Source organism: Oculina patagonica, chromosome 12 (genome assembly GCF_052425735.1).
Source record: "Oculina patagonica isolate OP01 chromosome 12, crgOcupat, whole genome shotgun sequence".
In the NCBI taxonomy this organism is placed as follows: Eukaryota; Metazoa; Cnidaria; class Anthozoa; order Scleractinia; family Oculinidae; genus Oculina; species Oculina patagonica.
Window position 1 is genome coordinate 27,247,496 of NC_135769.1, and position 268,772 is coordinate 27,516,267.

A 268,772-nucleotide genomic window follows, 5' to 3' on the forward strand; every position below is an offset into this window, starting at 1 on the left:
GAAATGTGGCGAGTTTCTGCTTGATCATCTATCAGACTACGTTCTATCTTTGCTGAGCTTCCTAATGAGCCACTTGTGCCTTCTGAAGACTGATTACATGAAATCGATTGCAGATTGTCTAAAAGAAGAAAATCCTCTATTCTGTTAAGGGACACATAAGCTTCGTATGTCGCCAACAATCCGTAGGCTAAGCGAAAGGAAATGCCCAATCGAAGTATATTCATGAAAGCGAGCAACGTAAAGACATTAACAGCTGTGATAGGCTGGTCAGTTAACACAAGAGTAATAACAGACACCAGGGTCGCCATAGCTGCTGAAGTGCATTCCAAACCAGCTAAAGCTGAAAGAATGACATTCTTCTTATGAATGATGCTGATTTCATTTCTGAAAACAAGCCAGACATTTTGCGTTAAAATGAGTCATTGGCAAATTGTGAGGTGCATTTACATTTTTGTCTTGAGATAAATTGTCACACTATTTAGAACAGGGCCGTTTTGTTATCGGTATAGCACAAAGCTTTATGGCTGGTCTATCGTTCAGAAATTTTATTGGCTTACGGTAGTTATAGCTACTTGAGGGGAAAGGTCGAAATAAAAGAGAGGGGCAGATTTAGCAGGGGAACATTAAGTTGGTTTACAAAAGTCAAACTTTATATATTTAGGTCTTTGTTTTCGAGGTAGGCCATTAGTAACCGCTCATCAACAAGTGCAGCAACAAAATAACATTCTTCAGGGCCGTAATCAGACCTTTGCAACAGACGAGGTAAGATCTTACTAGAGGGTTCTGGGGGCATACCCTCCAGAAAATTTTGAAATCTAGAAGCTCTGAAACTCTTCAGAGACATTTTTCATGAGGTATTTCTTGAGAAAAATCAATCTTGTGATGTTCAACTGGGGATTATTTTCCCAACAAAAAATATTTTGTTTTTAATTTTGGGTAAAAATCTAGACGAGGCAAGTGCGTCGTCTTTCCTCTTGCTAGTTATGGCCCTGTTCTTTTTACCTTCGTGTTGTTTTTATCCTGTCTCGGTACTCGTCCTCCCACGCATGCGTTTTGATAGCGCGGATTCCAGAAACGGCCTCATTCATGAAAGAGATACGTTGGTCAGACACAGCAGCAGTGCGCAGGCGTAGCTCTGCACCAGTAGAGGATAACAAGATTAAATATGGTATGAGGAACAACTGGAAAAGGACTCCCATAAGTGCCTGCCAGCCGATCAGGTACACGACTAAACACGTGGCTACAGTAATGTCAAAGGTCAAAGGAATCACGTGAGCGATCCAGAGGGAAGCTTCCTCCATTCGCTGCACATCGTTAGACACGAGGTCAATCACGTGACCAGTGGTAAATTTCATCAATGCTTGCTTGCTGAGGAGACAAGTCTGCATGGACAAGGGCAAAAAGAAACTGGGGTCAAGAAACTTACTTCATAGATGGAATCCATAAGTTGACTTCTCAACGTGCCACACAGCCTAAACAATATCTCTTAGTTAGATAGGGATGCTGAATAGGAAAGGCTCGCGATCGATAAATCAATTCGTTTCTGAAAGCTGTTCGCGCACTCAAGGAGTTGGGTCAGGAATACTGGTTGGTTTCAATACGGGAACTATCCCCCAAATCTCTGCTTCGGACATAGTTTGCATATCGCATGGCATCTGTCAATATACAAACTGCTAAATAAATGCTAATTTCTGTTTCGTTAGAGAGATGGCAATTTTCTTAGGACATTACCTTTAAATTAGTATTATTATGTTTATTACCCATTACCATTCGAGTCATTTGAGTATCATAGCCTGTATAGCTTACCTTAATATACACAAGACCCTTTAAACCGCTACAAAGTTTAATGCCCAACACTGCATTCCTATAAAAATATTGATGTAAGCAGATACTATTGAAGAAATAATTAGCAGCCATAGCTAATGCACAACCGTAGAGAAGAACATTTTTCTGTGGCTCCTCTGCTGACATCAATGTGGAAACAAGAAATCCAAGAAACAGCGGTTGAACAATGCGACCAACTGAGTCCAAAAGTCCCGTCAAGATGATGATTAAAGCTTCTTTAACAGACACCATTTTAATAACGCTTCTCCAGAATTTTGGCTTTTTGTTGATACGTTTGCTGCTTGCTTTCTCGTCGTTCCATTTTGTTTGGAGCTTTTCGGTCACTAAACGCGTTTCGTTTTCTTTGGAAAGCGGTAAAAAATCTCTCTGCTCTAAAGCTCGTTCACTGCCTATCTTAACGACTTCGTTCATCCATTGAAAGAGAAGAAGTGATAAAATGCTGAAATTGTTATCATTTTCTTCACTGGAGATCTTTTTGTATCCACTTTTCTTCATGGCTCAAAATCTGAAATGAAGACAAAAACTAAACGGCTTATTTTAGTTGGTAAATGCTGCAAACAGGGACCACAAGCAAGGCTTTGATCTCCAGCAACTTGTTAGTTTTCATGCCCTTATCTTTTTAATCCTCTAATCTGTCATAAAATCTCACGGCTAAACATCACTGGCCTTAATATTGGTACTGATATTATCACGTCTTCTTGTCTTCACCCAATATTATTATACCAAGAGAAGTACATTTCTTGTCCTATTAATCTTTATCATAGCGCTCTTTCCGTTCTTAAACTAGGGGTCTATTACAGGGGTTCGTACAGTCCGCAAACCCGGGCCATATTTTGTTGACTTTGTTCTTCCTAGACCGCAAATTGCTTTTGTTTTCTTCTTAAGACCGAAAAAACCATAATTTCTTGACCGTAAACCTCCATATAAATGCGAATGTACCAGCGATACTTTTATTAGTTGCCAAGTGATCCTTGTATCGACTGCTTTGATAAAGAACGCATCAAACAAGCCTTTAAAATCATGCAGTTTTATGATATGAATTGTTCATTACCTGCAGTGTTTATAGACCGATATGGCACGGCACCCATACTATTTCATGCTTGTAACAATCATAATTTAATTAATATTTGATGTTGCATAATTACTACTGAAGTACCGCATAATTAGGTGTTCCCGCCGAAATTATTCACGTTTTGACGAGAATATTCATATCATACCCTCCTAGCTGGTTTTGAGGAACTTTAACTTCGAAGAAGTAGTGAGAAAAAAAAAATACGTAGAAAAATAATAGAATAAATTTATACATTATTTTTACCGTGTTATCTTGCTACTTTCTATGATCCTGATCTCTAATTTGCTGGTGTGGTACAACCGGAGTGTGCTTTAAACTAAAGAAAACCTAAAGGTTTCTCGAGAAAAATACTAAGAAAATTCCAGTAGCAACTTGTTTTCTTGATGTCCAGAAAATGGTTCACATGAAGAGAATGGTCATGCTGAGCGTAACATTGGTACAAAGCATGTTGTTATGGATTGAACCTGTTTGCATTGTCACGCATGGCAGATGACGTGTCGATCGTTCGTTCTTCAGCAAAGAAATTTAACTGGAAACTGAAATAGCAAACAAGTGAAAGCATTTCGCCTTTTTATCTACTTGTACACTTGCATTCGCCACCTTTTTACACTGCCCTATACAACACATAAATATAATTGTGAGAAAAACACATTGTCGCCGGGATTTAAAGTGCGCAAATTTGCGCGCGCAAATAAAATTAAAAAAATAAAATAAAGATGATTTGCGCTGCAAAGAAAGTTGTACGTTCGACTTTTTCCCAGACGTAAGCCGTCTATACATTTGCTGGTTCAATTTTTTTTTCGTAGACGCAGCCGTTCCTACTCCATAATTTTTTTATTTGCGCGCGTAAATTTGCGCTACGGTTTTAAATACACGTTACGATTCAGACGATTTGTCGGTCTGATCATTTGGCTCATTCGCACAGGCCAATTTACCGGCCAATTTACACGCTACGATTTGCTGGCCCGATCTCTTTGCTTTATTGGTATTCTCAAATCTGCAATAAAATTTCATTAATCGGATCGATTTTTATCCGCGCACTAATTTTTGAAATAAATTCGGGTTGTCAAATCAGAGCTGGTCTTTGCCCACAGTGGGTATCCACTTCATATACCATTAAATGAAAACTCACCTACCTTTTAGATAGCTTGATCTCAAAACTTGGTAAATAGTGTCGTTATGTCCAGTGAAGTACAAATAGAGATATTATTGCATGCGCGATCTGTTCTTGTTTCGCATCGGGCGGAAAGGCTAGCGTATAGCTTGGCATTTGCGCATATCAATGAGTTATTTATACAGTGAGCTATCAAGCGTGAGCACTTTATGAAGGCGCCAAAATACTGGACGAGAGAAAGGGTTTGAATTGTGAAAGTACCAAAATCGCCGTGTGGCAGAAGAAGTGAGTAGAGGTTTTTCCTCGGCCAAGGTGATAAGGCAGATTTGTGCAGCTTATCCACAATTATATCACGAAAAAAAATGAGTGAAACGAACAAGAACGAACGAGGACAAGTTAGGGACCTTTCACTTCTTTAGAAAACAAATGATCTATTAAAGCAATGCAGTCATCTGTAAATAAAACCTATTATATTAAACTTTCAAATGATCAGCTAAAAAAGCCAAAAAACTGACACAAAATTTGAATAAGCTTAAGCCTGGCTCACACTAGCGACATAACGACATAACGGCAAGGTCACGCAAATGCAAAAAACCCCTCACGTTGATGTTTTATGTCACTACTGTGAACAACATAACATAACGACATATACATGTATGGAACATAATGACATAAGCATAACGACATATATAACAGGGATATAAGGAAAGAACTGAACTTTTCTTTATGTCGTTATGTCGCTAGTGTAAACCAGGCCTTACTTCAAGCACTGGAATACTGTATAAAGATTATTTCGCCCCATGTAAGGGAATCCAAAAGAGTCTTGGATTCCGGATTCCGCATCGTGGATTCCGGATTCCAGTGACTGGATTCCGGATTCAATGTCTGAGAATTTCCTAGCATGTCTGCAACACGGTACGGGCTCGTTTCCGGTTTACATAAAATGAAACATTTCTCCCACAAACACAAATTACATCTCTTGGTAATATTCGAATAAGACCTAGGCTGTTTAACTTTGCACCACTTGATGTCATGCTTAGTGTTCTGATCTTTCAAACTCCATATATACTTGCAAAAAAACAAATTTGAAAACTAACTTTGGGACTTAAACTGATCTTACCTGATTTTTCTCCGGCAATGATACAGCGTACTATCTTGAGGACGGTTATTTAATTCAAGTGATGATGAGAAATATGCTTAAATGTGATGTTTCTAATACTTTGTTATGACATCTAGAATAAGGTTATTGGTTGCCTAAGGGGATCGGGTAGACCCTGTCCCAAGGTCTCACATGAATGGCTCGTTCCTTTCGAGAGAACAATGCCCCTTGTCCAAGAAATTAACAACATGAACTCTTACCTACAGTAGAGGACCAGTAGAATAAAGCAGTCCGGAATCATGTAAACAGGCCTATAGACTCCTTTCAATTCTGTGCGTTTTCTGTTGCTTTTAAGAAAGAAAATTACACTAAAAGACATTATTTTTTGTATTCATATTGCCAAGTTTAAAAATTCATTTAGTTTTCGACCATGACAACGGCGGTTGTCTTACAAGAATTCAAAATTAACGTGGCCGCTTGATCATAAATTTTATGTATATATCATATAGTTTATAAAATAGAAATAGATGAATGTTTCCTTTCTCTTCTCTTCTTTTTATATGTCAGTGTTATCATTTTAAGATTCTGGCAACGCGAGACATGTTTGATTATTATACCGGGCATTCTTTTAACTCTTGAGCGAACAAATTACACGAGTATAAAAGCAATTGTGATTCCCAGATTAGAGACCTCCTGAAGAAAATAACAACCCAACCTGGCTTTAAAAGAAGCGAGCAACAGACTGACGTAGCTTTACTTTCGCATCTGTGTATGTGGCGTCTGAAGGAGAGCGTTCAAAATTTCACTCCCGAAGTTTCCAGTATCAATTAATAGCAACTGTGAAGAACACTACTGCCAAATTCTAATTCGATTGGGAAAACACGGCCCCACAAGCTTCTCTGAGCTTTAAAAAGACAACCGTGTTTAAGTAAAGGTAAGGTAAGGTGATGTTAGAAAAAATGTCTGTTACACTATCAACGATCTAGAGTAAAACTGGAAATGATGAAAGCTGATATAATTGAAAACAACGACACCTAATAAATTGCACATCGGTTTTGCCCCAGAAATTAACAAAAGGAACTCCTACATACACTAGAGGACAAGTAGAATAAAGCATCCGAGATCGGGATGCAACACCACGTTTCATTGCTTGTTTTTTTTTTCGACCGAATTCGCCAACATATCGCCGAAGACCGACAAGAGTGATTCGAACTTCGTTTATCCATGATCCGACCTTCCCGAAATAAAGAGATCGAAATCTGGACAAAAAATGTCAGCTTATCAGGGGCACCCAACGAGAAAATTTTAGTATAGGTTTCAGAACACCGTTTTTACGTTATAAGTGTCCTTTTTGTGCGGTTTAAAGCCTTATCTTTAAACGCTAAGAAAAGTGTATCTTTTCGGATACGCTAGCTGGATTTTCAAACTTCAGAAAGTTTTAGGGAACGAAATATTATTACCCGAATTTACGAGCCGCTGTTGCCTTCTCGAAAATCGTAGCTGGCCTTTTTTCGTACCCAAAACGACATTTTTCTCTCTCAGAAAACAACAGGCATTACTTTCCCCATGTCACAAATGTTTGAGCTAAAGAGAACTCCAGTTTTCTCATCACACTTTAATCCGAAAATCGTAGGCCATTAATTATAAGTCTTCCGAACAGATATTCACCGAAACGGTCTGTTGGGTGCCCCTGGCTTATCCGCGATCTGCTGTACTTTCGAGATCCGCGAATCCGCTTGATGTATCGCAAAAAATCCACAATCCACACCAAGTTAGAAATATACATTTGTTTTAGTGTTTTCTAATGCATCCTCGACTGGAGAGCCTGTTCACAGGCTAATGCTTCCCCATCTCGAATTCCGTACGTATTTCAATCTCCTCAAACGACAAGAAGAACCAGCTCGAACTGAGAATTTCTTGATCGCCGAATCGAAAGGGCGCCTGAGAGTCGTGTTTCTTCCACAGGGGAACTTCCTGGACAAAAATTCTCAGTGGTTTAACTTCGCCAGATTTCACCGTCAATCAAACTTACCTTTTACCGCTTTCACTATTACCGAATTTGTGGAAAATGTACAGGGATTTTCATCTGTGTCACAAGAATGGCGAGCTCCGCATGGAACCGAAAAGGATAAACACCTCCTGTGAGCATTGTTGACAGTTGAGAGACATTGCGTTACTCTTGGTATAAATTTCAATTTTTAAAGGTCAAAACGCAGCATAATAAAATGGTATTTTTTAACAAATAATGCATGCGCCCTACCAGGATGATCAAAGGCCACAACACCGCCGTGTTGATTTAGAACTTGATTTGAATTTACTAACCAAATATCAAAAATTTACGTTCGCTTTCTGGTTTTACTTTCTTCCTTCCCATCATCCTTCGCGTCTTGCAATTTTCGCATAAGAGACGACTGGGGACGAGTCAGGTTTTTGTAGTGCTCTGATGGTAGATTCCGGATTCCACATGAGGCTGGATTCTGGATTCCACAGGCGGGATTCCGGATTCCAAAGGCCTGGATTCCGGATTCCAAGAGCAAAAATATGTTGGATTCCGGATTCCGGATTCCCTCACATGGGGCGAATTATTAAATTTGACCGATACAAATTTTAGCAAGTACTTAGCAGTGGCGGATCTAGGGGAGGGTCCCTGGGGCCCGGGCCCCCTCCTTATTTTTAGGCCAAACTGAGGCCCGAATTCCTAAGGGTCGAGAAAAACTTTTTTCGAGAGCGGGCCCCCACTTTTTTAAGGGTGTGGATGATCGGGTCCCCCACTTACCTGAAGGTCTGGATCTGTCACTGCTAAATTTAGCGATTTTCGCCCAACTCGCGAAAATTAGTAGCTGCTAACAATAGTAACAACAATTCCAGCATGTTCGATTCCAGCGGGCACAGTGATTTTATATTTTATGAGTTTTTCCAAATTCTTTCGAAGCCAAGTAATCACCTTTTCAACTTGGTAATTTTTGAAGTCCTTGTTCACCGTTTGCTAGACGTATCGATAGAAATACAGTCAACTCTCTCTAAGACGGACACCTTCGGGGCCGGCCCGAACTGTCGTCTTAGAGAAGTGTCCGCCTTATAGAGAGTAGAGGTAACGTGACACCAGAAATTCTGAGATGATAAAGCTTAACGGCTATGCACAATGAATACACGTCCGTTCAAGTCTGTTTAAAGTCGCTTACTTTAGCTAAACCTATAAACTGGAACAAAAATAATATTAGAAAATCTACTCGTTTGTTTGTTACAATCGATAGTTTGCTACTTTGAAAAGTGAGCAGTACATACACGAGAAACTCAACATGTATATATGTATTCGCTTGTTCATGCAGACGTTCACGGTTTCTTGTCTAAAACGTAACTGTAACTTTTCACACTGGAACAAGACTATTGAACATAATAAAAAAGACCGAGTTCCCGTGTTGGAGCAAAAGTTGAGAGCTTCTAAAAACTGTAAGCAGAAAACTACAACTTTGGTGCCCATACACTTAAGCAGAGAAGTAATACGTTATAGCGGATTGTTTTTGGCAAGTTTGGTATCCTTAGGGCGCTGACTAACTTTGCTGTATGTTGATACGAAGTTTTGAAATATTATTCACTACGAAAAATCAATTTTTGTGCGTGTCCGTTGGCGGTTTCAAAGTGTCCGTTGTCCGTCTAAGAGAGGTGTCCGTCTTAGGCTGAAAGACGGGGGCAGAGGATAGGGGGGCAGAGAAGGGGGAGAAAGAACACGGGGGGAGCAGAGACGCAGGAAGAGGAAAAAGAAGAAAGACAGAAGCCAAGGAGAAGCAACAAGGGACCAAGAGAGAAAGAGCAGAGAAGAGTGTGCCGGCGAGAGAGGAACAAGAGAACCAATGGAAAGAACCCAGCAAGAGGAAGAAAAGAAGAAGAAGGAGAGAAGAAACAGGGGAAAGGAGACAAGAGGACACGCACGGAGAAGCACCAAGAACAACAAAGACGAAACCCGGGAGAAGAGAAGGAGAAAAGAAGGGGAGAGAGGGGAAGGGGAAGAGGAGGACAGCGGAGAGAATCGGGAGAGGGAAGGAGAGGAGAGAGATGAGGCGGGGACGAGGGAGGAGAGGGCACGGGGCCACGGAGACGGCGAGAACCGAACCCGAGGAAACGCCGAACCAAACAAACAAGGAAAAACGAACGAAACGCGACAACGCGAGAGACACAGGAACAGACCGCACGACCGAGGCGGAAAGCGAAGGAGGAAAAGAAAGAAGGAGGGAGGAGGGGGGGGGGACGGGAGATGGGGGGAAGAAAGAGGACATGGGGGGGAAAAAAACGAGCCGCGAAAAACCCGCCCCCCCAGAAAGAATGCAGCCTTACAGAGAGAATTGTTACAGAGAAATGACTGAAAAACGGCAGGGATCATCACCAGGTGTCCGTCTTATGGATGTGTCCGTCTTATAGAGGTGTCCGTTAAGAGAGAGTTGACTATACAACGGAATATTACAAAATCTTCAATGAAATCCGCGAGGCTCACCCTATCATGGAATTTCTAAAGGATTTTGAGCTGTTTTGGTCTGAAATTGGTCTAAAATAGGTTTTAGTATTTTAATCTGTCTGAAAATGGGTATGGGAAATGAGCCCATAAGCAACGACTTCAAGATTCTGACGAGGGACAATTTGTAAGATAGCCACCCTGATCTGTACTTAAAAACGGCATGTACTAACTAAAAACCCGAAACGACGAAATTAAACGAAACCACCTAAACGAAACGTCCTCTGTGGGGTCCCGTGGGGGATTTGTTGGGTAGAGTTTATGCCACCGCGCCTTTTTAGGAACTAGGACCTCGCGGTCGATAAATCTGCGATTTGATTGGTTAATAGAATAACAAACCAAAACCGTAGCTTCGCTGTGCGTTCGCCTCGAGAAAACGAATTTATCTGTTGCTGTCCTAGCTTTGAGCGGTTATTTTTTCTGCGCCTTTCTTCCTTTCTGGCTTGAGAAAAGCTCCAACGAATGGCATCAGTAAGTAGTATTGTATCATCTTTCCGCCGATTGTCAATTCGCAGTCACTGATCTATGCTTCTTTCACGTGAATTTCAGACAAGTTCGAACGTCGAAAATCTTCATCCGCAAATTATCAAACAAGTTGTTAAAGAGCTAACGAGTTTATCGAGCGATCCACCCGAAGGTATTAAAGTTTTTACCAACGAGGAAGATGTAACAGACATCCAAGCAACAATAGAAGGGCCAGGTAGGCTTTTTTAAGTGTTTTGGGGTTTTGAAAGACACAGCATTTCACAGACCTTACTGCAGTTGTTACAGATTTGAATTCTAGTCGAGCTTTTTGTCTTCTTATTCGTCTTACTAGAAAATTTTAACATCGATTGTTTTTCTCCTCATTGTTAACAGCTGGTACGCCTTATGAAGGTGGACTCTTTCGTGTAAAACTAGTTCTAGGAAAAGATTTCCCCGCTTCTCCTCCAAAAGGTAAAACTTTCTTTGTGTATGTGTTACAGTTGGTATTGTTTTCAGTTTGAGTTCTACTCTGTGTTTCAACAGCAATTTCCTCAAAGAAATCCGTTCATTCTTCTTTACATGTATCCAGAGTTTACTCATCGGTTAAAAGCTTGGAAGAGTTCATGTTTTTGTGCCTTGAGCTTTCAAGTTATTCAGGGTGAAATGACGTCCAAAACTCTTGTTTGGAAGAGTGTAGCCTGGAAACAAACAAAAATTAACCATAGGTTACCCTTGGAATGGATGACAAATAAACAGAGGTTTTCAGCATAAAGTGTCTGCTTTCTGCTGGTTAAGGAATAATTTCCTTGTTGTAAGACATTATTCTTCATACAAATAGAACAATTTCCTTCCCTAGAATAGATTGTTTATTATGTGAGACATTTTTAGAACCAATCTGACTGGCTCCCTCGTAATACTTGTCTATATGATGTCAGCATAACCCACGACTGTCTATTAGGTAATCACGGAGGATTTCTGATTGACTACACAGGCACTGTCTATTGATCGATTGATGTCTATTGGAGTGCATGCTCAGTTTTCCACTGAATTTTATCAATCAAAACCTTCAATAAATCAATACTAGCGATGCTCTTTGTTTAATAGATTGGTCAGTGGGTTATGCTAAAACAACTTGATGGCTCACTCTTGGTTTCTATCAATTTTGATAGTTGGCTCGGGACTTTGCCACTCACCAGCTATCAGCCGATAGAAACCTCGAGCTCGCCGTCTAATTGTTAATTCGAACACAATCATGGTTGCTCTATATGTCATTGCATTTCCAGGAACTCGATGATCTGAATAGGAAACGATGGGATAGGAAGTAGAATGGCGAGATAGGGAGACCGACCATGTGGACGAACTCATCGATGACACGAACTATGATGTGAGAACCGAGAATGACTCGACCCGAACCAAAACGGCACGACGACCGACAGGCGACAACTGGGCGCGCCGGTCGAGACGAGGGGGTGCGGCAGGCGCGGGACACGACACGTGGAGAGCGGACGGGGGAGGAGCGGAGACGAAGGGACCAAGCCGGCGATGACAGAGCCTGTGGCCACGAAGTCCGATGCGCATCATGACTAATCACTGAACCTCGATACCATGACCTGATCATGATCATGAGTCATCGATTAGTTATGCCTGGCATTTGTACCCTTTACGATTACCTTGCTGTGAATTACCACCTTAACAACTGATGACTTCAGTTGTTCCTGTGTGGCCTCATGGCTTAGTTGGTAGAGCAACAGTGACTGAATCGTGGTATTGCTGGTTAGAGCAGATCATTTGGAACCAGTCCTTTGTGAACAATTAGCTAAGCTAGTAAGGTAATGGGAGACTATGTGAGGTCACATTAGCCAAATAAAGTGTACAGTTCACTATACAAATTATTGAGGTATGTATAACTATTTTATTGTCTCTTCAGGATTTTTCTTGACAAAAATCTTCCACCCAAATGTAGCCAACAATGGAGAAATTTGTGTTAACACATTGAAAAAGGATTGGAAACCAGATCTTGGAGTGAAACATATTTTATTGGTAAGTTGTGCAATAGCCTAAGGTGATTTTAGGCTGTGTTCACACTTGGTGCCCAGGCTTGCTGCCCAAGCATGATTCTGGTTGGGTATTCATGTGAACACACTATTTTTTCAAGCACCCATACCCAGAATTCGGGCACAGTGCCTGTGCCAAGTACAAGGTTGAGACCTTGAACTCTGGCACTAAAGGGTACTTGCTTTACTTTGGTTTCCTGTGTCTGAACAGGACACCATTTTTTGTGGGGCCCAGGTACCAGTGTGCGGGCACTATATGTGAACACGACCTGAGTGTGATTTTGGTGACCCTCAAAATGCTCACTATAAACACTGAGTTTGGGTGAAACTTTACATTAGAACCTGTGTATGCATATTGACACAGATCAGCAACAATTTCTCGGAAGAAGTCTCTATATCTAATCTTTCCGCCATTTCAAAACCGGAATGTGTTGAACTTTCGGCGTGGAAGTTGCTGTTACGGTCTGCTAAACTTCAAAGTTTGACACCTGAAACACAGACGTTTGAAGTCACATGAAAACATGTTTTTAGTGCATACGTTCACGGGTAGATGCAATCGATGGTGTTACCATACATTACCATACCCAAAACAAAGGAAAATAAAACTTGAACCAAGGATAAAATTGAACCACAGTATATATGCCAGACATGAAAAGTGGAAGGCGAAACATTCTATGGGGCCTAGCTACACAGTATATAGGGGAATCTTCCCAGATTACACTTGCAACAGTGATTATTCAAGATGACAGCTATAGAATAATAATTATTGGGCATGGTGGCTCAGGAATCAAATATGAAAACATAGAGGGATAACATGTACATATTGCATTCTCATTGTCTCATATTCAACTTCTACTGCTTTCTTTGCAGACTGTAAAATGTCTTCTGATAGTCCCTAATCCTGAATCTGCGTTAAATGAAGAGGCCGGTAAGCTGTTGCTAGAGAAGTATGATGACTATTCCAAGCGAGCACAGTGGTGGACGGACATCCACGCAAAGCACAACCGAGCTAGTAAGGTGGAAAGTATGGAGAAGGGAGAAACTGTAGAAGCACCCCAAGGGATAAAAAGGGCTAGCGACAAAGTACTGGATAAGAAGAAAAAAGACAAGAAGAGGGCCTTGAAAAGACTCTGACAGATGCCTAGAATTTATTAAAATGGCTGCACATATCAATATATTATGATAGATCGAGTGTACAGTGTAAAGTTATCTCTAAGCTGCTAACAAATTTATATCAAAGAGAATCACTCCATGCCAAAGTAAAAGAATTGGTATGTAAAGTGAAATAAATTGCCCGTTATTGCCACTGACAAAAGTATAACAAAGGTTGCAAAAATATTTTTATGTGTAACTAGGATATGCTATTGGTTTAATAATGTGTTATATGTACTTACTTTTTCATTCTCCAAAATGTTCCTACCTTATTAGCCTCAACTCAAGAAATGTTTGCATTCACTGACTACATGTATGTACCACATGTACCCGAAATACTGTATAAAGTTTTAGTAAATTCTGCTTCATGTAAATACTAACAATATCTCAGATTTAGTAATTTATTGATGTCAGCTTAACACCTTTAAAAAGGTAGAGAAGTTGCAATATGTGCAATATTTTCCTTTATTACAATGCATTTGATGAAATTACTGAGCTTTGTTAAGTAGGCATTATGTTATTAAAAATGAAATGAGTGTGAAAACACAAAATTAATGTGATTACAATGTGATTTCATGAATGAGCAGCAGCAACAGCTAGCAACATGCATAATATCCACTTAATGACTTTTCCCGTGGGTAACAGTTTTTTTTCCCCAAGAATCTCAATGTTCGCCGAGGGAAAGATTGAGACGAGGGAAACAAAATTAACTGGTTTCCTGAGGGATCAGTCATTAAGTGTTTTGTTATTATAGCACCACGAAAACTTAGAAAAATGGCGCTCATTGGTCAACATTTGCAGGCAACAAAATTGTAATGTTACCCTCTGACATCATAGTTTTTGCAGTGTTGCCCGCGCAGAGACTTTTGGCGGAAAACGGTTTTTATTGTTAGATGTCATGTGACCTTGAATTAGCCAATAAGAGTGTGCACTGTTGGGGAAAAATTTCTAGCTATATAACAATTGACTTTGTTAAATAGACAGTCTAAGAAACAAAGCAGACAGTCATCAGAAATTTGGACGGAAACACACTAGACTCTGAGCAGTCTCTCTTTTGCTTTAAAGTCTGTGGGAACAAACGTGAAAGCAAGCGATCGTGATATATGAGCATGCAGCGAGTAGCATGGGTTTCAGAAGAAAAATGCAGTGCTACTCACTCTCCTTCCACTTGTATATCGCTCTTGGATGCTGTTGCATTTGTCCCCACTGACTTTTAAGCGAGTGACATTGCTCACGATAGAGTCCAGACTTCCTGAGCCGAGTAGTCCTAGGGACTTGGCTCTTAAAAGTACCAAAGTACCAGAACTCATTTCTGGGGGGATAATTTTTGTTAAAAGAATTTGTTGTTACCCATAAAAGGTGCCAATGTACATGTAGACTTTCACTAAAAGATGGCAAAAACACTGGCCACCAAGAGCCACACCCCAGAAAAAATTAACCGTATTTCTCAACAACTAGCCCCTGTTTATTTGAGGCAAAGTTTGAAAAATGTAACATAAGATATAGCCTCGAATACAGCCGCCTCTCATTTTCGTCCCGCGGTGCAACAGATACCATTTTAAGGAAAGCTGTCGATCGGGGTGCTCTGATTGGTTTAGACTGCTAATTTACATAATGTATGACCCCTATTTTTTTCTTCACGATACAGAACGTAAACACCCGGTTTGCGTATTAGAGTTGACCTAGTGATTTAAGAACCTACAGGCTGAAATCCTGGGCATTTTAATACCCAAATATATAAGAACCTATTTAGGCTGGCAAAGAACAATAGGAACTTCTTATACAAAAAGAAACACCTCGTTCAAGGCGCGCCCTCCCCTTATTTTGTAGCCAAAACACTGGATTTTAATTGATAGAAATTGTGAAATGTATCTGACGACCGAACCACAACCATGAAAATTATTTGTTTAATTGAAAATCAGAATTTTAAATTGCCACAGCGAGTATAGAATACTGTATAACATTATGCTGGTGTAGCCTTGGGACTTGAATCTGTAGAGTGCCCCCCTGACTTTTGCTCATGTGCAATACATGTCATTACTGCTTTGGTCTTTTTGTTTAAACAATGGCAAGGCTTGGCATTTCTAATTTTCGCGATGAAGTTGTCCGCTGTAAATGCCCCTATTTCCTTGCTCCTGAGTTTTATCGCGTTTGCGGTTTAAAATAAAAATATTTAGGAACCAGTGTATGGGACATACTAGTACTACAGTAGCTCTCTGAATGGTATCACTATGACAACTCTCTACAAATAAGAACTCACTAAGAACGCTAATCAGGGCGGCTGAGTTCGGAAAAACTACCCCAAAAAATAAGGAACCCATTCAGCCGCTGATTGGTTTACGCCAAAAATTCTAGGTTCTTATACGCGGGTGTTTTTTACATGTAACCCTTAACCAGACCTTGACAGCTATAAGTATTGGGGTTCCGTCTTCACACCATAAATGAGACCAAAATCCGGAATTTACACCCCAAAGCAAGATGACAAGCATCCTTGTCCCAGTCCCTTGCATATGGGAGTCCCTCACACTGACCCACTGGAAGTATGGTAACCTTCACCACGACTTGACGTTTATCCAGTGGTTCCCATGGCTGGATGTGACTCAGACTTTAAGACCCCCCCTCTCCCCCCCCCGAAGGGGATTTTAGCCGCCTACAGGAAGTTGGTACACATATATATACCCCTTGATGCATTCCCTTATAAGCCCCTCATGTTATGGAACTACACTTTGCTCAGAGAAACATTGAACATTGAATATGTCAATCTATTCAATTGTATGGGGAAGGAATGTCTAGTTGTCTTTATTTTTTTTTTTTTTTTTTTTAATTTGTTTTACTTAGTAAAATAAATTTCAGTAAAATGCTCTTCAGGAAAGTCCACTTAAACAGTTAAAAGTCCCCACTATGCCAGGGCAGATACTTACTTTCAAATCTTCCTCCTGTGCCCCCCCCCCCCACCTCCGGCTTAACACTGGTGGATGAATTATTTGGGCAGGTGGGGAAGAAAGGGGGACATTTAGTACCCCAGACTCACTTTTTAAAGGATGGGGTGGGGGTCAGCTCCATAGGTTTGGCAAGTTTAAGATATTTTGGATAGAGAGTTTTGTTTACCACTTTACGTATTATGTCTCAAAAGACAATTTTAACGACCCCTGGTTTTGACCAAATCGAACAGGCCGCGTAGCTGATGAGGCCTAGGAACTAAGAATGACGTCATGAACCGGAAATTGGAGGAACTTTCCAGACGACTATGTCCATATAAGGCAAACGAAGAAGAGTTCGATTTCGTACTCATTCCCGCTCGGAAGCTTATCAGTCGGTCATATTTGTTTTCCAAAGGTTCTTGTGGGTTCTTCATGTAGTCACAGTCTATTTAAGAGGAGAGTGTAACATGGAAGCCGTATCAAAGCACGACTTTCAAGCTACTGCAGACGACGAACTCTCATTTAAAAAGGGATCAGTTCTAAAGGTAAACAACGGCCAGAAATCCTTCCTTGTGCGGTCGCCATTGCTCAATATAAGCTTACGCAAATGCCGGAATTTGCTCCGCAGTAGGTTGCTTTCACCATTAATTATAGTTTACGTTATCGCGCGATTGTTTCTGTTTTAGGTTATAAAAACAGATGACGATAAAAACTGGTTTACAGCTGAACAAGACGGTCGAAGTGGACTTGTTCCAGCAAATTACATCACGCTTAAACCACATAGGTCAGTGTTGTCAAAGCGTTTATGCAGTGTGCCAATTTTAATTTTAAAGCGATGCTATGCTTTTACAAAGATAGATGTGTACTGTTGTTTTAGATTTCTACCTTAACTAATGCAACCTTATTGTATTGACCGTATATCAATATGCACGTAAAACATTTCATCCGTGAAACCTTTTTTCACATAGATCCATGTTTTTGACAACAAAATTATGGAAACTTTCGCGTATCGACACCCTTATTTTCGTTGCCAGAAGAACGTTAAAAAAAACCATGAAATAAGCATCAGTATACTACTTCAAACTGAATTTGGCTGTCGATTTGGTGGAACATAATAAATATCAATTTAGAATTCAATCTTTATTGTGAATACTATTTGATCAAGTGTGCATTTACATAATATTACAAGTCAACTTATTGGATGGTTGCAGCTGATGTTTGAAGTGGGCTCATATAATTTGTATTTATTGTATTTAATGAACTTTCCAGGTATAAAATGTTTAAAGGTGCAATGGCCTTGTTTTCAAGAATTTGGATCGAGTAGTCTGGGTTCGAGCCTGGGTTTGGGTCACTGTGTTGTGTTCTTTTGTCCCTCTTCCACATTCAGGTTTATTAATTGGTTCGGTTCCACCAAATCTAATACTGGGGTAGCTCTCTGATGGAATAGCAGCCGAATAAATGGAAAATTGGCATCTGAGAAGATCAACAAAAATGATAAATGAACATGTAGCTGCAGTGTTCCAGCATAGTTAGGACTAACTTCGGTTCCAGATAAGAAACGGGTTACGGGTCAAAATCCTGACAAAGTTAGTTTCCTTACCCAACAGGCTAATAGAAAACTTCCTACGATTTAAAGGGACTATGTCACAGATTTTACAGTTTTAACAGCCAAAATTATTCATGTGTCGCGGAAACCAAAAAAAAACAATAGTCCATTTTTATTTAAAATTGCCATATCAGAGCACTGAAACTGTAAATGAGCATCTTTGGCTGCAGATGGCTTGGATGGAAACGGATTGCAACTTGAAAAAGTAAGGCTAACGTTTTCAAGTTGTTTCCGCGCGTCTTCAAAAAAAAAATCGATATTTATAGCCATAGCTTGATTTTTAAGGTTATATCTTCCTTTAGATGTTCAAAGATAATGTTTTGTATGGGTTAAATTGCCTACCACTCACTTCAGAACAGTTAAGACCAACAATCTAAAAAAGTACCTGTGACATGGAAGCGGTGGAGATTTGACCTGTTGTAATAATATTATTATAATAATTTGTTCTTTTTTGGCACCCTGTTCCTGTCAACATTATCTGCTCTAAAAACATGAGATTTTGAACATGGGATTCGACGTCAAGATTTTTTAGAATGTCCAAAAATGATTTTCCTACGATTTTTTCTTTTGAATTCAAGTCTGTACCCGGTACAATGATGTGTTTGGATTTCCAGTGTCAAGCTCTTTAGTGGCCAGGCTGGATTTCCCCCACCTTCTCGGAGGAGCGTAGGCTCATTTTCCCGAAAAGCGGCTGGAAATCAAGTATTTGGTGGCTAAAGAGCTAAAAAGAGAATTTGTTACATGCAACATGTTTTGTGAGAAGCATTTATGTGTGGGAAGGTGAGTAGGGGTGTATCTTCTCCATTGGCATTAATTCTATGTTGCCAGGCCATTAAATAAAAGAACAGTAGTACCCTTCAGAACAGGTATTGTTAAGAAGGTAAAGGTTCAGGCTGCATTTGGGCCTAGAGGCCCATCAGGCTGGAGCTTACAGATGTATCCTGGTTTCCCTAGCATTAAGACAACAACAACAACAACAACAACAACAACAACTTTATTTGCACCGTTTACATTCCATTAAATTAACAATACAATAATAAAAGAAATAAAGTAAAGTGCATGGCTGCCCAGAATAACCACGATTGGCTAACAAGATTGGGCAGCCATACTTAGTTTTTATTACAATAATTTATAAAAAGGTCAGGTATACTTAACATTTACATAGCAAACTATACAACACACAAAAACAAAACTAAGTAGGCTTAAAGAAAAATTAATGGAAAAAAAGATGGAAAATGAAGTATACGGACAGGTTAACTAGCAGAGGTAAATCTAGAGTTATAAATATGAAAGGTTCAGTTAATAGCTTGTAATAATGCTTAATTTATATTTTTTCTTAAATTGTTTAAGTGACAGAAGCTTAATATGTCATCACTGATAGCATTCCAGATTTTAGCGCCCTGATATCTAATATTAAAGATTCCATAATTTGTTCTGGTTTTGGGTAAAGCATAAGTCATTCTAGAGGAAAATCTTGTATTGTAACTATGAGTTTCTTTTGCCAAAGTGAAAAAAACATCAAAATTAGAAGGGAGAAGTTGATTTTTAAATTTGTACATAAAAACAGCAATGTGAAAAGTTACTTCTTAAGTTAGTTATTAAGCGACTAGTGTATATCTCCTCTCCCCTAGATGGGATGCTAGTCCATCAAAGGGTTACCCCCAGCATTTAATTCGCCAGTACCCATTTATACACCTGGGTAGAGAGAGTCACTATGAGAGAAGTGTCTTGCCCAAGAACACAATGCAGTGACCCCAGCAGGGGCTTGAACCTGGACTACTCAATTGCGTTATAAGATCCAACATAATTGTGATGATAACATGACATTGTTGTTCTTTTATATAATTTCTCCCAGTTGGTTTCATGGCAAAATAACCCGAGCTCAGGCAGAGGAACTGCTTTTGCGGCAGAAGACTGATGGAGCTTTCCTTATCAGAGAAAGTGAAAGTGCACCAGGTAAACATTAAAGTTTGTTTGCTACCACAAAGGGCTACTGACACTTGCATCTGCCACTGAAACATAATCTAACAATTACTGGGTATTAAACGTGGCATGATTGGTCGTCAATCATTTGATGTTTAGCAGACCATAACACAAACTTTCGCACTCAAAATGGTCACCATAAACACTGAGTACACTCAGGTGAAACTTGAACTTGCAAATGCATATTGACACAGATCAGGAACAATATTTTGGAAGAAGTCTCTACAGTCAACTTTTTCTTAACGGACACCCTTATAAGACCAACACCTCCATAAGACAGACACCTGGTGATGGTCCCTGCTGTTTTTCAGTCATTTTTCTGTAACTAAACTCCCTATAAGATGAACACCTCTTTTAGATGGACAACGGACACTTTGAAACAGACAATGGACACTTAAAAAGTGTTTTTTTGTTACGAGTAATACTTCATTACAGTACACTAACCAAAAACAATGTGTTATAGTGGATTACTTCTAAGCTTAACTTTGTAGGTGTATGGGCACCGAAGGAGGTTGTGTTCTACTTAGAGTGTAATGGTTATAGAAGCTCTCAACTATTGCTTGAACAAATGAATACGGTTTTTAAACAGACTTCAAGCAGACATGTGCTCATTTTGCATTAGCTTTCAAAATTTGCTATGGCAGTTAATTTACTTTCATCACCTTCAGGTTGGGACTTCTAGCTACATGTGTACAGTTTTAGAAGTTCATTAAAAAACAATTAATGATTTCATAATTTATAAAAATTGCAATCTGTTCAATATATTATGTGGTAATCACAACCTCTGCCTGCAGAAATCAACTTCTAATCACTTTAAATGTTTGTTTGCTTTTTACAGGAGATTTCTCATTGTCTGTGAGGTGAGTGTGTGTTGGTGGTAATGTAATTGGCTAGCTAAATACCTTCTTCGATTTATTTGTGTGTTGTGATCTTCTATAAAGCTCAGTGTCATTAATACACAACATACATTTACCGTTACATAATTACGTAAGTCTACTTTGTGTGAGTGATTGTTTTGCTTGTTCCTTTGTTGCAGGTTTGGTGATGGTGTACAACACTTTAAAGTTTTGCGTGATGGGGCTGGAAAGTACTTTCTGTGGGTGGTAAAATTTAATTCATTGAATCAGTTGGTGGAGTATCATCGCACCTCCTCCGTCAGTAGATCTCAAACAATATATCTAAAAGACATGGAGGAAGAGAGCAAGGCGGTAAGAACTTAGTTATTCATTGTTTCCTTCTTTAGGCTGCCTTCACATTGGCCGTTTTTATACTAGAGACGGGTTACCCGTCTGGAGGAGCTTCGGAAAATTTTTTTTTTTTTTTTGTTTTTTTTTTTAAGACGGGCACAAGACGAGTTACCGACTAGACGAGCTACCGGTACTTTTCGAAATGCGTCTTGAAAGACGCATAACGAAAGGAAGCTCGTCTTGACGGGTAAGCCGTCTTGTGCCCGTCTTTATACAAGAGACGCATAACCAGTGAACAACAAAATTTTTGCCGAAGCTCGTCCAGATGGGTAAGATTTCTCAAGTATAAAAACAGCCATTGTTTGGATTAGCATATCGGTAAACAAGTCTCATATGACCTCTAGGCAACCATTAGTCATTTAGCCCAAATTTACCCTGATTACAGACTTCAATTTCTCAATCAAATTTGAGATGCGAAGCAGCAATTTAAAGGAGTCCCCATGCTAGAAAGGATTTCCTATTTCCCTCACTTTGACCACAGTGACTGTTTTTCCTTTAAAGTGTATATGACATGCTAATTTGAAAGGCCTTTCGAAATACAGAAGAATGACGTTTTTCTTTTCGAAATATCTTTTTTCGTTTCAGAGATATTGACGTTTTTGTATTATGCAAATTAGATCAGTGATGACGTCACAAGATTTGACTCTAAAAATGGTAAAATACTGAATAAACAATATCTCTAAAACTATTAAAGCAGTGTTCTTGGAACTTGGCACCACAAATGTGCATCACAAAAGAAACAAAATGTTACTCTTAGGGCTGTTGCCATGACAACAGTTTTGCCGCTGGTGCTGTCTCAATAAAAACTGAAATTCCCAGTTTTTGTCTTAAACCAAGAACCATCTAGCGCAGCCAAACCAATAGTGGGAATTAAGGCAATATGGGAACTATGTCTGTTCTAAGCAGGACCCTTTGTCTCACTTTAGAGGTCAGATATGGGGATATTTGTCTTTTTGACAGAGAGAGACTGGAGCTGAAAGAGTTGCTATGGCAACAATACTAAGGGTGTCATTTTGTTCCTTTTGTGATGCACATTTGTGGTGCCAAGTTTCAAGAACACTGCTTCAATAGTTTTAGAGATATTGTTTATTCAGTATTTTACCATTTTTAGAGTCAAATCTTGTGACGTCATCACTGATCTAATTTGCATAATACAAAAACGTCAATATTTCTGAAACGAAAAAAGATATTTCGAAAAGAAAAACGCCATTCTTCTGTATTTCGAAAGGCCTTTCAAATAAGCAGAACATATTTTTCATGTCATATACATTTTAATGGAAGAGAAAAACCCTCTGAGACCACGGTACCCCAGGTATTCTTAGTCTGATAGTTGTCTGACCCTTAGTCTGCCAGGCTCTAATTATAACCCTGTGTTAATTTACAGACAGAGACTTATGTTGCCGCTTATGAATTCCATCCTGAAGAGGAAGGAGAGTTGTATTTTAAGCGTGGAGATAAAATAGAAGTCCTTGACAAAGAAGACTCAAACTGGTGGAAAGGCAAAAATTTGTCAACTGGGAATGAGGGATTGTTTCCCGCTTCATATGTTCAAAAGAAATCTTAATTAGGACTCAATCTGTTGTCAAAAAAAGAATGACCTTTTATACTGTCGTAAGTAAGAAAGTCAAAATGGTAATTGTTAATAGGGAGATACATTTGAACAAAAGTGAGTGCTTCCATAGACAGTTAAAGTTCACAGCCCCCTATTTTTTAATATTTTTCTTCAACCATTGAACGCAGGTAAAGAATCCCGACACCAGCACAAAATTTATTTCACATTCTCTTGCATTGAAAATAGAAGGGCTGTGAACAGTCTTGCACTACCACTCCAAAGTTGACTATGCTTCCAATAATATTAACAATATATTATTTGTTTACTACTTTTGCAAAATATTATTAATAATATTATTGTATTCTTATATAGATGAAGATCCAGTGTTAATTTTGCTTCCATAGTGTATTTTTAAGTAACAAAGAGATATTTACTGTGCCATGTACATTTTTGTTTCCTTAAATGTAGTTTGTAGCTTGCAAATGTTAATTTAATTACTTGTCCTCCCAAGAGCACTTTAGATGTGCAAAGCCTATCAATGGAGCTCGAATAACCCAGGAATCTAACATTCATGGATGAATACCTTCCTTGCATCATTTCTGAATTCACTGTGAATGTTCTACCCAGTTATGTCTGCAGCTGGCGTTAAGCTGAAATTAAATTCCATTCATAGGTACGTTACCTAGGACATCTGCAATCTAAGCCATATTTGTTGGGACACTTAATACCTGGTTGTTCACGTGGCAAAAAATATTTTTAAGGAAACATCAAGATGGGAGAGGGAAAACATAACATTTCGGAGCTAAGATCGAAGAAAGGTTCAAGTGTCCCAAGTAATTATGACACAGATTGTGGGGCTCTTTTGGCTGTAGACTTCCTGAGCCGAGTACTCCTAGGGACTAAGCTCTAAAAATCCCATACCTGAAAGTGACGGAGTTGGAGGGGGATGTTAGCCTACAGAAAGTAGGTACACATATATACCCCTTGATTGATTAGTATTTTAATGAATTTACTATTTTATCCCATTGTAATTTAAATATCTTATCTACTTTCTTTAATATTGTTTCGCTATTGTTTCCTTATATAAATATATTTCTTGTAAGAGCATTGAGATTTTTTAATGTAATGCGCAAGAAATAAATTATTATTATATTATAATTATATTGATGCACTCCCTTATTAGCACCTCATGTTTTGGAACTACATTGCTCAAAGAAACATTGAATATGTCATAGTGGAAACGAATCTCATTCTATTCAATTGTATGGGGAAGATACCAGTCTCCCTTGCAGCCATTGGGGGAGGGGTAAGCTGCAGAGGTTTGGCTTAAGAGCAAGTTTAAGTAACTTTGTATAGACAGTTTTACATTTTATGTCTGAAAACAATCAGTTAATCAAAGGCTCTTCGAGCAACCTCATGGTAATTCGATGGATGAAGTGCCGACCTCCGCATTTTTTCTAAATAAGTGTCCAATAAAGTAAAGCAATCTCACTTTGCTTTATTTTTCCACGTGAGTTGCGACATTGATGGCTCGTGCTTTCAGGGGTCGTAGCGCTATTCAGTTTTCACAACCAAAATATTTACCGGTTAGTGTATTACCTTTGATTAGGGCTTTCCACAAGTTGCTCGAGATTTCCCAAAAAGTTGCCCGTAATTTCTCAAAAAGTTGCTCAAAAGTTGCTCCAAAAATCTAAAAAAGTTGCTTCTGATAATAAAAGTTGCTCGAAAGTTGCTCCAAAAAATCCAAAACGCTGCTTCTAATCAAGATAATTTCTTTAAATATATGCTAATTTCCTTTTGAGGGTTAGATTTCTAAACAAAAAATAGATTTATAAGCAGTGTTATGCAATTTTACAGCAAAAAAAGTATCTAAATAACATATCAAGGGGAAAATTTGTAAAATAATGACGTCATGTTTGCTGAGGAGTTTTTGTAATGTTTTAATGCAGAATTAGCCGAAAGTTGAAACGTCTTCAGACGTTTCTCGAAAATCTTCGTCAAACTTCGTAAATCTTCGGAAACGTTCGTATGGCCTTTGAACAACACTCGGATAATCTTCGGAGATCTTCGGTCTGGAAATTGCTTAAAATGCAACAAGTTGCTCGAGAGGAAAAAAGTTGCTCGAAGGGGAAAAAGTTGCTTGAAACATGAAAAGTTGCCAAAAAGTTGCCGAGCAACTTATGGAAAGCCCTACCTTTGATCCTTTAAAGCATTAAGTAAATTTGTTTTGTGAATATGTTTACTTTTCTGTCAGCACGTATAGCGTTATTTTTGAGCAGCGAAAAAAAATTGAGAGAAAAGATACGCCCGAGCACTTCGTGTATCTGCTCGAGTCAAAAAGATGAAAAACGGATGACGTGACACGAGGTGACGTGACGCGAAACAAAAACGTGCCGTGGATGTTGTGTTGACTAAAACACGTCACAAGGCGAGCGTAATAATTTTAACAGTTTTTAAGCGTAACTATATGTAGTTCATTGGTGCTATCAGTAATGTCACAATCTCACTTAATTTGCCTTTGAATGTTTTCTTGCGTGAATGGGTCATTGATAGTTTTTTTCTTCAAATAAGCGTTCAATAATGTAACACAATCTCACTTTATTTCCCTGTGAATTTCCATGGGAATTGCGTCATTGATGGTTCGTGCTCTCAGGCTTCGTAGCGCGAATTCTATTTTATCACAAAAAATATTTAAGTGTAACCTTTGATCCTTTTTAGCATTAAGTAAATTTGTTTTGTGAATATGTTTACTTTTCTGCCAGCACGTATAGCGTTATTTTAAGCAGCCATTAAAATTTGAGAGAAAGATGCGCGTTTCTGCACGACTCAAAAAGATGAAGAACGATGACGTGACACGAAGATGATGTGACGCGAAAAAAAAAACGTGCATGAATGTTTTGTTTACTAAAACGCGTCTTTGAATGTTTTTTTACGTGAATGGGTAATTGATAGCCTATGCTCTGAGGCTTCGTTGAGCGAATTCTTTTCTCTTTTATCACCAGAGGATAAGTGGAAGTGATCCTCTTTCGATTTGTTTTGTGAAATTCAATTTAGTTCCCTGAAAGAGAGAGACCCTGGGACGAGGTTGAGATTTGATTGACATGTGCTGAATGCGTTTAAAGGACCTTTCTGTCAGCACGTTTCTCGTTTTAATGCTAAATTAATTGCGGTTTGATATCAGAATCGAGTGAGTGAGTGTTCGAGTGAGAAAATGCGGCCCATAACATAACCTCATTACCATTCGGTAAAAACGGCTGCAAGGGAGACTAGGAAGATACCAGCCTGCGTAACAGGCGCTGTAGTTATGAGCGCGCGTATGGGAAACGCGAAAGGCGCGAGGGGTCCACGCAAGGAAAAAAATTGCGCGGCCTTCTCGTGACCGCTCACTCTTTTAAGGACGGTGCCTACTAATAACGAGTTATTTTAGCCCGGCCGATGACTATGCAAAAAAGTAAATGTTACAAAGGGGTACTAAAATCCAAAAAGAAAATTGGGGGTAGCCACGCAAATTTTCGAGATAAAAGTTAAAGTAAATAAATTTTCTTGCAAATTCCATCTGAAATTGGTTTTTCATTACCAAAATCAACATGAAATATAACAATCTTTAAAATAACTTACAAATAATGTCTTCAAAACTGCGTGATCCACGTTTTTATAAACAAAATAATTGCGTTTGAGCCATTTTTTGATTCTAACAGCTCTCATTTGCACGGCCAGAAAATCAGCCTAAATTCTTTTTCACTTCATGACAAATTAAACATGTGCTCTAAACTTACCACTTCCATTTTATAAAATAAAAAGAAGGGGTTACCACGCGTTTTCAAAAACGTTATACGAGTTCTTCTCAAGTTTCTATGGAATCCCCTCCCTTGCGAGTTAAATATTTTCATCTCGCGCAATTTCTTACACGTGCACTACGCCATATGTAATGCACCTATCAATGTTAAGCCCGAGGGAGAGAGGGGTCGGGCATGGGGTGGGGATTTTGACATTTTCTTTTAAAAAAAGGCTAATTCCCCACCCCCGGGACAAAATAATTGGTCAAAATCCCCATCCGGGAGCAAGGGAAGGTGGTCAGATGTCCTTTAAACCTTGTTGCAGGGGATCATATACAACCAAAATCCCTACCCTGGGGACATCACATACAATCAAAATCCCTACCCTGGGGACTGACCTCACTATTAAATTCCCGCAGTTAGCTCGAAGGAAAACAAAAGTATTTTGTTACAAACGAACAAAAGTGTCGTGTTACGTTTGCAAAGATTAACGTAAGGAACACCTGGGAAAGAATACAAGTAGCCTGTGAACAGTTTTTCCGAAAGTAAAATAAAGCAAATAAACACGAACATATATAAAACATCATACTTTCAATTGTTCCATATTGCATTCTGCACTTACCAAATCATTGAGATTTTTAGAGGTTAGCGGTCAATGGTTACTGATATGTTGCTCTTCGCTCTTCCCGCTGTTCTTGACTTAGTATATGTCCATAAACTGGATTTCGTCGCAGCAGCAAACTTTCTTGCTTTTTAGCTGCGCGCTTGGTCGCGTAGTTGAATTTGTCATTTTGAGCGGGCAAATTAATCAAAAGTGCGTGTGATCGATGTATTGTGTGATGCGCAGAACAAGTGCGCAGTAACAATGGGATGCACCGTCTTTAAACAAGCTAAAAAACGTACATGGACGCCTGCTACGCAGGCTAGGAAGATACTTGTTTCCTTTTTTTAAGAAAAAATTGTAAAGCTGGATATTTACCTAGTGAAGGCAATAAATTTCGGTAAAATGCTTTCCAGGAGAGTCCACTAAAACAGTAAAAAGTCCCCACTATGGGCAGATAATTACTGTCAAAGCTCCCTTCTATGCCCCACACCCCCGCACCTCCTGCTTAACACTGATGGATGCATTATTTGGACAGCAGGGAAGGAAGGGGGACATTATTCAGTATCCCAGACCCGGGGGGGGGGGACTCCCATATGAAATGAACGGGGATGCTCGTCGTCTCGCTTAGGGGTGTAAATTTCGGATTTTGGTCTTGCTTAGGGTGTTCTGGGCAAACTGTCATTATTTTTAGCCGTCAAAGTCTCGTTAGGGTTGCACGCGAAGAAATAACCAAAAAGAAAGAATTTTCATTCGTTATATTTACTCGATTCATATAAACAAAGTCTCTTTTAGGGGTCTTCATAAGCTTCGGCCACGCCTAGATTGGTCTCTTTTAGGGGTAAAATTCAAAATTTCTGATGAGCATCCCCGTCACTTCTATATGGGAGCCCCCCCCCCCCCTGGGATCCCAGACTCACTTTAAAGGATGGGGGAGGGGTAAGCTGCAGAGGTTTGGCTTAAGAGCAAGTTTAAGATACTTTATATAGACAGTTTTACATTTTTAATATGTCTCAAAAACAATTTTAACAGTTTTGACCACAGGCTTCCCAAGCTCAAAATACGTGGTGTATGGGACGGCTTGTGTATATAGAGAATTGTATGGAAAAGTCACTGATCGTAAAAAAAATGTGTAAATAACTATCTATTTAGAAATAAAGTTTTCCTACCTCAAATGTGTCGTTTTCTTGTCTCTTGTGCCGATTTTGAAGCCATTCTTGTGCCGTTTAGTAAAGTTATTCGAAATCGTTGTCTCTCCTTCTAAAAAGAAGGAAAGGCTGAACACTACATCGATCGCTGGCCAGACGTCGCTCCACAAATCGCTCTCTCCTCAAAAGGAAAAGTCCCGAATCGCAATAAAACCAACAGTTCCATAAATTTCACTCCACATGCGTGTGCTTTTGCGGTCGAAAAACAAGTGCTTGTGACCGTTCCCGCGCCAACGGCCGCCACGCAAGGTCAAGTGCTTTGTTCTATCATCAACTCTGATTGGTCCACGCGCTGACAACACGACCCTCCGCCGGAAGACATGTAGACTGTCCACAGCCCTCTATTTTTTCGTGTTTTTCGATCGATGAGCGCGCGATGAGAACGGCGAGAGAGCTGGACGCCAGCGCAAAACGGAAGAAGCAAGAGGGTGGGGGGCGGGGAGCGAAAAAAATTGATTTTCCTTCGCTCGCTTCCCGCCCCCCTCCCCCGCGCGCTAGCGCTTCGCGCTAACTTCGTCTGCTTTTTTGCGTTGAAAAATCGAGAGGCTGTGGACAGTCTAGAAGACATGTTAGTTACGTGTCGTCAGAGTGGAGATATCCGAAGGCCTTTCTAGGACGGGGACATTTGCTGAACACCGTATTACGGCCAAAAAAAAAAATGGGTAAATATTGCAATATTAGAGAGGTTAAGCATGACGTTTATTTTCCCCGCGAACGGCAAAAATTCAACTTCTGCCGAAAGCCGTTTGGCGTTCGTATGCGGAAATAGTAGTTTTTTTTGTTGTTGTGAATGTAGGATTTTTCTCCTATTTTTATGAGGGTTTAATTTTAGAATTCGATAAAAAGGTAGCAAAATGAAATGCAAGCTCGCGTTTGCCGTGTGCCGTATAACGTCATGAGAGACATTAGAGAGATTAAGCATGACGTTTATTTTTCCCGCGAACGGCAAAAATTCAACTTCTGCTGTCTGCCGTTTGGCGTTTGTACGCGGAAATGAGAAGTTTTGTGTTTGTTGTGAATGTGGGATTTTTTCCCTTATTTTATGAGGGATTGATTTTAGAATTCGATAAAAAGGTAAAAAAATGAAAGACAAGCTCGCGTTTGCCGTTTGCCGCATAACGTCATGCTTAATGTCCCTATTAAGCATGACTTTATGCGGCAAACGGCAAACGCGAGCTTGTTTTTCATTTTTTACCTTTTTATCGAATTCAAAAATCAATCCCTCATTAAATTAGTGAAAAAATCCCATATTCACGACAAACACAAAACTTCTCATTTCCGCGTACCAACGCCAAACGGCAGACAGCAGAAGTTGAATTTTTGCCGTTCGCGGGAAAAATAAACGCCATGCTTAATATCTCTATTCTTAATCTCTATAATAACGCAAAAAAATTCGGAAAATACCGCAATTTGATAGTATAAGCTTCCATAGCTGACGGAATTGCAGATGCGAGGGCTCGCTTCCGAAACGACCAGAAACGGCTAAAAATGGCCCGGGGGGGCTACTTGTAAAGGTTTGATACGGGGAGGCTCCGCCCCAAGGTCCAACCCCTTACCCTTTTATATACCATTTTTGGCAAAAAAGGTACCCCTTTCGTATACCTTTTATTGAAAAAAGGAACCCCTTTGACATACCTAAATAACATGACATATACCTAAAACAGGAAGTGTTATTCTCATTTTTATGTAGCGTTTACTAAATTGAAATGATACAGCCATAAGGTGCGTCTGTTCGAAATATTTTTATTAAAGCCCCCTTTAAATACCTATTAAAATGCCAGTTTTCCCTACCCTTTCACATACCTAAACTTGTGAAATTCCTACCCTTTTATATACCTGGAGCGTGAAAAAGGTACCCCTTTCGGGCGGAGCCTCCCCGTATAGGCCATTATAGGGAGTGCCCGCCGGGAAAAATGGTCGGGAAAAGTGAAGGATACGTTTTTATACTGACCATTGTCGACCAAGAACGCCTCCCACAGGTTTGGTGAATATTGCAATATTACCGCAATTCAAGATTAAAATTACCGAAATGCCGCATGAAAAATTGGTCAATACCACAATACGGCAAACTCCAATGTCCCCGGCCCTTCTCTATAAACGCGGTGAAGGTTGTCTTGAGACATCTGAATAGAAGAGAAAGCAAGAGAGATCACTGCGGCTTCCTGTAATGCTACTAAGGTTAATTTTTGGTTGTCAAAAGTTAAAGAACGCAGGATAAAGCGCTTCGAGCGCACTAACAAATCGATTCAACACGATAATTAAGTCCTTACTTACTTACTTTTAATACTATCGAAGAAGGAATCATTGCTTATCGGCCCTTATCTACAAGCTACACATGACGAAGAACTTGAGGTTTATCTTTAATCCAAAGGAGATAATGTAAGCCGACAAGTTTTTTTTCTAACCTTCAAAGGTCATTAGTCGTTCAACAAGCTCAACTGCTCAGCTCCTGTCACTGAAGCAGTCCCGGAGGTGTGAGATGGATTGGAGGAATGACTTCTTTTTAGGAGAGTCAAGTCAGCCTCACCCTTTATAGCATGGGCTAGGGAGAATATAGGGACTAGAATACCATATGTCAAGTGACCGGAAAACTCCAAGAAATTGTCAAAGGAAAACCTCAAAGTTACTCATAGTTATTGGTATCTCACTTTGTGGGCAAGACACATTCAATTTTACCGGGGTCCATATTGGTGAAAGGCGAGCGCTCTCACCACTACACCAACCCTGCTCCCTAAATGTAAATTATGAGAATTTAACTCCAGGCAATACCGACAAGCAGATGTTTGTCTATATTCTTATCACCTCTGTCTGCTTAACAGTTTAATGATATTGTGCAAGGAGAAAAAATATTGTCAATCACTTTGGAAATTAGAGGTTGATGCTACTGGACAGAGGCAATCAATAAGATGAGGCAGGACATACATAAAGCAATATTTACTAGAAAATCACTTTCTCATTACATTCATTACCAAGACTAATGGAAATATGCTATATAGTGAATCATTTAAAATTACTTAATCTTGTTCCCAGATTCCTAGTGGAATGATTGAAAGCTTTGTCTATAAGAGATCTGGGAACGACATTAATTTATTAATTTCTATTAATAAATCTAACTACAATGTAATCCTGCATTGTAGCCATCCTATTATATGTACGTACAGCAAGCCTGTGACTAATATTATTCTAAAGAGGACTTCACTTTACCAAGAAATTTCCTTCTACAACTACTTAAATCATCAATTTGTAAGCAGTTGTACTCATAGTAAAATCTCTCTCTTAAGTGAATAACCTCCTTGGGTAACACTAAGATATTGTCTGGACCACATTATATTAATTTCAATTACCCTTACGAGCAAACTACAAGCATTCCCCTGCTCCCATGCATTGTCAAGCAAGAAGTGAAAAAAGTGCAAGATAATAGCTGCATTCCTTATTGCGATTTCAGTGATAAGCAAACTCTGAAATTCAAAATTCAACGAACGATTGTGTTTTTTGCTGCTGTCAATCATGATTACAGCAACAGCCAACAAACCAAGAAAAACAGAAACAAACTAAATGGATCAAAATCTACCAATCACAACTGGCCGACATGACCAATTTGACCCAGTTGAAGTTAACTTCTGTTTCCTGAGAGGTCCACTAAGATGATTGACAGCAGCAAAAAGCATGAACTATTGGGTGAGGATTGAATTTTAATGTTTGAATATTACTGAAAACCGCATTAAGTTACTATTTTACTTCTTGCTCAACAAAGTACACAAGTGAAACTATTGTCTGCTCACAGTCTACTCCATGAGCAGACACCTCACACAATTATACACTTGGATGTTGCCCCAAGATTGTCTGCCCAAATAGAAACAATTTATGAAAAAAAATTGAAGAAAGTTTAAGTAGGTGGCAAAACTTAATTTTCATCAAGAACAACAGGAATCCTGATTCCTCAAACCGTTGATTTCCCGAAGCTCTCAAAAACTCCCTTCATGCAGTCAAATGCTGCAATATGCACCCTATTTCTTGAACCAGCTCCCTTGGAGCCGCAAAAAATCTGTATCCCACTGTACTTGCCACCATATTTTTTTTTCAAGTAAAGTTTAGCATGATGTAAAGGTCTTGATAATTTTTTGTACGGCAAGTTGCCAAAGTTATATTGCTCTGGGATCTAACAAAAAGTCCAAAACAAATTCTGGCCTCTGAAACCAGGGGGGTTCACTAAAACATGTAAGCTGGGTGAATTTGCAAAATCTGACAAGTCTGTTTTTAATCTGTGCAATGTACATGTTGAGGAAACTTGCCGACAAAAACACCATTCTGATCATGTGCGTTAGGCTTAAGTTTTACTGTTGATGACTGCCATAACAAGCTTACCATCACACCACATTAATTATTAAAGTAAGGTGCAATAAAATAGTATGCCATTTGCATACAGGCAATACATTAAATTATGCATCCAAAAGTATAATACAGGGATATTTTCTTAAGAGTATAGAGACAAGCCTATCTGGGTAATCTCCGAAATGGAAACTACAAAAGGCATCCTTGCAAGCAGGCGTGCCAGTGTCAAAATTTTGACGACAAAAAAGTATTCTGACATTTCCAACAAGGGCATTAAGTTGCCATAAAATTGTGAGAAAAAAAGTATTCATTTTAAAAGTAAACACCTACCGCCAGCAGGGCCTCAGGTAGAACCTTCTTTCAAACCAAAAATGAGTAAAGATCAGGGATTAAGAATCTATAGCCAAAAGAGCCCCACAATCTGCGTCATAATTACTTGGGACACTTGAACCTTTCTTCAATCTAAGCTCCGAAATGTTATGTTTTCCCTCTCCCATCTCAATGTTGCCTTAAAAATATTTTTTGCCGCGTGAACAACCCAGTATTAACGTCGTTTTGATTTGTATCAACATTGAGGGGAAAACAGTGCGAAGTGTCCCAACAAATACTGGTATGGCTTAGATTGCAGATGTTCTAATGTACCTATGAATGGAATTTAATTTCAGCTTAAAGCCAGCTGCAGATATAACTGGGTAGAACATTCACAGTGAATTAAAAAATGATGATATTTATCCATGAATGTTAGATTCCTGGGTTATTCCATCTCCATCGATAGGCCTTGCACATCTAAAGTGGTCTTGGGATGGCAACTAATTCAATTGACATTTGCAAGCTACAAACTACATTTAAGGAAACAAAAATGTAAATGGCACAGTAAACATCTCCTTGTTACTTAAAAATACACTATGGAAGCAAAATTAACACCGGATCTTCATCTATATAAGAATACAATAATATTATTAATAATATTTTGCAAAAGTAGTAAACAAATAATATATTGTTAATATTATTGGAAGCATAGTCAACTTTGGAGTCGTAGTGCCAGACTATTCACAGCCTCTCTATTTTCACTGCAAGAGAATACAAAATAAATTTTGTATTGTAATGAATGCAAAATTAATTTCGTGCTAGTGTCGGGATTCTTAACCTGCATTCAATGATTGAAGAAAAATATGAAAAAATAGGGGGCTGTGAACTGCCTATGTAAGCACTCACTTTTGTTCAAATGTATCTCCCTATTAACAATTACAATTTTGACTTTCTTACTTACGGCAGTATAAAAGGACATTCTTTTTTTGACAACAGATTGAGTCCTAATTAAGATTTCTCTTGAACATATGAAGCGGGAAACAATCCCACATTCCCAGTTGACAAATTTTTGCCTTTCCACCAGTTTAAGTCTTCTTTTTCAAGGACTTCTATTTTATCTCCACGCTTAAAATACAACTCTCCTTCCTCTTCAGGATGGAATTCATAAGCAGCAACAACCTCTATCTGTAAATTAACACAGGGTTATAATCAATAAGAGCCTGGCAGACTAAGGGTCAGACTTACAAACTTTTTTAAGGCAGGGATGTCACTAGGGGCCGGCGGCCGGCTAATTTAAGGTGGCTGAATACAGTTTTTACCTGCCTCAAAGGCTTGCGCTACGATTTTGTGCTTGACGCTATTATTGCTTGCGCGGCCTAAATTTACTTTCAGATAGGTCTCGAAACCTGGGACGGAAAACAATACGACAGAAAGTGTGGATAACCAACCGACAGAGAAGTTCTAATTCTGTCTTTCATTATCGCTTGCAACGCATGGCGTCATATTAGCGTGCACTTGCACGCGCAATTTGATTCGCTTCGGAGGTCGTAAAAGCCAGATTTTGATCCAGATTTTCTTGAAAACCTACTGTACAACCTATTATGAAACTTTCACAATTAAATTTAATGGGTGAACCGCCTATTATTTTGCATGAATGATATATCAAAGCCAATTTCTTATTTCTGAAATTTTGAGGTAGGGTCGTACAGGTAGATTTTGAGAAAAACGCCGTTTAAAATACTAGTGCTAGTCCCCTCGTAAGCACTCGGCCGTTCATTTAAGCTGTTTATTAGCATTTTTATTTTCCAAATATCGCATTAGATGGTTTTAGGATGTAACAAACAGTGATAAGAGGAAGACCAAACGTTTTTGGAGATTGTTCAAGAGAGGTAAAGGTTGGACAGGGACTGATTTTACCCTCTCAAAACTGTATTAAGCCACCTTAACCCTTTCACTCCCACGGGAAATACCACATTTTTGTAAAACGGTAACTATAGACCCAAAGACCACATGCAATATACCATTTGAAAGGTATTGTTTCTGGTATGTCATAAATCATACTTAACAGACACAGAGGAAGTCGCTGTTTTAATTCAAAAGGTGACAAAACCAAAAATATAAATCATTAAAAAATATCTCATTCCGCCTATATTTTGGGTATACCCCTAAACTATAGCTTAATTTGCAGCTCTTAATGTGTGGGTTGTTGTCAGATATTTACTTGATTTTAAAATTGAAAGAGGAAAAAGTTGCAAAAGTAATAGGGGTGGTTAATCAGGTCTTGTATGCTAGGGGGTATGATTTTATGCTTTAAAAAGAAAGATCTGTTCAAGACCATTTTCCTGTCCAAATTTCATACAAATTGACCAAATATTGAGCATTGGTGTGCCATATGGCACTCCTGGGAGGAGGGGTTAACTGGCTGAAATAGAACGTAAATCCAGCTGAAACTTCACATGAAAACATTAAGGCTTAGGTAAACTTTTAGAGCTGTTGTTGTAGTTTTTAGTCTGTGGCATCAGGATTATGTACAACAATTAGGAGAACAAACCCAGATCAACACAAGGATTTTATTCTCACCACATGAGGAGCAGGCATGTAGGGTGTATGTACATAGGTCTGCAAATCATGCACAGAAATGACATTACAAACTATAACAGCTGCTAAGTCCAGAAAAGCCAGCTGGGCTTGTTAATGAGCCAGCTTAGTGTTTTTTTAGCTACATCGCTGCAAGGGAAGTATCATGGGCATTTTGTGTAATTTCAAAAACTAAGAAACATTTCAGCCCAGGTTTGTTATGAATTTCCACCCTGTGTAGTTAAACCGTCAACGAGTGTCTCTGACCATGGATGGAAAAGGATGAAATGAATTACAACTTGAAACAGGTTAGGGTCACTGACTTTTTCAAGTTCTCACATTTTTGTTTCCACAATATGCTACAAACAATCATGATTTGTTCAATCTACTTTCAAGAATTTGGTTAAATTCAACTAAATCAAGTAGATTATTCGCTCCCAGTTTCTATTTAACAATTAGAAAACAAGCCCAAGTTTTCTGTGAGCAAATAGTCAACGAGGGGCAGCCAAGTTGACTATTGCCAACAAAAAAAAAAAGGCCGAGTAGTCTAAATGTTTTAGTAGAAACTCTATAGGATTGTAGTCCAAAACCCAAAGTTTTATGTACTTTTGAGACAAAAATCAAGAATAATTCTGCCTTTAGAGAGCAGAGTGCGATCGTGTTCTATTGGCCAATAGAAAACAATTATAGTTACCGTAGAACTAATCAGATTCGCGGATTTCCAATAGAACGCGGCTGAGTTTCTACTAAAGAGTGATAGTTTTTCAAACAGCAGCCTCATCAACTATCATCTCAAAGAAATTTCGAGCTCATAATCTAATTGACAGCTGGCAGAAAAAAGTGTTTTGACTAAATCAAACAGATTTTTGCAACCAAGCTATTATGAAAATTAAACAAGTAAAAAAGTTTTTTTTGGAAAGTTATGGTGAATATTTCTTTTGAGGATTAATGTCATATCAATACCCCAACAATATTCCATTACCAACCCTCCAAGTTAAGACCATTTTAGTCGCCATGGCGACTAAAATTTTGGAGCTGGCGACTAAATTGGAAACAAAGTCGCCAGCCTGGTGACTAAAATTGAGAAGAAGGATTGAAAGCATGAGCTTAATTTGGCGACTAAAATTTTTTACTGGCGACCCAACTTGAGCAGTTGGTGGCCAAATGGCCACTAAGGAAAAAAATTAACTTGGAGGGTTGAGTACCCATTTTGTACTTCTAGGAAAAGAAAGGTGCAATCATACCCCAGGGGGGGGGGTACTCCGGCTTGTAAATGACAGGGATGATCGAATGGAGGCAAAACTCAGGACCCCAAAAAATCCCTAAGTCTTCCGACATTACCCAAAAAAATCCCTGGACCAAAATAACCCCCATAAAAATCCCTTGTCAAATTCCCCAATAATAATATAATAATATTATAATATAATATAACACAAAGAAAACCATAAAAAATTAATCACTCGTGTTTGTTAATTCATCAAACCACAAATACGCCAAGGCCGCGCCAAGGCAGATTAGTTCGTTTTTAATACCCAAAAAAATCCCCTATAGAAATCAAGTCACCCAAAAATATACTTGCCAAATTTTCCAACCCAAAAAAAATCCCGGAATCAAAAATTTCAAACCCAAAAAAATCCTTCGATCATCCCCGTCATTTACAAGCCAGAGTACCCCCCCTGGGAATCATACATGAACATTGTTGTTAAAGGGGCTATATCATGCAATTTCTGCTCTGACCAACCAGTCTGAAATATCGCAATAACGGCTAAAAACTGTAGAAGAACTCAAACGAAACACAGAAAGGCCAAAACGGGGCATGGATGGCCAAAATTCGAGAATATTAAAACGGATTGCATCTGTGTAAACTTGAAAAACGTTGCCCGACTTTTTTCAAGTTAATCTCAATTTGTATAAAAGTGTCATTTACCATGCTTGAAAATCGTCATTGTTTGTTATGCGGCCATGATTTTACCAATAAATGACTTTTTGCTCTCCCAATTTGAAGTTTACAGCTCTTTATTAATGAAAATTAAAATAATTACCTGAAAGACCGTGACCTAGCCCCTTTAAGTGCCTCAGCCAAATAAAAGCACAACACAGTAATCAAGTAGGTCGTGAAGTATGATCGTCCTGGTAGTGTGTGGGTGGGGAACTAAGTTCTTCAGAGTCAAGTGAAAAGTTGTTGTCAGTCGATGATCTTCGACAACATCGACTGACAACAACTTTTCACTTGACTCTGAAGATGACTTCCGCTCAGGTTGTCGAAACGTCAGTCACCAACAACAGTTCTTCTCAGAACTACTCTCACCAGGACGATCATACAGTACTTCACGACCTACCGATACTCCTGGGTTCAAACCATTTACTATATACAGTAATCCAGATTGGGCAGACCTAAACTTGGATTTGTCAATCTGGCCAACCCGATAACATAGACCAAATCCGGGGTCTCAGAGGTTTTTTTTCTTCCATTAAAGAAAAACAACAGTCACTGTGGTCAAAGTGAGGGAAATAGGAAATCCTTACTAGCATGGGGACTCCTTTAAATTGCTGCTTCGCATCTCAAATTTGATTGAGAAATTGAAGTCTGCAATCGGGGTAAATTTGGGCTAAACAACTTATGGTTGCCTAGAGATCATATAAGACTTGTTTACTGATATGTTAATCCAAACAATGTGAAGGCAGCCTAGAGAAGGAAACATTAAATTACTAAGTTCTTACCGTCTCGTTCTTTTCCTGCATGTCTTTTAGATATATAGTTTGAGATCTACTGACAGAGGAGGTGCGATGATACTCCACCAACTGATTCAATGAATTAAATTTTACGACCCATAGAAAGTACTTTCCAGACCCATCACGCAAAACTTTAAAGTGTTGCACACCATCACCGAACCTGCAACAAAGAAACAAGCAAAACAATCACTCACACTAAGGAGACTTACCATAATCAATTATGTACCTTATTGTTACTTACGTGAAAATGGAACGGGCATATTTCGCGGGACTTAAGTTTTCGCAATTTGGCCAAAAATGCATAATTAGCATAAAGAATACAATAAAAAACTTTTAAAATAAATTTTTGCGGGTCTTTAATTTCATAATTTTTTGAAAATCGCGAAAATTAAGTCTAGCAAAAATAAGTAACAATAAGGTAAATGTATGTTGTGTATAAATGACAAGTTTTGAGCTTAGAAGATCATAACACACATACAGTGGAACCTCGAATATCCTGACTTGTTGGGACTAGGCTAAATAGTCCGGATAATCGAGAGTCTGGATAATCGAAAGTATGAATATTAATGAGCCTAAAAAAGTGACGAGGGCATCTGACAGGATGCGGTGCTGCAGATCCGCAAAGTTCACTAACTTCTGCATCTTCCGTGCATTTTTCCACATTAAACAGGAAAAAAAAAGAAAAGTTGCTTCATAATAGCAATAAATCAGCTGTTAATCATCCTCACAAACAAAAATTTTGAAGACATCGATCATTTTCAGGCAGTTTTTTTCTGAAAAAGGCGATGAAACCACGCCGATTCGTTCGCAAACAATTTTGAACCTCCAAGCGTTCCTTACGTCTTCTTTCGTGATGGGCCTGGTGACTAGACGTGGTGCCAACATGCGGTGTCGACCGATCGAACTTTCTAAGATGTTTTTCACTTCGTAGAAGAATTTAAACATTCTGAATTTTGCCATTTTGTCTTGTAAACTTCAGTATAATACAAGTAAGCAAAGACAGAAAGCAAATTTATTTGTGTAAATATTTTTATGGCTAGTTTATGGTGGTCCATCAGCACTTGCCATAGTATTTTATGCTGTATTTTAACATTTTTTCCTTTTTTTATATTTATTTTTTATTGTTTTATACTTATTTTATATTTTTTCTCTAATTTTTTTTTATTTTTTTCTTTTATTTTTATTTTTGTTTTTATTTTACTTTATTTATCTTTTTTTCATTTATTTTATTTTATTTAGCTAGCCAATTACATTACCACCAACACATGCTTACCTTACAGACAATGAAAAATCTCCTGTAAAAAGCAAACAAACATTTAAAGTGATTAGAAGTCGATTTCTGCAGGCAAAGGTTGTAAATTACCACATAATATATTGAACAATTTTTATAATAATGAAATCATTAATTGTTTTTTAATGAACTTCTAAAATTGTATAGCTAAAAGTCCCAACCTGAAGTTGATGAAGGTAAATTTAACTGCCATAGCAAATTTTGAAAGCTAATATTCAAGCACTACCACCACTTGCATCCAAGCAAGCGTGACCATGTGCCACCAAAACATGATCTAATTGGATAAACGTGGCATGCTTGGTCATCAAACGTTTGAAGTTTGGCAGACCGTACTGACAACTTTTGTGCCAAAAGTTCAACAGTTCCAAAATGGCAGAAAGATTGGATATAAAGTCAACTCTCTCTAAGACTCACATTGCTGGGACCGGCCCCAACTGTCCGTCTTAGAGAGGTGTCTGCCTTAAAGAGAGTCAAGGTAATGTGACATCAGTAATTCTGAGATAACAAGCTCAGCGGCTATGCAAAATGAATACATGTCTGCTTAAAGTCTGTTTAACCCTTTGACTCCCAAATTTTCCCCCAAAAACATGTTTTTTAGCCGCTAAACTAAAATTTTGGTGCTACATGTATGGTCTTGAATTTATCTCAACGTTTTTAAAGAAGCACTTTTTTTACACTTCAGCAACGTTTTGATAAAGATTCTGTGTAAAAATGTACAATAGTTTACTTTGGTGCATGCGCATAAGCCAAAATTTGGGCTTGCTTTTTTTTTTTTTGCTGAACCGTTCCAATTTTTTTTTGCCCCTTTTGCTTCTGTTTTTTTCCGCTTTCTTATTCTCGTTACTTTCTACTCTTCATATCCTTTCTTTTGGCCAAAAATGTTTTGACATTATCATTGGAAAACCCTGAAAAGGGGACCTTGACCAATAACAGGTGTACTGGCCTGTTTAAGCAACAATTTTGCACCAAAAATGGATTTTAATTTTCTTTGATTAGATCTGTCGGAATGCAGCCGATATTCAAAATGAACAGTCCTGTAGAAAGGTCGATCCAAGCTCTATCAGATTCTTATCACGAAATTCCACTGACGTGCTAATTGATGACGTCACAAGTGAATCAATGACTGCGTGAAAGGGTTAAAAACCGTATTCCTTTGTTCAAGTAAAAGTTGACAGCTTCTACAAACTGTTACACTCTAAGTCGAAAACGCCCTCTTTCGGTGCCCATACACCTACAAAGTTAAGCTTATAAGTAATCCACTATAACAGATTGTTTTGGTAAGTGTAATGTCATTAAAAGGGACATGGTCAGCGTTCACGTTTTGAAAAAAGTCCACCTTAACCCAAAATAAAAATACGCGTAGAGAACCTTCAGAAATCTGCTTCAATCTTCTCAGTGTTTTTTTCTTCTTCTAAATTTTCCCATTTATTGAAACACTGAGAAGATTGAAGCAGATTTCTGAAGGTTTGTTTTGAAAAAAGTCCACAGTGGTCTTTTTTCAAAATGTGAAAACGAGTGTCCAGGTCAGCGCGGTAAGAACGCTGACCATGTCCCTTTAAGGAGCTAACTAACTTTGCTTTATGTTGATACGAAATTTTGTAACAAAGTATAACTTGCTAACAAAAAAAAAAACACTTTTTGAGTGTCTGTTGTCTCTTTCAAAGTGTCCGTTGTCCATCTTAAAGTGGTGTCAGTCTTATAGGGAGTTTAGTTACAGAAAATGACTGAAAAACGACAGGGGCCATCACCAGATGTCCGTCTTATGGAGGTGTTGGTCTTATAAGGGTGTCCGTTAAGAAAGAGTTGACTGTAGAGACTTCTTCCAAAATATTGTTCCTGATCTGTGTCAATATGCATTTGCAGGTTCTCTTAAATCACTTCTAGTGTAAAGTTTTGCCTGTACTCAGTGTTTATGGTGACCATTTTGAGTGTGAAAGTTTGTCTGCTAAACATTAAATGATTGATGACCAATCATGCCACGTTTAATACCCAATAATTATTAGATTATGTTTCAGCGACAAATGTTCATGCTTAGATGCAAGCGTCAGTAGCCCTTTGTGGAACTTTACCTGGTGTACTTTCACTTTCTCTGATAAGGAAAGCTCCGTCAATCTTCTGCTTTAAAAGCAGTTCCTCTGCCTGAGCTCGGGTTATTTTGCCATGAAACCAACTGGGAGAAATTATACAAAGAAGGACAGTGTCATGTAATTATAACAACATTATAGAAATTATGTTGGATCTTATAAAGTAATTGAGCAGTCCAGGTTCAAGCCTCTGCTGGGGTCACTGCATTATGTTCTTGGGCAAGACACTACTCTCATAGTGACTCTCTCCACCCAGGTGTATAAATGGATACTAGTGAATTTAATGCTGGGGGTAACCCTGTGATGGACTAGCATCCTATCTTGCCAGGGAGAGAAGACATAGTACAAGTTGCTTAATGTTACGGAAACCAGGATACAGCTCTAAGCTCCAGCCTAAAGGACCTCTAGGCCCAAATGCAGATTGTACCTTTACTTTTTAAACAATAACTGTTCTGGAGAGTACTACTGTTCTTATATCTAATGGCCTGGCAACCTAGTATCACTGTCAATGGAGAAGATATACCCCTACTCAGGCTTCTCACACATAAATGCTTCTCACAAAACACGTTGCGTGTCACAAATTCTCTTTTAGCTCTTTGGCCACTAAATAGGCTCGATTTCCAGCCGCTTTTGGGAAAAATGAGCCTGCACTCCTCCAAGAAGGTGGCGGAAATCAGGCCTGGCCACTAAAGAGCTTGACACTGGAAATCCAACACATCATTGTATCAGGTACAGACTTGAATTCAAAAGAAAAAAATGTAAAGTTGGAAAATCATTTTTGGACATTCTAAAAGATCTTTTTCAAAATCTCATGTTTTTAAAGCAGATAATGTTGGCAGGAACAGAGAACAATTATACAACAGGTCAATCTCCACTGCTTCCATTAAAGGAGGGATTTTTCAGATTGTTGGTCTAAACTGTTCTGAAGTGAGTAGTAGGCAATTTAACCCATACAAAACATTATCTTTGAACATCTAAAGGAAGATATAACCTTAAAAATCAAGCTATGGCTATAAATATCGATTTTTTTTTGAAGACGCGCGGAAACAAAATTGCAATCTCAAGTTGCAATCTGTTTCCATCTAAAGCCATCTGCAGCCAATGATGCTCATTATCTATTTTCCATTTCCCCATAATACACTTTGTTTGCCCCCGAAATTTTGCATAAACTATTGTTTTCAAATTCCGTTGGCAGGACTGCCTATTCCCAAAACAATAGTTTATTCAATATTGGGGGGCAAGCAAAGTGCATTATGGGCAATTGGAAAATAGAGAATTGACAGTTTCAGTGCTCTGATATGGCAATGTAAATTAATAATAAAAATGGATTGGTTTTCTGGGACACAAGAATAAATTTTGGCTGTTCAAAAATCTGGTAAAATCTGTGACATAGTCCCTTTAAATCGTAAGAAGTTTTCTATTAGCCTGTTGGGTAAAGTAACTGACTTTGTCAGGATATTGACCCGTAACCAGTTTCTTATCTGGAACCGAAGTTAGTACTGACTATGCTGGAACACTGCAGCTACATGTACATTTATCATTTTTGTTGATCTTCTCATATACCAATTTTCCATTTATTCGGCTGCTAGTCCATCAGAGAGCTACCCCAGTATTAGATTTGATGGATCCGAACCAATTAATAAACTTGAATGTGGAAGAGGGACAAAATAACACAACACAATGACTCAAACCCAGAATACTTAATCCAAAGTCTTGAAAACTAGGCCATTGCACTTTTAAACACTCTATACCTGGAAAATTAATTAAATACAAAAATACAATTATACAGTGGAACCTCGATATAACGAAGGGCCAAGGGACTGGCAAAATGTGTTCGCTATATCGAGGTTTCGTTATATTGAGGTTCTTTTCCATATATTTTGCTATTACTGGGACGAAAAATATTGCTCGTTATATCAAGGACTTCGTTATATAGAGGTTCGTTAAATTGAGGTTCCACTGTATATCCAAACATCAGCTGCAACCATCCAATAAGTTGACTTGTAATATTATGTAAATGCACACTTGATCAAATAGTATTCACAACAATTTACCCCGCAAATGAGATTCACCGAGTCGGAACTCTTTGAAGAACGAGGCAAGAAACAATAGGAACTATTGTTATTCAATAAGATGAATCTCATTTGCGGGGTATTCTGCAATTGCTCCACAAAGATTGAATTCTAAACTGATATTTATTATGTTCCACCAAATCGACAGCCAAATTCAGTTTGAAGTAGTATACTGAAGCTTATTTCATGTAATATTTTTAAAACGTTCTTCTGTTAACGAAAATAAGAGTGTTCATATGCGAAAGTTTCCATAATTTTGTTGTCGAAAACATGAAGCTATGTGAAAAAAGGTTTCACGGATGAAATGTTTTACGTGCATATTGATATACGGTCAATACAATAAGGTTGCATTAGTTAAGGTAGAAATCTAAAACAACAGTGCATATCTATCTTTGTAAAAGCATAGCATCGCTTTAAAATTAAAATTGGCACACTGCATAAACACTTTGACAACACTGACCTATGCGGTTTTAGCGTGATGTAATTCGCTGGAACAAGTCCACTTCGACCGTCTTGTTCAGCTGTAAACCAGTTTTTATCATCATCTGTTTTTATAACCTAAAACAGAAACAATCCCTCGATAACGTAAACTATAATTATTGGTGAAAGCAACCTACTGCGGAGCAAATTCCGGCATTTGCGTAAGCTTATATATTAAATTTGAGCAATGGCGACCGTACAAGGAAGGATTTCTGGCTGTTGTTTACCTTTAGAACTGATCCCTTTTTAAATGAGAGTTCGTCGTCTGCAGTAGCTTGAAAGTCGTGCTTTGATATAGCTTCCATTTCACGCGCTCTTACTAAAAAGACTCCGACTACATACACCTACCCTGGGTAAAAACCTTTGGCAGCCAGGGTAACACCATTTCATAAATGGCGGACGCGCAAAAGAACTGGTACTGAAGCATGAAAACGAGGCGTTTTCATTCCTTTCGGGGCTCTTAGCTAGGCCTTTCTCGATTGTGCTAGCTTTTTTTTCGGCATTTTTTGGGAAAACGAGCATTTTTTTTCGTTTTTTCTTGAAAAAGAATTGCTAGCATTTTCTGTTATTTTTCATGACAGTGATCCAGATTTTAGCACTCAGAACTCAGAAGGATAAATAATCCTAACGTTTCACAGTTTTGATTACTTAATTTGATTGTTTTCTGTCTGTTTCGACTGTTTGTGCGTCGTTGTGTTACTTGTGTACTTGTGTTGTGTTACTTACGTGTGTTTTTTTTTAAATTTTTTATTTCTTATTTTTATAAACAAACAATTATTAAGTATCACCTGTTGTTGATATGAGCATATAATGTAAGAGTTCGTACGTTTTGTTTGAAATAAAACAAAGCATTCTTTGTCATTCTTTGGAATTCAAGTGGCATTTTTTAAAGAAATCAGGCATTATTTTAGCATTTTTTGGCTTTATGCGAGAATTTCTAGTAGCATTAAATGCCCGTTTTACTAGCATAATCGAGAAAGGCCTACTCTTAGCAACTCTTAGCCAGGCCTTGGCTTGCCTTGGCACGTTTTCTCTTGCGTTTTCTCGTGCTCGGTCCGTCAGCGGTTGGTCAGCGGTAGGGTCGCCGGGACACTCTGGGAAACTGAAATGTATTTCTCTATTTCTATTGGTCATTCACAGAACAATAGAAATCCACCAGGAAGTCTAAAAATTATCCCCGGAAGTTAACCAAACCGGAAACCCTGAAAAAACATGTTTTTGTCTTCGATGGCCAGATGTTTGAAGCAGGGGGTGGGGGGGGGGGGGGAAGCAACTTCCCATACATTCTCTTATATGAAATCTGAGCGATGCTCTCACAACTTGCAAAGCAATCATCGGGGCGGTAGTCAGCGGATGTCTCTAAGGCGCATGAGCAGCTCCTTTCTTTGTGAACTTGCCAAAACAAAAACAACATGGGACCAGTGAGAGAGTTCGATTTTTTTATATATGTAGTAATAAAAAAAGAATTTCTAAGTTTTGTCTTTAAAGCAGCGAAAATTTCTCCGGAAAGGTTCTTGGTGTCAATATGTGGTGTTTGTTATGAAATAAAACCATCACGGGAATGGTAATGAAAACGTGTGGATCGAATATTCCCGCGCTGGTCGGAGCTATTGTTCTTGCTCTATTGTTTGAGGTTGTTTGTTGACTTGGTCTTTCTTTGTTTTACTTCATTTACAATCCCCATGTGGGCCAGTTGAAAATCGTGGTACAAACATGTCAAACATTTGCATTTCAGCACTGAAAAGTAGCACGGCATCACAAAATTCTGCGACGATGACGAAATTTTCGGATTTAAACACGCTGCTTTTAGATTTTTAGTTAAGAGAATTGAACCCCTTTATAATAAGTGATTCCACGACAGCAGCTTCCATTTCGCGGGAAAAGATTGCCTGTTGCATCATCGTCCAAAAACCGCTGACTACATCGTGAATTGATCGCTTTGCAAGTTGTGAGAGCATCGCTACTCGGTCCCAGACCTCGTTTCTTTCCCCCCCCCCTGGTTTTGAAGTAGCAACTTAATTTCAGCTTTTCTTTGTAAAACACCTTACTAATATTAAAGACTCGTGGAATGGTGCTACATAAATGAAGTACTTTCTAATTCTACCCTTCTCATTAAACTCAAAAGATACCATGAATAAATAAGGACTTCTTTTAAACTGCGTTTCTGAACGGAGTTTAAAAGCAACAATGACGGCGACACCGATTGGCGACACAAAGGACAAGGTCGATTGAAAACTCAATTTATAGTTGACTTACAAATCTCGCTAGAACTAATGTTTTCATTCAAATCTCCGTTTCGGCTGAAAAACTAAATATCGAATACATTGTTCGATTCCAAGTAATAACTTACGGCAATGCAACGCAGAATTTGAGCATAAAGCGCTGTTGTTTTGCCGAAGGAAAAAAATTGTCCAAAAAATTATAACGCACGTGAGCCTCTCTATGGGTATTTTCCGAAGAAATTGAAGACGCAAAGATCACCGTGGAAAAAACGAAGATCTCAAGATTGAAGCGAAGATCTGAAATTGGCCAAAATTCGCGTGATCAAAATGAACAGTTAGATATAAAATTGTCAAAACTCGAATTACACTGAATACACATTCAAATCATTCCAATCTGTAAAACGAAGATCTGCTTAAAAAAAGAGACGAAGATTTGCAAAAAAATTGTGAAGAAAACGAAGACCATGGGTACCCATAGAGAGGCTCGCACGTGCACGAGCGTGCACGTGCAGAGACGCTGTGCTGCTCATTAAACCTATTGAATAGCGTTGACCGGTGTGGCCTAATTAAACGTGCTAATTAATATTACCATAATTCGTCAAGAAAAAAATTGCTTGCTTGAAAACATGCAATCTATTCTGGAAAGCCGTTTTTATGAAAATTGCGTCAAAGATGCGCTGTCAGGGAGAAGCCTTTTAATATGAGAAAGACGCAAAAAATATGCTAAAGTCGCCAAACGAAAATTATAACGAACAGAACAATAGCTTGTTCGTGCGTTGTGCATCTTGTAAATTTCTGAGCCGTCCTCTGCAAAACAACTACGGACACACGCAAGCAGTCTTCGCAGACGGAATCCTGGAACGCTTTCATTTCAAACAAATATAGCAGAATGCTAAAAAAATCAAAATCAAAGCGCCAGACGCCATGTAGTTAACTCATTATTCTTCTTTTTTGCAGAATATTATTGTTACTTTTGTTACTTCGATAAATGCCACATGTTGCACAAAGTAGAACCGAGTTCTACTTTTTGCAACAATTTTTTTCAACTTGCAACACTGAAATTTGTTGCGAGACAAGTTGAGCGCGCGGTAGTAATACGGGCAAAAACACGTTTAACTTGCAATGCAACAATGTTGCGAGACAAGTTGAGTCTAAGTTGAACAAAAATGTTGCCCGTATTACCGGGCCTTATTCAGAAGGCATGTTAGTTTTGTGTCGTCAGAGTGGAGATATCCGAAGGCCGCTCTAGGAGGGGGACATTTGCTGAACACCGTATTGCATTGCGCATCCTTACTGCGCAGAATTTTACGCGTAATTAGCGCGCGCGCACACACATCAACAAAATGGTGGCTTTTTTCTATGCGGCTTAGTCCGCGAGAGAAGTAAATTGTCACTTTTTCCTAAACGAGCCTGGTGACCTATCAATTTTTTCTCATATTTTGGGTGTAGCGATCAAATTCTTTCTGTAAAAAGAAAACAGATCAATTCATGTGTAAATAAATTATCGCTAAAAAAGTGTACTTTGCCAGTACTCGCAGTGGAATTATAAAGGAATTATATGGAATATACATGGCCTTCCTGCTCCTAAACGAATCTGGTGACCCCCCTTTTTATTTCAAAATTTAAGTTCCCTTGAAGTAATAAACCAGTAGGCGAAGTTTGGTTAAAAATCTATGTTCAGTTTTATTTCGGGGCAATGACCTTAACCAGTAATGCGTGCTTGTTTCAGTTTCGTCACTTTCTCGCGCGCGCGCGAGAAAAACGTAATAAATGTCAACGTTTATGACGTCACTTTTTGCAAGTTGGGAAAACGAAAGAATGAGTTGCTGGAGTAGAGCCGCACTTTTCATAGTTCTCTTCACATGTACACTTTCCTTATCACTAGCCACTTCATATCCTGGCTTACGAGCTAAACACAAACTGCGATCGGTAAGTGTCTTCCGTAAATAGTTGAAATGCCATTTAACAAATAGTTTTACATTCATTATTTTCTGGTTGGTGCTTAGAGACACCAAAGCAATACGATTGAGTGCGATATGAACTGAAAATATATAGCGCCATTCTAAGCTGCAAGGTCAAAAGAAATGCGGTCAGGGAGCTAACCAAAAAGGCGCGCAAACGATTTATAAACCGTGCAATTATATGCAAACACTGCTGATTGGCTCTACGCAACGATGTCCGTTTCACAACAGACTTCGTATTTCGGTGGATGCTCTGAACTCTGTTACCCTCATTAGAAAAAAAATAAAAAAACAGTCAAATGAACAAATTAAACAAGCAAAAGAATTATTTCCTTTTTCGCAGCGTTTTTTATTCTTGATTTATTAGCGTCGAGCACTTTCAGAAGAAATAAGAAATTGCAAACATTGGAAGTTCGAGACCACAGATGATCCACATTTTGCGGATGTCAATATCAAGCTTCACAATGCGGTGAGCGAACATTTATTTTAAATTTGTTTGTAAATATTGTTCATTATTTTTGCTCAAGGTTTTACGGGACTATTTTCATTGCTTTCAATTTTTAAAGGCTTTAATTTTTAAAACACCTTTCAGCCCTGCAAATAGTTAGTTCTTTAGAACACACCGTTATTTCCTTAAGGTCCCCAATGCGCGCAGAAAGCTTAAAAAGGTGCAAGGTACACCTTATTTTAGGTCACCACTAATTGTTAAATGGTCCAGCGCATTCTTAAAAATCAGAAGTCGAAGTGTTACCGTTTTGGAAACTGTGAGTCGGTGTTTGCTGTTGGTAGATAACATTCTTAGATTGATCAAAAGAATTAAGAATGAGAACAAGGCTACCTATATTCCAACAGGCAAAGAAGACAAAGAAGATGTCAGTGGCCTTACAATGTCCCACGATGAACAAAATCCATGAGCCACAGTCATCTTTAAGAGTTTCTGCGGTAAGATGTTAAAAGAAGTTTTCCAGTTTTATTTACCTTTCGAGATTCAAGGGCAGGTAAAAGGTGCAAGAGAAGGCCGAATTAATATTTGTGTGAGAGGAAATCGGCGATGAAAATCGATAACAGTATACGAGTAAGGGGCCGATTACATGGTGAATTTCAGCCTGGGCGGTGATTTCAGCCCAGCTTCTGAAACAAATCCCCTTGAAATTAAAGGAGCTCAGTCATGGACAACTCTTCTTGAAAAAACTTGCCAGTTTTTTCAAGTTTTTCAGTCGTAATCCGTCTTAATCTTCGTCAGACGAAACCATCCATGGTTATTTTCGGGTTTTGATTACTCCTTTGTTGTTTTCCTACATTACACTCCAACTATTATTTTGAGGTTTCCTTCAATTTGGAAGTAACCAGAAAAATGACTTACCTGTAAAATATCGTGACAATGCTGACCATGTCACTTTAAGTTGTCGATTACAAGGAGAAAGTTTCAGCCCAGTCGAACGAGCTGAAAAATGTTAAAAAGCGCATGTTATTGTATATGAGTCTTAAATAACTACTACTGAGAGCTAGGTTCATCTCTGTCCGCTAAGGTTCCCAAGGAAAGAGAGATAAGTAAAGGAAGGAAAGTGCGCGCGAACTTCAGTATTCGCAGATTTTACACTAAAAAGCCCTTGTAAAGGAGAGAGTAATGTCATCAGTTGTTGTTTAAGTGAGAAGCCATCCTTCTATCGCAAAAAAAAAAAAAAAACACCAAAAAGTATTAATTCCACAAATAAAGACTCGTCTTAAATTATTAAGAAAACAATTTCGTTCATTTTCAGGGCAGGAGACGTAACCTTGCATTCAGAATCGCTGTTGCATCAGATTCGCACCACAAGGACTCGAGCGTGCGCCAACACAAATGTAAAGTGTCCACATGGAATGAGGACGAACACAGCCTGGTCACCTGCAAATTTAATATCAGCGTTTGGCCCAATGGAATGTTTTACTACAAGTGCTCTAAATGTTAGTATAGCAATAAGAGTTTATTTTGTTGAGATTTTGCAAACTATAAATAAGCATGGGCCGATACAAGTTTTTCAAAACGATACGATATTGATACGATATTTGCCTTTTTTCTCGACATCGATATTATGACGTCATTTCCGTCCTGACGTCATTAGTTTGTCACGCAATTTGTCTGGCCAAACAACGGACATGAAGGCTCAGTACAGGTGTGCAGTATCGAAAACGTATCGAAAGTGCGATATTTTTCGGAAGTATCGATACTTTTTAAAATTGTCAAAACATCGGCGTATCGAATATTTTGAATCGAATATCGGCCCATCTTAAAGATAAAGCAACTTTTTGGTGACGTCCCTGATCCACCCGATAAAAACAGTTATGATAACTAGAAAAAGTTTGCAAACTTTAGCTATTGTGCTATTAGAGTTTGAATTAAAGGAAATGAGTCGAATTCTGCTTTATACGAAGCATTTACAGGGCGCAACATTTACCGACAATTTGAAAGGTTGTTTGGCAACTCTTGCCAGCCTTGCCAACCACACGAATGTCTGTAAACGGATTTGTCGAGATTTGACGTTTTTAAAAACGAAAATCTGTTAGAATATCTGGCAAGTCGGCCAACGACTTCCCCTTTCATCTGCAACAGTTACTTAGGGACGCAGTCACTATAGTTGATCGTATATATAAATGAGTTTGCAAGACTAAATTAATTTCCGCCATTTTAAAGATCGCCTTAGAAGAGAGAGAACATGAATTTTTCATGAAATGTATTATATTTTTTACATAATACTGCAATCTCGTTCCCAGGATCTCTCTCCTTCCCTTCCCCTGCAGCCCTCCAGGCGGACACCGCTGATATAGTTTTATCTGTGTTTAGATCAACAGGATCAGCTGGAAATTTCACAGTCAACCTCTCTGAGAGCCAAACAGTTCAATCTGTACAACAAGGGAGAAGTGGGTTACGTTACTTTCTTTTTTAAAATTTGTGTATTTATCATACTTTTTGATATTTTTGGGTAATTTTATGATCAGCCTTCTTACCTCATCGAATCATATCACGACCTTAACCTTTTATCGAAAAGTTTCATATCGTAACATTGCATAACGTAACGTAACAAAATATAACGTAACGTATAATTAACTTTCCCTCATAACGCAACGTGACGTAATGTGAAGAAAAACCTCATCATGAATCTTGTGTGATGTCTTAGTCACTTTGGACAGATCACGAATTTTAAGGAATAAGTGAGGAATAGAATGAAAAAGTGAACTACACAAGGTCATATTTATAGTAAAGGTACTGACGAGGGAATACCGCGTAAATTTTGCTCGAAGTAGCAATCGATCCGATTTAGAAAAAATACTTCCCCTTGATAGGCTGCTAGTCCTTTTCTGGTAATTATCAACAGTGTCCTACGCCAACAATTCAGCGGTACTCATTTGTACCCCTAGCTGGAGCGAACACAAGATAATGATCCTGGCAAGATTTGAACCAGTATCAACATGCTTAGGTCAACACCTTTACCAAAGGGTGCGGGTAGCGTAGAAAGCCTTCGCAAGGTCTCGCATGAATGGCACCGCACGTAAGCCTTCGAGTGAACAATAGAACAAACAACCGGAACAAAACCCCAGCCCCCCACCCCCACCCCCAAACAATGGCAACTGCTACACTACTGAGAAACGTCAAGTTTAGTAAAATGCGATTTTTCATAATGTTTATCACTGCTGTTTGTATTATATTTTTAATCAAGTTACCATGGCCTAAAACCAAGAGTCTTTATGATACACTAGAGGACCAGTAGAATTACAAGCTTACCAGAAATGCTACACTACTGACAATAGCGCCTCCCTTTTGATAGCTTGAGGAAACATCAAAAATTTGACATTTAAAAATTCGTTATTGATGATATTTTCCTGTCTTGTGGAGACTAATCACTCATAGCCTTTCTTTGATCTCTGCTGTCAGTCTTCAATTCTCCTGATCAACTCCACCTGCAAGCCAGTGGTATTGACTTTACAACAAGACGATATGTACAAGCAGCTTGATAAGGGTAAAAAATGGACTCTTGAATTCCCGTTATCTTGGTAAGTCACAAAACAGACAACACAAAATAAAGTGATTTAGACACACGATTTTATGAAAACCGTCGGCTTTAGTGGTGGTTTGTGTGATAAAATAGAGTGTTTCTTCTATTTTAAATTTGCTTATATTAATCTTAGGTCATATGCGGCAGGGGGCTTGACTATACATTTACTTGCAATGTAGTTTCCTTTAGCAGAACTGTATCTATGCGACCCTTGCTCTTGTTCTAGGACACTCGGCAAAGCTTTTATTGACTGGCATTGAATTTGCGTTGCCGGTCTAAAGAAGGTCAAGAGGTGGCAGTAGGTTTGGTCTCTTCCCTTCTTTTTGTTGAAAGATCGCATGGTTCGAAGAGCTGGAAACGATTTGCTCTGGACCCCTTTTTTTGAGCACTGAGAAAAGGCCCAACTCTTCTCCACTCCCAGTAGTTAGGAAATAAAGGAAGCAAAAGTGTGCTCTGATTCAGCAAAGCAGTAGCAAGAAATACGTGGGCATACCATATTGTTCCCTTATATTAAGAGAGACGAATGGTGTAGAAAAAAGCTGACCGTAACATTAAAGGGAAAATCTGTAGCCGTCTCCTAAAAGGTTATTAAAAAACCTCTACCGAGACTTGTTCAAACAGAATGAGCATTCATAGAATTTCCTGGTTAGTTGACAACTCAGCGTATGGGTGATATATGTTAATTAGTGTTTTTTTTTTTTCATTTTTATCGTTTAACAGTTCAGGAGCCTCGAGTCTGAACTACCGAGGAAAATGCTCTGTTAGAATATCCCACGTGTGTCGTGAAGTTATAACTCCTGTGAAGAAGACAAAGTTTGACTTTATGGATGGTGAGAATTAATTGCCAAGTATTTGTATTTCGAGTTTAAAAATAGATTTTTTCTTGTAGTTAAGAACTTTATCAAAACCGTTTAGAAGGGGAAGGAAATGTTGCTTTTCAAAAATAGAATAATACAGAGCCCAAAGAAAAACACACTTGACCAGTGGCAAGCGAAAGCGCGGGAAAACATGTCACGGGTTACAAGTGGCAAACACAGAAAACAAACAAGTTACGTGCCGTGGAGAGGGCGGGAAAAGTTGCAAGCACTAAAGCTATGAGTATTTCTATATAGGGCCTTCTTTGTGAACTAATTATGATATAGCTCATAAAAAACACCAAAATTCTTTAGAACTATTGTTCGATATTGTAAGTTTGTATTAGGCGGCGTCTTCTCTTCTTCTCCTCGCGTGGCCTTCTCGCACCTTTCGCGTTTCCCAAATGAGCGCCCCAAAACTACACAGGTGCCTGCTACGCAAGCTGTATCGCTACTGTGAATGCAAACATTAACACCACTAGTATCAACTAGTGGCTGGGATTATTTGCAAGTACTATTTCAAAAATTCTCGTGCTTCTGGGTTTCATCAGGTTTTTCCAAACACGAGAAAACAAATGTTTTCTCGTGTTTGGCAAATGCCTGGTGAAGCCCTGATATAGGTCTATCTATACGAGCTTTTTGAAATATTTCTTGAATAATAAAGTCAGGTACTAGCCATACAGCGACGCGAACGGTGGAAATAAAAACCAGCCTTGCTTTTGTTATTAGGTGAAATTGAGGAATGTGAACACGTGAAGAGCATGCTGGGTCAGCTTGCCAGGAGTAGTTTTGCAGCATCTTTTGGAGTCAATGATGACTTTTCAGCGGCACTGGCTGTTACCGCTATAGTGGAACTTATTTTGATTATAGCAACCCTTGCTGTTAAGGTAACAATCTCCTTTTGTTCCATTTTGGTAAAAGTAGCTTCGGTGGCTCATGCGCAGAAAAATTCTGACATTTTGAGCCTTTCACGAATCACGAGCGTTGCACGAGCGTTGCTCAGTGTTTGTATGGACTTTATAGCGTTCAGTCTTCAATGCTTCGCTGATGAAAACCCGGGCGGGCCTTGTAATTGTGGTTTAGTTTCCATGATTTGGAATACTTTTTTGTTTTATATAAAAATTAGGCTAAAATATTTTAGGTAATGGCTTCAAATGACTGTGTAAAATTGTTTTTAGGTCATACTTGTCGGGCTCACCAAAGGCTGGGACTTTTCCAGGAAGGAATTCAGTGATCGCTTCTTCAACGCTGCGAGAATAAATCGTGCTAATTCAGTGGATACTGAAATGACAAATGTTGAGCCAAAGACAGAAGGAGCACGAGGTGAAGACCGACAGCACCTGCTAGAAGGTAAGAAATATATAATTTGATAACAGGACGATGGCAATGTGAATTGTCCCTCGCTGTACTTCAACGAAAAAAAGCAAGGCTGAAGAAGAAAAGCAGTGCCTTTCGAAATATTGGCATTAATATTGTATTCCTTTACTGTTAAATCAGCCTTGCCTTTTTTTGTTGATTTATGAATTTTCCACTGATTAGATCCTCCATTAGAATTGGTGCTTCTGTTTTGTTACGCATTTCCTTGCTTAAACATTTGAATTCGCTGTACTTGCATTTTGTTATTTATCGACTTCGGCATCATTAGTTAAAACTCTTGAGCACAGATGTTTTTACTTTCTTTCCTTTAAGTAGTGTACAGTGCCGTGATGACATTCTTCAAAAGCTTGTTAAGTTGTTGATTCTAAATTTAAAATAACCGGCACATGTGCTGTCATTTTATGCATTTCTCTAGTATTCACTCCCTAACTCGTTCACCGAGTATATGCCAGCTGACATTGTATTTATGAAAAAAACTTTCGCTACATAACATCATACTGAATCATGTTTATGCATTCTATTTTCTTTGCAGACCAATGATCCAGCGCTTCCGAAGCGTTTATTGTAGAAAATCTCCTTCTGATGGTCTAAGCGTTGAAAAGGCTAAATAAAATAGTCAAAGTTTTTCTTTTATTAAAATGTCGTCTTTTTAAACAAAGTATTGCCTTCCTTTGTCCCTATATTGGTCGTCTAATTCTTTCGACAGAGCTGGTTATAGGGTGGACTGGTGGCTAGTAATCTGGACCCTGGATCGAGCGATGCGAGTTCGAACCCAGGGCCCAGGGCCCAGGATCATTTTGTGATATGTATCTGATATTCTTGCTCTTGATTTAGCTTCTCAGTCTAAGATATTCAAGTCGTCCTCCTTCATCAGGCTTATTCCATAAATTTTTCATCATGTTTAAGATATCGTTTACAGTGCCTTCATTACAGTCTCTCACGTAGTCGATAGATTCAATCTTCGAAGCTTGCGGAGTGTTCACTCTGACGTAATACAAAAATGTCTGCAGCGACCAATTAGGATTCACGTCAATCACTTGAGCCTTAGTTGCCGCGCCAGAATACATGACCGGGATACTCGGTCCAGTAATTTCAAAAACTTCCACCAAAGTTCCCGGTTGAAAGCCAAGACTGCGAAGAGATTTCTTGAAAAGGGAACATTCTTTATACATTTCTTGGACTCCCAATGTTTCGATGCCTTTGTCTGGCTTGGGGAAATTTCTCTTTCCATTTGATACGAGGAACTTGGCGAATTCCTCCTCGTAAGATGTGTAAATCGTTCTACCGGTGTAAAATATGCTACGGTCGTCGCCTGGAAGGTACAACGACAGAAAACTCCAAGGTTTGAGTCGAAAAATCTGGCGCAGCTGTATGTCTAGAAATTTCAGAGGAAGAGACAAGTTGATATGAGCTTCCTTCATCTCCTTTCCGACCAGTGATGCAACAATAACCTGAAATAATGCAAATAAACTATCAGTTAAAATAATGTTGTAATTCATAATGGTCTTCTCCGGCCCATAATTGGCTTTCCCAACTTTTTTCTGTTTCTGTTTCTCTTCTCTTTTCGGGCGCATTTTCGCGCCCTTTCGGTGTTTTCGCGCTCTTGTCGTCATTTTCGCGCCCTTTTTTCTGCTTTCGCACTCTTGTCATCATTTTCGCGCTCCTTTTCTGCTTTCGCGCACTAGTCATCATTTTCCGTATTTTTGTTGTTGTTTCGCGCTCTTGTCACCATTTTTCGCACCCTTAGCTTTGTGCTGTTTTCGTGCTTCTGTCATCATTTTTCTCGCCTTTTTCTCCACTTTAGTGCGTTCTCCTTTGCTTTCGCGCTTTAGATAGAGAATTCTTCGCAGGCTTATTTTACACCAATAAAGAACTGTTCCTATAAAAACGCGGTGCAATACTTACATCTTTATTAGACTGAGTAGTACGCAAGGCACCCTGAGACTTCCCAATCCGCGCTGTGCTCGAAATATTCGTGGTCAGTTTTGATGACGCGAAGACGCAGTCATAGGCACCATTTTCCTCCTGAATTACGTCATCTTCCTCCAAAGGAAGACAATGTTTGAACACGTGCACTTCCAAGTCGCTTCCAAGTCGTAACTTTTGTCTTAACAAGAGCAGAATCTCGCTGATTATCATGTCTTTTTTCACCATCAGAGTAGTGCTTTCTCCTCGGAAGTGGCGTGGCCAAAGTTTAAATTTGGTTTCAATGAAGGTCTCTGGTAGAAAAAGTTCTTGATAAGGAGTGGGTAGATATTGAAGGCCATTTCTAGGCATACTTTCCATGTTGATAACCACTGACCTCAAACACTGCACTACCAAAGAAGCAGGAGTACTTTCTACCCTTGGTTTGATGGTGATTTCGTCGCTGCCGTTTGCATCATGTTTACTATAGAAATAAAATTAGATATTGGTATATATCGGTCCGTATAGAGTATAATATTTAAACATTCTAATGAAGTATAGGGAATTGAAATTCACCCTTAGCCTGGAACAGACTACCCTGGGTACTGCATATTAGAGAAAAGAAAAACGCTGGAACCAGGGGTAGGAACAGGAGCCGGCATTTTGCTAGTCTAGCGCCACAGACTTACTCAAGATTTCGAACTGTTCTTCACTGAGGTAAACGGGCAGCTGGTAAAACATGTTGTTGAAAATTTAACTCCAAAGGCTCGTGATCGCACAGTTAAGTCTGCAGGGCAGACAAACTATAGTAACATTTTACAGGGATTATCGGCCTACAGTGCGCGCTTCGCAAGACAGCACTTAGCGCACGTAACTATACAGTCTAATGCACCGGTCTTGCACGCTACACGCACAGATGGCTGTGCGCAAACAAGACCGAGTAACTATTTCCTGCCATAGTTGTCACAGCGCAGAATCAAAATTAAAATAAAACCCTCAAAGGTCGCCAACGATATAGTGTTTAGGGGTTGCATATCTGTTGCCTTCTCCACGTAAATAGGACCACCATATCGTCTGAAGACGTTATTTTAGCGCGCATTAGCAATTTCACGCATTATCACGCAAATAGTAGTTTTATTTTTCAAAATCTACGACTGATTTCGACATGTGTTCATTTCGACGCTATGAATTTAATTTTGATTAAAACCCCTATTAAAGAGATGTAAACAACAAATTTGATTATGTTACAGTCAAAGATCTTTTAGAGCTAACCTGCGATTTTAGAGCTCGCTTCTTAGTATATCACGTTTTCTTTGTATTGTCTGTAAAGACTTTATTTATGGCTAGAATCATTTGAAACACGGTCTTCACCTTCTCCAGTTTCATCTTAACCATAACATATTGTAGAGACACAGGTTCAAAATCAATATAGCATAAAGACAAAAAAAATTATCGCCTTACCTTAAAATTCTCTCCGCATCGCTTGAATAAAGAAAGTTCAAGCAGAACCTTAACAACTTTTCCGGGGAAGTCCCTGGCCGCAGAAACATGACGTAAGCCAAGTTATTTTCAACAGACACTTTAACTGTGTCCCAGTCATAGTGGAAAACCACTCGCTCGCCGCTAAATCGACCAAAGATCGGCGAGACGGAGACTTTGAACTCGTAATATTTCTCGTTAAATTGACTGAATTCATTCTTGTATGTCAGTGATACAACGTCCGCTGGGTCCTCGATGTATTTGTATTTAGGCTCAGGGTTTCTTGACAGAAATCCTCTGGCAGTGCTTCTAGAAATCTTTGTTATTTCGCTCTCTGGCATTGTGATTTTTTTCCCTGGAAGCGAACAGATGTTTAATCACCCGGCCGCCGTGGTGTATTGTCCTCCCACCTCGTTCTATGAATTATTCATTTCACCATGGTAATTACTCAAGTTCAAAATAATTCGCCCTACCATGGATTAAAACGGTGAAACTGAAGGCAGTAACGCTCATAAAAAAATTTACCAAGCAGTGATACAGCCGCGGTCCTCTTCTTGCAAGACAACAAAGAACCATTCATCGCTCCATTTCTTGAAGCCCTCCTGATCTCAAAGATCTCTTTTTTATGCGTAATCTCCTGCGGCTTCAGCCCTCTACTCTGTCACACAACGCTTAGTTCAAGAGCGTAGCGACGACAGGGCCTTCGTTTATAGGGGTATTAGCCCTTCTTTGTAATAGCCTCTACCCTAAGGGCCTGATTACATGAGCCGGGCTGGCTCGGTTTGCCGAGAACATGTCCGAGATGACTTTCAGCCCGGTTTTAGCAAGAATGATCAGAGCATGAATGATCCTAATCGCCTTTTTCCGGCAATTTGGTGGTTAATGTTTTGCACTTATGCATCTGGATGGGTTACTTTACCTATGCATCCTATTTAGAAGGAGTAGCATTGAATGTTTCGTCGGATATTGTGCTCGGAAGAGAAATTTAATGCTGGCCCGCTTAGCCGGGCTGGCCCGGTGAACGCGATTACATGGAAAATTTTCAGCCCGGTTAGCCGAGATCCCGGCATCGTGATACCGGGATTTCGGCTAACCGGGCTGGCTCGGTTGTCATGTAATCGCGAAGTTGATTTTTGTTACGTTTAACAGACGTGCCGAGATCTCGGCAAACCGAGCCAGCCCGGCTAACCAGGCCAGCCCGGCTCATGTAATCAGGCCCTAAAACAACTCATCAACAACTTATCAACTCATAAACGTTTGCAAATGCTGCAATCTGATTGGCTGATTCTATAAACCTGGCGACTGTCGACTGTTGGGCAAACTCGCAATCTGATTGGCTATGCAAGGGCGGTAGATTGCCCTGAGAGCGCGCCGAAATCACACGCCAAAACTATACAGAAACAACTTTTTTTTTCGGTTGAATAGATCGGTCTCTGGGTTATGCTAAAACAATAGACCTTATCACAGTTTTCGACGCCATCTTGACGAGTAGGCAAAGCGGGTAGAAATTACAGTGTTTGTATGGGAATCCAACTGCAAATATCTTCTACAAAAATTGAATTCTGGACAACTTATGAATTGTAAATTTTTCCCGCGAACAGCGTCAATCATGCGGAAAAAGATACAGACAAATGTATGGGAAATTAAAAACGTAACTGAACGCTTTCTAGCTCAGCTACATCCTTCAGACTCGGCGAATAAAAACTTTTACCTAGAATCTTAACTTTACAATTCATAAGTTGTCCAAAATTCAATTTTTGTAGAAGATTTTTGCCGTCGGATTCTCATACAAACACTGTAATTTCTACCTGCTTTGCCTACTCGTCAAAATGGCGTCGAAAACCGTGATAAGGCCTATTAGACGGTCCGCTCTTGGTTTCTATCGACTTTTGATAGTTGACTCGAAGCTTGGCCCCTCGCCTGTCAGCCGATAGAAACCTCCAGCTTGCCGTTCAATTGTCAATTATAGTGAAGTATCAAGTATTACTATAGTTTTGTGTTGGTCCTAGTTCTCCAAGCATACAACCTTTTTATTACAGCTTTCGTGCAAGACCCACCCTTCCACTCGCAAGAAAGACTCAACAAGCTCAAAGGTCATTACTGTACAACTTTATATCTTTTTTATTTCAAAGTAGATATTGGTCAGGGGGGGGGGGGGAGCATAACTGGGGAATAAGTCGATATGCTTCTTTTCAACACAAACAGCGAATTCTCTCTCTGAAAGTGGACACGCATTACACAGCTAGTTTACAAGAAATTATTACGCGCGCTATGCGAACAATTAAAATTGAAAAAAAAAAAAGGAAAACTGTACAAAAATTATCGATGATACAAAATAGGCCAAGCAGCACTTACACCGAACCCTTGAAAAAAGGAATCTGTCTCACAGGGTATTAACACTGCTGTTTAAATTAACCATGAGAAACAAAATTACAATCAAAATACAACCAAATTTGAAGCACTTTTCTAATTCTAAATATCAGAATGATATACCAAACAGGATCAATGTTTTTAGCTTTCATAAGCTTTCGGTGCCATCACGGCGCCTTTCTCAAAAGCTAACAAACCCGATTCTGTTTGGTGAATCATATTTAGTATGTTTTCAACAGAGACGGAAAACAATATTTTCACTCGTTACTTTCTTAATTTTCAGCCGATAAATTGCAATAGATAAATACAAATAGAACTCAACTAATAATCTCTAGACTTGCAATAATACAAAACATACGCAAAGATCTTTCCTTTGACTTTGCGTTCGTGTGCTATGAGCTAAACACACCATTATTTGAACAGAAACATTACGGACGCGAAATCTTTCGGAGCGTTCGCGCTGTATGTTTTCACAGCCTTCGAATCCGAACTCCTAGAGATTTGCTTAAAACTAGTCCTGCTAAAGAGACTATTATTTCTTTAAATCTAAAATCAGACCTATAGACCAATTGGCATACAGTGATTAAATCTACAGCCATTGTTAATTCTGGACTTCAAACCCAAGATAGTCATGTTTAGACTCTATAGCCCTGGGTTAACATTGATTAAACTATCTAAATACCTACATAAGTAACCTGTCTTAATTCAAGGGCTATTAACAATCAGAATGACTGTGTCATTAGATTCAAGGACGCGGTGAAATTTTAGCGCCTCTATTTTATTTGGTAAAATTGATGTAGGCTTAACCTCGTTTTCAGGGTCTGGAGAGCGATCCTGAAAGCGAAGCTAACGCTGGCCTTTTTAATTTTGAAAGGAGATTCGGGCACAGTTTTTCACTAATATAACCAATAAATACGGAGCTAAAGGCATGCGCTAAAAAAAAACAACAACTTGAAAAATGGCTAAAAAATTGTTAAAGATTAGCCAGACAACGTTCATTGTCTTGGAAACATTGTCGCTAAACCAAATTGGAATTGTTATAAAACGATTAAAACTAAAACGAGATCTTTCGTTTCAAGCAACGTTACAGTCTAAGCAAGTAACGCTTTTGGTGGGAAATGTTGGGACTGTGTGATCACGATAGTCTCCGTAGAGCTCGTCACGCAAATGCTTCTCCCAACCTGTCGGGTGTACGAACTCCCAGGGAGAAACGGTTGCATAACGGCAGAAGCTTGTAACATGCTGCGAAGAAGACTGCGTGACACGACAGCAAGATACTGTTTTGCACCCAAAAGAGCAAGCTGTGCTACCCTTTCATTTTTTTTTGTCTTAAATTTGCTCCGAATTCCAAGAATTAAATATATGTAAAATTTATGTCGGTATAGTTGTAACTGTAGTCTCTCCTGTTCCTTCCTCTAACCGGATATACGTAGGTGTTGTTGCTGAAACACTTCCGGCACTAAGACTGCTGCGCCCGCTGACATCACTACTCAGCGGTGTACCGGGTAATGATACGTCGACATGTACTTGGAGGTCCTGTGAATCTTCCTCGGGTTCTGGTTCCCCTGTTAATACGGGGCTTGTAGCTGTAGTGGAGACAAAACGACTTGTGTTATACTCAATCAGTCGAAATCGCCAGGTCTGTTTTTTTTTTTTTTTTTTTACAAATAGGGGGAGGGGGGAGGAGAGAGATGTCATAATAGGAAATTTTGAGCAACCAAGAAGGGACGCCGAAATCCTTAACGAATTCCTGAAGATTCAAATGACAGAAAACTGGCAGCTATGCAAATATGTGGAAGACCCGGTGGCTTAATGGTAAGGTTGCGCATATGTGTCCGGGGCGAGCCCTGCGCAGGGTGATAGAATTGTGTTCTTGGGCAAGACCCTTTACTCTCTCAGTGCTTAGGCCACCCAGGAGTACAAAGGAGGAGTGGCGAAATTGTAACGGCAACCTGACAACATGCTTGAAGGTGACCCGCAATGAATTGCATCCCGTCCAGGAGAAATGATATACGCTGATTTTATTGACACATTTCACAGCGAAAGGGGGGGGGGGAGCCCACATGGATAGTAAATAATGGTTTAACCCAGTAGTATCTGATCAGTAGTTTGTAATGTCTGATCGTCTCGGTGAAAGTAGATTTGAAAAGAACTGTTGTTGGTGACTGACGTTTAGACAACCTGAGCGGAAGTCATCTTCAGAGTCATTTACACATTTTGTTTTCCGGCAATTTAACAAAAAACTTTTAAAGAAAGGATTCCGTCCTGATAAAGCGCCAAATTCTCTGAACTAACATAAAAGTAATGCACAACAATCGTTGAGGAGAATTTTACACTTGAATCTTGGTGCTCTTATCGTTACCTTGTTCCTCCTCGTGTACTGAAGTAGCTTCTTCGACTTCTGCGCCATTTATTGGTGTAACAAGGTCTTTATCCTCTAAAGAAGCCTCCTGCCGCTCAACTAGTTCAACACCATTAGGTTCTTCCGCTTGTTCAACTCTGCTTCTACTCGCAGGAGCTGTTCCCGGTCTAGACATCCCTGAACATGCGGACAGTGATCGTTCAACGTACCGGTGACTGCGTGCACTCTCGACTCTTCTTCTACCCGAGGAGCGAATGCTTGATGCTGATCTTCGGCGCATGCGTGCAACGGCTTCTGCAATGGCGCAACGAAAAATATATTCAAGTGAAAAAATGTTTTTGCAGTGAATTGCAAAGAAAGAAACCATTAAAAATTCTGGCTTCAACGGGATTCGAACCCGTGACCTCCGCGATACCAGTGGGATGCTCTAACTACTGAGCTATTGAAGCCACACATTGGGAGGGAAAAATTATTGCGGTGATTAGTGAACTGTAAAGGTGGTTGTTGGTCAAACAAAAATGATCACACCAGTTTTGCTTTGTCTCTATGACCAAAAGTGACTGATATTTTATTCTCACGTTGGATAAAAGTTCATAACTTATGCCCTCGCGGAGGATCCACCTAGTTTTTGGGTAGTGGGGTGGGGGGTATACAAGACATTACCTAGCTGATGAATCTTGCAAGCAAACTTTACACATCTTAAATAGATGGGGGGAGGAGGTAGTTGAGAAAACAACACAAACGGGTGACAAGTACTTTAACAGGAATTTTCAAAGATTATCCAATAAATTTACTGCCCTTTTTCAGGGGAACAAAGAAAATCAACCGCAGGATTCTGTCTTGAAAAAACCACCATATTTTGATCTTGAAGTAATCAATACATTACCTTCTGGTATGTTGTCTGGTTTAATCGTTCCATTCAATGCCTCTACAAGAGGAATCTCTTCATAACCAGGCATTGCAATCTCCCCATGTGCGTTCTCCTACAATGAGAAATACAAGCCAAGAGCATGCCATCAAATTCGAATTTCTTCCTACACTATCGACACATTGTGAGGCAGAAAGGTGTTGAGAATAAAGAAAATCATAGTTCTACAGGTACCTAAAAATGAAATGATAAATTATTGATGGAAAAAGATATTCATACACCTTACTCGATGGTTTAACATACATGTATAATACGCGCAGATTTTTTGCGAGTTGCGTAGGGGGCTGGGAAAAATAAGAGCAACAAGCAAAATATCCGCTCGTCTAATAATATGTTGAACTATCAAATAAGGGATTTATTATTCCAATAGTGCAATACATGTGGGGAAAAAATGTAAAGAACGACCAGTAAATTCGAAGCCTACTGGTCCAGTGGAAGACCAGACCTTAAAGTTATTTTCAAACATTGCACAATTTTTTCACCTAGTTTGGGTCAGTACCCCGTATGTTTGTCCCTCCGTATTTTTGCCCTGTTCTACAGTGTAATAACGTGGCATATTTTGCGTGAACATTCTTTTGCCCTAATATGGTAAAATGACACAATAGTGGAATAATAATGAATGTTCTGAATTTTAAAATACTGACACTGGGTTTTACAATTATCACAATGCCATTTAACAGTGTGTGTTACCTGTGAACTGGAACTATTTTGTTTTTTGATAAAAGCAGAGATTTGTAGCAAGGCATGAAACGCTAAGAAAGAAATCAGATAAAAAAGATTAGAAAAAAAAATCTTTAAACCACATCACTTTTAGGGGGAATCGGGTGGGTGTGGGCATGGGGTTTAACATACCATCACTTGATTACCTCTGGATTTATTCTAAAATCTACCTTTTTATGACGAATGGTCAGTCAACTAAAAAATATTTGTTTTTGACTATCAATTTTGATGTACCAGTACAATTTCCTTATCACAAGGTCCATACAGAAACAGAACTCGAGAAATTATAATGACAATCATACATGATGATTGACACATCATCATAATGACAACACATGGATAGGCCAATTGGTCAGTTGACGTTTACAGATGCCTAAACAGCAAGTTTATACCTGGTCCATTAGAAAGATGTGTCATTCTGCGTGATTTAAAACATCTCACAACCCCAACAGTGGGGTAACTGTCGCATAGTTGGTTTGCAATAGATCACTATTTTTTCAATTCCTGTTGTGATTCTGTAGGGACCAAAAATTGTCAAAAACGCAGCAAGCGTGAGGGGACGCCCACCTCCTTATGCAGTTGTTTTTATGTGTTCAACAATTATCTGATAAAATTGAGATACTGGGAACTGTCTACCATCACAGTGATTGAACATTAAACATTTACTACTTACGTGATCTACATATTGGACAGTTACTTGCTTGATATCTAAGTGATTCAGCTAAAAAACGTTGTAGAAAAACAAACAGCCAAAAATAAGAGACTTTCAACAAAGCTAAAAATTTATTGCACAATACTTTCAATACTTGTGTGATTAATAGACACAGTAGAGATGATTTCGTACATGTACACTGTGTGTAGTTGTTAATATATAGCAAAACATGTAGGTACATACATATTGGGGAGCAGAGATGGCGCAGCGGTGAGAGCGCTCACTTCTAACCGATGTGACCCGGGTTCGCCACTTTCATGCAGTTTTCACGTGGAAATTCTTTTCATCTTTGCTGCTTTGGAAATTCGTTCATGACATAATATTTACAAGTTTGCGCTCTGAAAGCGAGGCTTGGTGGTGAAACTAGCCAGGTTGACGTAATCATGCATAAGGGCTATTCGATCGGGAATCTGAGGGCCACAGGTTTGTCAGTCACAAGACTGTTATGTGCAACCCTCATTAAACGCAGTGCATTCTTTATTACTTTATTTATTGATTTTTTTAATTCAATAACATCAGGCTAACAGAGAAGAATTTAAGTGTTCACACACCTAAGGCTATTAAAATATGTTACTGTAGCAGTGATTTACGTCACAGAAGTTATTGTTTATTATTGGCAAATGTTGGTGGTATATTAATGAAGTCTGCATTAACTGCAGGTGCTGCTGCCCAAAAAACGGTAGCAACAGTGTCATAGGAAAATGTAAACAGATTTTAAAGAATTTGAACCCTTTACTCACCACACTCTCTACAAAGACATAGATGCCTACAGGGTAAGATCAAGGTGTCTCGCATGTCACTCATGCAGATGACACATTCCAAACCAGTCTCTTCTAAATCATTGTCTTCATCCTGCGAAAGATATTGATCATTATCAAGATTCCTATAAAACCACCAATAGAGACTGTGCATGGGCCAAAGTGGCACAGACAGGGTCAGAGCTTAGCCAACTTTCCACAGCAAAAGGCAACTACATGTACCGTAAAAACTCGTGTATAAGCCGCACTTTTTTGCCGAAATTTTGGGCTCAAAATCGTGGGTGCGGCTTATCTACGAGACCATTGCATGCAATTTTACAGGGCATCTGACAGGATGTGGTGGTGCGGCCGTGCGGGTTCACATAAATCTGCATAAATCGCTCACACTGCATCCTCCGCATCTTCTGCGCATTTTTGCGCATAAAACTGAAAAATTGCTCCATAAAAGCGACAAAGCAGCTCTTTACTTTCCTCACAAACACAAATAACAAGGAGACTGATCATTTTGAAAAAGTTTTTCCTCTCAAAACAGCGACGAAAACCACGCTTTTCGACCGTGAATAATTTTAAACCCCCAGGCGTTCCACGTGTCTTTTGGCGATGGGCCTGGATACTAGTGCCTGGTTACTAAGCTACGAACGCTTTCACGAACACAGCGCAAAATGAGGTGCAAAATTTGATGTAAAAACTGTGATGAACGAAGAAATACCTGTCAACGAATGGCAGAAAAAGATCAAAAATTTTAAAGTTGGCAGAAATGATGTTTATTTTATAAAGTTCTAAAATTCTGGGTAAGACTGAAGTGTTTTCCGTTTATGTGTTTATACTGACATCCTGCACATTGATCGGAAAGGCTCAAGGAATCAACTTTAGCTTTATTGATTGTTGAAATTTCCTCATAATCCAGCATTTTTTCACAATCAACTGGGCATTTTTCCGCCAGGTTTTATTTTTTTCTCAAAATCATGCTTGAAATTTGGGGGTGCGGCTTATCTACGAGTGCGGCTTATACACGAGTTTTTACGGTATACTACTCCTACAGCTGTAGATGGGATGCTAGTCTATCATAGGTTTCTCCCACGAATTGTTCAAGATTCCCTTCTTTTTAATGTTACCTAGTCACACTCCTAGGTGGAAAGAGGCACCATGCAAGTTCATTGTCTTGGTCAAGAACATAACACAATCTCTGTCAGTGTTTGAACCTAGACCATTGCTAACCATTGACCATCATTCCTCTCATTACTCTAAAGTGGGTGTGAAACACTCTCAGAACTTGCAGTCTAGTGGGAAGAGTAGCACTAATAATCCACAATATCACTTATGAACCAACCTTGCCAGTTTTCTGATTTACTTTATTTTCAATTCCATAAATCTCTTGAAGGAGGTAACACAGACCATCAACCTTTAAGCAAGAACAAAAAGGAGTTGTAGTGATTAACCCATGCATTCTCCACACTAAATTCAAGTATGGTACCATAAGCAGATGATGAGAATGAAGGATTTGATCGTGCAAAGAAAAAAACAACAAAGCAAAATCTCAAAAAATATAACATATAAAAAGCAGTTCTAATCAGTCAAACAAAACCTACTGAGCAGTACAAAATTGGAACAAACTTCATTCAAATTAAAGCATATTTATTTGATACTCAGTTACATGTACATTTACATGTACATGTTCCTGTATAGTAATATCTGATTTCTCGAACCTTACGATAGCTCGAACCAAAAGTAATTTCCTTTGGATTTGCTTCACTCAATCGAACACTGCAAGTTTACCCCTGATTTCTTGAAATCCTAATTTCTCAATGTAATAATTTATTGTTTCTCTTGGAAGTTCAAGAAATCAGGATTCCAATGTAGATCATGTTTTTTCGCATCATAACCATTGTCATACCATTTGCTTCTGCTTGATGGGTTTAATTATGTACGATCCATCAGACATTTTCTCAAATGTTGCCAGTGTGATGTTAGAATGACCTAAATATTCTGTGGACAAAAGTTAAGAGAGGGTACATTAATTAATATCTTAACTCTACTCTACTCGAACTCTAACATGTGTATTAGATACTCAGAAGAGCAAAACATTTGTTTTTCATTTCATTGCAAAACAAACATTTTTTGTTTATTACTGAATTGCTTTTAGATGCAAATGGTACACAAAAATGTTCATTATCAAGTAAATATGGCAACAGTAAATGAAAACACAGGTTATGTCTGTCCAAAACACTACTCAGTTTCCAGTTGCCTCATTATGATTAATATTCATAGCTTTGATAATCCTGACCTCCACCTTTTTAGGCCATTTTGACAAGACCCAGTGGATCCAGTCAACCAATGTTTAACATGAAAATAATTTTTAAAAAAATGATATTACTTAGATCTCACCTTCCTCATCTGCATCAATCTGAATCACTACTGGAATGTGGGTATGATTTAGAGGGCAATAGTTCAACTACAAAAAGGTGAAAAAAAAAAAAAACATGTATACATACATATTCAACCACACATCCTTAATTCACATCATGGCAAACCTGTTTATGTGTCTTTTCATAAAATATCCATCTGTCACCAAGGAGAGTCTTTTATTGTGAACCCAAGTCTCTCTGGAAATTCCACTTTAGCTTCATTTATTTTAAATCGTTTACAAATTTTAGCTTTTGACATCCCCATCCACTCAGCATTTTGAATTACCCACCTCAGGGTGAGGTGCAGTGTTTGGGTGTATGGATATTTATGGAGATATGACAAACTGAATGATTTTACAAAACCAAGTACATGTTCATTGTTGTAGTAAACACTAAATAATAATTATGTACCTGTTATTTAAAACTAAATGACCACATGTTTGTGGCAAAAAGATGTACATGCTAAATTGGATGGAACATTTCCCCCAGATTGCAGTGAGACTGAGTAAGATGAACACGAGGAAATAATTTTCAACACAGAAGCAAAGAAGGTAACATGTATGAAGTAATATGTACACTGATTCCATTGGTTACTTGATTTAATTTCTTTGGGAATTGCATGACCACTGCAGGCCTGCTATTAATTTTATTTGCAAAAATCACTTTTGCTAGCACTTTATCACGTAATTAGACTGAATCTGATTCCATCAACTCTGGATTCAGTGCACAGTAAATTACAGGGTGGCAACCATGATATTAAGCTGATCTCAATAACAAGTAGCCACGCTGTAATTGCCTAGCAATATAAGTCTTCACAAGTTGCTCTATACATGTAGTGAACTTCTATCTAAGACTTATTTGTGACCAAGGAAGATCATTGAGTTTAAACCATTACTGGCAAAGCTAACTTACAGGTTAGTACAACAGTGGTCATGTCACGCAATAAATTCAACACAGCATCTCAAAATGCCAATTAAGGGCTTCAATTTTTCCACAAGTTATCTCTCAGGAATGTGTAGAAATCTTGTTTAATGTTTTGGAAGGTTTTATTTTTGAGGCTAAAGTTAAGTAATTTGTTTTTGTTTTATATACTATAATAATAAGTCTACCACCTTACACCCACTTTCAGTCTTTCGCGCATAGCTATCTTTCTACATCATCTTGCGCTGTTTGAAATGAGCTAATCAAGACTGATGAATACCGGTGTTGGTTTCATGCAAATGGGCCCACAAGTTCAGAAGGTCACGCTAGTGGGTTGCGATTGGCGTATTTCAATCCGTCTTGTTTGTTTAGCATGTCGAAAGATGGATGTCGATAGGAAAGCTGTTATGCATGTAGCACTGAAAGTGGGTGTAAGCTGCAGTCGCTTTTTAGTCCTATCACATAGTTTCTACAGTGAGTGGAGAAGATACAACAAGAACTCATGATCAACTTACCTCCTCCTCAGTAAACAGACTGGGTCTGATTTTGTGTTTAGGGGCACTGTTATACACCTGACCTGAACCCTTTGGAAAGTGTGTCTTGGGTGAGGATGTGAGAGGCTCTCGAGATGTGTAACTGAAATGTGGTCAGATTGAAAATTAAATTACCGGGTACTCTAAAATTCCAACAATGCACACTGAAGGAGAGGGGGGAGGGGGGAATACTATAATCATCAGAAGAGCTTTGTATCTTTGTGTCTGTGATTTGAGAAGCTAAGATCTATTTCAAACATTTTTTTTACACAGCTTAAAACCCCACTCTTAAAAAGAATTTTTTTCAGTAGAAAGCCCATCTTGAAACCCTGATGAAGTTGAACAACCCCTGTAGGTTATTTATTGGTAACACGACAAGTGCAGAGTATCAGAGGAATCTGTGCCAATCTTCAAAACACAAACTCTGTTTCATAATTTGCCGATTATCACAATCTTCATAGACAATTCTTCAATTGCTTTAGTCATTCTCACTTCCTTATGGGTGTCTGCCATTTGTCACATCACTGCATTGTTCCATGATAAAAAAAATCAAACTATTGTTGAGTTTCTTTTGATTTAGTATTAATATTAATTATAATAATCAGTGGAGGATCCAGACCTTCGGGTAAGGGGAGAGGGGATCGTCCAGACCCTGGAATAAGTGGGGGGGGGGGGGCTTTCAAAAATAATTTTTCTCTATCTGGCCTAAAAAAATGACCCCTACCCTAGATCAATCAATCAATCAATCAATTTATTAATGTCATGCGCGGGATGAGGTTGCCCTCTATATCCGAGCCAGAGGCTCATGTTAAAAGCGCATGATAATAATTAAAATACATTATAAAATCAATTAAAAATTTAAAAATAGCTAGATTACAATATCTCATGAGTAAAAAATTTTAAAATTATAAAATGCTTTAACCCACCCACACTAAATGTTACACCCAGGATTAAAAACTTAAAAAATGATAATTATACTAAAAATAAGTCGCTAAAATCTATGAAATACAATAGTTACATTTGCAACTAGCCTTAAAATTAAAAAAGTCAAATGTTTCCAAATGTTTTCGAAAGTCTCTCAAGTTACTGGATTGTCTAACATAAGAAGGCAGCTGGTTCCATACATGTAAGTGAGTTCATTTGTAGGTGAAAGAGTTGTGGTAGAAGCGATTGTTGTAGGATGGTTGAACAAGATTTAAGCCACTGTTCCGTAGGTTGTAATGAGAATTGCGATGTTGAAATAAGTTGGAGATGTAACTCGGTCCATTATCATTAATACATTTAAAAAGCAAGGTGAGTGATGGATCGTGCCTTCTATGTTCGAGTGATTGCATGTTTGCTATAGACAAAATGGAATTATATTCTAAGATCTAGATCTGCTGCTGATAATGAACTTACATTGCAAGGCCTGTGGATAAGTCTTCACTAGCCATGTAGTGGACTGTTATGGCACATTTCACATCAGCATCAAAAACAAATTCAACTGAATAGCTTTCTTGATCTAGGCTCCTACAGAGAAGAACAGTAGATTAGTCAATTACAATCTTGTCATTAACAATTTGCAACAACTTTTTTCTTCAACTGGCCCAATCTTTGGTAGCGCGCAAAAAATATCTCAACATTAAGACATGTTACATACCGGTAATGCAACATACTGTACATAGCTTGTGCAATGGATTCTTCTGAAAATATGGGACAATTTTTGTTTTATCCCGTGCTCAATATTTCACTGAAAAGTCCCGTGGGGATGTGAAATAAAATGTATTTATTATATAAACATCTCGTGTTCAAATCGATATCCCACTCGTTCGCTGCGCTCACTCGTGAGATATCGATTTGAACACTCGAAGATAAATTTCATATCTCTGCGCAACCATGTAATATCCTCTATGTATGTATGTATGCTCAGGACAAACTAAATACAGTCTTGTAACAACATCTAATTTTATAAACATGTGGGGACACTCACCTCACCAACTTCAGTGAATCTTTTCTCAAATTGACTAGACTTCTGAGTGTCTTTGTTGGTTCATTGCTTGGTGGCTGTGGATATGGAAACTGAAAGGAACAAAAAGAATGAATGTGTATGTGCACTGTATTTCAGTCACATATTGTTAAAACGTTTCTGCCAAACGGCAGGCTTTGCGAGCCTTTGTTATTACTTTGATTATGTCACTGACATGTGACATCATCAAAAATTCTAAATCCAAAATTGAAAGGCCCTTGAGTTTTTATCTTTCATTGGCTATTAGATGCCCTAAATATATCTTGTTCTATAGCTCAATAGCATGCATCATCTTTAAAGTAGAGCATTTTGAATTTTGAGAGTTTACATGCCCCACTACATCAAGATGGCCATCATGTGTGTTTAAAAAAATGAGTCCTCCTGTGATTTTCAGCAATCTGCATGATTGAATTATTGTGAAAAGTGTTTATGTGGATGTTTACTAGTTCATGAGGGGTGAACCGATCACTTTTTATAGCAGAAGTGAACTCCAGATGATTTTATTGATTTACGTCTGCCATATTGGTGCCCATCTGCAAGGCACCAATATGGTGTCTCCATACTGAGCTCTATAAATTTGTGTGGAACATTTTGACAGTAGCTCAATTACATAATATCGCACAAAGCTGAGACTTGAACAGGTAGACTATCTAATAATCTTCTATAACAATTCATATTCTTGTCTTTTATTACTCATTGGTTTTGGTTTTACTTTTTCTTGGTATGACAGTGAAACCAGTTATTCTTTGGAGGTTTGCTATAAACTTAAGACTTCCAACATGTAGATTTAAAAAATCAGAATAATTCATGTATTAATTGATGAGAAAAAACAGAAAGAATTGAACATTTTGCTAGCAGTAGCAAGTCGGTTTGCACATTTCTGCTTTGATACATGTAAGAGTTAAACACTTAAATTTCACTTAGAATTTACAATGGTATGCTAAGTTTCAAATTCACTTTACATGTACATTTAATAGTACGGAACCTCTTGTAAAGATACTGGCAATAAAGATCAGCCGAGTTGGAAATTTGAACCAAGTTAAATCACAGCTTCTCGATTAGAGAATGCATAACGATTTCACTGGGAATTGTTGAAAATATAACTTGCAAACACGCAGCAATAAGTACAAAGTGTTAAAGAAGAGGAAAGAACTGTTGCCAGGCGCATACTACATCGTGCCAAGAGATACGACGCGACAATGCACGGTCTGTTTATAAAACATTCTGTCATGCCAAGCATTTATTTGCAAAAACATAGATCTAGTGTTTTTGTTTTGAATACTACAGAACCAGTCCGATCTAGACTAATCGTTGTTAAGGGGACAATCCAGTGATTTTCAACCAGGAAGCATTTACAATAGACCTTTTAAACGCCGTTTTTTAGTGACGGAAATTAAGTGTTAATGTACAGAGCAGACAGCTTACCGAAACTGGCTTTGGGTTGAGAAGATTCAAATCACTATTCTCCCCAAAAAGGTACGCCTCCGGCTGCGGGGTATCAAACCTAGATCCTCCCATGAGAAAATAATCGGCAAAGAAGTTCTTTCCTGCGGACGAAATGCTCAAGTTAGCAACCAACTGCATGGCATTCGAACGCGATGATCAATATAGTATCATGGCGTTCCCGTGTTGTGCAAGAAAATGGCGAGAAATATTTACCAGAAAGAGGAGGATATCTGTAAGGATTTGAAGAAACGTCGATATCCTCGACTCCCTCATTCTGTCTGCTAAATCTATTACCCATTTTGAATGGGGTTTGTGAAAAATCAGCTGAGAAAAGTGCAAATAAACTGACTACATGATTTGTGTTTCTCTAGTTCTTTCCAACATGAAATCCATTGACGAGTTGATAAACTACATATAAGGAAATAGGATGTGACGTCACTTGCATCGCGGGCTCAAATCCCCGGTCGTCAAGGAAACAAAGTTCAATCTTGTTTTTGAAAGAGAAAATATGGCGGACAGACCAGAAGAAAACGGGCCTGGCAATTCAGAAGGAAAAGATGGCGAACAGAGACCGGCATCCGGCAGATCAAAGGGCTCAGCTGAATCTAGAAAGTCTATCCAAGATGCAGTTAGCAAATTGACCGTCAAAGCTCTGAAAGAGTTTCGTTTGAGCGACCCGAGTGATGTGGACACTGTGGTCACCGGTGCAGAGAGTGAGGGTCTTGTTCCTACGGCAACTTTAACGCAGGATATTCCAGCGTTCGATCCTCAAGGAGCTCCTGGAGCGCAGACATTGCTTTCTGAAGGTATAAGTGGAAGTGGCGAGGACGCCAGAGAAGATGAGATTGGGGAAGATGACGGCGATGAAGAAGATCTCAGTGATGAAGAATCCGGTTCTGAAGGGGAAAGTGACATGGTGGTTCTTGATCCTGATCATGTAAGTGTCGATACCGGTTATTTCCAAATTAATTTATTTCAAGAAATAAGTATAGCACTGCACAGTTGGCAAACAATTTTTTTATAAGCTTACAGTATCACGGTGTCCGACGTTCAAAGTGGATTCAGAGTTTCTCTTTACTTTACTTACTTTTATTAATAGTTTGGCAATACAAAAGACTTTACATATTGACAGGAGAACCCTTAACAGGAGCTACAGTGTATTTCCCTCACTGAAGGGTTTCCTAACGATTACAATAAATAAAAATCAAACAGCTAAAAAAAATCATAACGTCATAAACAAGTGGAGAATATGTACAATATACAGTAATTAAATTAAGAAAAATAAATTAAGAGAATGTAGTAATATCCTTCAGGTGAAGAAAGGATTTAAATACTCAAGTCAACCAACCTTTAATTATATATACATGCATTATTTAATTAAGGTTGTTGTTATGTTCTAAAGATACATGTAATTCCTCTAACAGGTAAATTTGATGTTTTATTTCATTTCAGCCTCTCATGGTCAGATTTCAAGCTGCGTACAAATCACATTTACTCAAGCAGCAGGAAAAAGTGAACTTGGAGTTAAGAGAACTGGTAAGTAGATTGGTAAACTCTGTTAGTTTCTGTTGTGAAAATCAGAAAGATTAGCTCTTATGAACTGAGGGCGCATTCTTTTGGGACTATTCTGGCTGCTTTCATTCTGGTTTAGGAATAACAGAATACACAGAATATCAATTCCTAAAAGAACGCATATTCTGAAAACAGTATACTGGTGGCAGAGGTGATCTGAGAACTATGAGAACCATGGCCGCTTATGATTTCCCGCCAAAACTATCCTAAAAGAACACATATTCTGCCTATTCCCAGTAAACGAAATTCCGTTCATTCTGCTATCGGGAGCAGAACGGAATGGTATTCCATTCATTCCGAAAAATGGAATAAGTACCAAAAGAATGTGATCACCGTCTATTCCGAGTATTCCTATTCCAGAATAGTCCCAAAAGAATGCACCCAGAGTTTGAGTTCTGCACTTTAAGATATAGACCAAGTATTAACCTGTTGATTTAAATCCTGTAAATAACCCAAAGGAGAAATGTATGGCTGTAAAATTAACATCGAACAACAAGGATCTTTACATGTACAGTGTACATGTAACTTCAAGTCCAACCTACAATCTTTGACAAAAGTACGTAGTTGACACATTTATTTCGCTCTCACTGCTGTTTTAATTGCAAATTTACCACTAGTTTTTAAATTTCATGACTGCCGCTAAAATACCCCCTTCCCCCGTCCAATGTTGTAAAATTGTAGCAAAGGGCTCCTAGAAACAAACTACAACATTGATAGGTGGGAGGGGGTTGGAGAAGTGGGGCAAAAGGATGAAATTCTTCCAAATAACAATAAAATAGGGCCTAAATTGATAATGTGTCAACACTTTTGTTAATGATTGAAGCTGTTATATTTATTTATAAGGGATTCATGTGATTATCTTTCTTTTGTTGTAGACCGAAGATCTTAAAACCAAAAAGCGTGAGAGAGAAGAACTTGGTGTACAGTTGTATGGCATTCAACAGGAACTTGCCAGACAGCAGATGCTGTTAGAAAAGGAACATGATAACTTCAACTCTGAAAATCAACTAAGGCAACAATGTGAAAAACTGTTGGAAGAAACAAAAGAGTTACATGAGAGGGCAACAAAGGATGCTAGCCATCAACGAAAACAAGGTTTGGAGAATTAGGGTCACACAGATCTACAGTGTAGTTCACAAATATCTTATGTTTTGTACAAATTAACACCTGGCCAAACGGAGATGCAAGTTTTCTGGACTTGTGTGCATTTGTGTTGACTTTGGGCAAGATCAAATTTGCATGCAAGTCAGCGCAAGTTTTTCACTGTTTGGGCACCCAACACATGCAAGTCAACGCAAGTCTTGCTGTTTACTTCAAGAACTGAATTGCAGCACACACAGTGGCATCGAAATGGCTTTTTTTGACAACTTACGTGCACTTGCGAGTAAACTTTCAAGTCTGTTTGGCCAGCCAATGCAAGTTTGTACGCAACTTCAACTTGTGATTACTTGCGTCGACTGTACTTGCGTTTATGTTTGGGATGAGGGCTTTAGTATGGAACTAATAAATATCAAAATATATATATTTTTTCATTTTCTTGTCTACAGCAAAGGAACTCAGAACTGAGGTTGAAAACCTGGCAGCCAGGTTGCATTACATGGAGGAGGCTAAGGAGGATGTTAGGGCTGATATTGCTGTCATGAGAAGAGCAGCAGAGAAAGCAGATACTGAAGTTACCAAGGCTGAGGCAGACAAAAAGAAACAGGTACAGTGTACTTTAATTAAAAAAAAGTCTACATGTTCTAGCTTTCTGCACATATTGCAGACCTATGGTAGATTATGGATGACTGGTCTGTCAAGTCACAATCTGGTGTTGTTCCCTCATACAAAAGGGTTTTTGAGTATGACAACCCCCCCCCCCTCAATGTCTCTCAAAATTCCAGAGTGTACATGTAGCTTCATACCTTCTTTCACAAATTTTTAACTTTTGAACTGCCACTTCCCACCCCCATCTCCTGCTCAGAATTTTCAATGAACTTTCTTCGTTTGGATATGGATACTTCCTCAAAACCCATATTACATGTACTAGCTTTCTGCACACACTGCAGACCTATGGTAGATTATGGATGCTGGGTGGACTAGTCTATCTGTCACAATCAGGTCATATTGTGCTCTTACCGCCGCCTGGTTAGCTCAGTTGGTAGAGCGCCGGACTGCTGTGCGGAAGGTTGTGGGTTCGAACCCCAGACAGGACCAACACTCCGGGTCTTAAAATAACTGAGGAGAATGTGCTGCCTTTGTAATTACATCTGCAAATGGTTAGACATTCTAGTCTTCTCGGAAAAGGATGATAAACCGTAGGTCCTGTCTCCTGTATCTTCAGTCTTATAACAGGGGACGTTAAAGAACCCACACACTATTCGCAAAGAGTAGGGCACGAAGCTCCCGGTGTTGTGGTCTGGCCTTGTGTAGTAAATTACAGTATGTGTACAGCGCATTTGAACACATATATATATATATATATATATATGAAAAATGTGCTATATAAATTCATTATCATTATCATTTATTATTATAAAAGGGTAGGACAACCCCTCCCCACGTCTCTGAAAATTCCAGAGTGTAGCTTCATACTTTCTTTCACAAATTTTTAACTTTTCAACTGCTGATCCCCCCTCTACCCCCATCTCCTGATCAGAATTTTCAATGAAGTTTCTTGGTTTGGATTTGGATACTTCCTCAAAACCCACATTGAAATAATCTCTTTATAAGTGGTGTCTTGAAAATGGGCATCAAGTCATTGGTGGAAGACTTAATTCCCTTTGCTGACTGGGAGAGCTTTTTGAGAACTACATGTACTGTAAATTGCATTTGACAATTTAACAAATACATTATTTCTGCTTTTGTACAGGATCTGCTTGTGGACAGATTGACGCAAACTGTTGATCGACTGAGGGAAGAGATTGACATGTTTGAGACTCAGTGCGCTGCACAACTAGATGAAACCAAAGCTGCACAAAAAGCACTTTCAGAGGCTACCACTGAAATAGAGGTTAGAGGGTGCTTACATGTGAACTGATTCAACAATGAAACTGTTAGACTATGAGCCCATGTTCTCTGCAAGCGAGTAGTCAACAAAGAGTACCCAAGTTGAATTTTGCTCATAGAAAACAAGGGCAAGTTTAGTCTAATTGTCAGCAGAAATTCTAAAGGATTGCAGTCCAAAACCTACAATTTTATATACTTTGAAGCCAAAAATCAAGAATAAATATTTGTCCCTTTAAAGGGCAATGTGTGTGCGATCATGTTCTATCAGTGAATAGAAAACAATGGGAGAACCAAGCGGATTTGAAGATTTCCAATAGAGCATGGCGGAGTTTCTACTAAAAGCTGATAATTGGCAAGGAAAACTGGTAGTGACTCTTGTAAGTTGAATTTGCGCTATTGTTGTTTCATGGTGTGCTCAATATAACTGCTTGACTGTATGCTCACTCTGCCTAGGCTCTTCAGCTGGAGAAAAAACAGCTGACTCAGCAGTGGTACAGTAGTTTGATTGGTATGAGGCGGCGTGATGAGGCATATGCTGCAATGCAAGAAGCTTTGAGGTAAATATGTACTTACAGTGTCAATAGAGAAACCTGCTCCTTAAAGAATTTTTGTCAAGAGAGAAGTGGAGGGGGACATTTTACTTGTTTTCTCCTGGTTCCCAGCCCCTTAGGAATCCTGCTTCCCACCCTCTCTTCTCCTGCTTCCCGCCTCTTTTCTTGTGTGCCCCCCCCCCCCCACACACACACACACACACCACAGAGTATGAGCCTGATTAACCTCCTCACACAGACTGACTCTACAGTGTATTTCTTGCCTAGTGTTTTGGAATATCTAGAGGCAAACTCTAAAAACAATTTTTGTATGCACATTGTAACATGCCTTCCTGTCTTGTCCAGTCTCCAAAGACAGAGAATTCAGGCCATAGAGACAGAGATTGAGGGTTACAGGAAATCAATTAGTAAAGCCCAGGAACAGAACGAGCAAATCACACTCATGCACAACAAGATAGAAGCTGACATTTCCATGGTGAAGAAACTGATTGGGGTTAGCAGAAACAAGCAAGAAGTACTGAAGACTGAGTACAGCAAGTACACAAGGACGCTCCATGAAACAGAACAACAACTCAACAGAGCCGAGACTGTAAGTGAAAATATGGTCTTATTTGGATAGAGATATCTTGTAATTTCTGTGCAGTGAATGTTTAGTTCGTAGTTTGACCACTGTGTTTTTATTAAACCAAACTAGGAAGTCACACTGAAAGAGAATGAAATCACAGCTCTGAGAAAACAGATTGAGCGAGAGTTCATGGAGAAGGTCAAACTTGAAGACAACATCATGGAAAAGATGAGAAGTCAGCTTACACTGGACAAGGCTGCACAGTACACCAAGAAAATGACAGACAGGCTGAGAAGGAGAGCCACTGAACTGGTAGGAATGAGTTATATTTATAGTGCATTTTATTTACAACATGACTTGGGAGATTTAAGAAAAGTGCCTTGAAGTGAGTTCTCTGTGTCGATCTTGAAATGTGCTTCTTGAAATTTGGGAGTTTGTTTCAAGGAATACTGTAGTTGCAGTATGGCAAGCTTTGCAGCAAAAACACTGGCCAGAGGTTATTAAATTATTTATAAACACCAACAACTCCTTAATGTTAGAAAAAAACAAAATAACAATATTTGGTATAACCTAGTTGCTTTACGAGTTCATTGTATACTGTGCAACAATGACCTGGGTAAATGTCACACTTGCCGTTTTCATTGTCACAATCTTTGCAAAATGCAGAACACCAAATTTATGGACAATGTAAATGAGCACCCCATAGACTTTTAATGAAGCAACTAAACACATGTCAAGTTACATACATGTACAGTATGTGGCGTTTTGCAACTACTGTATCAGTGCTGCTAACCAATAATATTCATAGAAAAACTGTGTAGAGGCTATCTTTCAGTCCGTTTTATTGTTTACCTGTAAAACCGCAATTTTTTGTTGTTTTGTCTAACAGGAAAGTTCAGTAGCAGAAGTGGAGAACGAGATATCTAGAGACATTTTAGACATTTCCAACACCACGACTCGTGTTCGTCAGCTTCAAGACATGATGGATAACTTGAATGACGAGATTCATCAAAAGAACGCCACCATCTCTAAGATAGAGGGAGAAATTGTGAAGCGAAATGCAGTTATCGAAAGGAAACAAAGCACTATTGATCAGTTTAATAAAAAGATTGATCAGATGAAAAGCAAGGATGGGGTATGTGAAAAACAATTTACACGTAATTTAGTTTAAAAAGTTGGTAAAAAGCTAATCCTCGAAATAAAACTTGGTCAAGACATCACTGGGTATATTTTGACCCAATCAATGTCTGCAGGAAAGCCGAAAACTAAAAAAGGACCAACCTTGTGCTCCCCAGTTCATCTTGTCTGTTCAAAGAACTCCTCTTTTCCCTTCACCAACAAAATAAAAACTGCAGCTAAGAATTGACTAATTGACGATAGATCATGAAAATTGATGATAGATCATGAAAATTGATAACAAGGAAATTCTAGCTCCCCCTTTGACCTCCCCCCCCCCACAAAATATATGATGACTGTAAAAAGCTTGTGAGCAGACTACAGTTCATCTATAGTCTTCAAACTTGATTTGTAAAATCTAGTCGGATTCTCATACAGATATGTATTTCACCAACATTGGGATATTTATCTTCATGTTGTACTGCCAAATTCGCAGAAGGAACATTAAAGAAATAAATGGAAATCAGTAACAAAAATTATATTTTGATCTTGGAAATGAAAGGTGTTCTTGAATAGCTAATGACAGAAGTGGCTTTTTTCCACCTTGGTTAGGGAGAGGAGATAGGACCTCTAGAGTTGCAGATCCACACACTGCAAAAGCAGATCGAGGCTCGCTTGAATGAAATCACCGGCTTACAGCAGTTCTGGCTTAGAAATCAAAGCGAATTGGTGAAGACCTTGAAGGATGTGCAGAAAGAGTCCGAAGACATGGAGTACCTTAAAAAACAATACACTATCTTGTTGCAAAAGAAACTGCGGATCGAAGGTATGTAGACTGAGTTTTTTGTTGACAACGAAGCTCTTTGTCCTTTCCAAGTTTTCGAACACGCTTCTAAAACCCTAGTATGCTAACAAACAGCATGCTAATGCGATCAGCTCGTTATTAGGGCCGACTTACACGGTACGACTTTCTCGCATGCGGCAAGCTTGCGACAGGGCCACGACATGACTTAGGACCACTTACATGCGACGCGCGCGTCTGTCGTAAGGATGTGGTAGGTTGATTAACATGCAATTCGTGTTGTAGTCATGACGTTAGCGCGTGTCGCATGCGATAATCGTAGGCAAAATCGTACCGTCTAACTTCCCCCGCCTTCGCGAAGACTTTTTTTGGCGGGAAGTCCCCTCATGCTTCGCTCTCGCATACACTTCACTGGCTGTTTCTTTTGCGCTGGAAAAAAAGAGAGATTATGAACAGTTTACATAAAGTTCTGCACAGAAAACCATTCAGTTGTGGAAGTTCTTGTTTCCGTTGCCGTTAGTTTGTTTTGAGTAAACTGCCTAATGTATAGCTCCGGACGGGCAGGTATTTTTGTCGGGTTGAAAAAGGGGGGGGTTTAAGAGCGCTTATTTCCTCTAACCGACACGTTTTAGTCTCATTGTGTACGCCTTGTTATCACAGGTGAAATCAACTCGCACAATAACGAGATGCAAGATATTGAGCGGAATGTCCGGAGCATGCAGAACGACATGACCAAACTAAACACACTGATTACCAAGGAGAGCGGTCTGAGAGAAGCCCTGCAACAGGGAACTGTTTTGATGGAAAGCGACTTCATTCAGGCGCTCAAAGTAAGTGAACACGTACAGGCCAACTATTAGATTCAGTGCTCCCAAGAGAACGCGACAAATCTCTGACTGACTAAGATCGTTTGATCCAGTAGAATGCAGACTAACGGTTAAAAACATAAAGGTCATGTTACACGACGAATTTTTTCCTGCAACTTGCAACGCAACGACGACGATTAAACATTGCAAGTTGTGGAGGAGGTGTCACACGCGCGCAATTTTTGTTCGCAACTAACAATGCGCCCGCTGAATAGTAATTTCCAACACAATTGCGTTGCAGGTTGCGCATGATATGTTGCATGCAGCAACTTGTCTCGCAACGTTGCGAAAAGTAGAGGATATCGTAAAAAATGTTGTTGTTAATCATCGTGGTAGAGTACAATAATAATAAAGTTTTTTTCGTTTGTCCTCACGACGTAGTGTCACTTGTGATGTAGATCGCGACGTTTCGACTGCACACTGCTAGTCTTCATCAGCCGATGAAGACTAGCAGTGTGCAGTCGAAACGTCGCGATCTACATCACAAGTGACACTACGTCGTGAGACAAATGAAAAAAACTTTATTCTTAAGGAGAGGATAGTTCAACCTTTTCTGCAACTTGCAACGCAACAGTTTGTTGTATTGCAGGTTGCGAAAATGAGGTGTTACACGTACAATTTTTCCTGCAACTTTTAACGCAACGTTTGTTGCGTTGCAAGTTGCAGGAAAAATTGCGTCGTGTAACATGGCCTTAAGTAAAAAATCGGAAGAAGTGCTGTATCGGGACAGAGCAAAATTGACCAAAACGGATTACAGTCGAAAGAGTTAGTGGCAATAGACCACCACCTTACTGTGACAGAGTGATATAACAATGTTGGATATCTCTTTTAATACATGTAGTTCAAGTGCATTTTAATGTTTAGGATATTTTGTAAAGACTCATTTAACATGTATTTATGTCACAGGAAGCCGAGGGGGAGTCAATCAATATGCAGAATCAAATTGACGCGCTAAAGGAGGAGAAGGAAAGACTTCTCAACAGTTTAGTGGAAGCAGAGTGAGTAAACAATTTTTTTTAAAAAAATCGTGTGCGCTGCGTTGTTACTCACGCAGATAGACAGGCAGGAAAATCCGTCGTCCGCAAAGGAATGGTCACGCGCGGCGTGTTACGCGTGTTTCACGCGAGCCACTCCGTAAAACAACCTATCCTGAAATAAAATTCAAGTCTAATACATAGCACCTGTACTGTTTTTACAGACGTCAAATTATGCTGTGGGAGAAGAAGACACAACTGGCCCGTGAAGCGAAGAATGCTGTTGACTTGGAGTACGGCCAGGGGGAGATCAGAGCCATGAAGGCTGAGATACATAGAATGCAGGTTAGTCAGAGGAATTTTAATTTGGTGTCTTTTTCAGGGCTCCAGAGTTTGGGGGCCCCTGGCTTCCGTCACGCCACTTCAGATAGATCCTTACAGAACTCCGGGCATTATAATTACAGCAAACAACTCAAATGTTCATGTTCTCAGGGACCACGTATCAGGAATTATAACCCACCCATTAATTTTTGCGCGCGCTCATTGGACAAAACGCATCACGTGGTACAAAATCGGACGACGAGTATCAGCCAATATACCCCGTCCGATTTGATATCCGTCGTCCGATTTTGTAGGCAGGCACAAAACAAACGAATGAAGTCACCTTATTCAATTCTAACTTTTAATGAAATCACGGAGTTAAAAATCACGTAAACCAATCAACTTACATTTGTTTCAACCACAGTTACGCCGGGTTTATTACGTAGGTTTTTTCCTATAAATTTAATGGCGATGAAGCGCGTTGTAGAAATAAATCGGAGGGTTATAAAATAAATAAACCCCTTTCTGGCTTGCTGGTATATTGGAGGATAATGCCCTTGGCTGAAAGATTGTCCTCAAAATTTCACAGTTGCCCTCGAAGCTTCGCTTCTCGGCCAACAGTTCATTTTTCGACAATCTTTCAGCCTCGGGCATTATCCTCCAATATACCAGCCGCCTGAAGGGGTTTATTTACTAAAGAACCTGTACATGTACTATGCTTGATACTATTCCATCACAGACCACTTTGATTCATTAAAGCACCTTTCTGTTAGTTTTATAACGTCGGCCAGGTACATGTAATTAACAAAACATGACAACCAGGTTGCACTTATTGGATGTACAAAGAGGTTTCTAAGGATAGGGACTGAAAAAAAAACTATTAGAACTCATCGAATGCCTGCTACAGATGAAATCTCAACCACGCGCAAAGTAAATTCGTTCGAAGCATAGCGCGCGCAGTTACGTCAACGATACTTTGCGTGCTCTAAACAGTAGCTGAACTTGTGGCGCGCCCGTCAACTTTTTCCGCAAACGAATACTGTGACAGCTTTTACGCTACCACTTATCTGTCTGCTTTTGTCAGTTCTAGTAACTTTGTTTTATGATCAAGGTTTTTTATAAGACTACGTGGGGCCCCTCTTTTTTCTTAGTCCGTCGATCGTGAAGCGAAAAAAACCGCGGTTAAAAAATGGCCGCGAGAAATCGCGCAGGCATTTCTCTACTCGCTTGTTTTTAGTATCACGCTCTCCGGAAAAAGAAAAAAACAGGGGCTAATCGTAGTCCAGGTTGTTCTGTAACCAAATTCTTAGAAAATGAAACTTTATTCCTTTATTTATAACGATAAACAGTGCAATGCTTACTTAATCTTCTCCTGTGAGCTGCGATATAAAGCTGCAATTCTTGTGAAATATCTGACAGTTGCTGAAAGTTTTTGTTTTTTGTTTAGGTTCGTTACTCTCAGCTAATGAGGCAGCAAGAGAAGATGATACAAGATATGGAGAAGTCTGTTGTACGAAGGGAGGTCATTATCACCCGGTAAGTGAATAAATAAGAAAAACTAATCAAAAGAGCAGGAAAAGATGTAATCGGCGGTAAGCGCACGAAAACAACTAGCGGCAATCGCGAGAAAACGTGTAATCGACATAAAGCGCGGGAAAACGTGTAATCGACCTGAAGCGCGGGAAAACGTGTAACCAGCGGAAAGCGCGGGAAAACATGGAGCCGGCGGCAATCGCGGAAATACGTGTTACCGATTTGAAGGGCGGGATATCATGTAACCGATATGAAGCGCGGGAAATTATGTAACCAACAGGCCACAGATTACGCACATCAATTAGCCTTATCTTCTTTCATTTTATCGGGTTTTTTGCCTGATAAACGGGTTTTACGAGTTTTCTTTCTGTTGTTTCTCAGTGGAGATGCACAGGCAAAGATGGGTAAAGTGTCGAACACCAAAGGCACTTTCCAAAAGAAACTTGCTGAAATGAAAAAGAAAATCAAGCAGACAAACCAGGACGCTAATGCCTGCGACACGGGTAAGTATTATGCTCGGAATAGAATACGAATACCGTATGCTGTCTTTCTTTTTCTCAAAAATTGCGAGAGAGGGCTGCACGCCGGATGCGCGCCCACGTGATTCTCGAGTGGACGCGGACTGGGTTTCGCTAACTTTTAGATTTCGAAACAGAATCTTCCGATTCAATTTATTCATTTATTTACTGTTATTACTTCTGTTCTTTCTATTAGCCTGTGAACAGGTTTCCTAATGGAGTATAAGTAAACTCTCTTGCTCGAAAGCAGAATCTTCCGATTCAATTTATTCATTTATTTACTGTTATTACTTCTGTTCTTTCTATTAGCCTGTGAACAGGTTTCCTAATGGAGTATAAGTAAACTCTCTTGCTCGAAAGCAGAACATGCACGAGTACATGACCAAGCGCGAACTCAATACTTTTGGCCACAAACCAATAGGTGAAAATGATTGTTATTCTTTGTCGTAGATATCCAAGTGCTGCGTGAAAAGCAGATGTCTGTGAGCCGTGATCTGGAGGAGAAACAGATGACATGTCAACAGCTTCAGACCAGCGCTGATGAATTGGAGGTACAAATCGACACATTGTCAGAGGAGAGACAAAGGGTGAGTTTACTACCTAACCTACACCTTACTTCCCCTCCCCTCCCTCCCCCCAACCCCACTCAGTCTTGTTTTTCTAGCTGAATGCAGTCGGGGCACGATCAACTCTCATGCCTGAGGAATGGCCGAGTGCAGCTTTGTGCGATTTTCTTATTGATTCAGATAATTAAAAAAACGAACAGCGTCGCAGTTTTTTTTTTTTTTTTTTGCGACAGCCGCTCTCAAAACGGAGCATGTGTTCGAAAAGTTATTGGCACTACCACTTACTTTTGGTCAATTTTAACTTAAACTCGATTTAGGGATAATTTCTCAAAGCTCTCCTCCATTTCTCGGTATTTGTGCGACTTTGTCCCTAACTGAAATAAATTTTGTTATGACCCATATTGAAGACGTACTTTACACTACAGAACCGTGTAATGTTTTAGATTGGTTCTTATCTGCTCGCGAAAGTTCAAATCTGAGCAACAGCCTATCAGAGACACCACATGAATGTCTACAAAGTTACGTCATCAGTTTGGAATTTCGTCTCTTGAACGAGCGTAGAAAAAATTGAGCGCGCAAAGACAGAGAACTGTTTATCGAAAAAAGGCATTTAACCAAGCTGTTTTGTGTTCTCTCTTATATCTTCAGAATCTGGCTGATATCGTCGCCAAGCAGCAGAAGTTAAAGTATTACACACAGCTAAAGAGCGGACGCTACACACCGCTTTGCAAAACACCGGAGACGCTAGAGGCTGAGCTACAAAAACAACGAGCTCGACTCCAGTCCCTTATGACGATTGTTGATCGATTGAATCAGGAGTTTCCTCAAGCCCAGCCAGCGCTGCGCAAAATCACCCTGTCCCTGGGATACAGGGGACTTCCAGAGGAGGCCACGGCGTAACCTTAACCCACTCCCCCCATTAACAAAAATGGTCATTGTCACGAGCTAAACTTGTGAATTGTATACTTCAACATTGTGTAAATTTCAGGAATTTGAGAATTAAAAAAATATCGTTTAGTATTTCATAGTTGTAAGAAAAATATTATTAATATTTTACTTAGTTTTCATTGTGGTCTTGTTAGAATCTTTACCATCCCTTTCATTGTTTTCACCATTGTGCTAGCACTGTTGTATATAAAAAAACATAAGTTAAAAAACAAACAAACAAATGAACTGTAAAAACATTAAATGAGAATAAGATTAGTGTTATCCCGTTGTTGTTTTTGTATGCGTCTTTTATTTCTGCAAGCTGTATTAGAAGTAAAACACAGAAAGATCAAGGAACCGAATCCGCTGAGGGAGGCACGAGGGAGGCGCAAAATTCTCCCACCTCGCGTGTTACATTTGCTTCGCGCTTCCTCACTCCCTCACGAATCCCGTGCGGACGCGTGCCCGAGTCACGTGACATAGTGAAAACAGTAATTTGTCAGCCAATATAAAACCCTGATCGCACTTTTGCGGTCGTCATCCAAAGAAGTGACCTTTATTTAACAAATCGACATCCGTTTTTTATGCGTCTGTCCTGTTATTGATAATAAATTACGTCATATAACATTGTCAAAGTGTTGTAGATCCATGAGCCGCTAGGCTCAGTCCCCCCACGTTTTGGTGCCGAAAATATCGCAAGCGCAGCAAAAATTGGTTTGTCAAGATTCGAAACATCGTCTATCTTCGGAAAAGGTCGAAAAACGATCGGAAACGTTCGTATGGCCTTCGAGCAACAATCGGAGAATCTTTGGAAATCTTAGGTCTTAAAACTGCTCAGAAATCAAAAAGTTTCTAGAACATAAAAAAACAATTGCTTCAAATATGAAAACCTGCCGAGTACTTTTGGGACAGTCTTAGCCCCCCCCCCCCCCCCCCCCCCCCCCCCCCCCCCCTACGTTCCAAAACGCTCTGCCGCCTCCGAGTCAGTAGCACATTCGGGGTCCTGTCGCAGTTGCGATATCATAGTAGTTTATAATGTGACAGCGAGCTATGTACGGAGAGTGATTCAAAATAACGCAAATTTAAAATTATTCCATCGGCATGCTTGAACTATTTTGTGATCATTGCTGCTTATTAGAAAGGTAGTTTATTTGCTTGAAAAATGATAAACCGGCCGGGTCGACAAAGACTATGATGTCCATGATGTCTTAAAAAATTGTGGAAAATATACATTCATAAAGACTTGCCTCGGGGATAACCAACAATCACATAACGCATAACTGTCCGCCTAACGACAAGCAGTATATTAAAATAAAATTGGGCTTTCTGTTGCTAGCTCTTTAGTACTTTTCCAGTGACCCGCAACCGAAGAGTCTTAGTCAATCACTGAACCAGTAATCAACGGGGGAGTTGATGATTTACCTTTCTGGTCGACATGTTATTTAGTGAAAACATCAAAGAACCCTGGTTCCTTAGAACCCTTGATATAAGACTTCTGTTTGTTTGCTAGGGTACACGCTTTAATTCTCAACAGTCCGCTGAGTTTGACATCACACGATCGCCGAGAAAGGTAAGATTTCGTTTCATGATTCCACTGGTCTGCGCTTGAATTGTTGCATGTCATTGGTCTTCTCAGAACGATATTTGTCTTATTCAGACAAGGCCGTACCCATACCTTTGCCATAGACGAGGCAAGGTTTTGCTAGTGGGTTCTGGGGGCATGCTCTCCAGAAAATATAATTGAGGCATTTCTTGATGAAAAATCAATCTTGTTCAACTGGGGATTATTTTCCCAACAAAATATATTTTGTTTTTTTAATTTTGGGTAAAACTTTGACGAGGCAAGTGCCTCGTCTTTCCTCTTACTAGTTACGGCCCTGTTTAGATGTCAACCGGCTTAACTATACTGCGAAATGCTTTCACTCGGTCGCCTTTACACAATGTATAGATTTCTTTCAATGATCAAAATATTCTCCGTCAGGCGTGACTGATTGTTCGGTATAATAAGAAGTCTGGTCCATTCTCACACATATCGAGCAAGCAATTTATTCCCTGAAATATTCTTTCCGCCTTAAAACTTAAAAAAAGGCGCTACTTGAATTGGTTGCCTCTGTTTATAGCGCCCTAGTTAACGCTGTAAGTTCTTTTAACCAAAAGTTCGAACTTCTACTTTAACTAATGTTTCCACATTGTTAATTCATATTTTGAGACTCTCTACGAACACTGCACCTACAGATTTCAGTGTATAGCTTCCACAAATTAAATCATCCATTTCTAACTAAAATATTTACTTTTGTATCAGACATTTGCACTCGTTTGTCTGCATTTGATTCTCGTCGTTTTGTCAGTTTTATACAGTGTATCATATGTGCTTGTAAGTATTCGCAGTAATCACTAACGATTTGTGAATTGCCGTCGTTCCTCAACGTCATAAATATCTAATTGACCTAATTTTAATTCAGATTACTTTTCTTGAATAAATTTCACACACGACAAGTCAACAGGCATGAGAAACAATACTACTTAAAACAAAAATATATTGTCGAAGATGTATTGTGTAATTCGTGAATAAACTAAGAACAGGAATATAACTTAACCAAGACGGACTTGTACCAATTACTAAAAAATTCATTTCGCCTTGTAAAGGAAAGGGCACGATAAAAAAATTTGACTTTCAATGTTATTATCACTTGGGAATTATATTAAAAGAATGGAAAATTTCGTTAGGTAAGTAAAGGGACAGGCTCATCAAAGTGGGTCAGCTTTCCTTTCTCCACTTTTCTTGGGTTTTATCGTGTTCACAAACGTTCTCCTTGATTTTTGCTAGAAGAGTCCTAGGGTCCATAAGTTTGTCCGAAGGACTACGAACAGTTTCTTCATTCAGTTCCCTCTAACTTTCTCAACTCCGGCGACCATATGTACAGTAAAATTGACTACGTAAAATAAAATTGACTTCCAATAAGAGAACGTTGAGATTATTTTTGCCTTTATTAGATTCTTAGTCATGAAAAGAAGTGGATACAAGAAGATCTCCGCCAAGGAAAGTGAATACAATTTCAGCATTTTATCAATTCTACTCTTTCAATGGATGAACGAAGTCGTTAAGATAGGCAGTGAACGAGCTTTAGAGCAGAGTGATTTTTTACCGCTTTCCAAAGAAAACAAAACCCGTTTAGTGACCGAAAAGCTCCAAACAAAGTGGGACGATGAGAAAGCAAGCAGTAAACGCAACAACAAAAAGCCAAAACTTTGGAGAAGCGTTATTAAAATGGTGTCCGTTAAAGAAGCTTTAATCATCATCTTGACGGGTCTTTTGGACTCAGTTGGTCGCATTGTTCAAACGCTGTTTCTTGGATTTCTCGTTTCCACATTGATGTCAGCAGAGGAGCCACAGAAAAATGTTCTTCTCTACGGTTGTGCATTAGCTATGGCTGCTAATTATTTCATGAATGGTATCTCCTTGCATCAATATTGTTATTGGAATGCAGTGTTGGGCATTAAACTTTGCAGCGCCTTAAAGGGTCTCGTCTACATTAAGGTAAGCTAGAGTATGCGCCAACTTGAACCTCAAATAAATAGTTGATAATATTTAATAATAATAATAATAATAAAAATAATAATAATAGTAATAATAATAATAATAATAATAATAGTAATGTCCCACGAAAAATCTATTTTTTTGTATTTTATTTAGCGAGATAAGGGACCGTTTATTTTTTATAGGGTGGGTGGGGGGGGGGGGCTGGTGGGATTTGATGAATAGTCACTGTTGTATATAATGGCCCCCCCTTCTTTATCAGAAATTTTGTACCTGGCCCCCCTCGTAATCCAATTTTTTTTCGATGACCCCCCCCCCCAAAAAAAAAAAAGAAAGAAATGATCAAGTGAATTTTTAACAAAAACTTATCATGCCTTGTAACTGATGAATGCATCAGTTGTTCAGTCATAGGTCATAGTAATAGACAATCTACATCCCCCCAAAAGCTGACATTGCCTTGACTGTTTATTGTGGGTGCCGTTTGTTAGTATGGGTTGACTGCATTTGTAACCAAATAGCTGCTGGCTTGAGTTAATGGCGGTTGGTACATAATTAAGTAGGGGGCTCGAGGACATGCTCCCCCAGGAAAATTTGAATTTCCTCAGGAATGTTATTTGTGCATTCTTACAATACTCAAAAGTATAATTATTTTCAGTGACGCCCCCTCCCTCTCTCCCCTTACAGACCATATTTTTTGGCTGGTCCCCCATTAAAGACAATTTTTTATGGCCCCCTCAAATCCTACCAGCCCCCCACCTCATAAAAATGAACGATCCCTTACTTGAACAAACAAGAAAATCGCGATTAATGTTTTCCTCCCTGAGACCTTGAGAAGGCAGTCAAATGTTTCCGTGTTGAAAGCACACCAGTATTCCAGACCCAGCCTAGACCCTTGGCTTTTCCTCTTGTTTTGGTGACGGCACAAAACCTGGAACGAGAGCTGGTGACGTCATACCGCTCACGATGAAACCCAGACTCCTATGAGCTGAGAACGCCAACGGACTAATCTGTTCCCGACCCAAGTCCTAGAGTGCGCGAAACCTCGCAGAAACGAGTGGATTTATCGATCGCGAAGCTTTCCTATTCATTCCCAATTCAACTGACTTTACTGATTAAAAAAAATAGAAAATGAAAATCGTTTGAGGTAGCTGGCACCTTCTGTGGTTCTTCTTCTTGACTGCATTATTTTTTTTTTGCCTTTTTTTCCAGACGTCTCTCCTCAGCAAGCAAGCATTGATGCAATTTACCACTGGTCACGTGATTGACCTCGTGTCTAATGATGTGCAGCGAATGGAGGAAGCTCCCTTCTGGGCCGCACACGTGTTTCCTTTGACCTTTGACATTACTGTAGCCACGTGTTTAGTCGTGTACCTGATCGGCTGGCAGGCACTTATGGGAGTCCTTTTCCAGTTGTTCCTCATACCATATTTAATCCTGTTATCCTCTACTGGTGCAGAGCTACGCCTGCGCACTGCCGCCGTGTCTGACCAACGCATCTCTTTCATGAATGAGGCCGTTTCCGGAATCCGCGCTATCAAAACGCATGCGTGGGAGGACAAGTACCGAGACAGGATAAAAACTACACGAAGGTGAATAGATATTTTGTTCCTAGTACAAAGCAACTAGAATGACTGTAGAACGTCTCGGAATTTTTTCAAGGCTCAGAAAATTTTTCCCAAGAGATACACTAGATTGAAGCTGATGAAACAATCCAAAAGAAAACCAAAACAAACATACGCATCGAAAGTAAATCCTCACCTCCGCGCACAATTCGTCTTCATTTTCCACAATGCCACGCATAACGCTTCTTCATTGCTTTCTTTGTGTTGTGTTACCAACTGGCAGGAAACGCACCCCTGGAAAACTTGAAAAGGGCAAATACAAAATTCAAGTGGAGTCCACTCGGGAAGACTTGACAACCGCCATGTTGTTACGTCGCGCTGTTGTTTCACGCGTTTCCAAAAGTGGACATTATTCTGGACTGGTGTTAACGTTAACTAAATGTAGATTACATAACTAATATTAAATGAACGAAGATACACGTGACACACCTCTAAAAAGTCTACTAGTTATGCCCGTAAATATTTCAAATTCTTATAAAATCGGGGAAGGCCAAGCATTCTTAAATTCCTCGCTAAACGTGACCACACATGTAAATGAGTAAATGTAAATGTCTCATATTTTGCCCTGGTCGATTTTAACACCAAACTTTCTGTTTTGTTTTCAGAAATGAAATCAGCATCATTCATAAGAAGAATGTCATTCTTTCAGCTATAGCTGGTTTGGAATGCACTTCAGCAGCTATGGCGACCCTGGTGTCTGTTGTTACTCTTGTGTTAACTAACCAGCCTATCACAGCTGTTAATGTCTTTATGCTGCTCGCTTTCATGAATATACTTCGAACGGGCATATCCTATCGCTTAGCCAACGGTTTGTTGGCGACATACGAGGCTTATGTGTCCCTCAACAGAATTGAGGATTTTCTTCTTTTAGACAATCTGCAGTCGATTTCATGTAATCAGTCTTCAGAGCGCACAAGTACAAGTGACTCAGTAGGAAGCTCAGCAAAGATAAGAAGTAGCCTGGTAAATGATCGAGCCGAAACTTGCCGCATTTCCAAAATTGTTGAACTGAACGGTAAAATGACTGTTGCTGTGTCAAATTTGACATACAAACCATTCAAGCGAGAAAAGAAAGCTGTTCTGCAAGATATAGGATTCACTACAACTGCAGGAAGTTTGACAGTCATTACAGGACCAGTGGGCAGTGGAAAATCTACTCTACTTTCAGCGATTGCTGGCGAGGTCTCAGACATAAGCGGAACAATTACCTACCAAGGGAGTCTTGTCTACGTTCCCCAGATAGCCTGGGTCTTCTCTGGGACTATAAGAGAAAACATTTTGTTTGGTCAACCATATGATGAAGACAAGTACATCAGCGTTGTTAAATCGTGTGCACTAACGAAAGACATCCAGCAATTCCCTGACTATGACCAGACGGTTGTTGGCGAATGCGGTGTAGTTTTGAGTGGAGGCCAGCGGGCAAGAGTAAGCTTAGCACGCGCAATTTACGCCGATACAGACATTTACTTGTTGGACGACCCTCTGAGTGCTGTGGATTTTAAGGTTGGTCAGCATATCTTCAGAAAATGCATCATAAGCTTACTGGGCGATAAAACACGACTGGTGATCAACCATGAAGAACAGTACATGAAGGAGGCTGATGAAGTAATTGTGCTTCACAAAGGTCACATGCTTGGCAAAGGACGTTTTATTGAGCTGCAAAAGAAGAACATTTTAATCGCAACGGTAGATCCACTTTACAAGAGTGTTCTAAAGGAAAACAGAGGGCATGACTTAATTGGAGAAAAAGAAGAGAAAAGTCATTTCGCTGAAGGTCGTTCAGGCAATGAAGGCAGAAGTCTTCATATAGAGGAAGAAGATCGCGCAATTGGAGTCGTTTCATCCAAACTTTACTGGGAGTACTTCCGAAGCGGGGCTCACTCCTTAGTGATACTGGCCATAGTCTTTCTGTGCGCCATCGCCCAAGGTAAGTCTACACTCTTGCTCAGTCAATCAAGCATTACATCATTAGATAATGTATGTATGTCATTTATTTACGCACTGCATATGTATGCTTCTGTTTTCACAGCAGTGGCAGTTGCTTCCGATGTGTGGCTCTCGTTTTTAACAAAGGAACAGCAAGAAGATCAAAGAGATCCGACAAGCTTGACCATCTATGGTTGCCTTGTCGGTGGGGCGTTCATATTTCTATCATGAGGATTTGATTCCTTTCAATTTCTTTAAGTTGTTCTGAGCGCCTTCATGACAAGATGGTTGTGGCTATTTTAAAAGCACCGGTTCTGTTCTTTGACTCGAATCCCGTGGGAAGAATTCTAAATCGATTCTCTAAAGATGTTGGCTCCATGGACGAACTGTTACCCAAAACATTTATGATAGCAATCCATTACGCCTCAGTGGTGTTTGCATCATGTCTTCTGCCGATTGTGGGAAATAACTGGCTTCTATTTGTTATTTTGCCGTTGATTGTATTTATCATGTACATTGGAAGGTATTACTTGAAGTCATCCAGAGAGTTGAAAAGATTACAGTCGATATACCGTAGCCCAGTGTTCTCTCACATTTCGGAGACGCTGAATGGCCTGGACACCATAAGAACAAGGGGGAGGCAGAAAGATTTTTTGGATCAATTCTTCAGGTATATATCCAATTTAGAGGAGATTTTGCGAGGAATAGTTTGGAAAAAAGTTCTGTTTCCCTCGCTTTTCCTCGCGTTTCATTCAACTCACACAGTAAACACCGCGCAAAAATGTTTGGTTTGATACTCCCTTCTCCCTCGCTAAGAGTAAAATCGAGCGAACAGGTGGGCGTACTAACGTCAGAATCAAATTTTTCGTTCGGCTTGATGGGTTTCCCAAATTTTCTTTGATATGGGACTACGCTCGCGCGCGTCGAAGGCGCTTTTAACAACAGTCTCGTTTCGTATTCTTTAGAAAAAATATAATAAGTTTTTCACTAGAATAGTCTACCTCACAAGTTAAGCGAGCGAAGCGCGCTTTAGGCCGCGAGGTGGCCGAGCGAGCGAACAGGCCATAAATAAGACGAAGGTCTTTATTTAAAGTCTATTTCTCAGTCCTTAAGGTGAAAATCTGTGCCTGTACACTACGCTGGCACAGTTTTCCCTATATCGACCTTCTGACCGGTAAATATCATTTATGTATCTCCTTTCAGATACCAAGATACTCATAGCCAGTCATTTATCATGGTGGTGGGTTGTGAACGATGGATGAGCGTTCGTTTGGGTGTGGTTAGTGCCTTGTTCATGGGCTCAGTGGCTTTAGCAGCAGTTTTAGTGTCCCAAGATGCTGGTAAGAGTCCCCAGTATAAACATTTAAACAAATTACTTCTTAGTTTAGTATTACGTTTAGTTGATACTTGCACATTGACAAGTTGTGTGTTAGGGAGTTAAGAGTTGAATAGTCCATGGTATAATTTCCAAATATGAATTTAAAAATCCCCCGCCTTGATTGGTCATGAAACTCCGCCTTTATAAAAAGTAACCTTCATTTGGCGCCAAAAAAGCACGGATTTTTGTCCGCGTTAATTACTTGGTTTCACACTAGAAGCGAAGTTAGTTTCAAGAACAGATCATGTCCAATCTCTGCGCATGTTTTGCTGCAAAATGGATGCTATTGAGTTTATTATCCTTCGATTTTTTCACGCAAGGCCAGCCGAAAGGCCTATCTGTTTGTTAGAAATCAGTTGAGCTGTACAATAAATAAATATTAATGTCATTTTGTTGATTTTCAATGCAGTATTTTAAAACACAAAACCTTTTTTTTTTCAACCTCGCGCCCTGGAGACGAGGTTGCTCATTCGTCAGTGATTATTTTACGGTGCTTAAAACTTCATCAATTTTATCACCATGTATATTTTTTTAACCAGCTTTTGCCGGCCTTGCACTGGTTTACGTCATCGAGATTGGCAACTGCACTCAGTACACTGTCAGAAAAACGTCAGAAGTCGAAAATTTGATGACGTCAGTTGAACGGGTTATGACGTACACCAAGCTTGACTCTGAGCCTGGTTACAAATCTGAACGACTTCCCCCGGAACACTGGCCACGCGAAGGAAATATCGCATTCCAAGACGTATCATTGACGTACTATCCGGGGGGACCTCAAATACTGAAAGGTATGAATATTGAGATCAAAGGAGGAGCAAAGATCGGTGTTGCAGGACGCACGGGTGCTGGGAAATCTTCTTTTGTAGCAGCTCTTTTACGCATGCCTGACGCTGGTGGTGATGTCATTATCGACGATATTCGAATAAAGGAGATCAACCTCCAAGAGGCAAGACGATGTGTATCGGTTCTTGGCCAAAGTCCTGTTCTCTTTAGTGGATCGTTGAGGAAGAATCTTGATCTTATGGAGCAGTTTCAGGATGTAGATTTGTGGCGAGCATTAGATGAAGTGAGACTGAAACAGCTAGTGGAAAATCTGGAAGGACATTTGAACTACGAGTTATTGGAACATGGAACAAATATCAGTGTAGGAGAAGGACAGTTAATCTGTTTGGCTCGTGTGCTCTTACAGCAAAACAAGATCATCATCTTGGATGAACCCACTGCACACGTGGATCCAGACACAGAACAAACAATCTGGAACACAGTGCGTGAGAAACTGAGTAACTCCACAGTTATCACTATAGCTCATCGTTTGAACACCATCAGAGACTGTGACAAGATTCTGGTTTTCAGGGAGGGGAAGGTAGTGGAGTTTGGCACCTTTGATACACTAGTGAACAGGGAGGGAAGTGAACTGAGCGGACTTGCTCAACTATCAGGTACCTGACCAGAACACTGAACTCATTCACGGGCTTTTTTTCGCATTTCGGAGTATAGTGTTTTCTAGTTTTTGTAATGATGAATTTGTGAAATGTGAAATATTCCGCACTAAGAAGCCTGTTTAAGACTTTGATTACGGCGAAAGTGTTTTGCGGGCTTAAATTAAAAGAAATATTCGTCGATCGATGTAATTGCCTATAAATTTGTAATAAAAATGTATTTCAAGTTGTGAAGTAATGAAGCAGGAAAAGCGCGGGAAAACGGGCCCAAACGAGTTACGATTGGTTTTGTTCTTACTTCTGATTGATCGAGGAAGTGGTGCGACTTTTGTAACCAATTATCAGGGAAGTAATTTGTGGAAGTGTGAATAACGTTTATTTCATTTCAATGTCTATTCATTAATATAAGGAAAATAAAGGCCATTATCAGGAATAAATTTGCTGTATCTAAGAGTCAAATAATTTTCTCAAGTTGCTAGTTAAAGGGACTGTGTCACGGATTTTAGCCAAATATAGGCGTGAGAAATAATGACTATCGAATTCAGTGAAAAATAAAAAATAACCTCTTAAGACAGTAAAAGAACATTTTCAGTAGTAAATAATGGAAAGATGGTAATTTTTATTTTTTTTTTTTTTGGTCGAGACGAAAAAAAAATTACCATCTTTATTATTTACTACAAACTTGATGAATTCGACATTGCTGATCCTAGCAGTATGCAGGACGCGTGTCACTTATCAACCTAGTAAAATGGTCCAGCTCACAACGAGCTCTCTCGTAGCTCAGTTGGTTAGAGCGCCCAACCGGAGTATCTGAAGGGAGGCCATGGGTTCGATTCCTGTCGGGGACACAGAATTTTTCTTTGTCCCTTGCTCGTGTCATGTTGAATACTTCATCTTCATTCGAACATTTCAGTAACACAGCAAATACAAAAGAAGGTACGGATTGCGATATGGGTTTTTGAAATATTGTTGGGCTGAACAGTTTTCAAAGTTTATCTTTTTGCGTGTAACTTTAAATTATAACACCCGGGAGACACATTTGGTTGCAATGAAGCTATCCTTTTGTCGTAGATCGATAGAAGAAATTTCTTTGCAAAAGTTAAGTTTCAAAGCAAGTATTTGGCAAAAGTAAATGAAATAAACTTAACTCAACCGTGACAGAGTCCTTTTAATACGAGGTAATTCTTTGGTATGCGCTGTAAATTAAACACGGTAGTATTTTTTTAATAATACTTGGAACGTTATTTTTAAAACATGAAGAAAACGGGACCGAGTAACGTTATCATTGTTGAAACCAAGTTTTGTTTTATTACAAGATAAGACAAATAGAGCCGAAATATTGTATCAATAGCCCAATTTCGATATAAAGTTAGACCTCAGGACGAGGCTCCGGGGACTGAACTATAGAGTTTGTGGGGTTTATTCCCCAGAACCGCGTAGTGATGTTTATTGTTTTATGCTGAATTTTACATATAGAAATTGGGCTATTACCATCTCGGCGTTTTCGAAGGTTTTGCCGAGTAGCTCAGTCAAGCTAATTAAGCTGTGAATTGCTGGCTTGTTAGAGGGGGTAGGGAAAGTCAGGTTTTGGTCAATTTCAACAGAGACTTTGCTTTACCAAAATGTCATGGTACTATTGTCGTCATTGTCATTTTTTGGCAGCTGGATTCAGCTGCTTACAGTTCGGTGTGATGGAGGATTGTAAGGCACTCCACCAACCCCCTCCTCCCCGGGCTAGCCGGGATATCACAGGGGGGAGGAAAAATTGGCTTGCATTTGCCTTTAAAACTCTATTTTCATTACCAGGAGTTGGGTGACCATAGTGAGACTTGTAATCCACTGATTTCTAATTTCTCGTGGTTGCCCTTCGCTGTTGTGCTCAGTTATCACCCATTTGTGGATACCAGAGTACAGTCAACTCTTTTTAAGACGGACACCGTCGGGATTGGCGCCGACTGTCCGTCTTAGAGAGTTGTCCGTCTTTTAGGGAGTTTAGTTACAGTAAAATGACTGAACAACGGCAGGGACAGGACCAACACCAGATGTCCGTCTTACAGAGGTGTCCGTCTTATATTGGTGTCCGTTGGTCTCACTTGGAGAAATTTTGGTGCGATCTGTGTTCAAAAATGACACAAATGTCATTGTTGTTCCTCAAAATGAGGAGGAAAAGAAAGGGGGGGGGGGGGGGGGGGCAAGATTGCGTGACGAGCCCAAAGGAAGTGTGCGTAGGAGTCTAGAGGAAACATCCATTTTTATTACAAATCAATTAAGCCTGTGAACGTGCTCTCACTTCGGGATCAATTTTCCCAATCCTCCCGTGGAGCCTGCACACAGCATGAAAAAATTCAACTATTGAAAAAGAATAAATTCAGTTGACAGGAGCATGGGACAAGTAAAAAAGTTCCCTGACGGTAGTGGAACGCATGACCTTTCGCACACGAATCGGATGCTCAAGTGTTGCTTGTAGTCCGGGAATACTTAGCGGAAACGACTCGATGTTTCAAGATTATTATCAATGTTGTCGTCGCCCAGTGTTCCTTGGACATCATCCTTGCATGTATGAGCGCAGGTCCGCGCACAATCAAGGTTTTTGGGTCGTGACGCTTAGCCTGAATTTTAGCTGCCTTCTGAGGAGAACGTGATGCTTTGAGGAAATAAAGCTCTTTCTTTTAATAGATATTCGCCCTTCTAGTCATTGCAGAGCGTGAGAGAATCTTTAGCTCAGCAGGAGCCCTGCTCTCTTTGTTACTTTCCAATTGAAGGAAACCTCAAAATAATAGTTCTCTTGGGTAGAAAAACACCAAACAATAACAATGAACCGAAAATTAACAAGGATGGTGAACAACATACTTTTAACAATTGGCCAACATTTCTCCTTGAGTTGAAGTTATCTAAAACTGTAAAGTGTTCCTACATTTATGTAGTATTTGGTTTATCTGTTAAAAAAAAAACGGGTCGCGACTTAAACTTATTGGCAAATTCCAGATAACAGTCCGTGATTTAGCTCGTTTTAATACGACCTCGCTCACCACGAGGCTTCCATTGATAGCTCAGTGGTTTGAGCGTCATGGAACCTTTATCCGGAAGCTCATGGGTCAGACTCCCGTTGGGAGCCTCAGACATTTTATATTCTTTGTAATTTGACTTGAGAACGCTTCGTCATTTCTTCCCGGGGGGGGGGGTACTCCCTATAATGGCCTATACGGGGAGGCTCCGCCCGAAAGGGGTACCTTTTTCAGGCTTCAGGTATATAAAAGGGTAGGGATATCACAGGTTTAGGTATATGAAAGGGTAGGGAAATCTGTCATAATGATATTTTAAAAGGCCTTTACATTAAATATTTCGAGCAGACGCAACTTTTGGCTGTACCGTCGTAATTTTTTAAGCGCTACATAAAAATGACAAGAAAACATCCCGTTTTAGGTAAATGTGATGTCGTGTAGGTATATGAAAGGGGTGCCTTTTTGCAATAAAAGGTATACAAAAGGGGTACCTTTTCTATCAAAATGGTATATAAAAGGGTAAGGGGTTAGATCTCCGGGCGGAGCCTCCCCGTACAAAACTTTTTCGAGTACCCCCCCCCGGGCATTTCTTTCACTTTATCTGGTCACCATTCCATTTATCAATAGTATTACACATACTTCAAGCCATTTAATCAAGGGAAGCATCAATAAATCAGTGATTGATAGGTATTGATACGTGTGTATGTGTTACATGGATCAAAGCTACTATACAATACAAACTTTTGATTTATAAAAAGGGTTTCGATTTGATTTTGAAACTAATTCCGCCTTGATTTGTGTTTATGTACATATATGCACTTTGGTAAATTTCTTAACATCGTGACGTGTGCTTTTTAAAAAAGCTTTAATGTCGCATAAAAGAGACTATGTCACGGGGTACTTTGCAGTTTTTTGGTTCACTGACTGTTCTGAAATAAGTAGTAGACAACTTTACCCATGGAAAACATTGTCTTTGAACATTAATGCAAGGTATAACCTTTATTTGGGGATAGAAATCAAACTTCGGCTATAAATATCGATTTTTTTTAAGGCGCGCGGAAACAACTTGAAAACGTTGGCTAACGTTTTCAAATTGCAATGGCATTTCCATCCGAGCCATCCGCCAAACGCGCTTTTAAACAGTTTTAGTGCTCTAAAATAGCAATTGTTTATAAAAATGGACCATTATTACAAAAATAAATTTGGGCTGTTCAAAAATCTGTTAAAATTCGTGACATAGTCCCTTAAAAAGCGAAAAAAATCATCTTGAACCTTCTTTGATTTCCATTTAATTACGCCCATTGTCGCTTTCCCTGCGAGTAGAATGTAAACGATATTGTCTGCGTATTGAATATAACAATGAGTGTAACTCATACCTTAGAAAAATTACTGACGAATACAATAACAATAGAATACAAAAGGGGCAACAATAGACCAAACATGAAACAGGAAAATGAACGACTGAGACGGAATATTACGAACAGGAAACTTGAATTAAAATGCAATACAAAAACGTGCGGTGCGTATGCATCCAGCGTCAGGGTCATTTTGTTCCGGGTCACTAGTTAGAACAATCACGGTCTATAAATCGTGCTAGTAGCGATGACGCTTGCGTAATGAATGACATGATATGCTCGAGTGAACTGGCTCAACGATTAAATCTACGATGATAATCTTGTCACTTGAGGCTTGAGGCGAATGCGACTTGTGGAAAGATGTCAAAAGAGTTGGAGAGAATTTAAGAAGGTTTTGACAAGAAATTTATACACTTAAGTCTTGCAGAAGCCAACGCAACGGATTCTATATCGATTTAAATTTGTTTGTTTGATTGTAAACGCATTATGGATGCGATTACGCTTTGGACGATTCACGCGAGATATTGAAAGTAAGATGTTTACTATGCGTTCCAAAACTCGTCCGTGGAACACTTTTCCAGTTGTAGTGTTATTGTTAGTAACCCTCGACCTTGGAGAAACAGCGTTACCATTATGTACGAGCAACGCTAACGCTGTCATAACATCTCCGTGTAAGTTTTCACCGGGAATTCATTCTTACACACAATTGACAATCAATACCGAAGTTTTCTTAGAGACAACCTCAAGCTCTTCGCAGCATTATTTCAATGTCTCTCAGACATTCGACATTCAAGACAAAGCGATTTTAATCCTTGATTATAACAAGGTGAGCGGTAGTAATCCCGGCGCTGGTGTAAAACAGAGTGGAAGCGTTGGTAGCTCCGGAGGTAGCTACGGAGGCAGAGCTGGTGCTGCCTCTAACGCGCCACTTACTGCATCTCAAGTTGAAGCATACGGTAGCGCTTTTGCCGTCTCGCAGCCAGGTAGTTGGGGTGGCGGTGACCCCAATACGCGCGGGAAAGGAGGTGGATTTCTAAAGATATATGCTCGTAAACTTATAATTGACGGAACAGTGCAGGCAAATGGAGAGCGCGCTCAGCAAAATGACGGAGGAGGTAGCGGCGGCGGTGTTTCTATGGACTGCTTCGAAATCGATGGCAGCGGCAGAGTGGAAGCATTTGGAGGAATGGGAAGCGGTAAGGGGGCTGGTGGGAGCGGAGGAAGGATTGCAGTGGCGTTTCAACATGGATCCTTTGGAGGCCAGGCTCGAGCGTACGGTGGAAAAACAGGTGAGTACTGAAAAAAATTGCTTCGTCAGGTTCTCTAACCGAACGTGATTCTTCGACTTCCGCATTCACGGTCAGCAAAAAACTTTCAGTTAACTTCGGTTGCTATTATAGCTCAGAGAATTAATTACTGACAGGAAGTGAGCCTCACGTATATAGTTATTGGTACAAGCAACTATTATTCTTAATCCCTAGCTTTATTAGCTTTCTCATTGAAAGTTACAAAGCACAAGTGCAAACTTGTCAAAGTTTGCGTCAAAGTTGTTTGAGGACCATCAAATTTATGCAAAAACCACACTTGTGCAATGTTGCATTTTTTACCTTCTTTTACTAAAATTCTGCTTAGGGCTTTCGGAGAAAACGTTTTTAAAACCATTCAATGTGCATGACCGTAACGTACGATACGAAAATTAGTGCAGCTTATTTAAGTTACAGTTACTGCCGGCGCTTGAGTTACAACCTTGTTGTTAAAACTAATTTTGTTCACACATCGAAACAAATTATGCGGGTATCAGAGCATGTCTTGTTTAACAAACTTCACGGAGAATTAAATTTCGCAGCAAAATTCGATCTTTGTTTCCATTTCTGATATTAACGGGATGTGCCTAAACAAAATCTGCCAAAAGCGAACTTTCAACATCAGGTTACACCTGAGGAATGTTTAAAATATTTTACTCAATTAAAGATCGTTTTTCGTAGTGTAAACAAGGGTGTCATTAATTGTAAATGGTCACTCTTTGACAGACGGAGTCATTTTTTCCGGCTTTCTTTTCAAATTCAGCGGAAAAAGACCAATATTACTCAGTATCTTCTGGAAATCGGGGAGGTCCAATGTCTTCGAACAATTTATGTCCAATTTTCGCTGTTTACGTTTGATCGGATTACAGTGCTGTAAAAACGCACGAGCATTTTGTTTAGTTTGCTTACATTTCTTATCAAAGCGATTTTCTTTCAGAAGTAGCTTTCTTTTGAGTTTTGAGAACAAGACCAAGCTTAAGCGTGTTCCTCAAAATTATTTAAGCACTCACTTAGAAAAGCAATAGTTTCCAACGCTTAATTGAAGATTAAGATTAAAAACGATTATTAGCTAGAACTTGTGATCAGTGATTGAAGGAATGTAGCAAAATACTTGATCATGATGGCTGTCACCCTCGGGCAACAAAAATGTCATGTTTTCCGACCAACTAATCTGTTTGCGGTTGAGTCAGCGAATGTAAATTATAACGCACGTGCGGTCCGATATCGCGTCATAAAAACCCAAATCCGTTTTGCTGCTTGTACGGTTCGCTGTGTTGTGCAATATACTTAATGGTTGCAAGGGCAATTGAGCATTTTTTTCCTTTGTATAAATTATTTTTGATGGTTTTACTAAGTGCTTTTAAAAATGCTTTTTTGGAAATGTCACGCAACAGGCAAGATAGGCGCGATTCCCGCTGCTTTCTCGAGTCCGGTCTTCGCGATCGTTCGTCCCTAGCCTGATCGAGATCATGCCCTCCCTCGCCTGATCGCAGGTTAGTTCGTTCCCGGACGCGGAAAGTTCGTTCGGGAAAGGAGTGGGGGCTCATTTTTTCCGAACAGCGGCTGGTGATCTAGGTGATAAGAGATCGATTCGCTCGGCGCTTTGCTGCTAGCCTACGTATAGCCCTACCCATCCCCCAAGAAATAAAGGGGTAGGGGCCCGGTAAGTACCGCATTTAACACTTACCAACAAACCACACCACAAAAGTGAAAGGAAGGTTGGCACCGTTGTTCTTACCTGGGTTTCCAGCGTTGGGGAATTTTTAAGAGAATACTCAACATATCATACTGGGGCTTTCTTGCCCCAACGAAAGGGCAAGAGGCTTTTTACGTTTGCGCCGTTGGGCAACAAAGGGAAGTGGCCTCCAGTTTGCAATCGGAGTTCTTTTCTTCTTTTGCTGCTTCGTTTTTATTGCTTTTATTATTAAAGGCCACGATAAGTAATTTTTAACCTCCAATCCTACGTAGTGACTGTGGCCGCTAATTGAGTGGATAAATCTAATGAATGGATGCTTTTAAAAAGGAGTTGAATAGATCAGGAGATACCTTAAATTTTTCATTTTTCTTTTCTTTAAGAAAATGAGGTGAGCCCACAAGGAGTCCAAGCAGGTACTGCATCCTTGAGTGCTACCTCCAGAAAGAGTGTCTCCAATCCTAACTGGCCATACAACCAGATAGTCTATTCTGCCGCACTTGCACGATTGAATTACCAAGTGGCGCCCGGTGGATGGAGGCCAGCGACTAACAATATTGGACTTGAACATCTGGAGGTAGGGACATACTGTAATTTGATTGCCTGAGCTATCGTACACTACACTGTTTCAGCCCTTGGTGTGCAACTGAGACACAAAAGCTTTGCTTTGACACTAACTAATAGTGAACACAAACACACAGATGTACCAATGTGCGGAGGCAGCTAGCGATGTTCAACATGCATTCCCATAATCCCATTCCCATTCCTAGTTGCCCAAATCCCATTTTTCCAATGAAAAGGTGTCTAAATCACAGTTGCCATTTTACCCCTCCAAGAACCTTTTCAAACAAACAATTGTTGTTAGCCTTTAGAGAAAGGGATTTAAAATGAAGAAATGACTGGAAAATAAACGGCAAATCCTCTCGTAACATCAGCAAGATCGCGCGGAATAAATTATGATTTGAAACTGGCACATAAGTTTTTAAAGGCGCATAACGGTGTATGTCCTTCTTTTAGACTTCTGGGATTTTAATTATCCTGTTATATTTCAAACATTTGTTACGAATCTCAACAGGTTCGGCTGTCCAAAGAGGCTTATATAACTGACGTGGCTACCCAAGGCCGGTACGGAGGATCTGAGTACACCAGATCATACACACTAAAGTATCTTGATCCTTATATTTCTTCTCCAGAGACATGGAGAGATGTTAAGGTAATGCGCTTGCGTTAGCATGATGGAAAGTTGTCTGTCAGTCCAAAAGTGTTCTTTTTTTTTCCTAGTTGTAATTAGCGAGCGAGTTTTAAAAAAAATGAAATAGAGGGTGGGTTTCGTCCAGTGTGAAACTGAAAACAACATCTCCTGTCATCTAACCTGAGATCATGCCCTCCCTCCCTACTTATCACTCCGGGGAAAAGAAAAAAACGCTTGAAAGAAAGAAAAAAAGAAAAAAAATGAAAAAATGAAAAAGAACGCCTGATCGCAGGTTACCTGACATCAGCCAGTGTAGACTCCGATCTTGCACAAAGTTTTGTTGATCAATTTGTAAATATGCTTGTTACAAGTTCGTAATCGTACATTCAATTTGTATGGTCCTCATGCGTAAGGCAGCGTTTTTCAATAATATCTTGATAAACTCAAGAGACTTCACGACATGAAGGGTAGCTATCTACGTTAACCTGCGATCAGGCTTTCTTTTTTTTCGCGGCGGAGGGAAGGCGATTGACCCCTCCGCCGCGAGAAAAATAACGCCTGATCGCAGGTTACTATCTACGTTTGCTTGCACCCCAATCAATTTACTGAGTGGGGTGGACACAGTCGGTTTTTTAAAGTCACGTTTCCGTCACAACATAATTTATGGCGCCCGCAAAATCGTCGCCGCTTGATTCTGTTTTGCTTCACGTCGCTCTCCGGTACAAAAAGCTTATTTCTTTGCCGTCAAATAGTAAACAAGTTGTAATTACGATATACTAATACATTTTTGCTTCTTTTTATTGCAAATCTAGACAGCTATGATTTGGCTAGGTACTAGAAAATCGATCTGCCAGGACAAATCAACTGATCAAGTTCATAATCGCGGTGTTTCATAAATGTTTTCTTTTGAACATTTTCAGGAAAATGGTGAAGTGAAGACCTTTACAGGAAACACTGACACCAACACGGTAAAGAAAAATGCTCTTCCCGCAGAGATATACACGAAAGGTATCCGCTTCTTTCCCAAGTCATACAGCGGAAATATCGCGCTTAGAGTTGAACTTTATGGTTACCCCGCAGGTATGTTGAATCATGATGAATTAAAACACTGTACTGGTGAATGAACACTAGCTTTATCGTATGCCGTGGAACACTGGATGAGTGAATTTTGCTATAATTAATTTAAATAGTAATGTTCTTCTTTAATCGCTTCGTCGCAGCCGATCTAAATCGCCTTTTACAACTTCGGTGCAGGCTGTCATTTTCATTGAATGAAGTTCCCGCCAATTCACGTCACACAACGTGTCACGTCAAGGCACACTGAGTGTCACGATATATTGACTTTTGGGGTGTACAAAATTACCCTAAAATCACAGAAAAATCTTAAAAAAATAGTTTATTAAGGTAGAAAAATACCGAAGAGATATAATAAACCAAAAGAAAGAGGAACCAAGATGGTTAAGATTGATGGTTAAGGTGGACGATTTATCAGAAATTTGCGCTTTGGGTGACGCAACTTCTTTAGCATGCAGCGGATTAGAAAGGACCAGTCAGTTAGCTTATATTATCGTACATACAACAAAAAAGTAAACTGAGATTTTACTTCTAAAATGTACGTTTACTTTCATTTCAGATCTTCCTAGCAAACCTGCTTGCAGCTACGTACTTCCTCAAGGTAAGTTTTTCTTGCAAATTGTGAGAGATCGTTCGCGTAAAGGCCAACGAAACAGCGTACTTTCAATTAAAAAAACTTAGACAAAAAAGGTTTCTTGCTTCCTGCAACTGAAGAAATTTGTCGTTCCATAGTGATACAACAGTTTCTTCCGCACTAGCTCAGGGACGGCGGAGCCGGGGGGCTGGGGGGGGGGGCTTTAGCCCCCCAGAATTTCCGAAAAAATAAAGACTTACTAAGAGAAGAGTCTTTTAAGCCCCCCCCCCACTTCAAGTTACTAGTCAGCCCCCCCACTTGGAAAATTGCTCCGCCGTCCCTTTTCAGGATTCCCTCCAGTCCATAGGCTTTACTTGTGTGATGACGTGGCCATACAGGAATAGAGTGTATCTGATTGGTTGTTGCTTGCGCACAAAAATTCAAAACCCAGCAACAGCTAGTTGGTTGGTTGCTCGTCGGTTTTAATTTTTTTCAAACTAATCCGAAGTACGGCTCGAGACAGCAATCGATCATAGGCTTGACACGTGATTTCTTACTTAAATAAAACTAAATTCACGTGTGTTTTGTTCATACACAGATGGTAATCCTGAACCTGGAGGACCAGGTACAGTTTATTTTGACGGCTACAAAAGCGGATTGAAACATCGAATGTTGAGTATTGACAACCAAGGAAGACGGCCCAGAGTAAGTTGATACCATAAGCTTCAATATTTGGTCTGTTGGCGTGTTCAAATTAGCTCCTACCTCCCATCAATTTGGCAAGGGATTATTTTCGCGGACCTGGTGTGATATGCGTTTGCTGTTGGTTAACTTATTCCATAAGTAAGATTGCAGGAAACAGGCGAAATACCCCTGTTCACCCTCATCTTTCTCTGTTCGGTAGAATTTTCTACGTAGATTCTTTTAAGTAGCAACCCCTCCGTAAGTTATACCTTTTTGCGCAAGGGTGATTTTGGCTAGCTCCCTACAAAAGCATTTCCACATTTTAATCCGATTTGAAAAGGTGGTCATTATATATGTGTGTATTTCAACGTAAATGATTTTATCTTCGTTAAACAAAGTGTTGTTGATATGTTTAATTTGTCTGTTTAATGTTTCTCTTATACTTATTTGTTTTCAAATATATAGGTTCCCTTCCGGGATTGCTTGTTTAAAATTACCCTCATAATTTCTCTGTTACTCTCCTTACAGGTTAACCATTCATCAGATGTTAACGTGTTCCGTCAAACAGGTAACGTGGTTGAGTTTTTCTGTTGTTCTGAATTGTCAAGGAAACTCAGAACAGTGGTTTGAATTGTCAAGGAAACTCAGAACAGATGTTGTATGTGTTTGCATTTTCAAAATGGCTCACTCAATACGGTTTAACTAACTAGCAATAAAAAGTAACAGAGCAGATCAAGGGAGAGGGGCCCAGAGCACCCCCTTTTGCTAAAAGAACGTAAAATAGTTCCAGGTGTCCCCCTTTTTTTAGGACTTTCGTTTGATTTATAAACCAGTTAATATGTAACGTACTCACTGTAATGGGTAACAAACGTGTCTCTAGTTCCCTTTAGCTGTATCTTCCTTATGCACCAGTTCCCAGCCTAGTAACAAGTAGTTTTAAAAAATTCAGACCTGTAGCTTTAATTTGATACCAATTTTGCGAGGTATCAAGGGGGGGGGGGGGGGGGCTATGAAAATCCATTTTTGGGGTCTTGGCTCATGGACTATTGTTTATAACAAGATTTCTCGTGGCAGGCGCTGTGGCATGGATCACAATCACCGCTGACCGGAAACTGGAGCAAATTGAGATTTCCGGAGGAGCGCAACTCGTCATCGCCGGCTCAGCTAAAAACCTAACAGTCGACAGTATTACAGATGACAACACGGGCCATCTGTATCTTCTGTCTTCAATGCAACTTCAAATAAACAGTCTGCTGTCACCTTGCGCGCAAATATTTCACGGCGCAGAGCTCATCTTGTCTGACATAGAGCCGAGTGTTTCATTAGAGCGCACTGTTGACATATACGGCGCGCTTACCATCGATGGTGCCCCTAGCGTCTTCTTAGGAAAGGAACACGGCGTTGTCACGATGTATCCAGGGTCTAGCCCCAGTACGCTGAGCTTTGGGGAGCTCATCATCGAGTCGTCGGGTCACCTGCGGTTGATGAACTATGACATACATACTCCAGCGTCCTGTCGGTGGTCTGTGACAACATCAGGGTCCAGATTCACGCTTAGCGATAGCTCCAAGATGGACGTTGACTGCCCTTTTAATCTAACAGGCGATCAGATGAACATAGGGCTCAATTCCCCGCTGAAAATTAAAGGCAACAGTTCAGTTACTTACGTCTCCATGAACGACGTCAAGATAAGCGGCACGTTTGACCCAGGGGTACTCTCCTTGTTAGAGGGTTGGAAAACCCTACGGATTGAAAGATACGGCGATTTGAGCTTCTTTCCCTACGGAGATGTGAGGCTTGATACTTTTTATTCCAACGGAAACTTCCACGTTGAAGGAGCCGTGTACATCAGGGGAAGAGACCCTGCAGTAGCAAGAACAATCGAAGTTGACGAGTATGGCAACGTGCAGTTTGATTTGCCGCTCACTTCGAACTCTTTGACTTTTGTTCATAATAACTCACAGGAGTTTGGCTCCCATGGTAGACTTTCCTTGAATGGAATTTCACTAGTCCATGCAGATATTGTTTTAGTCGATGGAACTTGGCTGCCGAAGAAGCTTAAGATTGAACCGGGATGGAAAGAACTGACCGTGGAACACGGCGGCCTGTTTCACTTTGACCCTGTGGGTGTTTTCAACTTGAACAAGTTTCATCTGGACGGTGATGTAAAGTCTTTGAATGCAGTAAAATTGGTGGGTTTGTCCCAAGAGAGGATCCTCCAATGTGAAGTTGGCTTCCACGGTGTGGTACTCATAGAGTCAGCGGATCTTACAACGATGCTTTGCCATGAAGTTTTTCTGTGGGGAACTCTGCGCGTTGGGAACTTATCCATTGGTTCATTATGGGACGATCTTACGGTAAATGGCACCAAAGGAAAATTTTACTTCGAGACTTCTCAACCACTGAACATCAATCGGACAATAGTCAGTGGATTACTCCAGACCGGATCAGCGATCGGACCCAGTGCTCCCCTGACTGGTGAATCGTTTGTCATAGAGCCGACAGGTCAGGTGAGCATCCACTATCAAGCGCAGCCTTCGTCAGTTGTTGATGGTGCAGTCAATTCCACGTTCCACGTGACTACAGTTCAAGTGGACGGCTTATTTAGACTTGGTTCGCTCTACCTGGTCACCGACGACCTTAGCGTCGGATCTTCTGGGCGCATTTCAGTCGATGGTGGCGGTGCTCTCGGAGGAATGGGACCTGGTGCCGGAACTCAGAAAGACAGCGGAGGCTCTGGTGCGAGTCACGGAGGCCGAGGGGGACGTGGGACGCAGACACGAGCGCAGCCATTCACGATCTATGGTGACATTTTCTCCCCAGGAGGGTGGGGAAGTGGCGGTGGAAATGGCAGTGGAAATACGGGTGGAGGACGTGGTGGTGGAAGAATATTTCTTGAAATCACCAATTCGTTCAGTGTCAACGGGGTTATTCAGATGAACGGTCTTTCTGGTCAGGTAATGTGGTATTCTTTATTCGGTGTGCGACAAATGCAGACTGCTGACCAGCAGTGTCTTAAAGTATATCTCGTGTTACCATTACCATTATCGAGAGCTTAACGTAAACAGGCTAACATGAACATTTTTTAGGCTAACCAGAGCGTTATTCTGGCTTAGTTCCAGACTGCAGGTCTTGCAGTCTGCATTTCTCGAAGACCCTTCTTTATTAATGTTTCCAATAAGCTTTTGCTAACTTAAGACCCATAAGCACAGGCTTGATCAAGTCAAGTCTTGGTTTTCTCTTTTTCTTTTTGGATTTGCATTACTACGCTTAGTGATAAAAACCCGCGCCACTTTCTCATAATACAAAATGTTACTCACTTATATACGTTTTCCCGCGCTTCGTGCCGGCTACATGTATTTGCTACGTGTGCTGATTGGCTCACTGGATTGTCTGTGTCTTTTGTGATTAGCCAGAGTGCTTGCATTGGTTTTGTTTCTACTACAATCAATCAAAAATCGCTCCATGCAGAAGAATTTAGTCGTTTTAGTATGTATTTTAGTACTTTGTCCAACTTAATATTTAAAATTATTAACTGAAGTTTCCATAGTCAACTTAATTTCATTTCTAATTCAGACCTCGACCAGTGGCGGCGGAAGTGGGGGCTCCTTGTGGGCAAACTGTCATCAATTTACCGGAAGTGGCAAAATCGAGGCCAAAGGGGGTAATGGGAACAATCATGGCGGCGGTGGCGCTGGAGGAAGAATCACGGTAAACTACGTCAACGGTGGTTTCCATAGCGACCATGCAGATGCACGTGGGGGACATGGAGGGTCTGGCAGTAATACAGAACCTGGAGGACCTGGAGTCATATACCTGGATGGCAAAGCACCCGTAGTCAAAAATCTACGTATCGACAACAAGGGGCTAAAAGCACTGGTAAGTAAATGCATTTGTGTGTGTGCGAAAGAGAGAGTTTTCTTAAAAATTCCAAAAATTACCCTGGGCTCATTTCAGTTCAAAAAACTTTTTCGATGAGCTTACTTGGTTTAATTATTGGCTTCTTTGCTTTTTATAGGCTTCACTTACCGGAGATTACAATCGGTTCATAGAAACAGGTTAGTTGCTATAATAAAAATATCATATATTACACTAAAAAGCTTTTTATATTCAACTGTTAGATAGAGTGTCGCGAAGTCATCAGTATTTTTAAAGACTCAAGTTAACTGTCAAGTATCGTGTCAAGTGTCACCCTCTAAAAAATAAAGCCTTTACTTTACTTACTTTATTAGAGAAGGATCACGTTTTATTATACAGTTCTATATGGGTTTATGTTAAAGACGTAGAAATTACGTAAAGAACAATAATAACACACCAAAGATAGATTTGACTGGGTTAGCCATAAATGAGTGGTTATTTTGAGCTCAGAGAGCCACACCTTCTCAAAATTTATTTTCATAAAGTTAAAACGTTTTGGCAAAAAGATTTCTGATCAGCTGTGTACATTTAAACAATCTTTCTCGTTGTTGCTGATGTTGAACAAATCATGTTTTTACTTTAGGAGCCGTAGCTTATCTTAACCCTCCTTTGGACAATTTCGTCTACGACTTTACGCTGATCGAAGTCTATGGCGGTGGTCAACTGGTTTTCCCGGGCGCGGGAACCGAAGTGCGTGTTGATACCATATATGGCGATGACACCGGTTACATACACGTGCCACCATTCAACACACTGAACATGACAGGAACGTCCGAATACAAACGGATCAACGTGACTTGGGCGCCATTTATTTACGAAAACGCAACTTTCGTTTTGCCCAACGGGACCGTGGAAATACGAAGGGCAGAGAGCTTAAGTTATCCAAACATACAGCGAAGCTCGCAGGTTACCTTTTGGGGAAGTGTGTTAGGGTTTAAGGCACACCTCATGGTGGCCTACGGTGCAACAGTTCTCTTTGAAACGTCCTGTCCGCGTAGTTTGAACTTTGTTGGAATAACAGTGCAAAAAACAAGTCGACTTTTGTTGAAAAGCAACTCGGCAGATGAGTCTGACGGCTGGACCATACAGGTTGCAAAGGATTATGGACCTGTTTACCGCGAAGGAGTGGTGACTATAGAGGGTGATGGGACGTTTGAAGCTAGATCGTTGACATTAAAAGCTGAGTCACTTGTGGTAGATCTACGTGGGAAATTGACGCTTGATGGACAAGGATACCTTGCAGGTAAGGTGCTGTCAGTCAGTCAGTCAGTCAGTCAGTCAGTCAGTCAGTCAGTCAGTCAGTCAGTCAGTCAGTCTGCCAGTCAGTCTGCCAGTTAGTCAGCCAGTCAGTCAGTCAGTCAGTCAGTCAGTCAGTCAGTCTGCCAGTCAGTCAGTCAGTCGGCCAGACAGTCGGTCAGTCAGTCTGCCAGTCAGTCAGACAGAAACACGGTCATGTCAGTCAGTCAGTCAGTCACTCAGTCTGCCAGTTAGTCAGTCAGTCAGTCAGTCAGTCAGCCAGACAGTCGGTCAGTCATTCTGCCAGTCAGTCAGACAGAAACACGGTCATGTCAGTCAGTCAGTCAGTCACTCAGTCTGCCAGTTAGTCAGTCAGTCAGTCAGTCAGTCAGTCAGTCAGTCAGTCAGTCAGTCAGCCAGACAGTCGGTCATTCAGTCAGACAGTCAGTCAGTCAGTCAGTCTGCCAGTCAGTCAGTCAGTCAGTCAGCCAGACAGTCGGTCAGTCAGTCAGACAGAAACACGGTCATGTCAGTCAGTCAGTCGGTCGGTCAGTCAGTCAGTCAGTCAGTCAGTCAGTCCGTCAGACAGTCAGACAGAAACACGGTCATGTCAGTCAGTCAGTCAGACAGTCAGTCAGTCAGTCAGTCAGTCAGTCAGTCAGTCAGTCAGTCAGTCAGTCAGTCAGTCAGTCAGTCAGTAAGACAGTCAGTCAGTCAGTCATTTCAAACCAACATTAAATCCTTTTCTGACCAATTCCAATTTTTCAAGGTACTGGTCCCGGTGCTGGGTCCGCATCGTCTGACGGCTCAGGAGCGGGGTATGGAGGAAGTGGTGGAAACGGAATAGTAACCATGGAAACAGGTGCGCCTTATGGCGATTATAAAAATCCTCGTGTTTTTGGGAGTGGCGGTGGATTCGGCAGTGCTGGTACGGGAGGTGGCGTGTTGTCATTAGAAATAGTTGACGCCTTAGTTGTTGAAGGTAAGTTGTAATTAACCTTGCGCTAAGACCCGGGTCAAACGTCGAACTCCACATGAGACGAACTTAATTGCAATTTTGGTCGACCCCAACAGGGAAAGCTTGACCGTTGGGTCAAACGTCGTCGAGCCGACCGTCGAACCAAATTTATTAATTCATTAAGTTTGTTTCACGAAAAGATCGATGTTTGTCCCACAGTTGATCTTCACATGCTCTATCCGTCTGAAGCAGACGGATAGAACGTGTTGGTCGATCCTTATTCAGACAGACGAACTTAACTTAGTCAAACATCGAACTTTTCATGAACTTAATTCGCTCAGTTTAGTTCGTCTCATGTGAAGTTCGACGTTTGGCCCGGGCCTAATAGTTGTGAAGTAAAAACCGTTTAAAGTTTCTAGAGAATTACCCGGTGAAGTTAACAGACTTAAAAAAGTAGTTCTCTAGTCGGAACAGGATTCAGAGATATCTTTCTCAAACTCATCAATTTTTTACGTTGAGACAAAGGAAATCAGAACTGTGACGGTGGTTTGGGTATGTGATCGTAATAAGCATAGATTTTTACGATTTTATTTCTCCGTTTACTCCTTAGTTTTAGTTTCGATGGAGCAAGTTTCATCACATTTCCAAACATCTCTAATTTCGTCGAAAATACTCCACTGCCACTGCGCGTCGTATTTTCAACTCAGGCTCTTCTCGGTGTTTGGAAATGTCATGAAACACACGCTTTCGTGTTTGATTTTACGTAACATGAAGCGACTAGGCTTATAGCTACAGATAAGACAATTTGTTATTTAGTAGATATTTCCTTTTATTTTATTGTAGTTTTCCAAAAGCTATGCTCTTATTTTGCTTACAGCCACCATAACCTACAATCTTGGACGAAACTGTCGAGACACTGCTAATTTCCACTTATTTTGGTACCACAGCTCATTTTTTCCAGTCCCCCTCCCCCCATCATTTCAATGTTTTTAATGTTGTCATGCTATGCAAACAAACCCCATAAAACAACATTGAGTAGGGGATAACATATTTTTAACCAGCTTGCAAGTCAAGAAAATCTGTGAATTGAGTTTTTTGTTTCGTCCGAGAATGTAGCGAGCTGTTCTTGCTTACAGTGAAAGTTATTTTTTGTTAGGAATTATTACTGTTAGTGGCACGGCAGGAACGGCTTCTTACTCCGGTGGAGGCAGCGGAGGAAGTATCTTGATCCACACGCGCGCTCTGGAAGGCTCAGGAGTGATAGCTGTAAATGGTGGCAATGGCAACGGTAATGGAGGGGGAGGGGCTGGAGGTAGAATGGCTGTTTACTGGCAGGACAGGGAGTGGTGGTACGGAGCGCTGACTGCCTTCGGTGGAAGCTCCTCTCAGGGTGGCAAAGGTGGAGCTGGCACAGTCTATCTTGAGGTGGGTTTTTTTCCTTGAAAAAATGTCAATACAGTCAACTCTCTCTAAGGCGGACACCGTCGGGACCAGCTTCAGCTGTCCGTTTTAGAGAGGTGTCCGTCTTATAGGGAGTATATTTACTGTACAATGACTGAAAACGGCAAGGACGGGGCCAACACCAGGTGTCCGTCTTATAGAGGTGTCCGTTAAGAGAGAGTTGACTGTTTTTGAACATTACCCTTGTTATAGCAAATTAACGATGCATGTTATGAATGCGATTTTCAAAAATGCGCGTTAATTTCATGCACATTAACCTGAGTCATTGTTAATAGAATTACACTATTTTACAGAATTGTTATTTTAAGACACCTTTATTTCCAGCAAAGTAACGTGTCGTCTACCTTTACGTCAGAGTCAGTCGACGTATCGTAATTCAATATCGATTTTAATTTTTTTTAGATTCGTCAATGCAACGGTTGTTATATTTAAGGCGATAGCTCACTTATTCTTTCATGTCCAAAATGTCCATCGGCTTTCTGTCCTCCCATTTACTGGTATTAAACCTCGCATTTTGTTTTTGAACGTTGTTGTTTTGTCTTGTGAAAAGCGCAGGTTGCTATAAAAATTATTACGCGTTAATTAAATGCATGTAAACGTATACCACACGGAAATGCGCGTTAATTAGATACGTGTAAACATAACTTACCAAAAATTTACGTCTATAACGCGTAAATTTTGTTCGCGTTGTTTAAGTGCTTCTTTACATTGCTATAATAAGGTATTGGAGAATTCCCTATGTCCACTAGTATGTAATCTGATACTCACATGCTTTCTCCTATCACAGGACACCCAACATGGTGTAAAGAACAGGACCCTGATCTTTGATAACAATAACCTGAGCCCAAGTACCCAGGAGATATCAGATTTTTCATCACCTTATTCGAACGGTGGGAGGTCGTGGCTGCTACCGATTGGTCAGGAGTATGAACTGGAGGAGGTACATATCCTGAGGAAGGCGCATGTGGCACTCCATCCCAACATTACCAGGTTAGAGCACCATAATGATTCGTTGCTAGTGTTTGGGCCAAATTCTGTCGTGTCTGACAATTGACAGAGTCCAATGTTTTCGTCATGGGGGTATGGGGGTTCTATGACGTTCGCATGTTTGACTTCTTCGCTCTATCGTTAAAACCACTGCTCGATCAATCGTGGTGTTATATGTGGGTCGAGTTTGTTGTTGGTTTTAGTGCTTGCTCCAAGGGTTTTTCGGTTCTACAGTTTTCCTACTTCATCAAAAACAAACACTCAAAATTCCTGGTTTGTATTCCCTATTAGTAAGCGTTGTAGATTCTTGAAACATTAATAAAGCTATTAAATAATTTACAGCCAAAGATATGAAACGGAAGAATTTTAAAAGTAAAATAGAAAGCAAACGACAAATTGTCGATGGTTCTCGTTACTTTAAAAAACTACTTGCAATCGGCACAAAAAGGAAGTTCATTATAGCTTATAAGTTAACCCTCTTAACCCTCCTCCTAATGCTTTGCTTTACAGGCCTCATGGACTGAAGGTTTACAGCTTTGTCGGCGATCGCACAGGAGTTCTTCACGTGGGACCGAACCAAATTGTGATTGGTCAGTTTGCCGATCACGAGTTGTTTGAAGTAAACGTGTTTGTTTACAGAGACGGACACTTTCACTTACCCCCCACGTTCACTTGCTATGGAATTGATATCACTACCAGGTGAGTGATGGGAAGGACATTTCATTACAGTGTATTTGACGTGTTAGTCGCCTTGGTCACTTGAACGCTTGGAGGATGTTTTTGCGACCAAGTTGAGATGTTGTCTACTAGTTTTAGGGTCGTAATCCTTGTAGACATTTAGACTCAAGTTCGAATAAATGGTTAATTTGAAACCAGTGAGTGAAATAAGCTATAATTACAGCTAATATTACGCTTGTTAGATGAGTTTTTTGAAGTTAAAACATTGATATCACAAAGTAATTTACTACTAGGGATAATTGTCTAATATACCGAGCACAGTTTGAAGTTACTTTTTTATTTAATTTAATACAGCTGGCACGGGATATCTCCAATCGGAGGTTAATAAATTTCCCCAATGCGTTAATCATGGCATATATTTAAGGTGTGCGCGACTACCTTACGAGAATTATTCGAATACGTGCGATATTTCAAAGGTTTTAGAGAGAGAAATCGTATTTATGTGACGTTGATTTTTTTTTTCTCCAGGGGATACCTGGGCGTTGAAGACATGACAGTCGCCAAAAGCTGCAGACTATTCCTCGCACTGACAGGTTCCACTGAACTCGCCAACCGTGAAGGGAATTACAAATTTCATTCACTGACTGTGGCTGACGGCGGAGAGGTGACGTCAACTTCAGACGTTAACAGCAACTCCCTGACTCTAGACATCGATGACGTCACAATCCAGGGCGGTGGAAATCTGCACATGGTGCGCATGCGTATTTATGCTGGGAACTTTACTGTGGATGATCTAGGACATGTTCGAGGAGACACGTTTGATGGCAGGTTTGTTATATCGGAAACTTGGATATAAAGGATTGCTTGGTCCGAAATCTTCGGAAAATCGTCAAAAGCCTCATTAGTAGGTTTATAAAATAAACAAAATAATACAGGGCTGCTTGAAGATATAAAATTTCATATCTCCAAGCAGCCCTGTATTATTTTGTTTATTTTATAAACCTACTTATAATGAGGTTTTTGGCGATTTTCCGAAGATTTTTGATCAATTGCCGAAGATTGCCGAAGTTTTTCGAAATATTGTCCGAAGGTCATGCGAATGTTTTCGAACATTTTCCGAACTTTTCCAAAAATTTACGACGTCTTCCGAAGATTACCGAGGAAGATCCGAAGATGTTTCGACTTCTTCACATGTGAAAGATATCATATTTTTTACAGTGTAAAGATATGATTTTTCTCAGCGAGAGAAATCCTGGTAATTCACACTAGTTTATGTAATAGATTCAATTCACCAGCCTTCGTTGTAATCGAATTCCAGAAGTTTCGTTGTTTTATTACTTAACGTTTTGCGTTTTGTTTTCTCTTTCAGTTGTACCGCTGGTGCAGGTATCACAGGCTCACAAGGGTCCTCGGGCGCAGGGCATGGTGGGAATGGAGGACATGGCAGGGAGCAAAAACGTGTTGGAGTGGCATATGGTCACGTGTACGAACCTGAACACTTTGGCTGCCGAGGTGGCGGCGGAGGGGGACTGGGCGGAGGAATAATACGCCTGTCTGTCAGGGGGAGGCTGCAAATTGACGGAACAATCAGCTGCAACGGTGCTGCTGGTAAGCAGGATCGCTCTGGAGGAGGAAGCGGTGGAAGTATTTGGATTGACACCAATTTAATGAAAGGATATGGAGCAGTACAGACGAATGGAGGAGATGGCGATGTGGAATCACAGTAGGAAATTGTTTTTTTTTTTTTTACAGCGTTACTTAAATAGAAAAAATACCTCTAGATCCTCTCCTTACACATGTACATACAGTAAAACCTCGGTAACTCGAACTCCCTGCTAAGTCGAACTAACTTCCATTTCCCTTGGATTTGACCCCACTTTTCAGCCATTTTTACTCGGTTAACTCGAACCAGGACAACTCGAATTCCCCGCTAACTCGAACTAATTTTCGTTTTCCTGGGTTCTACTGTATTAGATTCGTAACGGGAGAGCTCCCTCCCTCTGGTATAAACACCTTATATATTTTACTTCATTTTTTCTATGGGTGTAGGCTTGTAATTGGCTTTTTTTAATTTTACCGGAGTCGTCACACTGTAAGGTGCTATCTCGCAATAATTTGAGTAATTTGAGACTAAAGATGAACCTGAAGAAGCTGAAGAAAAGCCATTTTACTCTTGCGTATTAAAGCCCTTTTTGGAGCAGAGGGTTACTGTTGTGCTTTGTCGCTAGAAGGGAAATGACAAAGTTTAATACAATAATTAATCAAAACTATAACAAAATTCTCGAATCTGATTGGTTCTTAGCACGCCCGCACGAATATTGTTATACTTATGATTAATTGATAATGGGACTTCGTGTCGTCCAATTCTGTCTGTAATCATACTCGTGATTAAACAAATCGGACTATTTTGTTAATCACTCGTATGATTACAGACCGAATTGGACTCCCCTCAATCCTATTACCATTATTAATCACCAATGTAAGTGTTTCAAGTGCTGTCTCTTTAGAGGAGGAGGTCATAAGACACTTTGGACCCTCTCAGCTTTTTATCAATTTGCGGTAAACTTTCTTTGGTTTAACATAAGTTCGACAGAGGTGCCTTGACTATTGGGATAAAAACAGGTAGCCGACATTGTGCCAATCACAGATAGGAAGTTTGTAATAAGTGCTTTTTTTTCTTTTATGTTTTAGCCACAATATTTTTCACGGCGGAGGGGGAGCAGGTGGCCGGATAGCAGTGTACTTCAGGAGTAACAGGACCTACAGTGGGGTGTTCGAATCCCTGGGGGGAAATGCTACCGGGGATGCTCTCCCTGGGGGAGCGGGTACCGTGTTCCTGTACCACCTCATTCACAAACATCGCACGCTACTTCTAAGCAATGCCGGTAGAAAGGCCCTTCCCGCGGAACATCGCATCATTACAGACTACTCAGAACCAGCTCTGATATCGGGTAAAACGTGGCTTCTTCCGAGTTCAGGAAACCACAACTTCTCGGGCGATCAAAATTACCACTTTGAAGAACTGCAGATTTATGGCGCAGCACAGTTAGCTATATTAACCGAGCCGCACAATCGGTCTGCGACGATTTACTTCCGAAACATGATCGGCGATCGCACAGGGACCATTCATATTGGCTACAACCAGACTATGGATTTGATCCGATCGAGTATCGATTTACCGTTCAATGTTCGTGTTTACCGAGGCGGATTTCTGGGTCTCGCTCCATCTACGGAAGTTCACGGAGTTGAGATTCACGTGGATGGTGTGATATCTTATATCAAGAACTTAACGCTACATCATGGCGGTCTGTTGGCGTTGAAGGAAGACTCACGCACCGGAAACGAAGCGACGGAAAACGATTTCAAGTTTGATTTTATCCGTGTACAGTTTGAAGGATTAATTGAAATGATATCATCGCCCGTAACACACAATGGAATGAATTTGACTGTTCGAGTGCTACACATCGAAGGTGGTGGTAGGGTCGAAGGCAGCGATCTGAGAGTCCTTGCTGAGAACATCAGCATCAACACAGAGGGTCTCCTGACGGTCAGTGGTCGCGGGTATCAGCACTCTGACGGGACGGGTCAAGGTGTTCACGGGACGATCAACCGGGGGCTTGGACCTGGAACTGGCGCGGCAGCCTCTGGTGGAGGTCACGGGGGTACCGGAGGGAGGGGAAAGACAACGCCTAAAGTTGGGTTACCCTACGGAAACATGTACGAACCGATAGAGTTTGGAAGTAGTGGCGGAGGAGCATCTGGAAAACAAGGTAAACTGTTAAAACGACTATGTCACGGATTTAAACAGATTTTTGAACAGGAAACCTTAAAATAATGGTCCATTTTAATTTACTTTTAGAACACTAAAACTGTTAAATATCGTCTTTGGCTGCGGATGGCTGGGATGGAAATGGATTACAACTTTAAACATTAAGGCTAAACTTTTCAAGTTGTTTCCGCGCATCTTCAAAAAATCGATATTTATAGCCGTGGTTTGATTTCTCTTCGAAAATTGTGGTTATATCTTCATTTAGATGTTCAAAGATAGTGTTTCCAAATTGAACTGAAATAATCAAACCACCGTATAATTTTACGCTTTAAAGGCAAGAGTCTCTAACTTGGCCATCTTTTTAATTTCATCGTGTTCTATCCATATCTTGTGTTCTTTAAGTCAAAGCCCATAATATAATTTTGCAAAATAAAATAGGACACGCGACCTCTAGCTGTACAGCACCTATGTCATGGTGTGGACAGCTATATTCATGAGCACAAAAATACCGCCTACAGCTAAGCAACAGCATAAAAAATCAAGAAACTCCAAAACGATTAAGCTTTATTTGTGAATTATTTTCAGGTGCTGGGGGCGGAACAATCTTTTTGAACGTCACTAATCTTCTGGAAATCGATGGGGCTCTCTCGGCTGACGGTGCCAACGCTCTTCCCCAGGGGGGAGGAGGCAGTGGCGGTAGCGTCTGGGTCTACTGTTACATCATCAAAGGATTCGGAAAGATCACAGCTAATGGCGGCTCATCCCCCCGGGATACTTCGGGCAATCAATATCACGGGGGTGGTGGAGCAGGGGGGCGAATTGCTGTCTACTTCACCAAGAACGACACCTTCTCGTATTTTAGGTAAGTATAATCAGATACAAAGACGCGTACGACAATAAAGCAAAAGAAAAAAAAAAGATATATCCCAAAATCCCAAAAAGCTTTCTTTTACTAGCGACAAGATCGAATTGCTTAAAAATATTTATGCCATTTCACGACTGTAAAAGAACGATCTTACCTAACTTTCGCCACTAGAACGTTTTCCAAAATCTAAAATTCCCATTGCGTTTCTCCCGCCAATAATCGGTTTGCACGCGCATACCCTTTCTAACTATTGGTAAATCTAGGACTCATTCTCGTACTCACACTAGAGTCCTCCATTCGTTGCGATTAGTGGACTATTTAAACACTTAGAAATACTATAAATTTATCTTCAACTCCATGTCATCTATAGACTGTGTTCCCCAAAAGCCGCCGTGTATTTCCTATCCTAGCCTCCCACGCAGTCGTTCTTAGGGGCGATCGTGTTTCACTCCTCCCCAAAGCCAACCAGAAAATAGCGTGTACTCCTTTTATGAACTAACGTAATCCTGACTTCTTGTACGAGGTTTTCCCCACGCTTGGCAATGGGTGTATGACTTGTGCAAAATCCACTTGCTCTCGTCATGATTAGATCAGATTTTCTATTTTTCTCAAGAAATCATTGTATATTCTAACACGGCAAGTGAACTCGTTCCTAAGACCCTAAGTCTTCGCTATATGGGACTCCCGAAACAGGAAAACTTCATAGCCTCGCTGTTCAAGGAAGACCAATCGTTGACTCACTGTTTTTTTCTTTTCTCAATCAAGTTACCAAACTCATGGAGGAGAAGCCGAGAAAGGACTGGAGAACGTAGAAAATGGCGGACCAGGTACTGTGTTCCTGTATCATTTGGTCCACACCCATCGTACGCTGTTCATTGACAACAATGGCGGCAAGCCACTGAACAAACACATCAACTACGCCAAGTTAGACGAAGAAGGTGGCAAGGCGTGGGTAATGCCTGAGTCGGGGATCCACCATTTTGCCGCTGAGGAGCACAAGTTTCACTTCGAGGAGTTACAGATTTACGGCAAAGCACACTTGGCTATTTGGCCCCGCGCGGGAAACGACTCGAGAAATGTTTCCCTGTTCTTTAGATACATGATCGGTGATAGAAGCGGTATGGTGCATATCGGAGATAAGCAAGTTATGGATTTGAAACGGCCCGAGATCGATCTTCCCTTCAGTGCGCAGATCTACAGTGGAGGGTTCCTTGGACTTGCTCCTTACACGGAAATACATGGCGTTGAGATTATCGTGCGTGGAACTCTGGCTTACATTCAAAATATGACCATACACCATGGTGGTGATTTGTGGTTGAATCATGGCGGGCAGACAGACGGCGAGGTAATAAACCACTATGACTTCGACGTTATCCGAGTCCAGGATACAGGAACCATCCATTGCGTCACATCTCCAATCAATGACCCAGGCCTTGTTTTTACAACTCGCGCGGTCTATATAGAAGGAGGAGGACTGATTCGAGGTTCGCGCCTGACATTTGTGACAGAAAACATCACAATTGACGATGGTGGGTCTTTGATAGCGGATGGCCTTGGCTACAATACGTCACACGGTTACCAAGGAAACGACTTTTACGGGGAACCGATCAATCTCGGCCACGGAATTGACGATAATGAAGGAGCATCTGGAGCCGGACACGGCGGCAGTGGGGGCCGGGGAAGCCTTACATCGGGGACTCCCAAAACTGGCTTTTCCTACGGGGATTTGTACGAGCCCTATATATTCGGTAGCGCTGGTGGTAAAGGCTACAGTAGTACCCGAGGGGGTAATGGTGGGGGTATGCTGTGGATGAACGTGACGGGATTGATTGACGTGGATGGCTTGGTGTCGGCTAATGGTGAAGACGCTTCATCACTGACCGGAAGTGGAGGTGGAAGCGGCGGAAGTATCTGGATGTACTGCAAGACCATCAGAGGCTATGGACGGATAGCCGCTAATGGAGGGGCCGGATCGAAGCACAGTTCATACCCTGGGGGTGGTGGAGCGGGAGGAAGGATTGCTATTTACTTTCAGGTGAATGAGACGTCGACGTACTTTGTGTATGAGGCACGAGGTGGAGCGGCTCTTGGATGTGAAGTTGGCAAAGAACATTTGTGTAAAGCCGAAGCCGGCGGCCCGGGTACTGTGTTTCTTTATCACATGATACACACGCACCGCACTTTACTCATCCACAACGGAGGACAAAAACCGCTGGTATCAGCGATAGCAGATTACAATGATTTATCCGAAGATGGTTGTCGTGCTTGGATTCTACCGCAGTCAGCAAATCACGACTTCGCCGGGAAGGGACAAGACTTCCACTTTGAAGAACTTCAAATCTACGGAGGTGGTCATCTTGCGTTACTAACCGAACCAGTTGGACGTAATGCGTCCCTGTTTTTCCGTCACATGATCGGAGATCGGACCGGAACCCTCCACGTGTCGACCAATCAAGTTATGGATTTACACCGACCGGAAATAGATATTCCATTCAGCGTACACGTCTATGCCGGCGGGTATCTGGGTCTTGCTCCCTACACGGAGGTCCACGGGGTGACATTGTTCATTTCCGGCACGGTGGATCACATTCAGAACATGACTATTCACCATGGCGGAGCGTTTTGGATGTACCACGGTGGAAAAACAGCGAATCAAACCAATAGTTCGTTTGAGTTTGATACCGTTCGAGTGCAGGACAAAGGCGTTATGCAAGCCTTCACGTCTCCAATCATTCATCCTGGAATCACGATCATTGCCAGGGCGTTCTTTATCGAGGGAGGCGGACTGTTTCATGGCACAAGAATGACTGTTCTTGGTGAGAATATCACCATTGATGACGGAGGGTTGATGTCAGCGGATGGCCAGGGATATAACAGGTATGTATGACACTCATTTATTTTAAACATTTACAGTGCTGTTGTACAGCAAAACAAAACTCACACTCTTTAAAATTGATTACCATTGTGTCAAGTTCAAATAAGGATTCTGTTAGGTGCCTGGTCTTACAAAAATTGCCCCCAAAAATTAGTTTGGGAGTTGTAAGTCAATCGACTATACGTGAAACGTACTTTAAATGCGCCAAAAGAGCGCGAACGACGATAGTATAAGGCGAGTAGAAGTTCTCCCTCGATGTTTACTTTTGTACATTAAATTCATTCAGATCGCACTTAGTTTACTATTGAGATTACAAAAATAGAATTAAATGTTGCATACATAATACCTTGACAACACGTTATTCACCTATACATAAATTATTATTTTTAATAGCTAGTGAGGTATAATGTAAAAACATAGCCAGCGTAGCTTGGCGTTCTAGTCACTCGGGAAGAGCGAGAAATCGCGCGCGCGAGCCTGCGCGCGAGCAAAGCGACGGCGGAAGGCAGAAGGAAAGAAAGAACGCCAGCCGCCAGACGCCTCTTAAACGGGAGAAATCTTTCGAATTAGCGGCCTCCAGAGGCCGCTAATTCCCATTGTCTAAAATTGCTTATCTGTCCTGTGATTGGTTTGTTGGCTTTAATTTATTCCAAATGACTCATTCGCATGCACGCAACATTCAGGCCACTCAATTAGAATTTGACAAGTGACGAATGAAGCAAAGCAGTGTGAATTACACATGGATGCTATTGCAGGCAAACAAACTCGGCAGTGATCATTAGAAACTTTAACTGGTTTTCTTCCCCTGCTTCGACTCGCAGATGATTTTTTCTTTGGACCTCCCGAATTTGCAGACATTTTGCAAAAACGAAAATGAGCCTGATAACTTTCCCGGGGTTTATTTGTTTTGTACATCCTGTACCACACGTGAGTTTGACAGAACACGTCACCTTTTTATTTCCGGTCTTCACAAATACATAATTACGTGAAAAGATTTCTCCCGTTTAAGAGGCGTCTGGCGGCTGGCGTTCTTTCTTTCCTTCTGCCTTCCGTCGTCGCTTTGCTCGCGCGCGCGATTTCTCGCTCTCCCCGAGTGACTAGAACGCCAAGCTACGCTGGCTAGTAAAAACAATGAGTATGATTTGTATACATGCAGCCGTTTAAGCTACGGACCTAACAAGCCTCAATTGCTCGAGAATAAATAAAACAATGAACAAAATATTTTAAAGAGAAAACAATAAATTGCTAAGAAATAAGCATAGTTAAGATCGAGAAAGACGGGCCAAGTACGAGCAACGAGCTTGAAAAATTTAGGCGAAAGGTTTCAAAATGAACCAAACCTGACCTAGTTGCTTTAATGGTTAAGCTATTGTAACGTTTTTGTTCTATTTTTTTCCATAGGACTCACCCACAAGGATCGGCACTTCACGGCATCATCAACCCAGGTATTGGATCTTCCAACATTTACGGCTCCTCAGGCGCTGGCTGCGGAGGGCGCGGAGGACGAGGCGCACACTCCCCAGTTGTCGGAGCAGCCTACGGGGATCTCTACGAACCCGTCCGGTTCGGCAGTTCGGGAGGAGGAGTGAAGTCAGGCAGAGGGGGCGGTGTGATCTGGTTCAATGTCACGAACGTCATCCAAATAGATGGCGAGGTTTCGGCTGACGGAGTCGCAGGTGAAGACTCTGGTAGTGGAGGCGGAAGTGGAGGAAGCATATGGATGCACTGTTACAGGATGAAAGGTATGAAATGATAATTTAATACTCTAGCCCCTGTGTAGCCTTGTGAACAAGTCCTCTATGGCTGAAAGATTGTCACCAATATACAACTAAGCCTGTGGTTTTAGTCATTCATATTGCTTAGTTACAATGACGTTTCTCTGTCAATTACCTGACGTGACAATGGACTTTTGGTATGCTCGTAGTTGGTTGGATGCTTGGGATATTTTCTAATTGCACAAAAAGCGATCGGAAATTATGGTGGTATCTTTGTAAGGATTTACCAAAAAACTTCATAAATTCGCCGATTGTGTGTGTTGTGCTCGCATCTTTTTTAATATCAAATAGTCACCATAATTGTTTTCTGTCTTGCATGTTATTAAGAACTCTAAGTATAACTCTTTTTTATTATATCTCAAAGGAACTGGACAAATAACAGTAAATGGAGGTGCCGGCGGTGGGAACTCAGGAGGCGGGGCTGGTGGAAGGATCGCTGTCTACTTCACCGAGAACACCACCTACACAGGGTCCTTTCAATCACGAGGAGGAGCCAAGGGTGGGGCGTCCAATACCGAGGCAGGAGGACCAGGCACAGCGTTCCTTTATCACCTGGTTCATACCCACAGAACACTTCTTGTGGACAATGGCGGACAGCATCCCTTGACCACACGAATATCTGACTATTCGGATCTCTCGCGGGACGGGTGTCGCGCTTGGATTCTGCCAGAGTCGGGAGGCCATCATTTTGCTAACGGTTCGCACGACTTTCACTTTGAAGAGCTGCAGATTTACGGTGGGGCTCACCTGGCGATCTTAACCGAACCGGTGAATCGTGCGGCTTCGGTGTTCTTTCGGTATATGATCGGAGACCGAACGGGAATGATCCATTTGAGCCGAAACCAAGTCATGAACCTGCATCGCCTGTTTCTGGACATCCCTTTTAGCGCTTACATCTACGACGGTGGGTACCTAGGACTGGCGCCTATTTCAGAAATGAACAAGATCGCTGTGCACGTGGAAGGAACACTTGATCACATTCGAAATCTCACCATTCTCAATGGCGGCATACTTCACTGCTATTTAACAGGCTCAACCGGAGAAGGGATTCGGCGTCATTACATTTTCAACGAGACTGTAAGAATCATGGCAAGATCGCAAATTCTTAGTTACAGTCCCAACGCACATAACGAAGCGTACAGTGTCCAAGCTAAGATCCTTACTGTTGAAGGCGGGGCAGCAATCAACACGTTTAACATGAATATAACAGCTGTCAATCTTACAGTGGATGACGGTGGTTTTATCGATGCAAGCGATGGCGGTTACCTAGCAACAAAAGGACCGGGAGGCTTGTCGACGAACAACTGGAGGCGTGGCGGCGCAGGGCATGGTGGGACGGGAGGGCGAGGTAGTTGTGGAGGATATCATACATGCAGGCTAAAGAAGGGACTGCCGTACGGCAACTTGTATTATCCCAGGGATTTTGGAAGCGGTGGTGATGGAAATGGAGGAAAAGGCGGTGGAGTGTTGAGTATTAACGTGGCACATACGCTACAGGTAAATGGAAAATATTTCGTAATCTTTTGTAATATTCAGCATTCGCGCAGTAAGTTTTTTTTATCCCGCGGTATTACGTTTTTTAATCAAATTATCTCAACTTAACTTTAAGACCTGTCTCCCCTCTTCTTTATTCTCGCGACTCTAATTTTATATGCACTTTGATCACGTTTATTTTCTATTTTAATGAAGGTTGGGTTGTCCGAGTCCTTTTAATTGGCTAAAAAAATCCATGCAGTACTGTACTGTCAAAGTAATATACCATATTTCATTGTTTGGCGCACGTTTTTTTTTATAAAACAGCCCAAGCGAAGTGTTGTACACTCCGCTTAATTGAAGAAAAGACTTTTATTTCTCGTGTTTCTGGAAATACCCACTGCGTTGTCTGACACTATAACGCATAGATTTGGATCATAATTTAATTGTTAACAAATGCATATTCCAGAAGCAGCTTTCGATACACTTTTTGTTTCTTACTTTGATTTCTTCTCTCAGGTTGATGGCGGTATCATTTCAAACAGTCGTGATATCAACAACGCTAATGGCGGCGGAAGCGGTGGGAGTATCTTGATTCATACCCAGGTCCTCTCCGGCGGACACACAGGTATTATACAATCTCGTGGAGGAAGTGGTAGTGCGGGCGCGGGTGGTGGATCGGGCGGTCGCATAGCTGTTTATTACAGCAACAATGACACACACCACCCGTACAGGGGAAAATTCGACACCAGTGGCGGCAGTGTAACTTCCGGAGCAGAAGCTGGTGCTTCTGGAACAGTTTATCTCAAACACACCGGAAGTGGATTTTCGACACTGCGAGTCGACAACGATGGTCAGCAGTCTCTGGATGACGAAATCCCAAACGCAGGCCGCTTGTTAGATCTGTCAGGAGGAAATCGTGACCAATCCACGACATACAATGCGCCAAATGGAATGACAGTTACGTCCAGCTGTGCAATAAATCAACAGCATTGTACCTGGCAATGTGGCAACTGTCGTGACTATGCTCTGGGGTACCTGTTTGACCAGTCATTTTCCACAAGCAGTTGCGTTGGTTACTTCTCATCTAACTGCCAGTACACCAAACTGACGGTCGATTTAAAGAGTTCGCTCTATATCAACCACATCAGGATTTACCCATACTGCAACGGGGCTAAACCTAACTTTCGCGTAAGTTCCAAGCTCCAAATCTTAATTCTCCATGCTATTGCAATTGTAATTTAGTGGTTAGAGAAGACAGTACCGTAAATTCTGAAAATTTCTCAAATCTCAGGCAGAAAATTCCTTCCGAACCCTAAGTTCTGGCCCTTAAAGGAAGATGTAACCTTTTCAATTATAAGCCGGCTATTGTAGGGTTTGTTTTGTATTTTACGTTGTTAGAAAATGCTCAGAGCAACTGTAGGAATTGTTTGGGGTTTATATTGTTATGTTTAGAGAGTTTTACTATGTGGTATTCTTGTATTTATACCATGCCATAGAAAATACAGCCAATCAGAATACAGGAAAGCCGTTATATATTCGACGGTATTCAACCCAACCTTCCCATCATGCGCTGCGAATTGTATTCTCGACGAAATTTAGTAAGCGTATTTTCTATGGCATGGTATAAAATAGTTACACAACACTTTCTCGTGTGTATACCGAGAAAATACAAGTGACTCGTGGGATATTCCATATTATTATTCAACACATGCGCGCGCTGCCCATATATGGTCAAAATGTTAACGATATCTGTCATGCGTACATAACAGATATCCTGCGATATACGTAGGTTGCGAAGATTCGTCCGAAATCTTGTAAAGCGCTGCATAATTACAGTTTTTCTTTCTGCAAAATGTGTTTCGTTGATAATTTGTTGAATAATAAAACAATTATCCTGCTCAATCTTGCGGAATATCGTCTGATTTTAGCCAACTCGGCCTACGGCCTCGTCGGCTAAGTATCAGGCGATATTCCGCGCGATTTTGCAGGATAATTGTTAAGTATACCACTCGAAAGCGTTGCATAACTAGTATGTACCTCCTAGTTGCTTCATGCTACAGAAACTGGATTAAAGCGCCTGCTTGATGAGCGGCTGGTACAGGCTTTAACCCCTTGCTGCTTTTGTTATTCCTCAGGTAAAAACGAATGATGGCATAAGTGACGTCCCTGTTACAAGTAACTATGTTGAAATGACCAACGGCTGCATTCAAGGTTCTTATGTTGATATGCCCGTCAGGAGAAACGCCACGAAGATTTTTGTGGAGCTCAACCATCACAATAGTAAAACTAGCCTGTCTGAGTTGGAAATATTTATTGAAGGAAAAGAAGTGTGGGATAGGTCAGTATGAAAAGTTTGTGCTAAAAAAATTGACGTTTGTTGTTCGTAATTTAGGCAGCGGATATATCCAATATGTTTTTAACGGCCTTTATCTAATTCTGGATTTACACAATGATACCGTTTAAAGTTTTGTAACAATGTAATGAGAGAGATGTCGATGATGCGACGTTTTCGTGTCTATTTTTATTCAATTGACAGCGCTATATTGAGCTGTATGTCTATAGCGCTATATTAAGTTGACTGCAGAACCAAATTTTTGCATCAGTAGGTTACCAAAATTTCTTACGCATGGTGCTCCGCTGGCGCGCCTTCGCGCGCCGATGCTCCGCTTTTACCTCCTTGGTAAATATTTGGAATTTCTTTTTTACTTGAAGGTCATTTTGTACAGCATCAAAAACGTCTTCACATACAGTGCTTTTTTTTTAATTTCAGCAACTGTGTTGGCTATTTTAAAGGGTGTTATCGCCAATAGGCTTTTTGTTATAGTAGCTTTTTGATATGTTTGCGAGTACTTGTAGAAGACCAAGTTGAAATTTAAATTATAAACCGAAAGTTATTTCACGCCACGAAGTTTTTACGAGCACCTTGGCTTGTCAACACCATTTCGCGGGAAATGGGAGTCTAATGCAGTTGTAGGGCTTTCTTGAACAATGATGGTCTACATGTGAACAACTAAACTGGCATCACCCCGGGCGTTTTTAAAACTACGTTTTAAACTCTCTGTCTTTTGACAACACTTTTAACCAGGTACAAGCACAGGAGTTATGATGGCGCCAAAACCTGGATAGAACCAGCGGCTGGCACCAATTTGCACAGCTTCAGTGAAGTGCACATCCATGGAGCTGCACAACTTGCTGTAATGCCGCTGAATGGTTTGAAGGCTCCTGTACATTTTCATGCTGACAGGCTGTATGGAGATAAGAGCGGGTTCCTTCATGTAGGATACAATCAAAATTTCTCTGTGGCCGTCACCGATCCCGACATTCCTTTTGGCCTGCGTGTCTATGAGAATGGTAGCATGATGCTGCCAAGACGGGCTTTCTTGCAAACAGTCAGCTTCAAATCGTCAGGAAAGGTATCAATTATCTCTTCTCACCGAAGTTCCATTTTATTTAGTTCTCCACTCCATTACTAGCGTGCTACCATGGTTGAACGCTTGGACTTGCGAAGTTGTTGTGTTGCCCGTTGTGTAAACTAGTCCTACGATATTAACAGAGTCCAAGGGCTAATGATTTTAGAATTCTGACCAAAGGCCTCTTCCTGAATGTAAAATTGGGAATTTGCTTCTAGTCCGGTTTTACTGGTTTTGAATGTTGAAAGTTACCGCAGCTGCCAGCATTCAGTGTGTGAGAAATGAAGCTATAATACTGGAATTCTGTAGATCGTGGGAATAAGATCAGGTTTGGCTGCAATTGCAAGTTTTGTCACGAATTTTACACTTACTACGGGCAGAAAGATATACCAGTATTTGTCAAGTACCACAAAAATGTTTGTTGGGACAGTGGTATTTTTGAAAAATCTTCGGGTAGCAAAAGTTTCACTTACGATTGAAACCATTTTGTAATTATTTAATGTCTTGTAGGAAAAGTTAGCTGTTCATCACGAGATACCTTTTATAGCTTGCTTTCATATTTCTTGCAGATCTGGGGCGTCCAAGACTTGTTTGTGTTCGATCACGGGTCATACTACTCCGATTCAAACTCCAGTCTTGGCAGAGATACCGCTCCTGGCGAGCATTCGGTCCAGTCCCTTCACGTGCAGGATAGAGGAGTGTTTGAACTGCATTCTTTTGACAAGGAATTAACCACCCAATTGTCACTCACCAACCTGACGGTAGGAATGTCACCTTACCTTTAAGAGATATTGTACTTGTTTTGAATAATCATTGCTGTATTTTTCCTAAAAACCACACGCATTTTAATCATTTTATTAAAGCTCTCACCGCAAGATTCACAATTTCATGTTCTTTTTCGCTTTATCTTCCTTTGAGCAATCTATTGAAATCTCTACAATGGTCATACGCGTACCTAATGAAGTTATTTACCTTCAATTTTTTTTAAATTTATTTCACTAGATTTTTGGTGGTGGTCACTTCAAATCAAGCAACAAATTGAACATCGCGGTTAAACATCTGTTAAGAATAAACTCCGGAGGCAGACTGAGCCATAATCACGCTGGGTACATCACAAAGGAAGGAAGGCCTGGGAATGAGTTTGAACCATCTGAGGGACCCGGCCAAGGGTCTGGTAGCGTGCATGGGGCGAGCGGTGCAGGCTACGCTGGAACTGGTGGAAGAGGGACTGGGGCGAATCACGTGGGACAGTTTTATGGGGATTACAGAAAGCCGTTTGATTACGGAAGTGCAGGAGGCTTCGGGTTGCATTATGGTAAGGCGTAAAATATATCTATTCAACCAAATTGCTTACTGTACTAAAGAGATTCCCAATCAATCAATCAATCAATCAATCAATCAATCAATCAATCAATCAATCAATCAATCAATCAGTCAGTCAATCGTTTATCTAGGCACGTACACATGGAAGATGTGGAGAGCTCGTTAAACATGTGTGTGTATGAAAAAATAAATAATAAGCCTATAGTACGATAGCTAAAGGTAAAAACATTAACGTGCATTAACACATATACACGCATACAGCGTTATATGTAAACAGGTAAAAAGGTGTACAGATGTGGAAATTGTTCATAAAATTGTGATAATGAATGAGAAACAAATTAACCTTCGATAGGACATGAAAAATGTATGCCTGTATGAAAAACCGAACTGAGAGTTTTCATTTTGACCAGAACATTCTCATCTGTTTCATCTCAGGTGACCTGTATTTTGGAGATTACCGCACAAGTACAGTGGGCGCGTACAAGAACCTCATCACCCGGAGTGGACTGGGAGGACAGGGAGGCGGGGCAATCAAGATAGTCACACGTCACTTGATTCTTGATGGACACCTGTCAGCAGATGGAGAAGACGGTCCTCCCCCTAGCACGGCAGGAGGAGGCAGCGGAGGTAGCATCTGGATTGACTGCGAAGAGTTGGACGGCTACGGGACGATCAGTGCCAAGGGGGGTGTGGGGTCTCCGAACAAGGGAGGAGGGGGATCAGGTGGCCGAATAGCAATATATCACGCCTTCATGCTCAATTTCAACGGCACGCTTTCTGCTAAAGGTGGAGACAGCGGCGTCGAACCGGGCGCTGCTGGGACTGTGTTCCTTGAGACGCGAAACAACAGCAAAGTGGAATATAGAGTTTTGAAGATCAACAACTACGGATTGGCGTACCCTTGGGCCGTAGATAAATCGCAAGGAAGACTTCGGCATCTTATGAAAGGAATTTACAGCGATACGAGATACATTGGAGCTGTCACCTGGCTGCACGAAGCGGACAGTTACACGCTCAATGAATTCCATCTTCATGGAAACTCGCACATGGCTCTGTATGGAAACGCGTCTCGCGAGAATGTCACGCTGTACGCGCACACGCTTCGTGGCGATCGAAGCGGCGTGCTTCACATTGGTCGCTTTCAGTCCGTGGTGTTTAAGTTCGTTGACTTGTATTTCCCGATAAACACACTAGTGTACTTTAACGCTTCTCTAGAGGTTCCTCGGCGGTTGTCATTGCGAGAGGTGTATATGGAAATCAACGGAACTCTTGCTGACTCCGATGACTATACCATCGATAGAGACGGGAAGCTGTTTCTATGGTCTGGTGGCAAATCTCTCGGTGAAGAGCTGGGTCACTTCCGCTTCATCAACATGTCAATCAAGTCGCTCGGATTGCTGCACACCACAAAGCTTCTAGGTCATGGTCCAGTGAGTCTTCACATGACACGTTTTGTGGTGAACGCTGGTGGGCTGGCTAGTGTCGACGACTTCTTTTTGGACTCTGAGAACGCCACAATCGATGTTGCTGGTAAATTTCATTTTTGTATTATAAATTGTTAATTCATGTACATACAATTGTTTTTATATGGTTTTGTGTAAGCTAGGGCTTATGGAGCTTATACAACATATGTGCCCTATAACGTCCAATCAAGCTCAAAACCAAAGCTAATCATGGATTGACTTACGCAACTTTTTTGTAATTTTCACCGCGGTCGATTTGTTAACTTCATACGTCTGATTTGATACACCATTTGTGCTTTTAGTGATGATTCGGTTTGTGATTAGCTAGTCCAGTCCAGTTTATCAGTTCTTGGGAAAAACGAGGAATGGGCGAAAGAGGACTGACTTCGTTTTCTCTTCAAATTCGGCCGTTTTTCGATTGTTTTTTCCCTTTGCTTGGCGGACATTTGGCGTTTTCTCCAGGAAAAGGCTAGTCCGTTACTGAAGTATTAAATTAAACTGTTATTTTTTATCATATTCGACCTTTAATCTGCAGCTATGAGTTTAGAATCTCAACTTCTCGAAACGTCCTTGGACCAAATAAAATTAAGTGGACTGGTTAAGAGAAAGAAGGCCTAAAAAGACTAATTTCTCCCAAGAAACATATTTAGAAAATATGTACAAACCAGTAAGGAGATTTTCTATAGTGATCAGGGTACTAGAAATGTTATTTTTCATTCCGCGACCAGGTGACGTGTCAGCAGACTTCAGGGGACATGGTGCCGAACAAGGACCGGGAGCTGCTCTCCGTCGGACTTCCTACAACACCGGAGCGGGAGGTGGGAGCCACGGGGGCCGGGGCGGACGGGGATCAGCCGGTCTCCAAACATCCTATTCATACGACTCTATGTACGAGCCCACACAGTACGGCAGTGGTGGCGGCAACGGCTTGCACGGCGCGGCTGGCGGGCGAGGAGGCGGCCGCATTGTTTTCGAAATCTCGGAAATGTTGCGACTTGAGGGTCGCGTGCACGCAAACGGTGAACCAGGAAGTAAAAATTCCGATGCCAGCGGCGGCGGTGCTGGGGGAAGCATTGTCATCCGTGCGTTAAATTTTGACGGCGAAGGAACCGTATCGGTAAATGGTGGGTCTTGCTCTTCGAGTGCCTCGCCGTATGCAGGCGGTGGGGCCGGAGGACGCATTGCTGTTTACTACAATGGTAATTACACCTTCATCGGATCCTTCCAGAGCTATGGAGGAACCAGTCAGGCAGAGTGGGGTGGAGCAGGAACTGTTTACACGGAAAACAATCGAAACGCCAGTCGACCTTACCGCACTCTCAGAATTGACAACAGAGTATCACCCAATGGACCATCAAGGCTCCAAGAGATACAAGAACTGAATCTGGCTGGAAACCGCGCTGATTATCCCTACTACATGACGTCGTATCGAGCTCCAAATGGAGTTGTTCTAAGCACAACAGGAACGCCGTATTGTTATAGAACGGTTTCTCACGATTCTGGACAATGTGCAACCGACAACTCGAAGCTAACGAACTTGTTCTCGTCAACGTCTAATCATTACTATACTCAACATTCGAGCCCCGTTGTGACGTATACCTTTCCGTTGGCTTTGTTCATGGAGTACTTGTTGGTTTATCCTCACTGCCATTCGAGCTATTGGACTCCGTATTACGTGCGCATCTATTTCAATAACAATGAGGTTGCTGGATCTGACGGCTGGATAAACCCTACAAATTGCTTTCAAGGACAACCGGGCAGAATAGATGTCAGAATGACAGTTGATAAGGTAAATGAATTTCATAATAACACGTGAGAAACGTCCTTTTTCTTCGGCGAAATTCCACCAAAGATAACTTTTAAGTTCGACGCATTTTACAAGAGACGTAACAAGCTACGTATCTTATTTCGTTTTTTTTTTTTTTTTGTGACGCTCATGCGACAACGCTCGACGTGGTCCCACGTTTCCACGCTATTTTTTAAATGAAGGAAAAGAGCGGGGTTCAGGGCCAAAATTTTAAGCAAACTTTAAGTCGACCTTTAAGAACATTTGATTAATAGCTGAAAGTTGGATAACCAACTTTAAGGAGATTTCAGCCACCTTTTATTTATCGTCAATCTCCATTTTCATTGTGTACAAAGTTAGTGGCTAGGGCATAAAGTGCTGGCCTCTGGATTCAAAGTCCAACGCACTAACCATTAAGCAATCGTTTCTTGTTTTCTGCTGAGCTGTATTTGTCTTCGTTCAATTGACAGGTAGTTATAAGTCTCCAGAGATCCAGCACATTTGCTTCTCTTAGTCTTGTGAGTTTCTACGTTCGAGAAAATCCTTCAACCACATTACAGACGCCACACTACACCAGTCCCAGTACTTCGTGGATCATAAGTGAAGACGAACAGACCGTGGAGCATGACTTCAGTGAGGTATGTATTGCTTTCTTTATAGTGACAGTGTCATCATATTTTAGTGCTACTAGCTTGAAAATTCCATTAAATTGTTGGTACAGTAAAAACCCGCGATTAGGAACCTAAGATTTAAAAACCTGTGAAGCAAAATAATTACAAATTAATAGAGCCCATTTTTATAAGAATATCTATTTAGCCTCAAATTTGGAAACAGGTTCTTATTTTCTAAAATTGATTAAAAATGTCTACTTTGGGAAATAAGTTTGGAAAAAGCATTACTGTGCCTGTGTATAATGTCATATTCTAAATGATTACAGGGATGTAGATAAAAAAATAATAATAAGCCGGCTCATTGGCAAGCCCAGTTGGCTTTTCTGGTCTTGGCAGCTTAAAAAGTTAACCGAAGTCTTCGATTTCATGTGAAATTTCAGCCGGATTCAAGTTCTTGTTCAGCTGGTGAAAATAGCCGGCAGCCTGCCCTTAGCGACATCCCTGTGATAAGTGCATGCTTCATTTTTAGATAAGCACTAATGTGGTATGCAAATTCTATACAAGGAATAGGCCGAATACTACTAAACGTTCTATTTGCATCAATGTAAATTTTCTTCAGAAAATAAGAACCTATTAAGAACCTTTAAAATAGCCTAAATGTGTGTTTACTACCATTCATATAAGAACCTGTTTAGGCTAACCTGGAAAAATTAGGTTCTCACTCACGGGTTTTTACTGCATTTCAATTAAAATTGGTAATCCACTAACAGTGGTCTAGCATTGCTGAAACGTACTGTACTTTAAAAGTCATGAAAATTGTCAAAAGCTGGTTTGGCTAAAGACGGATAGGGCAGTCGTGGCCTTAAGCTTCGGGCCGACGTTTTCAAGTGTGACAGTATTACTTGGAAGAAAATCACTTATAAACCATTGATTACATTTATTCACACCTTGTGAGAGAGAAGAAATATGTTTATTATTAAAAAAATTTTTTTGGTTTTTTTATTTTTTTTTTTTTTTTTTTTTTTTGAATTTATGCCTTTCTTTGTTGTTCAAAGGTTATTTTCTGCCCCTTTAAGCATATAAAATAAATTTAACAATTTTAATTATGAACACGCTAGGCTAAAACTCTCTTCTGAAAAGATACTAGATACTGTGACACAAACGTCCCACGTTATATCAGAACGCTAACAACAGACGCTTACTCAAGTAACACTTGCGTCTTTATTTATACGAATTCACCAAACCTTGTTTCTTCAGACCAACAAAAAGTTTTCTTTAAATTTCTTCTGCGTTATTTATTTTCACTTTCCAAGGATTGCGTGATCCTACCTCTTTTAAACACATGGGCCCTATTGCTCAAAACCCGACTGACGGTAAACAAGAATAACTAAAAATTTATCCTTATTTTATTCGTAATCGACATCATTTTTCTGTGTATGTCTGCTCTTTCTCACTAATTTGCTTGGCGGTAATATGTTTTATCCATTCTCTCACTGAAGCTGCAAATCATGGGTCAAGGAAGTCTATCGATATCTGGCAAAAACGTTAAAATGAGCGTCGACAAAATTGTTGGCGATAGCAGCGGTATCCTGACAGTGCGCCCAACCCAGACCGTCCACATGAGGGGCTCGGAGGGACATCTTCCATTCTCGCTCCTGTCACAAAAAGGCTCCAATGTGACCTTCCCAACCAGCACGAACTGTCGTGGAGTGGAGGTGGCGATGCGTGGCGTAATGGGAGAAATGGTAAATCTTACTGTGGGACCACAGTGTCGGTTTGTTCTTGAGAACTCCACAGAAACGGAATTTGCGTTCGACCACGTGGTTATACAGACAGACGGTTATATGGCGGCTCTCCGAGAGGATAGGCAAGACGTGAGAATGACTGGAAAAACAATTGACATCAGAGGAGGTGCTAAGGTTAGTAGTTTCACTCTGATCTTTGAATTACTTGGCTCCACTCTAGAAGCTAAGTAAGTTTCAAGTAAGCACTTGACTCAAGTGCACTTGAAAATCTCAAGTCGCATTTTACAAAATCTGGCTTCATACTTGATGACAACGTATATTACTTGAGGTACAAGCTGTCAATTATCTTCAGAATCGTGACAACGCTTCACGCCGCTTTCATTTGGCTTCCATTTCCTATTGGTCAAGTGCGTTTTCAAGTGTGGTGTAGACCATACTTGGCGGCGTTCTTCGGCTTCTTTGAACAACGAAAGTTTCCATGGTCACTAAGAAAAGTCCAAGTAAATACGTTTTACCCCTTCACACTCAAAGTAGGTCCCAAGTGCACTTAGATTATACTTACGAGCTCTAGTGTGAAGCCAAGTTTTGTTTCTGATAAGTATATAGTAGTCGGAATTACCACATAAACAATTCTCTTTCTCGTCTCCCTTGGTTAGAAAATGGTGAATACTTTGAGTACCCCGATGTTTTCAGTCTTACTAATGACCTACATGACGGATAGCGCTTTTAAATTGTTTATGTTTGTAGCTTTTATTCAGTCTGTAGCTCAGCCCTTGGTTAGAAAGAGCGAATACTTTGAGTACCACGATGTTTTCAGCGTTACTAATGACCTAAATGACGAATAGCGCTTTTAATTTTTTTAGTTTGTGGCTTTTATTCAGTCTGTAGCTCAGCCAGGGGTGGCAAGAATGTTTTATTAAAATGCAAGTTAAGTTTTTACTGAAATGGGAGATTGCAGTAGTGTAAGACACAAATATAGATCAGCCTCTCTAAAACAGACACATGGAAGCAGAAATGACCAACCGTTGTAAAGATGTTTCAAAAAGAATTAAGTAAAGTTAATGAAAACAAGGATCGGTGCAGGAACGGGATGGAGAAAGTGCTAGAGGTGGCCGTTACAGTGAGCTAGCCGTTAATTTATGTTTGACTGCATTGTAATTAAACTATTAAAGTGATATCTTTATCTTTCCTAGGTGGAGGCAAACAGTCTCACTTTAGACTACATCAACATTACTATAGAACCCTTTGCTAACCTCTCGGGCAATGGCCTTGTTGACGAAGTCCCCGGATCACGTTACTATGGAGACGGATGGGGTGGCGTCTCGGGCTCCTCAGGCGCAGGTCATGGCGGCCATGGCGGGTTAGGTAAAGGACAATCAAAAGTTGGTGTCTCATACGGGAAATACAGAAGACCCACGACGTATGGAAGCACGGGTGGAGCGGACGTTTTCCCGTTTACAGGCGGATTAGGAGGAGGTCGGTTTAAAATCATTGCTCACGATACTCTAGTGGTTGACGGTGTGTTATCCTCCCGAGGGGGAGATGCGCGGGCTACTCGTAGCGGCGGCGGAAGTGGTGGTAGTATTCTAGCATACGCATCAAGAATCCATGGCGACGGGCTATTTGACGTGACTGGTGGCGAAGGGGACGACACAACTTCGTACTATGGGGGTGGGGGTGGGGCTGGTCGTATTTGCTTGTACTATCGCGAGAACCACTTTTTGGGTCAATTCCTTGGTGCAGGGGGCGCCAGTAGATACGAACCTGGAGGTCCAGGTACAGTGTTTCTAGAGAATGTTCCTGGTATAAACGCTACCTATGGGCACGACCGTATTGACGAAGCAGCACATGCTGAAAGAGTTGTTCTCGATGAAGACGTTGTCAACGGAACGATATGGACTCGAAATAGAACGTTATATTCAAACGCGTTGGGACGAAAACCTCTGGATCCAGGCGCAAATCTTAGCGCAAGCTACAGTGACTTCAGTCGTGGTGGGTCAAGCCGGGTGTGGCTCATATTGGATGACGAGGATCTGGACATAAACGAAACTGACGTTGAACTAGACGAATTACAGCTCTACGGCGGAGCGCAACTCGCCATTATAAATCCGGCAAACACCAAAGCGCGTATATCGATAGTGATTGGTCAAATGGAGGGTGATAGAACCGGGAGAATTCACCTGGGCTACAACCAGACTTTCCTCTCTCTCCAATCGTATCTCCCCATGGACATGATCATTTACCAAGGAGGGTTGACCACAATGCAGGGCGAGCTGCTCGTTGCTGGGGTAACGGTCGAGGTAGATGGTGTTTTGAGAAGATGTCAGAATATTACCGTGGTTGATGATGGTGTTATCAGGATGAAGGAAATGTACGATACAGAGGGAAAACCGACTAAGGTAAGAGCAATATTGTTTTTAAACAAACATTTAAAAATGTTGAAAACAGTTGAAATTAATATATACATTACTTGCAAAAAAATTCGGACGATTTTAATTTCGGACAAAAAAGGTGTCCAAACATAAGACCGTCCGAAATTTTATAAGCGTCCAAAATGTTAACGTCCGAAATTTTTTGCAAGTAATGCACCTAATTATAGGAATTAACGCCCCATGAAATTAAATGAATTCTTAAGATTCTCGTTAATTCAAGTCGCGTTAATTTTTGTCAGCGTTAATTTCCGCGACATTATTTACTTGAAGCGTTAGTTTCCGAGATCTTTTTTTCACCCCAAATTCTGGATACTGTCTGAACACCTAGGAACAGCAACTAGGAAACAATGACCTTCTCTTTTCTGCAAACTTTTTTCAATCTTTTAAAATGTAAAAGCCAGAAAGATATGTCATCTGCAATATTTTCAGTTTATTCTTGCTTTCATAAGAGCGGTTCTCGACATCCGTTTTTTGTACTACAGCCGAAATATCTTTAGACATCAATAATCGCGGTAATTGTCTCATTTTGAAAATATCCCCTCCTAATTTTCTTTATTCAAAAGAAATTTTCCCTCCAGTTCGCGTTAAGTTGCGTTAACTTCAAAGACGTTAGTTCACAACCTGAGCGTTTATTTCCTATGATAAGATAGTTGAATTTCCAGTAGCTCGTTGCTGTGTACTCGCGTCATATTTTATGTCCTAATGCCCGAAATAACAGCAATGTATACTACAGCCCACATATAAAACATTTTTCCTTTTTTTTTTCATTTCTAGACCTTTTATTTCGAAGCAATCAGCGTTCGAAACAAGGGGACCATGATGGTAACAAATCAGGAGCGAGTTCGTGAATTCCGTGGAACCTCAATGCATGTGTTCGGCGGAGGAACGTTTACAGCAGTTAACCTTCATGTATACGTCATAAACTTTACCATCGACGCTTTAGCTACCGTCCATGCAACGTTGAAGAGAGAGAATTTTGTTTATGACGGTATGTTTTTTGGTGCGCTGTGCTAAATTGGTGTTGTTTGCCATACCCATGTAATCATTTATCTCTTCACCCTTATTATATATGTTCGTTAAAGGGGCAGTGTCACTAACATAAAAGTGTATATGACAGATGTTTTTTTATTTGCCTGATTAAATCTACGTGGTATGCTGATGCGAACATCGAAAAAAGAAATTCGAAATCTCGTTTTTTTCACCGCGTTTTCGACCTAAAAGACGCAATATTTTCACTTCCGGTTGGGTCCAAAACCGCGCACAGTGGGGAGCTGGGTCTATTCTGCTTTTGACGTCATGGCCGGTCTAGACGCAGCTTCCCCACTGGGCGCCGTGACTTCAAACAAGTGATACACTCAAGAACCAAACAAACTGAACAGGGAATTTCAAAGGAAGATTTTGGCTGGGTTGCCGGAAAACCGAAAAAAACGCTAAAGGCTTGGAAGTTTATAAATGATCTGACGTCTAGAGGGATACTAGTGTAATAATAGTTTTTTTAGAAAAGCCGATGGAAACAGCGTGTGAAAATAAAGCTATCATATATCATATCAGCAAATATACAGGTAAGTAAAATGAGAAGGCGGTTTTCACTGAGCGCATTCTTGTTTGACGTCACGGCGCACAGTGGGGAGCTGGGTCTAGACCGGCCATGACGTCAAAAGCAGAATAGACCCAGATCCCCAATGTGCGCGGTTTTGGACCCAACCGGAAGTGAAATTTCACGATTTTAGAGCGCGAAAACGCGTTGAAAAAAAGAGATTTCAAATTTCTTTTTTCGATATTCCCATCAGCATTCCACGTACATTCGATCAGGCAAATTAAAAAAAACTGTGTCATATACACTTTAAGTGCTCCTTGAAAATCAAATGAAGGTATTGGTATTAATTGGAAATCCACTAATAGTGGCCTGGCCTTGCTAAAATGTACTGTACTTAGTAAGAAAACACGACCGAGCGGGGACGAATCGAGTCCCCGACGGGCGAACCCAGGCCCCCGAAACCGGTTGGGCGCCCCACTGAGCACGTAACCGCTGGAGCTAGGCGATCCCGTCGGGGACCAGACGTCCCCGCCGGTCTGAGACACACACCGAGCTTAAAATCTACCATCTTTATTATTACTTTGTACTGTACTTGTTGTACAATTTTTAGAAAGTGGTGTAGCTACGGACTGGTAGGAAAAAACTGACCAAAAACTCAAAAAAGTTGGGCCGACGTTTTCATCTTCGAGAATGAAATTATGCCTCTCTTTTGTTGTTCAAAGATTTTTTGTTGATCAGTGAGTGCACCGTCATATGAATTCTAGCATAGTTTTACCCAAAACTTAGAAGACTTCTCCTGACACTGTCCCTTTAAGCTTTTGTGACCTGCAATAATATCATTTCCTTCGCCTGTAAGGTGTTGTTGTGGTTGAGTAGATATGGACCCTTTCTTACTCCAGAAAAGGTTGAATGGGAGGGGGGAAGGAGGCTGGAATATCCAATATGGGAGGCGACGAAGACAGTTTAAAACAGCCCTTAGGATATCATCTTTTTCAAGCATAAGGGAGGCGAGGGAGACCCCCTCGATCTGCCACTAGTTTTAAGTAGCCATTTTTGGCAAGTTTGATATCTGTTACTAATTTGCCGTGATTCACATTGCAGGTAAGGGTCCTGGTGCAAACTCTCCGTCCCCAGGCTTTGCCGGAGGATCAGGTGGAGGCCATGGAGGTCTGGGCGGGCGTGCCGCGAGTCAAGTGACAACTGGAGCGTCATATGGGTCTATAAAGCAGCCTAATGACTTCGGTAAGTTAGCATAGTTGCTCAAGTTTAGGCTTTGGCAAGATTTCTGCTGTTAACCCTTTTAGCTCCAAGTGCGAATTATAATTTTTTGGCCATATGTCTTCTTAATATAAAGCTAATTTCTATCCATTGTTATTTCGTGTTTTCCCTTGCTTGCTGCTGGCTACCTGTTTTCCCGCGATTTCCTCTGGTAACACTTTTCCCGCGCTTGCCACTGGTAACATTCTTTCCCGCGCTTGCCACTGGTTACATGTTTCCCTGCGCTTGTCACCGTTACATATTATTGCTTGAAGTTATAATTGGCTTATGGCGACATTTGTGTCGTTGTGATTGGTTTGTGCTAACTTCGTTCTAAGAATCACGATAATCATTGGAAAACTGCATTCGTTGGTAGTGAATACATTGATTACTGGTGATTTTCAATTAACAGGTAGCAGTGGTGGAAAAGGCAGTAATGGAAAGCTTGGCGGCCGCGGCGGTGGCATTTTGTTCCTCAACATCAGCGACACTCTGGACATTGAAGGAACATTAAGTGCTGATGGTGACAAATATGCTGATGGTGGCAACGGTGGGGGTGGTAGCGGTGGAAGTATTCTTATCAGAACAGTAACATTTGAAGGAAGTGGAACTATACAGGTAAATTCAGTTAGATTCAGCTTGATAACTCATGGCTAGTTTATTAAACGGAGCTTGAAGCGCTACCAGCCAGCAAGACAACGGTGCGAGCAGTTGAATGGTTTTAAGTTCTGATTGGCTGGCTTCGTTATTTTCTTGTTTCTGATTGGTTCACTGCAGCGGGCTAAAATATACTTAAGCCCGCGAAATTCTCCATTTTAGCCCGCAAAGTACGCCGCAATTATTTTACACAATTTAACCGTATCTATAACAAAAATCTCGATTTTGATTGACTCTCCGCGCACCTCTGCGATCGTTTTTCATATCAATCAGCAAATAAGTTGTCTACTAATACATGCGATGTCTTATGTATGTCATGTTATATTTTCATTATGGTATGTTTAATTTATCTCAAGTTTATATCCATGCGAATGTTGTGTATACATTAAGGGTTTTTTTATTTTCCTATCAAGGCAAACGGGGCCAATGGATACAAGCATCCGACCAATGGAGGGGGAGGTGGGTCCGGTGGCAGAATCGCCTTGTACTACCAGGGAGGGTTCTTTGATGGCGTCCTGGAGGCTGCTGGCGGAAATGGTGACGTAGAGAACGGCGCGGCTGGGACTGTGTATGTTGAAAAGGCGGGAGATAGTTCAGCCCGTCCACATCGAACACTGAAAGTGGACAACAAGGGACGATCACCGCTCACTGAACGAATCAACCAGGTAAACAAATTTCTTTATTATTTAAAAAACGTTAAATAAAAAGTGGCAGAGTGGTTGGGGCGCCGGACTTGAAATCCGGAGGTCTCGGGTTCAAGTCACGTCCTAACCGCTTGTTGGTGTTGTTTCACGGCAATCCCGAGTTCATCTCCTCAACCACGCTTGTAAATAGCCAACTGGTTCGCCTCCTGCTAGTTGGGATTTTCAACCTTGTTAGATTTAATTTGAAATATTTGTTGAAGTAAATGTTTGAATGTTTAGCCCCATTAGCACTTGTGCTAAGTCGGTTACAGAGGGTAAACTACAGAAACCAGGATAAGCTCCAGTCGTATGGGCCACATGGCCCGATACAGACTTTACCTTATTATAGAATTTATGCAATCGCTAGGTAGGTTTTACTTTTCGTTTTCTCAAGTTTGATGAACAATATGACTTCACCGTGTAATATCGATCCTTTGTTTAGTAGGTAGTTGAGGAGAGTTAAAAAAATAATCGACTAGGGGATATTTTCTAAATATACCATCAAAATCTAAGACCTAACGTTTAAAAATTTTACCGCAATCAGGAGAGTTACACCTTCTTTTAATATAGTAAACGTTTTAGACTTTTTGTTATTTTTCGTTATTTGCAATTCATAACTTTAGACCCTGATGCATTTTTTTGTCATATTACAGGTCGAAGAAGTAAGACTGTCCCCAGGACATATACAATATAGTAACTCGACCGTCTACACCAGCATAAGTGGACTGAGGTTCTCATCCAATGGAGTCACACAATCCTACCGTGACGGCTCGAACACCCGATACTTCTCACTGTCACGCATGTGTGATGGAGACATCAAGAATGCTTACATAGTGACATCATCTTACACCAATGTGGTTATTACTGTCAGTTTACCAAGGAACATGTTCATTCATCACATAAGGCTCTATCCTGTATGTAGCATTTACTGACTCGTTTTCTTAAGCCTTTTTGTAGTGCTATTAAGTTTTTTTATTATACAGTTTATGCAATCGCTAGATAGGTTTTACTCTTTATTTACAAGTTTGACTAATAGTTTGACATTTGTCTTTTCATATCGATAAGTGTTTTAGAAGGCAGTAGAGGAGAACTGATGACAATAACAATAATAACCGAGAAGGGGGTATTTTGTCAATGTACCATGAAATTCTATGTACGTGCGTTTAACAATGAAACATTTATGATAATTAGGAAAACAGCAAACGTTTTTATAGGAACGTTCAGGCTACGAGCCAACGGGCAAAATTTAAAGAAGGTAATGAAAACATACGGCAACGCGTAAATTTGGGCGAGAACTTATTTTTCTAATTTCTTTTGAAAATAGCAGATGCTTGTTTAGATATTTATCCTAATAGGTTATGTTCTTCTGAAAACACTGAACAACAACAACAGAATAGCCAATATGTACTCTGTATTTCAGTTTCTTATTTGACTGATGATACGTGGACAGGTACAAAATCATGTAGAATTTGAAAGCGGTTCAGAGTGATTTACTACAATACCACCTTGCTTTCAACATTGTAGTGTCAAAAAAACACACGTTCATGCCTTAATTGCCTCTCACGCTCCACATAAAACAGAGTGTAGAAAGGTAGCTTGGGCTAGCTGTTATGAACTTGCAGAGCCTCTATAACACTTGGTTCTATTCTCTTTCAGTATTGTCATCAAAACTATCGAGTCAGTTTCACACTGACCACAAAACACCCAACTCACGGAACTATAGACAGAACCAAAGGTTCGAGGTCATTTGCAGGCTGCTATGATACTTCAGTTTTCAACGATGTATCTATACAAGACACCATTTCAGAGTTTACTTTGACCTTAACGAGACTAGAATCACACGTTGCTCTAAGCGAGATTAAGGTATTTGTCGGACGTGAAACTTCGTCCTTCCACGCGAGCAATCTTGAACAGGACAGCTCAAGGACATGGTTGGTGTTCGATGATCCCGGGCTAACGACTTTTGAAGTCGACGAGCTTGATATCCGCGGACACGCTCATCTGGGCATTCAGAACAAAGCTGGTAGTGTGGAATTCAAGGTGCTCGAGTACAAAGGGGATTTCACGGCCACGCTTCAAGTTGGTGATGCACAGAGCGTCCATCTGAACGCCAGCAACAATTCGGTGATTCCTTTTTCCCTGCGAACATATCAGGTGAGACTTATGATTTTATATCTGGCCGCTCTTAATTTTTTATTCTATGCCACACAATTTGCATACTATTTATAGCGACTACTAATTTTAGCGATTTTTTTGGAGCAAGATTTAGCGACCATTAATTGAAAAAAACATTTTAATATATAGCTAAGATGGAAATAAATGTTTAGTAATAGAACATAGTCACTTAAAATTGAACGAACATTATTATTGTCAGAAGGAACAAAGTGAATTGCAAATGTTGGAAAGTGGTTTAATACGCGTCAGGAAAGTCAGTCATATTCTCCATGATGCCGGCGATCCCATCTCTCTCCCAACCTTTCTTAATTGTTGCGCTCCCTTCTGACGTTGTCATATAGCTGAACAAGGGCCACTCTATTTAATTTGGTATTTCTCTGGCGGAGAGGGGGGGGGGGGGGGGGATTAATTTAACGCATATTAAATTTGACCGAGACAAATTTTAGCGAGTACTTAATTTAGCGATTTTGGCCCAACTCGCTAAAATTGCTAAAATTAGTAACCGCTAACAATAGTAACCTTAAGATATTCGAAACTTAATTCCTCAAGATCGTCATTCGTATCCCTATTCCCCTGCCCTAACTGGCCATGTCCATTTTTGGTTGATTTTGTTTTAGTTTATGTTTATTTTTGGTTTTCTATCTTAGTGGAACAATTACTTTGAAGTTTTCGTTGATTTCAGTGAGGAAAACAATTGATAACATTGACATTTGGCTGAAGAAAGCATCACCCAGCTTTTGTAAAACAACACCTTTCCAGCCCCTGAGTGGAAGTCTCATTTTCTTTTAGAAAAACTAGCTACTTTCCTACAAATCAAGTAGACATAAAGCGGCAACGACTACTCAAAAGTTATAACCAATATTGTGGATGGAAAAAATCGTGCAAGTATCAGGCATTTCTAAGCTTGGTGTGGCAAGTTTGTTTATGCATGGGGTGAATGCAACCAATCTTTTTGTGTATCGTTGTAGGGTTCGAAAGTGTTCCTTCCACGTGAAGTTTATCTCCAAAAATCCTCTATTTACGCCGAATCTGAGCTGGCTGGACTTGCAAACCTCGTCATTTCACAAGACAGTCGCTTCGATGTCACCCAAGACGCGCATGTCAACTCTCCCTCGAAAGCCACCGTGTTGTTGGATCGAATCACTATCCTAAACGGAGGAATGTTTTACCAGAGGACCGCTGAGCCAGCAAAATTAACCGTAAACCTGACAGGGGAGATGATTATCAATGCAGGAGCTTCAATGGACGTCAGTCAAGTTCATCTGCAGGCCCATAACATCTTCCTTGATATTGGTGGTGTTTTCACGGCACGTGGTCGAGGCTTTCCTTGGATAAAGGACCGGACTGGGGCGGGTGTAAAATCTGGGATTGCTTCCGGAGCAGGTCACGGTGGGGCGGGCGGACGGAGCTCTAGTCAGCCACTCGTGGGCGTTGCTTACGGTTCGTTTGATATGCCGCTCGATTTTGGCAGTGGCGGCGGAGAAGGATATCAAGACTTGGTAGGATATAAATTAGTCTTCATTTTCTTGTGCAGGCAAAAACCGTTACGGCCTTATAGGAATACCCTTTCTCTTTTTTTTTTTGTGCCGAATTACTTATTTTGGAGGAAGGGAATAAGCTAGTTTCCGCTTTTGATATTACCTGATCGTTTTTAAATCAAACGCTGTTTGCTTTATTCTATTATTTGCTGTTTGTCGTGATTGGTCAATTTTTCGTTCTGGTTTCGACAGTCATGAGAATTAACACCGCTTTAGAAAAGCTTGCCGCCGTTGTAGCCCGCAAGAACTAATGATTTGTGTGTTAACATGCTTATTAAACCTCGACGCTTTGGACTATCATTTACTTGTCAAACCCTTAACAACTCTTAACTTTACATAACTTTGTTTAGAAATTCCCCTCTTGATTATTGTTTTTGTTTTTTCTTTGTCGCTAGCCCGGTAGTTCAGGAGGCGGGGCCATCAAACTTAGTGCCTCGCACATTGCTCAAATTGACGGGCTCCTTGACGTGTCAGCTGACACAGCTGTCAATCCAGGCACCGGTGGCGGAAGCGGTGGCAGCATCCTCATCCAATCAACGCTGTTTCTAGGAAAAGGCAAGATAATGGCCGATGGTGGCGAGGTTGCGCGTGCGTCATTTGGAGATGCTGGAGGAGGGGCTGGAGGACGCATTGCTGCGCATTACGATAGCACAAGGTTCGCGGGCTCATTCTCAGCTCACGGTGGAGCGAGCCGAAGCGAAGCTGGGGGGCCTGGAACGGTGTTTCTCTCTAAGAACTCAACACACAAGACCATGATAATCGACAACAACGGCTACCGTGCAACCAAGCTGTATATATCGAATTACAGAGATTTATCTAACGACGGTGGACGGGCCTGGCTCCTTGCGGGCTTCATGGACGAATTTACCATCAATCTGTTACAATTGCGTGGCGGAAGTCACTTCGCTGTCTACCATCTCAAACCTTCTTTCACACTTCGTATAGAGCGACTTGAAGGTGACCTAGGCGGTTTAATTCACATATCCAAGAAAAACAGGGTTTACATCAATTACGCACCCAGGCTGTTCCCGTCAAGTTTCCACGTGTACAATGAAGGTTTTATTCATCTGCCTCGTGACGTTTTACTCAAAGACTTGTTTTATCCCAGGATTTCACTGGAAGGGATGATCAGCGGAATGGACAACTTGACGATCGGTGGCGGCGCAGAATTCGTCGTGACTGCAGAGGTAATTTTATCAAGAATTTTATGACTAAAGGATGAAATGTTTGCGATTCAAATCTTGAATATGCAGCCTGATCTTGTTTTTAAGTTTGTGTTGTTTTTTAAAGTTTTTTTATTTTCACTTGCCGTCACGTCCATAATGCCTAGGCCTGCCAAATGTTCAGTTGAGGGAAAAAGAGAGTGACAGCAATATTGTGAATGCTTGTACGTTTCATGACATTTGCGCCTTTTGTACTGGGCTTAATATTTCCGAGTATCGTTCGTGTCAAGTTACTGGGCTTGTTAAAACAATGAAGTCAGGAGTAAACCAAATTTAAGTAATAAATCACTTAGTGAAACACTTCATCTACCAGCTAACAAGACTACGATTTTTTTTTTCACGTTTCGTGTTTAACGTTAGTTGTCTCATAAAATAACATACAGTCGTAATTTATTACCGATTGGTAACCCAAAAACATGTCGATAGCTAATTGAAAAATCTCGATGATTTGGTAAGTGCAGAATGCAATATGGAACAATTGAAAGTATGATGTTTTATATATGATCGTGTTTATTTGGTTTATTTTACTTTCGGAAAAACTGTTCACAGGCTACTTGTATTCTTTCCCAGGTGTTCCTTACGCTAATCTTTGCAAACATAACACGACACTTTTGTTCGTTTGTAACAAAATACTTTTGTCTTCCTTGAAAATGCGATAACATGAAACTTTTGTTTTTTGCTTGTTTTACGGCGGCATCGATGACATTTGTTTAATTTAATTAAGTTACGGTTTAGACTGCACGAAAGACGATTCTCAAAAACTAAAGAAACAAATCTAATCAAAAAACATATTTTTCGACAGGTTTGTTAAAACGCAGTACAGCTAGGATATTTGTTTCCTGGTTATCAGGTGTTCACGCCGAAAACCCCGGTGCAAGTTTTTGCATACCTAATAACGAAAGCGCTTTGAAAGTCTCAAAATCTAATTTAATTAATTTGCGGTTTTTACTTGGCGCCAAGAAGTCTGCAGGAAGCCTACCGCAAACATGCAATACAAGCGATGTTCATAATAGTTCCAGAAAACAACGTAGACTAATCTGCGCATGCGTTTGGTGTAAATTACGTTGAGTAGTACCACAAGGAGAGCAAAGGTTTTACTGAAACAAATATATATCTTTGAGATCCTCATATAAAAGTAACGTAGATGTGCTCCTCGTTTTACTTGGGGGGTATGGTCAGGTGCTCCCACCCCAACCCCCTCCACAGGAATAATTAATTAATTGATATTAATTAATTAATTGACTATTAAAGTTTACACGTTAGCGCACTAGCGGGTTAGCGGACGACAGCCCCAACAAACCATCACAATAGTGCATTCTGCACTAATAAACTACTACATCAATTTTTTAAGGGTCATACAGAGGGCTTCAGCAAGAAGACTATCCACCTAAACTCACTGACAGTCATGAATGGCGCCAAATTCACAGCCGCTGATACGGTTATAGACTCACCTACAGTTAACCTGCTACTGAATGAGAGCTTGAGAGTGATGGCAGGGGGCCTGGTACAAGGCAAATGGATCAACATCAGCGCCGGTGATATTGAGGTAGAGGCCTCTGGGATCATCAATGCCGAGAAACGAGGCTATGCGGCGAAAAGTGGGCCTGGCATATCATCAGGTAAATCAGTTACCATTGTTTATATTTTTGAATATTCCTCAACTCGTCTGAAGCCAGTGAACACAGCCGCCTCTTATTACTCTCGACTGACTATATGCGAGGCTAATTCGTCTAACTTTTTCCCGCATTAATTTCTTTCTTATTTTGCATCAGAATTTATCTCCGTCAAACGTTGTTTGTTCGTTATATTTCATTAAGCACTTGCACTTATTCAATTACTCCTTCACTCGCTCAATTACTGGTTTATCTATTTATTTCATTTCATTCATCCATAAATTCTGTTCGTCCTTCCGTCCAGCCATCTGTCCGTGCATTTATTCGATCTTTCTTTCGTTCGTTTGTTCGTTTGTTTGTTTGTTCGTTCGTTCGTTCGTTCGTTCGTTCGTTCGTTCGTTTGTTCGTTCGTTCGTGCGTGCGTGCGTGCGTGCGTGCGTTCGTTCGTTCGTTCGTTCGTTCGTTTATTTTATTTTTTTGGAGTCCGTTTGAACGATCCTTTGATCGCTCGCTCGTTAGTCTGTTGATTGATTCACTGATAAACAACAACTGAAATGTTCGCTCATTTACTCGTTCTTTCAACTGTAATTCAACTTCACTTGTTCCCTTGTTTATTCCTCGATTTGTTAACTTTGCTCTTCTTACATACATTTTCTTGATGATCGTCAGGTTCTGCCGGCGCTGGTCATGGAGGCCGCGGAGGACTGGGTGACTTAGGTTCATCCCCAGGCCAATCCTATGGCTCTCTATATCAACCTCTCTCCCATGGAAGTGGAAGCACCTTTGCAGCTGGAGGAGGTGTGGTCAGGCTAGCGGCAAGGGGATCAGTCACTATAGATGGCTTAGTTGATGCAAACGGCGAGGATGGACAAAACCACACTACTGGAGGGGCGAGTGGAGGAAGTATTTGGATAATGTCTAAGAGCTTCAAAGGAAATGGAGTTATCAGAGCCTCTGGTGGAAGCGGAGTGTTTTCGAGCAGTGGCGGAGGGGGTGGTGGACGAATTTCCATTGATTTTGATAACCGGACCTTCAGTGGCAAAATAGAGGCTTTTGGTGGAGCAGGAAACAAGGAAGCTGGGGGCGCTGGAACAATTTATCTTTACAACAAGTACCAGAATTTCAAGGAACTTATCGTGGACAACAACAACATAGGTTCCCCTTTAACAGATGACATTGTGGACGTTGATTATGACGGAGGACGTACATGGCTGACTCCAGAACCCAACACAACAGCCATGTCATTTGACGAGGTTGACATTCGTGGCCAATCACAACTTGCCGTTCTTACGACTCCACCCGGCTCGCCTGTTCGGTGGGACATCGGCGGTATTCGTGGCGATCGTTCTGGAATTCTGCACGTCAGGGCGAATCAAGAGTTGCAGATGTCGCTATCTGACAGTCAAGGGCAACAGCCTGAGCTGCTGTGGGGTGTCAATGTATATCCAAGAGGTGATCTCAAATTGCCTCATAAGCTCGTTGTTGATGGAATTAAGATGATCGTTGCAGGGAAGTTTGAGTGGCGCTCAAAGCGTGACAGTGGGAAACAAGGGAAAGCTCATCCTCAGGCGAGTAGTGCAAAATTTACCAACACTAAGCTATTTAAAAAGTGCTAACGTAACCGATTTTCAGTGTACTGAACATAATTCACATTAAATCGTTGGGTATGGTGTTTATCGTTCACAGAGCAGTTATCAATTGAGTGTCGTAAAACCAAAAGCAAAGTAATTACTCTGGCCAATCACAAAGGACACAGGCAATCCGGTAAACCAATCAAACCTCGAAGCAAATGTTTAGCCGGCACGAAGGGGGGGAAAGGGCGCGAGCCTTTTTTTTTTTTTTTTTGGTGAGAAATGACGCGAGATTTTTAAATTTATTTATAAAAACAAAAAAAAACACAATTTTCAAAGAAAACCTTAGGGAGAATGCAATTTGATTTGTACTATACCTCTAAGCCTCAGAGCTAAACGACTGCAACGAGAAAATTTTAAAATCACTTTTTCAACCATCTATTATCCTGCACTTTTCTAAGGCTTGTTGGATAGAGATTGCTAGTGAGGAAATCGCAGCCATATGACCGCTCAAAAACATCCTGTTTACATCTACTTGATCAACTTTGTTTTAGTTTTAAGCTTTGACAAATGTATTAATATTTGACGATTATCGATTAATTTAATTTGTAGGCAGCTCATTGCTCCCAATAACCAAACGTCCAGAGACTTAACATTTGACGTGATCGAGATCCAGGGTGGTGGCAGAATCGAGATACAAAGTGACAAGGAAGGTTTGTCGATAACATGCTCGACCTTGTGGATACGCAGTGGAGGAGTTCTAATCGCTGACCGACTCTCCGTTGTAGCTGACACCGTTACAATTGAACAATCAGGAGTAATTGACCTCAACTATAAGGTAACACTTACACATGGAAGTGGCATGCGTGATACATTTTCGGGAGTTAAATTAAAAGACTCATGGCTACGTGATGTTGTTATTGATGAGATGTAATGCTGGCACAGCTGTTACAATGTACAACGGTGTTAAAATTAAATGTTTTGTTGATTTAGCTTCAGCGTAAGGTAAATAAATTGTGTTTTGAACGAATTCAACTCCGACAGTTTTATATCGGTAAAAGTTTACACGTTCCTGGATATTCGGTTTGGCTTTCTTCGTCAGCTGAAGAAAAAAAAGGTTATTTACCATACTGTTAACTGTCAAAAATGTATAATTCCTCCCATTTCGGTTTCATATGAAACCTATCTTCATTTGTGGTTTTGGCTTACGCCCTTAAAAGAATTAAAAAGATTGTTACAGTCCTACTGGTCGTTGAAACCATGTCGAGACCTCGGCATCACCATTAGGTTTACATCTTCCTCATCCTATTCCCTTGCCTGCTCTCCTCGTAGACAGATTTCTTAGGGAATTATATTTTTTGATTCTGTAATTACAAGTTGTCAATTGTTTTTCACGCATATTTTCACCTTTCAGGCTGTTGTAGCAGGGCCGGGTCCAGGAGCTGGATCTTCGCACTTTGATGGATCATCAGGGGCTGGTCATGGTGGGCGTGGAGGCAGGGGTAAATCTCAAACTCGTACCGGTGCCTTCTATGGAGACTTCACAAGGCCTCAGGCTTTTGGTAGCTCTGGTGGTGGAGGAAGCGGTGATAGCATAGCAACAGGAGGAGGTGTCGTCCATATAACCGCTGGACAAATGGTTCATGATGGACAAATTACAGTTAACGGTAAAGATGCTTTGACGAACTCAGATTACGGCGGAGGAAGTGGAGGGAGCGTTTTTATTGAAGCAGGAAGTTTCGATGGATCAGGTGTAATTCAAGCAGATGGAGGCGCCGGTGGAGGCAGTGCTGGTGGTGGAGGTAGCGGTGGAAGAATTGCCCTTCATTACAACTCAACTTTCTTCTCTGGGACCATCTCCTCATACGGAGGGGCCTCAGCCGTGGAGACTGGAGCAGCTGGAACGATTTACAAGAGAGACGAACAAAAAGGTTATAGTGTCCTTGAGGTTTACAATCAAGGCAGGAAGCCCTCCAAGGAGGAAATTGATGACTATTCCAACCTGGCGAGTGACAGCGCGCGGACCTGGCTGACTTTAAGTCATATTGTTGACTCGTCGGTGCGAGTTGCTGTGCAGGATATAGATCTTGGAACCACGGTATACGAAGGCCTTACAATCGACGAAGTGAAGCTGGGTGGATCAGCACACATTGCTATTGAGCCGGACAATACTAAAACTCGTCTGCACACGTTTAGACGGTTCTATGGTACTTTTGAAGGAGACAGTTTTGGTTTTCTTCACGTTGGACCGCATCAATTTCTAACAATACCCGACACTGACTACTACATTCCAGTTAACTTGAAGATTTATCAATCTGGCTACATTCAACTTCCTGACAGGGTCATGCTTCATAAGAACTCATTGTCTCTTAATGCTGGGTATCTAATCGGCGTTAAGGACTTGACAATTTCACAGTGTCGAGTTACGTTTGGAGCCGGTTCTGGGGCACTAAGCACAGGCTCTCTGCAAGCGATGCACTTCAAGTTCCAAACCGTGACGATCATGAGTCAAGGGTTCTTAGATATGGTCGCAACTAACACGGATTATTCTCTGGAGATGGACTCTCTTGTCGTAAACTCAGGTGGGGTGTTATCCGGACGTAGTGTCACCATCATTGCACAGACTGTGACTGTGGATGAGTCAGGGAAGATCACCTTAGATGCTAAAGGCGACAGCTGCCCACCTACATCCGTCTACTATTCTGGCTCAGGAGGCAGCCATGCCGGTTATGGAGGATTCGGATTTCATGGGGAGCCCCAAGGCCAGCGAGAAAGCCCATTTGATTCAGTGTTTCGCCCTGTTGACTTTGGAAAAGCTGGATATGCTGGGCGCTCTTCTTCAAGTTGCACTAGTGGGTTTGGAGGCGGAGTTTTAAATCTGACGGTTAGTGGGACGCTCCAAATTGACGGGGAAATCTCATCCAGGTAAGAATTTTAATATTACCGTAACGCTGTGGAAACGTGAGGTGGATTTTGTCATTTGATTTAAGCAAGATGTTGATTTTCTTTTGAGCAAAGACATTTGAGAAGAGTGTGAAGTTTGTATATTCACCCTCTACTTGAAAATGTGAATTTGACCAACTGAAAAATAGGTACAAAGGGTACAGTCCAGGCCATAAATATTTGCAAGTGAAAGATAAATTGTCTCGTTGTTCTGTAGAGTATTTCCAGTGGTATTTGTCTACTTAGAAAAAACCCCGATAAATTTGGGGGTCCTTTAATTTGAAACCAAATTAATTCTAAAAGGACTTGAGATATCAATCTTAAGGTTCTAAAAAGTCACAGACTAAAAAACGTTAAGTCCACTATATATTTTGTCATTTATATTTTTTACCAGGGGCGAGAAATCCAAGCACAGTGAAGGTGGTGGTGGAGCAGGTGGCAGCCTGTTTATCAATGCCAGTGCTGTGGAAGGAACTGGCTCCTTTGAAGTTCAAGGCGGTGACGGGGGAGCCACCTCGGGTGGAGGTGGAAGTGGCGGTATAGCTGCTATTTACTACAAGACATCTTTGCTACAGTTTTCATACAAGCTACATGGTGGCGGTGGTAAGAACATCGGTGCTTCTGGCTTCCTGTATTTGAAGAAAACTGAGTCTCATTTGGAACACTCAGAACTGATCTTAGAAGGAAGAGATGTTTTAGCTTTTGACTCGCCGAGCTTACTTATTTGTGATCCAAAGCTTATTGACTTTACTTTTGATGAGATAAGACTCTACAAATCTAGTGTACTTACGATGATTTCGTGCAGTGTTGGAAGTCCAATGACCCTTATTACTAAGAAAATCACTGGCGACAAAACAGCATGGCTTGACATAAAACCAAATCACGATGTGTACATTGGCGTAACAGGTGTAGTTGAACCATCAATGGAACTTGAATTTAATGCGGAAATTCAAGATGGCGGAACGCTTTCAGTCCCTTCAAGTTTCTTTATTACCAGTGATACCCAGATAAACTTAAGCGGCAGCCTCGTTGGAGTGTCAGATTTAACAGTCACCGATAAGGGAAGACTTGTACTGAAATATCCTGGACATACTGGTTTTAGGGTAACGCCTCAACAAGGCGAATCCATTGTACGGTTCACCTCAGTGCGTATCAAAGACGGTGGAAGCATGACAACTTCTTCACCAAACAAAGTAAAGCTGGAAAGTGATCTTTTGCAGCTGGACTACGGTGCAAATTTTGGATCAGGCATTCCTGTAACTACCGATAAACGAGTGGAGCATACCGCCAGACCTCCTCTTAATAGACCAGACTGCCCACATGGATACGAAGTTGTTGAAGTAGCGTCAAAGACCCCATACAACCCTTGTGGTGTTGGCAAGCACATTTTCAACAAAAGGAACGAGTCTTACTTAGTGTTCAAGAACGTCTCCGTGGCTATATCTGTAAATGAAACAATTTATGTGATCATGAACGAGACACGCTACAACGTCACGTACTATATTGCTTGTGATTACGACGATTTCAAGCTTCTCGCAGGCCAATCATGCAGCCTAGCCCCAGGGAACTATAAATACAACACTCTGGAGATTCAAGGGAGCGCCACAATGAACATAGAGCCAGGAACACAAAGAGATACCGCGAGTACAATAACCGTCTCTAAGCTGACCATCCACTCAAGTGGCTCAATTGTCGCCAAAACATCTAATTTTGATAATACCATCCCAGTATCTTCAGACAATGGTGGTAGCTATGGTGGACTTGGTGGGGGTGATACTAACAGAAAATCTCTTTACGGTAATATCTCATTCCCTGCTGATTATGGATCTGTTGGCGGAGGGAGCAGTCAAAATCGTGGCAGTGGAGGAGGTGTTGTAATCCTTAAGACGGAAGAACTTATTAACGATGGGCTTGTTGATGCCAGTGGTGGGGATGGATCTTCAGGAGCTGGTGCTGGAAGCGGAGGAAGCATCCAAATAACAACGGATTCACTCAAAGGATCTGGAACATTCAGGGCCCGCGGTGGAAACGCGAACTTCCCAGCTGGAGGTGGCGGTGGAGGAAGAATCGGAATAACAGTTCTTGGAGGCCAAAGTGAATTTCGTGGAGTTTACGATGCTACTGGTGGTGATGGACACAAAGCGGGATCGTCAGGAACGGTGCTTATTCGTGACCAAAGACATGGAACCTTTTACAAAACACTCATTTTCTGGAACAAAGTTATTGGTTACCCCTCAGCACAATTACCAAGTTCGTCAGCTTCCTACACGTACGATGAAATGCGTTTAGAAAATCATGGCACATTCTTAGCAACAGCGCAGTTATTAGTTCTTAAAAGCTTTGTTACGGATGGAACTGGTAAACTAACGATCTCGAATGGCAGTCGAGTGGATGTTATGAATTTTCCGCAGTCATCCAGAAGATTTTCATGTGACCTTGAAATCCAAGCTGGCGGCTCCTTGTATTTTTACAGCCAGCCAATTTTTGTAGGCCCAAGTTCACCCACTGTAGTGATTGCTGGGACATTAGACGCAGGAGAACCTGTTCTTGGCAAAGACAAAGTTTTAAAAGTGACATCGACTGGTGAAGTTCATTCCAACAACCTTAGGCTTCTCAAGGGTTCTGTAGTTCAGGTGGATCCTTATGGCATAATCAAGAAGAGCTTTTCGCAGCTGCAGTTTCATCTATCTTCGCTGCGACTTGATACAAATGCACAACTTATCTTTGCTCAAGAAAATGTGACTGTTAAGGCTGATTCGTTGCATCTTAGCCAAGGCGTAACTATCACGTCAGGAGCCAGTTTGAAACGCCTCAATATCACAGCTAACAATATGATCGTAGACAACCAGGCTAGAATTACGACTGATAGTGGAGGCTTCCTTGGTGGTCCAGGCGAAGCGAAAAGCTCCGGTAGTGGCTGTGGTCATGGGGGAGAAGGTGGTGGAGTCCAGGGAGGAGCGTCATATGGATCTGTGTTTGAGCCGCAACATTACGGCAGTGGTAACAATGCCCGTGGTGGTGGAGTCGTTTTCTTAAACATCAAAGAAAAATTAACTTTGTATGGAAGTATCAGTGCTAATGGCGCAGACGATTCTACTGGAGGTGCCAGTGGAGGTAGCATATTGATACGGGCAGGAACTTTATCTGGCCATGGAGAAATTGTGTCAAATGGTGGCAAAGGACTTGCTTCGGCTGGAGGCTCTGGTGGCCGCGTTGCTCTTTATATCAATGATAAGTCTCCTTTCACAGGTACAGTTACCTCTTATGGTGGATGCGGGTCTACGTGTGGTGCAGCTGGGACGATATTCATCCGTGAATACGTGGTTGGGCTGCCTCTCAACTCTACAATAGTGGACAACGGAAACAGAAACACAGAAGCCAACACAATCATCATGCATGAACAGAAGATCTCCTACACAATGCGGCTTCTTAAACTCGTGAATGGCGCTCGGCTTGAAGTTGCAACAATACCAAACGTGGAAATGAAAATAGCGATTCAACAACTTGAAGGTGACGGAAGCGGAAGCCTTCATGTACATCGCAATCAATCACTTACCCTGGGAGCTGGCAAAGCTGTGACATTGAGACCGTTCATGTTCCCGTGGGCGATGATCGTTGATGAAGGTGCGACGCTGAATCTTGCACCAGTGCTTTTCATTACGCGAACAGTAGTTTCACCTTCCCTCTACTTAGCAGGAAAATTGAACGGTGGACAGGAGATTAATGTTGGACAAGATGCCTCTGTGGTTATTGCAAAAACTGGAATTATAGGAACCTTTACCACCACGCCTGGAGTGTACTCTTTCCGCTCGCTTAAAGTTTCAAGTGGAGGACGAATAACAATCGAGGGAGATAAAGTTGCAAATGTTCCTGTAGAAGTTAGGTCGATCTCTATCGATGTAGCATTTGGTGGGGTTTTAGAAGGAAGATATCTAAGAGTTATAACACCACTTTTGAACGTCGCTTTTAATGGTATCCTACGCGCTGATGGATTAGGTAATCCTCCAGGAACTGGTTATGGTGCTGGAAGTCCTTCGTTGTTAACAGGAGGTGGATACGGTGGCTGTGGAGGTGGCAATACCAACGAAAGTTGTGTGGTTTATGGATCCCTTTATAAAGCAACGGAGTTTGGAAGTGGAGGTGGGTCATCACAGGCACCAGATGGCAATCATGGTACTGCGGGTGGCATCATAGATGTGATGGCTTCACACTTAGTTGTTGATGGTGTCATATCATCAAATGGTCAAAGCGGAGACAGCACGAAAACAGGTGGAGGCAGTGGTGGCAGTGTAGATATCTATGTTACAGAACAACTAAGCGGCCGTGGACAAATTAAAGCTGAAGGGGGAGATGGTGTTGGGCGGATAACAGGTGCCGGTGGGGGTGGTCGGATCTCTTTGCTTATAACAGGTGACGACAAGTTTAGTGGCACTTTCAGTGCTCGAGGTGGTAGTTCTTCAGCTAAAAGTGGATCACCAGGAACTGTCTACATTGAAGTTGGCAAAACAGTACTTCGAGTGAAAAAGCTCTTTCTAGACAACAGCGGTGTCCACTCAACTTCGCCACTTCCAGTTTTTCTGAAACCTTCATCCGTCGCCTCTTATAGTTTTCAAGAACTCCGCTTAAACGGCAAGGTGATGCTACATGTAGAAAAGAACATGCAAGTTGACAAGCTGGTTACAGACTCAAACAGTGTTATTTATATCAAAGATAATGTCACGTTTACTGCGGAACCAAATTCTCGGTATTTACAACCTTACTGTAGCTTTGTTGTCGAGGCGGATGGAGAAATACGCATCCCAGACGAAGTGATGTTTCTTGGTAATAGCAATGTGTTCAAAGGTACCTTAACTGGAATCCTGGACATGATAATCGGCGAGAATAGAAAAGTATCTTTCTCATCTTCTGCGCGCACAGCTCGTTTCATTGATGGAAAATATACCTTTATTACAAACCGTGGCGAATACCGATTTTCCTCACTGAGAGTAAAGAACGGTGCCTTTTTCTCCTTTGAGGATGCGAGATTGAAGAAAGTTCCACTAACCGTTGGGAGACTTGAAGTAAACTTTGGTGCAGTAATCCAAGGCAGCTGGCTCGATATTAAGGCTTCGGACGTCATTATACACCCAGGTGCTACCCTTGATCTATCTGCACAAGGGCACGAAAGCGAGAAAGGTCCTGGTGCGGGAGGGCGATATCAGTCCGATGGAACTGGTGCTGGCCATGGTGGTTACGGTGGGTTGAGCAGTGGAAACCTAGGGACGTGGTATGGCTCAGCGTTAAATCCAAACGATACTGGTAGTGGTGGTGGCAGCTCTAGTTATGGTGCAGGAGGAATCGGTGGTGGTTATCTCCATTTAACAGTCGTCAGGATCCTAAAGCTCGAGGGAACTATATCAGTAACTGGAACAGGTGGAGATGCGTTGAACAGTGGCGGTGGCAGTGGAGGAAGTGTGTGGATCTCAGCAGTTGACATTCTGGGAAATGGACTTGTCACTGCAAAAGGTGGTGATGGTAAGGGTACAGGAGGCGGAGGAAGTGGTGGACGTGTTGGTATCTACTTACAGAAGCCCATGAGCTTTGAAGGCCTTTTACATGCTCAAGGCGGAAGCGGACAAGAAGCTGGTGCTGCAGGGACACTGTACATTCAGGATAACAACAAATTAATTCATCGAAAACGTCTCTGGATTGATAACCTAGCGATTGCACCCAACAAGGCTCAGACTGTGCTATATGAAGCAGATATTATTAACTACCTTTTCGACGAGCTCCGGCTAACAGGAATGTCTCGATTTGAGATATATAATCTGCAAAGGAAGTTACAGACTATCCAAGTCACGAGCTTTGTCTCTGATGGTGTGGGGGAAATTGCTATTAGGAAAAACCAGACTCTTCTGGCAGAGGTTCTTGAAGCAAAGGAGAGCCACTTGACATTAACAACAAACATCTACGTCGAGGAAGGCGCAAATCTTGTTGTGGCTTCGAACTTGACTGTTGACGGAGCAACCCTAACGTTGGATGGTAAACTGTCAAATGTTAGACACCTCGTCGTTGAGTCAGGAAGCGCTGTAAAGTTTGGCATAACGTCACAGACAACGTTGATGGAAAACAAGAAATTTGTCTTTCAGAGTGACCCTGGCACACAACAGTTTGCAAGCGTTACTCTTAAAAGCGGCTCAGACTTTGGAGCTCCCCTAAATCTTAAAATCAGGGTTGGAACTTTGGATATGAAAAGTGGGGTTACTCTCCGGGGGAAGTTTGTTGACATCAAATCGAAATCGCTGCTTATTGGACGCGGTGCAACGCTAACGACGAACAACAGTATCGAAGAAGAGGGTAGTGTTGGCGGCAGTGGACGACCATCATCTAACGGTGGTTCTGGTGGCGGGCATGGAAGTGCTGGTGGAGTGGGATATAATGGGTTAGCTGGCGGGAGTCCATTTGGTACAATCTATACACCTGACCAGCCAGGACGACCTGGTGGTGATGGTAGCGCAAGTGACACAGCTGGCAAAGGTGGTGGTGTGATCCTTATTGACACCGATATTCTAGAAAATGACGGATTCATTACAGCAAACGGTGGACATGCAGCCCAGGGGAGCCAAGGTGGCGGAGGAAGTGGTGGAAGTGTGAATATAACCATAGGCAGTGTCTTTTCTGGTACAGGGACAGTTTCTGCTAATGGTGGGCACACTGGTGGAGCTGGTGGGTGCGGGGCCGGTGGGCGAGTGGCAGTACATCTTAAATCTCAGTATGCATACCGTGGAACGTTACAAGCACTTGGGTGGAATTTCAAGTAGCAGCGGAGCATCAGGCGGTCCAGGCACAGTGTATATCAGAGATGTCCGATACAAGTTATTTTTCCACCAGCTGCATATTGACAATCGGGATCAAAGTTGGCAAAACTATGTTACACTGAATGAGATTGACACATCTTATCACTTCAATGAACTTCATGTATTTCGTAAGGCATCTTTACGTATGATTCAGGATTCAAATTCGACACTTAGCATCGGAAAACTATATGGTGATCGATCAGGTCTTCTACATCTTTATAATGGCCACAAGGCGATAATAGAAGTGGTCGAGGCACAACTAACCACTACCAAGACTCCTGTGAACTTCAGAATTGATAACGGAGCTGAAGCTGTTATGGCAACAACAGTGTACATTGTTGGCGATGGCGCAGTAGCCTTGCAATGCAACGGAACGTTAAACGGAATTCGTAACCTGTATGTCACGCAAAAGCGGGTCGTTAAACTGCAAAAGGGATCGAGGACTCTTAGAGACAATGAACAACCAGGAACCTTTAAGTTCTCCAATGTTAAACTATTCAGTGGTAGTTCTGTGACGATGGAGGATGAGATCGAGATGAAAATAATAGTTGGATTCTTGAATATTAAGTTCCACGCGTTCCTAGAAGCCCATCATTTAGACATTCTAACTTCTAGCCTGGATGTGGAAACTGGAGGACTCCTCAGTGCTGCTGGTGACAACAAAGCACGTGAAGCGGTGCCGTCTAGTGAAGTATCGTCTTTACAACGGGGAGCTGGTGGAGGACATGCAAGTAATGGTGGAAGAGGTTACGGAGGAGCTTCTGGAGGCTCCTATTATGGCTCTCTTTATCACCCTAAAGAATCAGGCCGCAGAGGTGGAAGCGGTGCAGGAAGCAGTGATATTGGTGGAAGTGGTGGTGGTTATATTAAGATTAAGGCAGGTACGTTGCTGATCAATGATGGAACCATTACAGCCCATGGTGGAAGTGCTGAAGCTAATAGCGGTGCAGGTGGCGGGAGCGGAGGAAGCCTTCTGTTTGAAACAGACAGTTTCATTGGTAAGTTTCGTTCTGGTACTTAAGTTACCTTATATTAGACAGGTCCTATAAGACGGACATAGAGACTTAAAAACATGAAATCAGGCTAGAAGAAAAGAAAATATTTCCGCTTTGAACAGGTCTTTATATATATGCCTTTAACTCAGAACTGGACAAGGAAATATTATGACGCCAAAGGCTCCCTTCAACTTATGTAACATTGTCTTTGCAACGTTTTATTCGAGCAATGGAAAATCATACCTCTCCATCGTTGTGTAGCAAAGAATAAAATAAAAAGAAATCCATGAATGTTTGCTTACGATTGTAGAATAGAACAGAGCAGAGCAGAGCAGAATGTTTTCTTTGTGATGATACTTGTTTGTCTTATTCTTAAGGCTATGGAGAGCTTAACACAAATGGTGGGAATGGGGGAGGAGCCAATGCAGGTGGTGGCTCTGGAGGAAGGATTGCAATCTACGCCATCCAGAACATTTACAGAGGAACCTACTTAGCATTTGGTGGAAGTTCTCTTCCAGGTGCATATGGAGGACCCGGTACAGTGTTCCTACGGGATATTCGTTCAAAAAGGCATTTTACTCAGCTGCGTATCGACAACCTGATGCGTTCCGTTGAAGATCCAGTAACAATTGATGAATTTAATGTCACTCATCACGATTTCTCGCAAGTGCACTTGTTCCGAAGAGCGGCTCTTAACATGGCTGTAAGAAAGGAGAGGACAGTTTTGAAAATGGCGCGGTTATTCGGAGATCGAACAGGACTCCTTCATTCTCGTGCTAACCAAACCGTCTATCTGGAGGCTTCTGACACGGAGCACAGTGTGTCCAAACCAGCGGTCAACTTGAGGATTGACAAGGATGCCGAGATGGTATTTGGTGCGTCGCTGTACGTGATCGGGGACGGCGCAAAGGAAACTGGGCAAATAACTGGCGACTCATCATTCACAATTGATGGCAGAATGATAGATGTTACTCACTTATTTATTACCAAGCGTTTGAAGTCTCGATTCCTGTCTCACGCTCATTCCGCCGATTTACATAACGGCACTCTTGTTGTTAGCGATGTAGGCAGCTTTGTTCTGGCCACGTTTGAGATACAAGATGGCTCGGAAGTATTCTTTCCTGATGTCCATGGAATGCAGTGTACAGTTGGACTGGTTCACATGAAGTACGGCTCCGTCATTGTCGCAGACACTTATCGTATTGGCGTTACGTCACTTCTTCTTGAAACCGGAAGTAGAATCACAGCCTCTGGGAAAGACCGCCCAAGTCCTTATGACGCGGCTGCTCTTCCAAGTGCTTGCAGAGGTTCTGGTGGCAGTTATGGAAGTAAAGGTGGAAAAGGTAAGTTGATGTTTAGGTTCAATGTTTAATGTATAGTAAATTGAAACTTGAAAGAATTTGATAAGTTTTAAAGATTAGAGGACATCGTTATTTAACTTTTCTGTACTGTCATTAAGTACCGTCATTAGTATTGTATATTTCAATGGCTCTTTATTGTCATCCCAGGACATTTATTGGAGTAATTAAGGTAGATTAAGGTTTAGTTATTTTTATATAGTACAGGAATTCATGCTGTCGTATAATTTGGCTGTCCAAAGTTAGGTATTTGAATTCAATTATTGCCACAGTAGACAAACATAAAGTCGCGTTACATGTTAATTATATTGTACGCGAAAGTGTGCAAATTGATTGTTAGTTTGGAGACTTATCCAAGTTTGTTAATTTTGCGAACTCTTAACAACCGTGCGCACGCTTGTGTGGGATTTTGGGCTGGTTACAATAATGATACTAAATGCAGTTTTTCATTCTTTTTTATTTGTACATTTGATATACTGAGCAATTGTGGCTGTTAGGTACAAAACTACTTCCACATCTTATTGTTTGTTTCTTTATTTTCCTTTTTCCCAGGCCACAGTGATATTAACGAACTTGATTCCCACGGCAGTCTCTTTAAACCTGATCACTACGGCACCCCCGGTTGTCTTGGTAACAGTGACGGCGGTAAGGGTGGTGGGCTTGTTATCATGGATATAGGAGATGAACTCTACGTTGATGGCACCATAGCGAACGAAGGCCAAGATGCTAGTGATGGATCAAGTGCCGGGGGAGGAAGCGGTGGCAGCATTTGGATCAAATGCGGAAGATTCAGCGGTCACGGTCTAATTACTTCAAATGGTGGTACAGGGGACGGTTCAAACTCGGGTGGTGGATCCGGTGGTCGAATTGCTATCGACACACCAACGGAAAATAAATATCTTGGTGAATACACTGCTATTGGTGGAGGATCTGGTGACCCATCAAAGGACACGAGTCAGTACGCTGGCGGACCAGGCACGGTGTTTCTAAAAGACGCGCGAAATCAGTACGCGCACACGCAGCTTCGCTTAGACAACAAAGGCCGAACTTGGGATCATTACGTCACGCTTAATGAAAGTTTGAAGTCTTACACCTTTGATGAGCTTCATCTTGTGCGCAAGGCTGCTATTCACCTGGTTCCAGACGGCAAGCGCTTGAACTTGACCGTGCATAAGGTAGAAGGCGATAGAACAGGATTGATCCACGTGCATGCCAATCAAACTCTGAAAGCTGAGTTCTTAGACGCTGTGTACACGATTACCAGAACGGCTGCAAATTTCAAGCTTGACAGAAATTCAAACGCCATTATGGCAACATCAGTACACATTGTTGGACGAGGGGACGTGGCGTTCGACTGGAATGGCCGCTTGATCAACGTGCAGCACTTTTACGTGGCATATGAAAGAAAGATCAAGATTGGATTTTTCGCTCACACTGCTGGAATAGCGGCTGGAAAGTATCGGTTTATTGATGACTTTGGCACTTTCCGTTTCTCCACCCTTGAGTTTGGCAGTGGTACCAGAATACCCTATCCACCACCTATGGGAGTTCATTTCATCGTCAGTCTTTTGGTATGTACACATGCTAGTTATAGGTAAATAAGTACGTAACATAATTTAATTTTTGTTATACTGGATTACATGGCCAGAGTAAATGCGTACTTGGGGGAGGCGGTGTTGAGATGGGGTGCTGAGATGCACTTCTGGGAAAACCATGGAAAAGATGGTGATAGCGTTTATTTATTTTGTGCGCAATCTGTTGTGTTTGTTTGCGTCTAATAGCCGTTGACTTGGTGATTGTGGAAGGTTAAATATTCACCTCAGTGTCGAAGTGTCTAGTGGTGGATATTTACCTAGCCGCGAAGGGGAGGTGATTCCACCCTAGAACGATCTGAGGGAAGTTCTTTTAGTAATTAGTGATTTAGACAGTGAGATAAAATAACCCCAAAAGGATGTTTTTTAACTTATTTATTCCTGTGAACGTTTTCAGTTTTCGCTTACGAGTTGCTCGGAGGTGAATAGCAAAGGATATTCCGAGTTTGAGTAGCCAATCAGAGCGCGCCAACAACGGTATCCACTGTTTTAGTAAATATTTATTTTAAATAAAATCTCTCCTTACACTTGTCTTACAGGATATCAAGTTCAGTTCTTACTTCAAAGCTGAATTCTTTAAAATCGAAGCCACCGATTTTTACCTTGAGCCAAATGCTATACTGGACTGCGCTGGAAGGGGATTCGAAAACAACACCGCGGGATCTGGACGGGATTCTGCCTCAGGCGGGTCCGGAGCGGGACATGGAACCCCTGGAGGGGACGGGCAAGATGTTAGCGGAGGCGAGGAAGTTGGGTCCGTGTACGAGCCAGTGCTGCCTGGTGCTAGAGGGGGAGCTAGGATTGGAAGTGCGGCTGGCAGTAGGGGAGGGGGTCGTGTGCGTGTGGTAGTTGGATTTGCCTTCCGATTGGATGGTAGTATCAATGTTGATGCAGAAAATGCAGTTGCGAATTCAGGTTAGTGATAATTATCTGAGTGTACATAGTGTCGGACGAAAGGATTACTTCAAGTATTAGTACACGTATAACGTGAAAAAATAACATAACAAAATTACCAGTTCACGGAGGGGACGGGAGACCAGGGGCGGACACGAGGGAGATGGGAGGACAGCGCCCCCATCCAACTAGCCAGCAGGACCCGCGTTAAACCAACCTCATTGTAGTTGCCCATGAAACCGGTGAACATGGAATTGTGCAATGGACTTCACCCCATCCAGGGGGATGGGAAGTGAACTGGATTAGCCTTATTCGCTTCATGCTGCTGAAGAAGGAATATAAGCCGACCTTGTGGGCCACTTGGCCTGCATGAAGATTTTATTTACTGCTGGTTAAAAAAAAACAAATCTTACCGAACGAAGTTTTTGAAAATGTGTTATATTTCATTCGGAAATAATATTTTATTTATATTTAACTTTGTTGATCAAGCTTGATCTCCAGTATTCAGAAAATTAAATTACCCTCAAAGCAAGAGTACGTATTTGCAGCCTCAGTTTTATTTAGTGCCCACTCGGTAGCCATTACTTTCAAATAATTCAATCAGGTCTGGCTTCGAAAGGGAAAAAGGGGAAAAAGAGATAATTATAAAAAAAAAATAAAAAAAAAATTCAAAGGAAAGAAAAAAGAAAGGAGTGTGTTTCCGGCCGGGCTTGAACCAGCGACCTTCCGCGTGTTAGGCGGACGTGATAACCACTACACTACGGAAACGACAGTGAATGACAGGGTGTCATATAAGGAAGTGTTCGTCGGTCCTAATAATTGATTTTTTTTGTAATGAAATTATTTTCACTTTGTTTGCAATAACTTGCTGCAGCAATAATAATGTCAGCATGTTCTGAGAGAAATAGAAGGAATCTAGGCGAAGTTTTCGTTTTATGTAAGTGTTTCAGGAACAACGGCTGTTGTTTAAGAGAAGTGTTTAAGAAAAATCGTCCGCCATTTTGGTGTGTTTGACTGAGTCTTGTCTGAGTCGTGACGGCACTAGCGCGCTTCGCTATTTGTTTCGATCATTTTAATGTGTCCGTCTTATTTATCGTGTCCGTTGAATTCCACAGGAAGCGGTGCTGGAAGCGGTGGAAGTGTCTGGATAACAACTGGCTATCTTCGTGGCCACGGCTCTATATCTGCACGTGGAGGAGTAGGAAATACCGACAGCCCTGCTACCGGTGGCAGTGGTTCAGGGGGGCGTATTGCTGTTCACGTGACTATCAAAGACGAGTACAGAGGTGGCTTTCATGCTTTAGGCGGTGTGTCACCAGGGGCTCAACATGGTGGCTCTGGAACTGTGTATGTAGAAGAAGTGAGAGAAGATCACTTGTTCAGACGATTGTACATCGATAACCAGAATGCAAATCCACCAAAGGTGTTTCTCCTGGACGAGATGAATCCCAAGACCTTGAAGGCGAATGCTACAGAAGAAAATGGTGCTGAGTTTGGCTTCGATGAACTGATGCTACAAAGAGACGTAAGTTGTTAGCTGTGATTTTGAGATGTGCGTATTTTTAGAGATCTTAAAACTGTGTCACGGATTTTAGCTAAATTTATGCATGGGAAATGGTCATCAAATTCGGTGAAATATAAAAATAATCGCTTAAAACAGTGAAGGAACATTTCAATATCACAGGCAAATACAAAAGAAGGTACGGATGGCCAAAAGTGACGAAGACTGAAACGGATTGCGATATGGGTTTTGAATTATTGTTGGTCGAAAAAGGTTTCAAAGTTGATCTTGTTTGCTTGAAACTTAAAACTATAACGCCCGGGAGACAAGTTTGGTTGCAATGAAGCTGTGGTTTTATCATTTAGTTCCATATTAGTAATTTCCTTGAAATATTAAAAAAATAATGAACGATGTCATTCATCGTCGTTTCCGTAGTGTAGTGGTTATCACATCCGCCTAACACGCGGAAGGTCGCCGGTTCGAAACCGGCCGGAAACACATTCCTATTTTTTCTTTCATTTGGATTTTTTTATATATTTTCCATAACTATCATGTCCCTTTTACCCTTTTTCTTATCGAAGCCAGACCTTATTGAAATATATATAAAAAAAAATAAAAGCTACCGAGCGAACATTAATGGCCGCTAAAACGTAGTCTGGCTTTGAGGGTGAGATTTCTGAATGGCGGAGAGATCAGCTTGATCGAGAAAGTTAAATATCAATAAAATATTGTTTTCTGTAAGATTTTTTTTTTTTTTTAACCAACCGTAAATAAAGTCTTTATACCGGCCAAGTTGCGAGAATTTTTAGCCAAACGTAATAAAATAAAATTAACTCAGCCTGACGTAGTCCCTTTTACTTTTGTTTTATTATTCCATGAAAAGCTGATATCAACACATTTTGAATTCGACTTGCAGGCTGTGTTCCGGATCGCAGACTTAGGATTAGACAAAAGGCCATCCATTTCCGTTCAAACTGTCCTTGGCGATGGCTCATCCTCTCTGCACATCATGAAAAATCAAACTTTCTTCATCGAGTACCAAGAATTCACCAGACGAAGGTCCTTTCCTCCCGTGAATTTTAAGGTGGACTACACTGGCGAACTTATGTTAGTATCCGATTTCCACGTGTCTGGGAAGAAGAACCCCGCATTCGAGCTTGAAGGACGAATTACAGGGGTCTCCAACCTCAGCCTTACGGAGGGGCGCGTCATGCTTGCCGGCGAAAACATTAGCAGTGCTTTGCTTAGAAACAAACTCTACATTGAAACGCCAATAGAGGGACAATTAACATTTGGAGTGTTCAAAATGGAAGCCTCGTCACAACTGCGATTCGCCAAGCACATGAAACTCGATGTCAGCACTCTTTACATGCGTCAGAAAGCTGTCATCTCAGCAGATACAATTCATATGGCGCTAAATGAAGCACACCTTGAGGGTAGCTCCAGGGTCACGTCATCTGGGAAGGGCCCCAAGGCAGAGCAGGGTCCTGGACCGGGGTCCAGTTTCAACAGTGTGGGATCTGGCGGCGGTCATGGCGGACAAGGCGGCCCAGGTAGTACAACCTCCGGGGGGTCTGGGTATGGTTCTTATGTGTACCCAGTGCATCCTGGGAGTGGAGGAGGCGGAAGTTATGGTGGAGCTGGAGGAAGTACAACTAAGGTAAGCACAGTTTCCATAGCTACGTACAAAAGTTTCCAAACGAATTTCGAACGTAGTGAAAATTTTACCTTGGTTTTCAACTTTTAGCTTGTTATTTACTTTAAAATGAAAATTCGTACAACGCAGCCTCTTACTAATCAAAACAAGCAACAAGCAAAACGTATCGGAAAGTGGCTCTGTAGAGCGGTTTTCAATTGGGTGTCGTAAAACCAAAACCAAAGTAATCACTCTGGCTAATCACAGAGGACACAATCAATCCAGTGATCCAATCATGACACGAAAGAACATACATGTAGCCGGTACGAAGCGAGGGAAAACGTGCGCGAGCGAGTAGCGATTGTTGACGGTTTTACTTCTGATTGGCCGAGAATGTGGTGCAAGTTTTTTAAACCAATTACTAAGCGAAGTGTTGCAAACCACATGCAAACGCGAATTACTTTCGACTCTCAAGAGAAAACCGCTCTATATACGCGATATTTCCTCGCTCGCTACAGTGGGGTTACGGGTTTGTTCGACTTCTAAATACTGTATAACGTTATTCGAGGTCGTAGAGTTTTGCTCTTACTTAGGTCAAAAATGAATTGTAAAGTGCGCTTGCTGACGCAACTAATGCAATACACAATGGTATATAATCATGGGTGCCAATTAATTTTTCATTTAATAGAAGAGAAAGAAGTTAACTTTAGCTTATTGAGCTGATGTTGCAGTGTGTGTTAAGTTGTCGAGATCTAGAAACGTCTGTGCGTTTGGAGTTACCAACGCGTTATTAAGAAGTCTCAATTGAACCATATTTTTCATGTCCTCAGATAACAATCGGCTACTCCCTCCATTTGGATGGCATCATCGAGAGCGAAGGTGCCAATGGAACGTCTAACAGTGGAGGAGGTAGTGGAGGCAGTGTTCTAATCAAAACCATCCTTTTCTCTGGACACGGGATGGTGGTCGCTAATGGCGGAAGTGGGGATGGCAATGGTGGTGGTGGTGCCGGTGGACGTATTGCAGTACATGTTGCCTGGTTACGAGAATACTCTGGGCAATATACAGCTTATGGTGGCACAGGTGTGTAGAATCGGAAATGTATCGTTAATGTATTTATGTAAATTACAACGTGTGTTGTGATTGTCAAGAAAAGTTTTCAACCAATGGCAACGAGACTTAAATGGTTTTTCTCCATTTAGTGTCATTCTACGGAAACGAAGAAAATTGTTTGGAGAGTTTATCATTATATGGGGTAGAAAACGTTTTCTCCTTGTTGAGATAGGGCAACACCCGTAAGAATTTAAAGCGCTATAGAAGAACTCATGCACTGCTTGTATTTTGGTGCTTTATTGTGACCGCCATGTTTATTTCATTTTTTTTGCTCTTTATCCAAATTTGCACATAAAGTCCTAACACAAAGGTGTCATTACTTTTTCTTTGGCATTTTAACGCAACATAGAAGACTAGACCTAGAACTGATTAAAACTTTCATTTCTAGTAATGATCACTGAATTCTTACTATCTCCTAGAAACATTAAAACGTCGTCAAACATATAAGTAATAGAAATAAGAAGTTGGTAGGAAGATTAGTATTTTGAGCTTTTTATCTTTGCCTTTTACATAACAGGTTTCAAAGCAGGAGCAGCTGGCACTGTGTACTACACAGACACAAACCAAGGACTTACCCACAGGCCAGTGCTTATCAACGAAGCAAACCACACCGTGTTTGGCGAGGGCTTTACAAAACTTACAGTGGACAACATAAATCGCAATCCCGAGATAGCAACAATAATTATCAACGAGAACATCTCATACTACGAGGTTGACGAGTTAGAGATGAAGAACCATGGCTTGCTCCACATACACGGAAGAAATTCAAGTTTTGTTGTCCACAACTTTACTGGGGACCGTACGGGTCTTGTCCACCTTAGGTCAGGGCAGAAGATGTTTGTTCAAGTTGTAGAGTCCAAGACAGGTTACAGTGTTGCTCCGGTAAGCTACAAGATAGATCAAGGAGCGGAAATAGTGTATCCGTCGAGTTTGACTCTTTTGGGGACGAGGTGTACCTTTGAGGGACTGGTTGTGGGTGTTCATCGGCTCGTTGTTGCCGAAGGTGCCGATGTTGTTTTTGCTTCAACAACCCAGACCGGTATCAAAGAAAACAAAAAATTTAGATTCCTCACGACACCTGGTAACATCACTTTTGCGGAAGTGTACGTACAAAAAGGCTCGCGGCTGGAGTTTTCGCGTATCAACAACACACTTGTCTTTACAGCTATTATTTTCAGACTGAAATATCACGCATTAGTTAACATCAACCATGGCGAGATTGATTCATCATGGGCTTGGGTGGAAAGCGAAGGCAAACTTGTCTTAGACTACACGGGGCACCCAGCCGAGATGGGTCCTGGAGCTGGTAATACAAAGAACATGATTGGATCTGGAGCGGGCCATGGCGGCGAAGGCGGGGTTTTCCAGGAAGGACAGCTCGGAGGGGAGCCCTATGGCTCCATTTACCGTTCAGTTCACGTTGGCAGCGGCGGAGGTAATGGGCAAGGACGAGGTGGATCTGGTGGTGGTATGCTTCATTGGAGAATTGGGCAGGAGATCGAGCTGGATGGACTTGTTACCTTACGAGCTGGCGACGGTTCTGGTACAAGCGCCGGTGGTGGTAGCGGTGGAAGCATTCTCATCGAGACAACAAACTTTACCGGGTATGGAGAAATAAATGTTATGGGAGGAGATGGCTCGGGCCCCAGTGGGTCTGGTGGCTCAGGTGGTCGAATCTCTGCACATGTGCGTTTTAGACATAAGTACGCTGGAGTTTACAAGGCTTACGGAGGAGGAGGGAAAACCTATGCTGCAGCAGGCACAGTGTATGTTGAAGAAACTGCACGCGGGCCACAATATGCGGACTTAAAGTATGACAAGAGCACGAATACGACTTATGTCACTGCAACCCATAGGTACATGGAAGTTGACAATGAAGATCGCAAAACTGAGATGTCTTCAATGATGTTGGAGAGTGAGCATTTGTTTTATGAATTGGACGAGTTGTTCCTTACTAGACACGCTAACCTGCAGGTCCGACATCCTCCAGGAAGTCCTAATGTCACCGTCATCATTCACCGTTTTCTTGGAGACGGGTCAGGAAGATTTCATGTCAGGAAGAACCAAACAATTTACGTAGAAGTCGTCGAATCAGAGACTAATGAGACCACCGCACCGTGTAGTTACAAGATTGACCAAGGAGCTGAAGTTGTGTTCCCAGCTATTGTCAACATCTACGGAACTAGGAGCATTATAGAAGGACGAATAACTGGAGTGGAGCATCTGATTATCGCAAGTGGTGGCGTTGTCGAGTTCTCCTCCACTGCTCAAACCGCCAGAGTTGAGAATCGCCGCTACGTAGAGATAGACGAGAAGGGCAACTTTTCATTTGCCACAGTAACTGTTGAACGAAATTCCAAATTGACCTTCAGTCGTATTCTTAACTACACGCTTAGCTTACGATGCTCCGAGTTCAGGATTAAATACGAAGGATTGATGACTATGAATCACGGATACATTTACTCGGCGTTTGCTTGGATAGAAAGTGAAGGTGTCTTGACCCTGGATGGCACGGGATTTGGCCCAGAAGAAGGTGTAGGACATGGAACAACCCAAAACAATGTGGGATCCGGAGCCGGTCACGGTGGGGAAGGTGGAAAAACACATTTTGGCGAAGGCGGAATTCCGTATGACTCCGTTTACACCCCTCGGATGTATGGCAGTGGTGGAGGAAATGGACAAGGAGTGGGTGGCTCTGGTGGGGGCTCCATGTTCTGGATCGTTGGTCAAAGGCTTCAGATAAACGGGTTACTGACGTCCAAGGGAACTGATGGAACGGGTACGAACGCCGGGGGAGGAAGCGGTGGGAGTATCTTGATAACCACTACCAACATGACTGGCCACGGAGAAATCTCTGTCCCAGGAGGTTCAGGATCTGGTTCAGGGAGTGGCGGATCCGGTGGACGAGTTGGAATTCATTGCCGCTGGCGATATAAATATGGAGGTAAGTTTACGGACCACGGAGGTCAGCAAAGCGGAGCTGGTGGATATGGTGGACCTGCTGGCACAATTTACAAAGAAGAGAACTTCAGACCTCTGGAATATCGTCACCTTAAATACATGAAAGAAACCAATACGACCATGTTGGCTGTCGATCACACTTACGTACATGTTGACAATGATGGTTACGATGTTCCAGGAGCAACTGTTCTGATGGAGGAAAACACGACATACTACGAATTTGACGAAATGGAGCTAACGGGTCATTCACGTCTTCTGGTCTACCATCCTGGAAATGTTACGGTTATTGCTGTGGTGCACAAATTTATTGGCGACAAGAGTGGACAGTTTCACATCCGTCGAGATCAAAAGATCTTTGTAGAGTATGTAGAGTCGGAGACAAACAAAACAGAAGCACCTTGCAGTTACAGGATCGATGTCGGAGGGGAGATCATTCTACCATCGGAGTTTTCCATGCATGGCACTCGGTCAATCTTTGAAGGGATGATCATTGGAGTTCGGGATTTGTTCGTGTCATTCGGTGCTGTGGCCGATTTCTATTCGACAACACAGACAGCCCTGATAGAAAACGACAACTACATTGCAATATCAGAGCCAGGGAATATCTCGTTTGCTGTCATTATTGTCAAGAGAGGTGGCGATATCGAGTTCCGTAAAAACACGGGCTTCCTGAGAATAAATGTTGACGAATTAAAGATAAAATATCAAGGGAAACTCAGCATGAACCACGGCGAAGTATTTTCAACATTTGCCTGGTTGGACAGTCAAGGTCATTTCAACTTGGACGAGGGAGGCAATCCTGCTGAAACAGGAACAGGTGCTGGAAGAAGCATCCCGCCTTATTCTATTGGCAGTGGTGCAGGTCATGGAGGAAGAGGGGCTCGTGCAGGAGGACAAGCATACGGTTCAGTTTATCGCCCCTTGGTCCTTGGTAGCGGAGGCGGAAATGGCGGAGGAACAGGAGGGACGGGAGGAGGACAGCTTCTCTGGGAAGTTGGGAAGCATGTTGAATTGAACGGCCTTATTTCAGCCAGAGGTGGCAAAGGAGATGGAGGCAATGCTGGTGGTGGTAGTGGTGGCAGCATTCTCATCAAAACAACAAATATGACCGGACATGGCGAGGTTGCTGTTACCGGCGGATCTGCCGCTGACAATGGAGACGGAGGCGGTGGGTCTGGAGGACGAGTAGGGATACACTGCCGATGGCGGTATACATACGGAGGGAAGTTTACTGACCGCGGTGGATTTGGAAGGCAAAACGACTACGGTGCACCAGCTGGAACAGTTTTCAAGCAAGAGAATTTCCGTCCATTGCAGTACCGCATACTTAAATACAGTAAAGAAACGAACACGACTTTCCTAGCTGTAGATCACACATATTTACACGTAGACAATGAAGGACATGATGTACCTGAGGCTACGGTCCTGATGGAGGAAGGAACAACTTACTATGAGTTTGATGAGGTTGAGCTAACCGGGTATTCGCGACTTATTGTTTATCATCCAAACGAAACCGAAGTTACAGTTGTAGCGCATATGTTCATTGGGGACAAAACAGGGCAGTTCCATCTAAGAATTAACCAAACTATCTACGTTGAAGTTGTCGAATCTGAAACTAACAGAACAGAAGCTCCTTGCAGTTATCAAATCGACAAGGGAGCCGAGATCGTTCTTCCCGCTGAATTCCACGTCCATGGTGTCCGGTCTGCGCTATACGGCCTGATGACCGGGGTACACTTCCTTTTCCTAGAAGATGGAGCAACTCTGATAATAGCTTCATCGGCCCAAACAGCGATAACGGAGAATCAAACTTATATCGACATCACGCAACCAGGTAACTGCTCCTTCGCGCATGTCATAATCAAACAAGGCGGTCTCTTGGACCTAGTGCGTGTGGAAGACGTCCTTGTTTCCGTTACGTCATCCGTATTTGAAGTACTTCACAAAGGGCAGGTCAAAGTGAATCACGGCATATTTTCCTCCACCTTTGCTGAAGTGGAAACTAAAGGTGAAGTACTACTTGATGGTGCTGGGCACCAGGCTGCTTCCGGTCCTGGTGCAGGCTCGACCTCTTCATCTAACAGAGGGTCAGGCGGTGGGTTTGGTGGACAAGGAGGCATGTCGTACAGTAATCACCACGGAGGTAGTGCTTATGGCTCTGTTTACAGACCTCTGTCTCTTGGAAGTGGAGGAGGGCAGTCGAATGGTGGAGGTGCAGGTAATTTGTACTTTAATGTAAAACAGGTTAATACGGAATCCGTCAGGACTTCGAGTATTTATTGGACAAAATTATGTACCAAAATCATTTACATCTTATTGCAAACGTCTGCGTTACTGTCCAAAAAACTTATCAATAAATAAACATTTCTAACAACACCAAACAAATTTCGAAGTTTCACTGAATTCCGCTGAATCGCTTAAAAGACGATTGTACAAAATCGCTACTTGTGAGATTTTACCTACAGTTTACATGGTTCTTGTGAACTTTGAAATTAATTTTCTCAGGCTCCGATAAGAACGTGTTGTTGGTGTTATCACGGATAATTACTTACATCTTAATCTTTTAAAAAGGGTAGAAAATAACGCAATATGATTAAAATCATTCTACTCGACTTTTGTCCAACTAAAATTAATATTACTCGATTTCCTGATGGATTCCCTCTTAAATTGTGTAAACGCTATGTACGACCTTTACTTCTGGTCCTATAATGGTCACGTTAGCTTTTCGGCATCGGCAAATTCGTCGTGTCGCTTGGGACATACTTTCTGAAAGCCATATATTTTGGACAGGCTTCTTACCCAGGAAGGTACTTGATCCCCCAAGTGAAACTTTGAAATAAATAATCCAATAGAACGCTCGCATGTAAGTGAGAACACTTGCCGTCGAAATATAATCTTATTGGGTATTAAACATGGCATGATTGTCATCAAACGTTTGAAGTTTGGCAGACCGTAACGGCAACTTTCGCGAAAAGATAGGATAAAGAGGACGTTTCCGAGAAATTGATCCTGATCTGCATACGCTGGTTCACTTGAATCACTTCTGGTGTAAAGTTTTGCCCGTACTGACCCGAAATCAGTGTTTATGGTGAGCATTTTGAGTGCGAAAGTTCGCGTTACGGTCTGCTGAACTTCAAATGTTTGACGACCAATCATGTCACGTTTTATCCCCAATTAGATCATGTTTCGGCGACACGTGTTCACGCTTAGATGCAAGGGACGGTATATATCGGAGCAAATATTAGAAACACTTTGACTCAACATGGCTAGTTTCCTCTTGAAATGTACATACCGTTCTATTATCGTAATCCAATTGAGGCAACGCTAAAAAAATAAACGTAATTGTATTATATCCGCCATCACATGTACATGGCTTGAGTGATAAAGTTGCCTTTCACTCAGTGTTCCTGTCTTTGTCACGTTTAGGAGGAGGATCATTATGGTGGCAAGTCGGTAAACTTATTCATCTCGACGGCCTCATATCGTCGAAAGGACAGGGTGGAAGCAATTTCGGTGGGGGAGGTAGTGGGGGAAGTGTGCTTGTAGAGACAACTAACATCACTGGACATGGCGAGATCAACGTCAATGGCGGAGACGCACCAAGTAATGGAGGAGGAGGTGCAGGCGGACGAATTGGAATCCATGTTGATTTCCAAAATAATTTTGGTGGTACGTATAGGCGAACTTATTTCTTTCTAACCCGCAAGGAAGGGAATTGAATAAGGACACTTGTTGCTTGATGTTTCAAAGTTATTTACTTGTGAACATCAGAAGGTGTTCATAGAGACGCATTTTAATAACGTGATTTTAATCCCAGCTGCTCGATGTTGTAAGGTTATTTACTTATGAACATGAGAAATTGTTTGTAGGTTCATTAATACAAAGCTACAAAGTTTGCGAATTTACGTTTCTGGTACAAATAAACCCGGTGACGACGCTAAGTGGTGTAAATAAAGTTGTTCCCAAATAAAGGTTTCTACACCCCAGTATGTCAGTGGCGAATCACTGAAAGCCCTAGAACTTGGTCGTTTTAGTTGACATATACACACTAAATCTGCCCAGGTTCGTTTATCGTGTTCGTTTATCGTGAAATTTAGTGTTACATGAGTTGAATGTTCTCAACTATTCTCCGGTCTCTTGTGATTGCTAGAAATTAAACTGATACCGCCTTTTAGCATACACTGCAAACGATTAAAAGGAAGTGTATAAGGTTTACTAAAGTGACTACTGATCGTACAACATGATAAGTGCCAAAACTTCAAATTTTCGTGGTGTGGTCCACAAAGTCATCCAAATAAACTATTGCCTGAATTGCTCATTTGTTGGTTGATGACTTGTATGCTTTGCAGGTAAATTCCGCTCCGCTGGCGGCAGTGTTTCTGGTTACCCCGACAACGCAGGCGCAGCTGGTACGGTTTACAAGTACGAGAGTCGCCGCGGTCCGCAATACCGTGAGCTAAAGTACAACCCTGATGCGAATTTAACCACCTTCAAACCCGAGCACGCCAAGGTTAAGGTGGACAACGAAAACAACGATGTAGATACGCCGACAGTCATCATGGAAAACCAAACAGTCTTTTACGAATTTGACGAGATGCAAGTGGAAGGCCATTCCACTGTGACTTTCTACCACCCACAAAAAGCACGGAATGTGACCGTCATTGCTCACGAAGTAACCGGAAATAAGACTGGAATTATCAAACTTGTGGCTCGACAGCGCTTGTTTGTTTTCGTGGTAGAGTCTACCCACACTTACATGGACGCTCCGTGCGGATTTCACGTAGAAGAATACGCCGAGATCGTCTTTCCGACAGAGGTAATCCTTCGTGGTGAAAGTTCAACCATTAAAGGACGAATGACCGGCGTAGAAAAGCTTGTCCTAGAAAGAAATGGCATGGTAGAGTTTGGAGGGACAGCGCACACTGCCCTGTTACCCGATGAGTCGCAGTGGCTCGCGGACAATCCATTCGATCCATTTACCCCCGGTCTCATTATCATTCCTCAATTTATCATTAATAATTTGGGCGTGGTAAAAGTCAGAATGACACCTGTTAGGGTTGTGCTCGATATCGCGGACACGAGTGTGAAAAAAGGTAAGCCCTCTTCCATGTTACATTTTTAGTTGTGTTCCTTGTTCACCAAAAGATCTCACTTTTTTGTATGCTGAATACTTGTAGCATCTGGTTACTTTAGTCCAAAGGGTCAACCTAAAATGTTACACTGCTTTTATTCTTAAAACGAATTGTTTCATTTCGAGATTTTTATGACTTGTCCTCAGCAGCTAAATTCCAGATGAAAATTTTCCAATCTATAAGACCGTTACAACACCTTTTTAAACCAAGTTTGCCGTCCAACTTTAGAACCCTTTGTTTATCATATTGATTCTTCATGTTTTATTAGGCGGCCAACTTCTCCTTTCTACAAACCACGTCACCATCAACGCCGACTACGTCGTTGTTGAAAGTGGAGGACTGATCGACTCGTCAGGCGCTGGTTATGCAGCCGGAATTGGCCCTGGAAGTGGCTCAGGAAATACGGGCGGTAGCCATGCCTCACCAGGCGGGGGAGCAGCGTCAGGAAGTCAGTATGGCTCTGTTTACTGGCCTCAAGAACCCGGAAGTGGTGGTGGCTACGGTGCTGGCGGCGGATGGCTCTATATTCAAACAGGAGGTCACGTGATCGTGGAAGGAACGATAAGAGCCAATGGTGTTGGAGCGTCGTCAAGTTCGTCCGGTGGAGGAAGCGGTGGAGCTATTATTGTGAAGAGCTTGTTCCTTAAAGGCTATGGAATCATTGAGTGTCACGGAGGTATGTATTAATATTATTTTCATGTATCTACCCTCATACATGAAACTGCTTTCATTTCATCGTTTGCTCAAATATGAAGCAATTGACTTGGGTGGTTGTGGCGCCCTTGTATTGCATATGTCACGAAAACATTGCTATCAACTCCGACACCATAAGAAGTGGCCACCTACAGATTATGGTCAGTCATAGTGACACCTGGTTAAGCTTAAAAATTGTGCTAGGGTTGGATCCTTTTACTAATATTATTATACTTTTGGCTTAAAGCTCAGTGTTTTGTGGCAAATGCACTTTAAAGCAACTGACATTAGCTTTGATAGGAAATAACTGAATGTTTAAACCAAAGAGTTAGTGAATATTTTAGTTTAAAGCGAAAAAATGATCCTCGCAGTTGTGTTTAAGTCTTAGCTATTGTAAAGTAGTCTGTGGGGGAGTGAAAGCAATTCAGCAACGTTGAATTCAACGGAATTTGAACCCATGGCTTCCGCGTTGCCGATCCGATGGTCTATGAGCGAAGCTATAAAGCCACACTCTTTGGGAGCAAGGTCAATTATGGTATCACATGTTCCTTTGAATTTGCAGAAAGTGATAGAATGAAAAATGAGGAATATTAATCATTCACATATATCGACTACAGAACGAGGGTGTGTTTGTGTTTGCTGCAAAAACAATAGTTTAATGTCATATGTACCTATTTCAGGTCCCAGTCACGAAGGAGCTGGTTCAGGGGGACGTATTGCAGTGTACCTCACAGAGCGCTTCATCTTCGGAGGTACCTTGACTGCGTTGGGTGGCAGTAGCGGCAACAGTAAAAATGGAAGTCCAGGAACAGTTTACATTGATGTGGATGTCGGAGAGGAACCCTTCCGCATGATACAGGTTGATAACAACAACCGGAACAGTTTGTTGCTAGTAACTCTGGCCGAAACAAACACCGCACTTTATCAATTTGAGAGGATTCACTTAGTACGAAGAGGAGCACTTGCTATTAAGGAGGTAAGCAAAGAAAGGGTATTGCTTCTTATTTAAATGTTCCGTGATACAGTTTTAAGGGGAACCTAACAAATAAAAAAAAAAACAATTTTAAAACACGCCGCATTTTTGTGTTTCCAACGTTGTTTTAGTGTCATATCAAGGCACATTTGTGCAATCTGTTGTAAATCTTTCTTGTTGTATACTTTAGCTGGACATCAAAACGGCAAAAAGTTTTTGGGAGAAATAGCTAACTCTCCAATATCTTTTGCTTCAACGTTTTGTACACGAAACGTTAAGGGAAAGAATACATTTCCTGAAAAACAACGATGAGTCATTTTTTATTTTTATTTCCGATTGTTTTATTTCAATTATTCAAATAACTAAAAATGAAGTTACACTTAGCCGTGCATCTTATTAGTGTGCTAGATTCCTCGGACAAATCTTCCCGGGAAATACTAGGGATACTATATTTATTATTAAGACTCGGTATTACTTTTTTTTAAGGTTTCTGGAACGGTTTCCGAAATGTACACCAGAAGTGTGACAGGCGACAAAACGGGTCTGCTACTTGCATTACAAAATACCCGGATATACGTTGAGACACACAGCATTCGTACCGAGGCTCCTGTGAACTACCAAGCAAATACAGGGGGACAGATTGTTTTTCCGGTTCGCACCACCCTCCGAGGTACCAGGACCTCTGCGTTAACAGTCAACGGTGAAATTCACGGCATAGAGGAACTAAGGGTGTCTTCCAACGTCGCTGCCTTTTTGACAGAAAAGGGTTTTTCAGCTTGCTTCGAATGTAACAGTACCTACACCACCATAGGCCATTATTGGTTCCAGAAGCTTAAGGTGTCTCTTGGAGGGACCTTTGAAGTCCAGAGCTCGTCGCAGGACATCTCGGCGAAATCCGTGTACCTCCATGTGTGTGAAACTGCCCTGGACTACAATGGAAAACTGAAGGCTGATGCTGTGAACATTCTCACGGATTATTTCAGCATTGAGTTCGACGCAATCACTGACGCGTCCAGTTCTGGTTACCCTTCCCAGCAGGGGCCCGGAAGCATCACAACTTGCTCAGGTGTTGCTGGGGCTGGTCATGGTGGTAGGGGAGGATCTGGGTACTGGAGTGGATGTAGTCGCTCTTGTCACACCAGTTCATACACTCCATCTGGTAAGCTTATGTATCTAGACTCCGTTTAACAGTAGAGGGATTGAAGAAGGTACTAAGTCTTGAAAACGAGTGATAAACAAGTATTTATTATTTACTTCAAACTTGATGATTTCGACATTGCTGAACCTAGCAGTATGCAGGACGCGTGCCACCTATCAACCCGGTAAATGGCCCAGCTCACAACGAGTCTCTCGTACCTCAGTTGGTTAGAGCGCCCAGCCGGTATGTGGGAGGCCATGGGTTCGATTCCCATCGGGGATTCAGAATGTTTCTTTGTCCCATGCCCGTGTCATGTTGAACACTTCATCTTCATTATCTAGCCATTGATAAAGATGAAATGTTCAGTATGTCACGAGCATGGTACAAAGACGGAATCGAACCCATGGCCTCCCAGACACCGGATGGGCGCTCTAACCACTGAGCAATGAGAGCCTTGTGATGAGCTGGGTCATTTACTAGGTTCATACGCTTTCGACATTGCTGATGGACCGAACATCTCATCGTTATTACATCATTTATTACCGAGCTTAAAATTTACCATCCTTTTTAATTATCTAGCAATTGTTTGAAGCCAAGCAATTCATCGTATAAAACAATGAAAACTCACTGTCGTGGCTCTTCATAACCCGGACTTCGCCTTTGTAAGTAGTTGTTTCAGATAGGACTTTTGAGAAATTTACTAAGGTCTTTTTCGCAATAAGATTTCTACTGTACTGATTAGTTGACATTTCCCAACCGGACATCACAATGCAAGCACAGAGCTAAGATGTTCGTATGCCGAAGAATACGCATTGCATTAGGAAATTTGACATTATATTTTAGTACATTTGCATTTATCGTTTAACAGTTAATCGCTTTATTGTCAGGTGGTAATCCTTACGAAAGTGTATGCACTGCTAAACTGGCCGGAAGTGGGGGAGCCATAAGTTCAGTTTACGGTGGAGGAATCGCGTACGTAAGTGTAGAAAAGCTATTGGAGCTGGATGGTTCAATCAAGGCGGATGGAACTAATGGAAACACCGGAAGAGGAGGAGCGAGCGGTGGAACCCTCTGGGTTGCTGGAAGACACTTTGAAGGGCACGGCCATCTTACCGTCAGAGGCGGTTCAGGGAGCCATCATTCAGAATGTTGCAGTGGTAATCCCTGTCGTTACACTACATCCTACTATGGTGGTGGAGGAGGTGGAGGACACCTTCGTCACTTCTCACCTGATCACGTAAGGCGGGACGTAATTCGAAACAGGGATGTGTCCGGCGGAGCTTCAGGTGGAGGGAGTGCCGGCAGCGGTGGATCTGGACAAATTTGTGCAGATGGTAATCCCTGTAGTGGACATGGTACATTTTCAACCCAACAAAGAAAGTGCACGTGCAATGCAGGGTATTATGGCGTGAACTGTGCATATAAGTGTGACCCTTCAACTACATGTCTTGGACACGGACAGTGTGCTTCGTGTGGTGGGTGTGACTGTGATCCCGGTTATGTCGGTTATCGATGTGAACATCGCTGTAACGCAACGCGTGACTGTCATGGAAATGGGCGATGTAGCGTGACTGGGAAATGTGTGTGTGATCCGTGTTATACTGGTGACGACTGTAGGTACGAATGCTCCGGTAATGGCACTTGCTTCGGTGGAAAGTGCAAATGCGATCGGTGCTTCATTGGCACGCACTGCCATTCCTTATGCTCAGGACACGGCTCGTGCAATAACGACACCTGCGACTGTGACAGTAAATGGAAAGGTGATTACTGCGAAGTCCCCAAATGTCCAAATGACTGCTCTGGAAATGGCATATGCAACAGCGCCCTTCTCACTTGCTTCTGTAACCCAGGATGGCGCGGCGATGACTGCAGTGTACCTGACTGTCCAGGTGAACCGGATTGTTACAATCGAGGCACATGCGCAACGATAAACGGCACCACCGTGATGTGCGTCAACTGCTCCGTCGGCTGGATGGGCCCTGCATGCGACGATCCTTGCGTGCACGGTGTACAAGAACCGATGGACAGTGGATTTTGCAAGTGCGAGCCCTGCTGGGCTGGCAAAGGCTGTGATGCTCTTTGTATGGGTCGAGGAAAGTGTTTGGATAATGGAATTTGCGCCTGCGATCCTCTTCAAGGCTGGCGAGGTGATGTATGTGAAGTTCCTGGATGTCCTGGCATCGGTGAAGACTGCACTGGTCATGGTGACTGCAATAGTGCCACACATGAGTGCACATGCTACCCTGGGTGGGCAGGTTTAGGATGTGATATTCCAGACTGTCCCGGTGCACCGAACTGCAACGATCGAGGCTTCTGCAATGCTTCTGTTAGTCCTCCTCAATGTCAAAACTGCAGTCGTGGCTGGATGGGACCTGCTTGTGCTGATCCATGCAAGTTTGGAGAGCAAGTTCCCATGGACAGTGGACAGTGTGTCTGTTGGCCTGGATACTCAGGTGAGAGAAAAACTACCTTGTATTATCATGATGCAATTTTTAAGCTAACTTTAATCTAAACTGTCCCCCATAGAGACAACACCACCTTTGCAAATTAAAGTTTTAGAAATAATTATACAGTTAAACGGGACGTCAATGGATCTCTTTAGCTACGTATGTAATTTTCCCATTTCAGATCATGAGATGTTCTCCAGTGAATTGTTTCTTTGTCTATCGGGAAACTATTCATTCGTTTTCTTATTTTTTGCACGTGAATTCGTTTGGATTTGAAAGAGATTATTTTCAAGGGAAACATCACATGGTCTAAAATGGGACAACAAACAAACGAAGCTTAAAAGGTCTTTAAGCGTACAGAACGTTTATTAATTTGTAACATTCGTAGCCTCTTAAATCCCAAGACTTTGGAGAAGCTTCCCGTTCGCATTCCAACGAATTTCTAGGCTTGGTTCTTTGAACATGATGCCACACCTCATCTTTATAAAAGTTCGTTTCTAATCTTTTTATATAATTTCACACATCGTTTTCCGGCAGTTCACGTTTTGTCAGTTTATTTTTTTTATTTCTGTTTATTGTAAGTCCTACAGAACTTTCGAATTTTCTGCATGATATACAAATTGAATTCCTGTTTTTTATTGGTATTTTGTTTTTAAGGTGTTGGTTGTGATAGTGAATGTTCCGAGCATGGTACGATTGTAAACGACAAATGTGTTTGTGATCTGGGATGGCGCGGAGATCTCTGCGATAATCCTGGCTGCCCTGGTATTGGGTCCGACTGTACAGGCCACGGAATCTGCAATTCAATCACTCACGTTTGCACGTGTAACGAAGGCTGGGCTGGCAAAGGTTGCGAAATCCCCGACTGTCCAGGGTCCCCTAACTGCTTTGAACGAGGAATATGCAACGCCTCTCTGGATCCCCCTAAGTGTCAAAACTGCTCCAAGGGCTGGATGGGACCGGCCTGCAATGATCCTTGTTTACACGGCCAACAGACTCCAATGGACAGCGGTAACTGCGTTTGTGAGCCAGGCTGGGTTGGTGTAGGGTGCGACAGCGAATGCTCAGAGCATGGAACCATCGTGAATGACAAGTGCCAGTGTGATGTTGGATGGCGTGGAACGTACTGTGAAAATCCCGGATGCCCTGGAGATGGCGAGGATTGTTCTGGTCATGGCGAGTGTAACAGTGCTCTTCATACATGTATCTGCGAGAATGGGTGGACTGGGGATGGATGTCATATTCCTGACTGTCCTGGAAATCCGGACTGTGCAAACAGAGGTAAAGAATACTCAAAACTATGGAAAATTAGCTTCGAAAGAAATTTCTAATAATGCACAAAGTGAGAAGTAAGTATTGGGTATCAGTATAGCGAAACTGTATTTCTTTGGATTTCACCTTTTGACTCAATTAGAACTAGCTCATGTTCGAACATTTCGCCTGAGTTGGTAACAAACATTTATTTTGTTTTTAATTATAGGTGAAAGACGAAACTGTTTAGAAAGAACATACGTTTAAGACGTTTTTAAATAGCATAATTAGGCCCTTCTTTGACAAACGGACAGATAGGCAGACAGACGTACGGACGGACGATTGACGAGCTTTTCCAAGTTCCTACGGCGGTTTTTTTTTTTTTTTTTTTTTTTTTTTTTTCTTTCCCCGGGGGGTTGACGGACAGACAGATCTGGTGTGGATTCCGACACCAGAAACATCGACTACATCGTTTTGCATTAGCGTTTATGTTGTCTGTTTTATTTTTCAAGGTTTCTGTAACAAAAGCTCTAATCCTCCAACATGCACAAACTGTATTGCCGGCTGGATGGGTCCAGCGTGTGAAGATCCTTGCACAAATGGAACCCAGGTTCCCATGGACAGTGGCAACTGTGTCTGTGATCCTTGTTTCACTGGTCGCGGATGTAATGTAGAATGCACAGGACACGGCATTTGTGTCAGTGATAAGTGTCAGTGTGATCAAATCACTGGATGGCGAGGTTCCCTTTGTGAAGTGCCCGGATGTCCCGGCTCTGGCGGGAAGGACTGCAGTGGAAATGGCAAATGCGACAGTACAAACCATCAATGCATCTGTCAACCAGGTAAGTGTTATTTTCATATTTTGTTGTTTTAAATTCTGTTTTTTATTCTAATACACCTTTGCCTCTATGATCTTATAACTGGTTTAAAGTTACAAAATCACATGTCTTATTTCCAGTCCTAAAACAATACAGCAAGGAAAGGAAGACAAGCGGTTATAGTGTTTCTAAAATGCATTATTTGTGTTCGTGTGGGGCTTTCATCTGGTTCAGCATCTAGACTAATAACGCTGCCGAACCTTGATTTAAAGAAAAACAGCCAAAGCTGTTGTGAGGATTGTGGTTGAAGTTAAACCGTGGAATTTAAATAAAAGTCTTATTCAATTCTTAAGTTGTTTTTAGTTCATATATGCTCAAGACACTTCCTCAAGTCTCTTTATAGCAGTTTTCCCGAAGTTTTTCCTATATTTGTCTTGTTGAAAATGTATATCTTAACACGTTGTACTGTTATAATGTTTTACCAACCAGGTTGGACTGGTGTTGGGTGTCATATCCCAGACTGCCCAGGTGTTCCAAACTGTTTTGGTCGTGGGCACTGCAATAATACTAATCGCGTTACTCCAGAATGCACAGACTGTATTCAAGGTTGGATGGGTCCAGCTTGTAACGATCCCTGCGTTCACGGCCACCCAAAAGATGGCATATGCGTGTGTGATCCCTGCTTCACTGGTAGTGGATGTCAGAGTGAGTGTTCCGGGTTTGGAGAATGCATCAATAACAAATGTGACTGCGGCCAAGAACCAGGTGCTGCTCATATGGGAGAATATTGTGAACTGCCAGGATGTCCAGGCCAGTGTACCAGCCCTGATCATGGTTTTTGCAACACAGATACTCAGAAATGCATTTGTGCTCAAGGATGGGCCGGGGACGATTGTAGCACACCAGACTGCCCAGGAACACCAATCTGTTCTGGCCACGGAAGCTGTAGCAATTCGAATCCAAGACGATGCAACTGCGATCCGCAGTGGGCTGGTGAGATGTGTGAGCTTCCTTGCGTAAATGGAACAAACTACGGAAATTCGTCAGGCTGCATTTGCAACCCGTGCTTCTCTGGATCTGGCTGCGATCTTGAATGCTCATTACGCGGTAGCTGTGTAAACAACAAGTGCATCTGTGATAAAGACATGGGATTTAAAGGCGACGTGTGTCAATTCAAAAGTTGCCCCGGATTCCCTTTTGACTGCAGTAATCATGGAAGCTGTAACAAAGCCACCTTAATTTGCACATGTGATCCTGCCTGGTCAGGTCCGGCATGCGACATTCCAGACTGCCCTGGTACCCCAGACTGCAATGGGCGTGGTTCGTGTCTTGCACCCACCAAAGACGGTGAAACACCGAAGTGCAATTGCTCGAAAGGATGGATGGGCGTAGCGTGTGAAAAACCCTGCATATTTGGGACTCCAAGTAGTGACCATATTTGCAAGTGTGACGATTGCTACAATGGAGCTGCCTGTGACATGCTTTGCTCGAACCATAGTTCACTGTGTATACTGGATGATAAAACTGGCAACAGGAAGTGTGAATGTGGGTTTACAGGCTGGCGAGGATACTATTGTGAGAAGAAAGGATGCCCTGGCCTCCTGGAGAAAGACTGCTCAGGGCATGGCCAATGTCTCACTGCATCACAAACGTGTATCTGCGATCCAGGATGGAGTGGTAATTCTCATCGTTTTATAATTTACCTATCAACAAATTATTAAGAACTAACTTTTGGGGGCGTTACCAGGTGATCAAACTGACCAATACGATTGACTTATTCGCTTAGTGATGCGTTTAGAAAACTCGCACCACTTCGTCATCCAATGAGAAGTAAAACCAAAACAAGTCTTTGCTCGTTCGCACAATTTTTCCCGCGCTTTGCACTGGGTACATGTATTTACTTGGGTTTTGATTGGATCACTGAATTATCTGTGCTGATTGTGATTGGCTAGAGTGATAACTTTGGTCTTGGTTTTACGACACCCAATTGAAAACCGCTCTTTACAACATTGCAACAATGATGTTTTTTTTTTTTACTAAGTGATATGACCTGGCGTTGTTGAACTCTACAAAAGTGATTGGCTTCCTGTATATCTTGTAATAAATTTCATCTACATGCTCAATAGAACAGTAATTAATGGATAATTATAATGTTTGCTATTGTGTATCTGATTGGAGCTTTCTCTTGGCACAGGTATTGGTTGTGAGAAAACAGACTGTCCTGGTGAGCCAGACTGCAACAACCGAGGTCAATGCATACCAGCCGAACCTCCTTACTGTGGTGAATGCCAGAAAGGCTGGGCAGGCATAGCTTGTGAAACGCCTTGTGTGAACGGCACTCAAAACAAAGATGATCCAACCGTTTGTGACTGTGACCCGTGCTTCAGTGGAATAGAATGCGATGTGTTCTGTTCATCAAGACCCAATGCTACTTGCGTCAATGAAACTTGCTACTGTGGCTTTGAAGGCTGGCGTGGGCAATACTGTGAAAAGAAAGGATGTCCTGGCTTGTTCAATCTCGATTGTTCAGGTCGTGGTACCTGTAACAGCGCTACTCGGATATGTGACTGCAATCCAGGATGGGCCGGCCGGGGGTGTGAAGAGCCTGCTTGCCCCGGTACGCCAATGTGCAGTGGCCATGGAACGTGTGACACCTTTGGATTCAAATCATTCTGTTCTTGTGATCAGGGGTGGATGGGTCGAGCTTGTGAAACCAAATGTGACCATGGCATTCCCCAGGAAACAAGCGACGGTTTATTCGTCTGCCAGTGTGATGATTGTTACAGTGGTGTAACGTGCGAGCTGGAGTGTTCTGGTCGTGGCAACTGTACAAATAATACATGCGACTGTGGATTTGAAGGTTGGCGAGGGCTCACTTGTGACACGAAAGGTTGTCCTGGTTGGGGATCCGACTGCTCTGGTCATGGCTCTTGTATAACTGCTTTAGGTTTATGCTACTGCAGGCCCGGCTGGTCTGGTGTAGGCTGCCACATACCTAAGTGTGCTGGTGGTGGAAATTGTAATGGGCATGGCGTCTGCGATGGACTCGCACACGATCCTCCAATTTGTGTGTCATGTGACTCGGGTTTCATGGGAGAAGGTTGCGACCAACGCTGTATTAACGGCACTGTTGTAAAGTCGTCAAGTGGAGATACGTGTGATTGTGGCAGCTGTCACACTGGAGTTGACTGCGGGACGGAATGTAATGGTCATGGCAGGTGTGAACAGGGGAAGTGTGTTTGTGACAGCGGGTGGAGAGGGGCTAAGTGTGAAACAGTGGGTTGTCCAGGTGAACGGGTCGACTGCAGTAATCACGGCGTTTGTTTGCTTGTTACACAGGAATGCGATTGTTTCAATGGTTGGAAAGGAGAAGGCTGTAATGTCCCTGACTGCCTTGGTGTACCAGATTGTAATGCACTTGGGACGTGCTACGGAGGAGTCGATCCGCCGATCTGTGTGAACTGTACAAACAACACCATGGGTCCTGCCTGTGAATTCCCTTGTGTACATGGCAACGAATATCCACCAAACAGCGTTATTTGCCAATGTGATCAATGTTATTCCGGACTGGCGTGTGACATCGAGTGCTCTGGACGAGGAACGTGCGGACCAAGTGGTTGTAACTGTGATGCAGGATGGAAAGGTGACAACTGTGAAATATTAAACTGCCCTGGAGAACCAGACTGCAGTGGACGTGGCGCCTGTGTACAGCAGGGCTCCCCTCCTACGGCCGTGTGCCTCTGCAATCAAGGATTTGATGGTGATGACTGCAGCAAACTTGTCTGCCCTGGTCAACCGATGTGTAGTGACAGAGGGACCTGTACACTGCTGGGTGACATTCCATCGTGCGTGTGTAACCATGGCTTTGACGGGAGCTCGTGTGAGCGTTGTCTACCTCAGTTTACTGGATCTGAATGCGAAAAGTGCATAACAAACTATATTGGATGGGCAGTTGGCTGCGACGTTTATTGTGTCCATGGCAACGGAACGGGACAAAACAAGGACATTTGCACGTGCCATTATGACTCAAATTTAGGCTACTGGAATGGAACAAGCTGTGACCGCTGTGCGTTTGGCTGGGGTTTGCCCACCTGTGCGGTATGCGATGAAGCACACGTAGGAGAGAGGTGCGACATTGATTGTGTCAGTGCGCAAGCTCAATACCGTGACGAACTTGACGGGGACTGGGGAAATCACCCTGTCGAACCTATTCTAAACTGTCTATACAGTAACGCTCAAGGGGAAGTGTTTGCCTGGTTTGGTTACAACAACAGAAATCCTCACAATGTGTACCTGAGTGTAGGACCAGGTAACTTCTTCTCGAGGCCGTATCTAGATATTGTCCCGGGTGGACTCAGTGGATTTGTTCGTAAAATCAGTGGCTCAGACAACACTACCAGTAACCTGATACCATTACCAACCGAAGATTATGGGCAACCTCAAAAGTTTGTACCTGGTAGACATGACAAGGTTTTCAGAGTAAGGTACGGTTACGTTAATGGTCAGGTTTGTTCATCACATAAGCCATGGCCTTATACAAGACAGATTCAAAGTTATTAAAAGGGATATCCTAGGGATAACAAGCATTGCTTCTCAACTTTTGAAGAAAAAGTTATAAAAAGGTCGAAGGCATTGCTCTGATACAAAGAAAATACATGTAGAGCGCAATTCGTAATAATGTATATTTGACGCTGATAAAGGCTTAAACACAGCTTTTTTTACTGATTGAAGAAATTATCACAAGCGATTATAAATAATTCATTGTGAGCAATAGTATGAGTGTTGTTTTTCTTTCCCTCTGTTTATGCATATTAAATGGCCTTTTAATCTTCTCGCAGATTGCAAGACTCGTATCCAGTAGCTTGGATTGTAGCATTCCCAGTGTCCAACAAGAGAAATGCAGCAGTAGTAGACTCGTCTATGGTTCACTCTATGAGATGTACAGACAGTGCGGCTCCCGTGAACAATGTAAGTTTAAGTCTGTTGTGTTTGTGTTGTGAAGCTTTTTGTAATTTCGATGATAAAAAAGGCAGTTCGTGTCAAAGTGATAATAAAACAAATTGACTAATTACAGCTGAACTTGGAATATTACGTGATCAAGTGATGCAATAGTTTAATACTTTTATTAATGTAGAAGTTACTCTTAGCTACAAGCTTCCTGACAGGCACTCCAAAATTAATTGTTACTTATTAATATAAATATCTATCTTTAAAACTTTTATCGTAACATGATTTTCCCTCGTCCCCCCCAAAACAAATTTCACAAACTGCCCCCTCCCAAGAAAATAAATTAAAAATTTATAATTTCGTTTTTGATCAAAACATGATAGAAAGGAATGTGAATTGGCTGAGACGTAACACCTACCACATAAAGCGTTTTTACTCTGCTGCCAGACGAGATGGCGTTACTGACTCCCTGTTCTCTAAAACTTTAAAAGCTTTACCCTGCATAAAGGGAGATACAAATACCATAGGCACCTAACAATTTAAACCATATTTCCGTTTTAGGTATCAAGTGAAACCTACACGTGTTCATGCCGTGATGGATACTGGGGCCTAGCATGCCAGCATGACTGTCCCGGTGGGCCAGAGACGCCATGTTCCAACCACGGTCATTGCAATAAGACCACGGGGATGTGTTCATGCGACCCTAACTGGCGCGGAGACATTAACTGCACGACTTGTTCGCCAGGTTGGTATGGCCTGGATTGTTCAATCGTCGTGCAAAGTCCAAACAACCACACCGCGGCAGCATTTGGACATGGCTACTTCATCACACTTGATGGGACTGGGTACAAATTCCTGGGAAATGGCGAATACTACCTGATGCTGTCTCAGTCATTTGAGATCCAAGCTCGGATGGTGACGTGTTTTTCATCAAGCTCGTGCATTAACGCCGTGGCAGTGAGGATCGCTCAGTACACATTATTGGTTCATTCAAGGTTTTCTAATCGGGAAGAACCTGTTGTGTTTGCGAATGGAAAGAGAACGTATTCTCTTGAGTTCGACTTTGGCCCAGCAAATCAGAAATTTACGTTCAAGCGAACATCCCGGTTACAGTTTGTGCTATCCACGACCTATGGTGTCCAGCTGATAATCCGCTTGTACGACCGGTATCTTGATATCCACTTGCGTGTTGACAATCAAACATACTGTCAGACGAGCCAGGGACTTTGGGGTAACTGTAACTTTAACTCGTATGACGATTTATCTAGCAGAGGCGGTGAACTAGTTACAGCAGTAAATGCTTCACAATCATACATACACGAAGTCTACGGAGAGTCCTGGAAAGTGAAAGAGGAAGACAGTTTGTTCGTCTATGTCGCCAACAACTACCACGAAAAACGACAGCTTTACGGTGGAGGCTATGCGCTGTATTTCAACAACTCAGGCGCCCACACTGGCGAAATCTACAGCTTCACATCTTCGGACATCACTATCGAATTCATGGTTCGCGCTGAGAGTGAAAACGGGACGCTTCTCTCCTACACGAGCACAAAGATGTTTGCTGTAGTTCTTGACTCTGGTAAGATCAAACTACGCTATGAAGACACCATTTTAGACACCTTAGCGGTGATTCAACAACATAAATGGAATCATATTGCTCTGGTGTGGTCAGTGAGAACACGCATTCTCCAATTCTACCACAGAGATGACACCGGACTGGCACACAGTCGAAACTTTCCCATTACAAGCAGTTTGAACGTGTTTCAACCGGGAGGAATTCTTGCCTTAGGGTACTGCCAGCCAGCGCCGGGTGGACTTAAAAATACCACTCAAGGAGGGATTCATCGGACAAATTGACGAAGTGCGAATTTGGAACCAAAAGCTCGACCCGTTCACCATTTCGGCTAACTGGAGAAGTAACCTAGGCTGCACCCCACGGATTCAAAACCTTGCAAGTCTATGGAAGTTCAATGAAGGTGATGGTACAGTAGCCTATGACTGTGTGTCCAGCGCTCACATAACATTTCAATCGGGTATCTGGCAAGGACCTATGTGGGTCTACTCGACGGTTGACATTCCACAGTTTTCAGCTGACATTGTCACTACATACAGCTTCAGATTCGGCAGCACGTGGATGAGTGTAGAGCAGACATGCTATGACCTAATTTTTGGCTCCTCGTTGTCATCGCAGTACACCATGCTGAACACTGCAACACTCTGGTTTTACCACATGTCATGCGTGACATCTGTCACCAGAAGCAGCCATTACAATAATGCTTACTGGCCGTTGATGGCTCTGTCGGATTTCTATCAACTGTTTGCAGAGCACTCTTCGTGGTATGCACAGAGCCTGTGTAACCATGTATCTGTTGTTAACTTCCCAGAGTGGTACGGGCTAAACTGCGCCAAACGCTGCCTATTTGGCCTTCCAGGAAACACCAGTATTGACAGTTGTGTCTGTATGAAAGGGTTCTATGGTGTAAACTGTTCAGGAGAATGCCCAGGGGGTTACCACGTACCATGCAACGCCCAATCACCCTGTAATAATAACACCGGAAAATGCAACTGCCCAGTAACAGCAAACATTACTCATGACTGCAGCGTATGTACTCCAGGTTGGATTGGATCTGATTGTTCCGTAGCACTCGGAGGAAATGAAAGCAATCCGGACAACTTCACATGCCAAGCATTTGGAACAGGACATTACACAACCTTTGATGGCGCCAGTTACAATTTTGGAACATATGGAGAATTTTACTTGATGAAAACCGATCAGTTTACAGCGCAGGTCCGACAAATCCCTTGCATGAATGGCTCGTTTTGCATTTCAGCAGTGGCAATAAAAACTGGTTCAACAGAGCTCACAATAAGGGCTCCTTACAACGGGAGTGGAACGCCACTAGTCTGGTTCAACCGTAGACTGACAGACGCTACATCAATAACTCTGGACAATAACTTCAGTTTCCGTAGAGTATCACCACAGACGTATGAAATCATCATTAGAAGTCTTGGAAATTGAATAATAATAATTATTATTTAAAATAATTCGGCTGGTAATCCACCCCGAACCCGCAACCCGCCGCCTACCCGCATACCCGCCATACCCCCATACCCGCCTTACCCTCCATACCCTCTATACCGGCCAGAGCCAGACTGGTTTTTTTCACTCGAGATAACTTCCACTGCCCAACCGTGTACTTTTGCTTCTGGACTTTGTTCCTCGTGCGACTCAAACATCGGAAACGACTTTACAAACAGCACAGGTGCAGTGTACTGGGGACACAACATTTCACAGCGTACAATAATCGACATCATTAGCTCCCAGTGGCGAGTGCCTATTGCTGACTCGCTGTTTGTATTCGGATTCACTAACTACAAAGAACAACAAGAAATTACTGCGAATGGATACGCGTTAACTTTTAATGGCACTGTTGCTTCAAGTGGCCCTCTTAACACCGCTTTCGTCAAAGGGCAAAGACTTTACTCTTCAGCTGTTTGTCAAAGTCCATGCTTCTGGAGGTACGATAATATCTTATGCGAAAGGTTTTACCTTTGCCATTGTAAACGATGTCAGTATTAAAGTCTATGTCGGTGGAACTGTGTACGACATGGGAGTCACACTGCCTATTGGAACCTGGGTACAAGTGTCTGTTGCATACAGTTCTTCTACAGGTAAGAGTGACTTAGTTAAATATACCATTACTTTTGTTCATATGCCCTGGACTTATACAAGTTCGTTTGCGGTCTTAATGGGCTTATATACTAACCTGGATCATATTTGGGTGTCCTTAATTTAAATGTTGTTTTAATGCAAGTTTGGAAACAAGCCACGGTAGTGTGATGAAAATACGTTTTAAACCGAAAAGTGTTGTTAAACAAATTAGCCCCGTTGTTACAATCACCAGTGGAGGGGGGCTATATCTCGGGGGAGGGCTCATAACCGGAGATCTTCTGTCTCCATTAGATGGGCCTATAACCAGGGGAGCTTAAAAGGGGGGGGGGGTATAACCGGAATTTTCGGTATCTTTGTCTGTCCAATTTCATTTGTTCTTAATTTTTTCAAACCATACATGTGCTACAGTTTCTGGTTGCTTTATTGTAGCAATATAAGCCATTTGCGGTTCGGTAGTACACCGAATAAGATAAAATATAACGAGAAAAATTTTGATAACTAGTTTAAATAATAACGAAATTTTACCTTAAACTCTCAATAGCTATACCATTTTTGCCCAGGAAAAATGTCGCATCTACTGTTACACACAACGTTCTTTACTGTTTTCTTTCAGGAGTCCTAGCCTACTACCAGCTGGATGCCCAAGGTGACCTGTTTACCAAACAGACCTACATCGGACCAGACTTGTTTACCTCGGGTGGTACTTTATGGCTTGGACAGTGGCACATAACACGAGAACACATCACCGGTGTACCACTGCAGCCATTTTTTGGAAGCATAGACGAAGTACGTATCTGGACCTTTGCACTGGACACCATTCTGGTTCGCCAGAGTTTCCTTGTGGTTATCACAGCAGAATTACCGACGCTTAGTGCCCTGTGGCATTTTGACGAGGGATTAGGCAGAGTGGTTAGCAATCGCATATCCAGCTCCTCGGACATTTTCCTTCCCAAAGTGATCAGCCGTCGACCGGTGTGGCAGTTCTCCTACGTCCGTGATGTGTTTCCATCCGAAGTTGTTAGTGTAAATGTGCAGTTCACCAATACCACCTTTGGATCGCTAGCTGATGAACTGTGTTTCAAAATTATTTACGACATCCAATTACAAACTCAGTGTGGACAGCTTCTGAATACGGCCGTTCCGCAGTTTTACTACAAGGCGTGCCTTTCCGATATTCATTCCTCTGGTTCCTTGGACACCGCCTACATTGCATTGTCTGCCTATGCCGACTACTGTCAGTCTGTTCTTCATCTTCCCTTGTGGCCAGCTCAACGTCTGTGTCAACAGTTCCCTAAGATCGTTCCTCAGGGATGGATTGGCCCCGACTGTTCCACAAAGTGTGTCTTCGGAAATGCCGACAGAAATAATGCTAGCTTGTGTGTATGTAATCGAGGATACTGGGGCAAGGACTGTGCCAGTGAGTGCCCAGGAGGCGGAAATAATCCTTGTAACGACCATGGTAGCTGTGACGTTCGAACAGGAACCTGCGAATGTGATTTGAACTGGCGAGGAAACAGCGACTGTAGTAAATGCACTCCTGGTTGGACAGGATCTGATTGCGCTGTAGCTGTAGCAGTGTCGCAGTTGCCGACATGTTCAGCTTTTATCGGAGGACATTTTACCAACTTCGACAGTGCTCACTTCAACTTTTTTGGAGTTGGCGAATTTTGGTTTGTGAGAAGTGCCCTTTTCAATGGCCAGCTAAGACAAGTTTCATGTCACAATGGAAACTCACGCTGCATAAATGCAGTAGCGTTCTCCTCCACCTCAGGATGGGAACTAGTATTTCACGCACCATTTGAAGAGACCGAGCGGCCTGTTGTTTGGGTAAATGGAAGTGTAGCAGAATTCAGATCAACAAATCATGAAGTTGCCAGTGAAATCTTCTTAGAGCAGACCTCTTTAACTACATACGTTCTAAGCAGTGTAGTGAAAGATCTTAAGTTTCAACTACGTGTTGTAGGAAGAGGACTCGTTATCGCCGGTAATGTTAAACAATCACTGTGTAACGGTACAAACGCACTGTGCGGAAACTGCGACGGAAATAGAGACAACGACTTTAATGTGACAGGTGGTGATTCTCTGGAAGAAACATGGCGAGTTTCGAAAGAAGAGAGCCTGTTCGTCTACAACTATGGATCTTACAAAGAAGAAAGAGTGGTAACTGGTGGTGAATACGCCCTTAAGTTCAAACGGGTTGGCGTGTGTACTGATCTGATGCCTGATGTCTTAAATGCTTCTGCCATTACAGGAGATCTCCTCTTTAAGATGCCTTCTGGACGATCTTCTGGTGTCCTCTTCTCAATAGAAATACCATTACCCTTCTACCCCTACTTAATAAGAATAACAATATTTATTGATGGGTCCTTTCGAGATATGTTTTGGAAATGTGAAACCAATATACTGGGACACTCGACTTTATCCAGAGATTGAAGCTTGGAACCAGGTTACCTTCGTTTACTATAAACGCACAGGCACAATATATTTTTACCATACTAATTCCATTGGTATTGTTCGCCAAGCCACACGAACTATCATTCCTGGCGCATTTAAGAAAGGAAGTATTATTTCTATTGGACAATGGATACCGGCTCAAGAGGAAAGCGATGAACTACCAGGTTTTGTTGGGTTGATCGATGAAGTTCGCTTGTGGAACCGTGAATTTAGTCTGCAAGATGTCAAGACAAGTTGGAGGGTAAACGTGCTTCCCAGCGCTCCTCACATTGCCATCTTGTGGAAGTTTAATGAAGGCCAGGGTAAAATCATCCACGATTTGGTGAGTGGAGTCCACCTGTACATTCCATCCGTTCGCAGGGCGCCTAAATGGATCTTCAGTTACGCGAATGTTAAAATTCTACCTATCACCACCGAAATAACCTTCAAAACGAACGACTTCAGAGTCAAAGCAGAGGCGTGGTGCTACGAAAACATCAACAGATCACCTCTTGGTATTACCTGCGGCGGGCTTGGTGGAGGAACGGTAGCTTTCTATGTTAGAGCGTGTTTACGAGTAATTGCTTCAAGTGGCCAGGTGTCCCTCGGAATAAATGTCGTGGTGGCCTTTGCAGACACGTGTCAAGTGCAAGCTAACCTAACTGTTTGGCCAGCAAAACAGATGTGCAGGGATGAAGTGTTCCAAAATTCAAGACTCATGAACTGGATAGGCGTGAACTGCGATGTTCCTTGTCCCTACGGATATCAGCCGCCGGGCCTTGACGGAAGTTGCAAATGTGACCGAGGCTTCTGGGGACAGCTGTGTGACGGTGTTTGCCCTGGTGGACCTGTGGATGTATGTAGTGGGCATGGACGTTGCTTAATTCGTAGCGGAAGATGCCGCTGTAGGAGAAGATGGCGAGGAGCACTTGACTGCAGCCAGTGCACTCCTGGTTTTGATGGCAAAGATTGTTCGGTTGCTGTTGTTGCACCTACTGAAGAACTCCCAATAACTTCGGTCTTTGGGACTGGTTATTACGTGACTTTAGATGGTGTCAAGATTAATGTAAACGTAGCTGGTGAGTTCAAGGTGTTGGCTTTGGTTCGCTATGGACTCAGCATCCAGTTTAGGCAAGTTCAAATCGGAAGTTACGTACGTGTAAGATGTGTATTAGTACGTGTACAACAGAACGTGATAGCTATCCACAGCAGTATCGGAATTTCAGGCCAGGTTTTGGTTACCCTAAATGGTGTTCCCATCAGCTACAAGAGCACAGTTTCACTTGGAATTTCAGGATTTTTGTTTCAACGGACGTCCCTTAACAGTTATGCGGTAACTGGTCCAGAAGGCTTCAATTTTGTTATCAATTCTCTGACGATACACTTCGATGTCTCCATAACCATGAACAGAAGGCTGTGCCAAGAAGCTTGTGGCCTCCTTGGAAGGTGTCGCGACCCTGGATCAAGTGTTCTACCCTCAAACTGCTCAGCGGGAGGAATATTAGATACGCATGACATATCAACTGTCACCCAAGAAAGCTTGGTCTCCTACGTAACATCTTGGGCTGTCCCACAAAACGAAAGCTCTTTTGGACCCATACTGAACATCGCGGGCGAATCACAATCGGGTAGCGTAGGAGGAAGCTGTCTTTACTTCAATGGCACATCAATCATTACTGCACCTCTAGTAAACGTTTTTGTTGGTAATTACATCACTATCCAGTTCTTTGTCAAGGCAAAGGATCCACGTGTCTACGGCGGAACTATTATTTCTTACGCACTCAGTGAAACTTTTGCAATAGCTGTGAACAAAACGATCATGATTTACTTTGGAAGCACTATCATTGACACTCAGCTTGTACTTGAAACAGAACTTTGGAATCACATATCGTTTGTCTACAGACGAAGCTCAGGTCTTGTTCAGTTTTACCTTATTAACTCTATAGGCGTCATCCAAACAAGAGTCTTCTTCGTTGGCGTAGGAATATTTGCCGAAGGTGGTACATTAGGCATTGCTCTTTGGCAGGTTACCAGAGTGTCCCTCTCTCTGCCTGGCTTTGTGGGCTGGATGGACGAGCTGAGCTTCTGGAACAAGCGATTCGATTCTGTCACGATACAGGAAACTTGGAACAGCAATCTGCAAACAGGAACACCAGGGATTGCACTCTTATGGAAGTTCAATGAAGGAAGTGGCTTTATTTGCCGACCGACAGTAGGTTCTTTAGATTTTAATCTTCCCACTCCTCCCTGGAGAGGTCCAGATTGGTATCCTTCCGATGCGATTAAAGAAGCCAACGTTTTCATCACACCAGATTCTTCCGAAGTCGAAACTGACAACGCCACCCAAGAACTATGTTCAGATATTTTCCTGAAAGGTCCTCTATACAATGAATGTTCCAACGCGACAGGAGGATCAGAGTTCTACTACGAGGCTTGCATTTCAGAAGTGTCTTCGTCAAGAACGCCCGACGCAGCTCTTACGACAGCAGCCGCCTTTGGAAAGGAGTGCCAAGCCGCCCTAAACCTGTCAACACTTCCAGGAGAAGGACTTTGTAATGTTCTCCCAGGAGGACGTTACAATGACTGGGTTGGAGTAAACTGCACAACTAAGTGTATCGTTGGACGTTACTCCAATGGAATGTGCCAATGTGACCGTGGGTACTGGGGAGTAAACTGTTCTAATGTGTGCCCAGGTGGAGCTACTAACCCATGTTTTGGCAATGGACAGTGTGATATCGAAACCGGTGAATGCAAATGTCATCCAAACTGGCAAGGAAATAAAAACTGCTCTCAATGCACACCTGGATGGATAGGCCAGTCGTGCTCTGTTGCGGTATCAACAACAGATCCAACCGTTGCAAATCAAACGGTGAAAGTCTGCTCTATTTCGGAAGGAGGTTATGTCACCGGCTTTGACGGCTCACTTTTTACTTTCACGACACTGGGAGAATTCGTGATGATAAACTCTTCGATCCTTCAAGCGCAAGTCAGGCAAGTACCATGCGAGATGAGCTCTGTATGTCTTAATGCTTTCGCTGTGAGATTCAACGATTTGTCCATAAGTGTCCACGCGGCCTACGAAAGTGGTTCATTGCCAGTTGTGTATGTAAACGAAGAAGCAACTACTGCTGGCGGAGAGCCCACCAACGACATGCTGAAAAATAATGTTACCATTCAACCTGTATCGAACTCCGCTTACATGATTGTTATTTCACACTATTTGTCTATACGAACAGTCTTTACAGATCGATACATAAGCGTGGAGTCAACTGTATCTACTAGCTTCTGTCAGATTGTCGATGGGCTGTGCGGCTCCTGTGCTAAACTACAACCAGGGCAAAACGAGACCCAAGGAAATGGTAGCTCCATTTTCCCAGGCGGTCGGCCAACGACTGTTTTACAAGAGGTTGGAGGATCAAATGGTTCTGATGGTAACGTTAATGAATTTGTATCAACGAAGTTGTCCGTTCAAAGAAAAGGCCCAAGCCGATCTGCAATTGTCATCGATGAGGAAATCCGCAAAGAAACTCGAGTTGTGTACGGTGGTGTGTACAGTCTCTACTACCGTTTCACGGCTGTCGTCACTAAGAAGGTTGTTGAACGTGTTTGTGAGTCAAACGCTAACCTTCCAGCTCCTAGTAAAGTCATGTGATCCTCGGATATGTGGAGGTACTCTGATCTCTTACACATCCAATGTAACGTTTTACATCAGCAACCACGTTACAGTGAAAGTTGTTATCGGACTGGATGTCTTTGACACTGGCATTGCCACTGAAGCAGATGTGTGGAATCAAATCTCCGTTGTATTTGTCCGTGCTAAGCTGGAGCTTTTTGTGTTTGTGACATTTTCATCTGGACTTGTACAAGTGCGAAAGTTCAATTTTACCGTCGATCCTTTCATAGCTGAAGGAACATTTGCTATAGGCATGTGGCAACCCGCCTCTGGAACGATTAGCGTGCAGCCAACCAATGTCTTCTTCGGACAAATTGATGAGATCTGCGTGTGGGAAAGACCATTTGATTATGCATTAGTTCAACAAAGTTGGAAAGCGAATATTCAGCCAAATGCTCCATCCCTAACGAATTTGTGGAAATTCAACGAGGGTGAAAATACCATTGTTAAAGACCTAGTTTCCGGTGTAACCTTGTCCTTCCCAAAATATCCTTTGGGAAAGCCCCAGTGGGTCTTCTCCGATGCACCCATCGCCTCCGTTGTTGCAGTGAACCCGAATGAGAACAATGTGACTTTGCAAGGCATTGCTTCCAACGTATGCTTCGAATTCATATATAAGGGACCAATTTATACTGCTTGCAAGGGGTTGGGCAATGTCACACTAGAGTTTTATTTCCGCGCCTGCATAGAAGCAGTGGTAGACACGGGATTAACGGTTCAATCTATCGACGCCGTGATAACAGTTGCCGATTACTGCCAGAAGACTCTTGGTTTGCCTTACTGGCCAGCTCAGCCTTTGTGCAACAAATTTCCTGGCAAGCGTTTCCCTAACTGGATTGGCAAGAACTGTACAACACCTTGCATTTTTGGTCAAGCTTCAAATGAAAGCGAAGTCTGTGTTTGCGATCCAGGGTTCTATGGCAAAAACTGCTCTGGCATTTGCCCAGGAGGGAAAGGACGAGCGTGTAACAATCATGGAATCTGCGATGTCGTTAACTGGAAAGTGTTCTTGTGAGCTTAACTGGCAAGGAAATGAAAACTGTACAGCTTGTGCTCCTGGCTGGGCTGGGACGGACTGTTCAACAGCAATCACTCGGTGGCCGTCCGGCAGTGTTTTAGTTGGAGTTGGCGTAGTCTCGCTTGGCGGACAGTTTACATCACTCAGTGGAGTCAGCTACAGCCTTTATGTCACAGGGGAATATTATCTTATTTACTCCATCCATCTGTCCGTTGTTGTGCAAATTCGCCTGGTATCATGCTTCCAACAGCTATCTTGCATTAATTCCATCGCGTTAAAAATCTCTTCACACAAAGTTGTTTTACATGGGCCATACACATCTGGTGGAAATCTGATCGTCTGGTTAAACGGAAAAGTCATCGATATTGATTTGTATAGAATCTCTCTGCTAACCTACGGGTTTGAAGTCAACAAAATCACAGCTTACTTTTGGGAGGTGAAATATGCAGGACTGTACCTGAAGATACGCGTGACAGGACGGTACCTGAGCCTAAGTGCAAGCGCGTCAGGGTTGGTGTGCAAGTCTTCCATTGGCCTTCTAGGCTCTTGTAATCAGGGATTGCTAGAATCGCTCGTGTCCTATCATCCGACTAAAAACTGTTCAGAAGGAAGCTTTACATTCAACGTAAGCGCAAACCAACAAAACAATTTCCGTCAAACAGAGGACTCGTCATTTGGAAAGAACGCGTCGGATACCAAGAACAAAACACAAGATGTTATAAAATCCCTTATTATCACCAAGCTCAAGGTCAAAGATTGCCACAGTTTGTTCGAGTACACGTATAAAGACGTCGTAGAATATCGCGATGCAAATGCTGGATACGCACTATACTTTGACCACACTACAGTAGTCTCTAGGCTTTATATACAAGGCATTCTCTTTCACGGACATAACTGTTAAAATCATGTTCAAAACAGTCCGATACGGAGTCATCATATCCTATACCACAAGCAAAACATTCTTTGTGACTAACAAAGGAGGAAAGTTTACTATCTACTATGGTGACAACGTGTACCAAACAAATATCGCTGCAGAGCTTAATAAATGGAACCAGATTAGCCTTGTGTTCCAAAAATCCACGACGGTCTTACACTTCTACTACTTCTCGTCCGGGGGCCAGTTACACCGCCTTGACATCAACATTGGGTTCGACATCTTTGCTCCTGGAGGAATCATCGCGTTAGCCGGTTGGATGCCATCTCTTGATGGGTCCGGAATTCAGCCTGTGGACTTCTTTGCTGGATTTATAGACGAAGTGCGCATATGGACTCGCTATTTCCATCCTGCTTTCATCCTTCAGACTTGGAACAGATCAGTGAGCGTAGAAACCCAAGATCTCGCGCACTCGTGGAAGTTCAACGAAGGTGAAGGAATTGTCGCTGTGGATAAAGTAACTGGTATGAAACTCGAGCTTCCTTTTAAACCATGGAGGAAAGCCAGAGTGGAAGTATTCAGATGTAGTATTGCAAATGCCATTCTACGATCGAGAGCAAGCTTTTCCCTTTAAGAACAAAACATTACAACTTGAAGCTGAACTTTTCTGCAACAGAACATTGCTTATGGGCCCACTGTATTCGAACTGTGGCTCTTTGGGACCAGGCGTATCCACATTCTACTTCAGATCCTGTCTCCAAAGAATCGCAAGCTTCGAGTCTTTGTACATGTCTATGGAAGTCATCATAGCGTATGCTGACTACTGCCAGGCAGTCAATAACCTAACGGTCTGGCCAGCCAAGCCACTTTGTAACGAATTTCCTGGAAGAAATTTCCCCATCTGGTTTGGAGAGCGTTGCGACAGGAAATGTGTATTTGGTAAGAAGCTGGACTCTGACACATGCGTATGTTACCATGGCTACTGGGGTTCGGAGTGTGAAAGCCCATGCCCTGGAGGAGCTGCGACACCGTGTAACAACAACGGAGTGTGTGACAGAGTCACGGGGAGGTGCGAGTGTAACGCCAATTACAAAGGAACACTGGACTGCGCAACTTGCTCCTCAGGATGGACTGGGTCCGACTGTTCCCTTGCCCTTGTTTCACTGAACTGGCTTCATCTTTCCATTGCAATATCATCGACTGGAGGCCATTACGTTACCTTTGACGGCTACAGCTTTACCCTTGTGGTTGTGGGTGAATACTACCTGATAAATCTACCTCAAATGTCATTCCAAGTGCAAGTGCGTCACGTTCCCTGCAGACAACAGTCGGTTTGTGTCAATGCAATTGGAATACGGGTTTCTTCAACCGTGGTATCGTTTCACGCTCCGTATACTACCGGTGGACCCCCAGTTATTTGGGTCAACGGAAACCTCGTTCTTCTGTCAGGACTGGTCACCGATCTTGGGTCCCTGCAACTTGGGGTCCAACTCAGGTACGAAGGGCGTGGACACTATCAAATCGCTTGGAAGGACAATTTTGCCATACGCATTCGGATTGATGGACGGTACTTGAGCTTCAAAGTAGACGTCAAGTCGCTGTATTGTCATAACTCGACGGGATTACTTGGGTCATGCGACAATGATCCGAACAACGACCTTAAAGTTAGTTCCAACGCGAGTATCATTCCAGCAAACACCACCCAGTCCGACTTAAATGTAGAAGTCGGAAGCCATGCTGCTGTGCTCCAAAAAGACAGCCTGATTGTTTTGAAGTATGAGCACTACCAAGAGACACATCTACCATCCGGTGGTATTTACGCCCTTGTCTTTAACCAAACGGGGGCTTCGTCCAAACCACTAAAGAAAACGTTTATTGCCAATGTGGATATAACAGTAGAAATCCTCCTTAAGCCGTACCAACTTGGTGGAACAGTTTTCTCCTATGCAGTCCTGCAAACATTTGCAATAACAATTGAACATTCCATCACGATTCACTTTGGAAAGATGACTATTGATACAGGTGTCAGTGTGACTATTAACCAGTGGAGTCACATATCACTTGTTTGGCATCACAAGACACAGGTTTTAGAGTTTTACCACTTTGACTTCCAAGGAAAAGTACAGCGAAGATGGTACGTTCTATCTTCTAATCCATTCATATCTGGCGGTATTCTGTCACTAGGTCAATGGGAGATGTCGCCTGGAGACAATAAGACCTATACAGTTACATCATTTGTTGGCATCATTGACGAGATCCGTGTCTGGAAGCGAGCATTTAATCCAGCTCTTATACTGCAAAACTGGCGCATGAATGTTGTACCCACCCATCCTGATGTCACCGGGCTCTGGAAAATCAACGAAGGTGAAAGTGATGTCATTGTAAACTTAGTAACTGACGAGAACATCTATCTGCCCAGATCTCCATGGCAACAGCCTACATGGGTATTTTCTGATGCAGATGTTAAGACGAATTTAACATCATCCGATAAACCGTTTGAGATGCACTTCCCCAACAAGACGCTAGAGGAGAAAGCAAAGTCATTCTGCTACGAACTCTTCTACAAGAGCACACTTTACGATCAATGCCACCTTCGCTTGGAGGCTGAGTTAGAATTCCATTATCTTGTTTGCTTGAAAGACGTAGCAACCACCGGTTACATCCGCTCAGCCATGACAGCCGTCGTAACATTCTCTGATCATTGCCAAGCTGTGCTCAACTCAAGCACCTGGCCAGCTCAGTCACTTTGCAACAAGTTCCCGGGAGCTCTCTTCCCGTTATGGATTGGAGACAAGTGCGACGTGAAATGCGTCTTTGGTGCCGCCGACCCCAGAGATCGCAATCTGTGCGTCTGCATGAAAGGCTACTGGGGCAAGGACTGTTCACAGATATGTCCTGGCGGACTATTAAATACATGTGGAGGACACGGCTGGTGCGATAGAGCCACGGGACAATGCAAATGTGATGTGAATTGGAATGGTGATGGAAATTGTACCAGTTGCAGTCCAGGATGGAATGGAACAAACTGTCAATTTGCTGTCAAGCTTGTCACCAGTGTAACATCGAGAACTGTGGTGTTTGCATCCGTTGGAGGCTATGGTTACTTTACAACATTCTTTGGTGTAAGCTTTACCTACAGAGTGGTTGGTGAATTCTATCTGTTGCGGTCCACTCTTTACAATTTCGTCATCCAGCTTCGACAGGCGCCATGTGTAACCGATGCTGCTTATACCTCCCTTTGCACAACGGGCTTCTCGTTTGGCCTCGGTGGAAATCACATTGTCATTCGTGCACCAATAACAACGTTTTCAAGGACAGTCTCCGTCTTTCCTCTGGTTTGGCTAAATGGCAAGTTTGTTCAAGTTGACCACAGAACCCAACTATCCGCCGATTTTATCATGGTGCGCATTTCCACAGTGACATTCCATATTTACGGTCCAAACGGAATCAAGTTTGTGCTGACTGTGGGGCATAGCCTTACAGTGACAATTCATGTGCCGGCTATCTACTGCCAGAACTCGACGGGTCTACTTGGTTCGTGCATAGATCACTCCTTTAACGGCTCGAACAGTCTTGAATCGTACATCACTTCCCTGAAGAGCATTTCAGTAGTTAATAAGACAGAGACATTGTTCATCTACAAGTACTTGCAGTACTTTGAGCACCGCAGACCTTCTGGTGCCGGATTCAACTTATTCTTCAGGGATCATTCTGTTCGCTCGGGCCCCATGTACTTTCCTTCTGTAGATGTCTTGACAATTGAACTGCTAATAAAAGCTCAGCAACCAGGAGGTGTCATCCTTTCCTATTTAAGCCAAAGCATTTTTGCTGTGGTTGACAACGTGACGTTGGCAGTCATCTACAAAGGGACTGTTTTCCAGACTGGATTTAGACTAGAAATCAACCAGTGGAATCAGATCACCATTGTATTTAAACAACTAGTTGGGATCCTTCACTTCTATTTCTTCAGTTCTTCTGGAGACGTTAGAGTTCGTGTATTCAGGCTGGATAGTGACGTTTTTACAAATGGTGGAGTATTGGCGCTAGGACAGTGGCAGCCATCTCCTGGCTCAGACAGTTTGCTTCCCAAATCAAGCTTTGTCGGTGAAATCGACGAGCTGCGTATCTGGAAAAGGCGAACGAACCCAGACCTAGTGAAAGTTAACTGGAGATTGAATGTGCAAGTTGACACTTACCCAGATCTGTTACACCTTTGGAAACTCAACCAGGTAGAAGGAAGGGTCATCCGTGACCTACTTGGGAAAAGTGACCTGTTTATGATCAAGTTTCACGAGCCTCGCTGGTCGTTCTCGGACGCTGATATCCCTCGCTTAAAACCTAAAGAAACTGTGTTTGTTGACATAAGTCTACGGCAGAAAGCAGAGTCGTTCTGTTTTAGTCTTATTCTAAGCGGACCGTTATACACCAGATGCAAAGGTCTTGGTCTTCAAGTCGCACAGTTTTACTACAAAGTCTGCCTCCATGACATCTCGGTGTCGCTGAAGTTACACTCTGCTGTGTATGCGGTCATTACATTCGCCGATTATTGCCAGAGTGCTCTCAAACTAAACGAGTGGCCAGCAAAAGAACTTTGTCGTCACTTTGTCGACCAGCGATTTCCATACTGGATAGGTTCACGTTGTACCACACGATGCGTCTTTGGTTATTCCATCCCAGACGTGAACGCAACGGACGGTGTCTCTTGCAAGTGTGAGCAAAGCTACTGGGGAACGGACTGTTCAAACCTGTGCCCAGGTGGGCTGAGGAGAACGTGTAACGGACATGGCGTTTGCAGTGTTATCAATGGTACATGTGAGTGCAAGCCACACTGGAATGGCAACGTTACCATCTCGTCTGATGACAAGAATACCATTTTACGATTACCATGCAGCAAGTGTACGACTGGTTGGACGGGTGCAGACTGTTCCATTGCAGAAGAAGCATCTATACTGAATTCCACCGAGCCGGGAGTGGCTATAAACTTTGGTGATCCTCACTTTACAAGTGTGACAGGAGTGAACTTCCACTTTGAAGCACCCGGTGCGTACTATCTCTTTAATTCATCTGTAGTCGTTGCACAAGTACTGCTAGTCCCATGCAATAACAGAATGTCCTGCAGACGAATTAGCGAAATTGCCTCTGCGAACTGCGAAATCAGAGCTGTCCGTTCGCTACAATGATCTAGAGACAATCGAAACGAGAAGATTTGACATCGCGAGCAATGAATCTTCGAAGCTTTCCAACTCTAAAGAATGGGTCGATGTAGCTGATATCAAATACCGCTGGCTCACAAGTAACATTCTGGAGGTTGGTTTCCCAGAGGAAATCCAGTTTAACATCCTAACCTACAACGGAACGCTTGGCACGGCTATCCAAGTTCCTAGGCCTATGAGAGCCCAGACCGATGGCATATGTGGCGAGAAAGAGAGCAGCTGGATTAGAAAACACAGCAGCAAAGCAACAGCCAATGCTTCCAGAGATGAGAGCGAACTTAGTCAAAAAACGCTTGATCTTAAATTCAGCACGGAATTCAAAATGAAGCAAAGCGACACCTTCCTGACAACAAAGCACGCCTGGCGCAGTTTCTCCGGAGCTGGTTACATGTTAGAGTTCTCGTCTAGCAACACAGGCGTAATGTTTGCAAGTAACACAAGCTTACCAGTTCTCGATGAGTTTACCATTGAAATATGGGTCTGTTTAGTGAATGCTGGTTCTAGCGTTTCCCATCTTTGCTCCTCGGCCCAGAACGAACCTTCTGAGCAAGTCACTGGAAGTCACGCCCTGTTTTCCATTGCTTCCACTAGTGGGGACTTTGCCATCGTTTGCAAAGACGGACTTCAAGTTAAGTGGGAAAAGACAGGTATTTACAACAGGTATTAACATCTATGAGGGTGTTTGGACGCATTTAGCTGTGACCTGGAGAGCAATCGATGGCCGGATACAAACGTTTGCTTACTTCGACGGCAAACATCACCAATCAACGACCTTTGGCGTGATGACTGGAAAGCAATTTTCTTTCGACGGTTTGTTAGTTCTTGGACGTTACATGCGAGGTTACATGGTAGACAGTGAATACGACATGCGTGGTGCATTAGACGAGTTAAAGGTGTGGCAGTATGCGAAGACCATAGAGCAGATAAACGCGTCCATGACCGTCAAGTTCGATGATTACCGTGAAGGACTGGTGCTAAACGTCCCTCTTGATGAAGGAATGGGGCAGGTAACCGAGGGTCGCTTTTACAGTCTGATTCCTGTTAACGTGCCGAGTTCCCTTTCTGAGACTCCAGCCGTTAATATGTCCATTGTGCAGGGTTTCATCCATTCTGGACAGTCCCCTGGATGGGCCCCGTCAGGCGTACACATGACACCCTTAGCAAACTACAGTCTGGCGTTTAGGAACGCAACTCTTGAAGACAACGCTTTGCAGCAGTGTTACGAGTGGTTCTACAAAGGAACTCTCAAAAAATATTGCAGCACACGCCTAGTGTCTCAAGCTCTGTTTTATTACGAGTCTTGCCTAGCAGACATTGCTGACTCTGGCAGCCTTGCACACTACAAGCTGTCAGTGAGTTTATTCGGCTTCTACTGCCAGAAGGTGCTTGGGATAGAGCCGTGCGAGTTGTATGGTACTTATGACGCTTTCCCACGCTGTCCAACCGAGGAAGTGAAGAACGTGCTCACCCCAACAGAAATTATCGTCATCTCAGTATCCTCACTGCTATTCCTGCTGTTCCTGTTGATCATAATAATTGTGGTGTGCCGACGAAGAAAGCGCAAAAGATCCGAAGTGGAGCAGATTTACATTCAAGAACAAGGAACAGAAGCCTCGAGCAAGTACGTTGCTGATGACGGGGGCGATCATCCCGCATGCTTACGCCATGAGGCAGCTACTAGATGTGTATGGCGATGATTCGGAATCGGATCAGAGCCCGGATGTAACACCGCGAGGCACCCCGAGACTTGCACGAAAACCGCTGGTTCGAAACCCTGCAGGCGGAGTGCTGCCTGACGGAGAGGAGGAGAGCGCGGTGTGATATGAACAATGTTATAACGAAAACTTTGTAAAATTAGTTTAGACTTTTTTTAGTTCATATTTTTATAACTTTTAATTTTAGAGTTCGTTAAGTTAAGATAGTTAAGTTTCACATATGTTAAGTTCAATTGCAAAAGCTTTTAAAAATTAAGTACGAGTATTTCCACTAATGAATACCTGCAACAAGAAAACACATGATTTGCTTTACACGAATTTACTAATAGTAAGAAAGGCATTAAATGCTTTTACAGTAAGAAACGCTTTGACCCTTTAGACCCAATTTCTCTCTACTTCTTCCTAAGTCTAGATATAAAAATAAATTCTCTCAAGGACCATCGTAAAAACTGCATAGAAAAAGTAAAGAGAATTTAAGACTAAAAGAATGAATGCGATTCAAAACTGCGTATGGCTATATATCATGGAGTGTTTTAAATTAGCATTTTATGAATGAATATATATCGTGTTTAATATCAGAGTGTATGCCAAGATGCTGTATGAAGTAACAAATATTTACGCGTTTTAATTAATATAAATTGCGTTTTGAACGAATGTTATACAAGCTCAAATTGTACGAGAACCAACCGAGTGTTGAGTGCCAAATGAGTGTTATTTAACAAATCTACAAATACCGAGTGACTTTTCAGTTAAGATGCGTTTTCAATTATATCTCGAGTGTCTGGTTATAATGCTGTTGTCGACTTTATTAATTAATTAATTATAAGTTAATTTACATTTTATTTTATTTTAATTTAATTTCAATAAAAAAACATGAGTGCTTTACATGGGTGGAATCGCCTTAAGTCTAAACCACAAGCGTGAACCAGAATTCTTTTGCTGCATTATGAACTGAAACGGTCTATCTTTCTCAATCGGATTCCAGTTTACAGGAAACACTAAACTTGTAGTAAGAATCTACATATAGGTCCGCAGAGCATTTATTTCTCGAATATTTTCCAGACACCAGCTGAATGTCGACACTTCCGCCGACGACCTTGCAAAAAATCGCCAGGAATTTTCGACTACATCTCAAATACAGTTTAGGCGGGATTTCGAGATCTGACTTCCTGTCGATCTCAAAGCTAACCTGAGATCATGCCCTCCCCCCCTACAAGGGAAAAAACGCCGTCGGGGCTCAAAGCTGACATATTACACGCCATTTGCACTGTTACCAGTCAGCAGTTAAAATTCCCGACAGTCAGTCAGAAAATGGCTGCTAGATGATTTAGTTATACACCAAGTGATAACCCTTCTTTCGAAAACTCGCCCACTCCCATTTACCGGGAAATGTACTTTTTCAAACTTTTGCAACTGCCCTCGCCGCTTTCAACAGTCTTAGTTATCTTGGTTTGAACCAATCTCTCGACTGCCGCGTTGTTTAAAGAAATTATGGCACTGTTATCGAAGTTCAGCTTTCTCATAACCCAGTGCGAAACATTTGCCCTAAACAGCGTACATCCCCGCTTTTCTACAAGAGGAAAACATCTAAACCCGTTACAATACGAAAACAATTCAAACAAAAGACACATTTCGCCTGTTTATTTAAGCGAGCTTGTTTTTCTACTATTACATATTTTACTGACTCGCAGAAAGAACAACAGCAATATTCCGAGGTCAAACTGCATTCTTAATAAGTTTGATCCATTTGGAGATTTTTTAAACGTTTACCTTGTCTCCTCTTTAAATAACTTAATGGGTTAAAAATTAAGATACATCCAATAACCCCGATATACTAGGCAAGCTATCACCTGACAACTGTGAAAGCGAATCCTTGCATAAACTATCCTTATTTTAAAATTCACTATGTACAGTTAATATTTATTTCCTTACAACGTGTGCGACAATCAATAGCGAAGCACGCAAGTGACGTCACGACTCAGACAAGCAAACCAAAATGGCGGACGATTTTCGTAAAACACTTTCTTAAACAGCGGGAGTTAAAAAAAAACACGTTCATAAAACGAAAACTTCGCCTAGATTCCTTCTATTTCTCACTAACACGTGATGTTTTCTGAGCCTAGAGGGGGTTACATTCATTTGCATTTTATTTTAAGGCCTCGCGCGCTTCGCTATTCAAACTTTAACGCGCCCTGTCAACCCCCGTGGGGTTAGTAGAGCGGGAAATTAGAGTTTAGAGTGGGAATTTGGACACACCACCATGGCAAAAACAGCAAACAGGAACTTTTGTTGAGCGATGGGGAAAATTAACAGCGACCAAAAAATACACTCAAAAGTTAACTCTGTCCCATCGCTACAGACCTGCCATAAAAATGTGGGTGGTGTTGCAGCTTTCGCAAGCTCTCACATGAATGGCTCGCTTCCCTTCGAGATAACAATACAACAAACAACAGGAACAATGCCCCTAGCCCCCAAAACAATAGCAACTACTACACTAGAGGACCAGTAGAATGACAAGCTTACGAGAGCTGCTACAGCACGGAAAATTTTCTAAAGGCGTAGTTTCAATAATTGCATGAATAGAGCAGTTTTCAATTGAGTGTCGTAAAAACAAAACCAAAGTATTTACTCTGGCCAATCACAAAGGACACAGACAATCCAGTGAACCAATCAAAACTCGAAGCAAATATATGTAGCTGGCACGAAACGCGGGAAACGGGGGGGGTTTTTTTGTTTTTTTTTTTTTTTTTGTTTGGGTGGAAAAGGGGCGGGGTTTTTTTATACCAATCAATGCGATAAAAAAAAAAAAAAAAATTTTTCAACACAAAAAAAACTATAACAAGAAAAGTTACAGTTCAGTGAATTTGACTAACCGAAACCATGCTACTACAAGCGGACACTTGTTACAATTTTAAAACTCGGTTAAAATTTGTGAGTTTGTGGATGAAACCTGAAGTGTGTGACCATTCAAATGCTGTACAAGGTGGTTCTAACTTTCAACAACTGCAAGCCACTGAAGAGACGACTATCAGCACCTTGGACATGTAAATCTTCGCAGCGTTTAAAGATAACATGATAAATATTTTGTACTCACAGTACTCAAGATACTTTGTACCACTGGGGACAAAATGTCTGAAATTATTTGTAAAATTTATCCATTCTTGAATGTTTGCAACTTAAAATAACTCGTGTTACTTAACGAACGATGGCAACACCAGTTACTTGAACCCGTTATTTTGTCGAGTGTGGGATTCTTTCATATTATTCCTTCCTTCATTCCACGATTTCCTAAACTCTTTGAATTTCAAACAGTTTGACGTCCGTGTCATACCAGATGGGAGGATCAATGTTCCTAAAAAAAAATAAAAAAATTAACAAGAAATAAAGATTGATCACAATCAGCTGAAAATTGGGCTACTGCTTTAATATATATAACCCCCCCCCCCTCCCCCATCATCAGCCTCCCCACTGTTGAGGAACAGTAGAATTTAGGAGTAAGGGCAAATTGTGGACAGGGGTGAAGATCAGGAATAGGGAGAGGGGGATACGCACAACGACGGAACTGAGGGCTTAGCACATGGACATAAAGGCTAGGCATTTTCAGTGGATTTCGTTAGGGGTAAGAATAAATACCTGAAAAACCTGTCCTCAACAGAGGGGTGCGGATTTTAAATGCAATAGCCCATTGTTACTAACGTAGCTGTTCAACCGTAAGAATAAACAAACCTTAGGCCGACTTTCAACCAAAAGTGCGCGCGTATCCTAAATTTCCCGCAAAACTCTCTTCCAAATGACCTTTTTCCAAAGTAAACCATTCATTCTCCTAGCAATACTTCTCCCAAAAGTCGTTCCGCAGTAAAAGGAGATATTTTGTTTAGATTTTACCTGAGGTAGATAATTCCCCACATGTAAGTTCTGAACCACATCTGAGTGCCACTGTTCGCCTGCAATAAAACAGGAGAAAATGCAAGGTCTGTAATGCACTGTGTACTCGTCAATAGCTACTTTATGTTTTTAGTTAAATTCTATACCATTGAGAAAATAGCAAAAGCGTCCTTTCCATTGAGCGAGCACTGACTGAGCCCGCAATCATGTCAGAGGCGTTGCTTCGCAACATGACGTATCTTGATGGCGTCATGCCGACGAAAAAACTTTCGGTTTGCGTGCATGTGCTTAGCTTACGATTTTAGAATAAGAATCGGGAGCTTCATCACGAGCAGTTCTGCTAAAACGGAGCTTGTTTCCCTAGGGTGTTTATTTTTTTAGCGACAGTCAAAGATTTCAGATAGTGCAAAACATGTACCTGGTATTTTCTGATGAGTATTGGGTGTGGCACGGGTAGAAGACCAACTAGGGTGCCATGCTGAAGAAACTTGATAATCTCTGACTCGTCTGTCAAGCCCCTGTCACAAAAAATAGAAACGTTTAACCAAAAGGAACTCTTCAACAGACAGCAACAACAAAGTTGTGGGATTTCAACGGTAATCTTGTAAAATTCATCAAGTAACAGAGAGAAATAGTCAAGGATAAATAAAAACTTATATAGCGCACTTATATTAACGTTCTAAGGCGCTTTAGAATTATTTTTTTAAAAACTAAAAAACTAACAAGACGAATAAAAACATTTCAATTAGGAAATAGGGAAAACGATTTTTAGTTGCCTATAAGGTCAACTTACTTGTCAATGCAAATCTTCTCCACTTGAGGAACAAGAACTTGCAGCATTCTCATTATTGTCTGGAGTGGAAGCTTCTGTTTCCAGGACTGAACCTACAACACGGACAACAAAAATTGTAGCAAGAAAAGGTTCTACATTTAGCATACAAATTATGTATCGTGAGTTTAACGCAGCGGAGGTCAGCCTCAAAAAACATTTAGAGGTTTCTGAATTACATGTAGATTTTCGCTCAAACGTAACATTTTTCATTACCAAAAGTGATCAGCATCTCATATCTCCCTACATCATCAATATAATGTTATTCAGATAGGTAAGGAGAATAAAGTAATTTATCAATTTGGCGATATATATAGCAAATTTCACTTGAATGTTGAAAGTAATTCATGTTTGCTTTGGTTTTACTTTACCGCACTTTGTGATTGGTTTAAAAAACTCGCGCCACACACGTTTTCCCACGCTTTGGGCCGGCCACACGAATTCCCTTCCGAGTTTTGATTGGTTAGCGGAGCTTATGATTTATGACTGGCTAGAGTAATAACTTTGGTCTTGGTTTTATGACACTCGATCGAAAATCGTACTATTGTTTTGTTACCAAAATCTCAGAACTTTAAACGAAATGTGACAACCAGTGAGAAGAACTGACTTTTCACTCACCCACTCTGGTGTTGCTACAAATGGTCCTGAGCTTGTAACAGAAGCGGATCGTCCAATAGACTTTCTCTCTGTGCGTGATGTTCCAGGGGTACTGGGTGGGGTGGGGTCTCCTGTGGAGCGTGCTTCTACGTCGCTGGACTCTGACTCGCTACCAGGTTTACGAATCTCTTTCAAAGACACTAAAGAGACAGATAAAAATTGTTATGCAGTTGGGTTTGGGTTAGTGACATTTCATCAATTTAAAGTGTAGTACATTCAACTACTACATTTATCTTACCATGCTGCAGTTCCTAACTGTAGTTCCATCATTTTTCATACCAATTAGCTTAAAGGCCGATAAAAGGTACCACAATAACTCCAGCAGCATTCATTTTAGGTTTTACCACCCTAAGCAGTAACTACCAATCCACAAGTTTTACCCCCTAAAAGGTAAGATGAGCACCCCTGTATTTTTTAAGGGGGAGATCCCGAACCCCGACAGAAAGTATACATCTTGCGTTTTCTTCAATGTGTTGTAGGTTAGCACTTTTTCTTAAAATGTTACAGGATGATCAATTTGACACCCTGGGGGGGGGGGAGGGTACTCCCATATATGGCCTATATAGGTATGTGCTGCCCGATAGGGTATGGTTTTTGAGGTTCTCGGTCCTTAAATAGGGTATCATTTTTGCTCCTTTTGGCAATGTGTTCCCGGTGTGATCCTTAGATAGGGTACCTAAATTCTATTAGCTAAAATAAACGCCCAGCTAAACGAAAAATTTTCTGATCAGGTATTAGAAAAGCGATTTTATAAAGATTTGTGTCTTGCCGTGCGCAGTTAACCGTTATAATTTGGGTCGTCACGGAACGCTTCTCACTCCCCTTAAATAGGGTGTCATTTTTCGGTTTTGGGCCTTAAAAAGGGAATCAATTTTCGCTTTCTTTATCCTTAAATAGCGTCAGGGTTTAAGAACCTTGGCGGCACACCCCTATCCAAACTTTATGCGAGTACCCCCCCGGGTTTGACACCCTGTGGAGCCCTAACCAGTTGCATATTTGACCATGTAAACTGTCACCATAGTGTGGAATTTGACCAAAATAATTATTCAAAAACAGTCAAATGCCCAGGGGTTTGTGCAGGTGGGGGAAGGGGTGTGGGCACTTTTGGATTTGACTGATACACTAGCAACTCATACAACCATTCAGAACCCCCAAACAGTCACATTATCATTAGTGAATTGTTGAGAAATATATACTTACTATCAGCAGACATCTCGGGTAAACCTTCTGACGCTGCTGCACCCTTTCCAGGCTTCTTTTCCTCTCCTTCACTGCTAGAGGCTTGGCCCTCCCTAAAAGAGACAAGTCAGCATTTACACACTTTCAGATATATATTAATAAGTACAAGCTTCATAGGATATACCAACATTCTACACATAAGTCAGTTGGGGTAACCATCCTGAGCTAGAGTTGTGTCATGAATCAGGTTTTAGGTAAGAGGGTTAACTTACAAATATACGTCAGGGGTTAATATACAATGGATTAGCATCCCACACACAATGTAGCAAATCACTTGGTCACATTTCACACTTAAAAAAAAACACTAGACTGTCAAACCTCTCATAAGCACTCACTCTCTTGCGTGGGACCAGAAAAAATGATGCTTACACAGGGCTGTGCTCTAAGGGTGCACAGGTGCCTCAGGGGACTAACTTTTGTCGTTGGGCGACCAGATAATCTTATTTCTTTCATATTAAGCTTTATGCTGGGCACCCTGGATCTTATAGTTTGGAACCTTTGGGCCCCTTGTAGTTTTTCTTAGAACACAGCCTTGTTACATAAGAGTGGTGTCTGCTTATGGGAGGTTAAAATGTAGTGTTTGTGTCCACTTATGAGAGGTGTCTCTTAGCAGAGGTTCAACTGTACTTAATTATTGCCAGCAAGCTTGATAAACTGTTAAACCTCTTATTACCACAAAATGAACTTTTCCTTAGAGACTATCTACATGTACGATGATACATAGGACATCTTTGTTTGCTAATCGTGTTTCTTCAGTAGCTTGTACTGTGGAACAAATTATAACTGACTGCATCTTACTTGTCAGAGCCCTGTGATGTAAGTCTTCTTCTTGGTTTTTGAACAGTCGCTGGATCAGTTGGAAGGTTTGCCAACTGAAAAACACGAACAGTCAAAATGTTAGCTAGCATTATCATAGGAACTTCTTGTGACTTTCTTTGATTTGTCAAATATTTATGTCTTGTGATTGGTTAATTTATGGCTAAGTAGAGCAGGTTTCAATTGAGTGTCATAAAACCAAAACCAAAGTAATTACTCTGGCCAATCACAAAGGACACAGACAAACCAGTAAACCAATCAAAACCAAAGCAAATACTTAGCCGGCACGAGGGGGGGAAAACGGGCGAAGGGTTTTTTTTTTTTTTTTTTGGAAAAGGGGGGAATAAAATTTTAAAAAAAAAACCAAAAAAAAAAAAAAAAAAAAAAAAAATAATTTATTTCAAGAAAGCCAAGTTTTGCTTTTATTTTGCATGTAATCCCCAGTCTACATTTTTCTATGATTTCCTAAAGATTGGCAACTCTGTATAATTGTTATTTAAAAAAGGTTTTCCTTCCAAGCAGTCATACTACAAAAATGGACGAATAATAAACCCTTAAACAAAAATTCAGCCACAAGTTACCATAACAATTATAAATTGAAACTTACTTGATGGAAGATATTTCTCTTTCTTATAATGGCATACACAAGATGAGAGTTTCCTAAAAAAAAAAGAAATAGAACAGTACTTAACATTTTCAGAAACAGAATTTAGGCACACAGGCAATAAACATTGTATGTTCCATTGTTGAACGTCAGGGACGTTCTATCTAGAGGTGTTCAGGGGTAGAAGCTTCCCCCCAAACAGCCCAGCTTCCCCCCCCAAAAAAATTGTGATAATTTATACAGTACATAGATAAATCAATATATCATTCAGGTCAGTGTACATGCAGTTACATTGCTATCTAGAAATTTTCCATCGCTACGAAGATAAGTTAAGAACTGAAACATTGCCGCTGTTTATCTCTTTTATTCACTTCTTTGTAGTGTATAAATAGTGCAATAGGAACTCTTCGTCTCAGCCGAGCTAACATTGTCAAAACCTAATCATGTGATGACCAAAAAACAATATAAAATTACGGTGAAAATATATCAAGGTTGTGTCTCAAAATACACCAGATTGCATCTCAGCACATATCCATTTATATCCGGACCCCACTAGAAGCTTGTGGCCTTCGGCCACTCGCAACTTCTCCCCCAAACGAAAAATCCTAGATAGAACCCTGGAACGTACTGTATCAGTTGAGAGATCAAGACATTATTACTTCTCCTATCCAGTTTCCTTGCATTTGTTTTAATGTTAGTTTAGAGAATTGGGTGTTTCATCAAGATTTCCTTTTGGCATGTCTTTCTTTTTTTTCCATCTTTATGCTTGGTGTAAACAATGCATTAATTGGTATTCTTTTGAGAAGAAATATTTGTTGTTCACTGATTTGATCACAACTGGAAATTTTAATATTAGGAAATCAGTTTTCAATATGAGGACAAAATGTGGAGTAAACAACACTTACATGTAAGAAGAGGACAAAAAGATATTTACTCACCATCAAATTGATATTGAATGATATTATTGAAGATTTCCAACAAGAAAAATACCAAGTGATGATTGGTAGCATTGGAGAACAGAAACCAAGGAGTGGAAAATGCCTACAAGTGAACACAAGTTAATGACAGTTAACTAAGAACCTTTTGAGCTATACTTAACATCAACTTACATGTACCAATAAAAACATTTTTCTCCTTTTCAGTGGCCTCAGAGATAGAAATACAGTCAACTCTCTCTGAAACATACCGCTTCCAACTGTCCGTCTTATAGGGTGTTTAGTTACAGTAAAATGACTAAAAAGGGCAGGGACAAGACCAAAACCACGTGTCCATCTTATCAAGGTGTCTGTCTAATAGAGGTGTCCATTAAAAGAGAGTTGACTGTACATCATTAAAAAGACATTGTTTTGGGGGAAACAGGCATAAGCTTGGCCTTTACAGTGTTCATTTTAGCCCTGGCCTTACAGCTCGCGAAAAAATGAGCACTGCATTGGAAAAAAAATCAGTGTAACATGCATGAATTTTGTTCGCAGTTGTGCAAGAATTGGACTGCTCTTACCTCCAGGAGATGAAGCAGTTTATTAGCAGCAACCATTGATAATGATTTTAAATAAGGAGAAACTGGGGAATAAAATGAAGACAAAAAGGCACCACAGTTAGTTTTTCACAGTTAGATACTTTGAAAATTAACTAAAATTAAAGTTGATTTAATAACTAGGCTTAAAATTCATTGTAGAACCCTAAGGAGCTTGAGGTGGAAAGATGAATTATTGCAGGGCTTATTGTTTATGAGGAAATGATTGTGGCCTAAGTGATCTCTATCTGGCATGGCGATACGTAACAGACTCTTACCATTTACGATAATTGTTAAAAGACAATCAAACAATGGCTGAAGTCTCTGATGTCCATTTGTGATGATCTTATGGAAAACCTTGAAAAAATAAGAGTACAAAAAAAAAACATGATAATATAACATAAATAGTTAATTACTGGTTAATAAAAATTATTGTGTTGTCCAAAAAAAAAAATATACAGCCTCTCCCACTAAAGGATTAATTTTTTGGTTTGACCCCCCCCCCCCCCCCCTTCAGTTAAACTTTATAAATGAACTGCCATTTAAAATCTTGACTTTTGACTTACCCACCCACACCCTCGGAATTTTCAATAAATACACATATTCAAGAATTGCGATATTATTTTTCCAATGTACACATATTCAAGACTCGCGATATAAAAAAGTGTACTTACAATGACTAGAAAGTCAGCATGAGTCCCCGTAAAAACTGGAATATCCATTGGCACCCTGACTGAGTACGGCTTATTGAGACGGACACCTAGGTGACAAAATTAATAGGATAAAATTCAAATAGTGGACTGATAATGTCTGATCAACGTCACTTAATTAACTTGGGTACAGAGATATGAATTTTACTAGTATACTCCATGAATGTTAATATTCAACAAGATGTACTTTGTACGTTTACTGCATACACCTACCAAAATTTCTTTCTCCACTTAACAGTAGCAATATGAACACTCCTATATGCATCAAACCTAGTCGAGCTGAAAAAAGAAAACACATAACAACTCATTAAGATAATTCACGAATACAAAACAAAAAGGAAATACCCTAGATAGTAACATTAAACACAAGAAAAGGAAAGAAGAACGTGACTTACACTGGTCAGATCTTGCATCATTTAAGTGGTAAAGTATTGGAACCAAGATGTCCAGCACATCACTGCTCTTCAGCACATAGAACAAAAATTTCTACAAACAAAATATGTTTCTCAGTAGATTATTCACAATAGTCATAGGGGTCTCATAGCATTTATATTGTAAGGCATTAATTCCCATTACCTTGTTTTGATCACACATCTTCCAGAAGAGAACAAGCAGTTCTTGATGGAAACTGACTTTTTTGCAAGAATTTGGAAGGTATGTCTGAAAAAGAAAAATTAACAGTACATTAGTACTTAATCAGGAGTCCAGATTAATTTCAAAGGCAAGGTGTCATTGGAGAATTCCCTTACCAAATAATTATTTATCAGACGTTAATAATAACGCCACTAATAATACCAGTAATAATTTAATTAATTGATTATTGGTGGGACAGGTAGTGGACCTTGTCAGGTTTTTTATCAGAAACGAAGGTTCATTCCATCAATGTGCAATTGAAAAGTATTGTTTACTCCAAGAAGCTAAATTTTTTAAACATTACTTACTTGAATAAGTGGATTATTAAGCAAGTTGGCAACACCATGGAGAATGAAGTAAAAGTCCTGCAGGAGAACATCATGGTGTAAGTTTTTACATAAAATAATTATAGTGACAAGCGAAAGCCTTGTGACTTACACATGTATCAGGCTGGAGCTCATCTATAACTTCATAATAATACATCAAATATGAGAGACAGTGTTTCATTGCATTTCCAAACACCGAGAAGGGAGTTGAAAGTATTGAAAGCAGATAACAGTATATTGTATTTTTTACAATCAAAATACCCAGCGCGTGCCACCTAATATTCCGGAATAGTTTTGATTAACGGCGAACGGATTGCATAATTCGTTTCAAACATTCAATTAACCAATTAACCAATCAAATTGGTTTATTTTTGACAGGTTCGCGTGTTTACGGTTGGATGATTTACAATATTCAAATTGAATTTGAATGTTTGAAACGAATAATGCAATCCATTCGCCGTTAATCAAAACTATTCCGGAATATTAGGCGGCACGCGCTGGGTATTTTGACTGTGACAATTTTAGATTTACCTCTTCTCTGTGTATTCGTGACAAATAGTTGCAGAAAAGGTTATCAACAGGAGGTTCCTACAGGTACAAGAATGGAATAATTAATTATTTTGTACAATCAATACCATTTTCCATGATGTTCTATAAAATGAAATTCTTAAATTCCATGACTTTCCAGGTTTTCCATGACCTGTACAAACCCTGTTCAAGCTGGGACCTCAGACCGTGGTAGGTTCAGCCATGCCAGATTGGTCTAAGGGAAGAGGTCTGACAGAGGACAGCTCCTGGCCTTACAGGTTGGGATGTTGGGCATGGGGCCAATCAAGCCATGCCATAAAAAATCACTTTACTAAAGAAATCTCACGATACCCTTTGCAGCCAAGGAATTGTCTGGAAAACTGAAAAGTATATAGTATGTGATTTACCTCAAAGGAGTGCTCAGCATCAGTTCCATTCAGTGTGGCTGCAGCCTGCTGCATTGTTTCGTGATCCAATAACACCACAAGCAACTGAGCAGCTACCTCCACCAGGGGCTCACGGTAATCAGCAAACATTAAGTGGTTATACCTACAAAAAGTTGGGAAAAGAGTTTTTAAAGTGCAGAAATTAAATAATGAAACCAAATTACACTGTTCATAAAAATTTGGTAAAAAAAATTAAAAAGTTGACACTGGTTAATATAGACGTTTTGGCCACTATTGTTGCCTTCTTCAGCAAAAATAAAAATACAAATGTTTAATGGCGTCCTGCTTGGAATATGTTATAGCCAAAGTGTGATAAAACTAAATTACACCTCGAAGGAGGCTGTTCATGTTTTGTAAAAGCCACATGGCCTAGACAGCCAACACCAACTCCAATTTTTGCAACATAACAATTAGATGGCAAGCTCGAGGTTTCTATCTGCTGATGGTTGGCGAGAGGCCAAGCCCAGAGTCAACTATCAAAAGTCAAATAGAAACTGAGAGCAAGCCATCTATTGTTTTGTTCGACAAAAAGTTCAGTGGAATATTTTTATTTAGAGTTTTGGTTTGTGATTTCAGCAATTTTACTTGTGTGTGTTCCCGGGCAGTCTCTGAAAATTAGACTGCCCTTGCATAACCAATCAGATTGCAAGTTTTCCTAATAGTTAGTCACTAGATTATGCAAATGTTAGAACACAACACAAGGACTGAAGTGAATATACTTACGGCACTCCATAGCCAAGAGGATCATAAGAACACACAAGATTCAACAGAGAGGTGAATATTGGAAGAGCATGCCTAAAAAAGGGAAAAAAACATTGAATAACTTCAGATTTAAGAGTTTCAGTTTAAGAAAATACTGTACATGTAATGTAGTAATCACACCTACATATCAACAATGATTACCATTTGTATATTAAAGTAACTACCACTCAATAAGCATTTAGCCCCCTATCCCATTTTATTTCCATTTATCCCAGCCCTTATTTTAATGATCCTCACTCCAAGCCTTTTAAAAGTGATTTATTATTTATGTGCCAGAAGGGCTACCCATAACCTTCCCTCTCCTAGGTAACTCAATACTAATTTTGATAGCAGTGCACTTCAAAGCAATAACACTCATGCCACGCACTAACTATTATTTTGAAATCAATTAAACCATTTCTTACCTATTCCCAGCAGAAGAGAAAAATGACAGCCATTTGTTTGGTCTAGTGTGGTTCTCAGCTACAAAATGATGAAACAGAATGATAAAGCTGTTACCGGTACCTTTTTATATAATTTCAAAAGCAATTACTTATGCACATGAATGTTCTTGGTGTTTGAGAACAACAGCTCAAGCTTTAGTCTGTTTGTAGTCTGTCACCCAAACTTTGGCTGATAGTCTTTTGACAGGCCACCAACAAGCTTATACTACTAGCAGACAGCTGGCAAATATGAAAATTAATGTCCAGGAACTTATGAACTACATGTACTTTGTCATCATCAAAATTAATTATCAGCAAAAAATAATAATTAGCACAATATTAAAGTAAACTTACATACAGTATAACTTAAATTACAGTGTGTTTCAAGTGAAGAGGAATTTTGTTAGGTTTTTTACTTTAAAAATATACACTGTACTCAATAGAAATTTTAAGCAGAAATAAACTAAACAATAAACAGTGTAAACTAACCTGTTGGAGGGAGGTACATTGCTTCTGAAAAGCAAGTCAACAGCAGTTTTAGAAGTTCAGTTCTACAGCAGTCAAACTGCGGGTTTCCTGGCGGCGATGTTGCAAACCCAACACCAGCTTCCCTGTAAAAGAAATTACCTTTGATTAATGTACACATCCTCTTTGACTTTATAAAATTAATGTGCATTTTTGTAAATCTTAACAGAGGAAATCATCACCATCATAATGGAAACTGATTAAAAAAACATGTAGTCACTTTACATGCTCACTTGCCAGATTGTCAAGGGCCCATGCATGCAGGCTATAATTGTGACACCTAAAATATGATAACTCGCTGGTAAATACAAATCTACCTTGGGTAAACAACTTGACGAGAGCTTCTTGTCCAAACAACAAGCTAGAATTCTAGTTTTTGCAAGCCCTGGACTTTGGGTTCAGCAAAGTCAAGTGCTAGTTTCAAAAACTGTGCAGTTTATAGTAATGTTGCAGTTCAGTTTTACCCTTGATTCAATCTGGTAATTTCCTCATTCTCATCCCCATAGCCCTTTCGTTTCTCTTAGCCGGCCGGTCCTTGGCACGAGAAAACGAAGGGCTCTGGGGACACAGGATTTCTAGTCCTAGATTCTAGGACTTCCGGTCTTCATGTATAAAGTCATGACGTTTCAAAAGAATGTATGAGAGAGTTGTTGCGTTTTCGACGTCCCTTTAGGAATTCTTTGTTCCAAACAGCCAATCAAAAAAATTCAAATTAAGTCAAAAATCTTACATGTAACTATGTCCCCAGAGCCCTTTGTTTTCTTGAGCCAAGCCGGCTAAGAGAAACGAAAGGGCTATGGGGACGAGAAGTGTATTTACCTTTGTTTCGTATTCATTATCATGCATGTTTATTACCATACACCAGAACAAAGGAAAATACCTTATTGTTTTAAGGATAAAATTAAACCACGACATAACAAGAAGAACAAAAGACTGTTTCTGGAATCCTTGCATTCCTTCCCCAACAAAAACACTATAAACGAAAGAGCGCCCTTCCCAAGGGTTTACGCATCGCTAGTTGCTCCCCAGGGGGACAACGAACAATAACGTCGATGTAGCTTATTAGAATTCTGCGAACATTGCAAAAATCCATCATTCTCTGAAGAAGACCGCAGAAGGAGATCGAAAATTTAGAGTATCGTTTTATATTTTTAGATCTGTTTTAAACATTTTTATATTTCACAACATATATGTTTGAGGATGTCTTACCAAATATATTCACAACTATCAATTGATGACAAATCTTCTGGCTGATCCTACAAGCAAGAAAATTAAACAGATACATGATCAAAAGATATTACAGACAAGGAAACTTAGCATGCTCACACTTAATATGTGCAAAACACTACTTCAGCTTCTAGCTGTTTATACACCGATTTCACAAATGGCGGACGCGCGGAAAAGAACTGGTACTGAAGCATGAAAACGAGGCGTTTTAGGATAAACAACTTTCGTGTTACAAGGGGAAAAGGAAAAATTACAGGAGTTTTGAAGCTCTCCGCCGTTAAATGGGGGTATTAGATCGCTTTCAAGGTTGATTTCGAGATAACCGAGTTCGAAATAAGTTCGCGGTCTAATATTTGTCGTTTTGTTTCGGGTTCTAAGCAAAACCCTGGGCTGCACATGGCTTGAAATACGGCGGGTCGCCAAACATTTTAAACCTCGGACTCCTCAAGAAAGCTCCGGTATCTAGACGAGTGTACACATTTTCTTAAGGATTTTGGTGAGTCATTGAAGAATATCGAAAATAAACACGCCAAAATGTATTGCCTTTGTAAGCATACTTGTACGTTGTGAAAAAAATGCGTAACAATGATTTTTCGGGCCGGTTTCTTTATTTTTTTCTGGTGAAATAACCATACGTGATCACTATACATACCTGAAACGCATCGATAAAAACGTGTTATTCTCAGTCGACTTTAATAGTAGGTTTTTTGGACTAAGTAGGAGTAGATTTTTGCATTTAAGAAAAAAAATTGTATTCAAATAATTCAGACAGACTGAAGCGGCTACGGCTAGTTCGATTAAAAATAAAACATCAGTTGGCTCCACGCTAAGGATTTACATTAAGTGAAGCGGACAGTAAATGTTCAACACAATCTTCAGTGAACAAGATCATCACAATGTTCCCCAAGTAATGAAGGAAAATAAGGCTATTAATTCTGTAAATTTAGTGAAATCTACTGGAATTCCTTCTGCAGCGTCGAGCTACATGAAATTTAATCTCGGGAAGAAATTTATCACGTGCTAGGCAACTACGACGAAGGTCCAACTGATAGAACAAATATTCACGCTTTCGCTTCATTTTACAAGCTTTTACGCCTTCCGCATTAATTTATATAAAGCTGAGATTATTGGAGGCGATTTTTATTTATTTATCAAGTATTCTCAAATATAATGGTTTATTACAAAGAAGAAACATATCATAGCATTGGAATTCAATACCGGTAGTCTCCGTCTTTTTAATTAATTTGTCGACATTTCAACGATTTGCCTTAGCACAACAAAGGTATTTTGTGAAGTATAAAAAGAATTAAAAAGCGAAGGAATAATAGTAAATAAAAATTGCTTAAAGGATATGTAAACGGACAAGGTATCTGAAGTTGAAGTTTGACTTGTCAAGTCCCCATAACGCAGCTGTTATTTCAAAGCCGGTCTTTTTGCTCTACTAAAGATCCGCAAGGAGACAGAGTTAGCATTTTTCGTTTGCTTTCACAAAAGTGAAAAGAACGTACCTTGACAGCGTCTGGAAAAGAACATATCTTGACAGCGTCTGAAAATTAGTTTCGATATCGGTCCGTGTAAAATTTTACCGGCCAAAATGCAACAGTTGTCGAAGCTCCTTTTGAAAACAAAAACTTTAACTCTGTTTCCCTGCAGATCTACGGTCCCTTTCTGTTTGCAACACGGAAACAAGAATAATTACTAGACTGTAAACTCGTTAAGAATACCTTAATCTCGAAAATTTGGAAGGAAAACGGTCTATTTCCCCGTTTAACAAACAAAAGCTTCATAACTCGCGTAATTTTCACTCTATTCCCCTTGTAACACAAAAGTTGTTTATCCTAAAACGCCTCGTTTTCATGTCTCGTACCAGTTTTTTTCCGCGCGTCCGCCATTTGTGAAATCGGTGTATACAGTAATTTAATCACAAGAAGGTTGAAAAATAATCTATGTTAAAAAAATCAATGAGAAGAGGACTACTGAACAGCTGAACAAGCATTTAAAGAGATGATAACTGCTAATATGCAAATGAACAGTAATAAAGTTTTTTTTTTTTGTTTTCATTATTTATTTATTTTTAATTAACATCAGCACGGACTTACTGGACCAGTTTTCTTGGGAGGATGAACAGTAAATTCAGGACAGAAACATAGATCCTGCAGTGAAAACAAGACTATATTTAGTATCTAACAGGTTTTTTAGGTGACTTCCTTCAGTCAAATTAGTTATCATAGGTAGTATCAGGCTTTTAGCCTGGTGGGAGTCCAGGAGTCCTATCGACGGCCAGTTTTCAGAGAAAATTAATAATTATGAATAACTGTATACAGAGTTTTTTTTGGCAAATTTGGAAATCTTCATACATTTTGTATACCTTTGCACTCATAACTGCAGAAAAACACCTTGCATGCTCATCAGGCCCTCTTATGGCGACAAAGTCACGCCTTGTAAAAATTTTGGACTCCCACTTTTTAAATCCTGGCTAAAAGCCTGGGTAGTAGCTTATAGTTTGCCAAGCACATTCAGCTTCAAAATACACATGGAATGAATATAACTGTCAAAAGTCTGCGTGCAGTATATTGAAAACCTTTTAATTTTTGACCCTGTGATCCAGGACTTAAATAGGAGCAAGCTTACACTGTATTTTTAAGGTATTATAGATTGTACTTACTGCAACTGAACTGAGCAGTGTTTGTGCAAGAGGAGGCCTTGCTTCTGCAGCCTGCAGAAAGAAACAAATAAAAATTCATTGTTATACAATGAAATACATGCTTGATGTACAGTCAACTCCCACCTTGCGGACACCTCGTTATAAGGGACACCCTGTTTATACGGACAGGAGTTTAAGTCCCGGCCAATACGAATTACTTAAAATAACTTCCTCTATTATGGACTTTCCCTTATATGGACACCCAGGGGTTTTACTAAGTTTTGAAGTGGGAAGGCACCAAAAGGAGAGTAAGTGGGCGGAAAAGAGCATTATTTTGACATAAATTTCTTTATAAATGTTCAATTTGAAAGTAGCCAGGTACTGACTCATGAATATCCTGGTACTGGTTCCCGGGTCCCGCCTTCTAATGAAATCCCTGGACACCATGTTGTGGTCCAACAGGTGTCCGTTATAAGGAGAGTTGACTATACATGTAAAAATTATTATTAAAAGTTAATTAAGTTTTGTTTTATTGTGATTATGTAAGTTCAGGACAGACATCTCAATAAAGAACAGTTACACATTTTAACCAAAAATATTAAAAGTACATGTATATAAATCTTAAGTCTCACCTCTTCATTTTCATGATGAAAATTTTCTTCCTGTTAACAAAAAACAAATCTGTTTGTTACGTACACCAATAACTTAATAGCATTGCGAGTTCCTTGAATATATGTACATGAAGTATACACTGTAGTACCTGCAGTGGCCAAATAGTGGAACAACTACAGAATGCACGGCAACTTTTGAAGACAGTGTATCTGGTGGCTTGTTTGGTTCGGCAGTGGATTAAGTTATTGTATTGTGCTCTATGTCTTTGGAGTGTAGATTTGATGGCTCGTTTGACTCAGCAGTGACTACCGAGTCAAACAAGCCACCAGCTTGTGCCCATGTTTTACCTTAATTTGGAAAGTAGAGAATTAACTCTAAGATATAGATACTTCAAAGTTCTGGAAAATAACCCAGCAATTTCCTTCTGAGTGTTAACCCTAGAAAGGAAATCAGGGAACACATGAGGCAAAGAAAAAATATTTGATTGGTGGGTTCATGTTGAGGATCTAGTCTCACTGCTTGTTTCTCTTTGCCAAGGAAATAATTTCAATTATTCTGTCTTAAACACAACAGCCAATCAAAGAATAATAATTATTTATTACATACTTCCTCTCCTGGAACTGTGGACCAAAAGAATCCTCTCCAATCTGGATCCTCAAATATGTAAGGCACAAACCGAGTCAACAGGCGCACACAGTTTAAAACTGAAAATAACAATAAGCAAGGAGTGTGTGATTATATACCAAACAAAAAAGAATTATAACATAAACATGTTACATAGCATATTATATACATATTATGTATACAAGTTACAAAGCAAAGTATATGAAACCTTGTAGTTTTAAATAATAATTTTTATGGTAGTTCATTAAAATTGTGAGAATCACTCAGCAAGCCATAGTACTGTAGTTTAAAATAATTTTAGTTTTAACGTAATTAATTTTTTATTTAGGAATTCTGGTTTCCATATAGAAATGAAATGACTTGAAGCAATGTTTCATGTACTCTGCCTGGGTGGGGTTTCTGCAGGAAGTTATAATTAAGCTGGGATGAACATGACACCATGATAATAACTTAATAACAGACCAGAGTTCTTGCAGGATCATAGGAAAATAATTCTTACAAGGAAGATCTGCAAGGATCCTCAGGGATCTTGAAATACCGGTAATTATCATACAAAGAACTTATATAAGATCCTGGTAAAATCTTCATCAAATCCTTGAATATCTTAAAAAGATCCTTGTAAAGATCTTTGCAACAATATTACTAAGATCTCTGCTAAGATCTTTGACAGATCCTTTTAAGTTCTTCCCAGGGCTGCAAATAATTTTTTTTACTTGAAAGGACATATGTCCTACTAAGACACCACCATGGTCGGACAAAACAGAATTTTGGTCGGACATCACCAAAAACAAAAGGTTGAATTTTATTCATTATTGCCGTAAAATGATTTACCATCAAAAGATTTTGTCCGGACATTATGTCCGACCACACTTGGGATTTTGTTGGACAAGAGCAAATTTTGGTCGGCCAATGTGTGATTACCGACTGTTATTTGCAGCCCTGCTTCCTATGATCCTGCCAAGTTTTTCACCAAGGGTCACTGAGAAAAAAAAAACTTACCAGAAAGTTGTTCATTAGGACCAGAACATCCAGTCAGGGTAGCATTATGAAGCTTCTCTACGCACTAAAGGAAGCAATGGCACATCAATGAACATGCATGCCACAATCATATCAGTATTTCTGTAAATGAAAAATTATTCACATCTAGGATGTGATGCAGACATGTACACTAAAGCCCGGGCCAAACGAGGATGAGAGTTGATGAGAGTTCAAACTCTCACTCTCATTTGGCATGGAACTCTCATGCACTCTCATCGATTCTCATGCGCTCTCATCGACTTTGAACATGCTCAAATTTTCATGAGAGTCGATGAGAGTTTGACGGACTCTTGTTCTCGTTTGGCCCGAGTTGATGATAGTCGATGAGAGTTGAAAACTCTCATGAGAGTCAACTCTCATCAGCTCTCATCCTCATTTTGGCCCGGGCTTAACACTGCACAACAGGCTTTTAGCCAGGTGGGAGTCCAGGAGTCCTATGGACGGCCACTTTTCAGAGAAAATAAATATGAATAACTGTATACACAGGTTTTTTTTAGCAAATTTGAAAATCTTTAGATACCTTTGCACTCCTAACTACAGAAAAACACCTTGCAGGCACCTCAGGCCCTCTTATGGGGACAAAGTCAGGCCTTATAAAAATTTTGAACTCCCACTTTTTAAATCCTGGCTAAAAGCCTGCTGCACAATCTGTACTGTATGATGACCTCAAGTGATTGTTAGTAACAAATGCCCATAAACAAGTGTGCAGATAATTAACTACATGTATATTATAACTATTTACATAAAGTTCCATATATAAGATATTGATCAAGAATGAGGCCAAGCCAGGTTGATAATGCCAAAGGCCAAGTCCTTCTTTTTGCAATAAGCATCAATAGCTATAAAATGTTATGGTGGTGGAGATGGAGAAAGCAGACACTACTGACAGCTACATGCATTACAGGTGTTTACCATTTAACCAAAATCCCACTTATGTCCAGGATTGAACACAACTACAAAAATTACAAAATTTACTATTTCTTGCTATGGTGCTACAAAATCTGCAAAAAAAGAAAAATTACAAATTTTTGTAATTATTTTCTTAGGCCCGGTTCAAACGTCGAACTTTTCATGTGCCGAACCTAATACGTATTTGGGTTGACCCAAATAATTAAGTTCGGCAGTTGATTCAAACGCCGCACTTTTTCATGTGCCGAACTCATTCTGTGCCCAGAGGAAAACAATGACTTCTCAAGTCGCGCACTTTATAAATGAATTAACAAGAACACTCTTCAGTGGGAGAACATATCTCTTTGTGGTTTAAAATATAATAAAAACAGCAGTTCTTGAAGTACAGTTGCCAGGCTTTGGTCAAATGTGTTTAGTATCAACCAGTTCTGTAATTTAACTACTACCTTTAGTTTCCAGTCTTGCTTTTTGTTTCCTTTCATTTTAGAGATATATATATTCAAAAACAAAAGACGAAAACATGATACGAATGCAATCTACTAACAGCGAGTGTTTGAGCGTTGGAAAGCAATCATGATTATATCGCGGTCCAGAGCGTTACGTGGCGTCTTAAATTTTATGCATGACCGCGTTCATGACCTCTCACTAGCCAATCACAAACCCTCTTATATTTACAAATACATTAGCGTAATTTATGCATTAGATTTGGCACATGAAAAGTGCGACGTCTGAATCAGTGTCGAACTTTTGCCATTCTATCCGACTGGGCCTGTCGGATAGAACGGCAGGTCGACTCGAATACAAATCTGTCGAACCTAATTGGTTCAAACGTCGAACTTTTCATGTGCCGAACCTAATAATTAGGTTCGGCACATGAAAAGTTCGACGTTTGAACCGGGCCTTAGCTGTGTTCAATCCTGGACATGCATGTATCTCAAAAATCTCAAACATTTTGGTCAGAAAGCAACAGAACTGTAAATTGAAAATCGTGTTCGGAAATTGGGGAATACAATTTAAACTGTCAAAACATTCTGTACTGTCATCTGTTCATTTCTCCAATTTCCAGTCTCCCATTATGGGAAGACAAAAACCGGGGACTGACTTCTAAATGGTAAGCACCATCTCTTTCAGCCACTTTGCCAACTTTGGAAAAACACCTAATCTCATAACCAGATGTTTACTCATTTCGTAAGAAACATCTGGTCAAGTTCGCTCAGTACGCCATAATTTTGAAAAAGCATCAGCATTTGCGCTCAGATGATTCAAACTTAGTCTTGCACGCAGCGCCATGCGTAAGCTAAGAAGAAAAAATTTGGATTTACAACAATGTAAAGCCTTTTATAAAAACGCTTTCTTGTTTTGAACGTTATTAAAGTGAATTAGCTACTATTACAGTTTGAGGGCCATGCTTGTAGTACAATCAGTTATAAAATACCGGTAACCCTTTCCATGAGTAAAAAGATGGGTGAAAAACTTTGCAAATTTGACACGTACAGCTAGCCTGTATGCATCCAACACAGCACGCACCTTTTTTTCACCGGAATCGACAGCTGGACTGAGGATTTGAAATTTTCACCAAAACATGAGTGGCAGGTTGTTTTGTTTCCCAACTCTATCTCAAGATTGTGTTACTTGTCTTTCCTTGTACAGGAAAGTAGTTCTTGACCTATCTATAACGGCCAAGTTCGCTCTTAATCCACTAAATTGTTGAGCATGCATAGTCGGCTGTGTGTCAGATTTCTGACACATTTGGCGCAAGCAAAATCGGACTTTACCAGATGTTCTCTCCAAAGGTTGAGAAGATCTGGGTACAAGATTAGAAAAATACCATTTCAACCGTTCACAGTTCTTCAAAATCATTGAAAAGGCTGCCCATGGATAACCAAACCACAATACTACACACTATTTTTAGCTATTAAATTAATTAGATAATACTTAACTATGTAATTGGAAAGCTGAAAACATCATTACAGTGACAATTTGGTTTATTTGTTTATAATAATCCAGATAGCTAAATATATAAATACAAACATCCACCAAAGAATTTATATCCAATCAAACAGAAAATCTAGAAAAGTGACTTTGAATTTTTAACACAAAATTCTTCCTGCTGAATTATTTATACGTATACTCCAAAAGATCACTTTAAAATATTCACGCTGGGATAAGTGGAAACTAGGAAAAATTATCGATAAATGTAATGGCACTCACTGGTCGCTTTTGAATAATCAAAGTAACAGCACTTATGTCGGTTTATTTGCCCAGCAATTACGATGTACGTAGGCTGAAATAATTATTTATACGTGTAAGGTCCCCTTTGAAATGTAAACATTTGCAGCGGCTTTCGAGAAGAAACTCGATGTAAATACGAGTGACTTGGTCGTTCCCACACAAGAACTAATAACTATTGGTGACGCTATTATTTCTCTCTAAAATTATAGATCTTTGCATGAACACGTCTTCTAGTTTATAACAAGGCAACAATTTATGTTTCTGACAATCAAATAATACAATAAAATATTTTGCATGCAAGATTTTCGTGCTTGTATAAAAAGCTTACAAATTTATTAACTAAGGAAATTAGGCTTCACCTACAGTTGTATTGTAGTTCAAGACAAAAACAATCACCAAAATTTCAACAAAAGGGAAATCAAGTAAAAGAACCGTTGATCTACATCGATTTCTTGTTCTGTATTTTTAATCAAGATTCATCCATAACATGACATAGTCGAGATTTACATTTTACCCACCTTGTAGCATAGCGTCGCCAAATTTGAAGGATTTTCGTCCCGTAGTGATCTGATTTCCGACGCAGGAATCAAAGTGAACACATCGCTTATATTTGCCGCCGATTCAGACCAAAACTGATCCCAGAAAGTGTCGTCTGTAGCTTCTACAGCCTGAAAAACATCGACAGTTTGTTAGCGACTTGATCAGGTGAAACAGACTGTCGGCAGCCATTCATTGCCTTGCGCGAAGAAATTCGAAAGAGACATGCCATACAGATAAAAATACATTGCCATAATTTCTCTCACCGTCTTTTTCGTCGTCAGCTGAACGACGGCCTTCCTAAAATTTAGTTTACTGTCCGAACCTCCCATTCCTACAACTAAATTTTCCCTCCTCTTTGTGACTGTTGTTCAGAACAAGTGAATGCGCATCCTCCGTCGCCTGTCTTTTCCGCCACGTCGGTTCGGTAATTGTCGTGACCTCTTCGTAACACTTCGGAAATGTTTGGAAATTGAAATTCCATGATAAATATTTATGCAGGTTTGCACGGAAAGGCATTCGCTTATTCGCTAGTTCCGGGTCATGAAGTTTTGGGAAAGTTTGCAGGAAGATGCTAATAACTTGATCACAGCGGATTCGAAACGCGAAGTGACGTAGACGTGGATAAGAAAAGTGGCAAAAATTATGTCTAGTACCGAGCAAACCCAACTTCACTTCGAAGGAGTGCTCGAGAAGGCTGGCAAAAGGTTCTTTGAGGTAGGTCTCTTACGACTTACAGGAGTTTAATAACATATCAAAGTAGATCGATCTGTATCTAACAATATCAGCCAAAAGATTTTACGTATTTTAAAATGCCTTGTAAGATGATATCGAACGAAAACAGAGATTCAATTTTGTAGAGAAGGCGAAGCGACAGCCGTTTACGTTTGGCTTCTCAGAGGATTCAAGTCGACAAGAAATCGAAAGAACAGCGCAAAAATTGGCGACATTACCAGCGGGAGATCAAAGGTGGTGATCTGATTATCACGCCTTCAGAGTCTCTCTAAAAGATAATTTGCGTGTAATAATGATCTAGGCGAAATTGGGATGAGTTACGTACAAATATTTAACCTAATAAATGTTGTAAATGGCACCTCGAGTAAATATTCGTAAAGTTTGCTGAAGCAATATTTTGATTTAGCTTTCGACTGAAACATGCAGTGAACAATTGTTTATTTCTCGTCCTTCCCTTAATCAGCTTAATTTGGGTGGCCTTTTAGGGGCAAATGGTAACTTAAGACGAGCCGAAAACATCGTTTAATGTCTGCAACTTGACATGCAACGTTAACGATTATGTGCGATGCCTTGTTGACTTCCGCCTTACTCCTACTCTTCCCCAGGGGATACGATTCAGCTTAAATTAAAGAGATCTTATTCTTTTACAGTAAATACAACTGGTAGTACTGCATTTTCTTGCACACATTTAATACAGCGATGTTAGCTAGATTTTCTAGTCAATATATCTATCACATCTACTGAGGGCTACTAAATATTTGTTATTTACAAATGACTTATAATTTTAATTGAGTGTCCTCGATTAACTGGAAATTAAGACACATGTAATATAAGGCATAGAAACTTATATAAAGTGTTTCTGGGATTGCTTTTGCACATTACCATGATTGTTTCAAAATCACCTGGCAGTGGGTAACCCAACAATATATACTGTTTTGCAAATTATTGGTCCAAAACAACAATGCAATTTAAGCTTTACTGAGGCCTTTTAAGGGGGGTAGCTGTGTCCCAATGTCGCATGCTTCTAAGCACCGATGTCACCTAGCCGACAGCTGTAAATTAAATGCCGCTGTCGTTTTTCCCGCTATTGTGTTGCTGTTGTGCAGCTGTGTCGCTGTCGCATTTCAGTGCCGTTATGATGTCGCTTGTCAATGTTAAAATGTTGCTGTGTCGCCAGAATTCAGGGTCATGTTGCTTTTCGCGTTTACCCCGTTGGAAGGCCTCTTTACTGAAACTCAGATACTGAATAAAATAGACTTTTTAAATTATATCAAAGTAAGAATCACCGAAATACTAAGCCTACTAACTTCTACAAGGGAAAAATGCCAGCGGCGCTCGTATGCATGACTTGACCTTCTATAGCAGATGCTGTGTAACTTGGAGAAGATTCAATTATTCAGTTATTTTCTTCTAAGGGCTCAATTAGTTTAATACTGACAATATTTTGAACTCATGATCAGTCAACTTCCTTACTGAAGCTTCAGTCCTGTATAGAATCCCCTGGTGGGGAAACTTCCATAACGAATGTACAAGGATGCACATCATTTTGCTTTGGAGTATGTATATATTAGTCTCACCTAGTCTCACTTAGGGTATTCAGGACAGAACACCAATATTTTTAGCTGTCAAGGTTTCTTTAAGGGTTGCGCGTGAAGAAATAAAAACAAATATACCACTTTATTATTCAAGAAATGGGCGCGCTACCCATAAATGGTCAAAATGCTAAGGTTATCTGTCATCCGTACATAACAGATATCCTGAGATATACGTAGGTTGCGAAGATTCGTCCAGTGTCTTGTAACGTGCTGCATTCGAATTACACTTTTTCTATCTGCAAAATGTGTTTCATTGATACTTTGTTGAATAATAAAACAATTATCCTGCTCAGAATATCGTCTGATACTTTTAGCCAACTTGACCTATATACTCGGCCTACGGCTTCGTCGGCTAAGTGTCAGGTGATATTCCGCGCAATTTCGCAGGATAGTTGTTAAATAGCTCCCATTTGTCTGTGTTTTAAAATTATATCTCTTCGGGCATAGAGGTCAAAAAGCTTAAGCCATGCCCAAATTGGTCTTCTTTAGGTGTCTAAGTCAAATTTTGTAAATGAGCATCCCATGCCTTACATTAGAGTTCCTCCCTATCTCGAGAAGACCCACCAAACAGTATTTTAAGGGGTTATTCAAGTGAAAATTTAAGAAAGAAATGTAGTGACCTTCTGTAGGTATGTGAAATAGATACCATTTTCTATCAAAGGTATATGAGAGGGTAAGGGTTTTCTGACTTAAAGGTATATGACAGGGTAACTGGGTTTGGACCTTTGGGTGGAGCCTTCCAGTATAAAAAATGTTTAACGTAAGTACACTTGTGAACACAAGGTTTCCATATAATTTTGTGGTCAAACTGTGGTACACTTGGGCTCAAATGTGGTAGCTTGAATGCCAGGCTGCCGGGCTGGGCCTCCTTACAGCTGTATCTCAGCATGGCCATGAACAAGTGAAGTAGCAGAAGATGCTAAGCAACTGTTCACACTATTATGATGGGACAGTTTTTGGTAGAAGGACGAATCAAAAATGGGAGGGTGGAAGGGGGGAGGGGGTGAGGAAGTGACCTAACCCGCCCCTATTTTTTCTCCGCACATCTCCCCAGCTAAGTGAAAAAAAATGACATTGTGAAGCCCTGGTCACTGAAAAGTCTGGGTGCTGACTGGCTGCCCACGACGAGGTACCCCCAGTGTTGTGTTCACCTGAATTTCCTCATCCTTAATTGGTTGTGCTCACATGAAGCCCCTACTCACAACACCTAAATGTTGCACAGTTAGATTATGAATCAACCAATAGTTCTTATCGTTGTGTTTTTTTATTATTGTTTGTTTATTTATTAGGGCTTTAGAAAAAGATGGTTCACACTAGATGGGCAGGACTTAACATATTTCAAGGCTGCAGAGAAAACGGTGAGGGAAACAATCTGGGTTTATTACCTTCACTCGCACATTCATTACCTATCATTACTAAAAAGCCACTCTCTTTTTGCCCTCAATTGCATATCCTCCTAGAGAGAGAAAGAGATTCCATACTTGGAATACTGGTGATGAACCTCTTCAGAGATCTGGCATGTAGTGTCTCTGATTGGCCATGTTGTTCAGTCATAATATTTTTGACACAAGTAACGACCAATCACAAACGCTACATGGATTTCTGTAGAGCCACGTCATCAGTATGGAACGTTTGGCTCGAATGACGAACTCAAACTTCTTTCTTGCAAGGGAACCCCAGTTCCAGAGTTTCTCTTTTTTTTAGTGTCAGAACAGTTTTTTTCGCATCAGTTAATAAAGAAAGAAGAAAGAAACCCTCTGGGAGTATGGCACCTTGTGAGTAGAGATGGCTGTTTAGGTGTCATTTTTGCAGCATATAAAGGCGATGTGTGCATATAAAATCATCCCAGCAACTTTGTTCACTGATAATTTTCCATTAAAAACACTTAAAGTGATACAGTTCTTTAAAAAAGCAAGTCTGGGATACAGGTAAGGATTTTCGGTTTATTGTCTAGTATAGGGTTGCAAAATCAGCTGAATATGGTCTGGGGCACACCCCACCCAAAAATATACAGAGTACCCTTCCTGGGACACTGACACTTCATTCACTGATTTTGACTGATTCAAACACCACCAGTAAACTGTGTTTGTATTGTGGAGGCTGTTCAAGTTTATTTCCTTTAATAATTCTTCATGATCATCTTTACCGTTAAATTTTTTCTACAGGAGGAGAATTACCTTGGAACCATCAACTTAAGCCAGGTAACTTCTCTTTATTCATGGTATTAAATCGCGTAGGTTACCGGACGGGAGGGAGGGATGACAATCAATTCTTGCAAGTATTCCCTGTGTCACGCTTTAGTAGCTTTCGTGGAACGACCTTCTCATCCGCGAGATCGATTTCACTTGAAATTGCACACTGATTGCACCGCCTAACCGGCTTAGAAACACGATACAAGGTAGTTTTATGGAAAGCAATGCAGTCAATATTTCTACTTAGGCAGAGGAAATGAAATACTAAAGCATTTTCACTCGCTGAATCATAATCTTCCAATTTTACCTTTGTATTTTTAAGAGCTTTCGCACATATTCGTTTCAGCAAAGACTGACAAATCACACGCTGGTGAAAGACAGTCGCCAACATGACATCACCGATTTTCTTTTAGCACAAACATTTAAAGAAAATGTAGGGCAGCCAGTGAGGAGATTAAACATTTCAACTAAAGCGTAGATGAAAATGGTTAAGTTGGTCTTAAGGGCTGCTCAGTGTTGCTTGCGTTAGTCAAGCTTGCTGGGCCCATTTGCCCAAAGACTAGATAACTCTATCCACAAGATAAATCACTATCATTATCTAGCAGATAGCGTAGTTTGTTTTGCTTCCATTTCACCTCTCAATAGCCATTTATCCAATGGGTAGTGTTATCCACCCTTTCAATTTCAATGTTATCCACCCTTTCAATTGTAAAGCGCCATGAGCAATTAGTGGATTTTGGCGCTATAAAAATACTTTTTATTATTTATTATTTATAATCTGGGGGGCTCGCTCCTTAAACTAGCGGCCTGTTGTGAAAATATCCCGGCCGTAAATGTTCTTACTGTATTTTATTTTTCCAAGGTCAAAGCGGTTAATCCCGTGAAAATGGTGAACAATGGCTTCCAGATTCTTACCAAGAACAGGACGTACACATTTGTAAGTTTTAAAATGTGCTGTGTTCAGACAAAAAGGTAACGGATGGAAGTAAGAACATTTATTTCGTTGTTTCGTTTGGAGTGCAAAACCCCACCCTACGCTTGCAACAGCTGTTACCTGCGACCTAGTCCGTTCCAGACTCTCAGATTGTATTAAACGCGCGGGCGAATAAAAAAGGTCGAACTTGTTTTCTTTCTTCCTGATGTTGTTTTTGCTAGTTACGCGTTCTGAGAAAGAATGGACTGCGGATAGTGTAGACTATGACAGGTTTAACTGGAGAAACAGGGGCTTTTATTTTATTGCAGTTATTACAGGTTACGACCATGGGGAATTTAATAAATAGTTGTGATGCTTTGTGCTATAAGCAAACTAAAAGTGACTTAATCACAACCTTTCGTAATTGAATTAGCTACTGCTACGTGTCTTTCGGTTTCAGCAACCTGGAGGTCAATATCAATTTTTATAATCGTTTAACATCCGACTTAGTGCTTTTCCATGTATAAAAGAAAACGAAACTTATATTCAGCAAACATCAGTTTGTAGTCTCTTTCTTATATTTAAATGTACGCATTAACATTAAAAAAAGAGTCGTGACAGTCAAAATATGCAATTCTTATAGTTTGATAGAATAATGATTTTAAATGTGACTGCGAAAATCGATGAAACTATATAAACCCGTTTCAGACGTTCCTATAACATACTTACTTCTAAGCTCATATACGGGATGTAAGCAATAAACCCTAAAAAATAACGTTTCGGTAATATACTGCCGCTTTATCAAGGAGGTGGTGAATTGACTGTAGCCCCGGGGGTCTCTCTGAACAAATACCGTAGAATTCCGGTTATAAGCCCCCCCGCTTAAAAGCCCCCCCGGTTATAGGCCCATCATCCTGAAAACAAAAAAATACATCCGGTTATAAGCCCCCCCGGATATAAGCCCCCCTCTACCAGATGACAGTACTGAATAGGGCTAAATGTTGCTTTATTATGTGCTTTTAACTTAAAAACGTATTGTCATCAACACTCCCGTGGCTCGTTTTGAAACGTTTTTTTCATTCCGCTTATAAGCCCTCCCGGATATAAGCCCCTCCGCTTATAAGCCCACCCAAAACCCCTTACGAAGTTGTATAAGCCCAGGGCTTATAACCGGAATTCTACGGTAGTCCGCAACGAGCCACAAGCGATCGAGTTGACTATCGCTTATATAGAAAGAGAGGGCAGACAGTTTTGGGTATTTTTTATCTTTCCCTTTCAAGGGAAGTGCGCGCACCGTCGTGGCCTTTTAGCGAATTGTTAACGCCGTATAGGGATAGGCAATAAAATAAAGGATTTGCACCGGAATACGATAAGAAAAAGACGTATATGTCATGAACGGTCATGAAAGTGAAAAGTTGATCGTTCTGCAATTGTCACTAATGTAAGCATCATAAAGGATCGCATTAATGTGAGATTTTTGTGACTTTTCAGGCCGCTCCTACGCCCGAGTTACTTACGGACTGGATGAGTGTGCTCAGGCAAGCCATGCAACTGCAATCTTTTGAGAGGCGCAGGAGCCAAATGAGGTAAGAAAGGTGAAAACGTTACAAGTCAGAAATGTGAATGTAAACTATTGAAAAATATTGAATAACAAACAGTAGCACGGAAAACCCCAGCCCATTAGCCTTAACTGAATGGTCTCGCGCTAGGATGTTACTTATATAAACAGTAGCACATGAAAGTAAAGTAAGGTTTCATCCGCACTTTTAATCCAGAACCACCTTACCAAGTTGAATAAACAGTACAACATGAAAGTACTGCCCAATAGCTTTCATTTTCATAGTCACACACAGGGTTTCCATCCACAGTCTTCAAAGTTAGAGTCATTTAAAAAACCAAAATAAACAGTACCACATGAAAGTGCTGTTAATAGTTTTAATCGATTTTTAATGGCACACACTCGGTGTTTCATCTACATACAGCAAAATAAACAGAGCCACATGAAAGCACTGCTCAATAGCTTTCTTTTTATTGGTCACAAACTATGGCCATTAAACTTAAATTAGACTTGAAAGTAAGAATTATGCTGTAGAATATAAAAAGCACAACATGAAAGTACTGCTCAGTATAGCTTTCATTTGAACTGTCACACACTAAGGTTTCATCCAAGCTTTTGACATTCAACCTGTAATGACGAGTTGTTCCTCGATTCCAGCTCTCAGAGTTCCACTGACTCGCAGTACGAGGAGGTCCCGAACCGACCAAATCGAAGCCTCAGTGATGCGAGCTACGATGAGGACGATTCCGAAGCTATGTATTCTTGTGTTGGTGCACCCAGTGGTATAAAACCTCTAGGGCAACCCACTCAAGCACCGGGAGAAATGTACAGCATGGTCGGCGCTGCGACTATGCCGAGGGCAAAAGGAGATGAAACTAATGTTGCAATGTACGAGTTAGTCGGATCGAGACCACCTTCGAAATCCGCGCCACCCACCTATGAAATGGTCCAATCTGCAAAGAAAAACTCGCCCTCGGGGACTATACAGGAGAGCGCTCAAGAGACCGTGGAAAGCCCAGATTTGTATGTAAATTCTCCCCCAGCAGAAGAGGAGAATACAGAGCTTTATGCGTTGGTGCAGGAGCCGGGTGTTAAGCAACAGACAAGCGCAAAGATGTCGGACAACAATCAAGGCGGTACTTCTCCACAGAAGGGAGAAGATGAAAGACAGAAACCCGCTGACATTTACAGCGTACCGAATATCAATAGAAAGCAAAAGCTATCGGCCCGAGGTCTTTCCATCATATCAGAAAGCGCGGACTCTGGTGATGAGCTTGATCCCGTGACCACCCCCGAGGAAATCGCCCCTCCTCTCCCTCCCAAGTGCGAGGAATCGTTTGCTATCGATGAGATAAAGCGATTCTTGGAAGAAACTAAGCTGGAGGATGCGGAAAACGAGAAAAATCAGGAGCAAACAGATGGAATAGACGCGGAAGATGTCTTCCCAGATCAAAAAGTTTCTGCGTTTCAGCAGCTAAAAGAGTTTCTACAGAGACTTGATTCAACAGAAGCAGAATAAAAGTGTAGAAGAATTTTCTTAAATCTCAAGACTATATTTCCTGTACAAGTTTATTTTGTCTCGTTGTAGGAGGTAAAAGATACAGGAAGACAAAGTTTTTAATAGTATAATGTATGATGTATGATATGCAGTAAGCCCATACCTCTCTGAAACCTTTGTTTTCATTCGCTCGTCGACCGTATTTCTATTTGGCTAGGGGCATTGTTGTGACCTGTTATCTGTTGCTTCAAGAACCAATGGCATGTCTCGTTCCAAGAGGTAGTGGGCTCATCATTTGGAGCGTCTCTCGATTGACTGTTGACTTTCTACATTAAGTTAAAAAACTTGTGTAACGTCCGTAGCCAATCAGAGCGAACAAGCTGGTTGTCAATCACTCAGCAGCAAAACCAAAACCAATCGTCACTTGGTTTTCGCGTGTTTTCTGCGCCTGCCTCGGGTTGCACGACTCTGCCTCGCGTTCTGATTGGTTCTTATAATATTTGCGTAATTGTGATCAGATAGACGTGGTTACTTAGGATTTCCTTTTTACGACATTATCAGTTTAAATGTCCTTCTAAAGTATTTACAGAGAGGAGAAAAAATGCTGTTACGACATAAGTTAAATTACTGTAGTTCGTACGTTGCAGTGAACTCCCCTCCCTGACACTCTACGTACAGACTTATTAATTTAATTATTTTAATAAGCTCGCCTGTCTCTGATTATCCTATCCCAGGCTTTTGGCTAGCAAAAAAAATCGATAATTCCGTTTTTCAAGGAAGCAGGCTGGCTCTGATGGGGTGACGAGAAGTACCTCGATTTTTAGTGACGTACTTTCACCAAGAAAGTTATACCGTACCACTGACAAAGTTTTTTGTTTAATTTCGAGATTCTTTGAAAATCTTTTGATGGGTTCCGCGTATGACTTTTATGATCATTGTGTAGACAACCGCTGCCCAAGATGAAACGTCGTATTTATCATTAACCAAAACAATCTTTGTTAAGGATGTAGTATTTGTTTGTCGTTGAATATTGTCACGAAAAGGCGTTACACAAACCCTTATTTAAGAGAAAAGGGATTTATTTGTGATTATACCTTTAAAGCAATATTTTTTATTTAACTTTCAGGAGATGTACGTTTTCTATTTTTATAAGTTTTGTAGGTGTAAAGTGACTATAAATAACGTTAGCGTATATTTTTGCAATTTGTAATGGTTGTATATTTCCCGGAATGGAAGCAAACTAGTTTATCGAAAGCAATGGAATGAAGTTACTCTATTTTTTAATATGGAATATTTTGCTTAGTTTTTTAACTAATAAAATCATGAAGCTAACAAGCTAGTGCTTACGAACCTGAGGACTTCGAGCAATTTTGGATGTAAAAGACAAGCTCAGCAAACAAAGTATGGAACTAGGACCGTGAACTGTTCCTGACACGAAATACTAACGCAACTTTGAAACCCGTATTTATAAACATTAGGACATATCGTGCAATAACGAACACTACAATTTCCCCCCCCCCCCTCCCCTATTTGATTGCTCGGACTAATTTTTGTTTCATGATCACTCTGCGGTCTTTGGTGAGGTTTTTAATTCCGCTGAAACTTTACTAGCCCCTAGACGCTAACCCCGGCTAAAACATAACATATTTAGTTTTCTCACCCTTCTGCGATAAAATGTTTCACCAAAGGAACTGAAGCCAGTACAGTTTTTTTATGGTTCGTTAAGCGAAAAGCCCGACTCGACCTCAGAAGAAATGAGCGAGAAAGGATAGTTGCGCGAGGGATTCGAACTATTGCTAACAGTTTCTTAAAGCAACGATCCTCGCTAGTCTACGTTCACGCCTTAAGTGTCCCGTCAAACCGACGCTCATCTTCAGGCTTCAAAGCATGAAGCGACTAGGAGTATTTCTACCCCCACCCCCATCTCCCCGCTTGCGGATTGGAAAGCTATTGGAAGCTACTTCAGCCGCAGGTTATGCCCAGAATTTAAAACACCAGTGTTACGTACCCATTTATAACCCGGGTTGAGAGACTGCAGAATGTCTTCCCCGAAAAACAACACAATGGTCTTGGCCAGGGCTCGTTCCCGGACTGCTCGATCCGAAAGTTTAGCTCACCATTAGCCCAACGTACCTTCCACAATGAACATTCTTTGAAGAGCTAGGCATAAACAGATTGTGCTCGGCAACTTTTGAGCAACTTTTGGCTCTTTGAGCAACTTTTTGTAGTACCAGCAACCTAGGGCAACTTTTACCTTCCTTGGCAACTTTTGAGCAACAAATTGATATAAAACCGATCCAAACCGTAAAAGGTCGTTTCATTTCGAAGGATTTTATTAAAACTGGTTTTATTCGCTGCAACATAGAGCCTGCCGACGGCCATCTTGGTATTTGCTAAAGCCCGAGTCACTTATGGCATCGCAATCAGATGAAATTTTAGACGAGGAAAATGAAAATAATTCAGACATTGACCCCATTGAGGTTGCCATAGACGCTGGGGCAATCTTAGTAAACCTGCAAGCGCTTCAATTTCAAGAAAACGCAAAATTCACGTCAAAACGACTCCAGAGAGCAAGCAACTTTTCTAAATTTTGGTGGCAACTTTTTGATATTTGAGCAAATTTAGAGCAACTTTTGGGTATATTGTGAAGCAACTTTTCCTGAATCTATTCATGCCTATGAAGAGCAGCATCCTAACAAAGCCATGTTAAAAGGTACGACACGCATTGCCACTTGTTGCGAGACTTTCTTTCTAGATACTGCTGATGCTTATATCTGTGTATACCTTACGGTTACTATTTTTAGCGGCTACTAATTTTAGCTATTTTTTCAGAGCAGATTTTTTCCGAAAAATTTAAAAAGTTAGTGATATCGTGCAAACCATTCTTTAATGAACATAAAGCTTAGATGGAAATAAATGTTCAATAAAACAACAAAATCACTTGAAATTGAACGAACTTTTGCATTGCCACAAAGAAAAAAGTTACTGATATCTATTATTAAAAGAATTTTTCAAGTCGACTACGCTTGTTTTTGTTTTCCTTTGGGGTGGAAGGGGAGTACTTAAATTTAACGAGTATTAAATTCGACTGAAAATTTTTTTAGCGAGTGCTAAATTTAGCGATTTTTGCCCCAACTCGCTAAAATCGCTAAAAATAAGTAGCCGCTTATAATAGTAACCTTAGGGACGGACCATTATTTTCTTGGAGGGGGGGGGGGGAATGAAAACTTTTCCTCTGCAAACTTTTTTTTAGTTTATGCACCTCTGCAAACATTTTTTTTCGAAAGTCGTACTATTTTTTGTTATACATATCGTGTTTGCAAACAATTTTCTCCAAAAAATAATGGTCCGTCCCTTATTGAAATGTAGATCATTTTCACCACCGTGTAACCCGGCCTTACGGCCACCCGTTAATACAGCCATGCCATCACGTAGTTACATGCCAATCAAATCGAACCTTCAACATCTCCCCTGGGTGGGGGGAAACCCTGGGAATTTGTACTTTGGTTGTTCAAATTTCCATCTCCCTAGCCGAAAGTGGTGTTGAAACGCCCCACTCATAAGGGTCATATTAGATGATAAAATCCCCCCCCCCCTTCCTCCCCCCGGATATACAGGACAAAAAGGAGGAACAGTAAATGGAACAGAACTTGACATTTCTTTTCAGGAAATATAATCTCACTGTAATTTGACTATTAAAGATAAGAAATTAGAACGAGACTGCCAGCTATCCGGACATTCTGCATAATCTTTAGATTAAATTGCATTTGGATGAAATCATTCTTTTTGTTCTTTTTTTTTTTTTTTCTTTTTTTTGGCTTATATTGTAAGGAAAAGTCTCGTGTTTCATGAGTTTCAATTAATCTGTTCAAATTCCGCCCCCACACCTCCCATATGGTATCAAATTCCCGTCCCTCCCGCCCCGCCCCCACATAGACACATTAACACGTCAAATGCCTGGGGTACGCTTGGGGGGATGTTGATGTTTCTATTTGATCGGTACATTATGGGCACTATTTTGGTTCGAATACAAAGTCAGCCCGTTGGTGCCTAATAAACGAGGTTCTACTGTAATAAGATACTTTTGCTTCCATGTAAAACATCAAATAAACTCATAAAAAAAATTATTGGAGAAACAATATTTCGAAAATTATCTCTACAACGAAGGCACTTGCCGACACGAAACACAGCGGTATTTACGCCTAGACTATGCGCAAAGACATTTTTAATTTTGGGATCTTGAACACAGCACCTAAAATCTGCAAACGACATTACATTTTATTCCGGGGGTGGTACTTGACATAATCTCGGGTGGAAAGGTGCAGCCCGGCCTCCTCAACCCTGATCCTGTTTAAGACACGAACCCCTGATTTTCCTACCCTTTTAAAGACAGAATTTACACCTCAGCAGGCATATATGCCTATCCTGTTGAAGACTTTGGTCCTTGTAAAGATACCCCGTTCAAGACAAAACAAACTTGAAAACCATGCCTTATCGGGCCACACGTCCCCCGGGCATTTTATAATAGCTATTTCTGTAAGCATGTGTTGCAGCAACGTTGTATACCTCAAATGTACTTTAGTCATTGCGTGGTACACGTTATGTCAAACTTGCCATGAAATTTGCCTCGTAATTTTCGAAAACGTTGCAAAACATGTTGCCGAAAGATCGCCTGAAACGTGAAATCATCAAGACCTTAATTCGATCTCTTTATCTTTTGAAGTTTTAACAGAGAAATACGCTTATTGACATGACCCGTTAAGCCGCTTAGGCGACGCTTGTATATAGCAAAAAAGGATTTTCTTTGACCTTTTAATATAGGCGGATTAAAGTTCTTTAAGTGGTTCAATTTAATACTTTGTTGTCTAACTCTAATAAATCAAAAGTTAACTTTAAAAGGCCTTTCCGGCTTTTGAGACAGGAAAATCGTGATTCTGACCGCACAATGTTGGAAACTATTCTTTTTGTCGTTTTGTCGTTTGTACCAATGGCTGATAAGTAAGATTTTACTTCACTGGGGAAAAGACAAAACCGTGCTTTGTGACTGAGAACTTGCCACTGAGAGATTTGTAAAATCAATTATGGTTAAAGTTTTCTTATTTTGAGGGTGGGGGATAGAAGTTAGAAAGTTGAGTCGGCAAATGCGTTTTGAGACTTTTGAAAACCATGGCCTTTTTGTGATTGATTTTATCAACATCTATTGTAGGCTTTAAGCAAAAAATTCCAATGAATGTCAGTACTGTCTTTTATTTTAAAAGTTCCTCTAATTGATTTGTCGTCTTTGATGTAATTAAAGATAACAACCGCACATCTCCGCAAATTATCCAAAATTAGCTGCATATAAACATCGATAAAATCTTCTTTTCTTCACCAAAATATTGGGTAAAAGGGTAAAAAAAGAATCCTAATATGCTAGCACTGAAACGCTCGAACAAGTCAAAATGTTGAACACTAAACGGTTAATGAACGAAAATACGTAGTAACTCGGTTACGTTTTAGTTTTGTTTTCAGTGATAACACGGCTCATGAGGGATTCTTTAAAACTTGGGGACAATTAAACCATTTTATTAAATCCCATATGTGTTAATCACATTCGGTCAAATAAGCTTGAGAGTTTTAGTGCCTTTTGCCGGTGGGAAAAGTGGTTAATTTCGATGGAATCTCTTCGGAAGGCTTAAAAGAGATCTCTTCAGATATTTGGATTAAAAACTATTTAAGTGTCGTGAAGAAACTGGAGGGGTTTTTTGCCGTCACGTCCAACGATAAAAACAAAATGTTGTTTGTTGGTACGAAAAAAGGCCAGCTATGATTTTTTGGAAAGGCAGCCGAAAACCCCTTTACACTGAAAAATGCCGTTTAACGAAACGGAAAACAGAAAAGCCGACATGCTTAAATATACTCGTTCGGATGCCTGACCAGAAGTTTCACCAGGCATTGTCATGACACTCTCTGCAGTATAAGTACAACACAGAGCTTCACGGATAATGCTTGGTGAATTTTTTTAGCCTCTTTGAGACCTGACTTAAATTTCTTTGCCTTCTCAAGCTATAACGCAAAGATAGAACTGACCTTAGGAAAACGTTTATAATTGCCCAAAAACACATAGCAATTTAATGCATAGGCTCCTTCAACTTGCCCTTGAAAAGCCTGCCGTTGTGGGTTTTTTCAAAGTGATCTCCGCAAATACGATCCTCACCGCGGTAAACCAGGAAATAACTTATTTGACCTTTTTTTTTAAATTGCATGTACGTCTTAATATTTTTTAACATCAGATTCCTTCTTTGCGTGAGAAACATCAAGGTAAACTGATTTTATCTGACCGCTTGCCCTGAATGTGTCCGTGTGTGTGTTTTTTTTTTTTAAATAATTTCATGCTGATTTTGTCTAGCCTTGGATAACCGGCTTTTTTCGACAACGGACCTCCTGCCAAAGCAACAAATGTATGAAATAAAAACATTATAAACTGGTCAAATAGATACGAAATAGAGAAAGTGCATTTTTGGAGGAATTTCAACAGGTTTCAACTTGCATCACACTCTCTCATTTCCCTGAAGAAGGAAGTTTCTTCCGAAACGCCAGCACCCTAAAATACACACAAGTTTCCTGCAAAACTGCAAAGAAATCCGAGCCAACTTGGAAAACGAGAATCTCACGTTTTAAACTTTGACCATATTTTAATCTCATTTATATCCTCGCTATCGTTTGCCTCCGCCGGCCGTCTTGGCGGAGACTGTTGACTTTCCCGCGGTGTGATCAAGGAGTGTTTTTGCTTCACGGAATCACGCTACATGTTGACAACACCCTTTTACTTTTTAGCGCCGAACGAAAGCAAATGTAACTTTATATTCCCGTATTGAGCGGACACTTGACAACACTTTGTCAATTCCTCTCAGTTATATTAATTTGCCATGTTTACCTTCCTTTAAGGTCGCAATTTGTACATGTCTATCTTTTGGGCTAAAAAAATATGTGTTGACGTCTTTTAATTTCCTGTCCTCACCGTCTTGTCATTCGTTAAACTTATCACGCACGCATACATTTGTACATGTACAGAGTTGAAAAACGCTAACGCCAAATAAGTTTGCACTTCATTGGTTTTTGTTTTTGGTAGAGCAAAAATACAAACTACAAAAGTAAATTTTCGGTAAGTTCGTGAGAGAATATCGACAAGTTGATTTCCTAATGAATGGCATTTGTGAGTGGGTGTCAAATATTTGATAATTGGCAGTCCTGCTGTCTGTAGCAGCAATATAAAAAAATATCCGCCTTGGGTGTGATAAATAGTACAGTAGAATCCCGAATTCTCGAACCACAAGGGAAAACGAAAAAATTCTCGAGAAATCGGAGTGAAATTATAGAGAAGTACTATCCAAGGGAAACGAAAGTTAGTTCGAGAAATCGGAATTATGTTGTACTTCTGAATTATCTAGTTTGTACAACCGCTCCCATCACAAACTGAAATTGCCAGAATTTTCGTAGTGTTGTGCGATCACGTTTTATATAAAAGATGCAAACTTCCAAATGGTTGGAACCATGGGGCTTCTTAATTAAATGTCTGTAAAAAAGTTTTCACAAGATGCAATTTTACAAAGGGAGGGAAACGATGCCGTTTAACTTCTCTTGCTCTTTTGAGAAAGGAAAAAACGCAGGGTAAAAAAACTGTTGCGACTTTCCATTGCACGACTTGCTTGCACTGTGAGTTAAGACGCCCCCATGGTCACAAATGAAAGCATACAAGTTCTCCTTAGTAGTCTTTATACAATTCCCTAGCTCTAGTTGGGAGAATAGTTTGATCATCAGTTTTGTCACCAGCCCACCCTGAAAACCAGCCAAAACATTAATGGTATCGCTGTATAACTGGCAACATATAGAGCGTTCAGATTAGGTGGCGAAAATCTTGGTAGCTTGGTTCTACATCAATAAATAATAATAAGTAAACAAACAATCAAACAAAGATAAATAAATTCGAGAATACGCATGATTGAAATGTATTTATTAAACCTAGTCAGTTTCTATTTAAATTTCTAAGTGAAATATGCAGGATATAAATGATCAAAGGAAGAGATAATTGTTGCTGTCAGTTATACAATATTGTAAATTTCATAATTAACTTAAATATTTCAAATTGGTACCCGACTTTTTAACAATCAGAAATCGATTTACTAGCGGTTAAAACAATATTAATTTCCTCGTTACATCAGCTGGGAAAACTATTTTCGCCACAAAAACCTGGATTTTAAAGTGAGTTTGAGGATCTTTTTGTATGAGTCCAAACTTTCCAAACCGCTCTGACACATTTTAAAATACACGTATGAATTCTGCGGTAAAATTGATCACGAAGACGATGTCACAATTTGGAATAACTCCGACATAAAAATTGCAACAAAGCCGGTTTTTTACAAGTCGTGGTACGAGGCAGGTGTTCAAAACGTTAAACACCTCTTGGCTGAAACCAGAGAAAAATTTCTATCGTATCACCAATTAATCAATCAATTTAACTTAAGGACAAATTTAACTAAATATTACGGGCTTCTTAGCGCAATCAAAAGTAAATGGAAAATTCCGCCAATCCAAAATCAGGGACAATCACGACACCAAAGCTGGTATGACAGTGACGAAAATCTTTCCAACGCTGCTCTGCATAATATAATTATTGAAAATAAATTCCAACCACCAACTAATGAAAACCGAATCATCAGCTATGGATTGGATGACTCTGATATGCAAACAATATACAACTGGCCCTTTTTCTACAACTAAGAATACAAAGTTAATAATGTTCCAATTTAAGATTAATCACAATATTCTATATACGAAAGACAAACTTAAAAAGGCAAATCTTGCATCTGACGATTTATGCCATTTATGTAAAAAAGGAAGACATACAACCGAGCACATGCTTGTAAAATGTTCTCACGCAACCTTATTCTGGAGCGAATTTCTTGATTAGTGGTCAAAAACCACCAACGAAAATATTCACTTAACTGACGCCGCTCTTTTATATGGACCTGTTAACTCATTTAAACACCATCAATCGCTTAGCTTGGCTTTGTTAGTGGCAAAGTATTTTATCTACAAATGCAACTTGGTTGAAGATTCCTTAAATTTTTCACTATTTAAACTACAGTTTCCAGAAATCATAATGACGGAAAGATACATTGCAATTAAGAACAAAACTATCAAGCCGTTTAATGACAAATGGCATTGCTTTATCGTGAAAAACTTTATCCCAGCAATCTTTGCCACTACCAACGTCTCCGAAATCTAGTACAATACAGTAATAATTATAGTCGTAATTCTTTTAAATTTATGCCACTTACCTATGTAGTTTTTTTAATAGCGCCTAGCATTTATTTGTTTTTCCGTTTATTTCGATGTTATATTGTTTACATTTTGAATGCATTTGAATGTACTTATTTTTGCTTTTTGCTTTCGTGTATATGGTTTTTCTTTTTTTTATTGATCACTTGTATTGTATGTTATGTTTGTTTATTCAATAAAGCAGTAAGAAAAAAAAAATTGATCACGAAGAGCCATACATCTGCTGGGAAAACGCAATACATCAAAACAGGTCAAAACAGGAGTCTGTGCAAATATACTTTCGTGTTGGACGTGCTTGGAATTCATTAGCTTCGTTCAGCCTTCACCTGTCCACTAAAAGCTTTTAATTCGCTTTGTCATTTCACATAAACCGTGCTTTGTTATTGTAAATAAGTATGTGTAAACTTTAAAACTAAATAATTAAACAGCTAACGTCATAGCTGAAAAAGTGAGTCGATACCTAAGTTTGAGTTAATTAACATCGAAATTAACAACCAAGTTTTTAATCGTTTTTTTCAGTTACTTTCATAGCAACCGAAAATAGAAATTACTTACAATGTATTTCTTTTGCACGTACATGCGGTCCAATAATTCACTTGTACGTTTAAATATATTTTGTATATTTTCCAAACTGTTAGAAAGATCATTTAAAGACTATTAAAAATATTGTCATTTTCGCCAAAATTAACAATGCATGTTGGAAACATGTGCACTTCAATCCAGGCTTTTTATTTATTTGTTTTTGCTGAACTGAGCTAGCAATTTAATTAAACGAAGCTGTTAAAATTCGCTGGATCACGAATAAACAAGAAAAAAAAATCCTCTATCGAAACACAAGTTTCTGAATAATTGCTTTTTATAAGCGGGAAAAAAACTGTTCGTAAACTCAGGGTTTTTTTTTTCATCCTAAACTTTACAGAATTGAATGGTAATTTTTTCCCTAAACTTGTATTGATGTTCTAGTGCTGAGTTATATGACTTTTTTCCGGACATGTGTTTTTGCGGGGTCAAACTTTGGTGATCGTACAACCGGTCAGAAAAATAAAAGGCTGGACGACCAACCTGATCGGCATGCTCTTTTCATGTAGGAGAATAAGCCCCGGCTGAACGATCAACATTTTCATCGAAAATTGTGTTGGATTGACGTGTCTTTCCAACACGATTTAAAAGAAAATGTTTGATGGTTTAGCAAGGGCTTACGCTACATCAAGTTTGCTGACTCGTACGATTTTTGGGATGTACGCGACGTGTTGATAAAGGAATAAAAATGTTAGTGATAGTTGTCGCTTGCTGTCGCTGGCTGTGGATAGAATGATATTAAGGCGTGAAGTCTTAGTCAAGTCCAGTGCCTCAATAGACTGGTGCTCAGCCTGAGTAGCATTGAGCCGGAGATTGGAGTAATCAGCTACGCCTACAAAATGGGAGGTTAATCTGTCCTTCTACACAACGCAAAGGCCTACGGCTAGGGCTCGATCTCTCAATCTCAAATTTACTACCATAAGCCCACTGATCTGAATATTGGTGAATTATGATCACTGTTTGTTATTCAGCATTTAATCCCTTTCTAGCCCGTTGTTTTCTGGTCTTCTTTCACTCTGAGGAAATGCATCTCTTAGTGGCATGTTGAAACCCACACTAGAGTAATTAACCTACTTTTTCGATAAAAATAAAACAAGTGTTAATTTCCTGACCGCCAACGCTGCTTAATAATGAGTTCCTCTTTTAGTCAAAAAATGTCCTCCCATTGAAGTAGGAATTTTAGTGCAGTCAACACCCACTGATAGACAAGGCGACGCTATTTTGCCAGTAGAACATCTCACAGATGATTTATGGCTTATCCTTGTTTGTAACCTGTGCGCTGTGAGGGTGTTTCTCAATTTGCGAGAGAGCATTACAAAGCTCATCTGCGACTAATGATCCAAACATACAAACGAAACTAGCGAGCGCCAGCAAGATGAGGGTAAACCGACAAATGATATACGGTCTTGCGTTTGTGTGTTATCTAACGATCACCGACACATTTTAACAAAAAACCAAGTCCCACTTAACCCATTCTTACTGGCAACTGACAAACTACTTAACTTTAAGCAACCGGCATCAGACAAATGATCCAAAATACTACTGGCAGTTCAGCTTTCTGGGACAATTTTTGTCCTCCTTCTACGAGATATTGATATATACCTCCCCTTAATTCAAGACCATTTGCTTGTGGGTTCGTTTGTGTTTACACTATACCATGTATACAGTCTTTGAATAACAGAACCACGCTGTAGCAACCTCCTCTGCAAACTACTCACAGATCAAGAACAAAATGAAGTTTGCTTTTATAGCAAGTTAACAACTCTACCACGCAACGTTATGACTACTTTCCCTACTACGCTTAAATATAAACAACTGTGCTGTTGAGTTTTTGCGTGCCTCAGCGAGGGATTTGTTGTTTCCTCCGATATCCAACACGTATTTTATACCATATCGCTTCTAGGAAGTATAGAAATGCTTTACTACCCTTCCGCAACGAGAATAAAAAAAATGGTTTGGAAAGTTGTATTTTGACCTTAAAATGTTATACACCTTTTTTTACTGTGCATGGAATTTCTGTAAACAAAATAAAAGTAAAAATGTTTGAATGCAGAGGACCACAAAACGAAGAATAAAACCACTTGGCTTGTCTTTTGCCGGATGGATCTCTTTCTTAATTTAAGAAATGCTCGTACCAGACGACATTCTAAATGTAGATAAAACAAATTGATTGTGTAGTAAATAAAAAAGATGGTAAATTTTGAGCTCGGTGATAAATAATAAAGATGTATTTTCAACAATGACACGAGCATGGGACAAAGAAAAAATTCCGAGTAACCCGACGGGAATCGAACACATGGCCTCCCAGATACCGGTTGGGCGCTCTAACCAACTGAGCTACGAGAGACTCGTGGTGAGCTGGGCCATGCTTGGGTCATTGTTGAAAAATACATCTTTATTAACAAATTGATTGTAAGGCTGCTACTACGGCAAAACGGGGTAAATTTATTGGTCAATATTTCAACTAGCAGAGCTAGCTGACTTGTTCAGGGCCAGTACTGTAATGTGACTGTTATTTTCCTTTGACTATTATTTTCCTTACATTATAAGGGACCGGTCATTATTTATGAGAGGGGAGGGGGGGGGGAGGGAAAAATATGTTGGAAGGATCAAAATTTCTGTAAGGCCCCCCCTCCAGGCCGTGTAAGTAGCAAGTGACCCCCCTTCTTTATTCAATATTTACGTGATGACCCCCCCCCCCCTCACCTCATATCTCCCTTTATATGCCTTAAGTAATTATTAAATGCATGTTACATACAATCTTAATTGCACACTTGTTCTGATGCACAAAGGCTGGATCAACACTTAGTCAGCCAAGGCTTCTTTGCTATGGATACTCTTCCAGCAATAGGGCAAATTTTGGATGAGTTATGTGTATAGTAAACATACCTAATTATTAACTCCTTAACTTTGGAAAAGTGATAGTTTTTACAAATTATGCTCTCGTGGTGAACACATATGTAATAACCATGCAAAATATAATTCTTTTCCAATGATTTTCCTAAAGTTGTAAAAGAACTTCTTTCTTGTTGTTATATCATGTTTTATTACTTCTTGGGCTATTGCAGTGATAATCATTTTGTAAAAAGAAATAATTTCAGTCAAACCAGATGTTAAAGCAGACAGGTCTGGATTCTTTATTTAACTAAAATTTGAGATAACAATGGAGTTTAGAGTGCAAACAGTATTTCTGTAAAATACAAATCACTAAAGTTGTACATAATAGTGGAGTTTAAACAAAAGAAAACAATAGAAATAACATAAAATTGTACAATTTAGCGTCACTGTTTCACTTATAGTGTTTGCACTCTTCTATTTAACTGTTTTACCCAACTCAAACTGCTGATCCCCCCTAAACTTCTTTATAAAAAATTTTAGCCCCCCCCCCCTCTTGCCACTCTGAAATAGCCTTGACCCCCCCCTTCTTTTTTTCCCTCCCCCCCTCTACATAAATAATGACCGGTCCCTAACTGGCCCTGAAGAAGACTAACTCGACTAGTATGATATTTAAGAAAAATATGAGATCATATGTTATAAAAAAATTGATTTAATGTCAGTCTTGACAAGACAGATGAGAAATAGCCAAAAGAGACAATGGCGGCGAAACGAATTCAAACAACGCTTGGTTGAATTTGATTCTTTACCGGTGAAATGTTTGTGTAAAAGGTTAACAAGAAAGGCTAGTATCAAAAATCGACCTCTCATAACCAAGTTTTTGCCAGTTAACTGAGAGCTTGTAGGATTTTCTTTCAAATATTCGACAAGTGAACTAAAACAAATGCAGATGAATTTATTTGGGTCTTCCTCTTTTTTCGGCTGCTTTCCGGCCTCGCATCTGCATGCGTGGGTCTATCGGAGGATCAAGGAACTTTACATTTATGTTTCTTTTTCCGCTGTTAAAAGGAACATTTTGGAAATAATAAAGCACAGATTTTTTACGTATTTCATTTATTTCGTTTCTACTAAAATAATCCTTTCATTATTTATCATAATAAGAGAATAGCTCTGTACAAAGTTACTAAAATCATGCACTTCAAATCGCAGACGGAATTGACGGGCGATCATAACATTGTCAACTGTGAAAAAAGAAATAAAATAAAATTTAATTATTATAGCAGTTTATTTATGTCTTACAAATGCTATGGTATTTAAAAACTAGATCTGACAGCCACAAAAGTTGCTATTTGGGGTTTTTGTGTCTTTGTTTAAATTTTCAAACCAAACTTTACACACCACAAAAGTTATATTCGCATTTCCTAGACTACAGCTTGAACATCATACAGCCCGATTTTCATTCACATGCACTGACTAATTGAAAACTCATTTTCATTAACTTCTCGAGGGTTCCCCCATCATTGGATAGCGCCACGAATGACGTGAGTAAGCTTTTTCTCTTCCCACTCGAGGCGGCGTGGGAAGCATTTACGTCCTTCGGCGAGAAAATCTTGAAAGCGAAGCATGTAATGTTTTGCAAATAACAACTGAACGGTTTCTTTTATTCGCCTTGAGGGACCGGTTTATGGGGAATAACAACTCGAACAGTTTTGGGGAATAATGTAAACTTTGTTGCAGTAACAAAAAGGCCCGTCCCGTTACTCGAATTGTTGAATCGTTGTTTTGGTACATTTAGAATCGAGCTTTAAATAGAAAACTATAGACCAAATTTATAAAAATAGCAATAAAAATAATAATTGAAAAATTTTAAGAACAAATTTCATTAAAAAAATGTCAAATATACTTAAGAATGTTCAGGATGATTTTCAGAATTGTCAGGACTCATTAGCACAAAGTGTCAATGAAAGATTGTCGAAAGCTTGGTTGAAAATTGTTTTTCAAACTCGCCAACATTGTTTCGACGTGCTTGTCTATCACAGTACACTTTGAAGCATGGTCACACGTGAAATCGTACTAAAAGATAAAAACACGAGCATTGAACTGACATAAACAGGATGACATTGCAATTTGTGCCAAAAAAAATAAGCTGACGTGGCTATTTTTGGTTGTGGGTTTATAGCAACCGACTTGAGTTGCGTTTACCCACGTGAAAACCTTTACAGGCAAGTACGACAAAAACTTTGGCAAACGATGAGCTGTGAATAATATTTTTAAAAAATTCCCAAAACGTTTGTTTAAAATCAGTTTGTAGTTTACCCGAGCGGTGATTAAACTGTTTCATGCAGTTTGAGCGGCACAGGGGTGAAAATTAAACAAAGTGACTATTTTAGTCGCGTATGAAGCTTAAAATAACATCATTCATTTGTCTTGTGATAAATATCTGCATTTAGAGCTCTTCCTACAGAATATTTCCTGTCTATTCATATTTCCCTCTTAAAAATAACTGAGCAACTTTTTAACGGGAAAATTGGTGGATACAATAAAAATTCTGCCAAGCCTGAGATTTCAGTAAACTGTGTAATTTTTGCCCTGTGTGGAGTTCTAGATGATTCTCCCTAATTAATGGTTTTCTATGATGACATAGTCTGGCTTTGTGACTCAGTTTCCAAACAAAAAAAATCGACTATTAAACTGTTGAATATATGAATTTTTACTAAAACAAGATGAGAGGAAGTTTAGTTATGAATCGCACACGCCAAACAGCTGTGGTTCATTTTAAAAACCGTGCGTCATTAAAATTCTCAAGTTCCTGAAAAGTGCAGTCTTCCGACCGACATTTCATCAGGTTTACAATAATAACATTAAGGCATAACAAGCTATTTTTCTGCTGTAAAAACCTAGCTATTTTTCCCCCGTGAACTGGCGGTATCTTTTCCACGAAAAATTAGAACTATAAACTTCGGCTCAGTCGAAACTAAAACTTTTAGAACGCTTACATATTACAAACAACCGGTAAGAACCAACAAAAAATGGCCGCGTCAGCTTATTCTAGTCTATTTTGCAATGTCATCCGTTTTTTCAGCTTACAGCAGCTTTTTTAGTGTGGCAGTCATATGTTGAAAGGGTACTGTGACGTCAGATAGTCAGAGATAGCAAGCACGTCGAAAAAGCGTTGGCGAAACAGTTTAAAAGACGATCTTCAACCGGGCTTCGCCAATCTTTCAACCCCACAATCTGTCGCGCGTTAATGTACATGTTTTAATTGAACGCCTTTGAAATAAGTGCAAAAGGCCAATTACAAACAATTACTCCAAGGAAGCGATAAAGCGAGACTGCAGCCGGCCATAGGTCCCCGCGCCGTGACGTAATGCGTTATTGTTTTAGTTAATATTACGGGATGGACAATGAATGAAATTCGAATTCCCTCGGGCCAAGTAAATATTGAATTTCCAGCCGAGACGATGAACGTATATGGAGAGATGGCAGAAGTAAGGTCCGCGCTGGAAAATAACGACGATTCACCGCCAGTAGATGGCATTTTCGCCGCTGAATGTATCCTTAAAAAACGGACAAGAAAAGTAAGAAATTCTGCTGTCGAAACCTCATCGTTTTCGTGTTGATTTGCGCCGCAAACGCTTGTCTTAATGTGAATTTCTGTCCGTATTTTTTGACAGGGTAGAATCGAGTACTTGGTGAAGTGGAAAGGCTGGTCTGCGAAGTAAGTACAATTTTGCATCGAGAATAAAATTATTTTACGGCTTCAAACTGATTAGAATTTTTTGTCGAATTCTACAGACACAACACATGGGAGCCAGCCGATAATATCCTTGACGCTCGGTTGCTTTTAGCGTACGAAAACAGGTAAAGTCAAGTGTTGAATACGAATGTCGTAATTTCAGTGTTATATAATGTTCAAAATTTCGCATCTGGAGGTGGCGACTATTTATTGCGTGTATCGTTTAAATTTCAGCCGAAGACGAAAAGGAAAGCGCTCTGGCTCGAGATGGCAGAGAGGAATTGCATCAACTGCTAAAAAGCCGAGAATTGAAACGGTTTGTATTTTGATGTTTCATATGGAGGGATATTGCAATTTAAATAACTAAACATCGTCACCGACACAGCACCCGCGCGCCAAAAAAAAAATATAATTTAACGTCAGCGGACGGTTTAGCTAGATCTGGACTGTCATTGCCCTGACTGAATGTCTTATTTATTTTTTCGTTATTTGTTTATAATTTTAGGGTGCAAATTTTCACATGAGAAGCGAATCGAATTCGTTAGACTGGGATGGCATGGAGGACGAAGATTGCCGTATTAGCAGCCACGAAAGTGAAACCAGTGATTCGAGTTTTGGCGGCGACGACGCATCAACCAACGACTTCGAGTTCAATAACACAGAAGATAATCCGGCACCAAGTTTGAATTCTCCGCAACAAGCTATTGACCCGGAGTTATGTTTATCAAGCCTGGATGCACCTCGGTTAGTGCAGAGCACCCAAACAGGAAGACCTCTGTCAGACCGCAAAATGACAACACTCATGTCCAATGACGCGAGAAGTTCCTTTGAAAAACAAGCCAAAGATTCAAGCTCCGAGCTGCCGAAAACGCTGATTTCTAGAGAAAGGAGGGAGGAATTCTCAATCAGAGCTCGTATCCCACAGGAGACGAAATTAAAGATCAGTTCGGAAGGATTAAATGGTCATGATGAGGCTTCTCTCGGGGGGAGTATATCCGGAAAAGGATGTCGTGTCGAAACCGTCAAAGCGGCCGATAAGGTTTATCTCGAGTCAGCAGAACATGAAAACAAAAAGCCTGCCTCTCTGACACGTCGAGAACGCTTCAACGAAGGCGAAACTAGCACTAACGGAGAATTGAAACATATGACAATGAAGATGAACGGCGAGAAACCCATCAAAGCTTGGCCGGTCACGGACATTGTTAAAAGCGGCCATGTGAAACCAATGAAGTCAGGCAAAGGTTTTCACAGTGAAAGTGGCGAGAATCAGACTATCGCGGTTATCAGTGGCTGCGATACAGCTTATATAAGCACCCCAGCACAAAATAAACTCCGCCGTAACGGAGAGATGCTTGTTCCCGAGATGACGGTGAATTCGTCATGCGTTTGCCTGCCAAGTCCCGGCAACGAACACTCTGCAAAACCCTTGCCGCTGGAAAGTTGCAAGTGCTGGAGAAAGCCGTTGATCGATCAGATCTTCATCACTGATGTAACAACTAACTTTGTTACAGTCACCGTCAAAGAGTGCTTAACAGATAAGGGGTTCTTTCGTCAAAGATGAAACGCGAAAATCAAGTGTCTCGGCAGCCGATAGCGAGCAAGAGTTTCTCTGTGTTTTCAGCCGTTTGTCGGCAAAGACAGAAAGCGTATACAGTTGTCAACAATTTTCAGTCGCTTTATGACCTCTGCTCCATGCCTGTGGATTGAGCATGGATTGTGCGTTTCTTATATGCAGTTTTCTAGACGAAGCACAGCGTAGTAGGAGAGTTAAAAACTGCGAGATCTTGGCGAGATCATTGACGTCGGCGTTAAACCCCGAATTTGCTAAAATTGACTAACGCGACTCGCATGGTAGCTTTCAAGTTCAAGACTGTGCATTAGTTTTGGGTTAGTTAGAATTTTCGTTCACAGTTCCGATAAGATTCTGTTTGCTACAAGCATCTGTGCTTTAGGCAAAGACAAAGGATCCCCTTTTAAAATATACTGCCTCTTAAACATCGCATTATCGCCAGCAGCAGCTAATACACTCAATTTTAAGTTTCGCCGAGTCGAGGTTTATCTCAAAGAACTTCGGCGAGCGAATGTTTAAGTTGCAGATTCTAGAGCGCTATTAATAAAAGTGTTTCCCGCTGTTGTACAACCTAATAACAGAGGATTCGAACTGTGAGCGAACACAAGTGTTCTCATTTATATTGGCCTGTAGAAAAATCGGTATAGATCGCGGATGATCGAGAAATGGCGCATCCTGACTGTGGAACAAGTTTTTTCATTGATCCAGTAGAGTATATACACAGCCGTTGTCCGAAGTGGACCTTGTTTATAAATCCACGAAGCCGGCATATAGTTTGTAATAAAATTATCTAAATGAAAACTAGCGAAAAGGTAACTATACGGTAACCTTAGTAAAAAAAAATTCAAGTTTTGCGACTGAAGACGGTGAAATCGTCAAAGAAAACTGAACCATGGTCAGGCAACGTGATAAGACCCAAAATGTAAATTGAGGACTGTTAGCTATTTCTAGAATGTATTAATCTTCGATTTGGAATCGTGCAAGTTTTGTGATAAACCATCGACCACTATTCGCTACGTTTTTGTTGAATATTTCAGTCAGCGAGTAAATAAAAATAAATATGCCTTCCTGTGTGGGCGAAAATTTGTAGGCCCAAAGCGGCCATTGAGTTGAAATTATGTACAGAAAGGTTTAATAACAGATGTAAAAGTTACAATAAACATTATCATTTACTTGTGGCTTCGTGTATTCTGTTTATCAACGCTCTGTTCAATTTTCTGAAAATATTCCCTTGTATACCGAGGGTTTTTACTCGGAAACGGGCACACTGTTTGATTTATTGTGCTTTTGTCAACGACAAAAGCGAACGAAGCAACGCAATGGCCTTCCCTCTAGCCAGAGATTTGAATACAAATTAAGTTATCATTTTATTTAAGAGAAAGAAAAAACGAAAATTTGTGACACAGGGTTCGAAATTAATTTAAGAAATCTTCATCTTAGAACATGCATGTTTCGACTTCACTCGGGTAACTGAAATAATGGACAAGAATGTTTTTACTCACGATGTGTATTTGCAATTATTTTAAATAATAAATCAAACTTGCGTTTATTACACATTGTCAAGTGTTGCTGGCGAGAGCAGAATATCGTCGATAATGTCTAAGCCGAGCTTTTAACGATGTTAATTCTGCTGAAATAATTAACTAAAAACAATATTATTGAAATAAGACGGCATAAGGCGAAAAAGGTTACAAAATAAAGTCGACATAAAGCTGTGGTTATGATCCGCTGTGCATTCGTAATATTTATTTGTAACCAATCTTTTATTTCTGGGCTAAAATGAGTCAAATGTTTAGATAAGCACTGATAAAAAGCACTCCTGTTGAAACAGTACGTGTTACGTGTAAAAAGCGACAAAGCCAGGCATAACAAGCCTCATGAATTAGACAATAAGCAGTTTGCATTTTTATTAAACGAAAATCACACGGAAACTAAACCTGATAATTATATTTAGAAAAGTTTATTTTTATTATAAAATTTAAATAAAATACATATTGCTGTGTCTATATATAACGAAAAAACTTCCATTTCCTTAACGTTAGATATCGGAAATTTTCATGCATTTTCCGAAACTAGAACAAGACGAAGGAAAATGCAAATAAAGAAGAAACAAACTCAAAGTTCGACTGAGCGCTAGCAGCACAGTCCGTTAAAAATAACACGATGTCAGAAGTAAAGTTTATACACCTGGAGTGTACGTTGGTTTCAAAATGTTTCTTGTGGCGGTTGACATTAAATCAATAGGCAGTCAGTTGTATTAAGTACTTTTTCAACGGCGTTCATTGCGAAAGCAGTTATCGTTAATTCTTGGTGCAACATGCCCCGAAGATGGCCTAGCCTAGGCATGCATACAGTCGACAAACTGAGAGCAGAGATATAAGAGCCGACTGTATTTAATTCGCAAGCTAAGAAGGAGCTGGTAGTTTATCAAAAAAATTGCAAGAAATAGAGTAGTTAGTAATACTAACGCTTGTTTTTCGATGTACTAGATTCCGAGAATAAAATTAAAAATAAATCCGGTACAAAAAGAAAAGATAGAGTTAAGATAGCAAACAGACAATTTTAACAATGAAAATCTGACGAAACACACTCGCCATAAAGAGCGATTTCCAAAAAAGTATTTAACAAATGGTGAAGTTGGAGCCAGACCGGAGCCATTTTGCGACAATCCTGGGCGCGGATCAAAATAGTCACCCACATTTAGCCGACACGTTTTGTGTTAAAAATGTTGTTTGTTTTCAGTAGAAATACGTGTTACAGGACTTTCAGTACGTGCTTACGGTCGATGTAATCCGGACGACTCCCGCTGGTCCCGACGGAAAAATCGCTGACTTTTCTAAACTGCGACCCCAATAACACTTAAACAATAATTTTTTTTGTATTGTCTCCCTCGATGAACACGCAGCTAACTTCCGAAGGCAAATTGTTAAACAAACTTTATAATTTTCAGCTGAACTATTATCCGATTAAATACCGTTCTATTACAGGATCATTATAAAATCATAATAAGTTTAAGACTATATACTAGTTCAGAGTAAAATTTCTCTAGTGTGGCACTGTCAGAGTATTCTTAACCTTCTACGTCAAGACATATTTTAAGTTTCTTTTGAGTACAAAGTCATCCCTAAATCGAAGAAAACCTCGAAATACTAATAGTTAACTGATAGTAAAACACCAAAGAGAAACAAAAGAGGCCTTGAAAAGGATAAGGGAGATTGAGACCAATAATTAAGGAACGAAAAACTTCAAACTAAATTCTGCCGTGACGTATAGTAGTTCCTTTCCACGATTAATGTTGTATTTTACTTTTTTGCTATAAAGGCAAACGAAGCGACTGTAGTCATTGAGACTTGTGTTTTGCGAGCCAACAGATTTATGCGTGCAAACTTGAATTAAATGCGAGATCGTCACTCGACAAATTGTTAAAATAAAACTCGTTCGCCATCAGCCAAAATTGTTTCGGAAAAAATCTTTTACTCGGAAGCGTTCCAAGAATTAAGAAAAACATTCGATGATGTCAGAGTGCAGCAATTATTACTCAGGATGTTTCTGTCGAGGACTTTATATCCTCGAATAGTCGCCCGCGGAAATGCAGTGTTCTTAGAGCAAATATCAGCCTCAAAAACGAAGTTTCTAGGCCTATATACGAGTTTTTAAAGAGACTATTTTCAAGGGCTGGTCATTGACTTATCATAGTTGCACGTGCAACTCGCGTTCCTGTGTCTAAAAAGATTTGCAAAAGTTACTTCTCTTGGATGCTAAAAAGTTGACCGCAAGGAACAAGATGTTATGTAGTAGTAAAGTCTTCTTCGCATTTCTCGTTGCCTGCGACCATTTAAACATGAGGGGTATTTTAGGTTAATAAAACTATATTGAACAGCTGACATTCCAGCATCACGTATTCTGTCTAACAAAGTAAACAAAAAATATAGCAGTTACTGTTAACCACCAATTCAAGCAAACTGATACTCCCTCAAAAAATTTCCAATGCAAACCAAAAATTTCAAATTCTCCACATTGTTATCCTGAGAGAAACGAATTAACTACGTACAGCAAACGTTAACGTTAAAAAAATATATTGTATCATTCCATGAAATGAACCTTTAACAGTATGCAATGAACTGTTCTGTTAGCCTTTCGTATTTTTTTTTTTTCACCATCCACGAAAAGATCCCGCAAATATCTATCCTGGAACCTCAAGAAGTATACTTTCTGAACGTAAAACTACATTGGTACCCCAAAGTTTTGAACCCTCGATTGCTCGAAGTCCCGATAGCCCGAAACAACAGTCGTTTTGGCATTGGGGGAAGAAACCGGCGAGGTTCCACTGCAATAAGGGAACATTTAAGTCCACTATCGAGATTGCAAAAAGCATCCAAAAGTTGTTTTTCCGTACAGAAAACAAAACTGTTGAAGTGTAAATAAAAAACACGCTGAGGGAAGAATTTAGAGTATGAACATTGTTATTGTATTGGGTAAGGAGATCAATATTTGAATCTCCGTTCTCAGTTTTTAGTGACAGCCGTTGCTTTTAGCTTCACGCCATCGAAATGGAGTTTAAGAGCCTCTTTAACTTTATTTCACTGAACCAAACATTTAGACAGGAATTTCCAGTTCAGCAGAGTTAGTTGAAACACACGAGAGATGAGATATTGAATCGGATAATACTTTCTTTTCGGGTAAACTGAGTTACTCAAAAGAATTGTTCAGTCGATCGTGGCCTTTAACTTCCAAAAATATTATGATCCAAGAAGAGTAAACAGTCTACTTAATAGTTTGCCAAAATAATGCTTGTTTTAGAATCTTCGTAAGAACATTACTTGCCAACCGAACTTCAAATTGTGTTTTAAGAAAGGTGGTATTTTTCTCTCAGGTTTTCGTGCGTGGTAAATCTGCTAAATTAGCGTAAATTTTTTTTTCTGATTTGTTGCTAGCTTCGCGGAAACGTTTTTCGTATTTTAATTTAACTAAACAATGTGAACTCACATCTTGATATCTAAAGTCACAAGGAATGTATGCAGGCATAATTTATAAGCAGCTGCAAGCAAGGCTGATCATACTACGTGAAAATAGGCTTTGCGAGACAACACCACGACTGGAACCGATACAGCAGGATTGCAACCGCGGACAGCTGTTTCGTTCTTATTGGAACTCATCAGCGCGGGTAGCGAATCTAAATGACGCCAGCCCAAAGGCCAACGCAAATAAATTGCCCAATAACCCGTAAGGTATTCCTGGAGGCTTAAGTCTTAAGATGGCAGTTCGTTGTCAAAAAGTCAGTCACCAACTTAACAACAGTCGTTTCAAAACTACCCTCAACCGAACGATCATGCCAGATGAACTGTTAATTTACAACAAAAAAATGCTAAAGTTCCCGGAAATCAAGATTTGAAAAAATTGAAAGCCATCCACACGGTTTGACAACAAGGTTCAACAGGAAGACACGATGAATACACTCTTCTAATCTGCAAGTGCATTTTGACAGTTTTCAGGGTTTTTTTTTTCTGGAGTGAGTGTCAAAAAGACCCCCACCATGTGCCAAGTAAATTAATAGACGTCGCATACATGTCAAGTGTGACAATGTGGTTTTTCCATCATGTTGCAATTGTTTACTCGACATTCGCTTTTAAACGCAGGCAAGGTTTGGATGACAATATTAAATGGCCTAAATTTTTGTCAGTTTGATTTTTCAGTTTTAGAATACCGTAGCTGGCAAAAATAATAATTAAAACAGCTGTTGACTTTAGTACTGTTTGCATTTGTCATGTTTTCGACTTACTTGATGTTAATGCCAAGCATACTTCCAGAGGTGCTGAAACGGAAAGTCCTTCAAGTGAGCAGACTTATGCTTGCTTCAAATAAAAGATGAGCTTACGGCGACCGAAAACAACTAGCGCGTTGTCTTGGTTACGTATTCTGCATGATGTCATAGAAACCACTGTAGTGCACATTGTTCTCTTCTCGCGCGCGCAAAAATCCTGAAAGAAAATCTGTTTTTTTGCTTTTCTTTTAATAGACCAATCAAAACTGAAACTTAGCCAACGTTCCAAAGGTGAAACTTAAATCGCGTCTTTGTGAAAATGTTAACACATTACGTTTATCCACTGGTGACCAGAAATTCAAGAGACTGAGCGCGATATTCCTCGTAATTAACCAATCAGTTGATGATTTTGATAGCGCGCGGTAAAAAATGCAGTTATATTTAAGGCCCGGCAAAACGAGGAAACATGTTAGAAAGATGCTGGAAACATCAGTTCCATAATTGTTTCCTCGTTTTGCCATGCTTCCATGCCGCGCGGAAACACGGAATGTTTCTGCCGGTAGCAGAAGCAAATTTTGCTTCTTGGAAACAAAATTGACGCTGGAAACAATGATTCCCGTGTGGCAAAACTGGGAAACATTGGAGAGAAAAAAGCACGCGCTACGGGGATTTTTGAAAACAAGTTTCCTCGTTTTCCAGGCCTTTAGAGTCATTAGCAGGGTTCTCCTTATCAGGCGGTAACCGGTAAAATTTATCGCTTGTAACACGACTCTTTACCGCCTAGAACCGCTTAGAAGTCTTGAAAATTCAACAGGTAAATAACGAAGTAACGCCACTCGTTTCACCTTCGTAGTCATGATCGAAAATATAAAATAACAGATTGAAAATAAACAGTGACAAATGCAATATTCATTTACGAACTTGTGCTAGTATTCAACAATCTTTATTTCCCCTTTATACCTATCGAAGAAAGAGCAAGTTTTGCTGGTCTTTCTCACTTCTCGGCAAGTGCACATCTATTGTTGCACAGTTTCCACGGTCGATTTCACAATAAGGCGGGAGCAATCCTTGTGTCCTTTTACTTTGTCCGTTGAAAATGAAAACACAACCACAAAGGCAAAAAGGCAAAAATAATTTCAGAAGTGAGAGATATTACTTACATATAATAGTTTAGTTTTCAAAAGCATGCAAAATGCAGAAAATAGTTGATAGTTGCTTAGTTGACCGTAGCAGACGCGTGGTGAAGACAAAGGCAGCTTTCGTTGTCAAATTCTTCTCATTAAGTGCGTAAGTATTTAAAGCGAAATCCAGACGACAGCTTAAAAGAAGCATTCAGAATACAACTTTTCAACAACGCCGTTGTGACAGCTGAGTATTCGAAGCAAAGAAAAAAAGAGCCGCAGCGATTTGTAGCAAAGACGAAACAGGACCGTCGATTCTTCAAGTAGTACGTCATGTAAGCGGCCTCAAATGTATTCCCTTAAAACAACGGAGGGTAATTTTATGCAATTTTTCTTAGGCTGTATAGCAGGCAAAAGAGGTCTGTAAGGCCAGAATAAAGTTGTCATGAAATAAAATTCGACCAGCATTTGGACAACATTCTGCTCCATGTAGGTAAACTAGAAAACGGCTGGGATTTACCGGAATTTCCTTACCGGTTTAAAAAGTTTTCTTACCTGCTGTGCTGAAAACTAGGGAGAACCCTGTAAATTAGGTAAAGACAGCACAAGGTTTGAAATTACAAATAATTTGACCTTTCAGTGGTATCTTTCCCTGATCGATACTAAATTGTATCATTTTGAACCCTTTGAGATATCAATAACAGAATTTTTAAAATGAACAAATAAACTTTTTTAGACACTGTTGTGGGGCCATGCGTTCGCGATCGAATTGGAATTTGGAAATGTTGGTTTTTGTGGGCGGAGGAAAACCGGAGAACCTGGCGACGAGAAACCCTCGGAGCAAGGAAGAGAACCAACAATAAACTCAACCCACATATGACGCCGAGTCCGGGAACGAACCCAGGCCACATTAATGAGAGGCGATTGCTCTCACCACTGCACCATCCCTGCTTCCAGTGCTGGTAGCCATTGCAATGTGCAGTGGCTAGACTGTATAAAACGTATGTTTCGTTGTTATCTTTTCGACGTCTTTGACTAATCTTTCGACGTCTTTGACTAATCAGCTTCCCCACAAAATCAACGATCCATCCTGGGGCGCGGGCAGGCTAATTTGAAAGAAAGCCACGTTTATCGTTCAAAAATAATGCGTTAATCAGATTAGTTTTCAATAATTCTACCTTGCAGAAGTTCGAATTAAAGCCGATTAGGGCTAATGCAGGATTACGAATTTAAATAGCTTTCGAATACATTTTACCTCCTGAACGCAACTTCAACGATTGAGATGAGCCAAAACAAAATAAAGCACGCACCAATATGATTTTAAACCCAAATCAAAGTTTTCCGCTTTGAACTACCGCGTTTCAGTCAAAATTAAAGGTTCTTTGGCCGCGCGCCCAGTAAATTAATCAACAAAGAATATTGACTATAAACTCAACTGAAGGACTCAATTTTCGGCTTTTTTCCTGACAGTAATGAATTACAAAATGTTAGTGAAATTTATTACTATGGAGTTTGATCGACTCGGCTAAGCCGCGTGCACTCATTCGCTTTAGTACGTTTTATTTCAGTCGAGGGCAAATCGGTCAGTTTTGGCAAGTTGATTATTTCATAACTCGGCCTTGTTTCTTTTTAATTCTTTTAA

General features: G+C 40.8%; 13 protein-coding genes, 2 non-coding genes and 1 pseudogene across 16 annotated transcripts in view; 9 read left to right on the plus strand and 7 right to left on the minus strand.

The window, feature by feature from the left end:
* Nucleotides 1-2,420, minus strand: part of LOC144632799 (ATP-binding cassette sub-family C member 4-like) — a 6,198-nt gene extending 3,778 nt beyond the window's left edge. Inside the window, exons 1-3 of the mRNA XM_078491536.1 lie at nt 1,807-2,420; nt 1,003-1,382; nt 1-384 (exon numbers count right to left, since the gene is read on the minus strand). The exon at nt 1-384 is cut by the window's left edge and continues 932 nt beyond it. Of these exons, the coding sequence (XP_078347662.1) occupies nt 1-384; nt 1,003-1,382; nt 1,807-2,340 (1,298 nt within the window). The 5' untranslated portion in view covers nt 2,341-2,420. The remainder of the gene's footprint in view (nt 385-1,002; nt 1,383-1,806) is intronic.
* LOC144632798 (ATP-binding cassette sub-family C member 4-like) overlaps nt 1-4,151 on the minus strand; it is a 28,196-nt gene extending 24,045 nt beyond the window's left edge. Inside the window, exon 1 of the mRNA XM_078491534.1 lies at nt 4,050-4,151. The gene's annotated coding sequence lies outside the window, so the exon portion shown is untranslated. The remainder of the gene's footprint in view (nt 1-4,049) is intronic.
* A 5,806-nt stretch (nt 4,152-9,957) lies between these two features.
* On the plus strand, nt 9,958-13,867 carry LOC144632854 (ubiquitin-conjugating enzyme E2 S-like). The gene is made up of 5 exons (XM_078491600.1): nt 9,958-10,108; nt 10,187-10,337; nt 10,496-10,573; nt 12,030-12,142; nt 13,027-13,867. The coding sequence occupies exons 1-5, from the start codon at nt 10,100-10,102 to the stop codon at nt 13,288-13,290; spliced, it is 615 nt and encodes a 204-aa protein (XP_078347726.1). The 5' UTR covers nt 9,958-10,099; the 3' UTR covers nt 13,291-13,867.
* A 2,725-nt stretch (nt 13,868-16,592) lies between these two features.
* Nucleotides 16,593-23,776, plus strand: LOC144633719 (growth factor receptor-bound protein 2-like). Its single transcript, XM_078492573.1, has 6 exons — nt 16,593-16,774; nt 16,916-17,013; nt 19,691-19,791; nt 20,657-20,678; nt 20,855-21,026; nt 22,450-23,776. The coding sequence occupies exons 1-6, from the start codon at nt 16,697-16,699 to the stop codon at nt 22,627-22,629; spliced, it is 651 nt and encodes a 216-aa protein (XP_078348699.1). The 5' UTR covers nt 16,593-16,696; the 3' UTR covers nt 22,630-23,776.
* A 7,345-nt stretch (nt 23,777-31,121) lies between these two features.
* LOC144632852 (growth factor receptor-bound protein 2-like) lies at nt 31,122-44,479 on the minus strand. Its single transcript, XM_078491598.1, has 6 exons — nt 44,308-44,479; nt 44,061-44,158; nt 41,514-41,614; nt 39,427-39,448; nt 38,142-38,313; nt 31,122-34,028 (listed from the first exon to the last, which is right to left on the minus strand). Exons 1-6 carry the CDS (start codon nt 44,383-44,385, stop codon nt 33,852-33,854), a joined length of 648 nt encoding a protein of 215 aa, XP_078347724.1. The 5' UTR covers nt 44,386-44,479; the 3' UTR covers nt 31,122-33,851.
* A 3,623-nt stretch (nt 44,480-48,102) lies between these two features.
* On the plus strand, nt 48,103-55,183 carry LOC144632832 (uncharacterized). Its single transcript, XM_078491574.1, has 10 exons — nt 48,103-48,231; nt 48,631-48,732; nt 49,116-49,205; nt 50,024-50,207; nt 51,085-51,161; nt 52,174-52,292; nt 53,015-53,124; nt 53,878-54,035; nt 54,327-54,498; nt 55,058-55,183. The coding sequence occupies exons 1-10, from the start codon at nt 48,121-48,123 to the stop codon at nt 55,063-55,065; spliced, it is 1,131 nt and encodes a 376-aa protein (XP_078347700.1). The 5' UTR covers nt 48,103-48,120; the 3' UTR covers nt 55,066-55,183.
* A 158-nt stretch (nt 55,184-55,341) lies between these two features.
* Nucleotides 55,342-58,601, minus strand: LOC144632821 (uncharacterized). Its single transcript, XM_078491561.1, has 3 exons — nt 57,892-58,601; nt 56,431-56,914; nt 55,342-55,976 (listed from the first exon to the last, which is right to left on the minus strand). Exons 1-3 carry the CDS (start codon nt 58,248-58,250, stop codon nt 55,356-55,358), a joined length of 1,464 nt encoding a protein of 487 aa, XP_078347687.1. The 5' UTR covers nt 58,251-58,601; the 3' UTR covers nt 55,342-55,355.
* A 2,918-nt stretch (nt 58,602-61,519) lies between these two features.
* On the minus strand, nt 61,520-73,463 carry LOC144632814 (E3 ubiquitin ligase Rnf157-like). Its single transcript, XM_078491554.1, has 14 exons — nt 73,283-73,463; nt 73,049-73,170; nt 71,588-71,676; nt 71,017-71,127; nt 69,601-69,721; nt 68,145-68,211; nt 67,654-67,745; nt 67,090-67,161; nt 65,742-65,853; nt 64,963-65,010; nt 64,260-64,321; nt 63,528-63,624; nt 62,642-62,935; nt 61,520-61,865 (listed from the first exon to the last, which is right to left on the minus strand). The coding sequence occupies exons 1-14, from the start codon at nt 73,365-73,367 to the stop codon at nt 61,651-61,653; spliced, it is 1,587 nt and encodes a 528-aa protein (XP_078347680.1). The 5' UTR covers nt 73,368-73,463; the 3' UTR covers nt 61,520-61,650.
* Nucleotides 73,464-73,551: 88 nt separating this feature from the next.
* Nucleotides 73,552-86,643, plus strand: LOC144632803 (coiled-coil domain-containing protein 40-like). Its single transcript, XM_078491543.1, has 17 exons — nt 73,552-74,006; nt 74,522-74,605; nt 75,517-75,736; nt 76,189-76,346; nt 77,493-77,633; nt 78,083-78,186; nt 78,526-78,769; nt 78,875-79,057; nt 79,635-79,880; nt 80,474-80,687; nt 81,324-81,493; nt 82,436-82,527; nt 82,728-82,848; nt 84,272-84,360; nt 84,739-84,860; nt 85,326-85,462; nt 86,090-86,643. Exons 1-17 carry the CDS (start codon nt 73,578-73,580, stop codon nt 86,339-86,341), a joined length of 3,006 nt encoding a protein of 1,001 aa, XP_078347669.1. The 5' UTR covers nt 73,552-73,577; the 3' UTR covers nt 86,342-86,643.
* A 2,573-nt stretch (nt 86,644-89,216) lies between these two features.
* On the plus strand, nt 89,217-96,687 carry LOC144633123 (ATP-binding cassette sub-family C member 4-like; annotated as a pseudogene). The gene is made up of 6 exons (XR_013567005.1): nt 89,217-89,906; nt 91,116-91,495; nt 92,134-93,455; nt 93,558-94,124; nt 94,658-94,794; nt 95,372-96,687. The product of XR_013567005.1 is annotated as an ATP-binding cassette sub-family C member 4-like (transcript).
* Nucleotides 96,688-101,128: 4,441 nt separating this feature from the next.
* LOC144632860 (uncharacterized) lies at nt 101,129-210,242 on the plus strand. Its single transcript, XM_078491608.1, is given in 78 exon segments — nt 101,129-101,917; nt 104,009-104,202; nt 104,701-104,838; nt 105,738-105,897; nt 106,451-106,492; nt 107,064-107,170; nt 107,678-107,717; nt 108,224-110,106; nt 110,726-111,028; nt 111,168-111,207; nt 111,651-112,310; nt 113,073-113,285; nt 114,418-114,686; nt 115,510-115,712; nt 116,220-116,408; nt 116,916-117,215; nt 117,757-118,110; nt 119,079-120,157; nt 120,742-121,018; nt 121,787-123,898; nt 125,298-125,638; nt 126,036-127,168; nt 127,664-128,335; nt 129,283-129,485; nt 130,233-130,560; nt 131,127-131,318; nt 131,560-131,872; nt 132,316-133,410; nt 134,072-135,132; nt 135,600-135,767; nt 137,240-137,659; nt 138,679-139,884; nt 140,692-140,905; nt 142,556-142,696; nt 143,124-143,329; nt 143,782-144,033; nt 144,705-144,965; nt 145,708-146,205; nt 147,195-147,725; nt 148,160-148,951; nt 150,339-150,606; nt 151,270-152,108; nt 152,110-152,172; nt 152,788-153,009; nt 153,586-155,096; nt 155,509-161,893; nt 161,895-162,948; nt 163,323-164,288; nt 164,856-165,874; nt 166,435-166,810; nt 167,905-168,314; nt 169,207-169,950; nt 170,757-171,009; nt 171,557-176,218; nt 177,427-177,669; nt 178,350-179,093; nt 179,401-179,808; nt 180,506-180,801; nt 181,285-181,957; nt 182,824-184,389; nt 185,041-185,664; nt 186,147-186,476; nt 186,942-188,129; nt 188,647-190,936; nt 191,291-191,420; nt 191,961-193,214; nt 193,216-194,404; nt 194,546-194,865; nt 194,867-195,071; nt 195,686-197,474; nt 197,476-201,106; nt 201,108-202,172; nt 202,174-203,058; nt 203,060-203,629; nt 203,631-208,208; nt 208,210-208,926; nt 208,928-209,932; nt 209,934-210,242. Coding segments are annotated over 78 exon segments (63,987 nt in total). The 5' UTR covers nt 101,129-101,163; the 3' UTR covers nt 210,105-210,242.
* Trnav-aac (transfer RNA valine (anticodon AAC)) lies at nt 167,485-167,557 on the minus strand. Its single transcript has one exon. It is a non-coding gene; the product is annotated as a tRNA-Val (tRNA).
* On the plus strand, nt 168,716-168,788 carry Trnav-aac (transfer RNA valine (anticodon AAC)). The gene has a single exon. It is a non-coding gene; the product is annotated as a tRNA-Val (tRNA).
* A 2,595-nt stretch (nt 210,243-212,837) lies between the features above and the next one.
* Nucleotides 212,838-234,151, minus strand: LOC144632806 (protein HID1-like). The gene is made up of 29 exons (XM_078491546.1): nt 233,983-234,151; nt 233,698-233,847; nt 230,000-230,063; nt 228,983-229,080; nt 228,397-228,426; nt 227,786-227,836; nt 227,220-227,273; nt 225,103-225,149; nt 223,858-223,979; nt 223,351-223,408; nt 222,908-222,979; nt 222,146-222,287; nt 221,742-221,798; nt 221,193-221,249; nt 220,828-220,911; nt 220,647-220,737; nt 220,465-220,530; nt 220,216-220,301; nt 219,820-219,898; nt 219,527-219,588; nt 218,967-219,069; nt 218,032-218,084; nt 217,407-217,480; nt 216,570-216,661; nt 215,331-215,509; nt 214,677-214,768; nt 214,302-214,401; nt 213,884-213,942; nt 212,838-213,350 (listed from the first exon to the last, which is right to left on the minus strand). Exons 1-29 carry the CDS (start codon nt 234,046-234,048, stop codon nt 213,287-213,289), a joined length of 2,352 nt encoding a protein of 783 aa, XP_078347672.1. The 5' UTR covers nt 234,049-234,151; the 3' UTR covers nt 212,838-213,286.
* Nucleotides 234,152-234,202: 51 nt separating this feature from the next.
* On the plus strand, nt 234,203-243,542 carry LOC144632829 (uncharacterized). Its single transcript, XM_078491568.1, has 6 exons — nt 234,203-234,433; nt 237,336-237,404; nt 238,212-238,247; nt 239,101-239,175; nt 240,643-240,737; nt 241,367-243,542. Exons 1-6 carry the CDS (start codon nt 234,362-234,364, stop codon nt 242,226-242,228), a joined length of 1,209 nt encoding a protein of 402 aa, XP_078347694.1. The 5' UTR covers nt 234,203-234,361; the 3' UTR covers nt 242,229-243,542.
* Nucleotides 243,543-257,257: 13,715 nt separating this feature from the next.
* On the plus strand, nt 257,258-261,426 carry LOC144631529 (uncharacterized). The gene is made up of 5 exons (XM_078489973.1): nt 257,258-258,520; nt 258,617-258,660; nt 258,738-258,803; nt 258,913-258,994; nt 259,184-261,426. Exons 1-5 carry the CDS (start codon nt 258,347-258,349, stop codon nt 260,237-260,239), a joined length of 1,422 nt encoding a protein of 473 aa, XP_078346099.1. The 5' UTR covers nt 257,258-258,346; the 3' UTR covers nt 260,240-261,426.
* Nucleotides 261,427-268,772: the final 7,346 nt, after the last annotated feature.

What these genes read in the sequence shown, in the direction of transcription:
- LOC144632854 (XM_078491600.1), top strand. An exon ending in CCCCGCTTCTCCTCCAAAAG is followed by an intron (nt 10,574 to 12,029) that starts GTAAAACTTTCT and finishes TTGTCTCTTCAG; the next exon opens with GATTTTTCTTGACAAAAATC. An exon ending in GAGTGAAACATATTTTATTG is followed by an intron (nt 12,143 to 13,026) that starts GTAAGTTGTGCA and finishes CTTTCTTTGCAG; the next exon opens with ACTGTAAAATGTCTTCTGAT.
- LOC144633719 (XM_078492573.1), top strand. Translation starts at nt 16,697, where the DNA reads ATGGAAGCCGTATCAAAGCACGACTTTCAAGCTACTGCAGACGACGAA. An exon ending in AAAAGGGATCAGTTCTAAAG is followed by an intron (nt 16,775 to 16,915) that starts GTAAACAACGGC and finishes TTTCTGTTTTAG; the next exon opens with GTTATAAAAACAGATGACGA. An exon ending in ATCACGCTTAAACCACATAG is followed by an intron (nt 17,014 to 19,690) that starts GTCAGTGTTGTC and finishes AATTTCTCCCAG; the next exon opens with TTGGTTTCATGGCAAAATAA.
- LOC144632852 (XM_078491598.1), bottom strand. Translation starts at nt 44,385, where the DNA reads ATGGAAGCTATATCAAAGCACGACTTTCAAGCTACTGCAGACGACGAA. An exon ending in AAAAGGGATCAGTTCTAAAG is followed by an intron (nt 44,159 to 44,307) that starts GTAAACAACAGC and finishes TTTCTGTTTTAG; the next exon opens with GTTATAAAAACAGATGATGA. An exon ending in AGAAAGTGAAAGTACACCAG is followed by an intron (nt 39,449 to 41,513) that starts GTAAAGTTCCAC and finishes TGCTTTTTACAG; the next exon opens with GAGATTTTTCATTGTCTGTA.
- LOC144632832 (XM_078491574.1), top strand. Translation starts at nt 48,121, where the DNA reads ATGAGTTGCTGGAGTAGAGCCGCACTTTTCATAGTTCTCTTCACATGT. An exon ending in TTACTACAAGTGCTCTAAAT is followed by an intron (nt 50,208 to 51,084) that starts GTTAGTATAGCA and finishes ATCTGTGTTTAG; the next exon opens with ATCAACAGGATCAGCTGGAA. An exon ending in CTTGAATTCCCGTTATCTTG is followed by an intron (nt 52,293 to 53,014) that starts GTAAGTCACAAA and finishes ATCGTTTAACAG; the next exon opens with TTCAGGAGCCTCGAGTCTGA.
- LOC144632821 (XM_078491561.1), bottom strand. Translation starts at nt 58,250, where the DNA reads ATGCCAGAGAGCGAAATAACAAAGATTTCTAGAAGCACTGCCAGAGGA. An exon ending in GATGCGGAGAGAATTTTAAG is followed by an intron (nt 56,915 to 57,891) that starts GTAAGGCGATAA and finishes TTATTTCTATAG; the next exon opens with TAAACATGATGCAAACGGCA. An exon ending in CTACTCAGTCTAATAAAGAT is followed by an intron (nt 55,977 to 56,430) that starts GTAAGTATTGCA and finishes GCATTATTTCAG; the next exon opens with GTTATTGTTGCATCACTGGT.
- LOC144632814 (XM_078491554.1), bottom strand. Translation starts at nt 73,367, where the DNA reads ATGGGTAATAGATTTAGCAGACAGAATGAGGGAGTCGAGGATATCGAC. An exon ending in ATGTCTTTGTAGAGAGTGTG is followed by an intron (nt 65,011 to 65,741) that starts GTGAGTAAAGGG and finishes AACGTTTTTTAG; the next exon opens with CTGAATCACTTAGATATCAA. An exon ending in AGTACACGAGGAGGAACAAG is followed by an intron (nt 61,866 to 62,641) that starts GTAACGATAAGA and finishes TCTCCACTACAG; the next exon opens with CTACAAGCCCCGTATTAACA.
- LOC144632803 (XM_078491543.1), top strand. Translation starts at nt 73,578, where the DNA reads ATGGCGGACAGACCAGAAGAAAACGGGCCTGGCAATTCAGAAGGAAAA. An exon ending in ACTTGGAGTTAAGAGAACTG is followed by an intron (nt 74,606 to 75,516) that starts GTAAGTAGATTG and finishes CTTTTGTTGTAG; the next exon opens with ACCGAAGATCTTAAAACCAA. An exon ending in AACTCAACAGAGCCGAGACT is followed by an intron (nt 78,770 to 78,874) that starts GTAAGTGAAAAT and finishes AAACCAAACTAG; the next exon opens with GAAGTCACACTGAAAGAGAA.
- LOC144632806 (XM_078491546.1), bottom strand. Translation starts at nt 234,048, where the DNA reads ATGGGAGGTTCGGACAGTAAACTAAATTTTAGGAAGGCCGTCGTTCAG. An exon ending in CACGAATACACAGAGAAGAG is followed by an intron (nt 221,250 to 221,741) that starts GTAAATCTAAAA and finishes GTTCTCCTGCAG; the next exon opens with GACTTTTACTTCATTCTCCA. An exon ending in AAGTGGAGAAAGAAATTTTG is followed by an intron (nt 220,302 to 220,464) that starts GTAGGTGTATGC and finishes TTTGTCACCTAG; the next exon opens with GTGTCCGTCTCAATAAGCCG.
- LOC144632829 (XM_078491568.1), top strand. Translation starts at nt 234,362, where the DNA reads ATGTCTAGTACCGAGCAAACCCAACTTCACTTCGAAGGAGTGCTCGAG. An exon ending in TCAAGGCTGCAGAGAAAACG is followed by an intron (nt 237,405 to 238,211) that starts GTGAGGGAAACA and finishes TTTTTTCTACAG; the next exon opens with GAGGAGAATTACCTTGGAAC. An exon ending in AGAACAGGACGTACACATTT is followed by an intron (nt 239,176 to 240,642) that starts GTAAGTTTTAAA and finishes GTGACTTTTCAG; the next exon opens with GCCGCTCCTACGCCCGAGTT.
- LOC144631529 (XM_078489973.1), top strand. Translation starts at nt 258,347, where the DNA reads ATGAATGAAATTCGAATTCCCTCGGGCCAAGTAAATATTGAATTTCCA. An exon ending in TGGAAAGGCTGGTCTGCGAA is followed by an intron (nt 258,661 to 258,737) that starts GTAAGTACAATT and finishes CGAATTCTACAG; the next exon opens with ACACAACACATGGGAGCCAG. An exon ending in CTTTTAGCGTACGAAAACAG is followed by an intron (nt 258,804 to 258,912) that starts GTAAAGTCAAGT and finishes TTTAAATTTCAG; the next exon opens with CCGAAGACGAAAAGGAAAGC.